The following is a 282,423-nucleotide window of genomic DNA, read 5'->3' as shown; positions in this document are numbered from 1 at the left end:
TTGTTGGATAGAATTTCTATAATTAAAAATGACTATATTACCTAGACCAGGGGTAGGCCACCTTGGCTCTTTTATGACTCGTGGTCTTCAACTCCCAGAATTCCTGAGCCAGCCATGCTGAGGGGAAAGGGAGAGTTTCCAAGCTGAGCCATGCTGGCTCAGGAATTCTGGGAGTTGAAGTCCACGAGTCATAAAAGAGCCAAGGTTGCCTACCCCTGACCTAGACTGGTGTTTCTGTTTTAAACAATACCTATCTAGCTGCCCACGATAATCTCAGGAATCTTCCCCAACACCGAAGTTCAAAAGCTGTCAACGCTTTCCTATCCTGCTTTTTCAAATCCAGTTTCGCTTCCATAGAATGTTACAGACAATAGTAGTCCTCAACTTACAACAGCAATGGAGCTTGCCCATTCCTGTCGGAAGTCAAGGACTACATTAAATGAAGGAGCAGTTGGATTCCTCCCACATAGCCTCTTCCTTTCCAGTCTCCTGAGTTCTGCAGAAGCTAAGCGTGGGATTGTAAGGGATAGGACCATTTGGAATCCAGTGGAGTGCACAGCAGGCCCAGCACCTCTGGGGACCCTGCAGTGCAGGAGGTAGCAGGGGTAAATGGATAGGTGGGTACGCTGAAGTGTGTCTGCAAAGTCAAGAATTCTGCAGAACCCACCAAATTATTTGTACGGGCAAATGACCAGGTGGCCTCTAAAGAATTCATAACTTTGAAACAGGTTCGTATATAGCAACCTGGAATTAAGAAGAAACTTTTCTTTCAAACCTCTTTAAAAAAATCAATTTATCACTTATTCACCCATCAATGGAATCCATCAATGCCTGCTGGTTACTGTTGAACACTGCAGCGAGATGCATCAGACACCGGAGTACAAACAAAAATCAGTAGCAAAACACTTTTTGCCTCTGTTGAATTCATGCAGCATGTCAGAAATATTATGCAATTAAATAGATTGTAGTCATTAAAGGTTAATTTCATATTGCTCAAGAGTCCTACGTAATACAGTCATTCTAAAATTACATTGGTTTTCAGTTTGAAGGGGTCTCGTAATTACCAAATGTTTTCCAAGATTCAAAATTTTTTGAAAGAAGTTGAGGTCCACTGTAATACTCCATATTGGGTATGTCCAAAATGGATGCATGTTCTGGACAATGAAGGTCAGTATGTTAGAATGTTTGGCATTTATTGAGTTAAGTGCTGTCTCCTTAAGAGATGGCTTATGGGTAATGTAGTTTAACTAAGCTATCCCATGTTAATAGGTCAGCAATAGGAGGAAAGGAGGAGCCACTAAAGTTCATGACAGGATATCCGGGCCACGAGCCAGTTTGAAATGTTCTTTGAGATTAGCATGGGGCCATCGGATGACTCAGATGGTTCCACTCCACATACGTTGGTGTGGAGAAGCCAATGAATTTACCTAATGAAGATGAACAGATTGCAATATACAGACAGAATCTACAAATAGGAAGTATTGTTTTCTGACTGAATAAATTATCTGTTTTGGAATCATCTTTATTTGAGTTTAATCTGTCTGTGATTGGATTAAAAAGGCATTTTGATTCATGATCAGAACAATGCATGACCTCTTCTCCATAATTACCATTTATAATCTGATGTGGGCAGATGGCCAAAATTATTTGTTAAGAGGATGGTTTAGGATGGGTAGGCAACCTTGGCTCTTTTATGACTCGTGGACTTCAGCTCCCAGAATTCCTGAGCCAACATGGCTCTGCTTGGAAACCTTCCTTTCCCCTCAGCATGGCTGGCTCAGGAATTCTGGGAGTTGAAGTCCACAAGTCATAAAAGAGCCAAGGTTGCCTACCCGTGCTTTAGGAGAAACATAGTACTTTTCATATATTCACACAAATGTATTTGTATTAAGTTTCTTTCTTTGATTTGAGAATATAATCCTAAATAAAATTATTGTTTAAAATAATCAAGAGGGCTGTTTTCAGGGAGTTTTAAAAAGTCAAGACGGCAGTCAAATTGTGCCACGCTCTGGAGTCAAACTCCTGCTGTTTTTTAGCTGTGTATATGATGCCCGTTAAAACAGCAGCCATCTTGATTCTTTTGGCTCCATCTCTAGCTGGAGACTTCTGACTTCCTGGATTGAACTGAAAGATATAGTTTTTGGATGAACTTTAGGAAAAATATCCTGGGGATTTGAATGGATCCCTGCTCTTAAGGGCAGATCATTGGCGGCTACCTACATGTGCCCAACACACTTGTGATTAAATGAACCACATCTTACTTAGGACATACATATGTAGTAGGTCACAAAAAGTGCCACTTCGAATTATGTAATCAATTTGATGTGAAATGCAAAGGTTTCATATTACCCAAAATTCAGCTAATGTGAGGCTGCTGTGTGTACAGTTGTGGTTTTAACCATAAATTTAAATTCCTTTCAGTATGTTCTTATTCTTTACTCTGATATTTCATTATTGTTCATATATCATGTTACATCAAGTACTTTTCTTGCGTATTTCTAGCACTCTGAACCCAATTAACCTATTTTCCATGAAAATATTACTTCAAACAACAAATTCAAACAATCTTTTTGTGTGATTCATTAACCACAATAATCTATGTTAACTCTTTGCTTACCCTGAACCCTGGTTAATTCCTTCTCTATCCTCCATGAAATGACATATCCTCCGCAATCCAATGCAATATAACGTTTCCCTAGCTTTTTTTTTTACTTTGCAAGTGGTGTTTTCCCTTTTGATCGAATAGAAACTCCTTTATGACGTAATTGCTATATGCTCAGAAGTTGAGATCTGCCCGTCTCCTATTGGCTACTGCAGGGGGCTGTTAACTCTACCCTCCAAGCACAGGGCGGGGTCCTGTGCGAGCATCTTGATCTGATTCCCACGGTAGCACAACGTATACAGGAAGAGGTTCCCCTAAGTCGTGGGGAGATGGAGTTACCCCATGGTCAGCAAACCATGATCAAAGCAAAGCTTATCGGATGGTGTTTCCTGATGCTCTGAGATGCAGAATAGGGGAAAGTGTAGACTTAGGTACTAAAGCAGCCAAATCACCGTCCCATACAACCCATGATCCCTGCATGCAACGTGGCTCCATCTGCTTGCGGTTTCCAGCTCCCAGTGCCCCATTTGGGCTCAACATACACGGGAAGAGGCGTCCCTGAGTGGAGACGGAGCTCCGCAGGAAATCACGAAAGGCTTCCTTCGCTTTCCCGCCGCCTCTGCTTCAGGGAGACCTGCCGACGAGTCCTGGACGGAGGGCTGGGCTGATTCCAGGGCTGGGAGTAAACTATGATTAAGCCATGATTAACACCGGTCTCTCTCCCTGGGGGAGACACGCTCGGTTCCATCATCACCGCAGCCTCTTTGGGCTAGGACCTCAGTGTTTCTCAACCTTGACAATTTTAAGGCATGTGGACTTCAACTCCCAGAATTCCACAGCCAGCATTGCTGGCTGTGGAATTCTGGGAGTTGAAGTCCACATGCCTTAAAATTGTCAAGGTTGAGAAACACTGGGCTAGGTAGACCCGCCACCTCCCTACTACGCAGCCCATCCTCCACAGCCATCTCAGCCTTCCAGGTGCCGGATGGGGGGGATCCCTCGTCCGAGTCCCCCTCAAACTTCGGGGGGAAGCAGGCAGCGAGGATCCCCGGCCGCCTCTTCCCAATCCCGGGGAAGAGAGAGGGAAGGAAGGAGGGAGGGAAAGGCTCCCGGTCTCGCCAGACTCCGCCCGGCTGGGAAAGAGGCGCCGCTCTAGGAATCTCCTCTCGTTCTCCCTACTTTCCTCCCCCCCTCCCAGCTCTGACTTGTTTTCCGCCTTTTTCCCCCCGGGCGGCATTTTGGGCGGCGGTGCAACTTCTGGGCGTCCGGCAAGGCTGCTCCTCGGCCCCGCTCCGGGCAGGTGGGGCTGCTCCTGCTCTCCCTCGGCCGGCCAGGAGGAAGGTAGCCCCAAGTCCCCCCCGGGTCCCCGGAGGGTGGCTGAGCCTGCCAGGATCCCGGGTGGATGCAGGGCTGGACGGGGAAAAGGGGGGGCTCGCCCCACGGAGGGAAAGGGGGGGCTTTGCTTTTGAAGGATTTGGGGGGGGGAATATGGGGCAATGGAAAGAAAGACCCGCCTTCTCCCTTCAATGGGGGGAGGTTAGTTTAAGGGGGGGAGTTTAAAGTCCTTGAATTGAGCTCATGGTCTCCCAACCCAGAAAAGATCCACTTTCTTTCTGCTTAATCTAAATAGAGAGGAATGAATATTTGCTTTTATTCTAATTTTTCAGTGGGTTTTCTTTTGTTTCTACAAAGCTGGGCAGAATCTGAAAAAAAAAATCATTATTTTCCTTCTTTTGCCATGAAGAGGCTGTGAGTGGGAGCCCCTTGGTGGGTTTTATCAATCAGAATAGAGCTGGAAGGGACCTTGGAGGTCTTCTAGTCCAACCCCTTGCTCAAGCAGGAGACCCTGTACCAGGGATAGGCAACCTTGGCACTTTTATGACTCGTGGACTTCAACTCCCAGAATTCCTGAGCCAGCCATGAAGTACTTTGAAAAACAGGTGGACGCCCTCTTCTTTGTGGCAGCCCAATATTGGAATACTGTTATCATGTCACCCCTGGTCCATCTTTACTCTAGCCTGGCCATAAACAATTCCTGCTACTGTCCTTCACATGTTTTTGTCTCCAGGTTTTTAATCATTTTAGTTCCTCTCCTTTGCCCTTTTTGCAGGGTCTCAATATCTGTTTTGCAATCTGGTGACCAAACCTGGATGCAGTATTCCAGCTGTGGTCTTACTAATTTACTTGCTCTTTATAAAGCTTTACTAATCCTTCTTGTGATTTTGATTCTACAACTCTTGTTTATACAACCAAGGATTCTATTAGCTTTTTTGGATGCTTTTGCACACTGATGGTTCATGTTTACTTCGACACTTGATTCTTCTCACAGTTAACAGTTTTTGAGGCAGGTTTTCCCTAATCTTTATTTGCACCTTTAGTTTTTCCTGCCTATGTGTAAAACCTTCCTTTTCTCCACATTAAGTATATTCTAGTCATGAGTTTCATCCCACCAAGTTTCAATAATGGCAACTTTATAATATCTGCCTTCACATACTAATACTTCAAGTTCACCCTATTTGATTCCTAAACTTCTTTCTGCTTAATCTAAATAGAGAGGAACGAATATCCTGGATTTTGTTCAATGCTTTGATTTTCTTTGGTTTCTACCAAGCTGGGTAGAATCTCTAAAAACTGTTATTTCCCTGGTTTTACCTCGGAAGAGGCTGTGATGCAGCAGCTGCTTCTTGGTGGCTGATTTAGAAAGGAAACTAGCAAATGGTAGAAGAAGCTTGGGAGAGAAATGGAGGGGAAAAGAAGGGAAAAATGAACAGAGCTGGAGATGAGAAAAGGGGGAAAGAGGGAATGGGGTGGAAAAGGAAGAGGAAGGGATTCAGGATGGATGTTGGACTTGACCAAGGCCTCAGACTGCAGAATTCAGTGACACCGAAAGGGAAAATGATGAAATATGAGAGGAGAAAAACTTGTTAATACCATACTATAATTTTGTTAAACCGTAAAGGCCACAAGATAAAATTTGAGTTTCACCCCATCACACTCTCCCAAAGCGGGGATCAGCTTACAGACCAGAGATTACACATCCCTCAACTAAAGTATTGCTGGTTTAACCATGGTTTCTGGAGCTGCTGCCCTTGGTGGTTGGGTGGATGCAACACATGAAGCCGAAAGAAACGGGCTGACGTTTGACCCCAAAGTCCATCTTGGGCAAGTAGGACCACCAAATTAATGTGGGAAAGAAATAGAATAGCATAGAATAAAGAAGAATAAAGTATAATAATAATGAAAAATCACTAAAAGCAAAAATGATGTGTCTGCATAATCTCTGAAAGAAAGCTGTGTTAGCCAAAAGCTGTATTAACAGTACGTGAATGACCTAATGCATATTTAGAAACATTGTATAAAAGTAAAAACTGCCTTCATTGTATTCCCATGAGAAATGGAGCTAACGTGTGAGAAACTATCTGAATGTTACACAAAGTAGATTCCATATACAATGTAAGATTCCATCTATGCTTCCTTTGTTCCTGAGAAAAAGAAACCTATAAAGCTTTAGTTTAGACCCTCCCCCTTGTTCAGAAATTTGCTGATTGTTAAGTCACTTCTGAACCTTTTTGCGCAAAAATAAAAACCTCTCTTTCACCTTCGGAATTTCGTAAAAGCCCTTTATTTTTTTAAGGCTTTATTTTTCCACAAGAAAATGGAAGTTTTGGCCAAAGGATGCCATTAGCCTCCCTTTGGGTAAATGGGTGTCTCAACCCCCACCATGAGGTATTGCTGACCGTGATGAATTTATTTACACCCTCCCTAAACTATAAAGGAATAATAGAAAGCCATTTTAGGAGGAGCCCATGTTCAGTTTGCATTGGAGGTACAAAGTCTGGGGCGGGGTTCTTTGCCTGTTTTCTCACATCATAGAGCATCACACACACGCACAACTGAGAAAAAGGAAAGGGCAGGGATCATTAACAACTAGGGGAGGCAAATGGGGAGCAACAAGGAAAGCCGTCATAGTGCAATGGTTAGAATGTAATATTGCAGGCTAATTCTGCCGATAGTTTGATTCTCACCGGCTCAAGGTTAATTCAGACTTCCATCCTTCCGAGGTCTGTAAAATGAGGACCAGATTGTTGGGGAGACAATATGCTGACTCTATAAAGCACTGATAAGCGATATATATGTCTAAGTGCTATTGCTATTCTGTCGACTATCACAAATCTTTCTTCTTTTTCCTTCATCCAGCAGGGGGCACTGGAAAAAGTGGACAAAGTTCCAGTTGTTAGATTTTCTGCGCTTAGAAAGCCCTGCAATTGAGAAGGCCCCAGAAATTATGCTGGGTGGAGAAATACTACGATAGAATGTCCCCTCAGAGGAACCAGGAGAGACTCTTCAAGTGCTCTGAGGGCGGGATATCCTTTGCTCACAAATCCCTCCTTTTGATTAACCGGAAGCTGGACATGAGGAATGGATCCGATCTGCGTTTGAAGTGTGGAAACTCGTTTTGTGGTTGTGAAACTTTGCCAAACATCTCCGGAGCTACCCCAGACTGAAGCCCTACAAATGTGGAGAGTGTGGGAAGCATTTTGCTAAAGGCTGGGACCTCAGAGCTCTTTAGCGTATCCACCAGGGAAAGAGACCTCAGGAAGGCCTCAGTGTTTTTCCAGGCCTCAGAATTGCCCAACTGAAGAGAAACCCCTGCAACTCAGAGATGCTTAAACATTAACAAATCCACACTGGACAAAAACCTTATCAACGTCTGGAGTGTGGGAAATCTTTTGTTCGAAAAAGAAGTGTCAAGATCCAGAGGAAAATTCACATGGAAATAAAACCTTATAAATGCTTAGAGTGTGGGAAATGTTTCACTCGGAGTTCATCTCTTTGCAATCATAATAAAACACACACAAAGGAGGAAAGCAGAACTTGCCTAGAATGTGGGAAATATTTTTCCAGCAAATTAGCCCTGCAACGACATCAGACAGTCCACACTGGGGAAAGACCCCATGAATGCCCAGAATGTGAGAAACGATTTGGGACGTCTTCCGCACTTCGGAGCCACCAAAAGACGCACACGGGGGGAAAACTCTATAAATGTAACGATTGTGAGAAATGTTTTTCTCTAAAGGAAAGTCTTTTTCGACATCAGATCATCCACACAGGGGAGAAACCCTATCAGTGCATCGAGTGTGGGAAATTTTTTTGTATGATATCAACCCTCAGACATCATGAGAAAATTCACAGAGAGGAAAAAAAATTCAAATGTTTAGACTGTGGGAGAGCATTTATTTGTTCATCTCATCTTAGAAGACACTGGCAAGTCCATATAGGAGAGAAGCCCCATAAATGCTCAGAGTGCGATAAATGTTTTTCTAAAAAAGACAGACTTTTGATACATCAGAGGAGCCACAGTGGAGAGAAGCCCCATAAATGCTCAGAGTGTGATAAATGTTTTTCTAAGAAAGACAGACTTTTGATACATCAGAGGACCCACAGTGGAGAGAAGCGCCATAAATGCTCAGAGTGCGATAAATGTTTTTCTAAGAAAGGCAGACTATTGATACATCAGAGGACCCATAGTGGAGAGAAACCACATAAATGTCCGGAGTGTGGGAGATGTTTCTCCCAAAGGACACACCTAATTCGACATGAGAGACTTCACACCGGAGACAGGCCCTATCAATGCCCAGAATGCGACAAGCGATTTGTGGAGTCTGCTGAACTCCGGAGACACCAGAAGGGGCACACAGGAGAGAAGCCCTATAAATGTGGGGAGTGTGCGAAAGGTTTTCTCACAGCAACACTGCTTCGGATTCACAGGAGTATCCACACAGGAGAGAAGCCTTATAAATGTGGGGAGTGTGCGAAAGGTTTTCTCACAGCAACACTGCTTCGGGTTCATGGGAGAATCCACACAGGGGAGAAGCCATACAAATGTGTGGAGTGTGGCAAATGCTTTTCCCAAAAACAACACCTCGGAAGTCATCAAAAGGTCCATAAAAGAATGAAGGTCCATAAAAGAATGAAGCCATAAAGACTGTAGAAATCTTTTGCTCAAAAGGAGATATCAGAAAACTCAATGGGAGAAGGCCTAACAGGCCCTGATGGTGGAACAGTTTTTCATAGTTGTTTCACCCTGAGAGGTCATGTAAAAGTTCCTAAAATTAGAACCTCTTAGATCAGTGGTTCTCAACCTTTCTAATGTCGTGACCCCATAAAACAGTTCCCCATGTTGTGGTGACCCCAAGTGGGTGTGGCCACCAATAAGAGGGAGTAGGACAGCTAGGGAAAAGGGAAAAAAATGGCGGACTGCATTGTTTGGCGACCCCCGTGAAATGGTCGTTTGACCCCAAATGGGGTCCCGACCCACAGGTTGAGAACCACTGTCTTAGATCCTGAGAGAGCATTTTTTGTCAATCATCCCTTAAAAATCATACTCTAATCCATATAGGGAAGATGTATCATAAATGTTTGGAGTTTTAATATAAAATACTCTTTTTCAGCATCAATGAATTCTTACTGGAGAGAAACTTTATCAGGGCTTAGGATGTGGCCCAGGTTTTTATCTGACAATCAGATCTTCAGATGCCCTTGAAAAATCCACACAGGAGAAAAACCTTAAGTGTGTAGCGTGAGAAAACATTTCCTTGCCAATTGGAACATCTTGCCTCCTGGAGTTTGTCCCTTTGAAATTGCCTCCTTGGAAATTTTCTTGCCAACTTAAAAAAATTATAATTTTGTAAAAAAAAATAAATTTTAAAAGGTGAATGTCATGTGAAAATCTAAAACCTAACGTGAAATTCTCCGGAATCATAAAAGGACTGCTGCTTTAGGCAGGGAGGGTTGGACTCGAAAACTACGATTCTTGTTATTCGGTGATGGGTCCCTTGTAGCTCTGTGATTCTAAGAATTTAAAAAGAAAAAGGGAAAGGGACAGTGAAAAAGAAAAAGTGTGTGTGGGGGGTGCAGCCGAAAAAGGAAAAAAAAGCTAAGGGTTCTGCTAAGATCTTGGAAGCCACCAAAAGTCTCTTTTGAGCTGGGCAGCATTTACGAATCCAGGAAATCTATACAGACAGTCCTTGACGTAGGACCACAATTGCTGTTGTTAAATGAGACATTTCTTCAGTGAGTTTTGCCCTATTTTACGACCTTTTTCGCCACAGCTGCTGAGTGAGTCACTGCAGTTGATAAGTTAGTCACGCGGTTATTAAGTGAATCTGGCTTCCCCCATTGACTTTGCTTATGAGAAGGAAGGCTTCAAAAGGGGATCACGTGACCCTGGGACACAGCAACAGTCATAAGTATGAGCCGGTTGCCAAGCATCTGAATTCTGATCACATGACCATGGGGAGGCTGCAAAGGTCGTAACTGTGAAAAACGGTCATAAGTCAACTTTTTTTCAGTGCCGTCGTAACTTTGAACGGTCGCTAAATGAACTAGTGTAAGTCAAGGACACTCTGTAGGAGCATAGAATATGTATCCTAGAGCACAGCGGATGGAAACCCGGAAATAAAAAGGGCTTTGCTTATAATGTTGTGGTCATTTTGAAAGACCGTTTGAAAGAAACCAAGATATTAATGTAAAAATAAACGGATTTTCGTGCATTAGCTGGTTTTAAAATCAATGGCAAATGGACAAAGAAGTTGACCAAAATATGAAAATGGAAGACCAAAAACAATTGGTGGGAAAAAGCGATCTAAAACAAACGAGACAAAAGAAAGACTGGGGCACCCCCTCCGTCTGTTCCCACCTGGGCACCTGCGCAGCTATACTTCTAGGATCTTCGGGATCCAGTAGGGACCTGCTCAGGGCCCCTTCCCGGCCCTCCTCCTTGCTGCACGGAAGACACTGCCCCTCTTTCCGCCCCTTCTCAGCCACGGAGGGGACACCTCCCCCCAAAAAAAACCACTGGGAGGGATCCATAGGCTGGGAAACGCAGAGGGGGCAGGTAGGAGCTTTTGGGGAAATTACTCCAGAAGGTCTCTCTGTGGTCCGTCAGAGCACGAGGTCTCTGAGCATGCATATCGCGCCCGTACAGTTGCAGAGAATGCATTAAACGGAGTTTGTTCTGAGGTATTATTGAAAGAAGAAGACCCATCAGGGTGCAGTCCAAGCTGGGAATAAACAAATATGGAGATTGCTTTAGAAAGTAGGTGGCAGTTTATTGAAGAGGAGAGCCAGACAGAAAGATGGCTCTAGGAAAATTGACCACATGTAGTAAGGCAGTTATGGTGAACCTTTTAGAGACCGAGTGTCCAAACTGCAACCCAAAACCCACTTATTTATCGCAAAGTGCCAACACAGCAATTTAATCTGAATACTGAGGTTTTAGTTTAGAAAAAAAAACTCACATTAACATCTTTTGTCTTAAAAGAAAAACACAATAACAAAGCTTTCAGCGATAAAGAAACCAACTTTTTACTGAAAGGTAAAAGTTTGAATTTGGCATGCTTTGGAACAATTTATGTGAGTTTTGCTGCTGTATGCATGCTGGTAATTTGTCTAATCTTAGCTTATACTTTGTAAGTTTGAGAGCAACACATGCAGCACTCAGGTCATCTGTTAGTCTTGTTTCTGGTGTCAGATTTGATATAATTCAAAGCTGAAAACAGCGCCCTTGCTCCGGAGGCTTGTTTTGGCTAGAAAGGGGCTTGTGAAATGGCATTTTCTTGGGAAAACTTAGCCAAAGAGCGAGGCGCACGTGCCCACAGACAGGGCTTCGAGTACCTCGTCTGGCACGCGTGCCATAGGTTCGCTACCACTGTAGCAAGGAGTGGTGGGTTTTCATACCTTCTTGAGCTTTTGTTTGGAGTTGTTCCTGTGGCATGAACTTTGACCTGACTCTCAGTGTGCCTTTCTGGTATTCTAATAGTGGTGGGTTAATCCTATTATGTCCCAAACATCATATCCTGCTTCCCCGGGGCTATAGCTGTGAGTGATGACTGTTGGATTTTTTGATCTGAGGGATTGTTGATTTTAGGAATCTTTGTTTTTTTTTAATCCCAGCTTCCTGGCTCCAATCTTTCTGACAAGATTATCACACATGCATTTCTGCAGATCTGGTTTCTGTTTGGGGCAGAGAAACTGGTGTGTGGGGGGTGTTTCTGCCTTTAAGATCCTTTTGAGAAATATAATAATCTGCCTTTTTAATATTCCCAAAATATTTCTTTCTCTGGATTCTTCCCACAGTATTAACCCAGACTGACCTCATTGCGATGGGGAGGGGAGGCTTTGGGGGAAAGAAAAGGGTTAAATTAACTGAATGCAGTTAATGTTTTCTTAATCCCCAGGAGATCCTCTTTCTTTGAGCTCAATGTAAAAAGCTAAAAATAAAATCTTTTGTTTGTAAGGTAATGTTTACCTTGGTGCTGCTTCAAAAAGCTGGGATGTATTTCTTAAACTTTACATTTTCCTTGTCTTGCCTAGAAGAGGCTGCGATGTGGCAGCCCCTTTTTGGTGGATATTCTATCAAGGACCAATGAAGTTTTGACAAGGGATTTGTGGAGTCTGCTGAACTCCAGAGACACCAGAAGGGGCACACAGGAGAGAAGCCCTATAAATGTGGGGAATGTGGGAAATGCTTTTCTCAAAAACAACACCTTGAAGGTTGTCAAAAGGGAGACATCAGAAGATTCAGCGTAGAGGAGAGTAAAGGTAAAGAAATCAACTGATTGCAGAGGGATTTACTGTTTCATATTTTTCTTATGTAGAGTTAAGAGAAAGATTTAAAGTAAATGAAAATTATATTTGGGATTGAACAAGAGACTATTAGGGAGAATTTGAAACTCTACTTTATGTGTAAATGATAAGCATGTAATTACTTGCCTATCCATGATAATCTCGGCATAGTTCTCCAACACTGAAGTTCCAAAACTGCCACACACTTCCTATCCTCCTCCTCTTGTCCAACTTTCTCTTCTGCAGAAGGTCACTGGAAATATCATGGCTACCACCATTCCGATCTTGAGATTTCGTTACTCTAGGCTATATCAATAAAATAAGAATTCCGGAACTTTTCTGGGTTTGGTTTCCTGATTTAGCCTCCCTTGAAGAACTGATATCCGTCTTGAACTTGTGATATCATACTTCTTTCCAAAACGTTGCAAGGAAAGTCATATTAAATTTAAGTCCTACTCCTGGGATTTCTTTGCTACCGCCCAAGCGTTTTCATACCACTTATTCATAACTTGTTTTAAAATTCCAAATGGAGTCAAAATCCACCTTTTGGGTTTTGTATCTTTTGTGTCACAGTAGAAAAAAATGTTCAGGCTAGTAAGAGAAAAGCAACAAAGAGGATTAGGGGAACAGAAGCTAAAACATAAGAGGAATGTTGCAGAAATTGTTATGTCTAGTCAAAAGAGGAGAAGGACTAGGAGCGACAGGATGGCAATCTTCCAGTAGTTGAGAAGCTGTCAGTACGTAGAGGGGACAACCTAGTTAACAAAGCACCTGAAGGCTGAACAACAAGTAATGGCTGAAAGCTAATCAAAGAGAGATGCAGGATAGAACTAAGGAGAATTTCCTCACATTTAGAACAATTAATCAGTGCAATGGCTGCCCTCCAATAGTTGCAAATACTCCATTCTGGAGACTTTTAAGAAGAGATTAGACACTCACTTGTCTAGAACGGTATAGGATCTCTTGCCTGGGCATGGGTTGAGAACTCTGTTATTCTGTAAAACTTGCTCATTTGTGGCTTGGAAAATTATACAAACCCACCAGTTACCCCACCGTCAGCAAACCATGATCAGAGCAAAGCAGGCTGGGCTGGGAGTAAATTATGATTAAGCCATGATTAAGACCGGTCTCTCTCCCTGGGGGAGCCACGACCGGATCCATCATGACCGCAGCCTCTTTGGGCTAGGAAGACCCTCCTTATCACGCCCACTTCCCCATCCAGCACAGCCATCTCAGCCTTGCCAGGTGCTGAATAGGGGATCCCTCGTCCGAGTCCCCCCCCCCCAAATTTCTGGGGGAAGCAGGGAGGGAGGATCCCCGGCCGCCTCTTGCCAATCCCGGGGAGGAGGGAGGGAGGGAGGGAAAGGCTCCGGGCCTCTCCAGACTCCGCCCGGCTGTCCAAGAGACGGCTCCCTCAGAGTCCTCCGAGGCGCCGCTCTAGGAAGCTCCTCTCGTTCTCCCTACTTTCCTCCCCCCCTCCCAGCTCTGACGTGTTTTCCGCCTTTTTCCCCCTGGCGGCATTTTGGGCGGCGGTGCAACTTCTGGACGTCCGGCAAGGCTGCTCCTCGGCCCCGCTCCGGGCAGGTGGGGCTGCTCCTGCTCTCCCTCGGCCGGCCAGGAGGAAGGTAGCCCCGAGTCCCCCCCGGGTCCCCGGAGGGTGGCTGAGCCTGCCAGGATCCCGGGTGGATGCAGGGCTGGACGGGGAAAAGGGGGGGCTCGCCCCACGGAGGGAAAGGGGGGGCTTTTCTTTTGAAGGATTTGTGGGGGGGGGAATATGGGGCGATGGAAAGAAAGACCCGCCTTCTCCCTTCAATGGGGGGGAGGTTGGTTTAAGGGGAGAAAAGTTTAAATTGCTTGAATTGAGCTCATGTTCTCCCGACCCAGAAAAGATCCACTTTCTTTCTGCTTAATCTAAATAGAGAGGAATGAATATTCTTTGCTTTTATTCCGATTCTTTGTTTTTCTTTTGTTTCTACAAAGCTGGGCAGAATCTGAAAAAAAAATCATTATTTTCCTTGTTTTGCCCTGAAGAAGCTGTGAGGTGGCAGCCCCTTAATGGGTTTTATCAATCTGAATAGAGCTGGAAGGGCCCTTGGAGGTCTTCTAGTCCAACCCCTTGCTCAAGCAGGAGACCCTATACCATTCCAGACAGGTGGCTGTCCAGTCTCTTCTTCAAAGCCTCCAGTGATGGAGAACCCACAACCTCTGAAGGCAAAGCTGTTCCCCTGGTTAATTGTCTTCACTGTTAGGAAGTTTCTGCTTAGTTCCAGGTTGCTTTTCTCTTTGATTAGTTTTCATCCATTGTTTGTTTTCCTGCCTTCAAATACTTTGAAAAACAGGTGGATGCCCTCTTCTTTGTGGCAGCCCCCCAATATTGGAATACTGTTATCATGTCACTCCTGGTCCATCTTTACTCTAGACTGGCTATACTAATCCTTCTTGTGATTTTGATTCTATGACTCTTGTTTATACAACCAAGGATTATAATAGCTTTTCTGGATGCTTTTGCACACTGATGGTTCATGTTTACGTGATTTGCCACTCGATTCCAAGGTCCCTCTCACAGTTAACTGTTTTTGAGGCAGGTTTTCCCTAATCTTTATTTTCACCTTTAGCTTTTCCTGCCTATATGTAAAACCTTCCTTTTCTCCACATTAAGTATATTCTAGTCATGAGTTTCATCCCACCAAGTTTCAATAATGGAAACTATATAACATCTGCCTTCACATACTAATACTTCAAGTTCACCCTATTTGTTCCCTAAACTTTGAGCGTTAGTGTATGGCAGACATGTCAAACACAAGGCCCGGGGGCCGGATGCGGCCCACGAAGTGGTTTCATGTGGCCCACAAAGCCATCCTGGAAACAAGGAGAGAACGGCCCCCGCTACCTTGGCCCTGGCCCAGGCCAGCCGGGAGCCAATGTACAATTTTGTGGTGGCCATCTTGGCACTTCCCCGGTGGACCATGCCATGGCACTTGCCCCAGTCCCACCCCCTTCTGGCAGAGACCCTCAGATCTGTCCCTCTCCTGCCCAGGCCCCCATAGGCACCCTTGATGTGAATGATGTAGAACTGGCCACGCCCACCCAGTAGGCCACACCCATGCCCACCCAGTAGGCCACACCCACTCCATCCACACCCGTCCAGTAGGCCACACCTACTCCATCCACACCCACCCAGTAGGCTGCACCCACTCTAGCCGCACCCACCCAACCCCCAGGGCAGCCTTAATGCTGATGCGGCCCTCAGTGAAATTGAGTTTGACACCCCAGCTGTATGGGCATTTCAGTCCTTTATTTGTCTTGGATATGTTTCTTATCTCTCCTCCTGTGTAATTGGGTTTTATATCCTCATATTCCCCCAACCCGGAAAAGATCCACTTTCCTTCTGCTTAACCTAAATAGAGAAGAACGAATATCCTGGATTTTGTTCAATGTTTTAATTTTCTTTGATTTCTACAAAGCTGGGTAGAATCTCTAAAAACCGTTATTTCCCTGGTTTTACCTCGGAAGAGGCTGTGATGCGGCAGCTGCTTCTTGGTGTCTGATTTAGAAAGGAAACTAGGAAATGGTAGAAGAAGCTTGGGAGAGAAATGGAGGGGAAAGGAAGGGAGAAATGAACAGAGATGCAGATGAGAAAAGGGGGAAAGAGGGAATGGGGGGGAAAAGGAAGAGGAAGGGATTCAGGATGGATGTTGGACTTGAGCAAGACCTCAAACTGCAGAATTCAGTGACACCGAAAAGGAAAATGATGAAATATGAGAGGAGAAAAACTTGTTAATACTGTACTATAATTTTGTTAAACCATAAAGGCCACGAAATAAAATTTGAGCTCCACCCTATCACACTCTCCCAAATAGGGAATCAGTTTTCAGACCAGAAATTACACATCCCTCAACTAAAGCATTGGTAGTTTAACCATGGTTTCTGGAGCTGCTGCCCTTGGTGAAGTGATTCCAGTGGTTGGGTGGAGGCAACACATGAAGCCGAAAGAAACTGGATGACATTTGACCCCAAAGTCTATCTTGGGCAGGTAGGACCACCAGATGGAAGTTTTTGCCAAAGGATGCCATTAGCCTCCTTTTGGGGAAGTGGGGGTCTCAGCCCCCACCATGAGGAATTGCTGACCCTGATGAATATATTTATACGGTCCCTAAACTATAAAGAAACAATAGGAAGCCATTCTAGGAGGGGCCCATATTAAGTCTATGCTGGCCCAAAGAACAATGTCCATGAATAACTACATAGGTTGTACTCTCTGCATTAGCGATACAAAGTTATTGGGTGGGTGGGTGGATGGGGGTCTTTGCCATGTTTTCTCACATCATAGAGCAGGGCTTTTCAACCTTTTCACCGATTGTACCACTTTTAGGACATGGCAATATTCGAGTACCACCTAGCAAGGTGTCAAAAACTTCACCAAAAAAACCCCCCTGCTCAAAGTTTCAATTGCAGTGAAATGACTTATGACCATTTTACACATTTATGACCATTGCAGCATGCCTAGGGTCATGTGATTTATATTTGGATGCTTGGCAACCGATTCATATTTATGATAATTACAGTGTCCCAGGTCATGTGAATCTTTTTGCAATCTTTTGACAAGCAAAATCAATGGCAGGGCTGCTGGTGGCCAAGTGCTAAGGCAGGACTTCCCTCCCTCTCTCCCTCCTTCCCTCCTCCCACTTTCTCATGCCCACCTCCTTCTGAAGGAAGAATTTGAAACCCCCCCCTCCCATATTTTCTCTCTTCCATATATTCGTCAAACAAGGAAAAGCCTCCAGAGACAGAAAAGACAAACTGCTACGTGAACTAGCTTTAAAAGGCACATTCCCCTTTAAGAATTAGCTACTGGGTAGAAAGGAAAGTTAAGGAGTGCAGCCGGCACTTAAGGAAGAAAAAAAAAATGTAGTAAGTATTGGCTGCTGGCTAAGGCAGCCTCCCCAAATGGCTCCTTTCATAAGTAAAGGAATGCTACAGGCAAAATCCATTCAGGAGAAAAATACTTCAAAATTCTTTGCAGCAAAACTTACAGCTAACAACAGCAGAGCAATAGAAGCTAACAGGAGACCTCAGCCAAATAGAAATTGCCAAACACTCCTTAAGAGCACAAAGCCCACATTGCACAAATCCCAGAACTTCAAAGTCACAAAAGCACATAAGAATCCTTCCACTCTCCATCTCCCTCCCTCCGTGCCTCACCTCCAGCCATTGTTGCCTTTTGTCATTCTTCTTGGAGGGCAACCCCTCTTCCACTGCATTTCTTGTCTGTTTGCTGCTGCCAGCTCAGATGGCTGCCACAACAGTTGTAGATCAGCTCATGGGCGACCTGCTTCATCTCCTCTCCCCCCACCCTCCTCCTCCTTTTCTTTTCCCTTTGGTGCAGCTAGAGCTGACTCCGCCTCCTCCCAAGGCTGCTGCTTTTTTCTCTCTCCCTCTCCCACCCAAACTGCCTCCTTTTATAGCCTCTCCTGTCTCCGCTCCGCTCCCCCTCCTTTCTCATGAAGGAGGGTGAGCCAGAAGTGAGCCTGGGGCCTTTGCCTCGCCCCAGCCACTTTGCAGCTCCAGAGGATTGTCTCACAGTAAGTCCTTCCCTGCGCTGGCTCTTTCCCTCCCTCAGTACACTTGGCTAGGCAGGGCTGTGTACCACCTTCCACTCGTTAATGTACCACAAGTGATACGCGTACCACCGGTTGAAAAGCCCTGTCGTAGAGCACCACACACAGACAACTGAGAAAAAGGAAAAGGCAGGGATCATTAACAATTTGGGCAGGCAAATGGGGAGCAACAGGGAAACCCGTGATAGCGCAGTGATTAGAATGCAGTATTGCAGGCTAACTCTACTGACTGCCAGCAGTTCGATTCTCACCGGATCAAGGTTGACTCAGCCTTCCATCCTTTTGTGGTCAATAAAATGAGGACCCAGATTGTTGGGGGGCAATAGGCCGATTCTGTAAACTGCTTGGAGAGGGCTGTAAAGCACTGTGAAGTGGTATATATATCTAAGTGCTATCTCTGTTCTGTCAGCCATCATGAATCTTTCTTCTTTTTCCTTCATGCAGCAGGTGGCACTGGGAAAAGTGGACCAAGTTCCAGTTGTTAGATACTTCAATAGGAAGTCCCCTCAGAGGAACCAGGAGAGACTCTTCAAGTGCTCTGAGGGCGGGATATCCTTTGCTCACAAATCCCTCCTTTTGGTTAACCGGAAGCTGGACAAGGGGAATGGATCCCATCTGTGTTTGAAGCTTTGCCAAGCATCTCCAGAGCCACCCCAGACTGAAGCCCTACAAATGTGGAGAGTGTGGGAAGCATTTTGCTAAAGGCTGGGACTTCAGAGCTCCTTAGCGTATCCACCAGGGAAAGAGACCTCAGGAAGGCCTCAGTGTTTTTCTAGGCCTCAGAACAGCCCAAGTGAAGAGAAACCCTGCAATTGTGTGCAGTGTGGCTTTGCTTTTCTGAAAAGTCAGAGATGCTTAAACATCAACAAATCCACACTGGACAAAAACCTTATCAACGTCTGGAGTGTGGGAAATCTTCTGTTCGAAAAAGAAGTGTCAAGATCCAGAGGAAAATTCACATGGAAATAAAACCTGATAAAAGCTTAGAGTGTGGAAAATGTTTCACTGGGAGTTCATTTCTTTGCAACCATAATAAAACACACACAGAGGAGGAAAGCAGAACGTGCCCTGAATGTGGGAAATGTTTTTCCAGCAAAGCATGCCTGCAGCGACATCAGCGAATCCACACTGGGGAAAGACCCCATGAATGCCCAGAATGTGAGAAACGATTTGGGACGTCTTCCACACTTCGGAGACACCAAAAGACGCACACGGGAGAAAAACTCTATAAATGTAACGATTGTGAGAAATGTTTTTCTCGAAGGGGAATTCTTTTTCAACATCAGATCATCCACACAGGGGAGAAACCCTATCAGTGCATCGAGTGTGGGAAATTTTTTTGTTTGATATCAACCCTCAGAAATCATGAGAAAATTCACAGAGGGGAAAAAAAATTCAAATGTTTAGACTGTGGGAGAGCATTTATTCATTCATCTCACCTTAGAAGTCACTGGCATGTCCATATAGGAGAGAAGCCCCATAAATGCTCAGAGTGCGATAAATGTTTTTCTACGAGACGTAGCCTTTTGATACATCAGAGGACCCACAGTGGAGAGAAGCCCCATAAATGCTCAGAGTGCGATAAATGTTTTTCTAGGAGACATAACCTTTTGATACATCAGAGGACCCATATTGCAGAGAAACCATATAAATGTCCGGAGTGTGGGAAGTTGTTTTCTTGCGAACAATATCTTAGAAAACACGAGATGATTCACACAGGAAAGAAGCGTATCAGGTCTCTGCAGAAAAATGAAATGTGCTCAGAATGTGGGAGATGTTTCTCCCAAAGGTCACACCTAATTCGACATGAGAGACTTCACACTGGAGACAGGCCCTATCAATGCCCAGAATGCGACAAGCGATTTGTGGAGTCTGCTGAACTCCGGAGACACCAGAGGGGGCACACAGGAGAGAAGCCCTACAAATGTGGGGAGTGTGCGAAAGGTTTTCTCACAGCAACACTGCTTCGGGTTCACGGGAGAATCCACACTGGGGAGAAGCCGTACAAATGTGTGGAGTGTGGGAAATGCTTTTCCCGAAAACAACAACTTGGACGTCATCAAAAGGTTCATACAGGAGTGAAGCCATAAAGACTCCTAAAGTGTAGAAATGTTTTGCTTAAAAGGGAGATATCGGAAAAGTCACATGGGAAAAGGCCTAACAGGCCCTGATGGTGGAACAGTTTTTCATAGGTGTTCACCCTTAGAAGTCATGTAAAAGTTCCTAAAGAACATGGGAGAGCATTTTTTTGTCATTCATCCCTTAAAAATGATACTCTAATCCAGGTGTATCAAACTCGCAATGTCACGTGATCTTTCGCAACGTGTTGTGACTTTTTTGCCGTTGCTGGCAATGGGGTGGGTTCAGTTTTGCTATGATGCATCCAGTGCACGGACTGGCAGTTTGACACTCCTGCTCTAATCCATATAGGAAAGATGGAGCATAAATGTTTGCAGTCTGATGTATGGGTTGCCCGAAAAAATACTCTTTTTTCAGGATCAGTGAATTCTTACTGGAGAGAAACTTTTATGAGGGCTTAGGATGTGGGAAAGGTTTTCATAAGGACTCCTGCTTTTGGCAGGTAGGATTGGACTAGAAGATCACAACTCTTGCTATTCTGTGATTGGTCCCTTGTAGCTCTGTGATTCTAGGAATATATTCTCATATATACAGGTAGTCCTTGACCTATGACTACAATTGAGCCCAAAATTTCTGTTGTTAAGTGAGACATTTCTTAAGTGAGTTTTGCCCCATTTTACGACCTTTTTTCCCACAGTTGCTGAGTGAATCCCTGCAGTTGATAAGTTAGTCACGCGGGTGTTAAGTGAATCTGGTTTCCCCCATTGACTTTGCTTGTCAGAAAGAAGTCTGCAAAGGGTGATCACGTGACCCTGGGACACAGCAACGGTCATAAATATGAGCCGGTTGCCAAGCATCTGAGTTTTGATCACATGACCCTGGGATAGAAGCATAGAATATGTATCCTGAAACGCAGCACATTGAAGCCTGGAAGTAATAGTTTAACAAGACCTTTTGGAAGAAACTATAATATTAATGTACAAATTAACATATTTTAGGGCATTAGCTGATTTTAAAATCAATGGCAAATGGACAAAGAAGTTGACCAAAATATGAAAATGGAAGACCAAAGAGAATTAACGGGAAAAAGCGATTTAAAAGAAATGAGAGAAAAGTAAAAATAATTATGATAAGGCATGGAATTAAATAAAGAACGATGTGTTAAGATGGGGAAAAATAACAATTGTTGTTGGGTACAATTTCCATAATTAAAAATGACTATATTACCTAGACTGATGTTTCTGTTTTAAACAATACCTATCTAGACAACGGGTGCACCACTAAAGAAATGGCAGGAAGATATAGCTAAGCTTATATGGCAGGAGAAAAACCAAAAAGTTTAATTGAAAACTCTTCAAGAGAAAAGATAACAGTAAGTAGTAGTAGTGGTAGTCGCAGTATTATTATTATTAGTACTAGCAGTAGCAGTAGGAAAGGACCTTGGAGGTCAGGCAGGAAACCTGCTCAGGTAGTAAACCCTATACCATTTCGGACAAATGGCTGTCCAGTCTCTTCTTAAAAACTTCCAGTGTTGGAGCATTCACCGCTTCTGGAGGCAGGTTGTTCCACTGGTTAATTGTTCTGTCAGGAATTTTCTCCTTAGTTCTAGGTTGCTTCTGTCCTTGGTTAGTTTCCATCTGTTGCTTGTCCTGCTTTCAGGCGCCTTGAAGAATAGCTTGACTCCCTCTTCTTTGTGGCAGCCTCTGAGATATTGGAACACTGCTATCATGTCCCCCCTCGTCCTTCTCTTCATTAAACTAGACAATTCCAGCAACCATTCTTTATATGTTTTAGCCTCCAGTCCCTTAATCATCTTTGTTGCTCTTCTCTGTACTCTTTGTAGAGGCTCAACATCTTCTTTACATCGTGACCAAAATTGGATGCAGTATTTCAAGTGTATGTATGTAATGTATACATAAATACCATCTGTATCCAGAAAAACCCACAGGGCAGTGGCAATTTGCACCTCTTTTTTTGTGGAAGGTTCCAGAAATGGGAGGTCCCCACCAAGAAGTTCCTGTGTGGTGGAAACACCCATGAAAAAGGAGCTGCTTTCCAACTTAAGGAGCAGTTCCCAAACAACTCATCAGAAAGCCAACGTATCTGATTCTCTCAGAGATTTTCAACTTTGGCAACTTTCAGATGTGTGGACTTCAATTCCTAGCATGCTCCTTGGGGAATTCTGGGGATTGTAGTCCACACATCTTAAAAGTTACCAAGATTAAAAAAACACACTGGTTTCTATAAAGAGATCCTCCCCTTTGCCCCACCTCTCCCACCCAATTCTTTCCAACTGAGTGTGGCCTGTTATGCCGCAGAAGAGCCTTTCCCAATCTGGTGTTCTGCCAATGTGGGAGTCAAAGTCGCAAACATCTGGAGGACAGCAACTGGGGCAAGGTGGCCAGAGGGGGTCTCCTGGCTCTCATTGGACTGAGCTGCTTAACTCCTGCTTTGCCTTCCGGTTCTTCCTTAAACCCGGGTGCTGCTCTAAATGCTCCTAATTGTTTTTGTATCTCAAGAAGATAAATATTTCGGACTGCAGAGTAAATAAAACTACACAGCAGCTTAACGTTGTGATTCTTGGGTAGTGGGTCCAGGGATTGTCTTGCCACAAGGAGGCTTGCTAGCATTGACTAAATGGAATCCTCCAGACGTGAGTTAGCCTGGGTGTCTTCTCCCATAACGTCTTGCCGGCTGGACTTGATGGGGGTTGTGATCCAACAACTTGCAGCCCCCAGACAGGTGAGCTGCTCTGAAGGCATCTAAACGTTACATTTGATAATGGGTGGGGCTTGTGAAGAGTTCAGATAGGCTTAATATATATATATTTAAAAGTTCAAATGTACTTCAGGGGCCAAAATCCGAATTAAGTGTCATGGGGGGACTAGGGAAGAAGAAGGGGTCTCCTCTGGGCCCTACAAACCGTTTCTAAGCCTCTGTGTAGAAATTGGGTGCCCCCAAGTTACAGGAAGCACAGCCATGGTTCCAGTGTTTTTATCCTAGGGAGGCAAGCAGAAGCCTCTGTCCGATTCTGGGCAGAAGGCAAGCGAAGGGCCGGGGGGGGGGCAGGCCCGCCTGGGCACTGCAGGGCACTCTTCGCATGGGCAGAGGAACCCCGGACCCGGATGTCCAACGGAGGGACGGAGTGCCGACTGGGAAGCAGGGAAGGGCGGGAGAAGTGGAGGCCAAGGGGCAGGACTGAAAGGCTGAGGCGGAGGCCGAGAGGAGAGCAGAAGCAGCGCCCGCGCCTCAACCTAGTCACGCCCGGCTCCATCATCACCGCAGCCCCTTTGGACTCGGCAGGACCTCCGTCTCCCTACTACGCAGCCCATCCTCCACAGCCATCTCAGCCCTGCCAGGTGCCGGAAGGGGAATCCCTCCTCCGAGTCCCCTCCAAACTTCGGGGGAAACAGGGAGCGATGATCCCTGGCCGCCTCTTCCCAATCCCGGGGAGGGAGGGAGGAAGGAAAAGGCTCCGGGCCTCTCCAGACTCCGCCTGGCTGTGAAAGGGGCGGCTCTCCCGGCGCCCTCCGAGGCGCCTCTCTAGGAAGCTCCTCTCGTTCTCCCTACTCCCCACCCCCCCGTAACTGACGTCCCAGAGCTCCGTTGCGGAGGATTTTCCTTCTCCGCCTTTTTCCCCCTGGCGGCATTTTGGGCGGCGGTGCAACTTCTGGGCGTCCGGCAAGGCTGCTCCTCGGCCCCGCTCCGGGCAGGTGGGGCTGCTCCTGCTCTCTCTCGGCCGGCCAGGAGGAAGGTAGCCCGAGTCCCCCCCGGATCCCCGGAGGGTGGCTGAGCCTGCCAGGATCCCGGGTGGCTGCAGGGCTGGACGGGGAAAAGGGGGGGCTCGCCCCACGGAGGGAAAGGGGGGCTTTTCTTTTGAAGGATTTGTGGGGGGGGAATATGGGGCGATGGAAAGAAAGACCCGCCTTCTCCCTTCAGTTAGGGGGAGTTTGGTTTAAGGGGGGGGAGTTTAAATTGCTTGAATTGAGCTCATGTTCTCCCAACCCAGAAAAGATCCACTTTCTTTCTGCTTAATCTAAATAGAGAGGAATGAATATTCTTTGCTTTTATTCTAATTCTTTGTTTTTCTTTTGTTTCTACAAAGCTGGCCAGAATCTGAAAAAAAATCATTATTTTCCTTGTTTTGCCGTGAAGAGGCTGTGAGGTGGCAGCTCCTTGGTGGGTTTTATCAATCTGAATAGAGCTGGAAGGGACCTTGGAGGTCGTCTAGTCCAACCCCTTGCTCAAGCAGGAGACCCTATACCATTCCAGACAGGTGGCTGTCCAGTCTCTTCTTCAAAGCCTCCAGTGATGGAGAACCCACAACCTCTGAAGGAAAACTGTTCCACAGGTTAATTGTCTTCACTGTTAGAAAGTTTCTGCTTAGTTCCAGGTTGCTTTTCTCTTTGATTAGTTTTCATCCATTGTTTCTTTTCCTGCTTTCAAGTACTTTGAAAAACAGGTGGATCCCCTCTTTTTTGTGGCAGCCCCCCAATATTGGAATACTGTTATCATGTCACACTCCCCCCCCTCCATCTTTACACTAGACTGGCCATAAACAATTCCTGCAACATTCCTTCACATGTTTTTATCTCCAGGCCTTTAATCATTTTAGTTGCTCTTCTTTGCCCTTTTTGCAGGGTCTCAATATCTGTTTTGTAATGTGGTGACCAAACCTGGATGCAGTATTCCAGCTGTGGTCTTACTAATTTAGTTGCTCTTTATAAAGCTATACTAACACGACTTCTGGGCACTCCTTCCCCATAGGCACCCTTGACGTGAATGATGTAGAACGCCACCCAGTAGGCCACACCCACTCCATCCACGCCCACCCATTAGGCTGCACCCACTCTGGCCACACCCACCCGGCCCCCCAGGGCAACCGCAATGCTGATGCGGCCCTCAGTGAAATTGAGTTTGACACCCCTGGTGTATGGGCATTTCAGTCCTTTATTTGTCTTGGATATGTTTCTTATCTCTCCTCCTTTGCAACTGGGATTTAAGCCCTCATATTCCCCCAACCCAGAAAAGATCCCCTTTCCTTCTGCTTAACCTAAATAGAGAGGAACGAATATCCTGGATTTTATTCAATTTCGTTCAATACCCTGTATTTTGATTTTTTTTGGTTTCTACAAAGCTGGGTAGAATCTCTAAAAATCGTTATTTCCCTGGTTTTACCTCGGAAGGGGCTGTGATGCTGATTTAGAAAGGAAACTAGCAAATGGTAGAAGAAGCTTGGGAGAGAAATGGAGGGGAAAGGAAGGGAAAAATGAACAGAGCTGCAGATGAGAAAAGGGGGAAAGAGGGAATGGGGGGGAAGAAAGAGGAAGGGATTCAGGATGGATGTTGGACTTGAGCAAGGCCTCAAATTGCAGAATTCAGTGACACCGAAGGGGAAAATGATGAAATGTGAGAGGAGAAAAACTTGTTAATACTGTACTATAATTTTGTTAAACCGTAAAGGCCACGAAATAAAATTTGAGTTCCACACTCTCCCAAAGAGGGGATCAGTTTTCAGAGCAGAAATTACACATCCTTCAACTAAAGCATTGCTAGTTTGACCATGGTTTGTGGAGCTGCTGCCCTTGGTGAAGTGATTCCAGTGGTTGGGTGGAGGCAACACATGAAGCCGAAAGAAACTGACCGACATTTGACCCCAAAGTCCATCTTGGGCAGGTAGGACCACCAGATGGAAGTTTTGGCCAAAGGATGCCGTTAGCCTCCCTTTGGGAAAATGGGGATCTCAGCCCCCACCATGAGGAATTGCTGACCCTGATGAATATATTTATACGGTCTCTAAACTATAAAGAAACAATAGGAAGCCATTCTAGGAGGGGCCCATATTAAGTCTATGCTGGCCCAAAGAACAATGTCCATGAATAACTACATAGGTTTTATTTATTTTTATTTTATTTTTTATTTTTATTTTTAAAATGTATAAGCCGCCCCACTCCCGAAGGACTCTGGGTGGCTAACAATAAAAAACACATAAAACATAACAAAACAAACAGTACAAAAACAGTGATCCAGGGGTCAGATTTTATAAACCCCAGGCCTGCCGGAAAAGCCAGGTCTTAAGCAGCTTACGGAAGACCAACAGGGTGGGAGCGGTCCTAATCTCCGGGGGGAGCTGGTTCCAAAACGGCGCCATCACAGGGAAGGCCCTCCGCGGCCCCGCAAAATGGCACTGCTTGGCCGACGGGACCTGAAGGAGGCCCAGCCTGTGGGATCTAACCGGCTGGGGTAGTAGGCGGTCTCGGAAATAGCCTGGCCCTGAGCCATATAGGGCTTTAAAGGTAATGACCAACACCTTGAATTGGACCCGGAGACCAATAGGCAACCAGTGCAGCTCACGGAGGATAGGTGTAACGTGGGTGTATCGAGAAGCACCCACTATCACTCGCGCAGCTGCATTCTGGACCAACTGTAGTCTCCGAATACTTTTCAAGGGTAGCCCCATGTAGAGCGCGTTGCAGTAGTCCAGACGTGAGGTGACAAGGGCATGAGTGACTGTAAGGAGAGCCTCCCGGTCCAGGTAGGGTCGCAACTGGTGCAACAGGCGAACTTGTGCAAAGGTCCTTCCAGCCACAGCCATCAATTGATGTTCCAAATTCAGCTGTGGATCAAGGAGGACACCCAAGTTGCGAACTCGCTCCGAAGGGGGTATATTTTCCCCCACAAGAGTCAACACTGGACAGTCGACATGATCCTTGGGAGGCAACATCCAAAGCCACTCAGTCTTGTCAGGATTGAGCCTGAGTCTGTTAACCCCCCATCCAGACCCTCACGGCTTTGAGGCAACGGCCCATCACATCGGCCACTGGGTATCATCAGCATACTGATGAAACCTCACCCCATGCTGTCTGATGATCTCACCCAGCGGCTTCATATAAATGTTAAATAGGAGGGGAGAGAGGACCGACCCCTGTGGCACGCTGCATTCAAGGGACCTCGGGGTTGACCTCGGCCCTCCCACCAATACCAATTGCGACCGGCCAGAGAGGTAGGAGGAGAACCACCGTAAAATGGTGCCTCCCACTCCCACTCCTTTGAGTCGTCGCAAAAGGATACCATGATCGATGGTATCAAAAGCCGCTGAGAGGTCAAGTAGCACCAAGACAGAGGAATAACCCCTGTCTCAGGCCCACCAGAGATCATCCATCAGCGCGACCAAAGCGGTTTCTGTGCTGAAGCCGGGCCTGAAGCCAGATTGAAAAGGATTTAGATAATCCACTTCATTCAGAGACCATCGGAGCTGGAGCGCCACCACTCTCTCTACAACCTTCCCCACAAAGGGGAGATTGGAGACTGGACGGAAGTTATTTAAGTCAGCCGGGTCCAGGATAGGCTTCTTGAGAAGGGGCCTCACAACCGCCTCCTTCAGGGATTGCGGGAAAGACCCCTCCCTCAACGAAGCGTTGATCAACACCTGGAGCCAGCCTCGTGTCACCTCCTTGGCAGCTGAGACCAACCAGGAAGGACACGGGTCCAATAAACAAGTGGAGGCGCTCATTGCTCCCACTGCTCTGTCAACATCCTCAGCGGTCACAGACTCAAATTCATCCCATAAAACTGAGCTAAGACCTGCCCCAGTCATCTCAGAAGGCCCTGCCCAATCGGAGTCCAGGTCTGTCCGAATCCGAGCAATTTTGTCTGATAGGAATTGCACAAATTCCTCTGCTCTACCTGGTAAGGGCTCCCGGCTTTCCGAACGTTAAGTAGGGAACGGGTCACCCTAAAGAGGGCGGCAGGGCGAGATTCTGCAGACACAATAAGTGCGGAAAAATGCGAACATTTTGCCGCTCATATCGCCACTAAATAAGTCCTAATATAGGCTCTTAGAAGTGTCCGGTCGGATTCGGAGGTACTAGTCCTCCAGCGTCGCTCTAGACGTCTCTTCTGACGCTTCATCTCCTGTAGCTCCTTGGTAAACCAAGGTGCCCTCCGGGATCCACAATCACGGAGAGGTCGCAAAGGCGCGATCTGGTCTAACGCCCCTGATGCCGCCTTATTCCAAGCAGTGACCAAGCACTCAGCTGGTTCGTGGAGGAGGGAATCAGGAAAACCCCCAAGTGCTATTTGGAACCCCTCCGAGTCCATTAAACACCTGGGGCAGAACCACCTAATCGGTTCCGCCTCCTTGCGGTGGGGGAGTAGGACCGAGAAATCTAATCTCAACAGGAAGTGATCCGACCATGACAAGGGAGAAGTAACTATACCCCTTAAATTGAAATCACGTCTCCACTGCCCCGAGAGGAATACCAAGTCGAGCGTGTATCCTCCCCTCTGGGTCGGACCCTGAATTATCTGAGTCAGGTCCATGGTTGTCATGGAAGCCATGAACTCCTGAGTCACACCAGAGGATTCACCAAGTGACGGCAAATTGAAATCCCCCAGCACCATAAGCCTAGGGAATTCCACTGCCAACCTGGCTACCCCCTCCAGCAGCTCAGGCAGGGCTGTTGTCACATAGCTGGGAGGCAGGTATGTCAACAACAAGCCCGACTGAACCCTTGAATCCAACCTCAAGAGAAGGGACTCACACCCAACAACCTCTGGGGCTGGGATCCTGCGAGGTCTCAGGGATTCTCGGACAAGAATCGCCACTCCCCCACCCCTTCCCTGGAGTCGCGGTTGGTGCATTATCTGAAACCCGTCTGGACACATCTATGAGAGAGGAACACTTCCCTCTTGGCCCAGCCAGGTCTCAGTAATACATGCCAGGTTGGCCTCCTCATCTAGTATCAAGTCCCGGATGAGGGGGGCTTTATTAATAACTGACCTGGCATTAAGAAGCAGCAACCTGAGGCCAGGGTCCTGAACACCCCCCTCTCTGAATTAGTGATACCTGACATATACAAAGTTATGGGGTGGGTGGGGGTCTTTGCCATGTTTTCTCACATCATAGAGCAGGGCCTTTCAACCTTTTCACGGAGTGTACAACTTTTAGGATATGGCAATATTCGAGTACCACCTAGCAAGGTGTCAAAAACTTGACCAAAAAAAACCCCTGCTCAAAGTTGCAATTGCACTGAAATGACTTATGACCATTTTACACACTTATGACCATTGCAGCATGCCCAGGGTCATGTGATTTATATTCGGATGCTTGCTAACCGACTCATATTTATGATGGTCACAGTGTCCCAGGGTCATGTGATCCCCTTTTGCAATCTTTTGACAAGCAGAGTCAATGGCAGGGCTGCTGGTGGCCAAGTGCTAAGGCGGGACTTCCTTCCCTCCCTCCCTCCTTCCCTGCCTCCCTCTTTCTCATGCCCACTTTGTTCTGAAGGAAGAATTTGAACCCCTCCCCCATATTTTCTCTCTTCCATATATTCATCAAACAAGGAAAAGCCTCCAGAGACAGAAAAGACAAACTGCTAAGTGAACTAGCTTTAAAAGGCACATTCCCCTTTAAGAATTAGCTACTGGCTAGAAGGGAAACTTAAGGAGTGCAGCCAGCACTTAAGGAAGAAAAAAAAATGTAAGTATTGGCTGCTGGCTAAGGCAGCCTCCCCAAATGGCTCCTTTCATAAGTAAAGGAATGCTACAGGCAAAATCCATTCAGGAGAAAAATACTTCAAAATCCCTTGCAGCAAAACTTACAGCTAACAACAGCAGAGCAATAGAAGCTAACAGGACATCAGCAAAATAGAAATTGCCAAACACTCCTTAGGAACACAAAGCCCACATTGCACAAATCGCAGAACTTCAAAGTCACAAAAGCACATAAGAATCCTTCCACTCTCCATCTCCCTCCCTCCGTGCCTCACCTCTAGCCATTGCTGCCTTTTTTCATTCCTCTTGGAGGGCAACCCCTCTTCCACTGCATTTCTTGCCTATATGCTGCTGCCAGCTCAGATGGCTGCCACAACAGTTGTAGATCAGCTCATGACCGGCCTGCTTCATCTCCTCTCCCCCACCCTCCTTTTCCTTTCCCTTTGGTGCAGCTAGAGCTGACTCCGCCTCCTCCCAAGGCTGCTGCTTTTTTCTCTTCCTCTCCCGCCCAAACTGCCTCCTTTTATAGCCTCTCCTGTCTCCGCTCCCCTCCTCCTCCTTTCTCATGGGGGAGGGTGAGCCAGAAGTGAGCCTGGGGCCTTTGCCTCGCCCCAGCCACTCTGCAGCTCCAGAGGATTCTCTCACAGTAAGTCCTTGCCTGCGCTGGCTCTTTCCCTCCCCCACTACACTTGGCTAGGCAGGGCTGCGTACCACCTTCCACTCGTTAATGTATCACAAGTGGTACGCGTACCACCGGTTGAAAAGCTCTGTCGTAGAGCATCACACACAGACAACTGAGGAAAAGGAAAAGGCAGGGATCATTAACAATTCGGGCAGGCAAATGGGGAGCAACAGGGAAACCCGTGATAGCTCAGTGGTTAGAATGCAGTATTGCAGGCTAACTCTACTGTCTGCCAGCAGTTCGATTCTCACCGGCTCAAGGTTGACTCAGCCTTCCATCCTTCCGAAGTCAGTAAAATGAGGACCCAAATTGTTGGGGGGGAATAAGCCGATTCTGTAAACCACTTAGAGAGGGCTGTAAAGCCCTGTGAAGCGGTATATATGTCTAAGTGCTATCTCTGTTCTGTCAGCCATCATGAATCTTTCTTCTTTTTCCTTCATGCAGCAGGTGGCACTGGGAAAAGTGGACCAAGTTCCAGTTGTTAGATACTTCAATAGAAGATCCCCTCAGAGGAACCAGGAGAGACTCTTCAAGTGCTCTGAGGGCGGGATATCCTTTGCTCACAAATCCCTCCTTTTGATTAACCAGAAGCTGGACATGGGGAATGGATCCCATCTGTGTTTGGAAACTCGTTTCATGGTTGTGAAGCTTTGCCAAACATCTCCAGAGCCACCCCAGACTGAAGCCCTACAAATGTGGAGAGTGTGGGAACCATTTTGCTAAAGGCTGGGACCTCAGAGCTCCTTAGCGTATCCACCAGGGAAAGAGACCTCAGGAAGGCCTCAGTGTTTTTCCAGGCCTCAGAACAGCCCAAGTGAAGAGAAACCCTGCAATTGTGTGCAGTGTGAGCTTTGCTTTTCTGAAAAGTCAGAGATGCTTAAACATCAACAAATCCACACTGGACAAAAACCTTATCAACGTCTGGAGTGTGGGAAATCTTCTGTTCGAAAAAGAAGTGTCAAGATCCAGAGGAAAATTCACATGGAAATAAAACCTTATAAAAGCTTCGAGTGTGGAAAATGTTTCACTGGGAGTTCATTTCTTTGCAACCATAATAAAACACACACAGAGGAGGAAAGCAGAACGTGCCTAGAATGTGGGAAATGTTTTTCCAGCAAATCATCCCTGCAGCGACATCAGCGAATCCACACTGGGGAAAGACCCCATGAATGCCCAGAATGTGAGAAACGATTTGGGACTTCTTCCACACTTCGGAGACACCAAAAGACGCACACGGGAGAAAAACTCTATAAATGTAACGATTGTGAGAAATGTTTTTCTCGAAAGGGAATTCTTTTTCAACATCAGATCATCCACACAGGGGAGAAACCCTATCAGTGCATCGAGTGTGGGAAATTTTTTTGTTTGATATCAACCCTCAGAAATCATGAGAAAATTCACAGAGGGGAAAAAAAATTCAAATGTTTAGACTGTGGGAGAGCATTTATTCATTCATCTCTCCTTAGACGTCACTGGCAAATGCATATAGGAGAGAAGCCCCATAAATGCTCAGAGTGTGATAAATGTTTTTCTAGGAGACATAGCCTTTTGATACATCAGAGGACCCATATTGGAGAGAAACCATATAAATGTCCGGAGTGTGGGAAGTCTTTTTCTTGCCATGAATATCTTAAAAAACACCAGACGATTCACACAGGAAAGAAGCGTATCAGATCTGTGCAGAAAAATGAAATGTGCTCAGAATGTGGGAGATGTTTCTCCCAAAGGTCACACCTAACTCGACATGAGAGACTTCACACCGGAGACAGGCCCTATCAATGCCCAGAATGTGACAAGCGATTTGTGGAGTCTTCTGAACTCCGGAGACACCAGAGGGGGCACACAGGGGAGAAGCCCTATAAATGTGGGCAGTGTGCGAAAGGTTTTCTCACAGCAACACTGCTTCGGGTTCATGAGAGAATCCACACAGGGGAGAAACCGTATAAATGTGTAGAGTGTGGGAAATGCTTTTCCCGAAAACAACACCTCGGAAGTCATCAAAAGGTCCATACAGGAGTGAAGCCATAAAGACTCATAAAGTGAAGAAATGTTTTGCTTAAAAGGGAGATATCAGAAAAGTGACATGGGAAAAGGCCTAACAGGCCCTGATGGTGGAACAGTTTTTCATAGGTGTTCACCCTTAGAAGTCATGTAAAAGTTCCTAAAGAGTGGTGGGGGCGAATTAGAAACTCTTAGATCATGGGAGAGCATTTTTTTGTCATTCATCCCTTAAAAATCATACTCTAATCCAGGTGTATCAAACTCACAATGTCATGTGATATTTCGCAACGTGTTGTGACTTTTTTGCCGTTGCCGGCAATGGGGTGGGTTCAGTTTTGCTATGATGCATCCGGTGCACGGACTGGCAGTTTGACACCCCTGCTCTAATCCATATAGGAAAGATGGAGCATAAATGTTTGCAGTGTGATGTATGGGTTGCCCGAAAAAAATACTCTTTTTTCAGGATCAGTAAATTCTTACTGGAGAGAAACTTTTATGAGGGCTTAGGATGTGGGAAAGGTTTTCATAAGGACTCCTGCTTTGGGCAGGGAGGGTTGGACTAGAAGACCACAACTCTTGCTATTCTGTGATTGGTCCCTTGTAAATCTGTGATTCTAGGAATTTATATTCTCATATATACAGGTAGTCCTCGACCTATGACTACAATTGAGTCCAAAATTTCTGTTAAGTGAGACATTTCTTAAGTGAGTTTTGCCCCATTTTACGACCTTTTTTCCACAGTTGCTGAGTGAATCACTGCAGTTGATGAGTGAATCACGCGGGTGTTAAGTGAATCTGGCTTCCCCCATTGACTTTGCTTGTCAGAAGGAAGGCTGAAAAGGGGAATCACGTGACCCTGGGACACAGCAACGGTCATAAGTATGAGCCGGTTGCCAAGCATCTGAGTTTTGATCACATGACCATGGGGAGGCTGCAAAGGTCGTAATTGAAAAACGGTCATAAATCAACTTTTTTTCATTGCCGTTGTAACTTTGAACGGTCGCTAAATGAACTAGTGTAAGTCAAGGACTCCCTGAAGAAGCATAGAATATGTATCCTGGAACGCAGCACATTGAAGCCTGGAAGTAATAGTTTTACAAGACCTTTTGGAAGAAACTATAATATTAATGTACAAATTAACATATTTTAGGGCATTAGCTGGTTTTAAAATCAATGGCAAATGGACAAAGAAGTTGACCAAAATATGAAAATGGAAGACCAAAGAGAATTAATGGGAAAAAGTGATCTAAAAGAAATGAGAGAAAAGTAAAAATAATTATGATAAGGCATGGAATTAAATAAAGAACGATGTGTTAAGATGGGGAAAAATAACAATTGTTGTTGGGTACAATTTCCATAATTAAAAATGACTATATTACCTAGACTGATGTTTCTATTTTAAACAATACTTATCTAGACAACGGGTGCACCACTAAAGAAATGGCAGGAAGATATAGCTAAGCTTATATGGCAGGAGAAAAACCAAAAAGTTTAATTGGAAACTCTTCAACAGAAAAGAGAAAGATAATAATAATAACAAGAAGAGGAAGAGGAGGAAGATTACAATTGTTGTTGGGTACAATTTCCATAATTAAAAATGACTACATTACCTAGAGACTGATGTTTCTGTTTTAAACAATGCCTATCTGAACAACAGGTACACCACTAAAGAAATGGCAGGAAGATATAGCTAAGCTTATATGGCAGGAGAAAATACAAGAGTTTAATTGAAAACTCTTCAAGAGAAAAGATAACAGTAATTAATAGTAGTCGGAGTAGTAGTAGTAGTAGCAGCAGCGGCAGCAGTAGGAAAGGACCTTGGAGGTCAGGCAGGAAACCTGCTCAGGCAGTAAACCCTATACTATTTCGGACAAATGCCTGTCCAGTCTCTTCTTAAAAACTTCCAGTGTTGGAGCATTCACCACTTCTGGAGGCAGGTTGTTCCACTGGTTAATTGTTCTAACTGTCAGGAAGTTTCTCCTTAGTTCTAGGTTGCTTCTCTCCTTGGGTAGTTTCCATCCGTTGCTTCTTGTCCTGCCTTCAGGCGCCTTGGAAAATAGCTTCTCCCTCTTCTTTGTTGCAGTGCCTGAGATATTGGAACACGGCTATCATGTCCCCCCTCGTCCTTCTCTTCGTTAAACTAGACAATTCCAGCAACCATTCTTTATGTTTTAGCCTCCAGTCCCCTAATCATCTTTGTTGCTCTTCTCTGTACTCTTTGTAGAGGCTCAATATCTTTTTTACATCGTGGTGATCAAAATTGGATGCAGTATTCCAAGTGTGTATGTATGTAATGTATACATAAATACCATCTGTATCCAGAAAAACCCTCAGGGCAGTGGCAATTTGCACCTCTTGTTTTGTGGAAGGTTCCAGAAATGGGAGGTCCCCACCAAGAAGGCCCTGTGTGGTGGAAACACCCATGAAAAAGGAGCTGCTTTCCAGCTTAAGCAGCAATTCCCAAACAACTCATCAGAAAGCCAACACATCTGTTTCTCTGAGGTTTTCAACTTTGGCAACTTTCAGATGTGTGGACTTCAATTCCCAGCATGCTCCTTGGGGAATTCTGGGGATTGTAGTCCACACATCTTAAAAGTTACCAAGATTAAAAAAAAACTGGTTTCTAAGAAGAGAACCCCCCTTGCCCCACCCAATTCTTTCCAACTGAGTGTGGCCTGTTATGCCGCAGAAGGGCCTTTCCCAATCTGGTGTTCTGCCAATGTGGGATTCAAAGTCGCAAACATCTGGAGGACAGCAGCTGGGGCAAGGTGGCCAGAGGGGATCTCCTGGCTCTCATTGGACTGAGCTGCTTTAACTCCTGCTTTGCCTTCCGGTTCTTCCTTAAACCCGGGTGCTGCTCTAAATGCTCCTAATTGTTTTTGTATCTCAAGAAGATAAATATTTCGGACTGCAGAGTAAATAAAACTACACAGCAGCTTAATGTTGTGATTCTTGGGTTGTGGGTCCAGGGATTGTCTTGCCACAAGGAGGCTTGCTTGTTGTTAATTGCGAAGTCGTGTCCGACCCATCGCGACCCATGGACAATGTTCCTCCAGGTCTTCCTGTCCTCTACCATCTTCTGGAGTCTATTTAAGTTCACACCTACTGCTTCAGTGACTCCGTCCAGCCATCTCATTCTCTGTCGTCCCCTTCTTCTATTGCCCTCAATCTTTCCCAGCATCAGGCCCCTCTCCAGTGAGTCCTTCCTTCTCATTAGGTGGCCAAAGTATTTGAGTTTCAACTTCAGGATCTGGCCTTCTAAAGAGCAGTCGGGGTTGATCTCTTCTAGGACTGACCGGTTTGAACGCCTTGCAGTCCAAGGGACTCGCAGGAGTCTTCTCCAACACCATAGTTCAAAGCCCTCAATTCTTTTGCGCTCAGCCTTTCTTATGGTCCAACTTTCACAGCCATACATTGCAACTGGGAAAACCATGGCCTGGACTATACGCACTTTGTTGGCAGGGTGATGTCTCTGCTTTTTAGTATGCTGTCTAGATTTGCCATAGCTTTCCTCCCCAGGAGCAAGCGTCTTTTAATTTCTTGGCTGCAGTCCCCATCTGAGGTGATCTTTGAGCCCAGAAAAATAAAATCTGTGACTACTTCCATTTCTTCCCCATCTATTTGCCAGGAATTGAGAGGGCCGGATGCCATGATTTTGGTTTTCTTAATGTTGAGTTTCAGGCCTACTTTTGCACTCTCCTTCTTCACCCGCATCAAGAGGCTCTTTAGTTCCTCTTCACTTTCTGCCTTTAGAGTGGTATCATTTGCATATCTTAGGTTGTTGATATTTCTCCCGGCAATCTTAATTCCAACTTTTGATTCATCTAGCTCTGCCTTTCTCATGATGTGCTCTGCATATAAGTTAAATAGGCAGGGCGACAGTATACAGCCTTGCCGGACTCCTTTTCCAATTTTGAACCAATCAGTGGTTCCGTGTTCGGTTCTCACTGTTGCTTCTTGACCCGCATATAGGTTTCTCAAGAGACAAATGAGATGGTCTGGTACTCCCATCTCTTTAAGAACTTGCCACAATTTGTTGTGATCCACACAATCAAAGGCTTTTGCATAGTCAATGAAGCAGAAGTAGATGTTTTTCTGGAACTCCTTAGCTTTCTCCATGATCCAGCGTATGTTGGCAATTTGATCTCTAGTTCCTCTGCCTCTTCGAAATCCTGCCTGTACTTCTGGTAGTTCTCGATCTACATACTGCTGGAGTCTAGCTTGTAGGATTTTAAGCATAACTTTACTAGCATGTGAAATGAGTGCAATGGTGCGATAGTTTGAACGTTCTTTGGCATTGCCTTTCTTTGGAATTGGAATGTAGACTGACCTTTTCCAATCCTGTGGCCACTGTTGAGTTTTCCAAATTTGCTGGCAAATTGAGTGTAGCACTTTTACTGCATCGTCTTTTAAGATTTTGAATAGCTCAGCTGGAATACTGTCACCTCCACTAGCTTTGTTGTTGCTCAGATTTTCTAAGGCCCATTTCACTTCACATTCTAGGATGTCTGGTTCGAGGTCAGTGACCATCTCACTGTGGTTATCTGGGATGTTAAGCTCATTCTTGTATAGTTCTTCTGTGTAGTTTTGCCATCTCTTCTTAATCTCTTCTGCCTCTGTTAGGTCTCTGCCATTTTGGTCCTTTATCATGCCCATCTTTGCATGAAACGTTCCCTTCATATCTCCAATTTTCTTGAAGAGATCTCTGGTCCTCCCTATTCTGTTGTTTTCTTCTATTTCTTTGCACTGTTCATTTAAGAAGGCATTCTTATCTCTTCTAGCTACTCTCTGGAATTCTGCATTCAATTGGGTGTATCTTTCTCTTTCTCTTTCTCCTTGCCTTTCGCTTCCCTTCTTTCCTCAGCTATTTGCAAAGCTTCCTCAGACAGCCATTTTGCTTTCTTGCATTTCTTTTTCTTTGGGATGGTTTTAGTTGCTACCTCTTGTACAATGTTGCGAACTTCCATCCATAGTTCTTCAGGCACTCTGTCTATCAGATCTAATTCCTTAAATCTATTTGTCACCTCTACTGTATATTCATCAGGAATATGATTTAGTTCATACCTGAGTGGCCTAGTGCTTTTCCCTACTTTTTTCAATTTAAGCCTAAATTTTGCAACGAGAAGCTCATGATCTGAGCCACAGTCAGCTCCTGGTCTTGTTTTTACTGACTGTATAGAGCTTCTCCATCTTTGGCTGCAGAGCACATAGTCAATCTGATTTCTATGTTGACCGTCTGGTGATGTCCATGTGTAGAGCCGTCTCTTGGGTTGTTGGAAAAGAGTGTTTGTTATGACCATCGTATTCTCTTGACAAAATTCTATTAGCCTGTGCCCTGCTTCATTTTGTACTCCAAGGCCAAACTTGCCTGTTATTCCGGTTATCTTTTGGCTTCCTACCTTAGCATTCCAATCCCCCATGATGATAAGGACATCATTTTTTGGTGTTAATTCTGTAGGGCTTCATAAAACTGGTCAATTTCATCCTCTTCAGCACCAGTGGTTGGGGCATAGATTTGGACTATTGTGATATTGAATGGTTTGCCTTGGATTCGAATTGAGATCATTCTGTCATTTTGGGGATTGTATCCCAATATTGCTTTTCCTATTCTTTTATTGACTATGAAGGCTACTCCATTTCTTCTGAGGGATTCTTGCCCACAGTAGTATACCTGATGGTCATCTGAGTTAAATTCACCCATTCCTGTCCATTTTAGTTCGCTGATTCCTAAGATGTCAATGTTCAGTCTTGTCATCTCTTTTTTGACTACGTCTAGCTTGCCTTGATTCATGGATCTTACATTCCAGGTTCCTATGGAGAAAAAATCTTTACAGCATCGGACTTTCCTTTCACCACCAGATATATCCACAGCTGAGCGTCCTTTCGGCTTTGGCCCAGTCACTTCATTCTTTCTGGCGCTACTAGTACTAGCCCTCTGCTCTTCCCCAGTAGCATATTGGACACCTTCCGACCTGAGGGGCTCATCTTCCAGCGTTCTATGTTTTTGCCTTTTAGTACTGTCCATGGGGTTTTCATGGCAAAGATACTGGAGTGGTTTGCCATTTCCTTCTTCAGTGGATCACATTTTGTCAGAACTCTCTGCTATAACCTGTCCATCTTGGGTGGCCCTGCATGGCATAGCTTATAGCTTCATTGAGTTACGCAAGCCCCTCTCCACGACAAGGCAGTAATCCATAAAGGGGAGGAGGCTTGCTAGCATTCACTAAATGGAATCCTCCAGACGTGAGTTAGCCTGGGTGTCTTCTCCCATAACATCTTGCCGGCTGGACTTGATGAGGGTTGTGATCCAACAACTTGCAGCCCCCAGACAGGTGAGCTGCTTTGAAGGCATCTAAACGTTACATTTGATAATGGGTGGGGCTTGTGAAGAGTTCAGATAGGCTTAATATATATATATTTAAAAGTTCAAATGTACTTCAGGGGCCAAAATCCGAATTAAGTGTCATGGGGGGACTAGGGAAGAAGGGGTCTCCTCTGGGCCCTACAAACCGTTTCTAAGCCTCTGTGTAGAAATTGGGTGCCCCCAAGTTACAGGAAGCCCAGCCATGGTTCGAGTGTTTTTATCCTAGGGAGGCAAGCAGAAGCCTCTGTCCGATTGTGGGCAGAAGGCAAGCGAAGGGCCGGGGGGGAGGGGCAGGCCCGCCTGGGCACTGCAGGGCACTCTTCGCATGGGCAGAGGAACCCCGGACCCGGATGTCCAACGGAGGGACGGAGTGCCGACTGGGAAGCAGGGAAGGGCGGGAGAAGTGGAGGCCAAGGGGCAGGACTGAAAGGCTGAGACGGAGGCCGAGAGGAGAGCAGAAGCAGCGCCCGCGCCTGAACCTAGTCACGCCCGGCTCCATCATCACCGCAGCCCCTTTGGACTCGGCAGGACCTCCGTCTCCCTACTACGCAGCCCATCCTCCACAGCCATCTCAGCCCTGCCAGGTGCCGGAAGGGGAATCCCTCGTCCGAGTCCCCCACAAACCTCGGGGGGAAGCAGGGAGGGAGGATCCCCGGCCGCCTCTTCCCAATCCCGGGGAGGAGGGAGGGAGGGAGGGAGGGAGGGAGGAAAAGGCTCCGGGCCTCTCCAGACTCCGCCTGGGTGTGAAAGAGGCGGCTCGCCCGGCGCCCTCTGAGGTGCCCCTCTAGGACATTCCTCTCGTTCTCCCTACTCCCCCCACCCCCCCGTATCTGAGGTTCCAGAGCTCCGTTGCGGAGGATTTTCCTCTTCCGCCTTTTTCCCCCTGGCGGCATTTTGGGCGGCGGTGCAACTTCTGGGCGTCCGGCAAGGCTGCTCCTCGGCCCCGCTCCGGGCAGGTGGGGCTGCTCCTGCTCTCCCTCGGCCGGCCAGGAGGAAGGTAGCCCCGAGTCCCCCCCGGATCCCCGGAGGGTGGCTGAGCCTGCCAGGATCCCGGGTGGATGCAGGGCTGGACGGGGAAAAGGGGGGGCTCGCCCCACGGAGGGAAAGGGGGGCTTTTCTTTTGAAGGATTTGGGGGGGGGAATATGGGGCGATGGAAAGAAAGACCCGCCTTTTCCCTTCAGTTGGGGGGGAGTTTGGTTTAAGGGGGGGGGAGTTTAAATTGCTTGAATTGAGCTCATGTTCTCCCAACCCAGAAAAGATCCTCTTTCTTTCTGCTTAATCTAAATAGAGAGGAATGAATATTCTTTGCTTGTATTCTAATTTTTCAGTGGGTTTTCTTTTGTTTCTACAAAGCTGGGCAGAATCTGTAAAAAAAAATCATTATTTTCCTTCTTTTGCCATGAAGAGGCTGTGAGTGGGAGCCCCTTGGTGGGTTTTATCAATCAGAATAGAGCCACTGGTTGATTGTCCTCAGTGTTAGGAAGTTTCTCCTAATTTCCAGATTGCTTTTCTCTTTCATTAGTTTCCATCCCTTGTTTCTTTTCCTGCCTTCAAGTGCTTTGAAAAACAGGTGGATGCCCTCTTCTTTGTGGCAGCCCCCCAATATTGGAATATTGTTATCATGTCACGTACACACGCACACACACACACCCCTGGTCCATCTTTACTCTAGACTGGCCATAAACAATTCCTGCAACTGTCCTTCACATGTTTTTGTCTCCAGGCCTTTAATCATTTTAGTTCCTGTCCTTTGCCCTTTTTGCAGGGTCTCAGTATCTGTTTTGTAATGTGGTGACTAAACCTGGATGCAGTATTCCAGCTGTGGTCTTACTAATTTACTTGCTCTTTATAAAGCTATACTAATCCTTCGTGATTTTGATTCTACGAGTCTATTTATACAACCAAGGATTGTGTTAGCTTTTTTGGATGCTTTTGCACACTGATGGTTCATGTTTACCTGATTCTCTCTTGACTGCAAGGTCCCTCTCACAGTTAACTGTTTTTGAGCCAGGTTTCCCCTAATCTGTATTTGCACCTTTGGTTTTTCCTGCCTATGTGTAAAACCTTGCTTTTTTCCACACTAAATTTCATGTCGTTGGATAGGGCCCATTGTTGTTGTTTTATATAACAAATTTTATTAGTTGTCCACATATTTAGAAAACAACATGGTGACCAGGTAATCAATAGTTCGGTAACAGCATTTTTAGTACATGTCTGAGGTTACATTGTCAAAAATTCCTTCTCTATTTCCTGTTAACATTTGACATAACATAATTAAACTAGTAAGTTCCTAATCATAGCAAGCTTAATTAAAACATTTGTCAATCTATTTTTTGTTTATATATGTCCATATCCTGTTTTTAAATTTTACCTAATTCTCAATTTCTAAGTACAATATTCCAATTTTAACCTTTAACATCCATAATATTCATATTTCTGGTAACCCAAATTTCCTTTATTTCACTACACAAAAGTTATAGTATCTGAAATACACATATTACTTACTTAGATATATTCTTATTTTATTTCATAAACATTTTCTAATTCTCATCCTAGTACATCACAGCTTACTAATAGAGTAACCTTTATTATCTCAAATCCATCATCTATATTTTCTGGGCTAAGGGATAATTCAAAGCTAATTCCCAATTTTTAATTTTCATTTCCCTTATAAATCCAAACCCTAATTATTACACCAAATGATCCATTATTATTATTCTTATTGTTATTGATCATTTTGCAACAACATTTGATTCTGATAGTCATGTTTCCCTTCATCTCCAACTCTCTCTTTAGCCCATTAGTTGAGACATTAGAATCTCTCTTAGTATGTCAGAAGGATCCATTTTTTAAACCTAACTCTAGCTTTCTTTTTCTGCCAACCAGTTCCCGTGAAAGTAGGAACTTTTTGGGTCGCTAGCTCTGAGAAATATGTAAGTCCAATTACTTAATTATATTTTTCAGGGTTTTATCTCCCCAGTGTAGACAGCCACCGCCATTTTGGAGGGTGGGAAAAAGATGTTTGCTTCCCTCTCTCTTCACAGGAAGCAGGAAGCAATTTCAAGGGGCCTTTGCAGGAAAAGATCTGGGGTACAAAGAAGGCAGATCTCACCCAATTCCTCCATGGTGCTTTCAAGAGCTTAGTTGTAAGTTTTGCCTCGGCTAGAAACTGCATTAATGATGGGCCATGTGAGTGGCTGATCTTTTCTCCGTCAGTCCGAAGAGCTGCTCCGGACCAAAGGGAAGGGCTGCTGCCCTTCTGTGATCAATCCGAAGGTCCTCTTCCCTGTTCGTCGCCCCTCCAAGGCGATTTTCAACCTCATTCAGGATCCCCGGCGAGAGAACACTGGACGGCGGGGGAGCAATCACCCACACGTCCGCCAGTGCCGCAATCTGGAACCAGAAGCCGGATCGGGCCCATTGTTCAAGACCGTCAATATCTTTTTTCATCCACAGCTTGTCTTCTGGGATGTTGGCTATCTCTTAGTGTCATCTGCAAATTTGATGACTTCCCCTTTTATTTCCTCATCTAAGTCACGTATGCAGATTTTGAAGACTACTGGGCCTAAAACACAAGCTTGTACCCCACTGTTTGTCAGCTAGTTACAAATCCATCTGGTGGTGATGCTGTCTATCCCACATTTGTCTAGCTTACCAAGATGTAGGTTGTCGAATGTCTTGCTGAAATCTAAGTATACTATGCCTACAGCATTTTGCTGCTCTACTAATTTAGTCACAATGTCAAAGAATGTGGCAGTCCCTTGGTGGGTTTTATCAATCCGAATAGAGCAGGGAGGGACTTTGGAGGTCTGGTAGTCCAACCCCTTCCTCAAGCAGGAGACCCCATACCAGGGTCTTTCAACCTTTCCACAGGATATGGCAATATTTGACTACCACCAATCGCCTAGCAAGGTGTCAAAAACTTGATGACCAAAAAAAAAAAGGAAATTGATAAAAAACTCGATTTACAACAGAAGGAGAGAAGGCGATAGAATAGTGCAAAGATTAATGTCATAGAAACAGGCACAAGTTTCCCATTAAAAGTGTGGTAAGTGGATGCACAGATAGTCATCAACCTACAACCAGAATTGAGCCCAAAATTCATATTGCTAAATGAGAAATTTGTTAAATGAGTTTTGTCCCATTTTATGCCAGCTGCTGAATTACCAGCGGTTATGGTAGGCATGCCACTGGTTGAAAAGCCCTGCTTTATTTGTCTTGGGTACATTTCTTATATCTCCTCCTTTGTAACTCTGATATATGTCCTCATATTCTCCCTAAGCAGAAAAGATCTAATCTAATCTAAATAGAGAAGAACGAGTGTCCTGGATTTTATTCCAATGCTTTGATTTTCTTTGGTTCCTACCAAGCTGGGTAGAATCTCTAAAAACTGTTATTTCCCTGGTTTTACCTCGGAAGAGGCTGTGATGCGGCAACTGCTTCTTGGTGGCTGATTTAGGAAGGAAACTAGCAAATGGCAGAAGAAGCTTGGGAGAGAAATGGAGGGGAAAAGAAGGAAAAAATGAACAGAGATGCAGATGAGAAAACGGGAAAGAGTGAATGGAGTGGAAAAGGAAGAGGAAGGGATTCAGGATGGATGTTGGACTTGAGCAAGACCTCAAATTGCAGAATTCAGTGACACCAAAGGGGAAAATGGTGAAATATGAGAGGAGAAAAACTTGTTAATACCGTACTATAATTTTATTAAACTGTAAAGGCCGCGAGATAAAATTTGAGTTTCACCCCATCACATTCTCCCAAACTGTGGATCAGTTTTCAGACCAGAAATTACACACCCCTAAAACAAAGTATTGCTAGTTTAACCATGGTTTCTGGTGCTGCTGCCCTTGGTGAAGTGATTCCAGTGGTTGGGTGGATGCAACACACGAAGCCGAAAGAAACTAGCTGACGTTGGAGCCCAAAGTCTTATCTTGGACATGTAGGACCACCAGGTGGACGTTTTGCCTCCCTTTGGGGAAGTGGGGGTCTTAACACCCACCATGAGGTATTGCTGACCCCGATGAATATATTTACACCCTCCCTAAACTATACAGGAATAATAGAAAGCCATTTTAGGAGGACCCCATGTTCAGCCTGTGGTGGCCAAAAAGCAATGTCCATGAATAACTACATAGGTTGTTCTCTGCATTAGAACTACCTGACATATACAAAGTCTATGGGGTGGGGGTCTTTGCCGTGTTTTCTCACATCATAGAGCATCACACACGCACAACTGAGAAAAAGTAAAAGGCAGGGATCATTAACAATTTAGGTAGGTAAATGGCGAGGAACAGGGAAAGCAGTGATAGCGCAGTGGTTAGAATGCAATATTGCAGGCTAATTCTGCTGACTGCCAGCAGTTCGATTCTCACCGGCTCAAGATTGACTCAGACTTCCATCCTTCCAAGATCTGTAAAATGAGGACCCAGATTGTTGGGGGGTAATATGCTGACTCTAAACTGCTTAGAGAGGGCCGTAAAGCACTGTGAAGCGGTATCTGTGTCTTAAGTGCTATTGCTATTCTGTCAGCCATCATGAATCTTTCTCTCTTTTTCCTTCATCCAGCACGGGACACCGGGAAAAGTGGACAAAGTTCCAGTTGTGACATTTTCTGCGCTTAGAAAGCCCTGCAACTGAGAAGGCGCCGGAAATTATGCTGGGTGGACAAATACTTCAATAGAAGATCCCCTCAGAGGAACCAGGAGAGACTCTTCAAGTGCTCTGAGTTTGGGATATCCTTTGCTCACAAATCCCTCCTTTTGATTAACTGGAGGCTGGACATGAGGAATGGATCCCATCTGTGTTTGAAGTGTGCGAAGTCGTTTCGTGGTTGTGAAGCTTTGCCAAGCATCTCCGGAGCCACCCCAGACTGAAGCCCTACAAATGTGGAGAGTGTGGGAAGCTTTTTGCTAAAGGCTGGGACCTCAGAGCTCCTTAGCGTATCCACCAGGGAAAGAGACCTCAGGAAGGCCTCAGTGTTTTTCCAGGCCTCAGAATATCCCAACTGAAGAGAAACCCTGCAATTGTGTGCAATGTGGGCTTTGCTTTCCTCAAATCTCAGAGATGCTTAAACATCAACAAATCCACACTGGACAAAAACCTTATCAATGTCTTTTGTTCGACAAACAAGTCCCAAAATCCACGGGAAAATTCACATGGAAATAAAAACATATAAATGCTTAGACTGTGGAGAATGTTTTACTCAGAGTTCATCACTTTGCAAACATACTAAAACACACAAACAAGAGGAAAGCAGAACATGCCTAGAATGTAGGAAATATTTTTCCAGCAAATCAGCCCTGCGGCGACATCAGACAGTCCACACTGGAGAAAAACCTTATCAATGTCTGGAGTGTGGGAAATGTTTTTCCATCAAACCAGCCCTGCAGCAACACCAGAGAATCCACACTGGGGAAAGACCCCATGAATGCCCTGAATGTGAGAAACGATTTGGAAGGTCTTCCACACTTCGGAGTCACCAAAAGATACACACGAGAGAAAAACTCTATAAATGTAACGATTGTGAGAAATGTTTTGCTCTAAAGAGAAATCTTTTTCGACATCAGATAATGCACACAGGGGAGAAACCCTATCAGTGCATTGAGTGTGGAAAATTTTTTCGAACGATGTCAAGCCTCGGACATCATAAGAAAATTCACAGAGGAGAAAAAAAATTCAAATGTTTAGACTGTGGGGAAGCATTTATTCATTCAAATCAACTTAGACGTCACTGGCAAGTCCATATAGGAGAGAAGCCCCATAAATGCTCGGAGTGTGATAAATGTTTTTATGAGGAAAATAGACTTTTGATACATCAGAGAACCCACAGTGGAGAGAAACCATATAAATGTCCGGGGTGTGGGAAGTCTTTTTCTTGCCAAGAATATCTTAAAAAACACGAGACGATTCATACAGAAAAGAAGCCTTACAAGCCTGTGCAGAAAAATGAAATGTGCTCAGAATGTGGGAGATGTTTCTCCCAAAGGTCATACCTAATTCGACACAAGAGACGTCACACCGGAGACAGGCCCTATCAATGCCCAGAATGCGATAAGCGATTTGTGGAGTCTGCTGAACTCCGGAGACACCAGAGGGGGCACACAGGAGAGAAGCCCTATAAATGTGGGGAGTGTGCGAAATGTTTTCTCACAGCAACACTGCTTCGGGGTCATGAGAGAATCCACACAGGAGAGAAGCCCTATAAATGTGGGGAGTGTGCGAAATGTTTTCTCACAGCAACACGGCTTCGGGTTCATGAGAGAATCCATACAGGAGAGAAGCCCTATAAATGTGGGGAGTGTGGGAAAGGTTTTCTCAGAACAACAATGCTTCGGATTCATGGGAGAACCCACACAGGGGAGAAACCGTACAAATGTGTGGAGTGCGGGAAATGCTTTTCCCAAAAACAACACCTTGGACGTCATCAAAAGATCCATAAAAGAATGAAGCCATAAAGACTCATAAAGTGTAAACTCAGATCTAACAGGCCCTGATGGTGCAACAGTTTTTTATAGTTGTTCAACCCTTAGAAGTCATGTAAGAGTTCCTAAAAGGGGGGGGGGAGATTGGAAACCCTTAGATCAGTGGTTCTCAACCTGTGGGTCGGGACCCCATTTGGGGTCGAACGACCATTTCATGGGGGTCGCCAAACCACGCTGTCCACCATTTTTTCCCTTTTTTCCTAGCTGTCCTACTCCCTCTTATTGGTGGCCACACCTACTTGGGGGTCACCACAACATGGGGAATTGTATTATGGGGTCACGGCATTAGAAAGGTTGAGAACCACTGCCTTAGATCCTGAGAGCATTTTTTTGTCAATCATCCCTTAAAAACCATACTCTAATCCATATAGGAAAGATGCAGCATAAATGTTTGGAGTGTGCTGTATGTTTAGCCTGAAAGAATATTATTTTTCAGCATCAGTGAATTCTTACTGAAGACAAACTTTATCAGGGCTTAGGATGTGGCAAAGGTTTTTATTTGATAATCACATCTTCAGATGCACATGAAAAATCCACACAGGAGAAAAACCGTGACAAGCGTGAGAAAACTTTTCCTTGCCAATTGCAACATCTTGCCTCTTGGAGTTTGTCCGTTTGAAATTGTCTCCTTGGAAATTTTCTTGCCAACTTAACTTTTTGTAATTTTTTAATAAATTTTCATTTTCAGAAGTGAACATGAAAGTCTCATGTGAGTGTGAAAATCTAAAATCTAATGTGAAATTCTCTGGAATCACATAAGAACTCCTGCTTTGGGCAGGGAGGGTTGGACTAGAAGACTACAACTCTTGCTATTCTGTGATTGGTCCCTTGTAGCTCTGTGATTCTAGGAATTTATATTCTCATATATACAGGTAGTCCTCGACCTACAACTACAATTGAGCCCAAAATTTGTTGTTAAGTGAGACATTTCATAAGTGAGTTTTGCCCCATTTTACGACCTTTTTTCCCACAGTTGCTGAATGAGTCACTGCAGTTGATAAGTTAGTCACGCGAGTGTTAAGTGAACCTGGCTTCCCCCATTGACTTTGCTTGTCAGAAAGAAGGCTGCAAAAGGGGATCACGTGACCCTGGGACACAGCAACGGTCATAAGTATGAGCCGGTTGCCAAGCATCTGAGTTTTGATCACATGACCATGGGGAGGCTGCCAAGCTCGTAACTGAAAAACGGTCATAAATCAACTCTTTTTCATTGCCGTTGTAACTTTGAATGGTGGCTAAATGAACTAGTGTAAGTCAAGGACTCCCTGAAGAAGCATAGAATATGTATCCTGGAACGCAGCACATTGAAGCCCGGAAGTAATAGTTTTAAAAGACCTTTTGGAAGAAACTATAATATTAATGTAAAAATTAACATATTTTAGGGCATTAGCTGGTTTTAAAATCAATGGCAAATAGACAGAGAAGTTGACCAAAATATGAAAATGGAAGACCAAAAAGAATTATTGGGAAAAAGCGATTAAAAAGAAATGAGAGAAAAGTAAAAATAATTATGATAAGGCATGGAATTAAATAAAGAACAATGTGTTAAGATGGGGAAAAATAACAATTGTTGGGTACATTTTCCATAATTAAAAATGACTATATTACCTAGACTGGTGTTTCTGTTTTAAACAATACTTATCTAGACAATGGGTGCACCACTAAAGAAATGGCAGGAAGATATAGCTAAGCTTATATGGCAGGAGAAAAACCAAAAAGTTTAATTGGAAACTCTTCAACAGAAAAGAGAAAGATAATAAAAAGAAGAAGAGGAGGAGGAGGAGGAGGAGGATTACAATTGTTGTTGGGTACAATCTCTATAATTAAAAATTACTACATTACCTAGAGATTGATGTTTCTGTTTTAAACAATGCCTATCTGATCAACAGGTACACCACTAAAGAAATGGCAGGAAGATATAGCTAAGCTTATATGGCAGGAGAAAAACCAAAAAGTTTAATTGGAAACTCTTCAACACAAAAGAGAAAGATAAGAAGAAGAAGAGGAGGAGGTTGGAAGGGACCTCGAAGGTCATCTAGTCCAACCCCCTGCTCAGGCAGGAAACCCTATACTATTTCAGACAAATGGCTGTCCAGTTTCTTAAACACTTCCAGTGTTGGAGCATTCACAGCTTGACTCCCTCTTCTTTGTGGCAACCCGTGAGATATTGGAACACTGCTATCATGTCCCCACTTGCCCTTCTCTTCATTAAACTAGACATACCCAATTCCAGCAACCGTTCTTTATGTTTTGGCTTCCTGTCCCCTAATCATCTTCTCTGTGTCTTAACATCTTTTTTACATCGTGGTGACCAAAACTGGATGCAGTATTCCAAATGTGTATGTATGTAATGTATACATAAATACCATCTGTATCCAGAAAAACGCTCAGGGCAGTGGCAATTCGCACCTCTTTTTGTGGAAGGTTCCAGAAATGGGAGGTCACCACCAAGAAGGCCCTGTCTGTTGGAAACAGACATGAAAAAGGAGCTGCTTTCCAGCTTTAGCAGCAGTTCTCAGAAAGCCAACACATCTGTTTCTGTCAGAGGTTTTCAACTTTGGTAACTTTCAGATGTGTGGACTTCAATTCCCAGCATGCTCCCTGGGGAATTCTGGGGATTGTAGTCCACACATCTTAAAAGTTATCAAGATTAAAAAAACAAACACTGGTTTCTATGAAGAGACCCCCCCTTGCCCCACCTCCCCCCCAATTCTTTCCAACTGGTTATGTCCCAGAAGGGCCTTTCCCAATCTGGTGATCTGCAGGTGTGGGGGTCAAAGTCCCAAACATCTGGAGGACAGCAGCTGGGGCAAAGTGGCCAGAGGGGACTGAGCTGCTTAACTCCTGCTTTGCCTTCCGGTTCTTCTTTAAACCCGGGTGCTGCTCTAAATGCTCCTAATTGTTTTCGTATCTCAGGAAGATAAATATTTCGGACTGCAGAGTAAATACAATTACATTCTACACACAGCAGCTTAGCGTTGTGATTCTTGGGTTGTGAGTCCAGGGATTGTCTTGCCACAAGGAGGCTTGCTAGCATTCACTCAATGGAATCCTCCAGACGTGAGTTAGGTTGGGTTTCTACTCCCATAACGTCTTGCCGGCTGGACTTGATGGGGGTTGTGATCCAGCAGCTCTGCAGCCCCCAGACAGGTAAGCTGCTCTGAAGGCATCTAAAGGTTACATTTGATAATGGGTGGGGCTTCGCAAGAGTTCAGATATGCTTAATATATATATTTAAAAATTCAAATGTACTTCAGGGGCCAAAATCCGAATTAAGTGTCATGGGGGGGGACTAGGGAAGAAGAAGGGGTCTCCTCAGGGCCCTACAAACGATTTATAAGCCTCTGTGTAAAAATTGAGTGCCCCCAAATTACAGGAAGCCCAGCCATGGTTCGAGTGTTTTTATTCTAGGGAGGCAAGTAGGAACCTCTGTCCGATTCTGGGCAGAAGGCAAGCGAAGGGCCGGGGGGGGGAGGGCAGGCCCGCCTGGGCACTGCAGGGCACTCTTCGCATGGGCAGAGGAACCCCGGACCCGGATGTCCAACGGAGGGACGGAGTGCCGACTGGGAAGCAGGGAAGGGCGGGAGAAGTGGAGGCCAAGGGGCAGGACTGAAAGGCTGAGGCGGAGGCCGAGAGGAGAGCAGAAGCAGCGCCCGCGCCTCAACCTAGTCACGACCCGATCCATCATCACCGCCGCCTCTTTGGACTCGGCAGGACCTCCGTCTCCCTACTACGCAGCCCATCCTCCACAGCCATCTCAGCCTTGCCAGGTGCCGGAAGGGGAATCCCTCGTCCGAGTCCCCCCCAAACCTCGGGGGGAAGCAGGGAGGGAGGATCCCCGGCCGCCTCTTCCCAATCCAGGAAGGGAGGAAAAGGCTCCCGGCCTCCGCCTCGCTAGGAAAGAGGTGGCTCGCCCTCCGAGGGGGAAGCGACGCTTTCCGGGCCCCGAAAGTCCAACTGCTGGACCGGAGGAGGAGGGGCGAGAACGCCCACTCTTCCATGGGACAGGAGATGGAACCGGAAAGGGCGAGGAGACGCCTCCGAGGCGTCTCTCTAGGACATTCCTCTCGTTCTCCCTAATCCCCACCCCCCCATCTGACGTCCCAGAGCTCCGTTGCGGAGGATTTTCCTTCTCCGCCTTTTTCCCCCCTGGCGGCATTTTGGGCGGCGGTGCAACTTCTGGGCGTCCGGCAAGGCTGCTCCTCGGCCCCGCTCCGGGCAGGTGGGGCTGCTCCTGCTCTCCCTCGGCCGGCCAGGAGGAAGGTAGCCCCGAGTCCCCCCCGGGTCCCCGGAGGGTGGCTGAGCCTGCCAGGATCCCGGGTGGATGCAGGGCTGGGCGGGGAAAAGGGGGGGCTCGCCCCACGGAGGGAAGGGGGGGCTTTTCTTGTTAAGGATTTGGGGGGGGAGAATATGGGGCAATGGAAAGAAAGACCCGCCTTCTCCCTTCAATGGGGGGGAGTTTGGTTTAAGGGGGGGGGAGTTTAAATTGCTCGAATTGAGCTCATGTTCTCCCAACCCAAAAAAGATCCACTTTCTTTCTGCTTAATCTAAATAGAGAGGAATGAATATTCTTTGCTTTTATTCTAATTCTTTTTCTTTTGTTTCTACCATGCTGGGCAGAAATTGAAAAAAATCATTATTTTCCTTGTTTTGCCGTGAAGAGGCTGTGATGTTGCAGCCCCTTGGTGGTTTTATCAATCAGAATAGAGCTGGAAGGGACCTTGGAGGTCTTCTAGTCCAACCCCTTCCTCAAGCAGGAGACCCTATACCATTCCAGACAGGTGGCTGTCCAGTCTCTTCTTAAAAGCCTCCAGTGATGGAGAACCCACAATCTCTGAAGGCAAAGCTGTTCCCCTGGTTAATTGTCTTCACTGTTAGGAAGTTTCTGCTTAGTTCCAGGTTGCTTTTCTCTTTAATTAGTTTTCATCCATTGTTTCTTTTCCTGCCTTCAAGTGCTTTGAAAAATAGGTGGATCCCCTCTTCCTTGTGGCAGTCCCCCCAATAGTGGAATCCTGTTATCATGTCACCCCTGGTCCATCTTTATTCAAGACTGGCCATAAACAATTCCTGCAACTTTCCTTCACATGTTTTTTTCATTTTAGTTCCTCTCCTTTGCCCATTTTGCAGGGTCTCAATATCTGTTTTGTAATGTGGTGACCAAACCTGGATGCAGTATTCCAGCTGTGGTCTTACTAATTTACTTGCTCTTTATAAAGCTATACTGTAGTGGAAAACCACAATACTTACATCAGAAGACAAGACCATGAAGGGCTGGAGAAAACAGGTTTTTATTTGTGCACAATGGTTTAGAGTATTAGCATGGCAGATTCTGAACCCTGAGCTATTCTCAGGGGTTAATTCTTATAGCATTCACCACCCATGCCTTAGCCATAGGGTGGTCCTTATCTACCTTTGACACACTAAAACAGAGAAGTTTATATCTTGCAGCTACATAAGTGAAAAGGAGAAGTTCGCCCAAACGGTTGTCTTACCACACCTTTCTTCACGGGTGCTATCTTACAACATCTGTGACTTTTAGTTGACACTGACACTTCTTGTAAAATGGTTTCTACATAGCATTAACACATCTCTATAATTATGACGCACAGGTTATATGATTTAGGTTACATTACACAGCCAGACTTAATATCATCTATTAACCATTATCAGCAACAAGCATTCCTATTAAGATATATTGAACTTTCTGCCCACCTCATTTCCTCCCCTTGAAACTTCACTAAAATCAGAAGATTATTGAGGAGTTTCATACCTTGGAGGATAACATAAGGTAGTATATTCCCCTTCTTCTACAAGGGCCATGACCTGGGTTATGGCTCTTTTCTCAACAAGGATAGAGAGACTCTTGGAAATGGTGCGAGTAGCAATAGGTAAAATACAAGGTAGAATTAGACAACCAAGAGCAATGATTCCCACGAGGGCTACGATGGCTTGCAAACCAGGCAGCTTCGGAAACCAGGATGTAAATACTTGGGTAAAGTCAAAACCTTTCCATTCCTGATCCGCATTATGAGTAAGTTGTCTCATTTCAGTGGTCAACTGCTTAATGACCTTTCCTGTCTCATCAATCTGCAGACAACAATTAGAAAGGTTGAACTTACCACAAACACCTCCTTCCTTCGCCAAGATGAAATCTAGGGCCAACCTATTCTGATACACTGCTCTTCGTATCTTATCTGTAGTATCAGACAATATATTGAGAGTCCTATCCAACCGTTGACCTGTGAGGTCCAAGACAGCTTGGAGTCAGATAATCCTGTTTAACATATAGATAGGTGTCCTGTAACCATATGACCCATCCTCAGCCCAGGTAGCCTGCCCATAGGAGCACACAATTCTTTCAGAATTCCATACATTGGTCTTCTCATATTCGGCTAGCTCTTTACAAGGGAAATTGGAGAAGGTAGTTTCCACATCTCTCCTTTGTCTCAGTATTCCTATGGAGTCATATACAGGCACACCTAGCAGCTGTCGGGCCCTGATAGGTAAAAGGAAGAAGGATGGTTTAATCCAACCTAAAATACAAGTTCCTGCCCAGTTTATGGATAGCTTCTCATAGGCCAAATTACCACAAATCCAATACATATTTTCTGGGGCAATCCATTCATGTTGAGTGCCCTTAAGATAGGGGAGCAGAGTTCCCTCAAATTTGGCAGGCTCTGGGCTGTGACCAGGGGAGATCCACTTTACATAGTCCTGATCCCAATATCCCAAACAGATTAGATGCCCTACTGGCACAGTCTGGTTCCTTAAGAAACAGTTCCTCCCAACCAAGTTAGTAGCCAAAGTCCACACAGCTCCTGAGAATCGGGTTCGAGCTGTCACATTTCCAGCATTAAACATGTTATTGTAAATTTCAGGGGTGGCCTCTAATGCTTCCCATGGCCATTGCTCCCCCATGCTGGTACCACCACATACAAAACAATTCTTCACAGAGAGTGTTTTTGCCACTTCCTCAGCCATTTCAATAAACAAATTAGTAGCTGTTGTACTTATAGGGAGGGGGTCATCTTCTAATTTTCTCAGATTATCATATACAGACCAACCTAAAGACCTAATTTGCCCATCATAGATTCTTTCTACTTGGACCGTGAGGTAGGTCTTAGGGTCTTCACCAGTCCCCTCAATTCCAAATCCATATACTTTCAAAGATGGGTGAGTTCTTCTGATTTCCAGTTTTACCCAATTACTGTTTACAACCCGTATGAGATCACCCAGTCCTGAACAACCCTTATATCCACCTCCTGTGTAAGCACACACACATTCCCACCCTGAGCACTTTACTGATCCAGCACACGGCAGCCAATTATGGGCAGCTGTGATCCAGGAAGTGTCTGTAGTGCACAAATACTTATGATTACTTTTATAGGATTGTTTCCAAGCCTCAGATCCACATCCCACTCTCCCATACTTGCCTGGCTTATCTATGGCATTGCAGGCATCAAATTCCAGAAACACCTTTTCCTGTCCTTGTTTAAGGACGGTGGTGTGATTAACATAGGCATATAGGCCAATCACCCTTCCATTGTGCCATTGTCCAAATCCTGTATATAAGGTAATGTTTAACTTTTCTGGGGTCTGGGGGCGATAACAAACATCCTTTTCTCCCAAGGTGCACAAGGTATACATTGTGCCATTATTCAGACAAGTTTTTCCTGTCTGTTTACATCCTGCTGGTATTTGGATGTGATAGACTAAGGTAGTTATGGTGGCTGCACCTTGAGTTGCCTTTGTTATACATTGGTGACAGTTGTCTGATTTCTCTGGGGCCCTTTGGATGCGATGGATAGGGAGAGGTGGGTGCTCTTGGTAACAAAGAACCCCCTCTGTACCATTGCATCTTTTATAAGTGTTTACCCGTCGCTGGCCATGAATACAACGAGGCAGATCAAACTGATGACAGGTTTCAGGCCTACCAATCCTCCTTCGCACTGTCCCATCCAGTTTGAGACATTGAGTACAGGGCTCTTTCCCTGGTCTCACCTGGGGATTGTCCCTTACTGAGCGGCGGGATGTATGGTGGGGCATGTGAATTTGAACAGGAGGGATCCATGGAACACGGAGGCTATGGCACCTGACAGTGGAATTAAGAACACAACGCCAATATCGGTGCCCCTCATTTTCACAGGGCAGGTGAGTGAAAACTGAACAATTAGGAGGTTAGGTGTGATGGAATAAACATAGTGTTTCCCTGTAGGAAGGGCTACAAAGCATTCATCACAAGGAGGGACGTGGTCTGAAGGGTAAGGGCGTGGGTCTCCCAAGAGATATTCATCACCACTTACTCCCTTAGGATCTCCCTCCCTTGTGGAAAGACCCTGTCCTACAGAGGTGGATACAGGTTCTAGAGATGTAAAAGTGGGGAAAGGGGTGATAGCCTGACTGGTATTCAAATCATCGGGTTCAATTAGCCAATCCTCAGACACACCCTCAACCCCCTTTTCTGTGCTCCATCTATATAGAAACAGAGAGTTAATTATAACAATGATTAACAACAACATTACCACCACCCAAATTGTTGGGATGAGCCCTTTCCTAATACAGGCAGTTTCCCTCATCCTCTGGGTGGGATCCATAACCAATTAAAACTTTTAAGACTAATGATGTGAACGCAGTTTCCAAGGTAGGGACCTTTTGTTGCCCGTGCGATGGGTGTTAGCTTCCGGAGTAACACCTGCAGGGGTTTGCTTCACCTCTCCCGTTCGCAGGGGTGCAGCTTCCGGGGTGTCACCAGAAGCGGAGAGACTCCTTCTTCTATGATGCAGGGTGAGTTTAAGGGGTTGACCTGGATCACTCTGCACTTTCCACTGGGTGGGGGCGGCCAATTTAACCCTGGACCAATGGATCCACGACTTGATCTCAGCCACCTTAATAGCAAGGGGAGAACACATAACAACAGTATATGGCCCTTTCCACTTTGGGCTTAAGACTTCCCTTTTCCAGTCCTTTACCCAAACCTCCTGTCCAGGCTGTATATTGTGTGTTGGAGTAACCAGGACATGAGGTCTTTGGGTTAGAACATATTGTTGTAGCCGCTGGACTATAATGTTAAGAGCCTGCAGCTGTTTAAGCTTGACAGTGTCTGCCACTTGCCCAGTGTTCTGAACATCTGGTTTGAGTAGGTTGGGGACCCTCCCATACAGCAGTTCAAAGGGAGATACAAACAAACCCCTTTGTGGAGCACACCTTACTGCCATCAGAGCCATATTCAAAGCATCTGGCCATTTAAGCTGAGTTTCTTGACATATTTTTGCCAATTTATCCTTAATGGTCCTATTCATCCTTTCCACCCGACCCCCAGATTGAGCATGGAAACTGCAGTGTAGCTTCCAAGTTATCCCTAACATAGCTGCTATCCTTTGGGTGGCTTTATGGATGAATTCAGGGCCATTATCTGAAGAGATCCTGGATGGCAACCCATACCGAGGAATAATAATGTGAAGCAAGGCTTTTGCAACCTCAGTTGCCTTTTTTGTCCTTGTTGGGATACATTCTGGCCATCCAGTATATGTGCAGACTATAACTAACATTGCTCTATATGGACCTGAACAGGGCATGTCAGTGAAATCAATCATCAAAGAATCAAAGGGATAGTTTCCTCTGGGCTGATGTCCTTGAGGCAGTTGGGGTCCTTGCCTTGGGTTGTTGGCAGCACAGATCTCACACCTAGCACAGACATTTGCTGCAATACTGTGCACTTTATCAATATAAACCTCTCTCTTCAGAGCATTTGCCAGTGCTCCTTTTCCTAGGTGCAGCTGCTTATGAACCTGTTGCACTGCATCCCATGCCATATATCCTGGGATAAAGACTCGCTGGTCTGGCAAAATCCACCAACAATTTTCCTGCCTTGTGTCACATGTTTCGACTAATGAAGCACTTCAAAAAACTTTCAGGCATGTTTCCTAAAGTCTTTATTTGCAGAGCTACAATTTTTGCCGGTCACCATGTTGGACTGGTTATGCCAGAATCTGAACTTCCTGTCGCTGGCATCAAGCTTTCCTTGCTCAACCCCTCCCTTCTCATGCAGTCACAGGTCACATTATCCAATTAGTGAGAAGGTCAAACGTTTACTTCCTCTTTCTTTCCCGGGCTTTTTCCCCGCTCAGTCTAAGCTAAGTATTAACCCAATAAATGCCAGACAGTTTTGCATATTGTCAAAGCAAGAATATACAGTATTTGCAGCATTGACATCCGGTCCCCCTTACAAGAAGGACAGATCCTGTAAGGAAACAAAAGCATATGTTAAGGGTTATCTTTTGGTTTGCTGGGGTGTTTCACATGAAACTTTTCGATCAATCTGTCAGCGTTCACTTCACTATATTTCACCCAGGTGGCTTCAGACAATGGGTATCCCTTCCATTGTACCAAGTACTGTAATTTCCCTTACTTTCAGGTAGGTCCACTATAAAGTCCATAGCTATTTCTTCCCAGGGTTGAGAAGGGTCTGCCATGGGTTGCAGTAACCCAGGAGTTTTCCCCGGGATTCTTTTCATTGTAGCACATACAGTACAACTTTTTACATAGTTTTCCACATCCTTTTTCAGCCCCGGCCACCAGAATTGCCGGCGGGTGAGGTGTAGGGTTTTCAAATATCCGAAGTGTCCAGCCTGCTTTACATCGTGGCTGTGGTTGAGAGCATTTAGACGGAGCGCTTCTGGCAAATATAACTTCCCCCCTTTGTAAGCCAAGCCATCCCTGCATGTTAGGGACGCTTGATTATCTTTGAACCATTGGTCAGTGAGGAGCTCTCGTTTTATTTTCTTCACTCCAGGGTCATCCGGATTGGGGACCCTGCGAGGTGTAAGTTGAGTGACAGTTTGTGGATTGGGAATAATTGCCTCGTTAACCTGCTCTCGTTCACTTTTGTACTGGGGTAACCGGGATAGCGCATCAGCTAGAAAGTTCTTTCCTCCTGGTATGTACTTTAGAGTGAAGTTGAAGCGGTTAAAGTACTGTGCCCACCGTACTTGCTTTGGTGACAATTTGCGAGGAGTTTTCAGTGCCTCTAGGTTCTTGTGATCAGTCCATACCTCAAATGGCACCTTGCTCCCTTCTAGATAGTGTCGCCAGTTCAATAGCGCCCACCTAATTGCGAAGGCCTCTTTCTCCCAGATTGCCCATCTTCGCTCGCTCTCAGTGAATTTCTTAGAGGTGTAGGCACAGGGTTGCAGGATCCCATTTTTGTTCTTTTGAAGTAACACTGCTCCAACCGCCACATCGCTGGCGTCGGCTTGAATCACAAAGGGTTCCCCTGGGCAGGGGTGCTTTAGAACCGGTTCAGCGGCAAATAGTCTCTTTAAATTCTCAAAAGCTGTTTGACAGCTCATTGCCCATGCTAGTGGTTGGCCCGGTCGTGGCTTCCCTCCTCCTTTGCCTGTTTTGAGTAGTTCTGTAAGAGGAAGGGCAATCTCGGCAAAAGAAGGGATGAATTGACGATAAAAGTTGGCAAAACCCAGAAAGCTTTGGAGCTGTTTGCGAGTCCTTGGGGGTTGCCATTCGATTGTAGTTTTTACCTTGGCCGGATCCATTTCAATACCCTCATTGGAAATTCGGTAGCCAAGATAGTCTAATTGGGTTCGGTGAAATTCACATTTTGACAATTTGACATAAAGCTTGGCATTCAATAGTTTCTTTAACACTTCTCTCACTAGCTTTATGTGATCATTCATGTTTGTGCTGTATATCAGGATATCATCAAGATACACCAAAACCCCTTTGTACAAGTGATCATGTAGAACCTCATTAATCAACTGCATAAATACAGCTGGGGCCCCCTGTAGTCCAAATGGCATGACTTTGAACTGATAGCTCCCCATAGGGCAGTTGAAGGCAGTTTTCCACTCGTCTCCCTCTTTTATTCTCACCCGGTAGTATGCCTCTCTTAGGTCTAACTTAGTGAAGACACTCCCCTTAGCCAGGTGGGTCAATAAATCCTTTAGGAGGGGGAGGGGGTATTTATTTTCCACACTTACAGCATTGAGTCCCTTGTAGTCTACGCAGAGACGAAGAGACCCATCTTTTTTCTCTTTGAACAACACAGGGGCTCCCACGGAAGATTTGGCCCGTTCAATAAACCCCCTCGCTAGGTTCTTGTTCACATATCGCTGCATCTCCTCCATTTCGAGGGGGGACATAGCATACATCCTCGGACGTGGGAGTTTGGCTCCGGGCACCAGTTCGATGGAGCAGTCATTGGGTCTGTGAGGGGGTAGGGCATCACATTCTTTTTCACTGAACACCTCCGCCAGGTCCAAGTATTCTTTGGGGATGACTGGTTCACCTGGGGTCAGTGAGACGGCCATGTGCGCTCGCTCATTGGGTGGCCTAAGATGCCCGGTAACATCTGTTGAATCAATGGGGGGATCAGGCCCTATAGGTAGTCTCACAATTCTCATTCCTTTCTCCCACCAGATAAATGGCTTCCATTTGTCCAACCAGGCTAGTCCCAGGATCACTGCCTCGGTCATCTTTGGAGCCACCAGGAAACGAATAAACTCCCAGTGTGCACCTATTTCTAGGCGTAAGGGCTCCGTTAATTGTGTAATAAGAGTCCCTCCCATCAGGGAGCCATCGGCTTGCTCAAATCTCATCGGTTTGGAAAGCTGTTTTGCCCTTATGCCCATTTTCATGGCAAACGCCAGACTAATAATGCAGCGGGTACATCCCGAATCAATTAGTACGTTTAAGTCTATTTGTGCCCCAGACGTAGGGATTACAAGTTTGGCGGGCAGTGAAAAAGGCAGGATTTGTTGACTCACCATTGGGTCGTTTTCTCCTTCATCGTTGCTATCAAAGAAGGGAAGAGCAGGGGCAGGTCCACCTGGAGTCTTGGCATCCTCCTGTGTGTGGGGTGTAACCTGGGCGACTGGTTCTTGCGTGAGTCGATTAGATTTTTCTCTTGGTAGCCGCTGAGCAGGTTTCTTTTGCATCGCCGGTCCTGGCTTGCTCTGCAGTCGAGGGTAGGGGACTGGACAGGTGGCCGCTCGGTGTCCTCCTTGTCCACACCGGAAACACTCGAAGGAAGGGCGTGCAGGTGGCCTGGGTCTCTCAGCCCTTGCAGTGGTTGAAGGCTTTCGTGGGGGTGATTGCTGTTCAGGTAGCTCTGGTTGCTGTTCGGGTTCCTGTGGGGGAGGCTTTTTATAGCGAGAGAGCTTAACATCCAGCTTCACGGCCGTCTGGTACCACTCCTGCAGCCGATCAGGTACTTCTCGATAGATGCAAGCCTGGGAGAGGTGATCATCTAATCCCTCGATGAAGTGATGGATGAGGGACTGCTCAGGCCACCCCTCTATTCGCCCTGCCATCTTGCGGAACTCTCGCACGTACTCTAGGGCAGGCCTCCCCGCTTGTTTTATTTTGTGAATTTGTCCTGCTGCTTTGAGGCCGATGGATGGGTCTTCAAATCGTTCTCTCAGTCCTAAGAGAAAGAGATGAGGATCTTCCAATTCGGGGGCTTGCTCGCTATATAGATTGTTCAGCCATTCAGATGCTTCTCCCTCCAGGTTGGCCCCAATGACGTCAACCATGGCCCCTGGTTCCGGATAGAGATAGGCCCAGCGATTTAGATGAGAACGCACTTGGTTGAGGAAAAAAATCAGCTTCTCTGGGTCCCCATCAAACGTTGCATTGAAGGGTGGTGCAAACACAGGCTGCTGTGGCCCCCACTGGGGCTGGTTCCATGGCTGCTGGCCAGCGGGGTTGGATGGTACCCCCTGCTGCTGTAGGCCTCCTAATGGTGGCTGCGCAAGTGGGGGTTGTAGTGGTCTTCTCTGTTGTTGGACTGCAGGGGGTGGTGGTGCCCTCTGCTGCTGCTGATCATTCATCTGCTGGGGAAACCCATCTACCCATTGCTGCAGATGCCTCAGACTGGAACTCACCCTCTCTTCAGGGTTGGGGTCTCTGGCTGGCAAAGGCAGGGTCTGACAGGCTTCCTGCTGGGCTCCCCATCGCTCTTGTGGCCACCCCAGTTGCTGTAGGCCCCAACCTGGCTGCAGATTTATGCCCAGGGGTTGCACGTTTGGGGGCTGTGGCCAACCTCCTTGCTGTGACTGTTCTCCCCCCAGCTGCTGATTTCCTGGCTTCTGTACCACCCCAAGACATTGCAAGGCCTCTATTGGCTGTGGTAAGTTCAGAGGACATGGATCAGCCACTTGCTGGGGAACCCAATTTCCCCTTTGTTGCAGAGGATTCAAACTGGGATTCTCTCTCTTAGGGATGAAGGTTTCACTTTGTAGGGATTGTTTTCTGTTTCTCATTTCTAAGTTTTGAAATCTTTCCAATGACTCGCCCATAACTGTGTTATCTGTCCATGCTGCTTTTGAAGTCTTCGCTCTCAGCTGGGAAATCTGCCAAATTTCTCTCTCCCCCAGCTTGCTGGCTGTCGCTTTCCCCCCCGGGGAAACTGCTGCAGCTACGTGGCTGGTTTCAGGCAATCTTTCTTTCTCCATGATGAGATCTCCCCTGAAACTTTGCCAGCTCCTTTCAGGCATAGAAGCAGCTGTTGATAGATCGGGACGTAGATCGTTTGAAAAAAGTGTGGATTCTGGCATGATGTCACATGTTCCGACTAATGAAGCACTTCAAAGAACTTTCAGGCATGTTTCCTAAAGTCTTTATTTGCAGAGCTACAATTTTTGCCGGTCACCATGTTGGACTGGTTATGCCAGAATCTGAACTTCCTGTCGCTGGCATCAAGCTTTCCTTGCTCAACCCCTCCCTTCTCATGCAGTCACAGGTCACATTATCCAATTAGTGAGAAGGTCAAACGTTTACTTCCTCTTTCTTTCCCGGGCTTTTTCCCCGCTCAGTCTAAGCTAAGTATTAACCCAATAAATGCCAGACAGTTTTGCATATTGTCAAAGCAAGAATATACAGTATTTGCAGCATTGACACCTTGCTTCCAACATCTCAGCTTTGTCCAAATCTTCCTGAGAATAGTTTGGTTTCACCTGCTCTTGTTCTTTAGGGGTCCATAAGGCTAGACAATTGGTATGTTCAGTAGGTGCCTTTAGAGCCGCACTGCGAGCTTCCCTGTCTGCTTTATTATTTCCTATTTGAATCTCTGAGGCTCCCTTCTGATGGCCTCTGCAATGCATTACAGCTACTTCCTGAGGCTCCCACACACTATTCAGCAGACGCAATATCTGGGGCCCATATTTAATGTCCTTTCCCCCTGAAGTTATGAGTCCTCTTTCTTTGTATAAGGCTCCATGGACTTGCACTGTTAGGAATGCATACTTAGAGTCTGTGTAGATATTAATACGCTTCCCTTTTGCTAACTCCAGAGCTCTAGTTAATGCATGCAGTTCAGCTAGTTGGGCACTCGTACCGGGCGGAAGAGGTTCGGCTTCCCATATTTCCTCCAAAGTGACCACAGCATATCCTGCCTTTCGAATTCCTTCCTGCATAAAACTAGTTCCATCGGTGTATAAGGTAAAGTCTGGATTCAGCAGGGGAACATCTTTCATGTCTGGGCGACTAGCGTAAGTCTCTTCAATTGCTTGTATGCAGCTGTGTGTGGTTTCCAAGTCTGGTTCAGGCAGCAGCGTGGCTGGATTCAGTGAGTTAGATTGAATCAATGTGACTGCTGGGTTGGTCAGCCCTAAGTGCCCCTTTGCTTCTAAAACAGCTTTAAGAGCATGGGGTGTGTAGATATCTAATCTTTGCCCAAAAGTCAATTTGTTGGCTTCCTGTGTGAGTAATGCCGCTCCTGCAATTGCTTTGAGGCAAGCCGGCCACCCTCTAGCCACATTATCAAGCTGTTTAGACAGATAAGCAACCGGGCGGTGCCAGGGCCCCATCTTCTGAGTGAGAACTCCTACAGCCACATTCTGTTTTGTATCTACAAACAATTGAAAGAGTTTTTCCAAATTCGGTAACCCTAGACTGGGAGCACACATTAAAGCTTCTTTGAGAGCTGTAAAACTCTTATCTTCTTGCTTCTCCCATTGCAACGGTTCTTTATCACCTCCCTTGGTTGCTTCATACAGGGGTTTTGCTATCAGGCTAAAGTTAGGGATCCATATTCTGCAAAAGCCAGCAGCCCCTAGAAAACCTCTTAACTCTTTTCTATTTTTCGGGATGGGCAGCTGACAAATGGCTCCTTTTCTTTCATGTCCAAGTGTTCTCTTTCCTTCCTCTATGTCATATCCCAGATATCTAACTCTTGTAGCTACCAATTGTGCTTTTTTCCGGGATGCTTTGTAGCCTCTGTCTTGTAAGAGCTGAAGCAATGCATAAGTATTCTGCCAGCAGTCCTCTTCTGTCTGACCAGTGACTAATAGGTCATCAACATATTGCAGCACTACGTCTGGGTGGGGGATGTCTAAGTCCTCTAAGTCCTTTCCTAATGCAGCTCCAAAGAGAGTGGGGGAGTTCTTAAAGCCTTGAGGGAGTCTTGTCCAAGCATATTGGTGTTTTCTTCCAGATACGGGGTTCTCCCATTCAAAGGCAAACAAATGCTGGCTCTTCTTATGTATGGGTATTGTGAAAAAGGCATCCTTTAGGTCAATTACTGAGAACCACTTAGCCGTGGGGGGGGGATCAGCCCTAAAATGACATAGGGATTTGGGACCACGGGGTGGATAGTGACTGTAGCTTGATTCACAACTCTAAGGTCCTGAGCGGGCCAATACTTCCCTTCCCCCTTAGGTATTGGCAGAATTGGGGTGTTCCATTTTGATTCTATAGGGACTAGGATGTGATGAGCTAGATAGAGGTTCATTACCTCCTGGATAGCTTGTGCTACCACCCTGGGATATGAACGTTGCCTAATTCTGATAGGTACTTTCGTTGGTATTTCTTCTACTATAATTGGAGGATGTTTTGCAAAACCAGGGGGGTTGTCTTCTGCCCACAGGTGTGGCACATTGAACTCTTTCCATTTGGTATTTTCTTCTACTGCTTGTGCCAGCATCACCATTCTCCATTCCTCTTCACAGGGAACTTCCATGGTTACTTTTCCATAATTAATGGCCATTGTGCCGTCCTCTTCAAACGAGACCTGTGCCCTTAATTTACAAAGCAGGTCCCGTCCTAGCAACGGAATTGGACAATCGGGCATGTAGACGAATTGGTGGGTGATTGTTCTTCCCCCTATTGTGCAACTTAGTGGCTCCAAAAAAGGTCGCTGTAATATTTTTCCTGTTGCGGCTTGTATATTGATAGAGTGGGGGGAGGCTTGGCCTAGGGGCTGGGTTAGGACTGATTGGGTGGCTCCAGTATCCATGAGGAAGGGAATAGATTTGCCTCCTACTGTTAAACTGACCACAGGTTCTGGGAGGCGGGCTGAACCCGGTCGGCCTCAGTCCCATTCTTCTGTTTCGGCCAGGCCTATGAGGGGGGTCCTTGAAGATCCTTCTCTTCTTCCTCTCCCTCCCTGGCTTCTTCTTGGATTACCTCTGAAGCCTCTGGCAAATCTTGCAAATCTTCCTCTTCCCTCTCCTTGTTCCTCCTCTCTCTCTCTTTCTGGACATTCACCCTTCCAGTGTCCTTCCCTTTTACATATGGCACACTGGTTCCGTCCTAACACCGTTCCCCTTCCTCTGCCTCTTCCACCTCCCCTTGGCACCCCCATCATAGCAACTGCAAGCAGCTCAGCCTTCCTTTGCATTTTCTGATCTTTCTTCTTTTCCTCTTCTTTTTCCCTATTCACAAAAGTCTTCCTGGCTACTTCCATCAGCTCACTCATGGGCTTCCCTAAGGCTCCTTCCAACCTTTGCAGCTTTCTCCGAATATCAGGGCCGCTTTGTGAGATAAAAGCCATGGCAAGCATTCTAGCATTGTCCGGTTCTGTTGGATCAATAGGGGTGTACATTTGATAGGCTTCAAGCAGCCGAGCATAAAATGCTTCTGGACTTTCTGTGGCTTCCTGCACCACCAAAGATGGTTTAGACATATTAACAGCTGGTTTCCCTGCTGCACGGACTGCCTGCACTGCTAATTGCTGATAAGCCTGCAACTCTTGGAGGTCACGATATGGATTCCATTTGGGATCTTTAGAAGGGAACTTAGCCTCGACATAGTCTTCAATGGTGTAAAGTGAAGGCAAATCGGGTTTTATGATTTTTGCCACTGCTATTCTAATCTTTTCCCTTTCCTCCGGATTGAACAATGTTCCCATAAGCTGTTGCATATCCATCCAATTGGGGTTGTGGGTGTCTACAATAGTCTTAATCAAATCTGCAACTTCATTGGGCTTTTCACTAAATGGACCATAATGAAACTTCCAGTTGAGAAGATCTGACGTGGTGAAAGGCACATGTTGGAATAGAGGGGCAGTTGCTGTGTCTGTAGGATCATCTTTATTAACAACCAACTGATCCACTTGTCTGAGGGGAGCGTTCAGAGAGACTAGCTCGGTCCTTGCCCTGGTTCTTTCAGCTACTGGCTCCTCTTCCTCCCTTTCCTCAATTGGCTCTTCCTTCTCCTCAGTCCCAGAGCTCCCTTCTGTTGCTTGGGGCGAGGGTCCTGCTTGGGCTCCTTGATCCTGGACTTCTACTTGGGCTGGTGGTTGTCCCTGACCTTTCCTTTCCTCAAGATGGAGGCCTTTTATCATTGGGGACAGCGTGTCCAGGCGCCACATGGATCCCAATGCTGACGATGATGTCCCTGGGGTTCCTCTCAATCCATGTGGAGGATGTACGGTGGTGGATGTGGCAGTTCTTCTGGACTGCTTGGTAGAACTGGAATGGGCTTTCTAGTCCTTGGAACTGGCAGGGTGCGTGACACCAAAAGTCTACACTGCTCTTTGTTACACTTTTGGATCCATGGGGGAGGTCTTTGCAACAAGCCAAGCCACACATCAATATAAGGTGCCTGGTCTGGGTGCCCTAACGTGGGATTGAACACTAGCTGGTGTACCTGTTGTGCAATGTATGGATCTAGTGTCCCTGTACTTGGCCAGCCTACGTTAAAGCTGGGCCAATCTATCTCACAGAAATTCCTCAACTTATGCTTGCTCCACTTAATACCATAATCCTGTGTCTCATAAGCAGACTTAAAATGCTGTAGCATACATCCCAATGGAGTAAGGGGTACACTTTCACCACCTCCCATGAGCCTCCCAGGGCACCAGACAAGACAAATGAGGAAAAGGGATGAGAGGAAGGTAAGGGGTCCTTCCACTCGGGATAACACTGAGGGTTTCACTTATACGCGCTAGACCCAGGGCGCCGGAAACTCAACGGTCACCGATGGGGAATTCAAACACCATTCACTCACAACAAACACACGCAACAATTCCTCCCATCTTATCCTAAAGAGAGGGTGATCAGTCCTCTCCTCCGTCCCTGCTTACAGGGAGGGATTCCCTATTTCCCTCAATACTTGCCTGCAGGCGAATCCTCTGTCCTGAAGCCGGCTGGAAAGATGCCTGGTCTCCTCACCCTTCACCAGTGGTTCTTGGAGTGGCCAACCGCTGATGTCAGAGCCCTGTGACACAGGGAAGTCCCTCGGAAGAAAAGGTCCGATGGCGCCTGGGATGTTCCCCTCCTCACTGCAGGCTCCTTATACCGGGGTGGGTCCTCCAGAGAGCCCCAAGATTCCTTGCCGTCCTGCCGCGGTCGCCAGATAATTGTAGTGGAAAACCACAATACTTACATCAGAAGACAAGACCACGAAGGGCTGGAGAAAACAGGTTTTTATTTGTGCACAATGGTTCAGAGTATTAGCATGACAGATTCTGAACCCTGAGCTATTCTCAGGGGTTAATTCTTATAGCATTCACCACTCACGCCTTAGCCATAGGGTGGTCCTTATCTACCTTTGACACACTAAAACAGAGAAGTTTATATCTTGCAGCTACATAAGTGAAAAGGAGAAGTTCGCCCAAACGGTTGTCTTACCACACCTTTCTTCACGGGTGCTATCTTACAACATCTGTGACTTTTAGTTGACACTGACACTTCTTGTAAAATGGTTTCTACATAGCATTAACACATCTCTATAATTATGACGCACAGGTTATATGATTTAGGTTACATTACACAGCCAGACTTAATATCATCTATTAACTATTATCAGCAACAAGCATTCCTATTAAGATATATTGAACTTTCTGCCCACCTCAATACTAATACTTCTTGTGATTTTGATTCTATGACTCTTGTTTATACAGCTAAGGATTATAATAGCTTTTCTGGATGCTTTTGCACACTGATGGTTCATGTTTACGTGATTCGCCACTTGATTCCAATGTCCCTCTCACAGTTAACTGTTTTTGAGGCAGCTTTTCCGTAATCTTTATTTGCACCTTTAGTTTTTTTTGCCTATATGTAAAACCTTCCTTTTCTCCACATTAAGTATATTCTAGTCATGAGTTTCATCCCACCAAGTTTCAATAATGGCAACTATATAATATCTGCCTTCACATACTAATACTTCAAGTTCACCCTATTTGTTCCCTAAACTTTGAGTGTTAGTGTATGGCAGACATGTCAAACACAAGGCCCGGGGCCCGGATGCGGCCCGCGAAGTGGTTTCATGTGGCCCTCAAAGTCATCCTGGAAACACTGAAGGAACGGCCCTGGCCCAGGCCAGCCGAGAGCCAATGTATAATTTTGTGGTGGCCATCTTGACACTTCCCCAGTGAACCATGCCTTGGCACTTGCCCCAGTCCCACCCCCTTCTGGCAGAGACCCTCAGATCTATCCCACTCCTGCCCAGACCCCCATAGGCACCTTTGACGTGAATGATGTAGAACTGGCCATGCCCACCCAGTAGGCCACACCCACTCCATCCACGCCCACCCAGTAGACCACACCCACTCCATCCACACCCACCCAGTAGGCCACACCCACTCCATCCACACCCACCCAGTAGACTGCACCCACTCTGGCCACACACACACACCCCAGGGCAACCGCAATGCTGATGCGGCCCTCAGTGAAATTGAGTTTGACACCCCTGGTGTGTGGGCATTTCAGTCCTTTATGTGTCTTGGATATGTTTCTTATCTCTCCTCCTTTGCAACTGGGATTTAAGCCCTCATATTCCCCCAACCCAGGAAAGATTCCCTTTCCTTCTGCTTAACCTAAATAGAGAGGAACAAATATCCTGGATTTTGTTCAATGCTTTGATTTTCTTTGGTTTCTACCAAGCTGGGTAGAATCTCTAAAAACCGTTATTTCCCTGGTTTCACCTCGGAAGAGGCTGTGATGGGGAAGCTGCTTCTTGGTGGCTGATTTAGAAAGGAAACTAGCAAATGGTAGAAGAAGCTTGGGAGAGAAATGGAGGGGAAAAGAAGGGGAAAATGAACAGAGATGCAGATGAGAAAAGGGAGAAAGAGGGAATGGGGTGGAAAAGGAAGAGGAAGGGATTCAGGATGGATGTTGGACTTGAGCAAGACCTCAAACTGCAGAATTCAATGACACCGAAGGGGAAAATGATGAAATATGAGAGGAGAAAAACTTGTTAATACTGTACTATAATTTTGTTAAACTGTAAAGGCCACGAAATAAAATTTGAGTTCCACACTCTCCCAAAGAGGGGATCAGTTTTCAGAGCAGAAATTACACATCCCTCAACTAAAGCATTGCTAGTTTAACCATGGTTTGTGGAGCTGCTGCCCTTGGTGAAGTGATTCCAGTGGTTGGGTGGAGGCAACACATGAAGCTGAAGGAAACTGGCTGACATTTGACCCCAAAGTCTATCTTGGGCAGGAAGGACCACCTGATGGAAGTTTTGGCCAAAGGATGCTGTCAGCCTCCCTTTGGGAAAATGGGGGTTTCATGCTGCTGCCAGCACAGGTGGCTGCCACAGCAGTTGTAGATCGGCTCATGACGGGCCTGCTTCATCTCCTCTCCCCCACCCTCCTCCTCCTCCTCCTTCTTCTTTCCCTTTGGTGCAGCTAGAGCTGACTCCGCCTCCTCCCAAGGCTGCTGCTTTTTTCTCTCTCCTCTCCTGCCCAAACTGCCTCCTTTTATAGCCTCTCCTGTCTCCACTCCCCTCCTCCTCCTTTCTCATGGGGGAGGGTGAGCCTGGGGCCTTTGCCTCGCCCCAGCCATTCTGCAGCTCCAGAGGACTCTCTCACAGTAAGTCCTTCCCTGCGCTGGCTCTTTCCTTCCCCCACTACACTTGGCTAGGCAGGGCTGCGTACCACCTGCCACTCGTTAATGTACCACAAGTTTTACCCATACCACCAGTTGAAAAGCCCTGTCATAGAGCACCACACACAGACAACTGAAAAAAAGGAAAAGGCAGGGATCATTAACAATTCGGGCAGGCAAATGGGGAGCAACAGGGAAAACCCGTGATAGCGCAGTGATTAGAATACAGTATTGCAGGCTAACTCTACTGACTGCCAGCAGTTCAATTCTCACCGGCTCAAGGTTGACTCAGCCTTCCATCCTTCCGAGGTCAGTAAAATGAGGACCCAAATTGTTGGGGAGCAATAAGCCGATTCTGTAAAGCACTGTGAAGCGGTATATATGTCTAAGACCTCTCTCTGTTCTGTCAGCCATCATGAATCTTCTTTTTTCTTCATGCAGCAGGTGGCACTGGGAAAAGTGGACAGAGATCCAGTTGTTAGATACTTCAATAGGAGGTCCCCTCAGAGGAACCAGGAGAGACTCTTCAAGTGCTCTGAGTGCGGGATATCCTTTGCTCACAAATCCCTCCTTTTGATTAACCGGAAGCTGGACATGAGGAATGGATCCCATCTGTATTTGAAGTGTGCAAACTCGTTTCGTGGTTGTGAAGCTTTGCCAAGCATCTCCAGAGCCACCCCAGACTGAAGCCCTACAAATGTGGAGAGTGTGGGAAGCATTTTGCTAAAGGCTGGGACATCAGAGCTCCTTAGTGTATCCACCAGGGAAAGAGACCTCAGGAAGGCCTCAGTGTTTTTCCAGGCCTTAGAACAGCCCAACTGAAGAGAAACCCTGCAATTGTGTGCAATGTGGGCTTTGCTTTTCTCAAAACTCAGAGATGTTTAAACATCAACAAATCCACACTGGACAAAAACCTTATCAACGTCTGGAATGTGGGAAATCTTTTGTTCGAAAAAGAAGTGTCAAGATCCAGAGGAAAATTCACATGGAAATAAAACCTTATAAATGCTTAGAGTGTGGGAAATGTTTCACTCGGAGTTCGTCTCTTTGCAATCATAATAAAACACACACAGAGGAGGAAAGCAGAACGTGCCTAGAATGTGGGAAATGTTTTTCCCGCAAATCATCCCTGCAGCGACATCAGCGAATCCACACTGGGGAAAGACCCCATGAATGCCCAGAATGTGAGAAACGATTTGGGAGTTCTTCCACACTTCGGAGACACGAAAAGACGCACACGGGAGAAAAACTCTATAAATGTAACGATTGTGAGAAATGTTTTTCTCAAAAGGGACATCTTTTTCGACATCAGATCATCCACACAGGGGAGAAACCCTATCAGTGCATCGAGTGTGGGAAGTTTTTTTATATGATAGCAACCCTCAGACATCATGAGAAAATTCACAGAGGGGAAAAAAAATTCAAATGTTTAGACTGTGGTAGAGCATTTATTTGTTCATCTTATCTTAGACGTCACTGGCAAGTCCATATAGGAGAGAAGCCCCGTAAAGGCTCAGTGTGTGAGAAATCTTTCATTCAGAAAGGCAGACTTTTGATACATCAGAGAACCCACAGTGGAGAGAAACCACATAAATGTCCAGAGTGTGGGAGATGTTTCTCCCAAAGAACACACCTAATTCGACATGAGAGACTTCACACCGGAGACAGGCCCTATCAATGCCCAGAATGTGACAAGCGATTTGTGGAGTCTGCTGAACTCCGGAGACACCAGAGGGGGCACACAGGAGAGAAGCCCTACAAATGTGGAGAGTGTGCGAAATGTTTTGTCACAGCAACACTGCTTCGGGTTCATGAGAGAATCCACACAGGAGAGAAGCCCTATAAATGTGGGGAGTGTGGGAAAAGTTTTCCCAGAGCAACACTGCTTCGGGTTCATGAGAGAATCCACACAGGGGAGAAGCCCTATAAATGTGGGGAGTGTGAGAAATGTTTTTTCACAGCAAGATTGCTTCGGGTTCATGAGAGAATCCACACAGGGGAGAAGCCGTATAAATGTTTGGAGTGTGGCAAATGCTTTTCCCGGAAAGAACACCTTGGACGTCATGAAAAGATCCATCAAAGAATGAAGCCATAAAGATTCATAAAGTATAGAAATTTTGTTTTGCTCAAAAGGGAGATAATCAGAAAACTCACATGGGAAAAGGCAAACCATACATCACACTCCAAACATTTATGCTGCATCTTTCCTATATGGATTAGTGTATGGTTTTTAAGGGATGGTTGACAAAAAAATGCTCTCATGATCTACGGGTTTCCAATCCCCCCCCACCTTTTAGGAACTCTTACATCATGGTGAAACAGTTTTTCATAGATATTCACCCTTAGAAGTCATGTAAGAGTTCCTAAAAGTTGGGGGGGGGATTGGAAACCCGTAGATCATGAGAGCATTTTTTTTGTCAACCATCCCTTAAAAATCATACACTAATCCATATAGGAAAGATGCAGCATAAATGTTTGGAGTGTGATGTATGGTTTGCCTGAAAGAATACTCTTTTTCACCATCAGTGAATTCTTACTGGAGAGAAACTTTATCAGGGCTTAGGATATGGGAAAGGTTTTTATCTGACAATCAGGCCTTCAGATGCCCATGAAAATTCCACCAAGGATTAAAAACCGTGACAAGTGTGTAGCGTGAGAAAACGTTTCCTTGCCAATTGGAATCTCTTGCCTCCTGGAGTTTGTCCGTTTGAAATTGCCTCCTTCGAAATTTTCTTGCCAACTTAAAAAAATTATATATTTTTTAAAAAAATTAATTTTCAGAAGTGAATATGAAAGTCAAATATAAGTGTGAAAATCTAAAACGGGCAGGCCACCTTGGCTCTTTTGTGACTCGTGGACTTCAACTCCCAGAATTCCTGAACCAGCCATGCTGAGGGGAAAGGGAGAGGTTTCCAAGCTGAGCCAGGCTGGGTCAGGAATTCTGGGAATTGAAGTGCACGAGTCATAAAAGAGCCAAGGTTGCCCAGCCCTGATCTAAAATCTAACGTGAAATTCTCTGGAATGAAAAAAGGACTCCTGCGGCTTCCGGTGGATCTGCGCACGCGATGGCGGCTACTTTGTAGCCGTCCTCCTGGGTAAGTGTTTGAATCGCTATGAACAGCGGACATCAGCTGTTCAGCGGTTCAAAAACCCCCTCCCGGGCAAAGGGGGGGGTAGAGAGTTGTCTGAATAGTGGTAGAGCCTCTTATGCTCCCCCAAAGTTTTTTTTGGGGGGGGACGAAAGGAGTGCTCCCACGGAGTTCAGACTGTCTCCGCTTCCCAGCTGCTTTTGTCCCTAGGGACAAAACAAGCCGTTGCAACCACCTCCGCGATTAAAGTTAACTGGTGAGTTTTTTTTAGAAGCGGACAGAGCTGAGTAGAGGATTTAGTTTTTGCTTTCTTTGATTTTATTTGGATTTTAAGTTTAAAGATTTATTTTTACTTTTATATTCCCTCTTTTTATTTTATTTTTTCCTTTGTTGAAAGGGAAAGTAAAATGGCGATCGGCAAGCCTCTCGGTGTTTTTTTTTTTTTTTTCAGAAGGTAGAATGGTGACCGGCAGGCTTCTTGGTGTTTCTTTTTTCCCTTTCCCTTTTCCTTTTTTTTTTTTTTTTGTTTTTTTTAATGATTGGAATGGAGTGTTAGTATTATTATTTTTGTTTAATTTTTTTGTTTTGTTTTTTGTACTTTTTGTACTTTTAAAAAATGGAATGGATTTTTTCTATTTAATTGTTATTTTTTTCTTTCTCTCTTTTCTTTTTTTTCAACTCCTTTCTCTTTATTATAATGATCTCCTTTTGAAGGATTTTTTTTTTTGATTTTATGGAGTTAATTCTTTTTTTTTCTTTGCTTAATTCTTGCAATTTCCAAGAAGGAGTAAAGATTTTTTTAAGATGGCTCCAAAGCGTCCAGTAATCCCTACAGCTCCTAAAGTGGCTTCTTCTTCGGTGTCATCATCAGCGCAACAACCTAAATTAATAGCTTCACCTTCTTCTTTGGCACAGTCAACAATGGTGAAGGATTTGCAAGATATGATGGGAGACGTTGTATTTTAAATTAGGGGAGAAATGAAAGAGATTTTAGAGGAAAACAATAAGACTTTGAGGCGATAGTTTTGGCTTTAAAAGGAGTTGCCTCTGTTCTTGAAAAGTTGAATTCTCGCGTAGAAGAGGTAGTAGAAAAAGTGGAATTGATGGAGGGAAAATTTGAAAGTATGGAAAAAGAGATGAAAAATTTTCAAGATGAAATTCTTATGCTTCAATATAAACAAATGGAATATGCCTTAAGAATCAGAGGTTTGAGTGAGTCTGTGCAAGAAGATCTGAGAGAGATGGTTGCAAAGGACTTTGCTGTGATTTTGAATAGAGAAAAAGAGGAAATACTTAGTGAAATGGAACAGACATTTAGAGTTAACTCTGTGGTGGCAGAGCAAAAGAATTTGCCAAGAGATGTGGTAATTTACTTTGGGAAAAGATCTCTGCGCAATGAAATTATACAAGCTTTTTATAAGAAGAGGTTTCAAATTGCTTCACAAGATGTTATAATTTTAAAGGAGATCCCATCTAAAATTTTAAGAAGAAGAAAGGAGTTTGCTTTTTTAGCAGACGAACTTAAAAAGAGACAAATTTTGTTTAGATGGGACGTTCCGACTGGAATGGTGGTGAGTTACCTGGGGATACGTTATAGTCTTAATACTGTTTCTAAAGCAAAAGACTTTTATACTTCGGTCCTGGGGGTATGCTCATCGCCACCTACCACGTTTAAAGCTTTGGAAGATAAAAAGGCAGAATTGCAGTCTGAAGTGCTTACACTGATGAAAATTGGGAAACTTCAGTTTGAGGGGCCTCAACAAGTAGAGATGGAGGAGCAGAAGACAACCTGTGTAACATACAATTGTAAAGAAAAGGATCAACAGAAGAAGGTCAAGGAAGTTTCACAAGTATTGGTTCTGAATCTGCGGGAGAAGCAGGATTTATAAACTTTTTGGAGAAACCTCTAAGCGCAGAATTGCAGTGTGAAGAGCCTATATTAATTAAAAATGGGAAATTTCAGTCTGAGGTGCCTCAACAAGTCGAGATGAAAGAGCAGAGGACAACTTGTGCAACATATAAACGTAAAGAGAAAGACCAACAGAAGAAGGAGAAGTTCCACTGGATATTTGGGAAATTATTTGGGTGAGGAATGTTAAATTCACACAAGCCCAGAATTTAAGGGAGAATTTTTACAAAATGTTTTATACATGGCACCTTGATCCATGAAAAATGTCTCTTATGTATCCTGACCTACAGCCTAAATGTTGGAGATGTGGTTGTTTGGATGCCACCTATTATCATATTTGGTGGTCGTGTAAAAATATAAAAGCTTTTTGGATTAAGATATGGTGGAATATTTAGAGATTTTTTAGAAAGAGGGTAAAATTTACTCCACAACTATTTTTGTTAGGTATAGTTACTGATTGTGATGCAAAGGAGGTTATATTGATGTTGAACTTGATCACAGCCACAAGGTTGCTAGTAGGACAGTACTGGAAGAAGGAATCTTTGCCTATTTTGCAGGAGTGGTTTTTTAAAGTATCCTACTTGGCGGAAATGGCAAAGATTTCGGCTTTCTTAAAAGAACAATCGCAAGAGAAATTTTTTGCTGTTTGGGATAAATGGATAAAGTTTATACAATTTAAATTGGATATAAAAAAATATCATTTAGCTTTTTTATAACTTTTATTTTTATATATATATATATATATATATTATTGTTAATTTTTTATATATATATATAATCTTTTTAACTTTTTAAACTAAGCCTATATTCTGCTCTGGGAAGCTCTGGGGGGGAGGGCGTGGGTGGTTTGGGGAGGGTTGGGGGAGGGTTGTATTGTTTTGTTTTGTTTTTTTGTTGTTGTATTGTTGTTTTCTGTTTTTTGTAAAAAAAATTAAAAAAAATTTCAATAAAAAAAAAAAAAGAAGAAGAAGGAGGTTAAGGAAGCTTCACAGCTACTGGTTCCTGAGTTTGTGGGAGAACCAGGATTCACAAATTCTTTGGAGCTACTTTCAAGGGCAGATTTTAAAGCATTTTTTTCGAGGTTTATGGACAAGAGAGACTGATAAGGATTGTGTTTATAGTGGATGGAACTGGCTATTGGAGAGAAGATTATGGAGATCGAATGAAAATTTTAGATAAGAAGTTTAAGTTTAAGTACTTAGTTTAAGTATTCAGAAGACTATTGAAACTTTTTGGAATTACCTTTAAGAGATTTATGGATAAGAGAAGGAATGTGTTTATTGTGGAGGAATTTGTTATTGGTAAAGATTTAAACAGGTATAAGGGAATTTTAATGTTTTAAGTAATATTTAAAATATGTGTTTTGGGGTAATAATATAAGTATGATATGAAAAGGTTTAGAGTATATTATAAAATAATGGATAATAATATAAGTATGATATGAAAAGGTTTAGAGTATACTATAGTTTGTTTAAAGATTGTTTTTTTTTCTATTATTATTATTTTTAAGAGAAGTTAATTTGTTTAATTAAACGTATTTAGATTTGTTTAGGATTTATATGTTTTTTAAGTCCTTTTTTTGATAGGGAAGAAGATTATGGAGATTGAATGAAAATTTTAGATAAGAAGTTTAAATATAAGTATTTAGTTTAACTATTTAAATGAGTATCCAGTCTTGATGGTATAATGAATGTTTATATGCTTATTTTTGTGTTCTAGAGTAAAGAAAGAGGGAGATTAGATTTTATATTGTAGGTATAGATATTTAAAGAAAGTAATGTTTAAATTTGTGTTTTGGGGATTCTTTATAGAATGATGGATAATAATATAAGTATAATATTAGAAAAGGTTTAGAGTATATTATAATGTGTGTTTAATGTTTGCAATTATTATCTTTTAGAGAAGATAATTTGTTTAATTTAATGTATTTAGATTTGTTTAGGATTTATATGTGTTTTAAGTTTTTTTTATTTTTTATTTTCTTTGAAAAATTTTAATTAAGCCTGTACTCAGCTCTGGGAAGGTTGAGGGAGGGTATGGGAGGTTTGGGGAGATGGGGGAGGGTATGGGAGGGTGGGGGGTTTGGGGAAGGGATTTGCTTTGTAAAATTCAAAAACTTTCAATAAAAAAAAAAGAAAAAGAAAAAAGGACTCCTGCTTTGGGCAGGGAGGGTTGGACTAGAAGACCACAACTCTTGCTATTCTGTGATTGGTCCCTTGTAGCTCTGTGATTCTAGGAATTTATATTCTCATATATATACAGGTAGTCCTCAAGCTATGACTATAAACTGAGCCCAAATTTCTGTTGTTAAATGAGACATTTCTTAAGTGAGTTTTGCCCCATTTTACGACCTTTTTACCCACAGTTGCTGAGTGAATCACTGCAGTTGATAAGTTAGTCACGCGGGTGTTAAGTGAACCTGGCTTCCCCCATTGACTTTGCTTGTCAGAAAGAAGGCTGCAAAAGGGGATCACGTGACCCTGGGACACAGCAACGGTCATAAATATGAGCCGGTTGCCAAGCATCTGAATTCTGATCACATGACCATGGGGATGCTGCAAAGGTCGTAACTGAAAAACGGTCATAAATCAACTTTTTTTCATTGCCGTTGTAACTTTGAACGGTCGCTAAATGAACTAGTGTAAGTCAAGGACTCCCTGAAGAAGCATAGAATATGTATCCTGGAGCGCAGCACATTGAAGCACGGAAGTAATAGTGTTAAAAGACCTTTTGGAAGAAACTATAATATTAATGTACAAATTAACATATTTTAGGGCATTAGCTGGTTTTAAAATCAATGGCAAATGGACAGAGAAATTGACCAAAATATGAAAATGGAAGACCAAAAAGAATTGATGGGAAAAAGCGATTTAAAAGAAATGAGAGAAAAGTAAAAATAATTACGATAAGGCATGGAATTAAATAAAGAACGATGTGTTAAGATGGGGAAAAATAACAATTGTTGGGTACAATTTCCATAATTAAAAATGACTATATTACCTAGACTGATGTTTCTGTTTTAAACAATACCTATCTAGACAAGGGGTACACCACTAAAGAAATGGCAGGAAAATATAGCTAAGCTTATATGGCAGGAGAAATACCAAAAAGTTTAATTGGAAACTCTTCAACAGAAAAGAAAGATAAGAAGAAGAGGAGGAGGAGGAGGAAGAAGTTGGAACGGACCGTGGAGGTCATCTAGTCCAACCCCCTGCTCAGGCAGGAAACCCTGTACTATTTCAGACAAATGGCTGTCCAGTTTCTTCTTAAACACTTCCAGTGTTGGAGCATTCACCGCTTCTGAAGGCAGGTTGTTCCAATGATTAACTGTTCTGTCAGGAAATTTCTCTCTCCTTAGTTCTAGGTTGCTTCTCTCTTTGGTTAGCTTCTATCCATTATTTCATCAGGTGTTTTGGAGAACAGCTTGACTCCCTCTTCTTTGTGGCCACCCCTGAGATATTGGAACACTGCTATCATGTCCCCACTTGCCCGTCTCTTCATTAGACTAGACGTACCCAATTCCAGCAACCGTTCTTTATGTTTTGGCTTCCAGTCCCCTCATCATCTTTATTGCTCTTCTCTGTACTCTTTCTGCAGGCTCAACATCATCTTTACATCGTGGTGAGCAAAACTGGGGCTTCTGAAGAGTTCAGATATGCTTAATATATATATTAAAAAGTTCAAATGTACTTCAGGGGCCAAAATCCGAATTAAGTGTCATGGGGGGACTAGGGAAGAAGAAGGGGTCTCCTCAGGGCCCTACAAACGGTTTCTAAGCCTCTGTGTAGAAATTGGGTGTCCCCAAGTTACAGGAAGCCCAGCCATGGTTCGAGGGTTTTTGTCCTAGGGAGGCAAGCAGGGACCTCTGTCCGATTCTGGGCAGAAGGCAAGCGAAGGGCCCGGGGGGGGGCAGGCCCTCCTGGGCACTGCAGGGCACTCTTCGCATGGGCAGAGGAACCCCGGACCCGGATGTCCAACGGAGGGACGGAGTGCCGACTGGGAAGCAGGGAAGGGCGGGAGAAGTGGAGGCCAAGGGGCAGGACTAAAAGGCTGAGGTGGAGGCCGAGAGGAGACCAGAAGCAGCGCCCGCGCCTCAACCTAGTCACGACCCGATCCATCATCACCGCAGCCCCTTTGGACTCGGCAGAACCTCCGTCTCCCTACTACGCAGCCCATTCTCCACAGCCATCACAGCCTTGCCAGGTGCCGGAAAGGGAATCCCTCGTCCGAGTCCCCCCCAAACCTCGGGGGGAAGCAGGGAGGGAGGATCCCCGGCCGTCTCTTCCCAATCCCGGGGAGGGAGGGAGGAAGGAAAAGGCTCCGGGCCTCTCCAGACTCCACCCGGCTGTCCAAGAGGCGGCTCGTTCGGAGTCCTCCCGAGGTCCTCTCTAGGACATTCCTCTCGTTCTCCCTACTCCCCACCCCCCCCCCGTATCTGACGTTCCAGAGCTCCGTTGCGGAGGATTTTCCTTCTCCGCCTTTTCCCCCCTGGCGGCATTTTGGGCGGCGGTGCAACTTCTGGACGTCCGGCAAGGCTGCTCCTCGGCCCCGCTCCGGGCAGGTGGGGCTGCTCCTGCTCTCCCTCGGCCGGCCAGGAGGAAGGTAGCCCCGAGTCCCCCCCCCGGGTCCCCGGAGGGTGGCTGAGCCTGCCAGGATCCCGGGTGGCTGCAGGGCTGGACGGGGAAAAGGGGGGGCTCGCCCCACGAAGGGAAAGGGGGGGGGCTTTTCTTTTGAAGGATTTGGGGGGGGGGAATATGGGGCAATGGAAAGAAAGACCCGCCTTCTCCCTTCAATGGGGGGGGGGAGGTTGGTTTAAAGAGGGGTTAAATTGCTTGAATTGAGCTCATGGTCTCCCAACCCAGAAAAGATCCACTTTCTTTCTGCTTAATCTAAATAGAGAGGAATGAATATTCTTTGCTTTTATTCTGATTCTTTGTTTTTCTTTTGTTTCTACAAAGCTGGGCAGAATCTGAAAAAAATCATTATTTTCCTTGTTTTGCTATGAAGAGGCTGTGAGGTGGCAGCCCCTTGGTGGGTTTTATCAATCAGAATAGAGCTGGAAGGGACCTTGGAGGTCTTCTAGTTCAACCCCCTCCTCAAGTAGGAGTCCCTATACCATTCCAGACAGGTGGCTGTCCAGTCTCTTCTTCAAAGCCTCCAATGATGGAGAACCCACAACCTCTGAAGGCAAATTGTTCCCCTGGTTAGTTGTCTTCACTGTTAGGAAGTTTCTGCTTAGTTCCAAGTTGCTTTTCTCTTTGATTAGTTTTTATCCATTGTTTCTTTTCCTGCCTTCAAGTGCTTTGAAAAACAGGTGGACACCTTCTTCTTTGTGGCAGCGTCTCCAATATTGGAATACTGTTATGATGTCACCCCTGGTCCATCTTTACTCTAGACTTTACCCCTATCCAACACCTGGCAAGGCTCTAGAGTTCCCTATTATTTCCTCATCTAAGTCATTGATGAAGACTTTGAAGAATACTGGGCCTAAAACAGAACCTTGTGGTACCCCACTGTTACTTCCTTCTATGTAGATGTAGTACCATTAAGGACTACTCATTGAGTACAGTTTGTCAGCTCATTACAAATCCATCTGGTGGTGATGCTGTCTACCCCACATTTGTCTAGCTTACCAAGATACAGGTTGTTGAATGTCTTGCTGAAATCTAAGTATACTATGCCTACAGCATTTTGCTGCTCTACTAATTTAGTCACAATGTCAAAGAATGTGGCAGCCCCTTGGTGGGTTTTATCAATCCGAATAGAGCGGGGTGGAATCTTGGAGGTCTGGTAGTCCAACCCCTTCCTCAAGCAGGAGACCCCATACCAGGGCTTTTCAACCTTTTCACAGATTTTACCACTTTTAGAATATGGCAATATTCAAGTACCACCAGTCGCCTAGCAAGGTGATGTATGACCATTTTTCACACTTATGACTGTTGCAGCATCCCCAGGGTCTTGTGATTTAGATTCATATGCTTAGCAACGGATTCATATTTATGACGGTCACAGTGTCCCAGGGTCATGTGATCCCCTCGTGCGACCTTCTGACAAGCAAAGCCAATGGGGAAAGCAGATTCACTTAAGAACTGTGTTACTAATTTGACAACTGCAGTGATTCACTTAACAAATGTTCCAAGAAAAGTCATAAAATGGGACAAAACTAATTTAACATTTCTCACTTAGCAACACAAATTTTGGGCTCAGTTGTGGTTATTGGTTGATGACTTTCTCTACACCCACTTACCACACTTTTAATAGGAAACTTGTGCCTGTTTCTCTGACATCAATCTTTGCATTATTCTATCCCCTTCTCCTGGTTGACTCAAAGAAGCCGATAGGTGATTGCAGGGCCTTTGGGGAGGGGTACGGCTTCTGCCATTGTGTGGGGGCATGGGGGGCATGTTGGGGTGCTAGTTGTATCCCCAACAGAAATGCTCAGAACAATGAAAACCTTAGACAGGGGGAAGAGCACAGGCAGGTGGGCATCTTGCTCGGCTGTAGCTTGGGGGGGGGGCAAAAGGGGGCAGCTTCACCGGCCCAAATGCTGCCCTCTTAGGAAAGCAGGATGAAAACTCCGAAAAACAACAAAGAAAAAAGGATCTGCCCTCTGCGGAGTAGACACAGGGTTACTATGCTCCCTCTCAATCAGGTTTGATTCCCCCCCCACCACCACCATCGCCGCCTCCCCTGCTCGTAGCTGCCTCTGAGTCCCTCATTCTTGGGAGTTAGCATTGCCGGCATCTCTTTCTCCTGACCCCCTCGTGCTGGAAAACTGTTGCCACCCAAGAGCTGTTTTAAGGTTAGGATATGTTTGAGGGGGATAACCAACTAATGCTTTGATTTTCTTCGGTTTCTACAAAGCTGGGTAGAATCTCTAAAAAACGTTATTTCCAGGGCTTTTTCTCGGAAGAGGCTGTGATGCGGAAGCTGCTTCTTGGTGGCTGATTTAGAAAGGTAACTAGCAAATGGTAGAAGAAGCTTGGGAGAGAAATGGAGGGGAAAGGAAGGGAAAAGTGAACAGAACTGCAGATGAGAAAAGGGAGAAAGAGGGAATGGGGGGGGGGGAAGAAAGAGGAAGGGATTCAGGATGGATGTTGGACTTGAGCAAGGCCTCAAACTGCAGAATTCAATGACACCGAAAGGGAAAATGTTGAAATATGAGAGGAGAAAAACTTGTTAATACTGTACTATAATTTTGTTAAACCGTAAAGGCCACGAAATAAAATTTGAGTTTCACCCTATCACACTCTCCCAAAGAGGGGATCAGTTTTCAGACCAGAAATTACACATCCCTCAACTAAAGCATTGCTAGTTTAACCATGGTTTCTGGAGCTGCTGCCCTTGGTGAAGCAATTCCAGTGGTTGGGTGGATGCAACACATGAAGCCAAAAGAAACTGGCTGATGTTGGAGCCCAAAGTCTATCTTGGACATGTAGGACTACCAGATGGAAGTTTTGGCCAAAGGATGCCATTAACCTCCCTTTGGGTAAATGGGGATCTCAACCCCCACCATGAGGTATTGCTGACCCCGATGAATATATTTACACCCTCCCTAAACTATAAAGGAATAATAGAAAGCCATTTTAGGAGGACCTCATGTTTAGTCTGTGGTGGCCACAGAACGATGTCCATGAATAACTACATAGGTTGTTCTCTGCATTAGAACTACCTGACATATAGAAAGTCTATGGGGCAGGGGTCTTTGCCGTGTTTTCTCACATCATAGAGCATCACACACAGACGACTGAGAAAAAACACAAGGCAGGCAAATAGGAAATAGCTGTGATAACGCAGTGGTTAGAATGCAGAATTGCAGGCTAACTCTGCCGACTGCCAGCAGTTCGATTCTCACTGCACAAGGTTGACTCAGCCTTACATCCTCCTGAGGTCAGTAAAAGGACCCAAATAGTTGGGGGGCAATATGCTGAGTCTGTAACCTGCTTGGAGAGGGCTGTAAAGCGGTATCTCTGTCTTAAGTGCTATTGCTATTCTGTCAGACATCATGAATCTTTCTCTCTTCTTTTCTTCTTTTTCCTTCATCCAGCACGGGACACCGGGAAAAGTGGACAAAGTTCCAGTTCTGAGATTTTTCTGCATTTAAAAAGCCCTGCACCTGAGAAGGCACCAGAAATTATGTTGGGTGGAGAAATACTAGGATAGAAGGTCCCCTCAGAGGAACCAGGAGAGACTCTTCAAGTGCTCTGAGGGCGAGATATCCTTTGCTCACAAATCCCTCCTTTTGATTAACCGGAAGCTGGACATGGGGAATGGATCCCATCTGTGTTTGAAGTGTGGAAACTCGTTTCGTGGTTGTGAAGCTTTGCCAAACATCTCCAGAGCCACCCCGGACTGAAGCCCTACAAATGGGGGAAGCATTTTGCTAAAGGCTGGGACCTCAGAGCTCCTTAGTGTATCCGCCAGGGAAAGAGACCTCAGGAAGGCCTCAGTGTTTTTCCAGGCCTCAGAACAGCCCAACTGAAGAGAAACCCTGCAATTGTGTGCAATGTGGGCTTTGCTTTTCTCAAAACTCAGAGATGCTTAAACATCAACAAATCCACATTGGACAAAAACCTTATCAATGTCTTTTGTTCGAAAAACAAGTCCCAAAATCCACGGGAAAATTCACATGGAAATAAAAACATATAAATGCTTAGACTGTGGAGAATGTTTTACTCGGAGTTCATCTCTTTGCAAACATACTAAAACACACAAACAAGAGGAAAGCAGAACGTGCCTAGAATGTGGGAAATGTTTTTCCAGCAAATCAGCCCTGCGGCGACATCAGAAAATCCACACTGGAGAAAAACCTTATCAATGTCTGGAGTGTGGGAAATGTTTTTCCATCAAACCAGCCCTGCAGCAACATCAGACAGTCCATACTGGGGAGAGACCCCATGAATGCCCTGAATGTGAGAAACGATTTGGGAGTTCTTCCAGACTTCGGAGTCACCAAAAGACACACACGAGAGAAAAACTCTATAAATGTAACGATTGTGAGAAATGTTTTGCTCTAAAGAGAAATCTTTTTCGACATCAGATAATCCACACAGGGGAGAAACCCTACCAGTGCATCGAGTGTGGAAAATTTTTTCGGACGATATCGCACCTCGGATATCATAAGAAAATTCACAGAGGAGAAAAAAAATACAAATGTTTAGACTGTGGAAAAGCATTTATTCATTCAAATCATCTTAGAAGTCACTGGCAAGTCCATACAGCAGAGAAGCCCCATAAATGCTCAGTGTGTGAGAAATCATTCATTCGGAAAGACAGACTTTTGATACATCAGAGGACCCACAGTGGAGAGAAACCGCATAAATGTCCGGAGTGTGGGAGATGTTTCTCCATGAGGTCACACCTAACTCGACATGAGCGACTTCACACCGGAGACAGGCCCTATCAATGCCCAGAATGCGACAAGCGATTTGTGGAGTCTTCTGAACTCCGGAGACACCAGAGGGGGCACACAGGAGAGAAGCCCTATAAATGTGGGGAGTGTGCGAAATGTTTTGTCACAGCAACACTGCTTCGGGTTCATGAGAGAATCCACACAGGGGAGAAGCCCTATAAGTGTGGGGAGTGTGCGAAATGTTTTTTCACAGCAACACTGCTTCGGGTTCATGAGAGAATCCACACAGGGGAGAAGCCGTATAAATGTTTGGAGTGTGGCAAATGCTTTTCCCGGAAAGAACACCTTGGACGTCATGAAAAAGTCCATCAAAGAATGAAGCCATAAAGATTCATAAAGTATAGAAATTTTGTTTTGCTCAAAAGGGAGATATCAGAAAAGTGACATGGGAAAAGGTCTAACAGGCCCTGATGATGGAACAGTTTTTCATAGTTGTTCAACCCTTAGAAGTCATGTAAGAGTTTCTAAAAAGATGGGGGGGGGGTTAGAAACTCTTAGATCCTGAGAGAGCATTTTTTATCAATCATCCCTTTAAAACCATACTCTAATCCATATAGTTAAGATGCAGCATAAATGTTTGGAGTGTGATGTATGTTTAGCCTGAAAGAATACTCTTTTTCAGCATCAGTGAATTCTTACTGAAGAGAAACTTTATCAGGGCTTAGGGTGTGGGAAAGGTTTTTATCTGACAATCAGGCCTTCAGATGCCTATGAAAATTCCACACAGGAGAAAAACCTTAACAAGCATGTAGCGTGAGAAAACCTTTCCTTCCCAATTGGAACATTTTGCCTCCTGGAGTTTGTCCATTTGAAATTGCCTCCTTGGAAATTTTCTTGCCAACTTAAAAACTTTATAATTTTTTTTTAAAAAAATTAATTTAAAACTTGGCCCCAGGGAAAGTCTCTCCGTTCCCCGGGTCCGACTTTCTTCTGTTTGTGGGCCCGTTTGGGCCGAATGCGGCTTCAGAGAGGTGCCCACTGAAGGGCGAACCTTTGAGGACCGCCGGTCTGTTGAAGTCAAAGCAGGCCCTGGAATCAGCAGAAGAAAGGCGGACCGCATTCATGCGATCCGCCATTAACAGCTGATCGTCGGGGACGGAGAAGCAGGGCAGATTGACAGCAAGCAGCTGAGCCGGGTGAGAATACGCTCTTTCTTCTTGATGAAGGTGGATTTTTTTTTCTTAAATAGCCTGCTTTTAGCCTGAGCAGGAAGCCTTTAGGGAGGGGGTGGAGTTTTTTCCTCCCTCCTGTATACAAACGGCAGTTTAAGCTCTCAACACACTAAACTGTGTTCAGCAGGTCAGCGGTTCAAATCTCACCGGCTCAAGGTTGACTCAGCCTTCCATCCTTCCGGGGTAGGTAAAATGAGGACCCAGATTGTTGGGGGGCAATGTAAAATATATATATATACATTGCTTACTGGTGTACACCGCTTAGAGAGTACTTGCACTTAAAGCGGTATATAAGTCTCATAAATAAATAAATAAAGCTCTCTAAGTCTTAATAGGAACCTGGGAAGCTTGCTTTTCAAGGACACCTTTTTTTCTTTCTGCTTTAATTCGGAGAGCCATTGTAATCATATTTGTTACTTTCAAAACTCTATGAGCTTTTTTTCCTTCACTCTGGACTGCCTTTTTTTTTTTTCTACCTAAGTGCTGGGAACACATTGAAAACTTTTTTTCTCTCTTCCTTTGTCTGGTGCTTATTCGGATTAGAAACTTGGCTCTGCGCTCAGATATTTGGCTGTATGCCCAGTCATCCTTATCTGACCTTGAAGCTTGTAGAACAGTGGTGGCGAACCTGTGGCACGGGTGCCAGAGGTGGCACTCAGAGCCCTCTCTGTGGGCACACGTGCCGTCGCCCCAGTCCTAGGCCTTCAGCTGGGTTTTATAAAACCTTTTCGCTTTAGGCCTCCGCCGCCATGTGCAAAAAAAAAAAAAAGGTTCAATCAGTCAATTTCAACTTCTCGCAGGAAAAGAAAAAGATCTTGCAAGGTTGGAATTGATTGATTGAACTTTTAAGTCCCAGCCAGTCTGCCATTACCACCGCAGCCACGCCCACCCAATGGGCCACACCCACCTGGCACTCGACAATGCATAAGTGGGTTTTGGGTTGCAGTTTGGGCACTTGGTCTCTCAAAGGTTCTCCATCCCTGTTGTAGAAGAAGGCTTTTTTCCTTTTTTTTCTTTGCTTTGGCCTGACTCTACAGCACAGACTATTCACTTTAGATATGTGATATTTTGAGTCATCTTTTCTCCTGGATTATAAACATTCTGCCAAGAAGAACTGAATATCAAGGAACTTTTTTTTCTCTCTTTCTCTTTCCCCCCCCCTTTTTCCCTGTCTTTGAGCAAAAGCTGGTGGATTATAAATTGGATATCTTCCTTTATAGTTTTTTCTTTTTGCTTATTTCTTTTTTTTCTTTTTTTTTTTTTTGAACCTTCTTGTGAATATTTCTTTTTATTGGGAGTTTTTTTTCTTTCCCTCCTACTTTTTTATTATTATTGATATTGTTCCTTTTTGCTTCTTTTTTCCTTTTTGATACTTGTTTGGCTTTTTTTCTCTCCTGGTTGGAATTATGTTTTTTTTTCTTTTTCATTTTTTTGGAGATTTCCCCTCCTAGCAATAGGAGCTTACTGGATTACAATTGACTATTGGGCCACCTAGTGGATTATAATATATCAACTTAAAGATGAGCGCTTCAAACTTGATTAAACTCGGGAGAAAAGGATCTTCTGCTCCTGCCTCGACTTCTGCGAGTCCAGTTTACTAAAAATCAATCACTACAGTGTTACAGCTAGAAAAAATGGACCCCCAACAAAAGGATTAACGAATCCAGGAAATATATGCAGGCAGTCCTCGACGCAGGGCCACAATTTCTGTTGTTAAGTGAGACATTTTTTAACTTAAGTTTTGCCCCATTTTACGACCTTTTTTCCCACAGTTGCTGAGTGAATCACTGCAGTTGATAAGTTAGTCACGCGGTTGTTAAGTGAATCTGTCTTCCCCCATTGACTTTGCTTGTCAGAAAGAAGGCTGCAAAAGGGGATCACGTGACCCTGGGACACAGCAACGGTCATAAGTATGAGCCGGTTGCCAAGCATCTGAATTCTGATCACATGACCACGGGGAGGCTGCAAAGGTCTTAACTGAAAAACGGTCATAAGTCAACTTTTTTTCAGTGCCGTTGTAATTTTGAACGGTCACTAAATGAACTAGTGTAAGTCAAGGACTCCCTGATGAAGCATAGAATATGTATCCTAGAGCGCAACGGATGGAAGCCCGGAAGTAAGAAGAGCTTTGCTTATAATTTTGTGGTAGTTTTAAAAGACCTTTTGGAAGAAACCATAATATTAATGTAAAAATTAACAGATTTTAGGGCATTAGCTGGTTTTAAAATCAGTGGCAAATGGACAAAGAAGTTGACCAAAATATGAAAATGGAAGACCAAAAAGAATTGATGGGAAAAAGCGATTTAAAAGAAATGAGACAAAAGTAGGACATTTGGGTATTCTTACAAAGAATACGAATTCTGTATCAAAATAATTATGATAAGGCACAGAATTAAATAAAGAAGGATGTGTTCAGATGGAAAAAATTACAATTGTTGTTGGGTACAATTTCTATAATTAAAAATGACTATATTACCTAGACTGATGTTTCTGTTTTAAACAATACCTATCTGAACAACACCACTAAAGAAATGGCAGGAAGATATAGCTAAGCTTATATGGCAGGAGAAAATCCAAGAGTTTAACTGAAAACTCTTCAACAGAAATAATAATAAGAAGAAGAAGGAGAAGAAGAAGCACCTGCAACATAACACCCCAGACTTAACAATTGTCGATAGGAAAGACAAAAAAGTCTGGATAGTGGACGTGGCAGTGCCTGGAGACAGCAGAATAGAGGAGAAAGAACTGGAGAAGATAACAAAATACAAAGACCTACAAATAGAAATAGAAAGACTATGGCAAAACAAGCAAGGGTAGTACCAATAGTAATAGGCTCCATGGGTGCAATCCCAAAACAACTGGAGCACCACTTGAACACCATTGGCATTGACAGATTCGCTATTAGTCAATTGCAAAAGGCGGCCTTACTAGGAACTGCTTCCATCCTGCGACGATACCTGTAATACCATCAAACATCCATATCTGCCTATCCCAGGTCCTGGGTAAGGACTCGATAGGTAGACAAAATGCCAAATTCAGTCTGAACATCTGGCTGACTGTGCGATGATCGATAATAATAATAATAAAGTTGGAAGGGACCTTGGAGGTCATCTAGTCCAACCCCCTGCTCAGGCAGGAAACCCTATACCATTTCAGACAAATGGCTGTCCAGTCTCTTCTTAAAAACTTCCAGTGTTGGAGCATTCAGAACTTCTGGAGGCAGGTCATTCCACTGATTAACTGTTCGAACTGTCAGGAAATTTCTCCTTAGTTCTAGGTTGTTCCTTTCTTTGGTTAGCTTCTTCAGGTGTTTTGAAGAACAGCTTGACTCCCTCTTCTTTGTGGCAGCCCCAGAGATATTGGAACACAGCTATCATGTCACTCCTGGTCCTTCTCTTCATTAAACTAGACAATTCCAGCAACTGTTCTTTACATGTTTTAGCCTCCAGTCCCTTAGTCATCTTTGTTGCTCTTCTCTGCACTCTTTCTAGAGGCTCAACATCTTCTTTACATCGTGGTGACCAATACTGGATGCAGTATTCCAAGTGTGTGTGTATGTAATGTATACATAAATTTCATCTGTATCCAGGTGGCAATTCGCACCTCTTTTTGTGGAAGGTTCCAGAAGTGGGAGGTCACCACCAAGAAGGCCCTGTGTGGTGGAAACAGCCATGAAAAAGGAGCTGCTTTCCAGCTTTAGCAGCAGTTCCCAAACAATTCATCAGAAAGCCAACACATCTGTGTCTGTCAGAGGTTTTCAACTTTGGCAACTTTCAGATGCGTGGACTTCAATTCCCAGCATGCTCCCTGGGTAATTCTGGGGATTTTAGTCCACACATCTTAAAAGTTACCAAGATTAAAAAAAAAACACTGGTTTCTATGAAGAGACTCTCCCCTTGCCCCACCTCCCCCACCCAATTCTTTCCAACTAATGGCTGGCTATGCTCCAGAAGGGCCTTTCCCAATCTGGTGTTCTGCAGATGTTGAGGCAGTCGAAGTCCCAAACATCTGGAGGACAGCAGCTGGGGCAAGGTGACAAGAGGGGGTCTCCTGGCTCTCATTGGACTGAGCTTCATAACTCCTGCTTTGGCTTCCGGTTCTTCCTTAAACCCGGGTGCTGCTCTAAATGCTCCTCATTGTTTTTGTATCTCAGAAAGAGAAATATTTCCGACTGCAGAGTAAATACAATTACATTCTACACAGAGCAGCTTAATGTTGTGATTCTTGGGTTGTGGGTCCAGGGATTGTCTTGCCACAAGCAGGCTTGCTAGCATTCACTCAATGGAATCCTCCAGAGGTGAGTTAGGCTGGGTTTCTACTCCCATAACGTCTTGCCGGATGGCCTTGAGGGGAGTTGTAATCCAGCAGCTCTGCAGCCCCCAGACAGGTGAGCTGCTCTGAAGGCATCTAAAGGTTACATTTGATAATGGGTGGGGCTTCGCAAGAGTTCAGATATGTTTAATATATATATTTAAAAGTTCAAATGTACTTCAGGGTCCAAAATCCGAATTAAGTGTCATGGGGGGACTAGGGAAGAAGAAGGGGTCTCCTCAGGGCCCTACAAACGGTTTATATGCCTCTGTGTAAAAATTGGGTGCCCCCGAGTTACAGGAAGCCCAGCCATGGTTCGAGTGTTTTTATCCTAGGGAGGCAAGCAAGAGCCCCTGTCCGATTCTGGGCAGAAGGGAGGTAAAGGGCCGAGCGGGGCAGGCCCGCCTGGGCACTGCAGGGCACTCTTCGCATGGGCAGAGGAACCCCAGACCCGGATGTCCAACGGAGGGACGGAGTACCGACTGGGAAGCGGGGAAGGGGGGAAGAAGTGGAGGCCAAGGGGCAGGACTGAAAGGCTGAGGCGGAGCCCGAGAGGAGAGCAGAAGCAGCGTTCCTGGAGCCCATCCTCCACAGCCATCTGAGCCTTGCCAGGTGCCGTATGGGGAATCCCTCGTCCGAGTCCCCCCCCCCCAAACTTCGACCGGAAGCAGGGAGCGAGGATGCCCGGCCGCCTCTTCCCAATCCCAGGGAGGAGAGAGGGAAGGAAAGGCTCAAGGACTCTCCAGACTCCACCCGGCTGTCAAAGAGGCGGATCGCCCGGCGTCCTCTGAGGGGGAAGCGTCGCTTTCCGGGTCCCGAAACTCCGGAGAAACCAGAACGCCCACTCTCCCGTCGGACAGGAAATGGAACCGGAAAAGGAGAGGAGACGACTCCGAGGTGCCTCTCTAGGAAGATCCTCTCGTTCTCCCTAATCCCCCCCCCCCCATTTTTGACGTTCCAGAGCTCCGTTGCGGAGGATTTTCCTTCTCCGCCTTTTTCCCCCCTGGCGGCATTTTGGGCGGCGGTGCAACTTCTGGGCGTCCGGCAAGGCTGCTCCTCGGCCCCGCTCCGGGCAGGTGGGGCTGCTCCTGCTCTCCCTCGGCCGGCCAGGAGGAAGGTAGCCCCGAGTCCCCCCCGGATCCCCGGAGGGTGGCTGAGCCTGCCAGGATCCCGGGTGGATGCAGGGCTGGACGGGGAAAAGGGGGGGCTCGCCCCACGGAGGGAAAGGGGGGCTTTTCTTTTTAAGGATTTGGGGGGGGGGAATATGGGGCAATGGAAAGAAAGACCCACCTTCTCCCTTCAGTTGGGGGGAGTTTGGTTTAAGGGGGGGAGTTTAAATTGCTCGAATTGAGCTCATGTTCTCCCAACCCAGAAAAGATCCACTTTCTTTCTGCTTAATCTAAATAGAGAGGAATGAATATTCTTTGCTTTTATTCTCATTCTTTGTTTTTATTTTGTTTCTACAAAGCTGGGCAGAATCTGAAAAAAATCATTACTTTCCTTGTTTTGCCGTGAAGAGGCTGTGATGTTGCAGCCCCTTGGTGGATTTTTCAATCAGAACAGAGCTGGAAGGGACCTTGGAGGTCGTCTAGTCCAACCCCTTGCTCAAGCAGGAGACCCTATACCATTCCAGACAGGTGGCTGTCCAGTCTCTTCTCCAAAGCCTCCAGTGATGGAGAACCCACAACCTCTGAAGGAAAACTGTTCCACAGGTTAATTGTCTTCACTGTTAGGAAGTTTCTGCTTAGTTCCAGGTCGCCTAGCAAGGTGTCAAAAACTTGACCAAAAAAAAACGAAAGTGATAAAATACAGGTAGTCCTCAAGTTATAACAGTTTCCTTTTTTTGCTGTTTTTTCCCTTTGTGTAAAGACAGATGCAAAAAATGAGTTAAATAGTTCTGCTTTCTCCCTGTTGCTTATCACCTTCTTGCCACTTTCATCCACTAATGGACCAATCATTTCCTTCACTTTTTTCTTGTTTTTTTACACGTTGAAAGAAGCTTTTTTTATTACTTTTGACTTTGGTCGCAAGCCTTAGTTCATTTTGAGCCTTAGCTTTCTTCACTTCATCTTTGCAGGTTCAGGCTATTTGCTGATATTCTGACTTAGTTATGTGTCCCTCTTTCCACTTTCTATACTTGTCCTTTTTATCTTTCAATTTATCAGAGTTCTTTATGCAGCCATGCTGGTTTCTTTTTTCAGAGCTGTTATTTTTCCTCTTTGTTGGTATTGTGCTAGACTGGGCTGTTATTATTTCACTTTTCAAAATTTCCCAAGTTACTTTAGTTGTTTTCCCCTCGAGGATTCTCATCCATGGGAACTACATCAGCTCTTTTCCAGTCCTCCGGTAGTTCCCCTGTGCTCCAGGATCTTTGAAAAATATAGTTCAGTGGTTCTGAGATCACATCTGCCAATTACTTGAGAACCTTGGGGTGTAATCCATCTGGTCCTGGCAATTTGAACTTGTCTAGCCTGGATGGGTGCTCACTTACCATTTTCTTGCCTATCTTAACTTGTGTTTCTATTCTGTTTTTTATGGCACTATTTTTGGTAGGTTGGTCTGTTTTTTCCCTTTGTGTAAAGACAGATGCAAAAAACGAGTTAAATAGTTCTGCTTTCTCCCTGTTGCTTGTCACCTTCTTGCCACTTTCACCCACTAATGGACCAATCATTTCCTTCACTTTTTTCTTGTTTTTTACATGTTGAAAGAAGCTTTTTTGTTATGTTTGACTTTGGTCGCAAGCCTTAGTTCATTTTGAGCCTTAGCTTTCCTCACTTCATCTTTGCAGGCTCGGGCTATTTGCTGATATTCTGACTTAGTTATGTTCCCCTCTTTGCACTTTCTATACTTGTCCTTTTTATCTTTCAATTTATCAGAGAGTTCTTTATGCAGCTATGCTGGTTTCTTTTGAGAGCTGTTATTTTTCCTCTTTGTTGGTATTGTGCTGGACTGGGCTTTTATTATCTCACTTTCAAAATTTCCCAAGCTTCTTGAGCTGTTTTCCCCTGGAGGATTTTCATCCATGGAATTCTTTCCAAACCTTCTCTAAGTTTATTGAAATTAGCTCTCTTGAAGTCCAAAACTCTAGTTTGACTGTGTTCTATTGCTTGTGCTTCCATAATGTTGAATTCCAATATTGCATGATCACTTCCACCCAAGGTTCCTATGGCTTCAGCACCTTCTATCATTTCATCTCTGTTAGTGAGAATTAGATCCAAAATGGCTAATCCCCTAGTTCCTTTCTCTATTTTTGGGGAGACAAAGTTGTCTGCTAGGTTTGCAAGGAATCTGGTTGATCTTCCACTTGATGCAGAGTTTGACTCCCAGTTGATGTCAGGATAGTTAAAGTCCCCCATTATTATTGTGATGTGCTTCCTACATACCTTAGTTAGTTGACTAGCAAAAAGTTCATCTATTTCCTCTGTTTGGCTGAGTGGCCTGTAATATACACCTATGGCTATGTCATTTCCCCCCCCTTTTATACTGACTCAAATGCATTCAAGAGAGTTTTCATCATTGTTGCGCTCTATTTCTGTAGAGATGTAGTTATTTCTTATATAGAGAGCAACTCCACCTCCTCTTTTATTTGGTCTGTTTCTTTTAAATAATTTAAATCCCTCTAGCTGTTTGTTCCATTTGTGGGTTTCATCCCACCATGTTTCCGTAATGGCAACAATATCATATCTGCCCTCATTAACCTGAATTTCTAGTTCACCCTGTTTGCTGTTCATACTCTGTGCATTGGTGTATAAACATTTGAGTCCTTTGTGAGTGGCCCTGTGTTTACTTTCTACATAACCTGTGTGGTGCCTGAGTTCCCCTATTGTCACTAATCACCTATTTGGTTAGTGCACTTTGTGTGGCACTCGCTATTAGAAGCTTGATTTTGCTTGACAGCAAGGTTGATATTCTTGTCCACACAAACATCTATGTTACATGCACTGACAGCCCTATAATTTTTAGATTGCCGGGTACAGGCATGTTCTGTATCAATTAACTCACTGGCCTTGCTGTTTAGTTTAAATGTTCTTCCAGAAAATCTGTGAATTTATAGCCGAGTAACTCAGTCCCTTTCTTTGATGGATACAAACCATCTCTTTTGTACATTTTTTCATTGGACCAGCTACAGACATTGTGACTAATATATCCAAAGCCTTCCCCTTTATACCATTCCTTTAGCCACATATTGAATTGTGCTATACGCCAGCCTTTTCCATTTTGCTCCTTATACACTGGTAAAACCTCTGAAAAAGTAAGCCTACAGCCTATCCTGCTAAGTTCCTGCCCCAAGCTCTGGAAATCATTCTGCACAGAGAGTACATCTTTTTGGGACAGATTGTTAGTGCCAAGATGTACAATAGCCTCCACATCACAGTCCTTGCTGCCATTCTTGATTATTTTAGAAATACGCTTCTTGTCCCTACTGGGAGTAGCATCTGGAAGACACCTGACCTGTTTTGAAATCTCTGTGTTCTTTCCTAAATTTACATCCCTTATAAGGTGGCTTCTCTTTTTGGATGCCTTGCTCTTCTTGCATGACTGATGTGTAATACCTGATTCGTACTTCTCCCTGTCAAAAACAAGGTCTTCATCTCAGACCATGATCCCCTGCTCATTTGAGTTATCATCACAAATACCTTTACCTGTCTCCTTGATGTCCCTATTAAGGTCAGCAAGGACATTGTATCTGTTGTGCAGGGACACAGCAAAAGCTTTGTGTTTATGGTTCACAGCTCTCACCCTGCCAGATCCCACAGTTGTCCACACTGCCCTTCTCCTGCGAGATCTTTGTGGTAGAGAGGGCTGATAGCACGGAGGCCCAATAGAGTAGTGGGGCTGAACTGGACCTTTAATTTTTGCCTGAAGAGCACAGATTACAGACCCTAGATAATTAATCTGTCCTTGTAGACTAGTGATTTGTTTACAGATAGGACAGTTTCCAAGTTTGAAAAGGGTACTGCAAAAGACAGCTGCAAAACAAGTGTTTCACTAAACTACACCAGACATTCTTAGATACAGGGAATCTCAGACGCACTTGCCTGGAATGTACCGCTGCTCCCAAGACTTGTAGCACTTGTAATTTGTAGCACTTCTCAGCAGCTCTGGGCAGTTTAAATGCAGTTGAAATACAATGGAGATCCAATCAGGGCCTTAGCTACTTATCTGATCCAGCCTCCCAAGACTTACAGTTTGTAGCACTTCCCAGCAGCTCTGGGCAGTTTAAATGCAGTTTAAATACAATGGAGATCCAATCAGGGCCTTAGCTACTTTGTCTTAAGTGATATTGCTTTCTGTCAGCCATTGTGAATCTTTCTCTCTTCTTCTTTTTCCTTCATCCAGCAGGTGGCACCAGGAAAAGTGGACAAAGTTCCAGTTCTGAGATTTTTCTGCATTTACAAAGCCCTGCAACTGAGAAGGCGCCGGAAATTATGCTGGCTGGAGAAATACTTTGATAGGAGGTCCCCTCAGAGGAACCAGGAGAGACTCTTTAAGTGCTCTGAGGGCGGGATATCCTTTGCTCACAAATCCCTCCTTTTGATTAACCGGAAGCTGGACATGAGGAATGGATCCCATCTGTGTTTGAAGTGTGGGAACTCATTTCGTGGTTGTGAAGCTTTGCCAAACATCTCCAGAGCCACCCCAGACTGAAGCCCTACAAATGTGGAGAATGTGGGAAGCATTTTGCTAAAGGCTGGGACCTCAGAGCTCCTTAGCGTATCCACCAGGGAAAGAGACTTCAGGAAGGCCTCAGTGTTTTTCCAGGCCTCAGAACAGCCCAACTGAAGAGAAACCCTGCAATTGTGTGCAATGTGGGCTTTGCTTTTCTCAAAACTCAGAGATGCTTAAACATCAACAAATCCACACTGGACAAAAACTTTATCAATGTCTGGAGTGTGGGAAATCTTTTGTTCGAAAAACAAGTCTCAAAATCCACGGGAAAATTCACATGGAAATAAAACCTTATAAATGCTTCGAGTGTGGAGAATGTTTCACTCGAAGTTCATCTCTTTGCAAACATCATCAAACACACACAGAGGAGGAAAGCAGAACGTGCCTAGAATGTGGGAAATGTTTTTCCAGCAAATCATCCCTGCAACGACATCAGAAGGTCCACACTGGGAAAAGACCTCATGAATGCCGAAAATGTGAGAAACGATTTGAGACTTCTTCCACACTTCGGAGACACCTAAAGACGCACATGGGAGAGAAACTCTATAAATGTGAGGTTTGTGAGAAATGTTTTTCTCTAAAGGGTAATCTTTTTCGACATCAGATAATCCACACAGGGGAGAAACCCTATCAGTGCATCGAGTGTGGAAAATTTTTTCGTACAATATCAAACCTCGGACATCATAAGAAAATTCACAGAGGGGAAAAAAAGTACAAATGTTTAGACTGTGGGAAAGCATTTATTCATTCAAATCACCTTAGAAGTCACTGGCAAGTCCATATAGGAGAGAAGCCCCATAAATGCTCAGAGTGCGATAAATGTTTTTATCAGAAAAATAGACTTTTGATACATCAGAGGACCCACAGTGGAGAGAAACCATATAAATGTCCGGAGTGTGGGAAGTCTTTTTCTTGCCAAGAATATCTTAGAAAACACGAGACGATTCACACAGAAAAAAAACGTATCAGGTCTGTGCAGAAAAATGAAATGTGCTCAGAATGTGGGAGATGTTTCTCCCAAAGGTCACACCTAACTCGACATGAGAGACTTCACACTGGAGACAGGCCCTATCAATGCCCAGAATGCGACAAGCGATTTGTGGAGTCTGCTGAACTCCGGAGACACCAGAAGGGGCACACAGGAGAGAAGCCCTATAAATGTGGGGAGTGTGCGAAAGGTTTCCTCACAGCAACACTGCTTCGGGTTCATGGGAGAATCCACACAGGGGAGAAGCCATACAAATGTATGGAGTGTGGGAAATGCTTTTCCCAAAAACAACACCTTAGACGTCATGAAAAGGTCCATACAAGAGTGAAGCCATAAAGACTCATAGAGTGTAGAAATGTTTTGTTTAGAAGGGAAATATCATAAAGCTCACATGGGAGAAGGTGAGTTTTTCATAGTTGTTCAACTTTTAGAAATCATGAAAGAATTCCTGAAAAGGGGGGGGGGAATGGGAAAGATGTATCATAAATGTTTGCACTGTGATGTATAGTTTGCCTGAAAGAATACTCTTTTTCAGCATCAGTGAATTCTTACTGGCGAAAAACTTTATCAGAGCTTAGAATATGGCAAGGTTTTTAATCTGATAATCAGATCTTCAGATGTACATGAAAAATCCACACAGCAGAAAAACCGTGACAAGTGTGTAGTGTGAGAAACATTTTCCTTGCCAATTGGAATATCTTGCCTCTTGGAGTTTGTCCATTTGAAATTGGAAATTTCCTTGGAAATTTTCTTGCCAACGTAAATATTTTATATTTTTTTACAAAAAATTAATTTTAAAATGTGAAAATGAACGTCTAATATAATAATAATGTTGGAAGAGACCTTGGAGGTCATCTAGTCCAACCCCCTGCTCAGGTAGGAAACCCTATACCATTTTGGACAAATGACTTTCCAGTCTCTTCTTAAAAACTTCCAGTGTTGGAGCATTCACCGCTTCTGGAGGCAGGTTGTTCCACTGGTTAATTGGTCTAACTGTCAGGAAGTTTCTCCTTAGTTCTAGGTTGTTTCTCTCCTTGATTAGTTTCCATCCGTTGCTTCTTGTCCTGCCTTCATGCGCTTTAGAAAATAGCTTGACTCCCTCTCCTTTGTGGCAACCCCTGAGATACTGGAACACTGCTATCATGTCCCCCCTCGTCCTTCTCTTCATTAAACTAGACATACCCAATTCCAGCAGCCGTTCCTTATATATTTTAGCCTCCAGTCCCCTAATCATCTTTGTTGCTCTTCTCTGTACGCTTTCTAGAGTCTCAGCATCTTTTTTACATTGTGGTGACCAAAACTGGATGCAATATTCCAAGTGTGGCCTTACCAAGGCATTGTAAAGTGATATTAATACTTCACGTGATCTTGATTCTATCCCTCTGTTAATGCAGCCTAATACTGTGTTGGCTTTTTTGGCAGCTGCAACACACGGCTGGCTCATATTTAAGTGATTGTCCACTAGGACTCTGAGATCCCTCTCACAGTTAATACTATTGAGCAAGGTACCCCCTATACTATACCTGTACATTTTGTTTCTCTTACCTAAATGTAGAACCTTACTCTTTTCACCATTGAATTTCATTTTGTTAGTTAGTGCCCAGTGTTCAAGTTTGTCCAGATCCTTGTGTATCTTAAGCCTGTGTTCTGGAGTGTTGGCTATTCCTGTCAGCTTGGTGTCGTCTGCAAATTTAATTATTTCCCCATCTATCCCCTTGTCCAAATAGTTAATGAAGATGTTGAAGAGCACTGGGCCCAGAACAGAGCCCTTGGGTACCCCACTACATACTTCCCTCCATGTAGATGTGGTTCCATTGAGGACCACACACTGAGTATGGCCAGTCAGCCAGCTACGGATCCATCTGGTGGTGATACTGTCTAACCCACATTTTTCTATCTTATCAAGTAGTAGATTGTGATCTACTTTATCAAATGCCTTACTAAAGTCCAAGTAAATTATATCCACAGCATTTCTCTGATCCACTAATTTTGTCACTTGGTCAAAGAATGCAGTAAGATTTGTCTGGCATTTATTTGTTTTTGACAAACCCATATTGGCTTTTAGTAATGACTTTGGTTGCCTCTAGGTACTCACTGATTTGTTGTTTGATTATCTTTTCCAGAATCTTCCCAGGTATTGAGGTCAGGCTGATAGATCTGTAATTTACTGGGTCCATTTTTTTTCCTTTTTTGAAGGTGGGAACTACATCAGCTCTTTTCCAGTCCTCTGGTAGTTCCCCAGTGCTCCAGGATCTTTGAAAAATATAGTTCAGTGGTTCTGTGATTACATCTGCCAGTTCCTTGAGAACCTTGGGGTGTAATCCATCTGGTCTTGGTGATTTGAACATGTCTAGGCTGGACAGGTGTTCACTTACCATTTTCTTGCCTATCTTAACGTGTTTCTATTCTGTTTTTTATGGCACTATTTTTGATAGGTTGGTCTGTTTTTTCCCTTTGTGTAAAGACAGATGCAAAAAACGTGTTAAATAATTCTGCTTTCTCCCTGTTGCTTGTCACCTTCTTGCCACTTTCACCCACTAATGGACCAATCATTTCCTTCACTTTTTTCTTGTTTTTTACATGTTGAAAGAAGCTTTTTTTGTTATTTTTGACTTTGGTCGCAGTCCTCAGTTCATTTTGAGCCTTAAGCTTTCCTCCATCTTTGCAGGTTCGGCCTATTTGCCGATATTCTGCCTTAGTTATGTGCCCCTCTTTCCACTTTCTATACTTGTCCTTTTTATCTTTCAATTTATCAGAGAGTTCTTTATGCAGCCATGCTGGTTTCTTTTGAGAGCTGTTATTTTTCCTCTTTGTTGGTATTGTGCTAGACTGGGCTTTTATTATCTCACTTTTCAAAATTTCCCAAGCTTCTTGAGTTGTCTTCCCCTTGAGGATTCTCACCCATGGAATCCTTCTCAAACCCTCTCTAAGTTTATTGAAATTAGCTCTCTTAAAGTCCAAGTGTGAGTGTGAAAATCTAAAATCTAATGTGAAATTCTCCCGAATCATATAAGGACTCCTGCTTATAGACTAGAAAACTACAACTCTTGTTATTCTGTTATAGGTCCCTTGTAGCTCTGTGATTCTAAGAATTTAAAAAGAAAAAAGGAAAGAGACAGTGAAAAAGTGGCGGGGGGGGTGCAGACAAAAAAGGGGGAAAAGCTAAAGGCTCTGCTAAGATCTTGGCAGCTACTACCAAAAGTCTCTTTTCAGTTGGGCAGGATTAACAAATCCAGGAAATATATACAGGCAGTCCTCAACTTATTTTACGACCTTTTTTGCCAGTTGCTGAGTGAATCAGTGCAGTTGATAAGTTAGTCACACAGTTGTTAAGTGAACCTGGCTTCCCCCATTGACTTTGCTTGTCAGAAAGAAGGCTGCAAAAGGGGATCACGTGACCCTGGGACACAGCAACGGTCATAAATAGGAGCCATTTGCCAAGTATCTGAGTTTTGATCACATGACCATGGGGAAAAGGATGTAAATGAAAAACGGTCATAAATCAACTTTTTTTCAATGCCGTTGTAACTTTGAACGGTCACTAAATGAACTAGTGTAAGTCAAGGACTCCCTGTAGAAGCATAGAATATGTATCCTAAAGCACAGCGGATGGAAGCCCAGAAGTAAGAAGGGCTTTGATTATAATTTTGTGGTAATTTTAAAAGACCTTTTGGAAGAAACCATAATATTAACGGAAACATTGACTGATTTTAAGGCATTAGCTGATTTTAAAATCAGTGGCGAATAGACAAAGAAGTTGTGCAAAATATGAAAATGGAAGACCCCAAAGAATTGATGGGAAAAGCGATTTAAAAGAAAAGTAAGACATTTGGGTATTCTTATAAAGAATACGAATTCTATGTCAAAATAATTATGACAAGGAATGGAATGACATCAAGAAGTATTTGTTAAGATGGAAAAAAATTACAATTGCTATTGTGTAGAATTTCTGTAATTAAAAATGACTATATTATCTAGACTGATGTTTCTGTTTTAAACAATGCCTATCTGGACAACGGGTGCACCACTAAAGAAATGGCAGGAAGATATAGCTAAGCTTATATGGCAGGAGAAAAACCAAAAGTTTAGTTGGAAAGCGAGTTCTTGGTAATAATAATAATAATAATAATAATAATAATAATAATAATAATAATAATAATAATAATAATAATAATAATCCCCCAGTGAGGCACTACCTTGACGTGGTTGTGGGGCTTGTGTACTCTGAGGAAGATGAGAGCTATGCCAGAGGTTCAACCATACTGGACAGGTCTCATCAGAGGAGTCAGACAAAGAGTGTCTCTCCCATAAAAAATATGGTGAGACGTAAATTTCAGAATGCCATACCGGCTCGGACGTCGCCCGGGTTAACAAGGTCCGCACTAGATATTGGAGTTCCTGGATATCTGGTGAAAAATGGGTTACAGGACTCAGGACTGTTGGCTGAGCAACCAGGGCCAGCAGCTGCAGAACTACTGGAAGAAAAGGTGTTTACCCGTCGCAGATACACAGTGATGGAAAACAAAGAAATAATGATCTGTTACTACAGATCAAGTCCAACAAGACGAGGATATCTAAAACGAATGCACCAGTTCTGGAAAGAACAACATCCAGAATCAGAAATAACAGAACAGAGACTAGCAGATCAACGCCGATTTATAACACGAAATAAAGTATTTACAGAAACAGAATTGGACGAACTGCAAAGGTTTACCCAGGGCAAAGAAATCAAAGCCTTACCAGAAGTAATTCAGAATGTAGAGGCAAACCAGGGGGAGTTGGCAGTGAAAGAATCCAGTAGAGATATACAACTGTTCTCATTTGGAAACCAGGCGCCTATTCCTCAGGAAGAACAAAACCTTCTAACTAAAGAAATAAAAGAATTGAAACAAAGAATAACTGAGCATCTAGAACAGCACAAAAACAACAGAATAAGGCTGCCTGCATTGAAGCTTGTTTCAAAGAAACAGCTAGCACAAGCATTAAAAGATGCAAATACTGCAATAGCAAGTATAAGCACCAATTCACTGCAAGAAACAAACCAACTAATGTACAGCACAGCTGCAGTTATAACTGAATACCTGGGATGCAAAATCAACAAAGAAGAAAAACAAACAAACAATGCACCACAAAAATGGAAGGTTAGACTAGAAAATAAGATCAGCAAGTTAAGATCACATGCAAGCAAGCTAGAACAGATGAAAGAAAAGAAGCTGAAGAACAAGAAGACCAAAGAATACCTAATCAAGAAATACCACTTAGAAACAAGGAAGATCAAGGAAGCATTGGAAATAATAAAGCAACAAATAACAGCTATAGCCAGGAAAATCAGTAGATATGAAGCTCGAATTGCAAACTATAGGCAGAACCTCCAATTTCAATCCAATCAGAAACGTTTCTACCAATCCATCAATGGAGAAACTGCAAGGAATCAGTCAGTACCTGACAAGGAAGAAACAGTGCAGTTCTGGAAGCAGATATGGGATAACCCAAAGAAATACAACAAGGATGCGGCTTGGTTAAAAGAGGTGGATGCAAATAAAACAGAAGTTGAAATGAAAGAACTAGTAATAACAACAAAAATGGTAGAAAAAAGAGCAAAGAAAATCAAAAATTGGTCAGCACCAGGTGAAGATGAACTGCATGGGTTTTGGTTGAAACATCTAACTGTTATACACCCACTCATTGCCAAGCAGTTCAACAATATACTACAAGGAGGAGAAATTGAAAAGTGGCTAACAACTGGGAAAACCTACCTAATAATGAAAAATCCAGCAAAAGGGGCAACACCAGGTAACTACAGGCCAATTACCTGCTTACCAACAACTTTCAAATTACTAACTGGTGTGGTAGCTGATGCAGTACAACAGCATCTAGTTGAAAACAATCTCTTTCCACCTGAGCAGAAAGGAAACCGCCCCAATAGCAGAGGAACAAAAGATCAACTCCTAATAGACAAAATGATCTTGGAAAACTGCAAGAGAAGGAAGACCAACCTGAATGTGGCATGGATTGACTACAAAAAGGCATTTGACTCTCTGCCACATGATTGGATAATAAAGTGCCTAGAAATAACAGGAGTCAGTAGAAACATCAGAAAATTTGTGCAAAGATCGATGGCACAATGGAAGACACAGTTGCAGATCAATGGTGAGAGCTGGGAGAGGTTAATATCAAGAGAGGAATATTTCAAGGAGATTCATTATCACCATTACTATTTGTTATTGCACTGTTTCCTCTGTCAACAATACTGAATAACTCAGGACATGGCTATCAAACATCAAAAACATCTGCTAGACTATCCCACCTCCTTTACATGGATGATCTGAAGCTGTATGGAAAAACATCATCTGAAATAGAATCGCTGCTCAACACTGTCCGTATATATAGCCAAGATATTGTAATGGAGTTTGGCTTGGACAAATGTGCCACACTTACTATCAAACAAGGAAAAATATGAAAACTGAAGGAATCAAGATGCCCCACGAAAATAACATTAAGAGTCTGGATGAGGAAGAGTACTACAAATACTTGGGTATCCTTCAAGCTGACAACATCAATCACACTGAAGTCAAGAAAAAGATTAGAGGTGAATACATCAAGAGAGTGAAGAAGATCTTAAAGTCCAAACTCAATGGAGGAAATACCATAAAGGCAATCAACACCTGGGCAATCCCAGTCATTAGGTACACAGCTGGAATAGTGGACTGGACTCAAGCAGAACTAAAAGCAATGGATAGGCAGACCAGAAAAATAATGACAATGAATCATGCCCTTCATCCACGCAGTGACATTGATAGACTTTATCTACCAAGGCAAATAGGTGGGCGTGGAATGCTACAAGTACATCAGATGGTTGAAGAAGAAAAAATGGCTTTGGAAGAATATCTGAAGAACAATGATGAAGATGCACTGAAATTAGTATATCAGGAAGGCTTACTAACTACTGGAGAGACCAAACTGGCCTACAAGAAAGACCAAATGAAGAACAGAATAGAGGCATGGGAAGACAAAGCACTACATGGCCAATACATGAAAAAAATAGCTGGGAAAGCAGATAATAATAAAACCTGGCAATGGCTAAGAGCAGGAAAATTGAAGAAAGAGACCGAGGGACTAATTCTGGCTGCACAAGACCAAGCCTTAAGGACAAATACATACAAAGTCAAAATTGAGAAGACAGCAACAGACAGTAAGTGCCGCCTATGCAAAGAAGCTGAAGAAACAGTGGACCACTGGTAAGCTGTTGCAAGAAGATTGCACAGACTGATTACAAGCAGCGGCATGACAAAGTAGCAACAATGGTGCATTGGAAGATCTGCAAAAAATATCATTTGCCTGTAAGCAAAAACTGGTGGGATCATAAAATAGAGAAAGTCATAGAAAATGATAAAATTAAACTGCTCTGGGACTTCAGAATTCAAACAGACAAGCACCTGCAACATAACACCCCAGACTTAACAATTGTCGATAAGAAAGACAAAAAAGTCTGGATAGTGGACGTGGCAGTGCCTGGAGACAGCAGAATAGAAGAGAAAGAACTGGAGAAGATAACAAAATACAAAGACCTACAAATAGAAATAGAAAGACTGTGGCAAAAGCAAGCAAGGGTAGTACCAATAGTCATAGGCGCCTTGGGTGCAATCCCAAAACAACTGGAGCACCACTTGAACACCATTGGCATTGACAAATTTGCTATTAGTCAATTGCAAAAGGCGGCCTTACTAGGAACTGCTTCCATCCTGCGACGATATCTGTAATACCATCAAACATCCACATCTGCCTATCCCAGGTCCTGGGTAAGGACTCGATAGGTAGACAAAATGCCAAATCCAGTCTGAACATCTGGCTGACTGTGCGATGATCCATAATAATAATAATAATAATAATAATGTTGGAAGGGAGCTTGGAGGTCATTTAGTCCAACCCCCTTCTCAGGTAGAAAACCCTACAGTATCTCTTGCATGGACAGGGGGTTGAGCTAGATAGAAGACCTCCAAGCTCCTTTCCAACTTTGTTATTCTGTAAAGCTTGCTCATTTGTGGCTTGGAAACGTGTAGAAACCCACCACAGTCAGCAAACCATGATGAAAGGAAAGCTTATGGGATGCTGTCTGAACTGCACAATAGGGAAAAGGCTAACCTATTTTCTAAAGCAGGCAAATGACGGTTCCACACAAGCCCTGATCAGGGAGTGTAACGTGGCTCCCTCTGGTTACTGTTTGCAGCTCCCAGGGAGACCTGCCAGCGAGCCCTGGACGAAGGGCTGGGCTGACTTCCAGGACTAGGAGTAAACTATGATTAAGCCACGATTAAGGCCGGTCTCCATCATCACCGCAGCCTCTTTGGACTCGGCAGAACCACCGTCTCGCCTGCCTCCCTACTACGAAGCCCATCCTCCACAGCCATCTCAGCCTTGCCAGGTGCCGGATAGGGGATCCCTCCTCCGAGTCCCTCCCCCCCAAACTCTCTCTCTCCTGCAGGGCCGCCTGTTGCCAATCCCGGGCAGGAGAGAGAGAGAGGGAGGGAGGAAAAGGCTCCGGGCCTCTCCAGACTGCGCCCGGCTGTCAAAGAGGCGACTCGCCCAGCGTCCTCCGAGGTCCTCTCTAGGACGTTCCTCTCGTTCTCCCAACCTCCCCTCAGCATCTGACGTTTCAAACCTCCGTTGCGGAGGATTTTCCTTCTCCGCCTTTTTCCCCCCTGGCGGCATTTTGGGCGGCGGTGCAACTTCTGGGCGTCCGGCAAGGCTGCTCCCCGGCCCCGCTCCGGGCAGGTGGGGCTGCTCCTGCTCTCCCTCGGCCGGCCAGGAGGAAGGTAGCCCCGAGTCCCCCCCGGGTCCCCGGAGGGTGGCTGAGCCTGCCAGGATCCCGGGTGGATGCAGGGCTGGACGGGGAAAAGGGGGGGCTCGCCCCACGGAGGGAAAGGGGGGCTTTGCTTTTGAAGGATTTGTGGGGGGGGGGAAATATGGGGCGATGGAAAGAAAGACCCGCCTTCTCTCTTCAATGGGGGGGGAGGTTGGTTTAAGGGGGGGAGTTTAAAGTCCTTGAATTGAGCTCATGGTCTACCAACCCAGAAAAGATCCACTTTCTTTCTGCTTAATCTAAATAGAGAGGAATGAATATTCTTTGCTTTTATTCTCATTCTTTTTCTTTTCTTTCTACAAAGCTGGGCATAAACTGAAAAAAATCATTATTTTCCTTGTTTTGCCATGAAGAGGCTGTGAGGTGGCAGCCCCTTGGTGGGTTTTATGAATCAGAATAGAGCTGGAAGGAATCTTGGAGGTCTTCTAGTCCTTCCTCAAGCAGGAGATCCTATAGGATCTCTTGCCTGGTCAGGGGGTTGAGCTAGACTAGAAGATCTGCAAGCTCAACTGTTATTCTGTTATTCTGTAAAGCTTGCTCATTTGTGGCTTGAAAATTTATACAAACGCACCAGTTACCCCACGGTGAGCAAACCATGATCAAAGCAAAGCTTATGGGATGGCGTTTCCTAATGCTCTGAGATGCAGAATAGGGAAAAATGTAGACTTAGGTACTAAAGCAGCCAAATCACCGTCCCATACAACCCATGATCCCGACATACAACGTGGCTCCATCTGTCCCGACCCACAGGTTGAAAACCGCTGGATTAGACACTTGTCTAGAATAGTATAGGATCTCTTGCCTGGGCAGGGGGTTGAGCTAGAGTAGAAGATCTCCAAGCTTAACTATTATTCTATATTCTGTTATTCTGTAAAGCTTGCTCATTTGTGGCTTGGAAAATTATCCAAACCCACCAGTTACCCCACGGTGAGCAATGATCAAAGCAAAGCAGGGCTGGGAGTAAACTATGATTAAGCCATGATTAAGGCCGGTCTCTCTCCCTGGGGGAGCCACGCCCGGATCCATCATCGCCTCTTTGGAACCGGCAGAACCTCCGCCTCGCCCACCTCCCTACGCAACCCATCCTCCACAGCCATCTCAGCCTTGCCAGGTGCCGGAAGGGGGATCCCTCGTCCGAGTCCCCCCCAAACTTCGGGGGGAAGCAGGGAGAGAGGATCCCCGGCCGCCTCTTCCCAATCCCTGGCAGGAGGGAGGGAGGGAGGAAAAGGCTGGGGGCTGCTCCAGACTCCGCCCGGCTGTCAAAGAGGGGGCTTTACCGGCGTCCTCCCAGGCGCCACTCTAGGAAGCTACTCTCGTTCTCCCTACTCCCCCCCCCCATCTTTCACGTTTCAAACCTCGGTTGCGGAGGATTTTCCCCCTGGCGGCATTTTGGGCGGCGGTGCAACTTCTGGGCGTCCGGCAAGGCTGCTCCTCGGCCCCGCTCCGGGCAGGTGGGGCTGCTCCTGCTCTCCCTCGGCCGGCCAGGAGGAAGGTAGCCCCGAGTCCCTCCCCGGGTCCCCGGAGGGTGGCTGAGCCTGCCAGGATCCCGGGTGGATGCAGGGCTGGACGGGGAAAAGGGGGGGCTCGCCCCACGGAGGGAAAGGGGGGCTTTGCTTTTTAAGGTTTTTGGGGGGGGATATGGGGCAATGGAAAGAAAGACCCGCCTTCTCCCTTCAATGGGGGGGGAGGTTGATTTAAGGGGGGGTTGTTTCTTTTCCTTCAAGTGCTTTGAAAAACTGGTGGACACCCTCTTCTTTGTGGCAGCCCCCCAATATTGGAATACTGTTATCATATCACCCCCCCCCCCGTCCATCTTTACTCTAGACTGGCCATAAAGAATTCCTGCAACATTCCTTCACATGTTTTTGTCTCCAGGCCTTTAATCATTTTAGTTCCTCTCCTTTGCCCTTTTTGCAGAGTCTCAATATCTGTTTTGTAATGTGGTGACCAAACCTGGATGCAGTATTCCAGCTGTGGTCTTACTAATTTTATAAAGCTATACTAATCCTTCTTGTGATTTTGATTCTACAACTCTTGTTTATACCACTAAGGATTTTATTAGCTTTTTTTTGGAAGCTTTTGCACATTGATGGTTCGTGTTTAAGTGATTCGCTACTGGACTCCCAGTTAACTGTTTTCAAGCCAGGTTTCGCCTAATCTGTATTTGCAGCTTTAGGTTTTTCTGCCTTGCTTTTCTCTATGCTAAGTTTCATGTTGTTGGATAGGGCCCATTGTTCAAATCTATCCAGATCTTTTTAGATCCTCAGCTTGACTTCTGGGATATTGCCTATTTCTGGCAGCTTAATGTCATTTACAAATTTGATAATATCCCTTTATTCCCTCATCATTCTAAGTCATTTATGAAGACTTTGAGACTACTGGACCTAAAAGAGAACCTTGTGGTACCCCACTGTTTACTTCCCTCTATGTCAGTGGTTCTCAACCTTTTTAATGCCGCGACCCCCAACCGGTCGTAAGTCGAGGACTACTCAACCGGTCGTAAGTCGAGGATACTCAACTGGTGCAGCACCGTTTGCAGAATGGGACTTTTAGCGGGCTCAGCAGGGCAGAGACAGCCTGGACAATTCCTATTGGCTTTTGAAAGCCAATAGAATTAGACTCTATTCAAGAGAGACTATTCTATTGGCTTTCAAAAGCCAATAGAATAAAAGGGAGTAGCACAGCTAAGGAAAAGGGGGAAAAAATGGCGGACTGGGTTGTTTGGCGACGCCCGTGAAATGGTCGTTCGACCCCAAATGGGGTCCCGACCCACAGGTTGAGAACCACTGCTCTATGTTGAGGTAGTACATGTTGAGTACAGCTTGTTAGCTAATTACAAATCCATCTGGTGGTGATGCTGTCTATCCCACATTTGTCTAGCTTACCAAGATACAGGTTGTTGAATGTCTTGCTGAAATCTAAGTATACTATGCCTACAGCATTTTGCTGCTCTACTAATTTAGTCACAATGTCAAAGAAGGTGGCAGCCCTTTGGTGGGTTTTATCAATCAGAATATTGCTGGGAGGGGCCTTGGAGGTCTGGTAGTCCAACCCCTTCCTCAAGCAGGAGACCCCATACCAGGGCTTTTCAACCTTTTCACAGATTTTACCACTTTTGGATATGGCAATATTCGGCTACCACCTGTCGCCTAGCAAGGTGTCAAAAACGTGACCCAAAAAAGGGAAAGTGATAAAATATAGGTAGTCAGCTTATAACAGTTTGCTTAGTGACTGTTCGAAGTTACAATGGCACTGAAAAAAGTGACGTATGGCCATTGTTCACACTTATGACCGTTGCAGCATCTCCAGGGTCTTGTGATTTACATTCAGATGCTTGGCAACTGATTCATATTTATGACGGTCACAGTGTCCCAGGGTCATGTGATCCCCTCGTGCAACCTTTTGACAAGCAAAGTCAATGGGGAAATCAGATTCACTTAAGAACTGTGTTACTAATTTAACAACTGCAGTGATTCACTGAGCAAATGTGGCAGGAAAAGTCATAAAGTGGGACAAAACTCGTTTAACAAATTTCTCACTTAGAAACATAAATTTTGGGCTCAATTGTGGTTGCAGGTTGATGTCTATCTGTACGCCCACTTACCACACTTTTAATGGAAACCTGTGCCTGTTTCTCTGACATTTATCTTTGCACTATTCTATCCCCTTCTCTCCTTCTGGTTGACTCAAAGAAGCCGATAGGTGATTGCAGGGCCTTTGGGGGGGGGGTGCAGCTTCTACCATTGTGTGGGGGCATGGGGGGCATGTTGGGGTGCTAGTTGTATCCCCAACAGAAATGCTCAGAACAATGAAAACCTCAGACAGGGAGAAGAGCATAGGCAGGTGGGCATCTTGCTCGGCTGTAGCTTCGGGGGGGGGGGAAAGGGGGCAGCTTCACCCGCCCAAATGCTGCCCTCTTAGGAAAGCAGGATGAAAACTCCGAAAAAAACGACAAAGAAAAAAGGATCTGCCCTCTGCCGAGCAGACACAGGGTTACTATGCTCCCTCTCAATCAGGTTTGATTCCCCCCCCCACCATTGCCGCCTCCCCTGCTCGTAGCTGCCTCTGAGCCCCTCATTCTTGGGAGTTAGCATTGCTGGCATCTCTTTCTCCTGAGCCCCTCATGCTGGGAAACTGTTGCCACCCAAGAGCTGTTTTAAGGATAGGGAATCTTTGAGGGAATAACCAACTATCACCCTGACATGCCCCGGATGCCCCCGCTCCAAATGCAGAAGCCGCACCCCCCCCCCCCAAGGCCCTGCAATCACCTATCAGCTTCTTTAACTCAACCAGAAGGAGAGAAGGGAATAGAATAATGCAAAGATTAATGTCACAGAAAGAGGCATAAGCATGCCACCGGTTAAAAAGCCCTGCTTTATTTGACTTGGGTATGTTTCTTATATCTCCTCCTTTGCAACTGGGATTTATATCCTCATATTCCCCCAACCCAGAAAAGATCCCCTTTCCTTCTGTTTAACCTAAATAGAGAGGAACGAATATCCTGGATTTTATTCCAATGCTTTTATTCCAAGGCAAGGTGACGCAGGGACCGGGACAGCTGCTGCCCCACACCATCAGCCCCCCCCCCCACAGAGGCCAGCGAGCACATGGTGGCCGACGGTGTTCGTCAGCAGCCACAGCCTGACAGCCCCTCGACTAGTGCGCTCTGGGGCTCCGTAGGCGTAGCCCATACATATTTCACCCATTAAAATGCAAATCAATTTATAATTTTTTTGAAATGCATTTTCAAACAATCTATTCATGAACTTGTTTAAAAATTCCAAATTGGGTCAAACTCCATCTTTGGGGTTTTGTACATTTTGTATCACGCTAGGAGAAAAAAATGTTGAGACTACTAAGGTTGCAGAGAAGAGCAACAAAAATGATTAGGGGAAAGGAGGCTAAAACAAGAGGAATGGTTGTAAGAAATGGTTATGTCTAGTCGAAGGAAGAGAAGGACTAGAGATGACAGGATGACAGTCTTCCAATATTTGAGAAGCTGTCAGAAAGAAGGGGGAGACAACCTACTTTCCAAAGCAACTGAAGGCTGAAGAAGCAATGGCTGGAAATTAATCAGAGATGCAGGATAGAACTAAGGAGAATTTCTTCACATTTAGAACAATTAATCGGTGCAACGGCTGGCCTCCAAAAGTTGCAAATACTCCATTCTGGAGACTTTTAAGAAGAGATTAGACACTCACTTGTCTAGAATGGAAGGGATATTTTGCTTAATCTAAATAGAGAGGAATGAATATCCTGGATTTTATTCCAATGCATTGATTTTCTTTGGTTTCTACCAAGCTGGGTAGAACCTCTAAAAACCGTTATCTCCCTGGTTTTTTCTCGGAAGAGGCTGTGATGCGGCACCTGCTTCTTGGTGTGTGATTTAGAAAGGAAACTAGCAAATGGTAGAAGAAGCTTGGGAGAGAAATGGAGGGGAAAAGAAGGGAAAAGTGAACAGAGATGCAGATGAGAAAACGGGAAAGAGGGAATGGGGTGGGGAAAGGAAGAAGAAGGGATTCAGGATGGATGTTGGACTTGACCACGGCCTCAAACTGCAGAATTCAATGATACCGAAGGGGAAAATGGTGAAATATGAGAGGAGAAAAACTTGTTAATACTGTACTTGTCAATCCTGCAAATATTGTATATTCTTGCTTTTGACAATAAGCAGAATTGTCTGGTAAATATGGGGTTAATAAAGAGCAGAAGGGGCGTTGGGGGTAAAGCCCGGGAAAGAAAGAGGAAGAAAATATTTGACCTTCACACTAATTGGATAATGTGAGATATGACGGCTAATTTAGGGAGGGAACATGCTGATAATTTAACTGCTCAGAGGAAGAGAACTTAGATCCTAGCATCCCTCCGTTGTGCCTATGCTGACATTTTGTAACAATAAAAGACTTTTAGGAAAATAAATGCCTGGGGGTTCTTTGGAATGTTTCATTATCCGGAACCACAACAGTACTATAATTTTGTTAAACCGTAAAGGCCACGAAATAAAATTTGAGTTCCACACTCTCCCAAAGAGGGGATCAGTTTTCAGACCAGAAATTACACATCCCTCAACTAAAGCATTGCTAGTTTAACCATGGTTTCTGGAGCTGCTGCCCTTGGTGAAGTGATTCCAGTGGTTGGGTGGAGGCAACACATGAAGCCGAAAGAAACTGGGTGACATTTGACCCCAAAGTCTATCTTGGGCAGGTAGGACCACCAGGTGGAAGTTTTGGCCAAAGGATGCCGTCAGCCTCCCTTTGGGTAAATGGGAGTCTCAACCCCCACCATGAAGTATTGCTGACCCCGATGAATATATTTATACCCTCCCTAAACTATACAGGAATAACAGAAAGCCATTTTAGGAGGACCCCACGTTCAGTCTGTGGAGGCCCAAAGAACAGTGTCCATGAATAACTACATAGGTTGTTCTCTGTGAATTGCAGCTACCTGACATATCCTAAGTCTATGGGGCAGAGGATCTTTGCCGTGTTTTCTCACATCAAAGAGCATCACATACACACACAACTGAGAAAAAGCAAAAGGCAGGCAAATAGGAAGCAACAGGGAAAGCCGTGATAGCGCAGTGGTTAGAATGCAGAATTGCAGGCTAACTCTGCCGACTGCCAGTAGTTCGATTCTCGCCTGCACAAGGTTGACTCAGCCTTACATCCTTCCGAGGTCAGTAAAACGAGGACCCAAATTGTTGGGGGCCAATATGCTGACTCTAACCCCTTGGAGAGGGCTGTAAAGCGATATATATGTCTAAATGCTATTGCTATTCTGTCACCCATCATGAATCTTTCTCTCTTCTTTTCTTCTTTTTCCTTCTTCCAACAGGTGGCACCAGGAAAAGTGGACAAAGTTTCAGTTGTTAGATTTTCTGCGTTTAGAAAGCCCTGCAACTGAGAAGGCGCCACAAATTATGCTGGCTGGAGAAATACTTTGATAGGAGGTCACCTCAGAGGAACTGGGAGAGACTCTTCAAGTGCTCTGAGGGCGGGATATCTTTTGCTCACAAATCCCTCCTTTTGATTAACCGGACGCTGGACATAGGGAATGGATCCCATCGGTGTTTGAAGTGTGAAAACTCGTTTTGTGGTTGTGAAGCTTTGCCAAACATCTCCAGAGCCACCCCAGACTGAAGCCCTACAAATGTGGAGAGTGTGGGAAGCATTTTGCTAAAGGCTGGGACCTCGGAGCTCCTTAGCGTATCCACCAGGGAAAGAGACCTCAGGAAGGCCTCAGTGTTTTTCCAGGCCTCAGAACAGCCCAACTGAAGAGAAACCCTGCAATTGTGTGCAATGTGGGCTTTGCTTTTCTCAAACCTCAGAGATGCTTAAACTTCAACAAATCCACACTGGACAAAAACCTTATCAATGTCTGGAGTGTGGGAAATCTTTTGTTCGAAAAACAAGTCTCAAAATCCATGGGAAAATTCACATGGAAATAAAACCTTATAAATGCTTAGAGTGTGGAAAACGTTTCACTCGAAGTTCATCTCTTTGCAAACATACTAAAACACACACAGAGGAGGAAAGCAGAACGTGTCTGGAATGTGGGAAATGTTTTTCCAGCAAATCATCCCTGCAACGACATCAGAAAGTCCACACTGGGAAAAGACCCCATGAATGCCGAAAATGTGAGAAACGATTTGAGACTTCTTCCACACTTCGGAGACACCTAAAGACGCACATGGGAGAAAAACTCTATAAATGTGAGGTTTGTGAGAAATGCTTTTCTCTAAAGGGAAGTTTTTTTCGACATCAGATAATCCACACAGGGGAGAAACCCTATCACTGCATCGAGTGTGGAAAATTTTTTAGTACGATATCAAGCCTCGGACATCATAAGAAAATTCACAGAGGGGAAAAAAAATACAAATGTTTAGACTGTGGGAAAGCATTTATTCATTCAGCTCATCTTAGAAGTCACTGGCAAGTCCATATAGGAGAGAAGCCCCATAAATGCTCAGAGTGCGATAAATGTTTTTCTAAGAAAAATAGACTTTTGATACATCAGAGGACCCACAGTGGAGAGAAACCATATAAATGTCCGGAGTGTGGGAAGTCTTTTCCTTGCCAAGAATATCTTAAAAAACACCAGACGATTCACACAGAAAAAAAACGTATCAGGTCTAAACAGAAAAATGAAATGTGCTCAGAATGTGGGAGATGTTTTTCCCAAAGGTCACACCTAATTCGACATGAGAGACTTCACACCGGAGACAGGCCCTATCAATGCCCAGAATGCGACAAGCGATTTGTGGAGTCTTCTGAACTCCGGAGACACCAGAGGGGGCACACAGGAGAGAAGCCCTACAAATGTGGGGAGTGTGCGAAAGGTTTTCTCACAGCAACACTGCTTCGGGTTCATGGGAGAATCCACACTGGAGAGAAACCGTATAAATGTGTGGAGTGTGGGAAATGCTTTTCCCAAAAACAACACCTTGGAAGTCATCAAAAGGTCCATAAAAGAGTGAGGCCATAAAGACTTGTAAAGTGTAGAAATGTTTTGCTTAAAAGGGAAATATCAGAAAACTCACATGGGAAAAGGCCTAACAGGCCCTGATGGTGGAACAGTTTTTCATAGTTGTTCACCCTTAGAAGTCATGTAAGAGTTCCTAAAGGGGGGGGGGGGAGAGATTGGAAACCCTGAGATCATGAGAGCATTTTTTTTTTGTCAATCATCCCTTAAAAACCATACTCTAATCCATATAGGAAAGATGCAGCATAAATGTTTGGAGTGTGATGTATGTTTTGCCTGAAAAAATACTCTTTTTCAGCATCAGTGAATTCTTACTGGAGAGAAACTTTTATGAGGGCTTAGGATGTGGCCAAGGTTTTCATCTGACAATCAGGTCTTCAGATGCCCTTGAAAAACCCACACAGGAGAAAAACCTTAATACGTGTGTAGTGTGAGAAAACCTTTCCTTCCCAATTGGAACATCTTGCCTCCTGGAGTTTGTCCCTTTGAAATTGCCTCTTTGAAAATTTTCTTGCCAACTTAAAATTTTTATAATTTTTTAAAACTTTTCATTTTCAGAAGTGAATATGAAAGTCTAATGTGAGTGTGAAAATCTAAAATCTAATGTGAAATCCTCCGGAATCAAAAAAGTGGCTTCCGGCTAAGATCTTGGAAGCCACCAAAAGTCTCTTGTGAGTTGGGCAGGATTAATACATCCAGGAAATATATACAGGCAGTCCTCAACTTATTTTACGACCTCTTTTCCCACAGTTGCTGAGTGAATCACTGCAGTTGATGAGTGAATCACGCGGGTGTTAAGTGAATCTGGCTTCCCCCATTGACTTTGCTTGTCAGAAAGAAGGCTGCAAAAGGGGATCACGTGACCCTGGGACACAGCAACGGTCATAAGTATGAGCCAGTTGCCAAGCATCTGAGTTTTGATCACATGACCATGGGGAGGCTGCAAAGGTCGTAACTGAAAAACGGTCATAAATCAACTTTTTTTCAGTGCCATTGTAACTTTGAACGGTCACTAAATGAACTAGTGTAAGTCAAGGACTCCCTGTAGAAGCATCCTGGAGCACAGCGGATGGAAGCCCGGAAGAAGGGCTTTGATTATTATTTTGTGGTAATTTTAAAAGAAACCATGATATTAATGGAAAAATTGACTGATTTTAAGGCATTAGCTGATTATAAAATCAATGGTGAATAGACAAAGAAGTTGACCAAAATATGAAAATGGAAGACCAAAAAGAATTGATGGGAAAAGCGGTTTAAAAGAGAAGTAAGACATTTGGATATTCTTACAAAGAATACGAATTCTATGTCAAAATAATTATGACAAGGCATGGAGTGAAATCAAGAAGAATTTGTTAAGATGGAAAAAAAATTACAATTGTCGTTGGGTAGAATTTCTATAATTAAAAATAACTACATTACCTAGAGACTGATGTTTCTGTTTTAAACAATGCCTATGTGGACAACGGGTGCACCACTAAAGAAATGGCAGGAAATATAGCTAAGCTTATATGGCAGGAGAGAAGCCAAGAGTTTAATTGGAATCTCTTCAAGAGGAAACAGTGCTTGGTAATAATGATGATGATGGAAGGGATCTTGGAGGTCATCTAGTCCAACCCCCCCGCTCAGGCAGGAAACCTTATATAGGGTCATTCTTTTATGGAAGCTGTTTGTTCCCTATTGTGTGCAAAGTGGGTGCATTGGATTTCTTCTTTAGGTTCATTTCTTTTAGAATCTGTTTCTCTACAAAGGAAACTGGCAAGTGGGAGAGCAAGTCAATGAGAGAAATGGGGGGGGGGGAAAGGAAGGGAAAAACGAACTGAGCTGTAAATGAGAGAAGGGGGAAAGAGGGAGCTGAGGGGGGAGAGGAAGAGGAGGAGATTCAAGATGTCTTGTGGCCTTGACCAGGACAGCCTCAGAGGCCTAAACACAACTGAAAAGAAAAAGCATTGAATATGAAAGAGGAGAAAAAAATCATGTTAATTCTATAATTTTGCTAACCCATAAAGGCCGTGAGGTAAAATTCAATTTTGTCCCTAGCACATCTTCCAAAGCGGGGAGCAGTCTTCAGCAGAAAAAATACGAATCCCTCAGCTAAATCATTACTTTAACCATGGTTTCTAGCGCTTCTTCCCTTGGTGAAGGGATTCCCGTGGTTGTGTGGATACAACACATGAAGCGAAAAGGGTTTTTTTTAGGGAGGGAGGGAGGGCAAAGTCTAACTTGGGCAGATAGGACGATCTGGTGGTAGTTTTGGAGAAAAGATGGTCTCAGCCTCCCTTTCAGGAAATGGAATTAACCCCCAATGTGAGGCATTGCTCACCCTGATGAATATATTTACACCCACCCTCCTTTAACTGCCAAAGCAACAATAGGAAGCCATTCTAGGAGGAGGCCATGTTAAGTCTGGTGGCCCAAGGAACTTTATAGGTTATATCAGTGGTGGCGAACCTATGGCACGGGTGCCAGAGGCGGCAGTCAGAGCCCTCTCTGTGGGCACACGCGCTGTCACCCCAGTCCTAGGCCTTCAGCTGGGTTTTATAAAACCTTTTCGCTTTAGGCCAGTGGTTCTCAACCTTTTTAATGCCGCGACCCCCCCCAACCGGTCATAAGTCGAGGACTACTCAACTGCTTCAGCACCGTTTGCAGAATGGGACTTTTGGCAGGCTCAGTAGGGCAGAGACAGCCTAGACAATTCCTATTGGCTTTTGAAAGCCAATAGAATTAGACTCTATTCAAGAGAGTCTGTTCTATTGGCTTTTAAAAGCCAATAGAATAAAAGGGAGTAGCACAGCCAAGGGGAAAAAAATGGCGGACTGCGTTGTTTGGCGACCCCCGTGAAATGGTCGTTCGACCCCAAATGGGGTCCCGACCCACAGGTTGAGAACCACTGCTTTAGGCCTTCGCTGCCATGTGCAAAAAAAAAAAAAAAGTTCAATCAGTAAATTTCAACTTCTCACGGCAAAAAAAATAGATCTTGCAAAGTTGGCATTGATTGAACTTTTTAGTCCCACCCAATCTGCTTGTCAGAATCCAATTATATTTCATCTTTAATTATCAAACATAGAAAACCCCAATTCTGCCTTCTCTGGATTCTGCCATAAGAGGGAGAGAAGGGGGAGAACAAAGGGGCTTTATGGCCCTCACTTCCTTCAGCACACTTCAAAGAGCTGAATACTGAATGTGTGTTTATTACCTCAAAGTGTTAGTACCCAAGAACATTACCATAACAAGGAAGGGTATTTGCCTTTCATGTAGTTATCTGAAGTCTCCATCCAGACGGAAGAAAGAAGAAAGGGGGTGGAATTGTGATACTTGAAACTATCACTGGAAGGGGGGTTGATTGGGTGGGACTACTGGGAACCCCTTAAAACCTTGAATGGGAGAGCTTGAACCCCAAGTCCTGTCTAGCATGCCTGCAACCATTTTCTCTTAATAAAGGATTCCTGTTGGAAGAATTATTCCAAGAGTTCTGTCTTCTTAAGATGCAAAGTGGGGTGGGTCCTTACCACCCAATGGGCCACACCCACCCGACACTCAACGATTCATAAATGGGTTTTGGGTTGCAGTTTGGGCACTCAGTCTCTAAAAGATTCGCCATCACTGGGTTATATACTCTGCATCATTAGAGCTACCTGACACATACAAATCCTATGAGGGGTGGGGATCTATATCAGTGATGGCGAAACTTTTAGAGACCCAGTGCCCAAACTGTAACTCAAAACCCACTTATTTATGGCTGGATGCCGGGTGGGCGTAGCCACTGGTTGGGCGTGGCCAGAGTAGGTGTGGCCACCTCGAAGTTGCTCGTGGGGAGGGACACTGGGGCTGGGCAGGGTTGGGGGAGGTTTCTGGGGGGTGGGGTAGGAGGCTCATCCTGCGGGGTAAGGCAAGGCAGGGGGCAGGGCGGGGGTGCCATTGCCACAGAGCAAGGCAAGGTGAGGCAGGGACCGGGGCAGCTGCTGCCCCACACCATCACCCCCCCCCACATAGGCCAGCGAGCTCATGGTGGCCGACGGTGTTCGTCAGCAGCCACAGCCTGACAGCCCCTCGACTAGTGCGCTCTGGGGCTCCGTAGCCCAGTGGTTCTCAAACTGTGGGTCGGGACCCCATTTGGGGTCGAACGACCATTTCACAGGGGTCGCCACACAACGCAGTCTGCCATTTTTCCCCCCTTTTCCTTAGCAGTGCTACTCCCTTTTATTCTATTGGCTTTTGAAAGCCAATAGAATAGACTCTCTTGAATAGAGTCTAATTCTATTGGCTTTCAAAAGCCAATAGGAATTGTCCAGGCTGTCTCTGCCCTGCTGAGCCCGCCAAAAGTCCCATTCTGCAAACAGTCCTGCACCAGTTGAGTAGTCCTCGACTTACAATCGGTTGAGTAGTCCTCGACTTACGACCGGTTGGGGGGGGTCACGGCATTAAAAAGGTTGAGAACCACTGCCGTAGCCCATACATATTTCATTCATTAAAATGCAAATCAATTTATAATTTTTTTGAAATGCATTTTCAAACAATCTATTCATGAACATTTAAAAATTCCAAATTGGGTCAAACTCCATCTTTGGGGTTTTGTACATTTTGTATCATGCTAGAGAAAAAAATGTTGAGACTAGTAAGGTTGCAGAGAAGAGCATCAAAAATGATTAGGGGAAAGGAGGCTAAAACACGAGGAATGGTTGTAAGAAATGGTTATGTCTAGTCGAAGGAAGAGAAGGACTAGAGATGACAGGATGACAGTCTTCCAATATTTGAGAAGCTGTCAGAAAGAAGAGGGAGACAACCAACTTTCCAAAGCAACTGAAGGCTGAAGAAGCAATGGCTGGAAAATAATCAGAGATGCAGCTTAGAACTAAGGAGAATTTCTTCACATTTAGAACAATTAATCGGTGCAATGGCTGGCCTCCAAAAGTTGCAAATACTCCATTCTGGAGACTTTTAAGAAGAGATTAGACACTCATTTGTCTAGAATGGTATAGGATCTCTTGCCCGGTCAGGGGGTTGAGCTAGAGTAGATCTCCAAGCTCAACTGTTATTCTGTTATTCTGTAAAGCTTGCTCATTTGTGGCTTGGAAAATTATACAAACCCACCAGTTACCCCACGGTGAGCAATGATCAAAGCAAAGCAGGGCTGGGAGTAAACTATGATTAAGCCATGATTAAGGCCGGTCTCCCTCCCTGGGGGAACCACGCCCGGATCCATCATCGCTTCTTTGGAACCGGCGGAACCTCCTCCTCCGCCCACCTCCCTACTACGTAGCCCATCCTCCACAGCCATCTCAACCTTGCCAGGTGCCGGAAAAGGGATCCCGAGTCCCCCCCAAACCTCGGGGGGAAGCAGGGAGCGAGGGTCCCTGGCCGCCTCTTCCCAATCCAGGGAGGGAGGGAGGCAGGGAAAGCCTCAGGGCTTCTCTGGCCTCCGCCGGGCTGTGAAAAAGGCGGATCACCCGGCATCCTCCGAGGGGGAAGCGGCGCTTTCCGGGCCTCGAAACTCCGGCCCCTCCACCGGAGGAGGAGAGGACAGAGTGGCCAGAACGCCCACTCTCCCGTGGAAAAGGAAATGGAACTCCGCTCTAGGACATTCCTCTCGTTCTCCCTACTCCCCACCCCCCCATCTGACGTTCCAGAGCTCCGTTGCGGAGGATTTTTCTTCTCCGCCTTTTTCCCCCCTGGCGGCATTTTGGGCGGCGGTGCAACTTCTGGGCGTCCGGCAAGGCTGCTCCTCGGCCCCGCTCCGGGCAGGTGGGGCTGCTCCTGCTCTCCCTCGGCCGGCCAGGAGGAAGGTAGCCCCGAGTCCCCCCCCGGGTCCCCGGAGGGTGGCTGAGCCTGCCAGGATCCCGGGTGGATGCAGGGCTGGACGGGGAAAAGGGGGGGCTCGCCCCACGGAGGGAAAGGGGGGCTTTTCTTTTGAAGGATTTGGGGGGAGGGAAATATGGGGCAATGGAAAGAAAGACCCGCCTTCTCCCTTCAATGGGGAGGGGAGGCTGGTTTAAGGGGGGAGAAAGTTTAAATTGCTTGAATTGAGCTCATGTTCTCCCACCCAGAAAAGATCCACTTTCTGCTTAATCTAAATAGAGAGGAATGAATATTCTTTGGTTTTATTCTAATTTTTCAGTGGGTTTTCTTTTCTTTCTACAAAGCTGGGCAGAATCTGGAAAAAAAATCATTATTTTCCTTGTTTACTATGAAGAGGCTGTGAGGCAGGAGCCCCTTGGTGGGTTTTTCAATCAGAACAGAGCTGGAAGGGACCTTGGAGGTCTTCTAGTCTAACCCCTTCCTCAAGCAGGAGACCCTATACCATTCCAGACAGGTGGCTGTCCAGTCTCTTCTTCAAAGCCTCCAATGATGGAGAACCCACAACCTCTGAAGGCAAATTGTTCCCCTGGTTAATTGTCTTCACTGTTAGGAAGTTTTTGCTTAGTTCCAGGTTGCTTTTCTCTTTCATTAGTTTCCATCCATTGTTTATTTTCCTTCCCTTAAGTGCTTTGAAAAACAGGTGGATGCCCTCTTCTTTGTGGCAGCCACCTCAATATTAGAATACTGTTATCGTGTCACCCGCTGCTTACTTCCCTCTATGTCAGTGGTTCTCAACCTTTCTAATGCTGTGACCCCATAATACAGTTCCCCATGTTGTGGTGACCCCCAAGTGGGTGTGGCCACCAATAAGAGGGAGTAGGGGAAAGGGAAAAAAATGGCGGACAGCATGGTTTGGCGACCCCCATGAAATGGTCGTTCGACCCCAAATGGGGTCCCGACCCACAGGTTGAGAACCACTGCTCTATGTAGAGGTGGTATCATTAAGGATTAGTCATTGAGTACAGCTTGTCAGCTAATTATAAATCCATCTGGTGGTGATGCTGTCTACCCCACATTTGTCTAGCTTACCAAGATACAGGTGGTCAAATGTCTTGCTGAAATCTAAGTATACTATGCCTACAGCATTTTGCTGCTCTACTAATTTAGTCACAATGTCAAAGAATGTGGCAGCCCCTTGGTGGGTTTTATCAATCCGAATAGAGCGGGAGGGACTTTGGAGGTCTGGTAGTCCAACCCCTTCCTCAAGCAGGAGACCCCATACCAGGGCTTTTCAACCTTTTCACAGGTTGTTCCTCTTTTAGGATATGGAAATATTCGACTACCACCAGTCGCCTAGCAAGGTGTCAAAATCTATCACCAAAAAAAAGGAAAGTGATAAAATACAGTTAGTCATCGACTTACAACAATTCGCTTATCAACTGTTCGAAGTTACAATGGCACTGAAAAAAGTGACATATGACCATTTTTCACATTTTGACTGTTGCAGCATCCTCAGGGTCCTGTGATTTACATTCAGATGCTTGGCAACTGATTCATATTTATGACAGTCACACTGTCCCAGGGTCATGTGATCCCCTCGTGCAACCTTTTGACAAGCAAAATCAGTGGGAAGACCAGATTCACTTAAGAACTGTGTTACTAATTTAACAACTGCAGTGATTCGCTTAACAAATGTTCCAAGAAAAGTCATAAAATGGGAGAAAACTAACTTAACAAATTTCTCACTTAGCAACACAAATTTTGGGCTCAGTTGTGGTTGTAGGTTAATGACTATACACCCAATTATCTCGCTTTTAATGAGAAACTTAGGCTGTTGTGTGTTGTTTGTCGGAGTGCTAGTTGTATCCCCAACAGAAATGCTCAGAACAATGAAAACCTCAGACAGGGGGAAGAGCATAGGCAGGTGGGCATCTTGCTCCGCTGTACCTTTGGGGGGGGGGGCAAAAGGGGGCAGCTTCACCTGCCCAAACGCTGCCCTCTTAGGAAAGCAGGATAAAAACTCCGAAAAACGACAAAGAAAAAAGGATCTGCCCTCTGCGGAGTAGGGGCAGGGTTACTATGCTCCCTCTCAATCAGGTTTGATTTCCTACCCCACCATTGTCACCTCCCCTGCTCGTAGCTGCCTCTGAGCCCCTCATTCTTGGGAGTTAGCATTGCTGGCATCTCTTTCTCCTGAGCCCCTCATGCTGGGAAACTGTTGCCACCCAAGAGCTGTTTTAACATTAGGGAATCTTTGAGGGGGATAACCAACTAGCACCCTGACATGCCCCGGATGCCCCCCCGCTCCAAATGCAGAAGCCGCACCTCCCCAAAGGCCCTGCAATCACCTATCAGCTTCTTTAAGTCAACCAGAAGGAGAGAAGGGGATAGAATAATGCAAAGATTTAACTCAGAGAAACAGGCATAAGCATGCCACCGGTTAAAAAGCCCTGCTTTATTTGATTTGGGTATGTTTCTTATATCTCCTCCTTTGCAACTGGGATTTATATCCTCATATTCCCCCAACCCAGAAAAGATCCCCTTTTCTTTTGCTTAATCTAAATAGAGAGGAATGAATATCCTGGATTTTATTCCAATGTTTTGGTTTTCTTTGGTTTCTACCAAGCTGGGTAGAATCTCTAAAAACCATGATTTCCCTGGTTTTACCTCGGAAGAGGCTGGGATGCGGCAGCTGCTTCTTGGTGTCTGATTTAGAAAGGAAACTAGCAAATGGTAGAAGAAGCTTGGGAGAGAAATGGAGGGGAAAAGAAGGGAAAAATGAACAGAGCTGTAGATGAGAAAAGGGGGAAAGAGGGAATGGGGGGGGGAAGAAAGAGGAAGGGATTCAGGATGGATGTTGGACTTGACCAAGACCTCAAACTGCAGAATTCAGTGACACCGAAAGGCAAAATGTTGAAATATGAGAGGAGAAAAACTTGTTAATACTGTACTATAATTTTGTTAAACCGTAAAGGCCACGAAATAAAATTTGAGTTTCACCCCATTACACTCTCCCAAAGAGGGGATCAGAGAAATGATTCCAGTGGTTGGATGGATGCAACACATGAAGCCGAAAGAAACTGGCTGATGTTGGAGCCCAAAGTCTATCTTGGACAGGTAGGACCACCAGGTGGAGGTTTTGGCCAAAGAATGCCATCAGCCTCCATTTGAGGAAGTGGGGGTCTCAACCCCCATCATGAGGTATTGGTGAACCTGATGAATATATTTACACCCTCCCTAAACTATAAATGAATAATAGAAAGCCGTTTTAGGAGGACCCCATGTTCAGTCTGTGGTGGCCCAAAGAACAATGTCCATGAATAACTACATAGGTTTTTCTCTCTGCATTAGAGCTACCTCACATAGTCTATGGGGCTGGAGATCTTTGCTGTGTTTTCTCACAGCATAGGGCAATGATGGCGAACCTTTTAGAGACGGAGTGCCCAAAAACTAGCCCCAGCCCCGCTTCACCCCCTGCCCTGCCCCCACGCTGCCCCCAGCCCCGCCCCGCCTACCCACAGGACCACTCACTGCCTCCAGGGCCCGCCGCAGATCACCCAGGCAGCCCAACAGTGCTGTGGCGGCCACACCCTCTGCCCGGGCCCTACAGCATCAACTGCATGATGGGGTGTGAGGGCAGAGTCTTGTCTATGCTGCCTGCTGCCACGTCGTTGGCTGCACTGCTCTGCGTGAACCACTTTTGGGTGACTCTCCTTCAGGGGGGCTGCTGGAGGGGAGGGGGTCGCAGGGGGAGGCAAGGCTGGGGCAACGGCACCGGTGCCCACAGAGACAGTTCCGAGTGCCGCTTCTAGCACCCGTGCCATAGGTTCACCACCACTGTCATAGAGCATCACACATACACACACACACACACACACACACACACACTGAGAAAAAGCAAAAGGCAGGCAAATAGGAAGCAACGGAAAGCCGTGATAGTGCAGTGGTTAGAATGCAGAATTGCAGGCTAACTCTGCCGACTGCCAGCAGTTCGATTCTCACCTACACAAGGTTGACTCAGTCTTACATCCTACCGAAGTAAGTAAAACGAGGACCCAAATTGTTGGGGGCCAATATGCTGACTATGTGAACCGCTTGGAGAGGGCTGTAAAGCGATATATATGTCTAAATGCTATTGCTATTCTGTCAGCCATCATGAATCTTTCTCTCTTCTTTTGTTCTTTTTCCTTCATGTAGCAGGTGGCACCGGGAAAAGTGGACAAAGTTCCAGTTGTTAGATTTTCTCCGTTTAGAAAGCCTTGCAACTGAGAAGGCGCCGGAAATTATGCTGGATGAAGAAATACTTCGATAGAAAGTCCCCTCAGAGGAACCAGGAGAGACTCTTCAAGTGCTCTGAGTGCGAGATAACCTTTGCTCACAAATCCCTCCTTTTGATTAACCGGAAGCTGCACAAGGGGAATGGATCCCATCTGTGTTTGAAGTGTGAAAACTCGTTTCGTGGTTGTGAAACTTTGCCAAACATCTCCGCAGCCACCCTGGACTGAAGCCCTACAAATGTGGAGAGTGTGGGAAGCATTTTGCTAAAGGCTGGGACATCAGAGCTCCTTAGTGTATCCACGAGGGAAAGAGACCTCAGGAAGGCCTCAGTGTTTTTCCAGGCCTCAGAACAGCCCAACTGAAGAGAAACCCTGCAATTGTGTGCAATGTGGGCTTTGCTTTTCTCAAAGCTCAGAGATGCTTAAACATCAACAAATCCACACTGGACAAAAACCTTATCAATGTCTGGAGTGTGGGAAATCTTTTGTTCGAAAAACAAGTCTCAAAATCCACGGGAAAAATCACATGGAAATAAAAATCTTACAAATGCTTAGAGTGTGGAAAATGTTTCACTTGAAGTTCATCTCTTTGCAAACATACTAAAACACAAAGAGGAGGAAAGCAGAACATGCCTGGAATATAGGAAATCTTTTTCCAGCAAATCATCCCTGCAACGACATCAGAAAGTCCACACTGGGAAAAGACCCCATGAATGCTGAAAATGTGAGAAACGATTTGAGACTTCTTCCACACTTCGGAGACACCTAAAGACACACAGGGGAGAGAAACTGTATAAATGTGAGGTTTGTGAGAAATGCTTTTCTCTAAGGAAAAGTCTTTTTCGACATCAGATAATCCACACAGGGGAGAAACCTTATCAGTGCATCGAGTGTGGAAAATTTTTTCGTACGTTGTCAAGCCTCGGACATCATAAGAAAATTCACAGAGGGGAAAAAAAATACAAATGTTTAGACTGTGGGAGAGCATTTATTCATTCAGCTCAGCTTAGAAATCACTGGCAAGTCCATATAGGAGAGAAGCCCCATAAATGCTCAGAGTGCGATAAATGTTTTTCTAAGAAAAATAGACTTTTCATACATCAGAGAACCCACAGTGGAGAGAAACCATATAAGTGTCCGGAGTGTGGGAAGTGTCTTTCCAGCAAATCAGCCCTGCAGCAACATCAGACAGTCCACACTGGGGAGAGATCTTATCTATGTCTGGAGTGTGGGAAATGTTTTTCCAGCAAATCAGTCCTGCAGCGACATAAGACAGTCCACACTGGGGAGAGACCTTATGAATGTCTGGAATGTGGGAAATGTTTTTCCAGCAAATCAGTCCTGCAGCAACATCAGAGAATCCACACTGGAGAAAGACCCCATGAATGCCCAGAATGTGAGAAACGATTTGTGCGTTCTTCCGCACTTTGGAGACACCAAAAGACGCACACGAGAGAAAAACCCTACCAGTGCATCGAGTGTGGAAAGTTTTTTGGTTCGATAGCAACCCTCAGACATCATGAGAAAATTCACAGAGGGGAAAAAAAATACAAATGTTTAGACTGTGGGAGAGCATTTATTTATTCATCTAATCTTAGAAGTCACTGGCAAGTCCATTTAGGAGAGAAGCCCCATAAATGCTCAGAGTGCGATAAATGTTTTTCTAGGAGAGATAGCCTTTTGATACATCAGAGGACCCACAGTGGAGAGAAACCATATAAATGTCCGGAGTGTGGGAAGTCTTTTTCTTGCCAACAATATCTTAGAAAACACGAGACGATTCACACAGAAAAGAAGCCTTACAAACATGTAGAAAAAAATAAAAATAAAATGTGCTCACAATGTGGGAAATGTTTCTCCCAGAGGTCACACCTAATTCGACATGAGAGACTTCATACTGGAGACAGACCCTATCAATGCCCAGAATGCGACAAGCGATTTGTGGAGTCTGCTGAACTCCGGAGACACCAGAAGGCGCACACAGGAGAGAAGCCCTATAAATGTGGGGAGTGTGCAAAAGGTTTTCTCACAGCAACACTGCTTCGGGTTCATGGGAGAATCCACACGGGGGAGAAGCCGTACAAATGTGTGGAATGTGGGAAATGCTTTTCCCAAAAACAACACCTTGGAAGTCATCAAAAGGTCCATAAAAGAATGAAGCCATAAAGACTCCTAAAGTGTAGAAATGTTTTGCTTAAAAGGGAGATATCAGAAAACTCACGTGGGAGAAGGCCTAACGGGCCCTGATGGTGGAACAGTTTTTCAGTTATTCAACCCTTAGAAGTCATGTAAGAGTTCCTAAAGGGGGGGGGGGAATTAGAAACTCTTAGATCATGAGAGCATTTTTTTTGTCAATCATCCCTTTAAAATCATATTTTAATCCACGTGTGTCAAACTCACAACATTTCGCGACATGTTGCGACTTTTTGCCATTGCCAGCAATGGGGTAGGCACATTTCGCTATGATGCATCCGACCCGCGAGCTGCCAGTGTGACCCCCCTGCTTCAATCCATATAGGAAAGATGCAGCATAAATGTTTGCAGTGTGATGTATGGATTGCCTGAAAAAATACTCTTTTTCGGCATAAGTGAATTCTTACTGGAGAGAAACTTTATCAGGGCTTAGGATGTGGCAAAGGTTTTCATCTGACAATCAGGTCTTCAGATGCCCTTGAAAAATCCACACAGGAGAAAAACGTGTGTAGTGTGAGAAAACATTTCCTTCCCAACTGGAACATATTGCCTCCTGGAATTTGTTTGAAATTGTCTCCTTGGAAATTTTCTTGCCAACTTAAAAACTTTATAATTTTCATTTTCAGAAGCGAATATGAAAGTCTAATGCGAGTGTGAAAATCTAAAATCTAATGTGAAATCCTCCGGAATCAAAAAAGGATTCCTGCCAAGATCTTGGAAGCCACCAAAAGTCTCTTTTGAGTTGGGCAGGATGAATACAGCCAGGAAATATATCAGGCAGTCCTCGACTTATTTTACGACCTCTTTTCCCACAGTTGCTGAGTGAATCACTGCAGTTGATAAGTTAGTCACGCGGTTGTTGTGAATCTGGCTTCCCCCATTGACTTTGCTTGTGAGAAGGAAGGCTGGAAAGGGGGATCACGTGACCCTGGGACACAGCAACGGTCATAAGTATGAGCCGGTTGCCAAGCATCTGAATTCTGATCACATGACCATGGGGAGGCTGCAAAGGTCGTAACTGAAAAACGGTCATAAATCAACTTTTTTTCAGTGCTGTTGTAACTTTGAATGGTCACTAAATGAACTATTGTAAGTCAAGGACTCCCTGTAGAAGCATCCTGGAGTGCAGCGGATGGAAGCCCGGAAGAAGGGCTTTGATTATTATTTTGTGGTAATTTTAAAAGACCTTTTGGAAGAAACCATGATATTAATGGAAAAACTGACTGATTTTAAGGCGTTAGCTGGTTTTAAAATCAATGGTGAATAGACAAAGAAGTTGACCAAAATATGAAAATGGAAGACCAAAAAGAATTGATGGGAAAAGCGGTTTAAAAGAGAAGTAAGACATTTGGGTATTCTTACAAAGAATACAAATTCTATGTCAAAATAATTATGACAAGGCATGGAATGAAATCAAGAAGGATTTGTTAAGATGGACAAAAAATTACAATTGTCATACAATTGGGTAGAATTTCTATAATTAAAAATGACTATATTGCCTAGAGACAGATCTATTTTAAACAATATCTATCTGGACAATGGGTGCACTACTAAAGAAATGGCAGGAAGATATATGTAAGTTTCCTCCTCGGGCAGGAAACCCTATACCAGTGATGGCGAAGCTTTTAGAAACAATGCCCAAACTGCAACCCAAAACCATCTTATTTATCACTGGATGCCGGGTGGGGTGGCCGTGGCTGGCGGTGGTCACAGCAGACTGGGTGGGTGTTGCTCATGGGGAGGGACGCTTGGGGCTGAGCAGGGTTGGGTGAGGTTTCTGGTGGGTGGAGCAGAAGGCAAGAGACTCATCCTGCGGGGGGGGGGTGAGGCAAGGCCGGGGGGGGCAAGGGTGCCATTGCCATAGGGCAGTGTTTCTCAACTTTGACAATTTTAAGGCATGTGGACTTCAACTCCCAGAATTCCACAGCCAGCATTGCTGGCTATGGAATTCTGGGAGTTGAAGTCCACATGCCTTAAAATTGTCAAGGTTGAGAAACACTGCCATAGGGCAAGGCAAGGTGAGGCAGGGCCAAGGGCAGCTGCTAACTCACACCATCACCCCCCCCCCCGCACACAGAGGCCAGCCAGCGCATCGGGGCCAATGGTGTCTGTCAGCAGCCATAGCCTGCCAGCCCCTCGACCAGCACACTCTGGGCTCCATAGCCCACTGTAAATACCGGACCAGCCCTCCAGCAGCAGGGAGGCGCGTGATGCAGACCCCCAGACGTGCCTACTCCATCCAATGTTTTTGCTTGCGGTTGGAGAACAGGTTGCTGCTGGTCATCTCCTTGGCCCCATGGCAAATCTTGCCCTTGGCCCGCACGTGGAGCCTGTTCCCCTCATATACCCAACAGACCTTAGCCCCACCTAAGGTTATATGTATGAATTTATTTTAAAGGTATGTTTTATAATGTATTGAAAGTATTAAATGTATTGAAAAATGAAAAATAAAAAAAAATTCAAAAAAACCCCAACAGTTCGCTTAGTGACTGTTCAAAGTTACAATAGCACTGAAAAAAGTGACTTCTGACCATTTTTCACACTTATCACCATTGCAGCATCCCCAGGATCACGTGATTCACATTCGGATGCTTGGCAACTGATTCATATTTATGACGGTCACAGTGTCCTGGGGTCGTGTGATCCCCTTTTGACACCTTTTGACAAGCGAAGTCAATGGGGAAACCAGATTCAGTTTAGAACCGTGTTACTAATTTAACAACTGCAGAGATTCACTTAAGAAACGTGGCAAGAAAAATCACAAAATGGGACAAAACTCATTTAACAAATTTCTCACTTAGCAACATAACTTTTGGGCTCAATTGTGGTTCTAGGTTGAGGACTATCTGTATAACCACTTACCACACTTCTTTTAATTTTAATTTTTCCTTTTTCTCTTTACAAACAAACAAAATACACAGTACATTTTTTCTTTTTTCTTAACAATACTATGTCCTATATCTCTTACTTTTATTGACACTTAATTACATTACTTCTCATATTTTTTTATTCCTCAATTCTAACGTTATAATACATATCCCATATCTCGTAAAATTCTGTAGCTTCTTTGTCTTTTATTTCTAAGCTAAGTTTATTCATCTCCGCACCATCTAATCTCTTATCACTTACCACACTTTTAATGGAAATGTGTGCCTGTTTTTCTGAGATTAATCTTTGCCGTGTTGTATCCCCTTCTCTTCTTCTGTTTGACTCAAGCCTCTCCTCCGTCTCTCTCCATCCTCTTCTCTTTCCCTGTCATGTTCTTCCTCTCCCTTTCCCTCCAAAACCTCCACCTTTTATATCCTCTCCTCTCTCTCCATCCTCCTTTCCCTGAGGCTGCGGGCCAATTAGCTGGAGCCCCACAGCAATCCAGGGTGCTCAGCAGAGCCCTGGCAACCCCGAAGCTCCACCTGACTTTCATACAGCGTTGCCGCTGCTTCAGCTAATCCCCACGCTACACTTTTACGCTTTTTTTTACACTACTTTTCATGCCGACATATGCGTACCACCTGCCTGGTAACAAAGTACCACCAGTGGTACACCTAGAACAGACATGTCAAACACAAGGCCCAGGGACTGGATGCAGCTCGTGAAGTGGTTTCATGTGGCCTGCAAAGCCATCCTGGAAACAGTGAGGGAACGGCCCCCGTTGCCTTGGCCCTGGCCCAAGCTGGCCGGGAGCCAATATACAATTTTGTGAATGCTGAAACGCATTCTGGCCCAGGCTGGCCGAGAGCCAATGTACAATTTTGTGAATGCTGAAATGCATTCAGTCTTAGCTTCACAAGGCCGTCTGGAAACAACGAGGAACCAGCCCCTGCTGCTTCGGCCCCACCTCTTGGGTGCATGCTGGGCAGGTGTCACCCTTTGTGAGGAATGAAGAAATGCAACATTGCCTGGAAGTGGCCAGCAAATGGCCCTCGCCATCTTCACATATCCAGCTTGATGGGCTCCAGCGGAGGGGTTTCAGCAGGCAGTGAGGCTCCTCCAGTGGACTATGCCTTGGTACTTGCCCTGGTCCCACCCCCTTCTGCCAGAGACCCTCAGATCTGTCTCACTCCTGCCCAGGCCCCCACAGGCACCCTTGACACGAATGATGTAGAGCTCGCCATGCCCACCCAATAGGTCACACCCACTCTGTCCACACCCACCCAGTAGGCCACACCCACCTGCTCCCCCCCCAGGGCAACCGCAATAGTCATGCGGCCCTCAATGAAATTGAGTTTGACACCGCTGACCTAGAACAGTTCAAGATTTTGTTTCCAAATGTAGCCTCCGTTAAACAGTTGATATCCGACTTTAACGCCTGATGTCATTTTTTCTTCACAAAGCAGGCAAGGCAAAATCACATTAAATTTAGGCCCTACCCATCGGATGTCTTCGCAACAGCCCAAGCATTTTCAAATAGTTTATTCATGAACTTGTTTAAAAATTCCAAATCAGGTCAAAATCCATCTTTGGGGTTTTATACATTTTGTACTCGCTAGAGAAAAAAACTAGTAAGGTTGCAGAGAAGAGCAACAAAGATGATTAGGGGAAGGGAGACTAAAACAAGAGAAATGGTTGTAAGAAATGGTTATGTCTAGTCCAGGGATAGGCAACCTCGGCTCTTTTATGACTCGTGAACTTCAACTCCCAGAATTCCTGAGCCAGCCCTGCTGAGGGGAAAGGGAGAGGTTTCCAAGCTGAGCCAGGCTGGCTCAGGAATTCTGGGAGCTGAAGTCCACAAGTCATAAAAGAGCCAAGGTTGCCTACCCCGGTCTAGTCGAAGGAAGAGAAGGACTAGGGGTGACAGGATGACAGTCTTCCAATATTTCAGATGTTTTCAAAAAGAAGAGGGAGACAAACTATTTTCCAAAAGCAACTGAAGGCTGAAGAAGCAGCAATGGCTGGAAACTGATCAGAGATGCAGCTTAGAACTAAGGAGAATTTCCTCCCATTTAGAACAATTAATCAGTGCAATGGCTTCCCTCCAAAAATTGAGTGCTCCATCCGTGGAGGCTTTTAAGAAGAGATTAGACAGTCACTTCTCTAGAATGGTATAGGGTCTCTTGCATGGACAGGGGGTTGAGCTAGATAGAAGACCTCCAAGTTCCCTTCCAACTTTGTTATTCTGTAAAGCTTGCTCATTTGTGGCTTGGAAACGTGTAGAAACCCACCACAGTCAGCAAACCATGATGAAAGCAAAACAGGAAGATATATGTAAGTTTCCTCCTCGGGCAGGAAACCCTATACCAGTGATGGCGAAGCTTTTAGAAACAATGCCCAAACTGCAACCCAAAACCATCTTATTTATCACTGGATACCGGGGTGGCCGTGGCTGCAGTGGTCGCAGCAGACTGGGTGGGTGTTGCTCATGTGGAGGGACGCTTGGGGCTGAGCAGGGTTGGGTGAGGTTTCTGGTGGGTGGAGCAGAAGGCAAGAGACTCATCCTGCGGGGGAGGGGTGAGGCAAGGCCGGGGTGGGGCAAGGGTGCCATTGCCATAGGGCAAGGCAAGGTGAGGCAGGGCCCAGGGCAGCTGCTAACTCAGACCATCACCCCCCCCCCCCGCACACAGAGGCCAGCCAGCGCATCGGGGCCAGTGGTGTCTGTCAGCAGCCATAACCTGCCGGCCCCTCGACCAGCACACTCTGGGCTCCATAGCCCACTGTAAATACCGGACCAGCCCTCCAGCAGCAGGGAGGCGAGGAGGCGCGTGATGCAGACCCCCAGACGTGCCTACTCCGTCCAATCTGTTTTTGCTTGCGGTTGGAGAACAGGTTGCTGCTGGTCATCTCCTTGGCCCCGTTGCAAATCTTGCCCTTGGCCCGCACGTGGAGCCTGTTCCCCTCATACGCCCAACAGACCTTAGCCCCACCTAAGGTTATATGTATGAATTTATTTTAAAGGTATGTTTTATAATGTATTGAAAGTATTAAATGTATTGAAAAATGAAAAATAAAAAAAAAAATTCAAAAAAACCCCAACAGTTCGCTTAGTGCAGTGGTTCTCAACCTTTCTAATGCCGCGACCCCATAATACAGTTCCCCATGTTGTGGTGACCCCCAACCACTTATACATCACCGGGTGCCAGGGGCGTGGCCAAAGGGGGAAAAAATGGCGGACAGCCTTGTTTGGCGACCCCCATGAAATGGTCGTTCGACCCCAAATGGGGTCCCGACCCACAGGTTGAGAACCACTGGCTTAGTGACTGTTCAAAGTTACAATAGCACTGAAAAAAAGTGACTTCTGACCACTTTTCACACTTATCACTGTTGCAGCATCCCCAGGATCACGTGATTCACATTCGGATGCTTGGCAACTGATTCATATTTACGACGGTCACAGTGTCCTGGGGTTGTGTGATCCCCTTTTGACACCTTTTGACTAGCAAAGTCAATGGGAAAACCAGATTCAATTTAGAACCGTGTTACTAATTTAACAACTGCAGAGATTCACTTAAGAAATGTGGCAAGAAAAATCACAAAATGGGACAAAACTTATTTAACAAATTTCTCTCAAACAAGAGAAATGGTTGTTAAGAAATGGTTATGTCTAGTCCAGGGATAGGCAACCTCAGCTCTTTTATGATTCGTGAACTTCAACTCCCAGAATTCCTGAGCCAGCCATGTTGAGGGGAAAGGGAGAGGTTTCCAAGCTGAGCCAGGCTGGCTCAGGAATTCTGGGAGTTGAAGTCAAGAAGTCATAAAAGAGCCAAGGTTGCCTACCCCTGGTCTAGTCGAAGGAAGAGGAGGACTAGGGGTGACAGGATGACAGTCTTCCAATATTTCAGATGTTTTCAAAAACAGGGAGACAAACTATTTTCCAAAGCAACTGAAGGCTGAAGAAGCAGCAATGGCTGGAAACTGATCAGAGATGCAGAGAATTTCGTCATATTTAGAACAATTAATCAGTGCAATGGCTTCCCTCCAAAAATTGAGGGCTCCATCCGTGGAGGCTTTTAAGAAGAGATTACAGCCAATGTTTCTCAACCTTGACAATTTTAAGGCATGTGGACTTCAACTCCCAGAATTCCACAGCCAGCAATGCTGGCTGTGGAATTCTGGGAGTTGAAGTCCACATGCCCTAAAATTGTCAAGGTTGAGAAACACTGGATTAGACAATCACTTCTCTAGAATGGTATAGGGTCTCGTGCATGGACAGGGGGTTGAGCTAGATCAGCGGTTCTCAACCTATGGGTCGCGACCCCATTTGGGGTCGATCGACCTCTTTTGTGGGGTCGCCAAACGTGGCGATCCGCCATTTTGTCCCCTCCGGGGGCGCGCCGCGGCTCGGGGGGCGGTGCTGCGCACGCGCGCCGCCTGTGGGGGCGGCTGCGCGCATGCGCGCCGCGCGTGGGGGCGGTGCCGCGCCTCCGGGGGTGGCGCCGCGCATGCGCGCCGCGCGCGGGGGCACCGCCCCCATGCGCGGCCGCGCCGCGCATGCGCATAACGTTTGTGTGACGGGGGTCGCCGTCACACAAACTTTGAGAACCGCTGAGCTAGATAGAAGACCTCCAAGCTCCCTTCCAACTTTGTTATTCTGTAAAGCTTGCTCATTTGTGGCTTGGAAACGTGTAGAAACCCACCACAGTCAGCAAACCATGATGAAAGCAAAACTTATGGGATGCTGTCTCCTGGTGCTCTGAACTGCACAGTAGGGAAAAGGCTAACCTATTTTGTAAAGCAGGCAAATGACGGTTCCAAACAAGCCCTGATCAGGGAGTGTAACGTGGCTCCCTCTGGTTACTGTTTGCAGCTCCCAGGGAGACCTGCCAGCGAGCCCTGGACAAAGGGCTGGGCTGATTTCCAGGGCTGGGAGTAAACTATGATTAAGCCACGATTAAGGCCGGTCTCCATCATCACCGCAGCCTCTTTGAACTCGGCAGAACCACCGTCTCGCCTGCCTCCCTTCTACGCAGCCCATCCTCCACAGCCATCTCAGCCTTGCCAGGTGCCGGATAGAGGATCCCTCCTCCGAGTCCCTCCCCCTCGAACTTCGGGGGAAAGCAGGAAGGGAGGATGCCCGGCCGCCTCTTCCCAATCCCGGGGAGTAGGGAGGGAGGAAGGAAAAGGCTCCGGGCCTCTCCAGACTCCGCCCGGCTGTGAAAGGGGCGGCTCTCCCGGCGCCCTCCGAGGCGCCTCTCTAGGAAGCTCCTCTCGTTCTTCCTACTCCCCCCCCCCCATCTTTCACGTTTCAAACCTCGGTTGCGGAGGATTTTCCTCCTCCGCCTTTTCCCCCCTGGCGGCATTTTGGGCGGCGGTGCAACTTCTGGGCGTCCGGCAAGGCTGCTCCTCGGCCCCGCTCCGGGCAGGTGGGGCTGCTCCTGCTCTCCCTCGGCCGGCCAGGAGGAAGGTAGCCCCGAGTCCCCCCCGGGTCCCCGGAGGGTGGCTGAGCCTGCCAGGATCCCGGGTGGATGCAGGGCTGGACGGGGAAAAGGGGGGGCTCGCCCCACGGAGGGAAAGGGGGGGGCTTTTCTTTTGAAGGATTTGGGGGGGGGAATATGGGGCAATGGAAAGAAAGACCCGCCTTCTCCCTTCAATGGGGGGGAGCTTGATTTAAGGGGGGTTGTTCCTTTTCCTTCCTTCAAGTGCTTTGAAAAAGAGGTGGACACCCTCTTCTTTGTGGCAGCCCCCCAATATTGGAATACTGTTATCATATCACCCCCCCCCCCGTCCATCTTTACTCTAGACTGGGCATAAAGAATTCCTGCAACATTCCTTCACATGTTTTTGTCTCCAGGCCTTTAATCATTTTAGTTCCTCTCCTTTCCCCTTTTTGCAGGGTCTCAATATCTGTTTTGTAATGTGGTGACCAAACCTGGATGCAGTATTCCAGCTGTGGTCTTACTAATTTACTTGCTCTTTATAAAGCTGTACTCATCCTTCTTGTGATTTTGATTTTACGACTCTTGTTTACAGCCAAGGATTTTATTAGCTTTTTTGGAAGCTTTTGCACAATGCTGGTTCATGTTTAAGTGATTCGCCACTGGACTCCCAGTTAACTGTTTTTGAGCCAGGTTTCGCCTAATCTGGATTTGCAGCTTTAGGTTTTTCCTGTCTACGTGTAAAACCTTGCTTTTCTCCACACTAAATTTCAAGTTGTTGGATAGGGCCCATTGTTCAAGTCTGTCAAGATCTTTTTGGATCCTGAGCTTGTCTTCTGGGGTGTTGGCTATTTCTGCCAGCTTAGTGTCGTCTGCAAATTTGATGACTTCCCCTTTTATTCCCTCATCTAAGTCATTTATGAAGATTTTCAGAGTATTGGGCCTAAAACAGAACCTTGTGGTACCTCACTGTTTACTTCCCTCTATGTCAGTGGTTCTCAACCTTCCTAATGCCACGACCCTTTAATACAGTTCCTCATGCTGTGGTGATCCCCAACCCCCCCCCCAATCCAGCTGGCCGGGGGAGGGGGTATTAAAAACTTGACCCCCAAAAAAAGGAAAAAATGGGAAAGTATAGGTAGTCCTCAACAATTCGCTTAGTGACTGTTTGAAGTTACAACAGCACTGAAAAAGCGAATTTTGATCATTTTTCACACTTATGATTGTTGCAGCATCCCCAGGGTCATGTGATTTACATTTGGATGCTTGACAACTGATTCATACTTATGACGTTCACAGTGTCCCAGGGTCACGTGATCAGTGGCCAGGGGGTGTGGCCAGCTGATCACTCAGGTTGCAGAATGCCTTTGGGGGGGAATCTGTGGGTGTCTGGGATGGGACTGGGGTGGGTGCCTGCCTTCCTTCCCTCCCTTCTCTACCCTTGTCCCTTCCTTCTTTTCTTCCTTTCCTTCACCTCCTTCTTAGTCTCTTACTCCTTCCCTCCCTCTCTCCCATTGTCCCTTCCTTCCTTCTTTCCTTCCTTTCCTTCACCTCCCTTAGTCTCTTCCTCCTTCCCTCCCTCTTTCCCATTGTCCCTTCCTTCTTTCCTTCCTTTCCTTCACCTCCTTCTTAGTCTCTTCCTCCTTCCCTCCCTCTCTCCCATTGTCCCTTCCTTCTTTCCTCCCTTTTCTTCACCTCCCTTAGTCTCTTCCTCCTTCCCTTCCTCTTTCCCATTGTCCCTTCCTTCTTTCCTTCCCCTCCCTCTTAGTTCCTTCCTTCCTTCCCTCTTTGTTCCTTCCTTCCTTCCCTTCCTTCCATTGTTCCTTTCTTCCTTCCTTCTCTCATTGTCCCTTCTTCGTCCCTTCCTTCCTCCCCCCCCTCCGTGCCCAGGAAGGGACAAGGAGAGGGGGACAGGCTGCCAGAGACAGAGGAGAGCTCCGCCCAGCTCACTTGCTCAGCTTCGCCAGAAAAGAAAGCCGCTTGCTAAGTTAGCAGAAGCCCCAGGATCAGCGCCGGGCTACAGCTGATTCATGCTTCTGCTAAATTAGCAAGCGGCATGTTTTCTAGCAAAGCTTGAGCAAGTTTGCTGGGCAGGAGCCAAGGAGAGTTGCTATAGCCGACTTGCTTCTTGGCTGCTCTGCAAAAGCGCGGATCAGCTGTAGAGGTTCGCCCTGATCCTGGACAAGAGGGAAGGAAGGACGGAAGGGACAAGGGGAAAGAGGGAGGGAAGGAGGGACAAAGAGGGAGGCGAAGGAAAGGAAGGAAGGGAGGAAGGAAGGGACAATGGGAGAGGGAGGGGAAGAGACCAAGAGGGAGGGAAGGAAAGGAAGTTCCAGCCAGGAGAGGCTTGCCAGCCCAGCTGCTGAGAAACAGAAGAACACAAAGCCAAGGAGAAGAAGGTGGCGGTTTCCTCCCAAAGGGGGCTCCTTTTCTCCACCCCTTCCCTGGGTTTGTGGGGAATTTCTCGTCACCAACGCTGACAGATGCTCCTTCAAGCCTGCCGCGAGCTTTCTCGCCCCCTTTGCTTCCCCCCCCCCGCTTTCATGAGGATTGTGGCGCCCTTGGGAAGCCGATCGTGCTTTGAAGCTTAGGAGAGGAGGAGGAGTCCCTTCCTCCTTCCCTCCCTCTCTCCCTGTCAAGCCCCAGTGGGCTCAACATGAATGGGCGGAGGAGGAGTCGAGGACGGGCGGGTTGGCAAAGGAGACCGGTGGCCGTCACCAGACCACACGGCTGACAAGCGCAGGTTCGGGGGCCGCCACCTGACGGGCGCAGGAGTTGGGTGCTGGGGCGGCCCCCCTTTCGCTGACCTGCGTGCATGAGAAGAAGCCAATCCGGTTGCTGCACAATGAGTCCCTGGGGAGGGCGGGGCCTTGCTCTGTGCCTGCGCTCTTCACACGCCCCCTGCAGGTGCATTTGGTAAAGTTCATGCAGACTGCCAAGCAGCATATTTTCCAGAAACAAGTGAGGTGGAGCAGAGAGGGGGAGGGAGAGAAGGCGGTTGACAAGCCCTACCTAAGACCATTGGAAATATGAGTTTTCCGATGGTCTTACGCGACCCCTATGAAAGGCTCGTGCGACCCCCAAAAGGATCGCGACCCACAGGTTGAGAACCGCTGCTCTATGTAGATCAGTGGTTCTCAACCTTTTTATACGGCGACCCCGGTCATAAGCAGGCGGCGCGCATGCGCGGCGGCGCCCCCTGCGCAGCACGCATGCGCAGCGGCGCCCCCTGCATGGCGTGCATGCGCTGTGCCACCCCCATGTGCCGTCCCTGCGCAGCGGCACCTCCTGCACCGCCCTGTGCGGCGTGCATGCGTGGCACCGCCCCCTGCGCGGCACGCCTGCACGGCGGCGTCCCCATGCACTGCCCCACTGCGCCGGCTGATGAAAAAAATGGCGGATCGCGTTGTTTGGCGACCCCGGTGAAATGGTCGTTCGACCCCAAATGGGGTCGCGACCCACAGGTTGAGAACCGCTGATGTAGATGTACAATTATTAAGGACTACTTGTTGAGTCCAGTTTGTCAGCTAATTACAAATCCATCTGGTGGTGATGCTGTCTATCCCACATTTGTCTAGCTTACCAAGATACAGGTGGTCGAATGTCTTGCTGAAATCTCAGTATACTATGCCTACAGCATTTTGCTGGTCTACTAATTTAGTCACAGTGTCAAAGAATGTGGCAGCCCCTTGGTGGGTTTTATCAATCAGAATAGAGCGGGGTGGAATCTTGGAGGTCTGGTAGTCCAACCCATTCCTCAAGCAGGAGATCCTATACCAGGGCATTTCAACCTTTTCACAGGTTGTTTCACTTTTAGGATATGGCAATATTCGAGTACCACCAGTTGCTTAGCAAGGTGTCAAAAACTTGATGACCAAAAAAAAGGGAAAGTGGTAAAATACAGGTAGTCCTCGACTTACAACAGTTTGCTTAGTGTCTGTTCAAAGTTGTAGCGCAGTGGTTAGAATACAGTTGTTAATTGTGAAGTTGTGTACTACCCATCACGACCCAATGAACAATGTTCCTCCAGGTCTTCCTGTCCTCTACCATCTTCTGGAGTCCATTTAAGTTCACGCCTGCTGCTTCATAGAATGCAGTATTGCAGGCTAATTCTGCTGACTGCCAGCAGTTCGATTCTCAAGGTTGACTCAGTCTTCCATCCTTCCGACGTCAGTAAAATGGGGACCCAGATTGTTGGAGGGCAACATGCTGATTCTGTATACCGCTTAGAGAGGGCCGTAAAGCACTGTAAAGCGGTATATATGTCTAAGTGCTATTGCTATTCTGTCAGCCATTATGAATTTTTCTCTCTTCTTTTCTTCTTTTTCCTTCATCCAGCAGGGGACACCGAGAAAAGTGGACAAAATTCCAGTTCTGAGATTTTCAGCCTTTAGAAAGCCCTGCAACTGAGAAGGCTGGCTAGAGAAATACTTCAATAGGAGGTCCCCTCAGAGGAACCAGGAGAGACTCTTCAAGTGCTCTGAGGGCGAGATATCCTTTGCTCACAAATCCCTCCTTTTGATTAACTGGAAGCTGGACATGGGGAATGGATCCCAGCTGTGTTTGAAGTGTGCGAAGTTGTTTCATGGTTGTGAAGCTTTGCCAAGCATCTCCGGAGCCACCCTAGACTGAAGCCCTACAGATGTGGAGAGTGTGGGAAGCATTTTGCTAAAGGCTGGGACCTCAGAGCTCCTTAGCGTATCCACCAGGGAAAGAGACCTCAGGAAGGCCTCAGTGTTTTTCCAGGGTCTCCAAATCCACGAGAAAATTCAAATGGAAATAAAACCTTATAAATGCTTCGAGTGTGGAAAATGTTTTACTCGGAGTTCATCACTTTGCAAACATAATAAAACACACACAAAGGAGGAAAGCAGAACGTGCCAAGAATGTGGGAAATGTTTTTCCAACAAATCAGCCCTGCAGCAACATCAGACAGTCCACACTGGGGAGAGATCTTATCAATGTCTGGAGTGTGGGAAATGTTTTTCCAGAAAATCAGCCTTGCAGCGACATCAGACAGTCCACACTGGGGAGAGGCCTTATGAATGTCTGGAATGTGGGAAATATTTTTCCAGCAAATCAGTCCTGCAGCAACACCAGATAATCCACACTGGAGAAAGACCCCATGAATGCCCAGAATGTGAGAAACGATTTGTGCGTTCTTCCGCACTTTGGAGACACCAAAAGACGCACACGAGAGAAAAACCCTACCAGTGCATCGAGTGTGGAAAATTTTTTGGTTCAATAGCAAACCTGAGACATCATGAGAATATTCACAGAGGGGAAAAAAAATTCAAATGTTTAGACTGTGGGAGAGCATTTATTTATTCATCTTATCTTAGAAGTCACTGGCAAGTCCATTTAGGAGAGAAGCCCCATAAATGCTCGGAGTGCGATAAATGTTTTTCTAGGAGAGATACCCTTGTGTTACATCAGAGGATCCACAGTGGAGAGAAACCACATAAATGTCCAGAGTGTGGGAAGTCTTTTTCTTGCCAACAATATCTTAGAAAACACGAGACGATTCACACAGAAAAGAAGCCTTGCAAGCATGTAGAAAAAAATAAAAATAAAATGTGCTCACAATGTGGGAAATGTTTCTCCCAAAGGTCACAACTAATTCGACATGAGAGACTTCACACCGGAGACAGGCCCTATCAATGCCCAGAATGCGACAAGCGATTTGTGGTGTCTGCTGAACTCCGGAGACACCAGAGGGGACACACAGGAGAGAAGCCCTATAAATGTGGGCAGTGTGCGAAAGGTTTCCTCACAGCAGCACTGCTTCGGGTTCACGAGAGAATCCACATGGGGGAGAAGCCGTACAAATGTGTAGAGTGTGGGAAATGCTTTTCCCGGAAACAATACCTTGGACGTCATCAAAAGGTCCATAAAAGAATGAAGCCATAAAGACTCCTAAAGTGTAGAAATGTTTTGCTTAAAAGGGAGATATCAGAAAACTCACATGGGAAAAGGCCTAACAGGCCCTGATGGTGGAACAGTTTTTCATAGTTGTTCAACCCATAGAAGTCATTTAACAGTTCCTAAAGAGGGGGGGGGGGAATTAGAAACTCTTAGATCATGAGAGAGCATTTTTTTTTGTCAATCATCCCTTAAAAATCATACTTTAATCCAGGTGTGTCAAACTCACAGCATTTCGTGACGTGTTGTGACTTTTACCATTGCCGGCAATGGGGTGGGCGCAGATTTGCTATGATGTATCCAGCCCACGAGCTGGGAGTTTGACACCCCTGTTCTAATCCATATAGGAAAGATGCAGCATAAATGATGAGAAGGACGAGGGGGGACATGATAGCCGTGTTCCAATATCTCAGGGGCTGCCACAAAGAAGAGGGAGTCAAGCTATTTTCAAAGGCTCCTGAAGGCAGGACCAGAAGCAACGGGTGGAAACTAATCAAGGAGAGAAGCAACCTAGAACTAAGGAGAAACTTTCTGACAGTTAGAACAATTAACCAGTGGAACAACCTGCCTCCAGAAGCGGTGAATGCTCCAATACTGGAAGTTTTTAAGAAGGGACTGGACAGCCATTTTTCCGAAATGGTATAGGGTTTCCTGCCTGAGCAGGAGGTTGGACTAGATGACCTCCAAGGTCCCTTCCAACTGTACTACTACTACATAATACATGTTTGCAGTGTGATGTCTGGATTGCCTGAAAAAATACTATTTTTCAGCATCAGTGAATTCTTACTGGAGAGAAACTTTATCAGGGCTTAGGATGTGGCAAAGGATTTCATCTGACAATCAGGTCTTCAGATGCCCTTGAAAAACCCACACAGGAGAAAAAACTTAACACGTGTGTAGTGTGAGAAAACATTTCCTTCCCAACTGGAACATCTTGCCTCCTGGAGTTTGTCCATTTGAAATTGCCTCCTTGAAAATTTTCTTGCCAACTTAAAAATTGTATAATTTTCATTTTCAGAAGTGAATATGAAAGTCTAATGCGAGTGTGCAAATCTAAAATCTAATGTGAAATTTTCCAGAATCAAAAAAGGACTCCTGCTAAGATCTTGGAAGCCACCAAAAGTCTCTTTTGAGTTGTGCAGGATTAATACAGCCAGGAAATATATCAGGCAGTCCTCGACTTATTTTACGACCTCTTTTCCCACAGTTGCTGAGTGAATCACTGCAGTTGATGAGTGAATCACGTGGGTGTTAAGTGAATCTGGCTTCCCCCATTGACTTTGCTTGTCAGAAGGAAGGCTGGAAAAGGGGATCACGTGACCCTGGGACACAGCAACGGTCATAAGTATGAGCCGGTTGCCAAGCATGTGAGTTTTGATCACATGACCATGGGGAGGCTGCAAAGGTCATAACTGAAAAACGGTCATAAATCAACTTTTTTTCAGTGCTGTTGTAATTTTGAATGGTCACTAAATGAACTATTGTAAGTCAAGGACTCCCTGTAGAAGCATCCTGGAGCGCAGCGGATGGAAGCCCAGAAGTAAGAAGGGCTTTGATTATTATTTTGTGGTAATTTTAAAAGACCTTTTGGAAGAAACCATGATATTAATGTAAAAACTGACTGATTTTAAGGCGTTAGCTGGTTTTAAAATCAATGGTGAATAGACAAAGAAGTTGACCAAAATATGAAAATGGAAGACCAAAAAGAATTGATGGGGAAAGCAGTTTAAAAGAGAAGTAAGACATTTGGGTATTCTTACAAAGAATACAAATTCTATGTCAAAATAATTATGACAAAGCATGGAATGAAATCAAGAAGGATTTGTTAAGATGGACAAAAAATTACAATTGTAATACAATTGGGTAGAATTTCTATAATTAAAAATGACTATATTGCCTAGAGACAGATCTATTTTAAACAATATCTATCTGGACAATGGGTGCACTACTAAAGAAATGGCAGGAAGATATATGTAAGTTTCCTCCTCGGGCAGGAAACCCTATACCAGTGATGGCGAAGCTTTTAGAAACAATGCCCAAACTGCAACCCAAAACCATCTTATTTATCACTGGATGCCGGGTGGGCGTGGCCCACTGGATGGCTGTGGCTGAGGTGGTCACAGCAGACTGGGTGGGTGTGGCCACCTGGATGTTGCTCATGGGGAAGGACGCTTGGGGCTGAGCAGGGTTGGGGGAGGTTTCTGGTGGGTGAGGCAGAAGGCAAGAGACTCATCCTGCGGGGTGAGACAAGTCCGGGGGCGGTGCAGGGGTGCCATTGCCGTAGGGCAGGGGTTTGCTGGCTGAGGACTTCTGGGAGTTGAAGTCCACAAGTCTTAAAGTTGCCAAGGTTGAGAACCCCTGCCGTAGGGCAAGGCAAGGTGAGGCAGGGCCCAGGGCAGCTGCTGCCTCACACCATCAGCCCCCGCACACACAGGCAGCCAGCGCATGGGAGCCAACGATGTCCGTCAGCAGCCACAGCCTGCCGGCCCCTCGACCAGCACACTCTGGGCTCCATACCCCACTGTAAATACCGGACCAGCCCTCCAGCAGCAAGGTGGAGTAGGGGAGGGGGGAGGCGCGTGATGCAGACCCCCGGACGTGCCTACTCCGTCCAATCTGTTTTTGCTTGCGGTTGGAGAACAGGTTGCTGCTGGTCATCTCCTTGGCCCCATCGCAAATCTTGCCCTTGGCCCGCACGTGGAGCCTGTTCCCCTCATATACCCAACAGACCTTAGCCCCACCTAAGGTTATATGTATGAATTTATTTTAAAGGTATGTTTTATAATGTATTAAAAGTATTAAATGTATTGAAAAATGAAAAATAAAAAAAAATTCAAAAAAACCCCAACAGTTCACTTAGTGACTGTTCAAAGTTACAATAGCACTGAAAAAAGTGACTTCTGACCATTTTTCACACTTATCACCATTGCAGCACTTAATTACATTACTTCTCATATTTTTTTATTCCTCAATTCTAACGTTATAATACATATCCCATATCTCGTAAAATTCTGTAGCTTCTTTGTCTTTTATTTCTAAGCTAAGTTTATTCATCTCCGCACCATCTAATCTCTTATCACTTACCACACTTTTAATGGAAATGTGTGCCTGTTTTTCTCAGATGAATCTTTGCCGTGTTCTATCCCCTTCTCTTCTTGTTTGACTCAAGCCTCTCCTCCGTCTCTCTCCATCCTCTTCTCTTTCCCTGTCATGTTCTTCCTCTCCCTTTCCCTCCAAAACCTCCACCTTTTATATCCTCTCCTCTCTCTCCATCCTCCTTTCCCTGAGGCTGCGGGCCAATTAGCTGGAGCCCCACAGCAATCCAGGGTGCTCAGCAGAGCCCTGGCAACCCCGAAGCTCCACCTGACTTTCATACAGTTTTGCCGCCGCTTCAGCTAATCCCCACGCTACACTTTTACGCTTTTTTTTACACTGCTTTTCATGCCGACGTATGCGTACCACCTGCCTGGTAACAAAGTACCACCAGTGGTACACCTAGAACAGACATGTCAAACACAAGGCCCGGGGACTGGATGCGGCTCGTGAAGTGGTTTCATGTGGCCTGCAAAGCCATCCTGGAAACAGTGAGGGAACAGCCCCCGCTGCCTTGGCCCTGGCCCAGGCTGGCCGGGAGCCAATATAAATTTTGTGAATGCTGAAATGCATTCAGTCTTAGCTCCACAAGGCCGTCTGGAAACAACGAGGAACCAGCCCCAGCTGCTTCGGCCCCACCTCTTGGGTGCATGCTGGGCAGGTGTCACCCTTTGTGAGGAATGAAGAAATGCACCATCGCCTGGAAGTGCCCAGCAAATGGCCCTCGCCATCTTCACATATCCAGCTTGATGGGCTCCAGCGGAGGGGTTTCAGCAGGCAGTGAGGCTCCTCCAGTGGACTATGCCTTGGTACTTGCCCTGGTCCCACCCCCTTCTGCCAGAGACCCTCAGATCTGTCTCACTCCTGCCCAGGCCCCCACAGGCACCATTGACACGAATGATGTAGAGCTCGCCATGCCCACCCAATAGGTCACACCCACTCCGTCCACACCCACCCAGTAGGCCACACCCACCTGCTCCCCCCCAGGGCAACCGCAATAGTCATGCGGCCCTCAATGAAATTGAGTTTGACACCGCTGACCTAGAACAGTTCAAGATTTTGTTTCCAAATGTAGCCTCCCTTAAACAGTTGATATCCGTCTTTAACGCCTGATGTCATTTTTTCTTCACAAAGCAGGCAAGGCAAAATCACATTAAATTTAGGCCCTACCCATCGGATGTCTTCGCAACAGCCCAAGCATTTTCAAATAGTTTATTCATGAACTTGTTTAAAAATTCCAAATCGGGTCAAAATCCATCTTTGGGGTTTTATACATTTTGTACTCGCTAGAGAAAAAAACTAGTAAGGTTGCAGAGAAGAGCAACAAAGATGATTAGGGGAAGGGAGACTAAAACAAGAGAAATGGTTGTAAGAAATGGTTATGTCTAGTCCAGGGATAGGCAACCTCGGCTCTTTTATGACTCGTGAACTTCAACTCCCAGAATTCCTGAGCCAGCCATGCTGAGGGGAAAGGGAGAGGTTTCCAAGCTGAGCCAGGCTGGTTCAGGAATTCTGGGAGTTGAAGTCCACAAGTCATAAAAGAGCCAAGGTTGCCTACCCCTGGTCTAGTCGAAGGAAGAGGAGGACTAGGGGTGACAGGATGACAGTCTTCCAATATTTCAGATGTTTTCAAAAAGAAGAGGGAGACAAACTATTTTCCAAAAGCAACTGAAGGCTGAAGAAGCAGCAATGGCTGGAAACTGATCAGAGATGCAGCTTAGAACTAAGGAGAATTTCCTCCCATTTAGAACAATTAATCAGCGCAATGGCTTCCCTCCAAAAGTTGAGCGCTCCATCCGTGGAGGCTTTTAAGAGATTAGCCAGTCACTTCTCTAGAATGGTATAGGATCTCTTGCATGGACAGAGGGTTGAGCTAGATAGAAGACCTCCAAGCTCCCTTCCAACTTTGTTATTCTGTAAAGCTTGCTCATTTGTGGCTTGGAAACGTGTAGAAACCCACCACGGTCAGCAAACCATGATGAAAGCAAAGCTTATGGGATGCTGTCTGAACTGCACAATAGGGAAAAGGCTAACCTATTTTCTAAAGCAGGCAAATGACGGTTCCATACAAGCCCTGATCAGGGAGTGTAACGTGGCTCCCTCTGGTTACTGTTTGCAGCTCCCAGGGAGACCTGCCAGCGAGCCCTGGACGGAGGGCTGGGCTGACTTCCAGGACTGGGAGTAAACTATGATTAAGCCACGATTAAGGCCGGTCTCCATCATCACCGCAGCCTCTTTGGACTCGACAGAACCACCGTCTCGCCTGCCTCCCTTCTACGCAGCCCATCCTCCACAGCCATCTCAGCCTTGCCAGGTGCCGGATAGGGGATCCCTCCTCCGACTCCCTCCCCCTCGAACTTCGGGGGAAAGCAGGGAGGGAGGATGCCCGGCCGCCTCTTGCCAATCCCTCGCAGGAGGGAGGGAGGGAGGAAAAGGCTCCGGGCTTCTCCAGACTCCGCCCGGCTGTCAAAGAGGCGGCTCTCCCGGCGCCCTCCGAGGCGCCGCTCTAGGAAGCTCCTCGTTCTCCCTACGCCCGGCGCCCTCCGAGGGGGAAGCGGCGCTTTCTGCGCAACGAAACTCCGGCCGCTCCATCGGAGGAGGAGAGGGAGGAGGGGCCAGAGCGCCCACTCTCCCGTGGTACAGGAAATGGAAGCGGAAAGGGCGAGGAGACGCCTCCGAGGCGCCTCTCTAGGACGTTCCTCTCGTTCTCCCTAATCCTCCCCCCCCCCAGCTCTGACGTCCCAGAGCTCCGTTGAGGAGGATTTTCCTTCTCCGCCTTTTTCCCCCCTGGCGGCATTTTGGGCGGCGGTGCAACTTCTGGGCGTCCGGCAAGGCTGCTCCTCGGCCCCGCTCCGGGCAGGTGGGGCTGCTCCTGCTCTCCCTCGGCCGGCCAGGAGGAAGGTAGCCCCGAGTCCCCCCCGGGTCCCCGGAGGGTGGCTGAGCCTGCCAGGATCCCGGGTGGATGCAGGGCTGGGCGGGGAAAAGGGGGGGCTCGCCCCACGGAGGGAAAGGGGGGGCTTTGCTTTTGAAGGATTTGGGGGGGGGGAATATGGGGCAATGGAAAGAAAGACCCGCCTTCTCCCTTCAGTTGGGGGGTAGGTTGGTTTAAGGGGGGTTGTTCCTTTTCCTTCCTTCAAGTGCTTTGAAAAACAGGTGGACAGCCAATATTGTGGCAGCCCCCCAATATTGGAATACTGTTATCATATCACCCCCCCTCCCCGTCCATCTTTACTCTAGACTGGCCATAAACAATTCCTGCAACATTCCTTCACATGTTTTTGTCTCCAGGCCTTTAATCATTTTAGTTCCTCTCCTTTGCCCTTTTTGCAGGGTCTCAATATCTGTTTTGTAATCTGGTGACCAAACCTGGATGCAGTATTCCAGCTGTGGTCTTACTAATTTACTTGCTCTTTATAAAGCTGTACTCATCCTTCTTGTGATTTTGATTTTACCACTCTTGTTTATACAGCCAAGGATTTTATTAGCTTTTTTGGAAGCTTTTGCACAATGCTGGTTCATGTTTAAGTGATTCGCCACTGGACTCCCAGTTAACTGTTTTTGAGCCAGGTTTCGCCTAATCTGTATTTGCACCTTTAGTTTTTCCTGTCTACGTGTAAAACCTTGCTTTTCTCCACACTAAATTTCAAGTTGTTGGATAGGGCCCATTGTTCAAGTCTGTCAAGATCTTTTTGGATCCTGAGCTTGTCTTCTGGGGTGTTGGCTATTTCTGCCAGCTTAGTGTCATCTGCAAATTTGATGACTTCCTCTTTTATTCCCTCATCTAAGTCATTTATGAAGATTTTCAGAGTATTGGGCCTAAAACAGAACCTTGTGGTACCTCACTGTTTACTTCCCTCTTTGTCAGTGGTTCTCAACCTTCCTAATGCCGCGACCCTTTAATACAGTTCCTCATGCTGTGGTGATCCCCAACACCCCCCCCCCCAATCCAGCTGGCCGGGGGAGGGGGTATCAAAAACTTGACCCCCAAAAAAAGGAAAAAATGGGAAAGTATAGGTAGTCCTCAACAATTCGCTTAGTGACTGTTTGAAGTTACAACAGCACTGAAAAAGCGAATTTTGATCATTTTTCACACTTATGATTGTTGCAGCATCCCCAGGGTCATGTGATTTACATTCGGATGCTTGACAACTGATTCATACTTATGACGTTCACAGTGTCCCAGGGTCACGTGATCAGTGGCCAGGGGGAGTGGCCAGCTGATCACTCAGGTTGCAGAATGCCTTTGGGGGGGAATCTGTGGGTGTCTGGGATGGGACTGGGGTGGGTGCCTGCCTTCCTTCCCTCCCTTCTCTCCCCTTGTCCCTTCCTTCTTTCCTTCCTTTCCTTCACCTCCTTCTTAGTCTCTTCCTCCTTCCCTCCCTCTCTCCCATTGTCCCTTCCTTCCTTCTTTCCTTCCTTTCCTTCACCTCCCTTAGTCTCTTCTGCCTTCCCTCCCTCTTTCCCATTGTCCCTTCCTTCTTTCCTTCCTTTCCTTCACCTCCTTCTTAGTCTCTTCCTCCTTCCCTCCCTCTCTCCCATTGTCCCTTCCTTCTTTCCTCCCTTTTCTTCACCTCCCTTAGTCTCTTCCTCCTTCCCTTCCTCTTTCCCATTGTCCCTTCCTTCTTTCCTTCCCCTCCCTCTTAGTTCCTTCCTTCCTTCCCTTCCTTCCATTGTTCCTTCCTTCCTTCTCTCATTGTCCCTTACTTCCCTCCCTCTTCGTCCCTTCCTTCCTCCCCCCCTCCGTGCCCAGGAAGGGACAAGGAGAGGGGGACAGGCTGCCAGAGATGAGGAGAGCTCCGCCCAGCTCACTTGCTTAGCTTCGCCAGAAAAGAAAGCCGCTTGCTAAGTTAGCAGAAGCCCCAGGATCAGCGCCGGGCTACAGCTGATTCACGCTTCTGCTAAATTAGCAAGCGGCATGTTTTCTAGCAAAGCTTGAGCAAGTTTGCTGGGCAGGAGCCAAGGAGAGTTGCTATAGCCGACTTGCTTCTTGGCTGCTCTGCAAAAGCGCGGATCAGCTGTAGAGGTTCGCCCTGATCCTGGACAAGAGGGAAGGAAGGACGGAAGGGACAAGGGGAAAGAGGGAGGGAAGGAGGGACAAAGAGGGAGGCGAAGGAAAGGAAGGAAGGGAGGAAGGAAGGGACAATGGGAGAGGGAGGGGAAGAGACCAAGAGGGAGGGAAGGAAAGGAAGTTCCAGCCAGGAGAGGCTTGCCAGCCCAGCTGCCGAGAAACAGAAGAGCACAAAGCCATGGAGAAGAAGGTGGCAGTTTCCTCCCAAAGGGGGCTCCTTTTCTCCACCCCTTCCCTGGGTTTGTGGGGAATTTCTCGTCACCAACGCTGACAGATGCTCCTTCAAGCCCGCCACGAGCTTTCTCGCCCCCTTTGCTTCCCCCCCCCGCTTTCATGAGGATTGTGGCGCCCTTGGGAAGCCGATCGTGCTTTGAAGCTTAGGAGAGGAGGAGGAGTCCCTTCCTCCTTCCCTCCCTCTCTCCCTGTCAAGCCCCAGTGGGCTCAACATGAATGGGCGGAGGAGGAGTCGAGGACGGGCGGGGTGGCAAAGGAGACCGGCGGCCGTCACCAGACCACACGGCTGACAAGCGCAGGTTCGGGGGTCGCCAACTGACGGGCGCAGGAGTTGGGTGCTGGGGCGACCCCCCTTTCGCTGACCTGCGTGCATGAGAAGAAGCCAATCCGGTTGCTGCACAATGAGTCCCTGGGGAGGGCGGGGCCTTGCTCTGTGCCTGCGCTCTTCATGCGCCCCCTGCAGGGCGCATTTGGTAAAGTTCATGCAGACTGCCGCCAAGCAGCATATTTTCCACAAACAAGTGAGGTGGAGCAGAGAGGGGGAGGGAGAGAAGGCGGTTGACAAGCCCTACCTAAGACCATTGGAAATATGAGTTTTCCGATGGTCTTACGCGACCCCTATGAAAGGCTCATGCGACCCCCAAAAGGGTCGCGACCCACAGGTTGAGAACCGCTGCTCTATGTAGATCAGTGGTTCTCAACCTTTTTATACGGCGACCCCGGTCATAAGCAGGCGGCGCGCATGCGCGGCGGCACCCCCTGCGCAGCACTCATGCACTGCCCCCTGCGCCGGCTGATGAAAAAAATGGCGGATCGCGTTGTTTGGCGACCCCCGTGAAATGGTCGTTCGACCCCAAATGGGGTCGCGACCCACAGGTTGAGAACCGCTGATGTAGATGTACAATTATTAAGGACTACTTGTTGAGTCCAGTTTGTCAGCTAATTACAAATCCATCTGGTGGTGATGCTGTCTATCCCACATTTGTCTAGCTTACCAAGATACAGGTGGTCGAATGTCTTGCTGAAATCTCAGTATACTATGCCTACAGCATTTTGCTGCTCTACCAATTTAGTCACAGTGTCAAAGAATGTGGCAGCCCCTTGGTGGGTTTTATCAATCAGAATAGAGCGGGGTGGAATCTTGGAGGTCTGGTAGTCCAACCCATTCCTCAAGCAGGAGATCCTATACCAGGGCATTTCAACCTTTTCACAGGTTGTTTCACTTTTAGGATATGGCAATATTCGAGTACCACCAGTTGCTTAGCAAGGTGTCAAAAACTTGATGACCAAAAAAAAGGGAAAGTGGTAAAATACAGGTAGTCCTCGACTTACAACAGTTTGCTTAGTGTCTGTTCAAAGTTATAGCGCAGTGGTTAGAATACAGTTGTTAATTGTGAAGTTGTGTACTACCCATCACGACCCAATGAACAATGTTCCTCCAGGTCTTCCTGTCCTCTACCATTTTCTGGAGTCCATTTAAGTTCACGCCTGCTGCTTCATAGAATGCAGTATTGCAGGCTAATTCTGCTGACTGCCAGCAGTTCGATTCTCAAGGTTGACTCAGTCTTCTATCCTTCCGACGTCAGTAAAATGGGGACCCAGATTGTTGGAGGGCAACATGCTGATTCTGTATACCGCTTAGAGAGGGCCGTAAAGCACTGTAAAGCGATATATATGTCTAAGTGCTATTGCTATTCTGTCAGCCATTATGAATCTTTCTCTCTTCTTTTCTTCTTTTTCCTTCATCCAGCAGGGGACACCGGGAAAAGTGGACAAAATTCCAGTTCTGAGATTTTCAGCGTTTAGAAAGCCCTGCAACTGAGAAGGCTGGCTAGAGAAATACTTCAATAGGAGGTCCCCTCAGAGGAACTAGGAGAGACTCTTCAAGTGCTCTGAGGGCGAGATATCCTTTGCTCACAAATCCCTCCTTTTGATTAACTGGAAGCTGGACATGGGGAATGGATCCCAGCTGTGTTTGAAGTGTGCGAAGTTGTTTCATGGTTGTGAAGCTTTGCCAAGCATCTCTGGAGCCACCCTAGACTGAAGCCCTACAGATGTGGAGAGTGTGGGAAGCATTTTGCTAAAGGCTGGGACCTCAGAGCTCCTTAGCGTATCCACCAGGGAAAGAGTCCTCAGGAAGGCCTCAGTGTTTTTCCAGGGTCTCCAAATCCATGAGAAAATTCAAATGGAAATAAAACCTTATAAATGCTTCGAGTGTGGAAAATGTTTCACTCGGAGTTCATCACTTTGCAAACATAATAAAACACACACAAAGGAGGAAAGCAGAACGTGCCAAGAATGTGGGAAATGTTTTTCCAACAAATCAGCCCTGCAGCAACATCAGACAGTCCACACTGGGGAGAGACCTTATCAATGTCTGGAGTGTGGGAAATGTTTTTCCAGAAAATCAGCCTTGCAGCGACATCAGACAGTCCACACTGGGGAGAGGCCTTATGAATGTCTGGAATGTGGGAAATATTTTTCCAGCAAATCAGTCCTGCAGCAACACCAGATAATCCACACTGGAGAAAGACCCCATGAATGCCCAGAATGTGAGAAACGATTTGTGCGTTCTTCCGCACTTTGGAGACACCAAAAGACGCACACGAGAGAAAAACCCTACCAGTGCATCGAGTGTGGAAAATTTTTTGGTTCAATAGCAAACCTGAGACATCATGAGAATATTCACAGAGGGGAAAAAAAATTCAAATGTTTAGACTGTGGGAGAGCATTTATTTATTCATCTTATCTTAGAAGTCACTGGCAAGTCCATTTAGGAGAGAAGCCCCATAAATGCTCGGAGTGCGATAAATGTTTTTCTAGGAGAGATACCCTTGTGTTACATCAGAGGATCCACAGTGGAGAGAAACCACATAAATGTCCAGAGTGTGGGAAGTCTTTTTCTTGCCAACAATATCTTAGAAAACACGAGACGATTCACACCGAAAAGAAGCCTTGCAAGCATGTAGAAAAAAATAAAAATAAAATGTGCTCACAATGTGGGAAATGTTTCTCCCAAAGGTCACAACTAATTCGACATGAGAGACTTCACACCGGAGACAGGCCCTATCAATGCCCAGAATGCGACAAGCGATTTGTGGTGTCTGCTGAACTCCGGAGACACCACAGGGGACACACAGGAGAGAAGCCCTATAAATGTGGGGAGTGTGCGAAAGGTTTCCTCACAGCAGCACTGCTTCGGGTTCACGAGAGAATCCACACGGGGGAGAAGCCGTACAAATGTGTAGAGTGTGGGAAATGCTTTTCCCGGAAACAACACCTTGGACGTCATCAAAAGGTCCATAAAAGAATGAAGCCATAAAGACTCCTAAAGTGTAGAAATGTTTTGCTTAAAAGGGAGATATCAGAAAACTCACATGGGAAAAGGCCTAACAGGCCCTGATGGTGGAACAGTTTTTCATAGTTGTTCAACCCATAGAAGTCATTTAACAGTTCCTAAAGAGGGGGGGGGGGAATTAGAAACTCTTAGATCATGAGAGAGCATTTTTTTTTGTCAATCATCCCTTAAAAATCATACTTTAATCCAGGTGTGTCAAACTCACAGCATTTCGTGACGTGTTGTGACTTTTACCATTGCCGGCAATGGGGTGGGCGCAGATTTGCTATGATGTATCCAGCCCACGAGCTGGGAGTTTGACACCCCTGTTCTAATCCATATAGGAAAGATGCAGCATAAATGAAGAGAAGGACGAGGGGGGACATGATAGTCGTGTTCCAATATCTCAGGGGCTGCCACAAAGAAGAGGGAGTCAAGCTATTTTCAAAGGCTCCTGAAGGCAGGACCAGAAGCAACGGGTGGAAACTAATCAAGGAGAGAAGCAACCTAGAACTAAGGAGAAACTTTCTGACAGTTAGAACAATTAACCAGTGGAACAACCTGCCTCCAGAAGCGGTGAATGCTCCAATACTGGAAGTTTTTAAGAAGGGACTGGACAGCCATTTTTCCGAAATGGTATAGGGTTTCCTGCCTGAGCAGGAGGTTGGACTAGATGACCTCCAAGGTCCCTTCCAACTGTACTACTACTACATAATACATGTTTGCAGTGTGATGTCTGGATTGCCTGAAAAAATACTATTTTTCAGCATCAGTGAATTCTTACTGGAGAGAAACTTTATCAGGGCTTAGGATGTGGCAAAGGATTTCATCTGACAATCAGGTCTTCAGATGCCCTTGAAAAACCCACACAGGAGAAAAAACTTAACACGTGTGTAGTGTGAGAAAACATTTCCTTCCCAACTGGAACATCTTGCCTCCTGGAGTTTGTCCATTTGAAATTGCCTCCTTGAAAATTTTCTTGCCAACTTAAAAATTGTATAATTTTCATTTTCAGAAGTGAATATGAAAGTCTAATGCGAGTGTGCAAATCTAAAATCTAATGTGAAATTTTCCAGAATCAAAAAAGGACTCCTGCTAAGATCTTGGAAGCCACCAAAAGTCTCTTTTGAGTTGTGCAGGATTAATACAGCCAGGAAATATATCAGGCAGTCCTCGACTTATTTTACGACCTCTTTTCCCACAGTTGCTGAGTGAATCACTGCAGTTGATGAGTGAATCACGCGGGTGTTAAGTGAATCTGGCTTCCCCCATTGACTTTGCTTGTCAGAAGGAAGGCTGGAAAAGGGGATCACGTGACCCTGGGACACAGCAACGGTCATAAGTATGAGCCGGTTGCCAAGTATGTGAGTTTTGATCACATGACCATGGGGAGGCTGCAAAGGTCATAACTGAAAAACGGTCATAAATCAACTTTTTTTCAGTGCTGTTGTAATTTTGAATGGTCACTAAATGAACTATTGTAAGTCAAGGACTCCCTGTAGAAGCATCCTGGAGCGCAGCGGATGGAAGCCCAGAAGTAAGAAGGGCTTTGATTATTATTTTGTGGTAATTTTAAAAGACCTTTTGGAAGAAACCATGATATTAATGTAAAAACTGACTGATTTTAAGGCGTTAGCTGGTTTTAAAATCAATGGTGAATAGACAAAGAAGTTGACCAAAATATGAAAATGGAAGACCAAAAAGAATTGATGGGGAAAGCAGTTTAAAAGAGAAGTAAGACATTTGGGTATTCTTACAAAGAATACAAATTCTATGTCAAAATAATTATGACAAAGCATGGAATGAAATCAAGAAGGATTTGTTAAGATGGACAAAAAATTACAATTGTAATACAATTGGGTAGAATTTCTATAATTAAAAATGACTATATTGCCTAGAGACAGATCTATTTTAAACAATATCTATCTGGACAATGGGTGCACTACTAAAGAAATGGCAGGAAGATATATGTAAGTTTCCTCCTCGGGCAGGAAACCCTATACCAGTGATGGCGAAGCTTTTAGAAACAATGCCCAAACTGCAACCCAAAACCATGTTATTTATCACTGGATGCCGGGTGGGCGTGGCCCACTGGATGGCTGTGGCTGAGGTGGTCACAGCAGACTGGGTGGGTGTGGCCACCTGGATGTTGCTCATGGGGAAGGACGCTTGGGGCTGAGCAGGGTTGGGGGAGGTTTCTGGTGGGTGAGGCAGAAGGCAAGAGACTCATCCTGCGGGGTGAGACAAGTCCAGGGGCTGTGCAGGGGTGCCATTGCCGTAGGGCAGGGGTTTGCTGGCTGAGGAATTCTGGGAGTTGAAGTCCACAAGTCTTAAAGTTGCCAAGGTTGAGAACCCCTGCCGTAGGGCAAGGCAAGGTGAGGCAGGGCCCAGGGCAGCTGCTGCCTCACACCATCAGCCCCCGCACACACAGGCAGCCAGCGCATGGGAGCCAACGATGTCCGTCAGCAGCCACAGCCTGCCGGCCCCTCGACCAGCACACTCTGGGCTCCATACCCCACTGTAAATACCGGACCAGCCCTCCAGCAGCAAGGTGGAGTAGGGGAGGGGGGAGGCGCGTGATGCAGACCCCCGGACGTGCCTACTCCGTCCAATCTGTTTTTGCTTGCGGTTGGAGAACAGGTTGCTGCTGGTCATCTCCTTGGCCCCATCGCAAATCTTGCCTTTGGCCCGCACGTGGAGCCTGTTCCCCTCATATACCCAACAGACCTTAGCCCCACCTAAGGTTATATGTATGAATTTATTTTGAAGGTATGTTTTATAATGTATTAAAAGTATTAAATGTATTGAAAAATGAAAAATAAAAAAAAATTCAAAAAAACCCCAACAGTTCGCTTAGTGACTGTTCAAAGTTACAATAGCACTGAAAAAAGTGACTTCTGACCATTTTTCACACTTATCACCATTGCAGCACTTAATTACATTACTTCTCATATTTTTTTATTCCTCAATTCTAACGTTATAATACATATCCCATATCTCGTAAAATTCTGTAGCTTCTTTGTCTTTTATTTCTAAGCTAAGTTTATTCATCTCCGCACCATCTAATCTCTTATCACTTACCACACTTTTAATGGAAATGTGTGCCTGTTTTTCTCAGATGAATCTTTGCCGTGTTCTATCCCCTTCTCTTCTTGTTTGACTCAAGCCTCTCCTCCGTCTCTCTCCATCCTCTTCTCTTTCCCTGTCATGTTCTTCCTCTCCCTTTCCCTCCAAAACCTCCACCTTTTATATCCTCTCCTCTCTCTCCATCCTCCTTTCCCTGAGGCTGCGGGCCAATTAGCTGGAGCCCCACAGCAATCCAGGGTGCTCAGCAGAGCCCTGGCAACCCCGAAGCTCCACCTGACTTTCATACAGTGTTGCCGCCGCTTCAGCTAATCCCCACGCTACACTTTTACGCTTTTTTTTACACTGCTTTTCATGCCGACGTATGCGTACCACCTGCCTGGTAACAAAGTACCACCAGTGGTACACCTAGAACAGACATGTCAAACACAAGGCCCGGGGACTGGATGCGGCTCGTGAAGTGGTTTCATGTGGCCTGCAAAGCCATCCTGGAAACAGTGAGGGAACGGCCCCCGCTGCCTTGGCCCTGGCCCAGGCTGGCCGGGAGCCAATATAAATTTTGTGAATGCTGAAATGCATTCAGTCTTAGCTCCACAAGGCCGTCTGGAAACAACGAGGAACCAGCCCCAGCTGCTTCGGCCCCACCTCTTGGGTGCATGCTGGGCAGCTGTCACCCTTTGTGAGGAATGAAGAAATGCACCATCGCCTGGAAGTGGCCAGCAAATGGCCCTCGCCATCTTCACATATCCAGCTTGATGGGCTCCAGCGGAGGGGTTTCAGCAGGCAGTGAGGCTCCTCCAGTGGACTATGCCTTGGTACTTGCCCTGGTCCCACCCCCTTCTGCCAGAGACCCTCAGATCTGTCTCACTCCTGCCCAGGCCCCCACAGGCACCATTGACACGAATGATGTAGAGCTCGCCATGCCCACCCAATAGGTCACACCCACTCCGTCCACACCCACCCAGTAGGCCACACCCACCTGCTCCCCCCCAGGGCAACCGCAATAGTCATGCGGCCCTCAATGAAATTGAGTTTGACACCGCTGACCTAGAACAGTTCAAGATTTTGTTTCCAAATGTAGCCTCCCTTAAACAGTTGATATCCGTCTTTAACGCCTGATGTCATTTTTTCTTCACAAAGCAGGCAAGGCAAAATCACATTAAATTTAGGCCCTACCCATCGGATGTCTTCGCAACAGCCCAAGCATTTTCAAATAGTTTATTCATGAACTTGTTTAAAAATTCCAAATCGGGTCAAAATCCATCTTTGGGGTTTTATACATTTTGTACTCGCTAGAGAAAAAAACTAGTAAGGTTGCAGAGAAGAGCAACAAAGATGATTAGGGGAAGGGAGACTAAAACAAGAGAACTGGTTGTAAGAAATGGTTATGTCTAGTCCAGGGATAGGCAACCTCGGCTCTTTTATGACTCGTGAACTTCAACTCCCAGAATTCCTGAGCCAGCCATGCTGAGGGGAAAGGGAGAGGTTTCCAAGCTGAGCCAGGCTGGTTCAGGAATTCTGGGAGTTGAAGTCCACAAGTCATAAAAGAGCCAAGGTTGCCTACCCCTGGTCTAGTCGAAGGAAGAGGAGGACTAGGGGTGACAGGATGACAGTCTTCCAATATTTCAGATGTTTTCAAAAAGAAGAGGGAGACAAACTATTTTCCAAAAGCAACTGAAGGCTGAAGAAGCAGCAATGGCTGGAAACTGATCAGAGATGCAGCTTAGAACTAAGGAGAATTTCCTCCCATTTAGAACAATTAATCAGTGCAATGGCTTCCCTCCAAAAGTTGAGCGCTCCATCCGTGGAGGCTTTTAAGAGATTAGCCAGTCACTTCTCTAGAATGGTATAGGATCTCTTGCATGGACAGAGGGTTGAGCTAGATAGAAGACCTCCAAGCTCCCTTCCAACTTTGTTATTCTGTAAAGCTTGCTCATTTGTGGCTTGGAAACGTGTAGAAACCCACCACGGTCAGCAAACCATGATGAAAGCAAAGCTTATGGGATGCTGTCTGAACTGCACAATAGGGAAAAGGCTAACCTATTTTCTAAAGCAGGCAAATGACGGTTCCATACAAGCCCTGATCAGGGAGTGTAACGTGGCTCCCTCTGGTTACTGTTTGCAGCTCCCAGGGAAACCTGCCAGCGAGCCCTGGACAAAGGGCTGGGCTGACTTCCAGGACTGGGAGTAAACTATGATAAAGCCACGATTAAGGCCGGTCTCCATCATCACCGCAGCCTCTTTGGACTCGGCAGAACCACCGTCTCGCCTGCCTCCCTACTACGCAGCCCATCCTCCACAGCCATCTCAGCCTTGCCAGGTGCCGGATAGGGGATCCCTCCTCCGACTCCCTCCCCCTCGAACTTCGGGGGAAAGCAGGGAGGGAGGATGCCCGGCCGCCTCTTGCCAATCCCTGGCAGGAGGGAGGGAGGGAGGAAAAGGCTCCGGGCTTCTCCAGACTCCGCCCGGCTGTCAAAGAGGCGGCTCTCCCGGCGCCCTCCGAGGCGCCGCTCTAGGAAGCTCCTCTCGTTCTCCCTGCGCCCGGCGCCCTCCGAGGGGGAAGCGGCGCTTTCCGCACCCCGAAACTCCGGCCGCTCCATCGGAGGAGGAGAGGGAGGAGGGGCCAGAGCGCCCACTCTGCCGTGGGACAGGAAATGGAAGCGGAAAGGGCGAGGAGACGCCTCCGAGGCGCCTCTCTAGGACGTTCCTCTCGTTCTCCCTAATCCTCCCCCCCCCAGCTCTGACGTTCCAGAGCTCCGTTGCGGAGGATTTTCCTTCTCCGCCTTTTCCCCCCGGGCGGCATTTTGGGCGGCGGTGCAACTTCTGGGCGTCCGGCAAGGCTGCTCCTCGGCCCCGCTCCGGGCAGGTGGGGCTGCTCCTGCTCTCCCTCGGCCGGCCAGGAGGAAGGTAGCCCCGAGTCCCCCCCGGGTCCCCGGAGGGTGGCTGAGCCTGCCAGGATCCCGGGTGGATGCAGGGCTGGACGGGGAAAAGGGGGGGCTCGCCCCACGGAGGGAAAGGGGGGGCTTTGCTTTTGAAGGATTTGTGGGGGGGGGGAATACGGGGCAATGGAAAGAAAGACCCGCCTTCTCCCTTCAATGGGGGGGAAGAGCTTGATTTAAGGGGGGTTGTTCCTTTTCCTTCCTTCAAGTGCTTTGAAAAACAGGCGGACACCCTCTTCTTTGTGGCAGCCCCCCAATATTGGAATACTGTTATCATATCACCGCCCCCCCCCCGTCCATCTTTACTCTAGACTGGCCATAAAGAATTCTTTTAACTGTCCTTCACATGTTTTTGTCTCCAGGCCTCTAATCATTTTAGTTCCTCTCCTTTGCCCTTTTTGCAGGGTCTCAATATCTGTTTTGTAATGTGGTGACCAAACCTGGATGCAGTATTCCAGCTGTGGTCTTACTAATTTACTTGCTCTTTATAAAGCTGTACTCATCCTTCTTGTGATTTTGATTTTACGACTCTTGTTTACAGCCAAGGATTTTATTAGCTTTTTTGGAAGCTTTTGCACAATGCTGGTTCATGTTTAAGTGATTCGCCACTGGACTCCCAGTTAACTGTTTTTGAGCCAGGTTTCGCCTAATCTGTATTTGCAGCTTTAGGTTTTTCCTGTCTACGTGTAAAACCTTGCTTTTCTCCACACTAAATTTCAAGTTGTTGGATAGGGCCCATTGTTCAAGTCTGTCAAGATCTTTTTGGATCCTGAGCTTGTCTTCTGGGGTGTTGGCTATTTCTGCCAGCTTAGTGTCATCTGCAAATTTGATGACTTCCCCTTTTATTCCCTCATCTAAGTCATTTATGAAGATTTTCAGAGTATTGGGCCTAAAACAGAACCTTGTGGTACCTCACTGTTTACTTCCCTCTATGTCAGTGGTTCTCAACCTTCCTAATGCCGCGATCCTTTAATACAGTTCCTCATGCTGTGGTGATCCCCAACACCCCCCCCCAATCCAGCTGGCCGGGGGAGGGGGTATTAAAAACTTGACCCCCAAAAAAAGGAAAAAATGGGAAAGTATAGGTAGTCCTCAACAATTCGCTTAGTGACTGTTTGAAGTTACAACAGCACTGAAAAAGCGAATTTTGATCATTTTTCACACTTATGATTGTTGCAGCATCCCCAGGGTCATGTGATTTACATTCGGATGCTTGACAACTGATTCATACTTATGACGTTCACAGTGTCCCAGGGTCACGTGATCAGTGGCCAGGGGGTGTGGCCAGCTGATCACTCAGGTTGCAGAATGCCTTTGGGGGGGAATCTGTGGGTGTCTGGGATGGGACTGGGGTGGGTGCCTGCCTTCCTTCCCTCCCTTCTCTACCCTTGTCCCTTCCTTCTTTTCTTCCTTTCCTTCACCTCCTTCTTAGTCTCTTACTCCTTCCCTCCCTCTCTCCCATTGTCCCTTCCTTCCTTCTTTCCTTCCTTTCCTTCACCTCCCTTAGTCTCTTCCTCCTTCCCTCCCTCTTTCCCATTGTCCCTTCCTTCTTTCCTTCCTTTCCTTCACCTCCTTCTTAGTCTCTTCCTCCTTCCCTCCCTCTCTCCCATTGTCCCTTCCTTCTTTCCTTCCTTTTCTTCACCTCCCTTAATCTTTTCCTCCTTCCCTTCCTCTTTCCCATTGTCCCTTACTTCTTTCCTTCCCCTCCCTCTTAGTTCCTTCCTTCCTTCCCTCTTTGTTCCTTCCTTCCTTCCCTTCCTTCCATTGTTCCTTTCTTCCTTCCTTCTCTCATTGTCCCTTCCTCGTCCCTTCCTTCCTCCCCCCCTCCGTGCCCAGGAAGGGACAAGGAGAGGGGGACAGGCTGCCAGAGACAGAGGAGAGCTCCGCCCAGCTCACTTGCTCAGCTTCGCCAGAAAAGAAAGCCGCTTGCTAAGTTAGCAGAAGCCCCAGGATCAGCGCCGGGCTACAGCTGATTCACGCTTCTGCTAAATTAGCAAGCGGCATGTTTTCTAGCAAAGCTTGAGCAAGTTTGCTGGGCAGGAGCCAAGGAGAGTTGCTATAGCCGACTTGCTTCTTGGCTGCTCTGCAAAAGCGCGGATCAGCTGTAGAGGTTCGCCCTGATCCTGGACAAGAGGGAAGGAAGGACGGAAGGGACAAGGGGAAAGAGGGAGGGAAGGAGGGACAAAGAGGGAGGCGAAGGAAAGGAAGGAAGGGAGGAAGGAAGGGACAATGGGAGAGGGAGGGGAAGAGACCAAGAGGGAGGGAAGGAAAGGAAGTTCCAGCCAGGAGAGGCTTTCCAGCCCAGCTGCCGAGAAACAGAAGAGCACAAAGCCATGGAGAAGAAGGTGGCAGTTTCCTCCCAAAGGGGGCTCCTTTTCTCCACCCCTTCCCTGGGTTTGTGGGGAATTTCTCGTCACCAACGCTGACAGATGCTCCTTCAAGCCCGCCACGAGCTTTCTCGCCCCCTTTGCTTCCCCCCCCCGCTTTCATGAGGATTGTGGCGCCCTTGGGAAGCCGATCGTGCTTTGAAGCTTAGGAGAGGAGGAGGAGGAGTCCCTTCCTCCTTCCCTCCCTCTCTCCCTGTCAAGCCCCGGCGGGCTCAACATGAACGGGCGGAGGAGGAGTCGAGGATGGGCAGGGTGGCAAAGGAGACCGGTGGCCGTCACCAGCCCACACAGCTGACAAGCGCAGGTTCGGGGGTCGCCAGCTGACGGGCGCAGAAGTTGGGTGCTGGGGCGGCCCCCCTTTCGCTGACCTGCGTGCATGAGAAGAAGCCAATCCGGTTGCTGCACAATGAGTCCCTGGGGAGGGCGGGGCCTTGCTCTGTGCCTGCGCTCTTCATGCGCCCCCTGCAGGGCGCATTTGGTAAAGTTCATGCAGACTGCCGCCAAGCAGCATATTTTCCAGAAACAAGTGAGATGGAGCAGAGAGGGGGAGGGAGAGAAGGCGGTTGACAAGCCCTACCTAAGATCATTGGAAATATGTGTTTTCCGATGGTCTTACGCGACCCCTATGAAAGGCTCGTGCGACCCCCAAAAGGGTCGCGACCCACAGGTTGAGAACCGCTGCTCTATGTAGATCAGTGGTTCTCAACCTTTTTATACGGCGACCCCGGTCATAAGCAGCCGGCGCGCATGCGCGGCGGCGCCCCCTGCACAGAACCCATGCGCTGCGACGCCCCCATGCGGCGCCCATGCGCGGCGGTGCCTCCTGCACCGCCCCCTGCACGGCGTGCATGCGCGGTGCCCTCCTGCACCGCCCCTGCGCTGCATGCATGCGCGGCGGCGGCCCCTGCGCCGGCTGACGAAAAAAATGGCGGATTGCATTGTTGGCGGCCCCCGTGAAATGGTCGTTCGACCCCAAATGGGGTCATGACCCATAGGTTGAAAACCACTGGAGTAGATGTACTATCATTAAGGACTACTTGTTGAGTCCAGTTTGTCATAGTTACGATGGGCACTGAAAATAGCACAGTGGTTAGAATACAGTTGTTAATTGTGAAGTCATCTACTACCCATCACAACCCAATGAACAATGTTCCTCCAGGTCTTCCTGTCCTCTACCATCTTCTGGAGTCCATTTAAGTTCACGCCTAGTGCTTCATAGAATGCAGTATTGCAGGCTAATTCTGCTGACTGCCAGCAGTTTGATTCTCACCGGCTCAAGGTTGACTCAGTCTTCCATCCTTCCGACGTCAGTAAAATGGGGACCCAGATTGTTGGAGGGCAATATGCTGATTCTGTATACCGCTCAGAGAGGGCCGTAAAGCACTGTGAAGACGTATATATCTCTTAAGTGCTATTGTTATTCTGTCAGCCATTATGAATCTTTCTCTCTTCTTTTCTTCTTTTTCCTTCATTCAGCAGGGGACACCGGGAAAAGTGGACAAAATTCCAGTTCTGAGATTTTCTGCGTTTGGAAAGCCCTGCAACTGAGAAGGCGCCGGAAATTATGCTGAAATAATAGGAGGTCCCCTCAGAGGAACCAGGAGAGACTCTTCAAGTGCTCTGAGTGCGAGATAACCTTTGCTCACAAATCCCTCCTTTTGATTAACCGGAAGCTGGACATAGGGAATGGATCCCATTTGTGTTTGAAGTGTGCGAAGTCGTTTCATGGTTGTGAAGCTTTGCCAAGCATCTCCGCAGCCACCCCGGACTGAAGCCCTACAAATGTGGAGAGTGTGGGAACCATTTTGCTAAAGACTGGGACATCAGAGCTCCTTAGCGTATCCACCAGGGAAAGAGACCTCAGGAAGGCCTCAGTGTTTTTCCAGGCCTCAGAACAGCCCAACTGAAGAGAAACCCTGCAATTGTGTGCAATGTGGGCTTTGCTTTCCTCAAATCTCAGAGATGCTTAAACATCAACAAATCCACACTGGACAAAAACCTGATCAATGTCTGGAGTGGAGGAAATCTTTTCTTTGAAAAAGGGTCTCCAAATCCACGAGAAAATTCAAATGGAAATAAAACCTTATAAATGCTTCGAGTGTGGAAAATGTTTCACTCGGAGTTCATCACTTTGCAAGCATAATAAAAAACAGACAAAGGAGGAAAGCAGAACGTGCCAAGAATGTGGGAAATGTCTTTCCAGCAAATCAGCCCTGCAGCAACATCAGAAAGTCCACACTGGGGAGAGACCTTATCAATGTCTGGAGTGTGGGAAATGTTTTTCCAGCAAATCAGCCCTGCAGCGACATCAGAAGGTCCACACTGGGGAGAAGCCTTATGAATGTCGGGAATGTGGGAAATGTTTTTCCAGCAAATCACTCCTGCAGCAACACCAGATAATCCACACTGGAGAAAGACCCCATGAATGCCCAGAATGTGAGAAACGATTTGGGCGTTCTTCTGCACTTTTGAGACACCAAAAGACGCACATGAGAGAAAAACTCTATAAATGTAACGATTGTGAGAAATGTTTTTCTCAAAAGGGACATCTTTTTCGACATCAGATCATCCACACTGGGGAGAAACCCTACCAGTGCATCGAGTGTGGAAAATTTTTTGGTTCAATATCAAACCTCAGATATCATGAGAAAATTCACAGAGGGGAAAAAAAATTCAAATGTATAGACTGTGGGAGAGCATTTATTTATTCATCTTATCTTAGAAGTCACTGGCAAGTCCATTTAGGAGAGAAGCCCCATAAATGCTCAGAGTGCGATAAATGTTTTTCTAGGAGACATAGCCTTTTGATTCATCAGACAATGCACAGTGGAGAGAAACCATATAAATGTCCGGAGTGTGGGAAGTCTTTTTCTTGCCAACAATATCTTAGACAACACGAGACGATTCACACAGAAAAGAAGCCTTACAAGCATGTAGAAAAAAATAAAAATGAAATGTGCTCACAATGTGGAAAATGTTTCTCCCAAAGAACACACCTAATTCGACATGAGAGACGTCACACTGGAGACAGGGCCTATCAATGCCCAGAATGTGACAAGTGATTTGTGGTGTCTGCTGAACTCCGGAGACACCAGAAGGCGCACACAGGAGAGAAGCCCTATAAATGTGGGGAGTGTGCGAAAGGTTTCCTCACAGCACCACTGCTTCGGGTTCACGAGAGAATCCACACAAGGGAGAAGCCGTACAAATGTGTGGAGTGTGGGAAATGCTTTTCCCGGAAACAACACCTTGGACGTCATCAAAAGGTCCATAAAAGAATGAAGCCATAAAGACTCCTAAAGTGTAGAAATGTTTTCTTAAGAGGGAGATATCAGAAAACTCACATGGAGAAAGGCCTAACAGGCCCTGATGGTGGAACAGTTTTTCATAGTTGTTCAACCCATAGAAGTCATTTAACAGTTCCTAAAGGGGGGGGGGGAATTAGAAACTCTTAGATCATGAGAGAGCATTTTTTTTGTCAATCATCCCTTAAAAATCATACTTTAATCAAAGTGTGTCAAACTCACAACATTTCGTGACGTGTTGTGACTTTTACCATTGCCGGCAATGGGGTGGGCGCAGATTTGCTATGATGTATCCAGCCGCGAGCCGGGAGTTTGACACCCCTGTTCTAATCCATATAGGAAAGATGCAGCATAAATGAAGAGAAGGACGAGGGGGGACATGATAGCCGTGTTCCAATATCTCGGGCTGCCACAAAGAAGAGGGAGTCAAGCTATTTTCAAAGGCTCCTGAAGGCAGGACCAGAAGCAACGGGTGGAAACTAATCAAGGAGAGAAGCAACCTAGAACTAAGGAGAAACTTTCTGACAGTTAGAACAATTAACCAGTGGAACAACCTGCCTCCAGAAGCGGTGAATGCTCCAATACTGGAAGTTTTTAAGAAGGGACTGGACAGCCATTTTTCCGAAATGGTATAGGGTTTCCTGCCTGAGCAAGAGGTTGGACTAGATGACCTCCAAGGTCCCTTCCAACTTTACTACTACTACATATTACATGTTTGCAGTGTGATGTCTGGATTGCCTGAAAAAATACTATTTTTCAGCATCAGTGAATTCTTACTGGAGAGAAACTTTATCAGGGCTTAGGATGTGGCAAAGGATTTCATCTGACAATCAGGTCTTCAGATGCCCTTGAAAAACCCACACAGGAGAAAAAACTTAACATGTGTAGTGTGAGAAAACGTTTCCTTGCCAATTGGAATATCTTGCCTCCTGGAGTTTGTCCGTTTGAAATTGTCTCCTTGGAAATTTTCTTGCCAACTTAAAAATTGTATAATTTTCATTTTCAGAAGTGAAAATGAAAGTCTAATGTGAGTGTGAAAATCTAAAATCTAATGTGAAATTCTCCGGAATCAAAAAAGGACTCCTGCTAAGATCTTGGAAGCCACCAAAAGTCTCTTTTGAGTTGGGCAGGATGAATACATCCAGGAAATATATACAGGCAGTCCTCGACTTATTTTACGACCTTTTTATCTACAGTTGCTGAGTGAGTCATGGCAGTTGATAAATTAGTCCCGCGGTTGTTAAGTGAATCTGGCTTCCCCCATTGACTTTTCTTGTCAGAAGGAAGGCTGCAAAGGGTGACCCTGGGACACAGCAACGGTCATAAGTATGAGCCAGTTGCCAAGCATCTGAATTCTGATCACATGACCATGGGGAGGGCTGCAAAGGTCGTAACTGAAAAACGGTCATAAATCAACTTTTTTTCAGTGCCGTTGTAACTTTGAACGGTCACTAAATGAACTACTGTAAGTCAAGGACTCCCTCTAGAAGCATAGAATACGTATCCTAGAGTGCAGTGGATGGAATCCAGGAAGTAAGAAAGGCTTTGATTATAATTTTGTGGTAATTTTAATATTAATGGAAAAATTGACTGATTTTAAGGCATTAGCTGGTTTTAAAATCGATGGTGAATAGACAAAGAAGTTGACCAAAATATGAAAATGGAAAACCAAAAAGAATTGATGGGAAAAGCGGTTTACAAGAGAAGTAGGACATTTGGGTATTCTTACAAAGAATACAAATATTATGTCAAAATAATTATGGCAAGGCATGGAATAAAATCAAGAAGGATTTGTTAAGATGGAAAAAAAAATACAATTGTCGTTGGGTAGAATTTCTATAATTAAAAATAACATTTAGAACAATTAATCAATGCAATGGCTTCCTTCCAAAAGTTGAGTGCTCCATCTGTGGAGGCTTTTAAGAAGAGATTACACAGTCACTTGTCTAGGATGGTATAGGATCTCTTTCCTGGGAGCTGGGGGTTGAGCTAGATTAGAAGATCTCCAAGATCAACTGTTGTTCTGTATTCTGTTATTCTGTAAAGGTTGCTCATTTGTGGCTTGGAAAATTATACAAGCCCATCAGTTACCCCACGGTCGGCAAACAATGAGGAAAGCAAAGCAGGGCTGGGAGTAAACTATGGTTAAGCCATGATTAAGGCCGGTCTCTCCCCCTGGGGGAGCCACGCCCGGATCCATCACTGCCTCTTTGGAACCGGCAGAACCTCCGCCTCGCCCACCTCCCTACTACGCAGCCCATCCTCCTCAGCCATCTCAGCCTTGCCAGGTGCCGGAAGGGGGATCCCTCGTCTGAGTCTCCCCCAAACCTCGGGGGGAAGCAGGGAAGGAGGATCCCCGGCCGCCTCTTCCCAATCCCTGGCAAGAGGGAGGGAGGGAAAAGGCTCCCGGCCTCTCTGACCTTTGCCCGGCTGTGAAAAAGGCAGCTCGCCCTGCGCCCTCCGAGGCGCCGCTCTAGGAAGCTCCTCTCGTTCTCCCTACTTTCCTCCCCCCCTCCCACCTCTGACGTTTTTTCCGCCTTTTTCCCCCCTGGCGGCAATTTGGGCGGCGGTGCAACTTCTGGGCGTCCGGCAAGGCTGCTCCTCGGCCCCGCTCCGGGCAGGTGGGGCTGCTCCTGCTCTCCCTCGGCCGGCCAGGAGGAAGGTAGCCCCGAGTCCCCCCCCGGGTCCCCGGAGGGTGGCTGAGCCTGCCAGGATCCCGGGTGGATGCAGGGCTGGACGGGGAAAAGGGGGGGGCTCGCCCCACGGAGGGAAAGGGGGGGCTTTTCTTTTGAAGGATTTGTGGGGGGGGAATATGGGGCGATGGAAAGAAAGATCCGCCTTCTCCCTTCAATGGGGGGGGGAGGTTGGTTTAAGGGGGGGAGTTTAAAGTCATTGAATTGAGCTCATGTTCTCCCAACCCAGCAAAGATCCACTTTCTTTCTGCTTAATCTAAAAAGAGAGGAATGAATATTCTTTGCTTTTATTCTCATTCTTTTTCTTTTGTTTCTACAAAGTTGGGCAGAATCTGAAAAAAATCATTGTTTTCCTTGTTTACTATGAAGAGGCTGTGAGGTGGCAGCCCCTTGATGGGTTTTATCAATCAGAATAGAGCTGGAAGGGACCTTGGAGGTCATCTAGTCCAACCCCCTGCTCGGGCAGGAAACCCTACACCATTTCGGACAAATGGCTGTCCAGTCTCTTCTTAAAAACTTCCAGTGTTGGAGCATTTACTGCTTCTCGAGGCAAGCTGTTCCACTGATTAATTGTTCTCACTGTCAGGAAGTTTCTCCTTAGTTCTAGGTTGCTTCTCTCCTTGATTAGTTTCCACCCGTTGCTTCTTGTCCTGCCTTCAGGTGCTTTGGAAAATAGCTTAATTCCCTCTTCTTTATGGCAGCCCGAGATATTGGAATACTGCTATCATGTTCCCCCTTGTCCTTCTCTTCGTTAAACTAGACATACCCAATTCTAGCAACCGTTCCTTATATGTTTTAGCCTCCAGTCCCCTAATCATCTTTGTTGCTCTTCTCTGCACTCTTTCTAGAGTCTCAACATCTTTTTACATCGTGGTGACCAAAACTGGATGCAGTATTCCAAGTGTGGCCTTACCAAGGCATTGAAGAGTGGTATTAATACTTCACGTGATCTTGATTCTATCCCGCTGTTAATGCAGCCTAGCACTGTGTTGGCCTTTTTGGCAGCTGCAGCACACTGCTGGCTCATATTTAGGTGATTGTCTACTAGGACTCCGGGGTCCCTCTCACAGTTACTACTATTGAGCATGGTGCCACCTATGCTGTACTTGTGCATTTGGTTTTTCTTGCCTAAATGTAGAACCTTGCTTTTTTCACCATTGAATTTCATTTTGTTACTTAGTGCCCAGTGTTCAAGTCTGTCCTTTATTATAGGTGTGTTTGTGTGTGTGTGTGTATATATACATCCGCGAAAATCTGAGAAAACATACACACACACACACACACACACACACACACACACACACATTAAAAATAAAAGTAAAAATATGACTCTTGGGAATATCCATACTATTAAAACAATGATCACCAAGAGAATGCTTTAAGAGAATAAAATTACATACACACACAGATAAAAAAAGGATATATGCAGTGTTATCTTCATTTTAGATGTCAAAAGGGTCTCTCTCTCTCTCTCTCTCTGTCTCCCTCCCTTCCTCTCTATCTGCCCTTGGTCTGCCACTCCTCTTCCCCCACTCTCTTTCTTTCTCTCTCTCTTTCCTCTCTCCCTCCCTCTCTTTCTTCTCTTTCTCCCTCCCTCCTATCTGCTGCTCACCTGGGAAGCTTCAAGCTGTTGTCCAACAAGCTCAGGGTTAGGCAACCTCATCTCTTTTATGACTCATGGACTTCAACTCCCAGAATTCCTGAGTCAGCCTAGCTGGGCTAGCTAGCTCTCTCCTGCCCTTCCTGCTTCCTGCTGAGACACAGCAAAGGAAGGAGCTCCGCCCAGTAAGCTTTTCAGCTCCTCGGAGAACACTGTGAGTGCACTCTCTTTTATACATACACACACACACACAAAAACACAAACACACATACACAGAGAGAGAGAGAGAGAAGCAGGGAAGCGCAATTGCCTCTGTCTCTGTCTCTCTCTGCAAAGGCAGAGGAGGCTGGGAGCCACAGGGGAAGGCTCAAAGAGCCACATGCGGCTCCGGAGACGCAGGTTGCCGACCTGTGCCCTATACTATTCCAGACAGGTGGCTGTCCAGTCTCTTCTTAAAAGCCTCCAGTGATGGAGAAACCACAACCTGTGAAGAAAAACTGTTCCATGGGTTAATTGTCTTCACTGTTAGGAAGTTTCTCCTTAATTCCAGATTGCTTTTCTCTTTGATTAGTTTCCATCCATTGTTTATTTTCCTGCCTTCAAGTGCTTTGAAAAACATGTGGACACCCTCTTCTTTGTGGCAGCCTCTCCAATATTGGAATAGTGTTATCATGCCACGCCCGGTCCATCTTTAGTCAAGACTGGCCATAAACAATTCCTGCAACTGTCCTTCACATATTTTTGTCTCCAGGCCTTTAATCATTTTAGTTGCTCTCCTTTACCCTTTTTGCAAGGTCTCAATATCTGTTTTGTAATGTGACCAAACCTGGATGCAGTATTCCAGGCTTGGTCTTACTAATTTACTTGCGTGCGCGCGCACACACACACACACACAAGAAAAAGTAAAAGGCAGGGATCATTAACAATTCAGGCAGACAAATGGGGAGCAAGCGGGAAAGCCATGATAGCGCAGTGGTTAGAATGCAGTTGTTGTTGTTAATTGCAAAGTCGTGTCCGACCCATCACGACCCAATGGACACTGTTCCTCCAGGTCTTCCTGTCCTCTATCATCTTCTGGAGTCCATTTAAGTTCACGCCTAGTGCTTCATAGAATGCAGTATTGCAGGCTAATTCTGTTCACTGCCAGCAGTTTGATTCTCACCGGCTCAAGGTTGACTCAGTCTTCTATCCTTCCGACGTCAGTAAAATGGGGACCCAGATTGTTGGAGGGCAACATGCTGATTCTGTATACCACTTAGAGAGGGCCGTAAAGCACTGTGAAGACGTATATATCTCTTAAGTGCTATTGCTATTCTGTCAGCCATTATGAATCTTTCTCTCTTCTTTTGTTCTTTTTCCTTCATCCAGCAGGGGACACCGGGAAAAGTGGACAAAATTCCAGTTCTGAGATTTTCTGCGTTTGGAAAGCCCTGCAACTGAGAAGGCACCGGAAATTATCCTGGATGGAGAAATACTTTGATAGAAAGTCCCCTCAGAGGAACCAGGAGAGACTCTTCAAGTGCTCTGAGTGCGAGATATCCTTTGCTCACAAATCCCTCCTTTTGATTAACTGGAAGCTGGACAAAGGGAATGGATCCCATCTGTGTTTGATGTGTGGGAACTGGTTTTGTGGTTGTGAAGCTTTGCGAAACATCTCCGGAGCCACCCCGGACTGAAGCCCTACAAATAGGGGAAGCATTTTGCTAAAGGCTGGGACCTCAGAGCTCCTTAGCGTATCCACCAGGGAAAGAGACCTCAGGAAGGCCTCAGTGTTTTTCCAGGCCTCAGAACAGCCCAACTGAAGAGAAACCCTGCAGTTGTGTTCAATGTGGGCTTTGCTTTTCTCAAATCTCAGAGATGCTTAAACATCAACAAATCCACACTGGACAAAAACCTGAACAATGTTTGGAGTGGAGGAAATCTTTTCTTTGAAAAAGGGTCTCCAAATCCATGAGAAAATTCACATGGAAATAAAACCTTATAAATGCTTCGAGTGTGGACAATGTTTCACTCGGAGTTCATCACTTTGCAAGCATAATAAAACACACACAGAGGAGGAAAGCAGAACGTGCCAAGAATGTGGGAAATGTCTTTCCAGCAAATCAGCCCTGCAGCAACATCAGACTGTCCACACTGGGGAGAGCCCTTATGAATGTCTGGAATGTGGGAAATGTTTTTCCAGGAAATCAGTCCTGCAGCAACACCAGATAATCCACACTGGAGAAAGACCCCATGAATGCCCAGAATGTGAGAAACGATTTGGGCGTTCTTCCGCACTTCGGAGACACCAAAAGACGCACACGAGAGAAAAACTCTATAAATGTAACGATTGTGAGAAATGTTTTTCTCGAAAGGGAAGTCTTTTTCGACATCAGATCATCCACACAGGGGAGAAACCCTATCAGTGCATCGAGTGTGGAAAATTTTTTGGTTCAATAGCAAATCTCAGACATCATGAGAAAATTCACAGAGGGGAAAAAAAATTCAAATGTTTAGACTGTGGGAGAGCATTTATTTATTCATCTTATCTTAGAAATCACTGGCAAGTCCATTTAGGAGAGAAGCCCCATAAATGCTCGGAGTGCGATAAATTTTTTTCTAGGAGAGATAGTCTTTTGATACATCAGACAATGCACAGTGGAGAGAAACCATATAAATGTCCGGAGTGTGGGAAGTCTTTTTCTTGTGAAGAATATCTTAAAAAACACGAGAAGATTCACACAGGAAAGAAGCCTTACAAGCATGTAGAAAGAAAGAAAAATAAACTGTGCTCAGAATGTGGGAGATGTTTCTCCCAAAGGGGATACCTAATTCGACATGAGAAACGTCACATCGGAGACAGACCCTATCAATGCCCAGAATGTGACAAGCATTATGTGGTGTCTGCTGAACTCCGGAGACACCAGAAGGGGCACACAGGAGAGAAGCCCTATACATGTGGGGAGTGTGGGAAAGGTTTTCTCAGAACAAGAACGCTTCGGGTTCATGAGAGAATCCACACAGGGGAGAAGCCGTACAAATGTGTGGAGTGTGGGAAATGCTTTTCCCGAAAAGACCACCTTGGACGTCATGAAAAGGTCCATCAAAAAATGAAGCGATAAATATTCATAAAGTATAGAAATTTTGTTGTGCTCAAAAGGGAGATATCAGAAAACTCACATGGGGAAAGGCCTAACAGGCCCTGATGGTGGAACAGTTTTTCATAGTTGTTCAACCCGTACAAGTCATTTAAGAGTTCCTAAACGGGGGGGGGGGGGGGAATTAGAAACTCTTAGATCATGAGAGAGCATTTTTTTTGTCAATCAGCCTTTAAAAATTATACTTTAATCCAGGTGTGTCAAACTCACAGCATTTCGTGACATGTTGGGACTTTTATCATTGCCGACAATGGGGTGGGCGCAGATTTGCTATGATGTATCCAGCCCACGAGCTGGGAGTTTGACACCCCTGTTCTAATCCATATAGGAAAGATGCAGCATAAATGAAGAGAAGGACGAGGGGGGACATGATAGCCGTGTTCCAATATCTCAGGGGCTGCCACAAAGAAGAGAGAGTCAAGCTATTTTCAAAGGCTCCTGAAGGAAGGACCAGAAGCAACGGGTGGAAACTAATCAAGGAGAGAAGCAACCTAGAACTAAGGAAAAACTTCCTGACAGAACAATTAACCAGTGGAACAACCTGCCTCCAGAAGCGGTGAACGCTCCAACACTGGAAGTTTTTAAGAAGAGACTGGACAGCCATTTTTCCGAAATGGTATAGGGTTTCCTGCCTGAGCAGGGGGTTGGACTAGATGACCTCCAAGGTCCCTTCCAACTTTACTACTACTACATATTACATGTTTGCAGTGTGATTGCCTGAAAAAAAAAAATACTCTTTTTCAGCATCAGTGAATTCTTACTGGAGAGAAACTTTTATGAGGGCTTAGGATGTAGCAAAGGTTTTTTATCTGATAATCAGATCTTCAGATGCACAATGAAAAATCCACACAGGAGAAAAACCTTAACACGTGTGTAGTGTGAGAAAACTTTTTCTTCCCAATTGGAACATCTTGCCTCCTGGAGTTTGTCCGTTTGAAACTGCCTCTTTGGAAATTTTCTTGCCAATTTAAAAATTTTATATATTTTTTTAAAATTTAATTATAAGAATATGAAGGTCTAAAGTGAGTGTGAAAATCTAATGTGAAATTCTCCGGAATCAAAAAAGGACTCCTGCTTTGGGCAGGGAGGGTTGGACTAGAAGACTACAACACTTGTTGTTCTGTGATAGGTCCCTTGTAGCTCTGTGATTCTAGGACTTTAAAAAGAAAAAGGGAAAGGGACAGTGAAAAAGAAAAAGTGTGTATGGGAGGGGGGTGCAGACGAAAAAGGAAAAAAGCTAAGGATTCTGCTAAAATCTTGGAAGCCACCAAAAGTCTCTTTTGAGTTGGGCAGGATTAATACATCCAGGAAAGACATACAGGCAGTCCTCGACTTATTTTACGAACTTTTTATCTACAGTTGCTGAGTGAATCACTGCAGTTGATAACTTAGTCACACGGTTGTTGTGAATCTGGCTTCCCCCATTGACTTTGCTTGTCAGAAGGAAGACTGCAAAAGGGGATCACGTGACCCTGGGACATAGCAATGGTCATAAGTATGAGCCAGTTGCCAAGCATCTGAATTCTGATCACATGACCATGGGGAGGCTGCAAAGGTCGTAACTGAAAAACAGCCATAAATCACATGGAATATGTATCCTAGAGCGCAGCGGATGGAAGTAAGAAGGGCTTTGATTATAATTTTGTGGTAATTTTAAAAGACCTTTTGGAAGAAACCATAATAGTGGTAATGGAAAAATTAACAGATTTTAGGGCATTAGCTGGTTTTAAAATCAGTGGCAAATGGACAAAGAAGTTGACCAAAATATAAAACTGGAAGACCAAAAAGAATTGATGGGAAAAAGCGATTTAAAAGAAATGAGACAAAAGTAAGATATTTGGGTAGTTTTACAAAGAATACAAATTCTGTGTCAAAATAATTATGATAAGGCATGAATTAAATAAAGGCTGATGTGTTAAGATGTGAAAAAATAATTGTTGGGTAGAATTTCTATCATTAAAAATGACTATATTACATAGAGTGATGTTTCTGTTTTAAACAATACCTATCTAGACCAGGGCTTTTCAACCAGTGGTACGGGTACCACCTGTGGTACATTGGCACCTGGCAGGTGGTACGCGACCAACCTAGAAAAGTAGCGGGGGAGGGGAATGAGCTGAACCAGTGGCAGCACCGCACAAGCCTGAGCGCGAGATGGCTGGAGCTGCAGGGCTATCAGGGCTCAGCGGAAGCGCCAGGATCAGCGCCAGGCTCCAGCTGGAGCTCAGCACTGATCTGGTGCTTCTGCTGAGCCCAGAAGCACCGATCAGCTGGAATGTTGCAGCATCTCCAGGGTCTTGTGATTTACATTCAGATGCTTGGCAACTGATTCATATTTATGACGCTCACAATGTCCCAGGGTCATGTGAAGTGACCAAAACCTGCTGCAACCACCCAGCAGACGGGAATAAAAACCAACCCCCACCCCCGCTGCCAATGCTCAACAGAAATGCTCACAATGAAAGCCTCGGACAGGAGGAAGAGCGCCATCGGGCGGTGTCTTGCTCGGCTGTGGCTTGGGCAGCCCTTTTTTCAGTGCCATGGTAACTTCGAACAGTCACTAAGCGAACTGTTGTAAATCGACGACTACCTGTACTTTATCACTTTTCCTTTGGGGGGGGTCATCAAGTTTTTGACACCTTGCTAGGCGACTGGTGGTATTCGGATATTGCCATATCCTAAGAGTGGGACAATGGGTGAAAAGGTTGAAAAGCCCTAATCTAGACAACGGGTGCACCACTAAAGAAATGGCAGGAAGATATATCTAAGCTTACATGGCAGGAGAAAAAACAAGAGTTTAATTGGAAACTCTTCAAGAGGAAAGAGAGTGCTTGGTCACGTTGATGGAAGAGACCTTGGAGGTCACCTAGTCCAACCCCCCCACTCAGGCAGGAAACACTATATAGAGTCGTTGTATGCAAGCCGTTTGTTCCGTATTGTGTTCAGAGTGGGTGCATTGGATTTCTTCTTTAGATTCATTTCTTTTAGAATCTGTTTCTCTACAAAGGAAACTGGCAAGTGGTAGAGCAAGTCAATGAGAGAAATGGGGGGGGGGAAAGGAAGGGAAAAACGAACTGAGCTGTAAATGAGAGAAGGGAGAAAGAGGGAGCTGAGGGAGGAGAGGAAGAGGAGGAGATTCAAGGTGTCTTGTGGCCTTGACCAGGACAGCCTCAGAGGCCTAAACACAACTGAAAAGAAAAAGCATTGAATATGAAAAAAAATCATGTTAATTCTATAATTTTGCTAACCTTTAAAGGCCGCGAGGTAAAATTCAATTTTGCCCTTAGCAAAATTCTGTAAAGCTTGCTCATTTGTGGCTTGGAAAATTAGCCAAACCCACCAGTTACCCCACCGTGAGCAATGAGCAAAGCAAAGCAGGGCTGGGAGTAAACTATGATTAAGCCATGATTAAGGCAGGTCTCTCTCTCTCCCTGGGGGGGCCACGCCTGGATCCATCATCGCCTCTTTGGAACCGGCAGAACCTCCGCCTCGCCCACCTCCCTACTACGCAGCCCATCCTCCTCAGCCTTCCCAGGTGCCGGAAGGGGGATCCCTCGTCCGAGTCCCCGCCAGACCTGGGGGGGGGGGGGAAGCAGGGAGCGAGGATCCCCGGCCGCCTCTTCCCAATCCAGGGAGGGAGGGAGGGAAAGGCTAACGGGCTATCCGACCTCCGCCCGGCTGTGAAAAAGGCGGCTCGCCCGTCGCCCTCCGAGGCGCCGCTCTCGGAAGCTCCTCTCGTTCTCCCTCCCCCCTCCCACCTCTGACGTTTTTTCCGCCTTTTTCCCCCCTGGCGGCATTTTGGGCGGCGGTGCAACTTCTGGGCGTCCGGCAAGGCTGCTCCTCGGCCCCGCTCCGGGCAGGTGGGGCTGCTCCTGCTCTCCCTCGGCCGGCCAGGAGGAAGGTAGCCCCGAGTCCCCCCCCGGGTCCCCGGAGGGTGGCTGAGCCTGCCAGGATCCCGGGTGGATGCAGGGCTGGACGGGGAAAAGGGGGGGCTCGCCCCACGGAGGGAAAGGGGGGCTTTTCTTTTGAAGGATTTGGGGGGGGGAATATGGGGCGATGGAAAGAAAGACCCGCCTTCTCCCTTCAGTTAGGGGGAGGTTGGTTTAAGGGGGGGAGTTTAAAGTCATTGAATTGAGCTCATGTTCTCCCAACCCAGCAAAGATCCACTTTCTTTCTGCTTAATCTAAAAAGAGAGGAATGAATATTCTTTGCTTTTATTCTCATTCTTTTTCTTTTGTTTCTACAAAGTTGGGCAGAATCTGAAAAAAATCATTGTTTTCCTTCTTTATTATGAAGAGGCTGTGAGGTGGCAGCCCCTTGATGGGTTTTATCAATCAGAATAGAGCTGGAAGGGACCTTGGAGGTCTTCTAGTCCAACCCCTTGCTCAAGCAGGAGACCCTATACCAGGGGCAGGCAACCCAAAACACTCAAAGAGCCACTTGGACCCATTTCCCACGAAAAACAAAACATCGGGAGTCGCAAAACCCTTTTGATATCTAAAATGAAGATAACACTGCATATATCCTTTTTTATAATAATAATAGTAGTAGTAGTAAAGTTGGAAGGGACCTTGGAGGTCATCTAGTCCAACCCCCTGCTTGGGCAGGAAACCCTACACCATTTCGGACAAATGGCTGTCCAGTCTCTTCTTAAAAACTTCCAGTGTTGGAGCATTTACTGCTTCTCGAGGCAAGCTGTTCCACTGATTAATTGTTCTCACTGTCAGGAAGTTTCTCCTTAGTTCTAGGTTGCTTCTCTCCTTGATGAGTTTCCACCCGTTTCTTCTTGTCCTGCCTTCAGGTGCTTTGGAAAATAGCTTAATTCCCTCTTCTTTATGGCAGCCCCTGAGATATTGGAATACTGCTATCATGTCCCCCCTTGTCCTTCTCTTCGTTAAACTAGACCTACCCAATTCTAGCAACCGGTCCTTATATGTTTTAGCCTCCAGTCCCCTAATCATCTTTGTTGCTCTTCTCTGTACTCTTTCTAGAGTCTCAACATCTTTTTTACATCACGGTGACCAAAACTGGATGCAGTATTCCAGGTGTGGCCTTACCAAGGCATTGAAGAGTGGTATTAATACTTCACTTGATCTTGATTCTATCCCTCTGTTAATGCAGCCTAGCACTGTGTTGGCCTTTTTGGCAGCTGCAGCACACTGCTGGCTCATATTTAAGTGATTGTCTACTAGGACTCCGAGGTCCCTCTCACAGTTACTACTATTGAGCATGGTGCCACCTATGCTGTACTTGTGCATTTGGTTTTTCTTGCCTAAATGTAGAACCTTGCTTTTTTCACCATTGAATTTCATTTTGTTACTTAGTGCCCAGTGTTCAAGTCTGTCCTTTATTATAGGTGTGTTTGTGTGTGTGTGTGTATATATACATCCGCGAAAATCTGAGAAAACATATATATATATATATATATATATATATATATATATATATACATACACACACACACTCTCTTGGGAATATCCATACTATTCAAACAATGATCACCAAGAGAATGCTTTAAGAGAATAAAATTACATACACAGGTAAAAAAAGGATATATGCAGTGTTATTTTCATTTTAGATGTCAAAAGGGTCTCTCTCTCTTTGTCTCTCTCCCTCCCTCTCTATCTGCCCTTGGTCTGCCACTCCTTTTCCCCCACTCTCTTTCTTTCTCTCTCTCTTTCCTCTCTCTCTCTCCCTCCCTCCCTCCCTCTCTCTCCTCTCTCTTTCTCCCTCCCTACTATCTGCTGCTCACCTGGCAAGCTTGAAGCTGTTGTCCAACAAGCTCAGGGGTATGCAACCTCGTCTCTTTTATGACTCATGGACTTCAACTCCCAGAATTCCTGAGTCAGCCTAGCTGGGCTAGCTAGCTCTCTCCTGCCCTTCCTGCTTCCTGCAGAGACACAGCAAAGGGAGGAGCTCCGCCCAGTAAGCTTTTCAGCTCCTCGGAGAACACTGAGTGCACTCTCTTTTATACATACACACACACACAAAAACACAAACACACACACACAGACACACAGAGAGAGAAGCAGGGAAGCGCAATTGCCTCTCTCTGTCTCTGTCTCTCTCTGCAAATGCAGAGGAGGCTGGGAGCCACAGGGGAAGGCTCAAAGAGCTGCATGCGGCTCCGGAGCCGCAGGTTGCCGACCTGTGCCCTATACTATTTTGGACAGGTGGCTGTCCAGTCTCTTCTTAAAAGCCTCCAGTGATGGAGAAACCACAACCTGTGAAGAAAAACTGTTCCATGGGTTAATTGTCTTAACTGTTAGGAAGTTTCTCCTTAGTTCCAGGTTGCTTTTCTCTTTGATTAGTTTCCATCCATTGTTTATTTTCCTGCCTTCAAGTACTTTGAAAAACAGGTGGATCCCCTCTTCTTTGTGGCAGCACCCCCAATATTGGAATACTGTTATCATGTCACGCCTGGTCCATCTTTACTCTAGACTGGCCATAAACAGTTTCTTCAACTGTCCTTCACATGTTTTTGTCTCCAAGCCTTTAATCATTTTAGTTGCTCTCCTTTGCCCTTTTTGCAAGGTCTCAATATCTGTTTTGTAATGTGACCAAACCTGGATGCAGTATTCCAGGCTTGGTCTTACTAATTTACTTGCGTGCGCGCACACACACACACACACACAAGAAAAAGTAAAAGGCAGGGATCATTAACAATTCAGGCAGACAAATGGGGAGCAAGCGGGAAAGCCATGATAGCGCAGTGGTTAGAATGCAGTTGTTGTTGTTAATTGCAAAGTCGTGTCCGACCCATCACGACCCAATGGACACTGTTCCTCCAGGTCTTCCTGTCCTCTATCATCTTCTGGAGTCCATTTAAGTTCACGCCTAGTGCTTCATAGAATGCAGTATTGCAGGCTAATTCTGTTCACTGCCAGCAGTTTGATTCTCACCGGCTCAAGGTTGACTCAGTCTTCTATCCTTCCGACGTCAGTAAAATGGGGACCCAGATTGTTGGAGGGCAACATGCTGATTCTGTATACCACTTAGAGAGGGCCGTAAAGCACTGGGAAGCGGTATATATATCTTAAGTGCTATTGCTATTCTGTCAGCCATTATGAATCTTTCTCTCTTCTTTTCTTCTTTTTCCTTCATCCAGCAGGGGACACCAGAAAAAGTGGACAAAGTTCCAGTTCTGAGATTTTCAGCGTTTAGAAAGCCCTGCAACTGAGAAGGCACCGGAAATTATCCTGGATGGAGAAATACTTTGATAGCAACACTCAGAGGAACCAGGAGAGACTCTTCAAGTGCTCTGAGTGCGAGATATCCTTTGCTCACAAATCCCTCCTTTTGATTAACCGGAAGCTGGACAAGGGGAATGGATCCCATCTGTGTTTGCAGTGTGGAAACTCGTTTCGTGGCTGTGGAGCTTTGCCAAATATCTCCGGAGCCACCCCGGACTGAAGCCCTACAAATGGGGGAAGCATTTTGCTAAAGGCTGGGACATCAGAGCTCCTTAGTGTATCCACCAGGGAAAGAGACCTCAGGAAGGCCTCAGTGTTTTTCCAGGCCTCAGAACAGCCCAACTGAAGAGAAACCCTGCAATTGTGTGCAATGTGGGCTTTGCTTTTCTCAAAACTCAGAGATGCTTAAACATCAACAAATCCACACTGGACAAAAACCTTATCAGTGTCTGGAGTGGGGGAAATCTTTTGTTGGAAAAACAAGACTCAAAATCCACGGGAAAATTTACATGGAAATAAAGCCTTATAAATGCTTCAACTGTGGAAAATGTTTCACTCGGAGTTCATCACTTTACAAACATAATAAAACACACACAGAGGAGGAAAGCAGAACGTGCCAAGAATGTGGGAAATGTCTTTCCAGCAAATCAGCCCTGCAGCAACATCAGACAGTCCACACTGGGGAGAGACCTTATCAATGTCTGGAGTGTGGGAAATGTTTTTCCACCAAATCAGCCCGGCAGCGACATCAGACAGTCCACACTGTTGAGAGACCTTATGAATGTCTGGAATGTGGGAAATGTTTTTCCAGGAAATCAGTCCTGCAGCAACACCAGAGAATCCACACTGGGGAAAGACCCTATGAATGCCCAGAATGTGAGAAACGATTTGGAAGTTCTTCCACACTTTGGAGTCACCAAAAGACGCACACGAGAGAAAAACTGTATAAATGTAACGATTGTGAGAAATGTTTTTCTCTAAGGGAAAAGCTTTTTCAACATCAGATCATCCACACAGGGGAGAAACCCTACCAGTGCATCGAGTGTGGAAAGTGTTTTTGTTCGATAGCAAATCTCAGACATCATGAGAAAATTCACAGAGGGGAAAAAAAATTCAAATGTTTAGACTGTGGGAAAGCATTTATCCAATCAGCTCATCTTAGACGTCACTGGCAAGTCCATATAGGAGAGAAGCCCCATAAATGCTCAGAGTGCGATAAATGTTTTTCTAAGAAAAATAGACTTCTGATACATCAGAGACTCCACAGTGGAGAGAAACCATATAAATGTCCAGAGTGTGGGAAGTCTTTTTCTTGTGAACAATATCTTAGACAACACAAAATGATTCACACAACAAAGAAATCTTACTTGTGCGTAGAAAGAAATAAAAATGAAATGTGTTCAGAATGTGGGAGATGTTTCTCCCAAAGGTCACACCTAATTCGACATGAGAGACTTCACACTGGAGACAGGCCCTATCAATGCCCAGAATGTGGGAAGCGATTTGTGGAGTCTTCTGAACTCCAGAGACACCAGAGGGGGCACACAGGGGAGAAGCCCTATAAATGTGGGGATTGTGCGAAAGGTTTTCTCACAGCAACACTGCTTCGGGTTCATGAGAGAATCCACACAGGGGAGAAACCGTACAAATGTGTGGAGTGTGGGAAATGCTTTTCCCAAAAACAACACCTCAGAAGTCATCAAAAGGTCCATCAAAGAATGAAGCCATAAAGACTCATAAAGTGTAGAAATGTTTTGCTCAAAAGGGAGGTATCAGAAAACTCATATGGGAAAAGGCCTAACAGGCCCTGATGGTGGAACAGTTTTTCTTTTTTTTTTATTGAAAGAGTTTTATTGACAATTAACAAAAAATTTTAAACCCACAAACCCACCCACCCCCACCCCCCTACCCACCCCCACTTCTGAGAGCCGAGTACAGGGTTATTACAAACATATTAAACAAAATCTAATTAAATTTAACAAATTGTACAATAACTAAATTCATACTTAACCCTTAACTCCCTTTAAACCTTAATATCATATATAAACAAATCCATTTTAAAACAATTATTATAAAGAACCATAATAACAGTAAATAAACTAAATAATTTCCATTATAAAATGCTATTAATAATTATTATTTAAAATTTAATCATAAAATAAATGGAACTTTTTAGTTTCATATTTAATCTGAATATAATCTATCCATCTTCCCCATACCATAATATATCTTTCTTGTGTATGATCCTTTGAATAAGCAGAAATTTTAGCCATTTCTGCTAAATTAGAAACCTTAAGTGTCCATTCTTCTATAGTAAGCAACGAATCTTTCTTCCAATATTGACCTACCAATAGCCTTGCTGCTGTTACTAAATTCAACATTAAAATAGTTTCTTTAACATCAAAATCCTCAAAAATCCCTAGTAAAAATAGTTGAGGAGTAAACTTTATCTTCCTTTTAAAAATCTTTTGAATGTTCCACCAAAGCATAATCCAAAAAGCCTTAATATTTTTACAAGTCCACCAAATGAAAATAAGTTGCATCAGAACTACCGCATCTCCAACATTTAGGCTGTAAATTAGGATACACACAAGACAACTTTTTAGGATCCAAATGCTACCTATAAAACATTTTATAAAAATTTTCCCTTAAATTTTGAGCCTGTGTAAATTTAACATTTCTGATCCAAATTATCTCCCATAAATCCAATGGAATCGGTTCCTGGATATTCTGAGCCCATTTAACCATACAATCTTTAACCAATTCCGTTTCCGAATCCAATTCTATTAACGCATTATAAATTCTTTTTATGTGAGCCTGATTCTGATCTTTAATTTGAATTACCAAATTTTCATCTAATGTTATTCCTACTTTCTTATCTAAAGTCCACCTATCCACTATTTGTAAATACTGGAACCATGACTGTAAAATATTTTCTTGCCTTAATACATTTAAAGATTTTAATTGTCAGTCAGTACCTGACCAAATAAGTAATTCTTTATATGGAATTTTTTCAAAATTCATCCCCTTAGAAATCCCCTCAATTGCATGTCCAGGAATCCCCCAAATAGGTATTTTGTAATTTAACCTGTAATAATACTTCTTCCAAACTCGAAGTAAGGCATTTCTTAAAATATGCGATTTAAAAGCTCGATCTACTTTCTTATTGAAAATTAAATATGCATGCCAACCATATAATAAATCCCACCCTTCAAGAGAAAGAATATTTTTGTTAGATTAAGCCAATCACTTATCAAAGTTAGTGTGGCTACATCATAATATAATTTCAAATTAGATGCCTTAAGCCCTCCTCTTTCTCGAGCATCTTGCAAAATCTTAAACTTCACCCTTGGTTTCTTCCCAGCCCATATACATTTATTGATACCCTTCTGCCGCTCATCCAAATTAGCATCTTTTTTTAAAATGGGTATCATTTGAAACAAAAAAAGAAACTTTGGTAGAACATTCATTTTTACAGCTGAAATTCTCCCCAACAACGACAGTTGTAATTTTTTCCAATCATTTAAATCCTTTTGTACTTTTGTCCATAATAATTCATAATTATTCTTATACAATTTTCCATTAGAAGCAGTTATATATACTCCCAAGTATTTAACCTTTTTCACTATCTGAAAACCTGTAAGTTTAACTAAAATTTCATTTTCCCTCTCAGTCATATTCTTAGATAATATTTTAGTCTTATTTTTATTTACTTTAAAACCAGAAACTTTCCCATATTGAATTATAAGTTCCAACAAATGACTAACCGATTGAGTCGTTTGTAATAAAGTTAAAACCAAATCATCCGCAAAAGCTCTCAATCTATACTCATTCTTGTTTATTTTTATTCCCTTAAGTACAGTTGACTCTCGAATCTGAATTAACAAAATCTCCATTGTTAAAACAAATAACAATGGGGATAATGGACATCCTTGTCTTGTACCCTTTTCAATATTAAAAGTCTCTGTCAATCCCCCATTAATAATAATTTGAGCAGACTGTTGTTGATATATAGCCTTGAGAGCATATAAAAACTTATCTCCAAAATTCATTTTCTCTATAAGTAAAAATAAAAATTGCCAATCTAATTGATCAAAAGCTTTCTCAGCATCCAGAAATATAAATGCCACAGGGATCTGATTATTCTTATCCAAGTACTCAATTAAGTTAATAATTTGTCTTACATTGTATTTCATATATTTTCCTGTTATAAATCCAGACTGATCATTATGAATTAAATCCTTCATAACCTGCATTAAATCTATTTGCCAAGATTTTAGAAAAAAAATCTTATAATCTGTATTTAAAAGAGAGATAGGTCTATAATCTATAATTCTTAGGTTCATTAAGATCCTCCTTCGGGATCAATGATATAAAAGACCTTCTCCAGGAAGGGGGAACCGGAGCTCCCAGCAAAATACCATTAAAAAGTTCTTTTAATGGCTCTATCATCTCTTCAGATAACATTTATAATACTTTGCCGTTAGTCCAGTGGTTCTCAACCTTTTTAATGCCGCGGCCCCCAACCGGTCGTAAGTCGAGGACTACTCAATCGGTCGTAAGTCGAGGATACTCAACTGGTATAGCACCGTTTGCAGAATGGGACTTTTGGCGGGCTCAGCAGGGCAGAGACAGCCTGGACAATTCCTATTGGCTTTTGAAAGCCAATAGAATTAGACTCTATTCAAGAGAGTCTATTCTATTGGCTTTCAAAAGCCAATAGAATAAAAGGGAGTAGCACAGCTAAGGAAAAGGGGGGAAAAAATGGCAGACTGCGTTGTATGGCGACCCCTGTGAAATGGTCGTTCGACCCCAAATGGGGTCCCGACCCACAGGTTGAGAACCACTGCGTTAGTCCATCTGTACCTGGGGCCGGAACAGTTTTTCATAGTTGTTCACCCTTTTGTTGTTGTTGTTAATTGCGAAGTCGTGTCCGACCCATCGCGAACCCATGGACAATGTTCCTCCAGGTCTTCCTATCCTCTACCATCTTCTGGAGTCCATTTAAGTTCACACCTACTGCTTCAGTGACTCCATCCTGTAAGAGTTCCTAAAAAGGAGGGGGGGGGAGATTGGAAACTCTTAGATCCTGAGAGAGCATTTTTGTCAATCATCCCTTAAAAACCATACTTTAATCCATATAGGAAAGATGCAGCATAAATGTTTGGAGTGTGATGTATGTTTTGCCTGAAAAAATACTCTTTTTCAGCATCAGTGAATTCTTACTGGAGAGAAACTTTTATGAGGGCTTAGGATGTCGGAAAGGTTTTCATCTGACAATCAGGTCTTCAGATGCACAATGAAAAATCCACACAGGAGAAAAACCTTAATACGTGTGTAGTGTGAGAAAACCTTTCCTTCCCAATTGGAACATCTTGCCTCCTGGAGTTTGTCCCTTTGAAATTGCCCCCTTGAAAATTTTCTTGCCCACTTAAAATTTTTATAATTTTTTAAAAAAATTTCATTTTCAGAAGCGAATATGAAAGTCTAATGTGAGTGTGAAAATCTAAAATCTAATGTGAAATTCTCCGGAATCAAAAAAGGACTCCTGCTAAGATCTTGGAAGCCACCAGAAGTCTCTTTTGAGTTGGGCAGGATTAATACATCCAGGAAAGACATACAGGCAGTCCTCGACTTATTTTAAGACCTTTTTTCCCACAGTTGCTGTGTGAATCACTGCAGTTGATAAGTTAGTCACGCGGTTGTTAAGTGAATCTGGCTTCCCCCATTGACTTTGCTTGTCAGAAAGAAGGCTGCAAAAGGGGATCACGTGACCCTGGGACACAGCAACGATCATAAGTATGAGCCGGTTGCCAAGCATCTGAATTCTGATCACATGACCATGGGGATGCTGTAAAGGTCATAAATGAAAAATAGACATAAGTCAACTTTTTTTCAGTGCCGTTGTAACTTTGAACGGTCACTAAATGAACTATTGTAAGTCAAGGACTCCCAGTAGAAGCATAGAATATGTATCCTAGAGCGCAGTGGATGGAAGCCCAGAAGTAAGAAGGGCTTTGATTATAATTTTGTGGTAATTTTAAAAGACCTTTTGGAAGAAACCATGATATTAACGGAAAAATGGATTGATTTTAAGGCATTAGCTGGTTTTAAAATCGATGGTGAATAGACAAAGAAGTTGACCAAAATATGAAAATGGAAGACCAAAAAGAATTGATGGAAAAAGCGGTTTAAAAGAGAAGTAAGACATTTGGGTATTCTTACAAAGAATACGAATTCTATGTCAAATTAATTATGACAAGGCTTGGAATGAAATCAAGAAGGATTTGTTAAGATGGGGAAAAAAATTACAATTATTGTTGGGTAGAATTTCTATAATTAAAAATAACTATAATACCTAGACTAATGTTTCTGTTTTAAACAATGCCTATGTGGACAACGGGTGCACCACTAAAGAAATGGCAGGAAATATAGCTAAGCTTATATGGCAGGAGAGAAGCCAAGAGTTTAATTGGAAACTCTTCAAGAGGAAACAGTGCTTGGTAATAATGATGATGATGGAAGGGATCTTGGAGGTCATCTAGTCCAACCCCCCCCCCCCCCGCTCAGGCAGGAAACCCTATATAGGGTCATTCTTTTATGGAAGCTGTTTGTTCCCTATTGTGTTCAAAGTGGGTGCATTGGATTTCTTCTTTAGGTTCATTTCTTTTAGAACCTGTTTCTCTACAAAGGAAACTGGCAAGTGGTAGAGCAAGTCAATGAGCGAAATGGGGGGGGGAAAGGAAGGGAAAAACAACTGAGCTGTAAATGAGAGAAGGGAGAAAAAGGGAGCTGAGGGGGGAGAGGAAGAGGAGGAGATTCAAGATGTCTTGTGGCCTTGACCAGGACAGCCTCAGAGGCCTAAACACAACTGAAAAGAAAAAGCATTGAATATGAAAGAGGAGGAAAAAAATCATGTTAATTCTATAATTTTGCTAACCCATAAAGGCCGTGAGGTAAAATTTAATTTTGCCCCTAGCACATCTTCCAAAGCGGGGAGCAGTCTTCAGCAGAAAAAATACGAATCCCTCAGCTAAATCATTACTTTAACCATGGTTTCTAGCGCTTCTTCCCTTGGTGAAGGGATTCCCGTGGTTGTGTGGATATAACACATGAAGCGAAAATAAAGGAGGCCAAAGTCTAACTTGGGCAGATAGGATGATCTAGTGCAGTGTTTCTCAACCTTGACAATTTTAAGGCATGTGGACTTCAACTCCCAGAATTTCACAGCCAGCATTGCTGGCTGTGGAATTCTGGGAGTTGAAGTCCACATGCCTTAAAATTGTCAAGGTTGAGAAACACTGATCTAGTGGTAGTTTTGGACAAAAGATGGCCTCAGGGCGGAGTGGGCATGGCCACCTTGATGTCGCTCGTGAGGAGGGCCACTTGGGGCTCAGAAGGGTTGGGGGAGGCTTCTGGCGAGTGGAGCAGGAGGCTCATCCTGCGGGGTGAGGCGAGGCAGGGGACAAGGCGGGGGTGCCATTGCTGTGGGGCAAGGCAAGGTGAGGCAGGGGCCAGGGTGGCTGCTGCCTCACAACATCAGGCCCCGCACACAGAAGCCAGTGAGCGCACGGTGGCCGATGATGTTCGTCAGCAGCCACAGCCTGCCGGCCCCTCGACCAGCACTCTGGGGCTCCATAGCCCACTGCAAATACCAGGCCAGCCCTCCAGCAGCAGGCAGAGCAGGCGAGGGGGGAGGCCCGTGATGCAGACCGCTGGACATGCCTACTCCAATCTCTTTTTGCTTGTGGTTGGAGAGCAGCTTGCTGCCGGTCATCTCCTTGGCCCCCTCATAGATCTTGCCGTTGGCCCACATGTGGAGCCTGTTCCCCTTGTACGCCCGACGTAACCCCCCGCCTTTTGGCCGCCGCTGCCAGCAACTCGTGCAGGTCCGTTAGGCTACCACTGCCTCCTGCCCAGCCCCACGCATTGCCCAGGCACCACTGCGAACTCTGCTGCCTCGTTTGGGCCTGCTGAGGCCAGCGAGCAGCCGAGTAAGCTCCAGACACCCAGCCGCCCCTCCTCCTCCACTGTGTGGCTGGCTGGCCTGACAATGAGGGCACATCCCCACAAATGGAGAGACAAGACTCGGGCACAACTGGGTTTCAACGGTTATGTGACTGGGCACTCGGCCAGGGACCCTCCACTCAGGAGGCCCTGTGGCCACCGGGGAGACATCAGGAGTTGTTGAGCTCCCCGGCCTGGCCGTGCGAGGCAGCTTGAGGCTTTGAACCGCCACCTTGGAGGACATCTTGGCTACCCGGCCCGTATGTTGGGGAGGGAAACTGGTGGCACGGAAAGAGGCCAAACTTCAGGGGCGACGACTGCAATGCCAGCCCTGGCTGGGTGGTGTGCCAGCCGCACTCGGGATGCCCGGAGCGAAGAATGGCCACAGCGGCAACCTGCCTTCCCCCTTCACGACTTTGGACGTTTCCCTCCGATCAATCTGACACATCTGAAAGAGAGAGGGGTGGGAGTTGCCGGGCAGAGGCTGCGAAAGGAGAGGACCCTGGAGCGGGCAGTGCGGGACCATGCGGCGGGACGACCTACCAATTCCCCGCCTGACAGGTGAGATCACGGATCGGCCAAGGGCAGGGAAGCTGTCGCAGCTCCAGGGGTCACGCGTCACCTGCGTGGAGCATGGAGAAGGAGCGCTGGCCAAGGACGGGCTGGCAGTGGGCACAGCGCTGCCCATGGGGGAAATCTGACCAACTCCAGCCTGGAGGGAGGGGAAAGGCCGTGGGAACCCAAAGAGTCTCCCCCCACGCTCCCGCAGGCATCGCCTGGGCAGGAAATCACGAGAGACTTCCTGTCGGAGAGAAGCCTTACAGGTGTCTGCAGTATAGGATAGGCTTTACTCAAAAGTCACAGCTTTCGTTCCACGGGAAGCTCCACGCAGGAATGAAAAATGGAGGGCAGAAAAAGCATCCAGAATGTGGGAGATGCTTTTCCAAAAAGTCACACCTAATTTGACATCAGAGACTTCACACTAATTTGACATCAGAGACTTCAATGCCCAGAATGCGAGAAACGATTTGTGGAATCTGCTGAACTTCGGAGACACCAGACAAGGCACACAGGAGAAGTCTTATAAATGTGGGAGCGTGCAAAATGTTTTCTCACAGCAACACTGCTTTGGGTTCATTAGAGGATCCACACGGTGGAGAAGCCGTACAAATGCGGGGAGTATAGGAAATGCTTTTCCCGAAAAGACCACCTCGGAAAGAATCGAAAGGTCCATAAAGGAGTGAAGCCACGAAGACTCACAGAGTGTAGAAATGTTTTGCTCAAAAGGGAGACATCAGAAGAATCAGATTAGAGGAGAGTAAAGGGGAAGTCAATTGATCAAGGAGAAGCACATTAATATCCTGGAGTGTCCTAGCCAGTCTCCAGACCTTAATCCCATGGAAAATCTGTGGAGGGAGCTGGGACAAAAATCCCTCCTGAAATGTGTGCAAACCTGGTGGCCAACTACAAGACACGTCTGACCTCTGTGATTGCCAAGGAAGGTTTTGCCACCAAGGACTAAGTCATATTTCGCGAAGGGGTCAAATACTTATTTCACTCATTAAAATGCAAATCAATTTATAATTTTTTTGAAATGCATTTTCAAACAATCTATTCATGAACTTGTTTAAAAATTCCAAATTGGGTCAAACTCCATCTATGGGGTTTTGAACATTTTTGAAAATGTTAAGACTAGTAAGCTGCAGAGAAGAGCAACAAAAATGATTAGGGGAACGGAAGCTAAAACATAAGAGGAATGTTGCAGAAATTGTCATGTCTAGTCAAAGGAAGAGAAGGACTAGGAGTGACAGGATGGCAATCTTCCAATAGTTGAGAAGCTGTCAGTATGTAGAGGGGGACAACCTATTTTACAAAGCACCTGAAGGCTGAACAACAAGTAATGGCTGAAAGCTAATCAAAGAGAGATGCAGCTTAGAACTAAGGAGAATTTCCTCACATTTAGAACAATTAATCAGTGCAATGGCTGGCCTCCAAAAGTTGCAAGTACTCCATTCTGGAGACTTTTAAGAAGAGATTAGACACTCACTTGTCTAGAATGGTATAGGATCTCTTGCCTGGTCAGGGGGGGGGTTGAGATAGAGTAGAAGATCTCCAAGCTCAACTGTTATTCTGTTATTCTATAAAGCTTGGAAAATTATAGAAACCCACCAGTTACCCCACGGTGAGCAATGATCAAAGCAAAGCAGGGCTGGGAGTAAACTATGATTAAGCCATGATTAAGGCCGGTCTCTCTCCCTGGAGGAACCAAGCCCGGATCCATCATTGGAACCGCAGAACCTCCGCCTCGCCCACCTCCCTACTACGCAGCCCATCCTTCACAGCCATCTCAGCCTTGCCAGGTGCCGGAAGGGGAATCCCTCGTCCGAGTCCCCCCCAAACCTCGGGGGGAAGCAGGGAGCGAGGATCCCCGGCCGCCTCTCCCCAATCAAGGGAGGGAGGGAGGGAGGGAGGGAAAGGCTCCCAATCTCTGAAGACTCCGCCCGGCTGTCAAAGAGGCGGCTCGCCCGGCGCCCTCCGAGGTGCCTCTCTAGGACGTTCCTCTCGTTCTCCTTACTCTTCCCCCCCCCCCCCCCCAGCATCTGAGGTTCCAGAGCTCCGTTGCGGAGGATTTTCCTTCTCCGCCTTTTCCCCCTGGGGGCATTTTGGGCGGCGGTGCAACTTCTGGGCGTCCGGCAAGGCTGCTCCTCGGCCCCGCTCCGGGCAGGTGGGGCTGGTCCTGCTCTCCCTCGGCCGGCCAGGAGGAAGGTAGCCCCGGGTCCCCCCCGGGTCCCCGGAGGGTGGCTGAGCCTGCCAGGATCCCGGGTGGATGCAGGGCTGGACGGGGAAAGGGGGGGCTCGCCCCACGGAGGGAAAGGGGGGCTTTTCTTTTTAAGGTTTTTTTTGGGGGGGAAATATGGGGCAATGGAAAGAAAGACCCGCCTTCTCCCTTCAGTTGGGGGGAGTTTGGTTTAAGGGGGGGAGTTTAAATTGCTTGAATTGGGCTCATGTTCTCCCAACCCAGAAAAGATCCACTTTTTTTCTGCTTAATCTAAATAGAGAGGAATGAATATTCTTTGCTTTTATTCTGATTCTTTGTTTTTCTTTTGTTTCTACAAAGCTGGGCAGAATCTGAAAAAAATCATTATTTTCCTTCTTTTGCCCTGAAGAGGCTGTGAGGTGGCAGCCCCTTGGTGGGTTTTATCAATCTGAATAGAGCTGGAAGGGACCTTGGAGGTCTTCTAGTCCAACCCCTTCCTCAAGCAGGAGACCCTATACCATTCCAGACAGGTGGCTGTTAATTTCCATCCATTGTTTCTTTTCCTGCCTTCAAGTGCTTTGAAAAACTGGTGGATGCCCTCTTCTTTGTGGCAGCCCCCCAATATTGGAATACTGTTATAATGTCACCCCCTGACATGGATTGTTGAATGTGTTGCTGAAATCTAAGTATACTATGCCTACAGCATTTTGCTGGCCTACTTGTCAAAGAATGTGGTAGCCCCTTGGTGGGTTTTATCAATCAGAATAGAGCGGGAGGCACCTTGGAGGTCTTGTAGTCCAACCCCTTCCTCAAGCAGGAGACCCCATACCATGAAAAAAGGAGCTGATTTCCACCTTAAGCAGCAGTTCCCAAACAATTCATCAGAAAGCCAACTCATCTGTTTTTGTCACAGGTTTTCAACTTTGGCAACTTTCCGATGAGTGGACTTCAATTCCCAGCATGCTCCCTGGGGAATTCTGGGGATTTTAGTCCACACATCTTAAAAGTTACCAGGATTAAAAAAAACAAACACTGGTTTCTATGAAGAGACCCCCCCTTGCCCCACCTCCCCCACCCAATTCTTTTCAACTGAATGTGGCCAGTTATATCCCAGAAGGGCCTTTCCCAATCTGGTGTTCTGCAGATGTTGAGGGAGTCGAAGGCCCAAACATCTGGAGGACAGCAGCTGGGGCAAGGTGGCCAGAGGGGACTGAGCTGCTTCTCCTGCTTTGCCTTCTGGTTCTTCTTTAAACCCGGGTGCTGCTCTAAATGCTGCTAATTGTTTTTGTATCTCAGAAAGAGAAATATTTCGGACTGCAGAGTAAATACAATTACATTCTACACACAGCAGCTTAGCGTTGTGATTCTTGGGTTGTGGGTCCAGGGATTGTCTTGCCACAAGGAGGCTTGCTAGCATTCACTCAATGGAATCCTCCAGACGTGAGTTAGGCTGGGTTTCTACTCCCATAACGTCTTGCCGGCTGGACTTGATGGGGGTTGTGATCCAGCAGCTCTGCAGCCCCCAGACAGGTGAGCTGCTCTGAAGGCATCTAAAGGTTACATTTGATAATGGGTGGGGCTTGTGAATTATATGCTTAATATATATATATTTAAAAGTTCAATTGTACTTCAGGGGCCAAAATCCAAATTAAGTGTCATGGGGGGACTAGGGAAGAAGAAGGGGTCTCCTCAGGGCCCTACAAACCGTTTCTACGCCTCTGTGTAAAAACTGGGTGCCCCCAAATTAGAGGAAGTGAGGGAGGCAAGCAGGAGCCTCTCTCTAGTTCTGGGCAGAAGGGAGGCAAAAGGCAAATGGGGCCGGGGGGGGGTCCTGGGGGAATCTGCTCCCCCCCCCCCCGTCCACGGGTCCTCTGGGGGACTCTGGGCCAACTGAAGGAGACCCCTTCCCCCAAGGGCATTGGTTCCTGTTGCCCCCGGCTCTTTCCCACTTCCTCCCTCCAGGGATTCACTGGGGCGCCCCCCCCCCGTCTGTTCCCACCTCGGCCCCTGCGCAGCTGTACTTCCAGGATCCTCGGGATCCAGAAGGGATCCGCTCGGGACTCCTTCCCGGCCCTCCCCCTTGCGCTCCCCCCCCCAACCCCGGCTGCACGGAAGACATTGTCCCGCTTCTGTTTCCGCCCCGTTTCAGCCGCGGAAGGGATCCCGGACGCCTGCCCTTCCTCGGGATCCACATCCCCTCCCCACCCTCTTTCCCAGCCTGTAGGGAACGCCGCGATCCTCGCCATTCCCTCCGCGACTCCTTGGCGGCCATCGCGGCGCTTCAGTTTCCGCCCAGATGCTGCATTAGGAAGCAGCTCAGTCCCGGGCACAGCAGGGCACTCTTCGCATGGGCAGAGGAATTGAAGCCCCGGCTGGGAAGCAGGGAAGGGGGAGGAGAAGAGGAGGCCGATGGGCGGGGCTGCAAAGCGGAGGCGGAGCCGAACAGGAGAGCAGAAGCCCCGCCCTCGCCGCATGAAATGCTTTCGTGAGACTGGAACGGGAAGGAATTCCAGAAGGAATGTGAAATTCTGGCTGAGTTATGAGAAGACCGGAAAGCAATATTGAGGGGATCCATAGGCTGGGAAAAATAGAGGGGGGATGGAGGGGGGCGGGTAAAGGCATTTTGGAACTCGGCTTTTGCATCACACACACACACACACACACACACACGGCCACGGAGCCTCCCCCGGGGAAGAGATCGGTCCCTCCCTTTCCGTCCTCTGTCGGGCTCCGCAAAGACCCAGCCGGAGAGGAGCCCTCCTCGAAGGGACGGGGGGGGGTTCCTGTCCCTCCTGCCTCCCCCCCCCCCCAAAAGCCATCGCGGAGCTTCAGTTTCCACCCAGATGTTGGAGCAGGAGGCAGCCCCGCCTGGGCACAGCAGGGCACTCTTCGCATGGGCAGAGGAACTCCGGAGGCTGATGCCCAGCGGAGAAACAGGGAGACCCGGCTGGGAAGGCGGAGAGGGGAAGGGAGGGAAGGAGGAGCTGAGGCCGCTAAGGGGCGGGGCTGCAAAGCGGAGGCGGAGCCCAGGAGGAAAGCAGAAGCCGCGCCCCCTCTCTACCTTCCCACTTGCTGGACCCCCGCTTCACTCTGCTTGTTCCGCTTCGCCCTGGGAGGATCGGCGCCGGATCCCTCGGGAGAGGCTTCTGGGTCTTACTTCGGGGAGGTCTGGCTGCTCCCCCTCCGGCCTTTGGGGCGCCCCTCCCGCCAGGAGAGCTTCTCCCCCCCCCCGCCAGGAGAAAGGTAGCTGCGGATCCGCCTCTTCGGCTTGCCGGGTTTTCCTTGGGGAGATTCGGCTCTGGCGTCGCCTGCAGGGAGCGGATCCCTCCCTTCCCTCCAGGGGGCCAAAGGGGGATCCCTCCCCGGGCTGGATCTGCCCCCTCCTCGCCCGGCCAGGGTTCCCCGCGGGGCTCTGGGTGGATCCGGGGAAAAAGGTTTTGGAGAAGTTACTCCAGAAGGTCTCTCTGTGGTCGGTCAGAGGACGAGATCTCCGAACATGCATATCCCGCACGTGCAGTTGCAGAAAATGGAGTTTGTGATGAGGTATTATTGAAAGAAAAATCTCCATCAGGGTGCAGTCCAAGCTAGGAATAAATAAACATGGAGACTGCTGTAGAAAGAAGGTTGTAGTTTATTGAAGAGGAGAGCCAGACAGAAAGCTGGCTCTAGGAAAAACTGACTTCATGTAGTAAGGAGTGGTGGGTTTTTATACCTTCTCGAGCTTTTGTTTGGAGTTGTTCCTGTGGTATGAACTTTGAACTGAGTCTGAGTTTGCCTTTCCGGTATTCTGATGGTGGTGGGTTAATCCTATTATGTCCCAAAGGTCATATCCTGCTTCCCTATGGCTGATGACTGTTGGATTTTTTGGTGTGAGGGATTCTTGATTTTAGGGATCTGTCTTTCTAATCCCAGACCTGGTTTCTGTTTGGGGCAGAGAGACTGGGTGGGGTGGGTGGTGGTTTCTGCCTTTAACATCCTTTGGGGCAGTGGTTCTCAACCTTTTTAATGCTGTGACCCCCCAACCGGTCGTAAGTCGAGGACTACTCAACCGGTCGTAAGTCGAGAACTACTCAACTGGTGCAGCACCATTTGCAGAATGGGACTTTTGGCGGGCTCAGCAGGGCAGAGACAGCCTGGACAATTCCTACTGGCTTTTGAAAGCCAATAGGATTAGACTCTATTCAAGAGAGTCTATTCTATTGGCTTTCAAAAGCCAATAGAATAAAAGGGAGTAGCACAGCTAAGGAAAAGGGGGGAAAAAATGGCGGACTGCATTGTTTGGCAACCCCGTGAAATGGTCGTTCGACCCCAAATGGCGTCCCGACCCACAGGTTGAGAACCACTGCTTTGGGGAAATATTAAAAAAAATTCCCTTTTTAATATTCCCAAAATCTTTCTTTCTCTGGATTCTTCCCACAGTATTAACACAGACTGACCTCATTGCGATGGGGAGGGGAGGCTTTAGGGAAAAGAAAACGTTGAAATTAACTGAATGCAGTTCATGTTTTCTTAACCCCCAACAGTTCCTCTTTCTTTGAGCTCAATGTAAAAAGCTAAAAATAAAGTCCTTTATTTTGATGGTAATGTTTACTTTGCTTCCACTTTAAAAAGCTAGGCAGAATTTCTAAACTTTATATTTTCCTTGCTTTGCCTAGAAGAGGCGGTGATGTGGCAGCCCCTTCTTGGTGGATATTTTTCAGAGCACCAAGGAAGTTTTGAGGCTGGCCTTGTGAGCAGGTAATAAAACAAGCCGATGGCCAAAAGTCTGCTTTTCCTAATTGTAAATATTTTCGAAATGCCTACCTGGAATTTTTGTGGCTCTTGCAGCCTCCATAAAGAGCAGGAAAGAACAGACCTTTCCACACATGCTCTGCCCCATCTGATCTCTCTCATATTACATTAAGTTTTCCTACTCAAAACTCTGCATTGGTCCCTGTTTGACTTCATCTTGCTGGTTTCTTCCATTTTGGCTCATCAAGATCTTCTTGAATCACGATTCTGTCTCCATTTTATATCTTCAACAAATAATTCCATATTCTCCTCCCTTTTCCAAGTCATTTGCAGATTATATTCAGATTACTGTCAGCATCTGAGCCTTTCTCATTTCTCTTTACAGGAGACCAATGAGGATATGGTCATGAGCTCCACAGAGGAGAAGAGGCGTTCTTGGATCGGGACCCACCAACTTTTGGCCAGGACTCCATTCTAGAGAATTTGGAAATGGTGGCCCAGTTGGAGAAGCAGCTTCCTGCACAAAGGACGAATGGATTAAGGAAAAACCAAACCAGTCAGCAATGAGGGTCGTTCCTAGCCTTGAGTCAGAGGGGTAACAAGTGTAGCAGAAACCTCTTAGCTATAACTTTCAAGGTGAGTAAACAAATCTTGGTTAAATCTTGGTTTGGAGAATAAACATTATATTTTTTAAATCTTTATTTGACAAAACAGCAATGCAGAGAAATTGTGTTTCACTCCCAAGTTGCTGGATGAAGGCTTAATGTAGTTCCATTCAGGACTACGTGTTCACTGTGGTTGGTCAGCCAGTTATGAATCCATTGGGTGGTGATGCTGTATATACCACATTTTTCTATCTTATCAAGAAATGTGCTGTTGTGGTCTGCTTTGTCACTTGCCTTACTGAAATCCAAGGATATTATGTCGATGGAATTTAACTGTTCCACTATTTTAGTAACTTTTTCAAAGAATACAATAAGGTTTGTCTAGTAGCGTGATCTGCTTTTGACAAACCCATGTTGGCTTCTAGTAATAGCTTTGTTTCTAGACTTTTGCAGATTCCTTGTTTGATTATCTTTGTTGTGATTCTGTGCCAGCCTGTGATCCCAATAGTTGAGTCTGGGGAATCAGTGGAGGGGGGGGGGGGCTGGAAAGCCATCAGAGTTAGAGGGAGGCTCTGATGAGCTGTAGGACTTACAGACTGATAAGGATCCACTTGTGATCAAGCTGGGAAGCTGAGACAGACTCAGAGGAAGCACAGCTGGAAGACCACAGAGATGCTCATAGACGTAGGCAGGTCACAGAAGTAGGACAGAGGGAGACAACGGGGCGACTCCAGGGGAAGAGTAGAAAGTAGTGAGAAGCAAAGGCTAACAAAAAGGGAATGTGTGGGTAGGGCTGGTTACTGGAGGCAACCATTTGCAAAGAACATCAGAGTCAAGAGATCATGGTCTGTTTATTTTGTCTGTGAGTTACTTCCTGTTTGACTCGTGCTCCGTTGGGAAAGTGTTCTGTTGCTTTTGTTTTTCTGGGACAATTATCAGGTCTGTAACTCAAATAAAAAGAGTTTATTTTCCAGTCTACTGTTAAAAGAGGGGTTCTCTTTGTGCAGTAACAAGGACGCACGTAGGCTGGGACAGAACAATCTTTTCTAGGATATTCCCAGGTATTGATGTCAGGCTGATTGGTCTAGAATTTCCTGGATCCTTTTTTTCCCCTTTTCGTCGTACTTTGTATAAAATGCGTCACAAAGTGAGGATTAAGACATCATGACGGGATGGAGCTCAGTAGTGCAACAATCGGAAAAAGCAAGAAAAGGGGATCAGAAATGGATTGCTTACACTAGCCCAAACTCTCTTCCCTCCTCCCTTGCTTATGCGATGCCTTAATTTTGGGGATGCCTCATATTATGACCACAGTTTTGACTGGAAGTCTTTGAGAGAAGCGGTCATTAAATGAGGTGTCACATGACCGCTTTGCTCAGTGACTGCAATCCTGCCCTCATGGTGATGGATGTTAAGCTACTTCACAAGCAGACAAAGTCCCAGTTAAGGAATGTGGGGTTGCCTGAGGTGGGCAGGGGAGACCCTGTGAGTCCTGGCACAGGAAATGTGGAAGTTGAAGGGGCCCTGAAGAAGGTTAGATGCTTTGGGACACGTTGCTTAGCAACAGTATGGAACAGGCGGCTTGGAGAATGGCGCAAGGCTGCAGAGGCCTCCAGTCTGGGGATTAAGGCCTCATTTCTCAATGGTAGCAGTGACACTGGGCTGAAGTCCAGGCCTGGGGTCAGTGGCAGATGGATGACACTCCTGAAGGCCCCAGGCCTCCAGTTAAGGCCCAGTCTCAGCATTGTTGTCAATTAATGCTGCTTTGCATGGCTGGGCTGGAGCAGCTCAAGCTTCCAGGAGTGGCTGCAGCTTTGCATTCCACTTCATCACCTACCCCCCACTCATGGGTGGCCTGTGCCTGGTCTCTATGACCTCCCCCATTCTGTGACGCCCCCAACAACAGTTGCCTGAGCCTCCCTCCATTTAAGAACCCTCAAGGTCACTTCATGATTGCAACCAGGAGTCTGGGATTATAGTTGTGGATCCAAGTGGTCATGTGATTGCTGCTTCACTGACTGACTGAAATTCCAGTCCTAACTGGTCATAAAATGAGGACATCTCTCCTAGAGATGTAGAGGCCAGGTGTACTGAACAACCTTCATTGGGCTGAAGACTTTCAAGGTCCCTTCCAAGGCCAAGATTTTGTGATTCTCTACATATCCCAAAAGGAGATATTACTCTTCACTTCTCTCTCCTTCTAACAGGGGATAAAAGATTGTGATTTACCTGCAAGCCAACTATCAACAGATAATAGAAAATTGGCACAAGGCAGCAGTCACCAAAAAGCATGGAGAGTGGGAAGCTCTTGAATCCCCCGTCAGACACAAGCAACACTCTGAAAAACCACCAGGGAACCCACGAATGCTCAAAATGTGGGAAAGGCTTTGTTTGCTGGTCCCTCCTTTTGACCCACTGGAAGGTCCATGTGGGAAGCGGATCCAGTCAAGGATTGGAGGGTGAGAAATCCTTTTTTGGAAAAGGTGCCAAAGATCTCAGAAGCCCCCCCAGATTAAAACCCCATAAATATGAGGAATGTGATTTATGCTTTGGTCAAAAATCAAACCTTCTTAGACATCAGAAAATCCACACTAGAGAGAAACCTTATCAATGTCTGGAATGTGGGAAATCTTTCCGTGAAAAAGCCTATCTGAGAGACCATGAGAGAATTCACACAGGGGAGAAACTTTACGAGTGTTGGCAATGTGGGAAGAGCTTTCCTCGGAAGTCAGATCTTTGGCACCATGAGAAGATTCATACGGGAATAAAATCTTACAAATGCTTTGAGTGTGGAAAATGTTTCACCAACAATTCAACTCTTCGGAAGCATTTGAAAACACACAGAGGGGAGAAAAATGAAAAGTGCCCTGAATGTGGGAAATGTTTTGCCTTGAAATCACACCTGGTGCAACATCAGAGACGTCACACGGGAGAGAGACCCCATAAATGCCCAGAATGTGAGAAACGATTTATGTATTCTTCTGAACTTCAGAGACACCAGAAGAGTCACAAAGAGGAGAAACCGTATAAATGTGGGGAGTGTGGGAAAGGTTTTGTTACTCAAACAGCGTTTCAGGTTCATGAGAGAACCCACACAGGGGAGAAACCATTCAAATGTGGGGAGTGTGGGAAATGCTTTACCCAAAAACACCACCTTGCAACGCACCAGAGGCTCCACACAGGAGAGAAGCCATACAAATGCCCAGAGTGTGGAAAATCTTTTGCTTATAAGGATGTACTTTGGAATCATCATAAAACCCACACAGGAGAGAAGCCCTATCAATGCAATGAATGTGGAAAATTTTATTGTACCACATCAGCCCTTTGGAGTCATGTGAAAATTCACACGGGGGAGAAAAACTACAAATGTTTACACTGTGGGAAAACGTTTGCTCATTCATCTTCCCTTAGAACTCACAGCCGAATCCATACAGGAGAGAAGCCCCATAAATGCTCGGAGTGCAATAAATATTTTTCTCAAAAAAATAATCTTGTGAGACATCAGCGAACCCACACTGGAGAACCCACACTGTAGTGTGTGAAATGTTTTTCCCAGTCTTCATCACTTCGCAAGCACACCAGAAATCACACAGGAGGGTGGCCTTACAAATGTGCAGAGAGTGAGAAACTTTTTAATTGTAAATCTAAGCTAAAAATATATCAGGAAATCCATAGCAGAGATGAATCTCTTCTGTCGTGAACAACGTGGGAAACATTTTTTATCAAATGTACCACAAAGTGACAGAAGGGAAACCCTACAATTGTTTGGTGTGGGGAAAATATTTTTCCAAGTCACAGTGTCTTAAATACAATCGGAGAGTACACAATAAAGCAAAAGGGCATTAAGCCTTGGGAGTGTGAGAAGGGTTTGGCTAACAAAGCAGCAACATTAGTAACTTACCAGAGACATTACACAAGAGAAAAGAGTTACAAGTGTTGGGGAGGGTAGATTATGTTTTGCACAGTGCTCCTAGTCCTCGACTTATGGTGGAATCAGGAACAGATTTGTGGTTGTAGCTTTATATAGTCGTCCGTCAAGGCACCCATATGATTGGCTATGCTTTTACAACATTTTTGTGATCATTAAGTCACTGCAGTCCTAAGTGTAAACTTCCACCCTCTCGTATTCTCAATGGAAGAGGCCCCAAGGGATCCGGGTCGCCAATTCTTAAATGGGACAGGAAATCCTCTTTCAGGATTCTAAAGGAAAACTTTTAAGGTCTCATGGATGTTTTTTCTTTCTCTGGGAACTGTATGGAACCGTATGTTCCATTGGGAATACGAGAGGGTAGATAAGGGGGCAAAAAATACCCTGAAGCTTAAGTGGCATCTGGAGGATATTTTCTCCCTCCAGAACCTTATTTAAATAACATTCAAGCGAGGATACTGTTTTCACGCTTTACCACAAAATCATTTCAGTCCATTGTGCAGCCTTAATAAAATCATTTATACTATCCTATAGCCCCTTGTTAATTTGTTCGGAGTGCACTTTTCCCACATTGTTCACCACAACGGTGAATAATGTTAAGGGAAAGTTAGCTACTTCCTGGGTGGAAAGGGAATCATAGTTTAAAGTCGCCTTTTGATTCTGGGGCAGCAAAGGCCCAAGGCATCATGGCAGCTCCCAGCCTCTTTGGACTTAGCAGACCCTCCCTGCCTCTCGTTCTCCACCCTTAAGCAAATTGTGACTGAAATATTTTGCAGTTATATTTGATTTGTAAGCGAAATGGGTAAAATGTTTTGTGCAGAGCTTTTTATGGAACTGAAACAAAAAGGAATTCCAGAAGGAAGGTGAAATACTGGCTGAGTTGTGTGTAGAAGAGGGGAAGGACATGTTAAACCAGTGGTTCTCAACCTGTGGGTCGGGACCCCATTTGGAGTCGAACGACCATTTCACGGGGGTCGCCAAACAACGCAGTCTGCCATTTTCCCCCCCTTTTCCTTAGCTGTGCTACTCCCTTTTATTCTATTGGCTTTTGAAAGCCAATAGAATAGACTCTCTTGAATAGAGTCTAATTCTATTGGCTTTCCAAAGCCAATAGGAATTGTCCAGGCTGTCTCTGCCCTGCTGAGTCCGCCAAAAGTCCCATTCTGCAAACAGTGCTGCACCAGTTGAGCAGTCCTCGACTTACGACCGGTTGAGTAGTCCTCGACTTACGACCGATTGGGGGTCGCGGCATTAAAAAGGTTGAGAACCACTGTGTTAAACGAAGGAAAGAAACTTGGAAATTATGGTTTCTTAAATTTGACAATGCCCATCCTTGCTTTTAGGTGGAGGTGGAGGAGACCCCCTCCCAGACACCAAGGTGGGAGATCTATAGGTCAGGAAAAGCAATGGGGACAGGTAAAAGGCGTTTTGGGACTTTTCTGCATCCTCCCCTCCATGGAGGCCTCCCCTGGGAAGAGACCCTAGGCCAGCCCGTCCATCTCCGTCCTCAGTCAGGATCCACAAACACCCAGCGGAAGAAGATCCCTCCTCCCATGGGATGGGGATGTTCCTGTTGCTCCTGGTCTTTCCTATTTCTTCCCTCCAGGGATTCAGTGGGGAATCTACTCTCTCTGAAGCAACTGCCCAGCTGCACTTCCAGGATCTTCAGGATCCAGAAGGGATCCACTCAGGGCTTCTTCCTGACTCTTCCCCTGGTGCCCCCCCAACCTCGGCTGCATGGAAGACTGCCCCGTTTCTCTTTCCACCCTGTCTCGGCCGCGGAGGGGGACCCCAGACTGTTTGGAGACCAAAAGCTCTACCCTCACCTCTAGCTTCACACTCGCCGTGTCTCCATGTATATATTAAAAAATTATAAAAAATCAGTGCATAGAATGTGGCAAACACGTACCTGGTAATTACAAACAAAAATACTTAGGAGAGAAACCTTGTACAGTGAGACAAATGTTTCTTAGAAATCAAAATTAATATGCACCCGAGAATTCAGACTGGAGAAAAGCCCCTCAGTTGTGAACTAGGCGGGAATGACCACTTGAAAGCAAGTAAAATCGTACATATATTTATTCTGTGGGAAATGTTTTTCACAATCAGAAAATCTTCCAAATCATTAATAAATATTTTTATTTAGTGTACGAGAACATGACAGAAGAGAGGCAAACATATACCCACAATCCCCGTAACTATACACAACACTTCTTTGGGCAGTACTAAATGGGTGATGACTAGAGGCAGCCCGACTGCCCTCTTGGGCCTCAGGGTCATGCAAACAGAAGTGCGTAAAATCAAATGAATAAATACAAACAAGCACAAAAGCTTATTTTTGTTTTATTTCAGAAATAAAAAGGGGCCCGAAATAAACAACAGCTTTTCTGAAGATCAAGTCTTCAGGCTCATCGGAGAATTCACACAGGACAGAGACCTTACAGCAGTGGTTCTCAACCTTTTTAATGCCGTGATCCCCCCCCAACCGGTCGTAAGTCGAGGACTACTCAACCGGTCGTAAGTCAAGGACTGCTCAACTGGTGCAGCACCGTTTGCAGAATGGGACTTTTGGCGGGATCAGCAGGGCAGAGACAGCCTGGACAATTCCTATTGGCTTTTGAAAGCCAATAAAATTAGACTCTATTCAAGAGTCTATTCTATTGGCTTTCAAAAGCCAATAGAATAAAAGGGAGTAGCACAGCTAAGGAAAAGGGGGGAAAAAATGGCGGACTGCGTTGTTTGGCGACCCCCGTGAAATGGTCGTTCGACCCCAAATGGGGTCCCGACCCACAGGTTGAGACCCACTGCCTTACAGGCACTCAAATTGTGGAGAATTCACACCAGACTGAATCCTCTCCAGTCAAAGTAGATCTCAATGGAGAGAATTCATGGAAAATGAGATCTGGGCACTACCTATATTCTGAATGTTGGAAGAGTTTCACACAACTTCTGGGATCTGCCACACGTATTTTTTTTTTCCAGCACCGTCCGGATTCTGAACGGTGGCTGAACAAATGGACGTGAGCTGAGGACTACTTGTACTTTAATCCAAACACTGCAGGGACATGTGGGGCCCAAAGATGAGTTGTTTATCTTAAAGAGATATTTATAATGTAGAGTGCAGCTGCTTCATCTTGGCCATCACGATCGCTTAGCCTTAATTGTGCTTTTTGTGCCTGTGAGGATAAAATATTGGACGGAAGGGGCTGCATCTCATAAAGGCCAATTTATCTAAATATATAATAATACTAATAATAATATTCCAAGTGTGTATCTATGTAATATATACATAAATTCCATCTGTATCCTGAAAAACCCTCAGGGCAGTGGCAATTCACACCTCTTTTTTTTTGGAAGGTTCCAGAAGTGGGAGGTCACCACCAAGAAGGCCCTGTGTGGTGGAAACAGCCATGAAAAAGGAGCTGCTTTCCAGCTTAAGGAGCAGTTCCCAAACAATTCATCAGAAAGCCAACGTATCTGATTCTGTCAGAGATTTTCAACTTTGGCAAATTTTAAGATGCGTGGACTTCAATTCCCAGCATGCTCCTGGGGAATTCTGGGGCTTTCAGTCCACACATCTTAAAAGTTACCAAGATTAAAAAAAAAAAAAACTGGTTTCTATCAAGACCCCCTTGCCCCACCCAATTCTTTTCTACTGAACGTGGCCGGTTATGCCCCAGAAGGGCCTTTCCCAATCTGGTGTTCTGCAGATGTTGAGGCAGTCGAAGTCCCAAACATCTGGAGGACAGTAGCTGGGGCAAGATGGCCAGAGGGGGTCTCTAGCTCTCATTGGACTGAGCTGCTTAACTCCTGCTTTGCCTTCCGGTTCTTCCTTAAACCCGGGTGCTGCTTTAAATGCTCCTAATCGTTTTTGTATCTCAGAAAGAAATATTTTGGACTGCGGAGTAAATAAAATTACATTCTACACACAGCAGCTTAGCGTTGTGATTCTTGGGTTGTGGGTCCAGGGATTGTCTTGCCGTAAGGAGGCTTGCTAGCATTCACTCAATGGAATCCTCCAGACGTGAGTTAGGCTGGGTTTCTACACCCATAACGTCTTGCCGGCTGGACTTGATGGGAGTTGTAATCCAGCAGCTCTGCAGCCCCCAGACAGGTGAGCTGCTCTGAAGGCATCTAAAGGTTACATTTGATAATGGGTGGGGCTTTGCAAGAGTTCAGATATGCTTAATATATATTTAAAAGTTCAAATGTACTTCAGGGGCCAAAATCCGAATTAAGTGTCATGGGGGGGCTAGGGAAGAAGAAGGGGTCTCCTCAGGGCCCTACAAACCGTTTTTAACCCTTTGTAAACATTGGGTGTCCCCCCCCCCAGTTAGAGGAAGTTAGTGGCTCGAGTGTTTTTGCCCTAGGGAGGCAAGCAGGAGCCTCTGTCCGGTTCTGGGCAGAAGGAAGGCAAATGGGACCAGAGGGAGGGCGGGTGGGGGCCCTGGGGGAATCTGCTCCCCTCCCCGTCCACAGGTCCTCTGGGGGACTCTGGGCCAGCTGAAGGAGAGTCCTCCTCCAAGGGCACTGGTTCCTGTGGCCCTCGGCTTTTTCCTATTTCCTCCCTCCAGGGCAGAGGTAGGCAACCTTGGCTCTTTGATGACTCGTGGGCTTCAACTCCCAGAATTCCTGAGCCAGCTGTGCTGGCTCAGGAATTCTGGGAGTTGAAGTCCACGAGTCATCGAAGAGCCAAGGTTGCCTACCTCTGCCTCCAGCGATTAGCTGGGGCGCTCCCTCCGTCTGTTCCCACTTCGGCACCTGCGCAGCTGCACTTCTAGGATCTTCGGGATCCGCCCGGGGCTTCTTCCCGTTCCTGCCCCAGGCGCTTCCCCACCCTCGGCTGCACGGAGGACTCTGCCCGGCTTCTCTTTCCCTCCTGTCTCAGCCGCGGATGGTCTGGAACCGCCCCCGCCTCCCCCCGCTCCTCTTGGAGCAGCTCTTCCCCGGGTTCGCGTCCCCTCCCCGCCCTCTTCTCCATCCTGCAGGAAGCGCCGCAATCCTCGCCCTTCCCTCCGCCACTCTTTCGCGCCCATCGCGGAGCTTCAGTTTCCACCCAGATGCTGGAGCAGGAAGCAGCTCCGCCCGGGCACCGCAGGGCACTCTTCGCATGGGCAGAGGAACCCCGGAGGCGAGGAACAGGGAGTCCCCTGCTGGGAAGGCAGACGGTGGGGGGAGGGAGGGAGGAGAGGAGGTGGCCAAGGGGCGGGGCTGCGAGGCGGGGGCGGAGCCCGGGAGGAGAGCAGAAGCCCCGCCCTCGCCTCCACCCTCCCACTCGCTGTTATCTCCGCTTCCTTCTGCCTGTCTGTCTTCCCCCTGGGAGGATCGGCGCTGGATCCCTCGGGAGAGGCTCCTGGGTCTTACTTCGGGGAGGTCGGGCTGCTCCCCCTCCGGCCTTTGGGGCGCCCCTCCCGCCAGAAGAGCTTCCCCCCCCCGCCAGGAGAAAGGTAGCTGCGGATCCGCCCCTTCGGCTTGCCGGGTTTTCCTTGGGGAGATTCGGCTCTGGCGTCGCCTGCAGGGAGCGGATCCCTCCCTTCCCTCCGGGGGGGGCAAAGGGGGATCCCTCCCTCCCCGGGCTGGATCTGCCCCCTCCTCGCCCAGCCGAGGCTCCCCGTGGGGTTCTGGGTGGTTCTAGGAGGGAGCTTTTGGGGAAATTGCTCCAGAAGGTCTCTGTGTGGTCGGTCAGAGCAAGACGTCTCTGAGCATGTGTTTGGAACGAGGCTCAGGATCCCCAAACAAACAAACTCACTTGGAATTCCAGCAACCAAGTTTTATTCAAACTAAAGCCTTTGCAACGGCTTGGTTGACTGAAACACACACAGGAGTCCAGCCACACCTTAAAGAGCTGTTTGACACCTTTTTATATCCACAGATTCCCCCCTCCCCTATCACACTCAACGCCCCTTCCCTAATTATCCGATAATTTATCCGGACCTCCTAAAACCACTGCCCCTCCCACGTTGCAGGAAGCCCCATTGTCCATATCCAATCTTTCACCATCTATTTTTCTGTTAGCGCAGCTCGGCTCCGATCGTTATTTTGATATTTCCTCTGCTTGCAATTTCAGTTAGCTGGTGCCTTCTGCTTTTCACATTTGTGCATGGTTTACTTGCCTGACTTTATGACTTTCAGGTGGCTTCTTCTATCAACCTTCATTAGATTCATTAGAAATTTCTGATTAATAATCTACTGCACACATATCCCTCAATTGCGGTTGAAAAAATGGAGTAAGCAGCGCTTTAAAACATTTATTGAGATTTGCAATGTGGTATTAACGCAACTGATCTCATTGCAATGGGGGTTTGGGGGAAAGAAAACAAGTTTAAATTAACTGAATTCAGCTCATGTTGTCTTAGCCCAGTGGTTCTTAACCTGGGCGATGGGGGCGATTTTGTTTTTCAGGGGGGCGATGGAACAAAAAGAGGGCAATATGGGGGCGATGGAGCGAGAAGTTTTGGGGACACGTTTGAGACTTTTTCATACATTGAATGGCTGTATATCTGTCCTACAAAAATATCAGATCGCTCTTTATTAGTGGATTGAATTGTGTTTTCAAATGTTCCTCCAGCTAGCTTCAGTACAGAATGCCGTGTATATATATGAATACGCATTGTTTATCTTCATGCGCGTTGCGCAGCAGCCTCTACCCTTTTTATATTTCTTTTTGCGTCTTAAATTTCACTTGTAATTCAATCATTAAATGTTACTGTTTTTCTTTTCCGGCATTTCACTTTTTTGCAATTGAATTTTGTTTTCAGTGGTCATTACATTTAAGTATCTTGAATAAATAAGATAATAATGAAATACATGTATCACGAAGTTTGGAAATAAAGTGATGGGTGGCACCAAAACTTTTCACACAGTTGAGATATGGGAAAAAGACTGGAAATAAATTATTTGCATCGATATGTCCTGATGACAATTCTAAAGAAAACAAAACAAGTGTTTGCATAAATTGAAGAATTATTTCCTATGTTGTGATTGAGAGGTTATGTTGGGGGAGGGGGGCGATGACAACTTCCTCATTGGCTCAAGGGGACGATTTGTTCAAAAAGGTTAAGAACCACTGTCTTAGCCCACGTGAGATCCTCTTTTTTGTGCTCAGTTTAAAAGGCCAGGAAGGAAACCCTTTGTTTTTAAGGGAATGGTTACCTTGCTTTTGCTTTAAAAAACTGTGTGGAATTCCTAAAAAGCATTCCCCCCCCCCTTTTTTTTTTTTTTTTGCCCTGAGGGGGCTGGGATGAGGCAGCCCCTTGTTGGTGGACGTTTTACAAAGCATACAAAGTTTTCAGGATGTTTTGAGGCTGGTCTTGTAAAGCAGGTAATAGAACAAGCTGATGGCTAGAAGGCTGCCTTACATAATTTTAAATATTTTTCAAAATGCCTATCCGAGGCAGCTCCAGAGACCTGGAATCTTTGTGGCCTTGCATCTTCCAAAAAGCATAAGAAAGAGCAGCCCTTTTCACACATGCTCTGCCCCATCTGATCTCTCTCATTTTCCACTGAGTTTTCCTATTAACTCTGCATTGGTCCCCACTGGACTTCATCTTGCTGGTTGCTTTCATTTTGGCTCATTAAGATCTTCTTGAATCATGATTCTGTCTCCATTATTTTGTATTGTGAAGAAATAATCGGTCATTTACAGATTATGTTCAGCATTACTCTCTGCATCTGAGCATTTTTCATTTCTCTTTACAGGAGACCAGTGAAGATGTGGCCGTGAGCTCCACAGAGGACAAGGTGCGTTCTTGGATCGGAACCCGCCAACTCCATTCAAGAGAATTTGGAAATTGAGGCCTGGTTGGAGAAGCAGCTTCTTGCACAAAGGACCAATCGGTCAGACTCGATCAGACCCGTCAGCAGTGAGGATCATACCTGGCCTTGATTCAAAACAGTAACGAGTGACCCAGAGACCTCTTAGCTGCCACTTTAAAGGTGAGTAAACATATCTTTCATTTCACTTTGGGGAAGCTCTCTGTAGTTTTATTTTCTCTGATCAGCCAAGGTCCTTTTACGAGTGGCTTGGCTGTTCCGCCTGGAGAAGGATGAAATGCCAAATCTGAGCCATGTTCCCCTTCCTCCTTTCCTGTCTGATCTTCTGGGGTTGAGTCTCTTTTCAGGTGCTCTGACTGAAGTCCTCTTTCCAATACACAAACACACACAACAGAGACACACAAACACACACAGTGTTTTGGTTGGACCTGATTGTGCTGAGACTCTAGAAAGAGTACAGAGAAGAGCAACAAAGATGATCAGGGGACTGGAGGCTAAAGCATATAAGGAACAGTTGCTGGAATTGGATATGTCTAGTTTAATGAAAAGAAGGACGAGGGGGGACACGATAGCAGTATCTCAGGGGCTGCCCCAAAGAAGAGGGAGTCAAGCTATTCTCCAAAGCGCCTGAAGGCAGGACAAGAAGCAACGGATGGAAACTAATCAAGAAGAGAAGCAACCTAGAGCTAAGGAGAAACTTCCTGACAGTTAGAACAATTAATCAGTGGAACAACCTGCCTCCAGAAGCGGTGAATGCTCCAACCCTGGAAGTTTTTAAGAAGAAACTGGACAGCCATTTGTCCGAAATGGTATAGGGTTTCCTGCCTGAGCAGGGGGTTAGACTAGAAGACCTCCAAGGTCCGTTCCAATTGTATTATTATTGTTGTTGTTGTAACAGACAATCAGCCTAGTGTGATCCAGGGATTCAGTTGGCCTTTCTCCCATCCAGGTAGGAAATGCGAAGGAATGACCTCAATTCAGACAGTCCTGTGTCTTGTGCCAATCCAAGGGTTGTGGAATAAGCCAGGTGTGGCCCCATAGGGAAACTTTTACCTGGGAAACCAGTAGCTGCTCCGTTCCCTTGTCTTCTTGCTAATGGCAGGTGTGGCACTTTCTGCTGAAGAAGCATAGGTTTGTCTCAGGCGGCAGAGGGGAGGCCACAGAGCCCCAGCTGAGGCCACGTTCAATCTGAGGGGATGCTGGAGAAACTTAGAAATCCTTTGGGAGATGCTGTTGGGTTTTTTTTTTTTTTTTTTGGTAAATTTTTATTGATTTTTCTAATATTACATTTGAATATTTGAAAGCAAATGTGGCGACTGGGTAAATAATTCTATTACACATAGATATCATTAGTACAGATCTCAAGCTGTTATAATCCCCATTTCCTCTCTTTCTCCCTTAATATCTACTGTCTCATATTTTAACTAATACAGTTATCAATTTTAGTTAACACAGTGGTTCTCAGCTTTTTTAATGCCGTGACCCCCAACCGGTCGTAAGTCGAGGACTACCGTATATTCTGGCGTATAAGACGACTGGGCGTATAAGACGACCCCCAACTTTTCCAGTTAAAATATAGAGTTTGGGCTATACTCGCCGTATAAGACTACCCCTCTTTCAACGCACACCAAATAAAAATTAAAAAACATCAGATTTAATTTCAATATGGTAATTTTAATTCAAATGCTTATGACATAAAGGTACTTAGCAGAAAAACTCCATATTGTCTTGCAGCAGCGCAGTTATTATGTTCCATGGCAAAGTTTACAACTTTAAGTTTGAAACTGGCTTCATATTTCTTTCTTCTTGCTGGTGGAGCCATGATGGGGTCTTGACTATTGGACATTTGTATACTGTACTGTATGTATTGGTGCTGTACTGTATGAACTGGTACAGATACTGGTGCTGTACTGTATGTACCCAGTATACAACAACCAGCCAATCACAGCAAGCGATGAACCTTGGCTGGTTGTTGTATACAAAGCCTGCTTGGATTGGGTGGGTCAGCTCTCCCTGCCTGCCCAACCCTTCCTGTCATCTTATAGGCCAGGGGTAGGCAACCTTGGCTCTTTTATGACTCATGGACTTCAACTTCCAGAATTCCTGAGCCAGCTATGCTGGCTCAGGAATTCTGGGAGTTGAAGTCCATGAGTCATAAAAGAGCCAAGGTTGCCTACTCCTGTATAGGCCCTAGGGAAAAAATGGACAAGCTAATTCCATGAGGGAGGGGGAAAGGGAGCACAGTTTCTGAGTTCTCATTGGCCACCTGTAAGTCCAAATGAGTAGCTCAGGATGTGTGCGTGCACATGTAGGCATGTGTGTGACTCCCTGGGTCCCTTCCATTGCCCTCCCCCCAGTAGCAAGCTTTGGCTTGGAGCAAGCAGGCTGCACGCAGGGATCTCCTCCTTTCAGTCTTCCACCCTGCGAATCCTCCACAGCCTCTCCAAGCTGAGTGAGCAGAAAGCCTGCCTGTTTGTCAAAGGCTCTGCCTTGTCAATCGCACACACACCTTGATGAAAATTGCCCTGCCTGCAAAAGGACTTCTCAGCAGTTTTTTAAAGCAACACTACCAAGAATGAAATTGGAGACAGCCAGAATGTTTAGGGAAGAAGGAAAGGAAGCAGTTAATAAACTAAGTAAGAAAGGCATTCGCCCTTCGAAAACTTGCATTTCCATAAATGTGATAAGTTGCCCCCTTTTCAGGTAATGGGGGGGGAGTAAATGCTTTCCTTTTAATTTGTTATTAAAACTCAGTGCACTACAGTACTTATAGATGGGAGCCAGATTGACCAGCCAGGATCTGTCATAAATAACATCACAAATGCACCATGCAAGTTTATTTAGGCGGGGGGGGGGGGGAGAGAAACTGCTTGCATAAGCTCGTGGACAGGCAAAAGGATTGTGTAGCTGTTTTCTGTTCCCACTCCATTCCTGCTTCATGAATCCGAGAGGAATTTAGCTGACACCCCTCCCCTTCCAGACCCATAAGCTCCGCCTCCCCCAAGCTACTCTCACCGGCAGTGAGAGGTAAACGCTGAAAAGCTTGCATGAAGAAGCACTGAGAAGTGCCTCGAATGGACGCAGATGCTTAGGTTTGTTTTCATTATATAAAAAAAAACACCTTACAATTCTTTTCCCCCCTTCCCCATTACATGGGCCATTCCTTTCTACTTCCTTTGAATGAATTAATCAGGGGATGGCCACTACCAATCCGCAGTTCTGGAGGGGTGGGCAAGGAATTGGGATGCAAAAGGGAGGGAAGAAGAGAGGAGACGGTTTGCAATGTAGCATTATAGAATGGGGATTAAACCTCCAGGAAATCTTACCGTCACAACAGCCAGATAATGCCTATCGTACTCTCAGAGATATCTTTAGTTGATCGGCTGGATTTAATAATAACCCTAGGACTCTTTTTGAGTGAGGGGGGGGGGAAGAGAAAACTTGCTGTGTAATATTTTTCCGGCGTATAAGACGACCCCCCCACTTTTGCGAAGATTTTAAGTGTTTAGAAAGTCGTCTTATACTCCGGAATATACGGTACTCAACTGGTGCAGCACCGTTTGCAGAATGGGACTTTTGGCGGGCTCAGCAGGGCAGAGAAAGCCTGGACAATTCCTATTGGCTTTTGAAAGCCAATTTGGCTTTCAAAAGCCAATAGAATAAAAGGGAGTAGCACAGCTAAGGAAAAGGGAGAAAAAATGGCGGACTGCGTTGTTTGGTGACCCCGTGAAATGGTCGTTCGACCCCAAATGGGGTCCCGACCCACAGGTTGAGAACCACTGAGTTAACATATATCTTAGTTGTTTTAACTTTCTGTCTTTAGACAATCAATGACCTAATCAATTTTTCTCAATTTTGATTTTTCATTAAATTTAACGTTTAATAATTATCATTTCCACACTTTAAATGACCCCAATTTCTTTATCACCATTCCTCCCAAAATCTAATATTCAGAATGCACATCTTATTTATACAGGTTCTCACCATCTACATGAACAAGTTAATAATGCAATAATATTGTTCTTATTTTCTGATAATTCTCAGGTACTTTAAAATCTTAAATTTATTAACCAAAATTTCTCTTATTTCCACATCTAATACTTCCTCTCTCTTCCTCTTTATATCTACTATCTCATATTTAGAATTAATAATTTTTTCCCCTTGCTGCTACACAGACATATTTATTACTTTTATCAATAAGGTTTTAACTTATATATCTTAATCATCTTTACAGAAACTTTATGCACAAGTCAATATTCCAATTAACCTATTAATATTTTAACTTTTGAGTTTTACATGACCAAAATTTTCTTTCTCTCAACTCATAACAACATCTTATATTCAAAATACACGTCTCATCCATTTGAGTATATTCTATTTTAAAACACACAGGCATCTTTATTGCATTCATCAATGAAGTTTTAGCTTATATGTGTCTAAATCATCTTTACAAAACCTTTATACACAAATTTAATTGCTGGTGTTTTATATTTCTAAATTTTACTTGATCAAAGTTTTCTTTATCTCAACTCATCACAACTCATCCTTTGGGAGATGTTGCTTAGATAAGGTATGGAAGATGCAGCTTGGAGAATGGCGCAAGGCTGCAAAGGCCATTGGTCTTGGGCTGGATATCACATTTCTCACTGGCAGTGGTGGAGCTGGACTGGGGTCAGTGCAGCTGGCTGAAATGGCTGAAGTCCCCCCGTGTCCACATAAGGGCCAGCTTTAGCCCCAGTACTGCGGTCAATCAGGGCTTCTTTGCGTGGCCAGGCTGAGGCGGCTCGGGCTTCCAGAGGGGGCTACATCTTTGCCTTCTCCTTCAGCAGACCCGAACTCATAGGTGACCTGTGCAGGTCCCCAGGACCTCCCCCCACCCCGGGGCATCCCCAGAGCCTTTTCCAGGGCTGCTCTCCACTTAGCAATCCTCAGGATCACTTAACGGGCACAATCAGGAGTGTGCATTGAGATCCTTGAACCAAGTGGTCTCTCACCTCACTTAGTAGCTGCTTCATTGAATGACTGAGATTAGAGTCCCAATTGTGGTCATAAGTTGAGGACTACCTCTGCTTTCAGACCTTCTTCCCCTTGTTTTAGGGCAAGAAACAAGCAGGCAAGATTAGAGCCGATGAAGAGCAGAAGAGTTTTGCTTCCTAGAGATGTCAGGGCTCCATCTTGGGTGTACTGAGTGCCCATGTCCTGCTCAGAGGGCGGGACTGGAAGATCTTCATGGTCCCTTTCAAGTCTAAGAGGAAATACTATTCTCATCTTCTTTTGCATTCCACCAGCAGGAAGAGTGTCCAAAGATTCACCCGTAAGCCAACTATCAACATATCATAGAAAAACAGCACAAGGCAGTAGCTGCCGGAAAGGATGGAGTCTGGGAAACTCTCGGATCCCCCGTCAGACACAAGCAGCACTCCAAAAAACCACCAAAGAACCCATGATTGCTCAGAGTGTGGGATGTCCCTTGCTCGCAGATCCCTCCTTTTGACCCACAGGAAGGTCCATGTGGGAAGCGGATCCAGTCAAGCTTTGGAGGGTGAGAAATCCTTCTCTGGAAAAGATGCCAAAGATCCCAGAAGCCCCTCCAGAGTAAAGCCCTATAAATGTGATGAATGTGATTTATGCTTTCATCGAAAGTCACACCTCCTTACACATCAGAAAACCCACACTGGAGAGAAACCTTATCAGTGTCTGAAATGTGGGAATTTTTTCCGTGAAAAAGCCACCCTCAGAGAGCACGGGAGAATTCACACAGGGGAGAAACCTTACAAGTGTTGGGAATGTGGGAGGAGCTTTTCTTGGAAGGCAAGTCTTTGGGCCCATGAGAAGGTTCATGCAGGAATAAAATCTTACAAATGCTTTGAGTGTGGAAAATGTTTCTCCCAGAGTTCGTCCCTTCGGAGTCATTGGAAAATACACAGAGGGGAGAAAAACGAAAAGTGCCTCGAATGTGGGAAATGTTTTATCTTGAAATCAGGCCTGGTGCAACATCAGAGAATTCACAAAAGAGAAAAACCCTATGAATGCCCAGAATGTGGGAGACAATTTGTTAACTCTTCTGGGCTTCGGAGACACCAGAAGAGGCACAAAGGGGAGCTACCCTATCAATGTGGGGAGTGTGGGAAAAGTTTTGTTACACAAAGTGAAGTTCAGATTCATGAAAGAATCCACACAGGGGAGAAGCCATTCAAATGTGGGGAGTGTGGGAAATGCTTTATCCAAAAACACCACCTTGAAAGTCATCAGAGGGTCCACACAGGAGAGAAGCCATACAGATGCATAGAATGTGGGAAATCTTTTGCTCGAAAGGGATACCTTTGGATACATCATAAAACACACAGTGGGGAAAAGTCATATCAATGTAACGAATGTGGAAAATTTTATAGTACCACATCATCCCTTAGAGAGCATATAAAAGTTCACACAGGAGAAAAAAATTACAAATGTTTAGACTGTGGGAGAGCATTTGCTTGGGCAACTCTCCTCAGAAATCACAGCCGAATCCATACAGGAGAGAAGCCCCATAAATGCTCGGACTGCGATAAATGTTTTTCTCAAAAAAGTACTCTTTTGAAGCATCAGCAAATCCACACTGGAGAAAAAACAAATGTTTAGAAGAGTGGAAAATGTTTTGCCCAACCTTCAGTACTTCCCGCTCACGCCCAAAATCACGCAGGAGAGTGGCTTTATAAGTGTGCAGAGTGCAAAAAAAACTTTTGATTTTAAATCACAGCTAAAAGTGTATCAGAAAGTCCATAGCAGAGATAAATCTTTTTAGTTGTGAACAATGCAGGGAAATAGTTTTTTTTTTCAAAAATCGCACCTTACCATACATCAGAAATTTCACACAGTGACAGAAGGGAAATCCTACAATTGTTTGGTGTGGGGAAAATGTTTTTCCTATTCAAGTAACCTTAAATACCATCCGAGAATACATAACCAATCCAAAGTGTATAAATGTTGGAGAGTAAGAATCTTTGCTCACAAACCAGCAGCACTAGTAACATGACACAATAATAAGACTTGAATAATTACGCGAGAGAAAAGCATTGCGAGTGTTGGGGAGCGTGGATAATATTTTGTGGAGTATGAGTAATCCTTGACTTATGATGGCAAATTGTGAACAGATTTCCAGTTATAACTTGTCACAGATGCCACTTAAGCTCTCCCAGGGTCTCTTTCGCCCTCTAATGTGCCCTCCATCATCTGGAAAAGACCCCCAAGAGATCTGGGTCACCAGCTCTGAATTGGAACAGGAAATTCTCTTTAAGGATTGTAAAATAAAACTTTCAAGGTTTCATGGAACTCTATGGAAGTCCATAATCTTCTGGAGTGGGACTTTTAAAAAATGTTTCAGGCCATTGAACAGCCTTAAGAATGAAGCTTAATACTTGATATTGCATGTTTTAACAGCTGCAAGGATAGTATTTGCCCAATTTTGGAAAAATGAGAATTTACCATCTGACCAGATTATAATTACTAAAATTTTAGAGTGCGCAGAAATGGATAGACTAACATTAGAAATGAAAGAAAAAGATGATTCAATTTATTTTAGAACTTGGGAAAAATTTTATCAATGGTTAGAGACATGTTAGAACTTGAAGGATTCAATATTTTAGAATAGATGACTGATTTTTAATCGAGTTGTAACTAACATTTTGATGATATGATTATTTTTCCAAGATTTACTGATTTTCATTTGTTACTTTTGATGGTTAGGATTTTTTGAGATTTTATTTGTAGTGTTTACTTAATAGATCAATTGTTTTTAATATGTTATAGTCTAAGCTTTGGTAAAAATGGTTGAATATGATATTTACTCATTATTATGATCCGGACAGTAGCTTGTTTGTTGAAATATGTGATTGTACCTATCCTTATTTTACCCTAATTCCTTATTCCCTTCCCCTTTCCTCCCACCCCCCCCCCTTTACCATACCTGTATTGTTCCTATTTTTCCTCATCTATATAAACCTAATAAAATTTTGTTAAAAAAAAAAGAATGAAGCTTAATAGCTTTCAATATTATTTAATTGTTAAATGTTTAATTATTAAGTGTGGGATGAGGGACGTTTATACTAAATGGAAAGAGGACATAGATATGGTGTTGGGTATTTTTTGTTAATTTTTTCTGCATCTTTGTCGATCAGTAGATTTGGAGATATAGTTGTAGAAAATGGGATGAGGTATAGAATGAAGATGCACTTGTTTGTAATGGCAGAGATAACGATATATCACACACGGGATAAATCACACTATTGGACCACAGGTTACTTAGCGCATACATCGTAGATTGAGAGAAGTGCAACTTCGAATGATCCAATATTTGGATTAATGTGAATCATAAATTGATATCAGGTTGCGCTTCATATGATCCAAAATTCAGTTAATATCAGGCTAGCGCGTATCGAATTAAGGTTGATGTATGCACAGTTGTTTTAGCTGTACATTTAAATTCTTTTAAGGATATTCTTATTCTTTATGGTGATGTTTCATTGTTATTCATATACAGGTAATCCCCGAATTACCAGCATCCGCTTAATGCTCCTTCAAAGTTACGTGATGAGCGCCCCCTAGTGCTTACGAGCAAGTCCCGAAGTTACGAATGTTGCAGCACCACGGAAGTCGTTTGCCCTTGTGAGCGATCACAACATTCACCCTGGTTATTCCCTCCCCCACCCAGGTCTCCCTAGGCACCAGGCCTTCAATACTCACCCTGTGAAGATTGAGATCCTTCGCTTTCTTGGCTGTTCCAGGCCTTTGGTGCGTTTGCAGAGAATGGAGGCCTAAAGTAACCGCAAGATCACACAAGATCGGTGGGGCGAGTTCTCCCGCTACTGATCTCGCGTGATCTCATGGTACTTTAAGCCTCTGTTCTCTGCAATAGAGAACGGAACCGAAGCTGAATTGGGGCCCTGGGGGCTTTTTCCAGGCCGCTGCCACTTAGATCTGAGGCCGGAAGATGCTTCTGTGCCCCCCCCCCGTGGCCCGATCCAGGCTCTAGAGGGGTTTTCAAGGCCCAGTCAGGTCACGGGGGGGGGGAGGCTGTGGAAGCTTTTGCCGGCCTCAGATCCGGTCAGCAGCAGGAACTGCGGCAGAGAGGAGATGGATCTTTTCCATGTGAGCCCGGCATGGCAGGAAGAAAGGGGGAAGCATGCAGTATCTTAGTGTGTCGGAGAGGCCCTGGGGGCCGGTTCCAGGACTAAACCCTTCATGGCTTTCCCCACCCTGAGATACCTCATGTTCGCTTAACAAGTCGCATGCGTTTTAATGAGCAAGGCAGTGATCTCATTTGAGGTGCGAAATTCAACAAAAACGTATTGTCTGAGTATCTTATTCACTAATACAAATTAAATTCCTAATCCAGTGGTTTTCAACCTGTGGGTCGGGACCCCATTTGGGGTCAAACGACCATTTCACGGGTGTCGCCAAACAACGCAGTCCGCCATTTTTCCCCCCCTTTTCCTTAGCTGTGCTACTCCCTTTTATTCTATTGCCTTTTGAAAGCCAATAGAATAGACTCTCTTGAATAGAGTCTAATTCTATTGGCTTTCAAAAGCCAATAGGAATTGTCCAGGCTGTCTCTGCCCTGCTGAGCCCACCAAAAGTCCCATTCTGCAAACGGTGCTGCACCAGTTGAGTAGTCCTTGACTTACGACCGGTTGAGTAGTCCTCGACTTACAACCGGTTGGGGGGTCGCAGCATTAAAATGGTTGAGAACCACTGTCCTAATCGCTAAATATTTTCTCTAACCATTGATAAAATAGGTCCCAAGTTTGAAAATATTCTGTGTCTTCTTTTTCTTTCAACCTTAAAGTAAGTCTGTCCATTTTTGCACAGTCTAGTATTTTTTTTAATTATTTCTTCTTCTGGTGGTATTTCTTTGTTCTTGCAATATTGTGCGAATATAATTCTTGTCGCTGTTATCACATGTAAAATCAAGTATGTACTTTGCTTATCAAGTTTTTCTGGCATTATGCCTAGTAGAAAAAAAACCCAGTATGGATTTTATAAAGAGCAGGCTATGTTTGATCAGACGTTACTAACTTCTGATGAAAAGTTAATTTAAAAAATGTACAATTTCTTATTAAATGGAAGATGAACAAGTAAAAGAGACAATGATAGTATGGGCAAAGAATTTGGGGTATAATATAGACTTAAAGAAGTGGCAAAGTTTGTGGGAAAGAAACTATAAATTGACAATGTCAGCTTCATATAAAGAAAACTTATACAAAATGTTCTGTAGATGGCACTTGCCACCAACAAAATTAGCAAAAATGTTTAAAAATATGTCAGAGAAATGTTGGAAATGTAAACACAAACCCCAGACACTTATATGTGGTGGACATGTGTTAAAGCAAGAAGACACTCTACAATTTTTTGAGTTACAAGTGGAACGGGCAGGCTCCATTACACTCGTAACTCGAAGGACTACCTGTACCACATTATATTAAATATACCTTTTTCCTATTTTTGTCAATTTGTAAAACAATTACGGTACCAGGAGAAATATCAACAACCTAAGATATGTAGATGATACCACTCTAATGGCAGAAAGTGAAGAGGAACTAAAGAGCCTCTTGATGCGGGTGAAGAAGGAGAGTGCAAAAGTTGGCTTGATACTCAACATTAAGAAAACTAAGATCATGGCATCCGTCCCTCTCAATTCCTGGCAAATAGATGGGGAAGAAATGGTGGTAGTAACAGATTTTATCTTCCTGGGCTCCATGATCACCACAGATGGGGACTGCAGCCAAGAAATTAAAAGACGCTTGCTCCGGGAGAGGAAAGCTATGGCAAATCTAGACAGCATACTAAAAAGCAGAGACATCACCCTGCCAACAAAAGTGCGTATAGTCCAGGCCATGGTTTTCCCAGTTGCAATGTATGGCTGTGAAAGTTGGACCATAAGAAAGGCTGAGCGCCAAAGAATTGAGGCCTTTGAACTATGGTGCTGGAGAAGACTCTTGCGAGTCCCCTGGACTGCAAAGCGATCAAACCGGTCAGTCCTAGACGAGATTAACCCCGACTGCTCTTTAGAAGGACAGATCCTGAAGTTGAAACTCAAGTACTTTGGCCACCTACTGAGAAGGAAGGACTCACTGGAGAAGGGCCTAATGCTGGGAAAGATTGAGGGCAATAGAAGAAGGGGACGACAGCGAATGAGGTGGCTGGATGGAGTCCCTGAAGTGGTAGGCGTGAGCTTAAATGGACTCCAGAAGATGGTAGAGGACAGGAAGGCCTGGAGGAACGTTGCCCATGGGGTCGCGATGGGTCGGACACGGCTTCACAACTAATAACAAAAAAACAATTACTTCGGCACAGAAGTGTCACTTCAGATATTATAAATTTAAGGAGATGTTTTTTGAGATTTATTCACAGCAGTGATCGAGACTTACCTTATCTCCTCGCCTGAACCGTGCTTAATTCTCTCCTCCACTGCCCTCCATGAAATGACCTCTCATCCCCAGCCCAGTGCAGCAAAACATTTTCCTAGCTGTTTTACTTTGGAAAGGGATTTTTCTCTCTTGTTCTGGTAAATATATTCTTTATGACATAGTTGCTGATGTGCTCAGAAGCTGGGATCTGCCCCAGTCCTATTGGCTACTTCAGGGGGCTGCCGGCATCTTCCCGCCCCCTCCAGGGACAGTGTGGGGTCCTTGGTGAGCATTTCCATCTAGACACCTGATTCTCCAGAAGTAGATCCCACTTTAGCACAAGGGAAGAGTTGCCCCCAGGTTGAGGGGAGATGGAGTTCCTTTCGGAGCTGCTCTTCCTCCAGGTCAGGATCCGGCCTCGAGACGCGCCTCCTTCCCCTCCTCTCCAGCTTCGAAAAGGCCACACGCCTTAAAACCAATCGAGGAGACTAGCTCAGGGTGGAAATGAGGGGTCCTTGGTGGTCTCTGAGCTTCTGCGTTTCCTTGAAGATGTTTCATTCACCCAAACTAGGTAACATCATCAGGGCAGCAACGAACAACCAACCTCTGAGAGCATCAAGGACCTCAACTCTTACAGTGTCTTTATGCAGTCGTTCATCCAAACTCAGGCATACATGGAAAAGGGGAGGGAAGGGGGCAACCCCACGCTTTCACCCGCTTTCCCTCCTCCTCCCTTTCCTTTCCTCGTTTCCTTCTTTTCTTTCCTCCTTTTCTTTCCTTTCCTTTCCTCCTTTCCTTTCCTCTTGTCCTTTTCTTTCTTTTCCTTTCCTTTCCCTTCCCTTTCTCCCTTTCTTTCCTTTCCTCCTTTCCTTTCCTTTTCTTTCCTCCTTTCCTTTCTCCTTTCCTTTCCTTCTTTCCTTTCCTTTTCTTTCCTTTCCTTTTCCTTTCCCTTCCCTTTCTCCTTTCCTTCTTTCCTTTCCTTTCCTTTCTTCCTTTCCCTTCCCTTTCTCCTTTCCTTTCCTTCTTTCCTTTTCTTTCTTTTCCTTTCCTTTTCCTTTCCTTTTCTTTCCTCCTTTCCTTTACTTTCCAAATAATAATACTTTCCACCTTTCCTTTCCTTTCCTTTATAATAATAATACTTTCCACCTTTCCTTTCCTCCTTTCCTTTTCTTTCCTTTCTTCTCCTTTCCTTTCCTTTCTTCTCCTTTCCTTTCCTTTCCTCTCCAACTTTGCAGGGAAACTTGTCATCCAAAAGTGGGACTGGAGAATGGAAAATTGAGCGTTTTTTGCAAGTGGGGAGGAGAGCAACTCCTCTTTCTCCCCCTTCCCATCCTGGGAGTTGGTACGGCCCTAATAATGAGGCCTGCAGTTCCACTGCTTCTTAGGCCCAGAATGGGAGAACGTTTTCTCTGGTGGGGGGGGGGAGAAGTGCCTCTTCCCCTCCCCACTTTGTCTGAATCGTCCGGTCAGTGCAAGTGTCAGCGCTGCTAACGTTGAATGTTCTTGCTCTGACAAAATAATGCAGAGCTGTGTGGTATTTTTAGAGTTAACTTAAATGATGCTGGGAGGGGAGGAGAAAGAATGTGTGTGGGGGATTACTGAGATAAGGAATTGGCCTGCTGCAAAATGGAAGAGGACCTTTGGCCTTCAAACTGATTGGAGAACGTGATTTATGACTGTAAATAAGAAGAGGGGAATAGGCTGGAATATTACGTGCTCAGGGGAGGGGAATTTAGATCTCGGCATCCGTCCATGCCGTGCCAACATGTTGTTACATGAATAAAGACTTTTTAGGATAAACAATGCCTGGAAGTTCTTTGAAGTGTTTCATTAGTCCAGCAGTTCTCAACCTGTGGGTTGCGACCCCATTTGGGGTCGAACGACCATTTCACGAGGGTCGCCAAACAACGCAGTCTGCCATTTTTTCCCCTTTTCCTTAGCTGTGCTACTCCCGCGTGGGTCCCGGCAGGTACCTTACCTTCCTTGGGCTGGGCCAGCTGGTGGTCGCCTTGTACCGTCACTGCCCCTTGCCAGCTACGCCTCGGCCAGCGCAGGGGGCGGCACCACGCATGTGTGGCGCTCCCGGGCAGGGAAAGTCCTTGACTTATGACCGGTTGGGTAGTCCTCGACTTACTACCGGTTGGGGTCACGGCATTAAAAAGGTTGAGAACCACTGCATTAGTCGGAACCATGACAGCAAATGGATCCTTTTCCCACATCCCATTTGCAGGCCCATTCCCTGCTTTTTTTTCTGATGGGGCACCAGGTTGGCCCCACATCCAGTTGCCCGGGATGACTTATTCCGCGCCCACCTGGCCACGCCCACCCAGGTGCGCTGAGTGATCTGCACTGAGCTGGCCACACCCACTCCTCCACACCATCTGGCCACGCCCACCTGGCCACCGCTTCCCCAGGGCAGGGGCTGCAACAGGAAAGTCGCACTTCCTGGGTCCCGATAGATGGCAAATTGTAACCATCCAGGGTCAGGGTCAATTGTTAGTTTTATAATGGTTTGTCTCCCCTTCTTCACCTGCTCCTTGCCACTTCAAACTCACTTCAAACAAGTTCTGGTCTTGGATGTGGATTCGAATTGTTATATTTCTCCTCCTTGAATGCGCATTCCTCAAACACACCTTGGTGTCTCTATGGACATTGATGCATGCCTATGTACACCCATATCAGGTTTTTTTCAACCTCGACAACTTTAAGATGTGTTAGATTTCAACTCCCAGAATTCCGCAGCCAGCATGAATTCTGGGAGCTGAAGTCCACACATCATAAAAGTTGCCCAGCTCAAGAAACACTGCTCTGTATGCAGGATAAGGATTCCCAATCAACTCCACCGGTCTAATCTGGGATGGTCAGTTTGGCCTAGTATTTAAAGCATTGGGCAAAACCCAGGAGACCATGAGTTCGAGTCCTGCCTTGGCCATGAGAGCCTGCTGGGTGACCTCGGGCCACTCACTCTCTCTTCCCAAACTACATCACAAGGTTTTTTTGAGGAAAATAGTGTTGTGTGTTGGCTATGTTTATCGCTTTGAGTAACTTATGAAAATAATATTGGGATATAAATAAATAGAAAGTATTTATAACATCGTTGTGAAGTGAATCTGGCTTTCCCATTGATTTTGCTTGTCAGGTCACAAAAGGGGATCACATGGTACACACAAACACACACACACACACACGGGATACTGCAACTGTCATAAATAGAAACAAATTGTTTAGTGTCTGGATGCAAATTACATGACCGTGGCAGTGCCAAAATAGTCATAAGTGTGAAAAATGGTCATAAGTCACTTTTTTCAGGGCAGTTATAACTTGGACGGTCACTAAGCGAACTCCTGTAAGTCAAGGACAGCTTGTACTTCTATTGCCCCATGGGAACAAGCATGAGATCTGGGCTGCTCCCCCAAACTCTCTCCTTTCCTGTCTGGGGGGGGGGGCTCTGGGGATTGGGAAGTGACCAACCCAAAGAGGGTGAGACCCCATGCTCAGGGTCCTCAGAGACCCCCACCCATTTTAAATTCTGATGATGGAAGATCACAAAACCTCTGCATCAGTGGCTGTTACAGATCACCGTAAGACATGATGATAGCTGAATTAAAAGCTCCTGGGAGTAAAATTAAATATTTACTATCCCATTAGGAGGGAACACCAACCAAGTCTTCTAGCACAGTGGTTCTCAACCTGTGGGTCGGGACCCCATTTGGGGTTGAACGACCATTTCATGGGGGTCGCCAAACAAGGCTGTCCACCATTTTTTTCCCCTTTTCTTTGGCCACGTCCCTGGCATCCGGTGATGTATAAGTGGTTGGGGGTCACCACAACATGGGGAACTGTATTATGGGGTCACGGCATTAGAAAGGTTGAGAACCACTGTTCTAGCAGATACAAAAAAGATGACTGAAGATTGCTGGGACTTAACTGGCACTTTGAACAGAGCTCCTAATCAACAAAAAAACCTGGAAAAGGTGTAGGGAGTCAGCATCCATCCACTCTGCTAGAGAAGGAAATATTTGGGGGGGATATTGAAAAAAAAAGGCAGATTTACCCAAAGTAATCAGAGAAAAATCTAAGACAGAAACTAGCCAGCCCCAGTCTCTCTCCGCCAAGCAGGAGAGACTCTTTAGAAATGCAGATTTGATAATCCCATTCAGAAGACTGAGGCCCCATTCATGAGCAAATTCTCCTGCCAAAGCCCATTCAAGACAGGAACTTCACAATCACAGAAGGGAAATCCTACAAAAGTTTGATGTGGGGAAAATATTTTTTTTTTCTAGTGAAGCAACCTCAAATACCAGGAGAGAGCACCCAAGAAGGGAAAAAGGAGTGAGTGTTGGGAGTGTGAGGATGTTTTGCTCACAAAGCTGCTTTAGTAACTGACCAGAGTGATTACACAAAAGAGTTATAAGTGTGTGGCGAGTAGAAAAAAATGTTTTGCAGAGCACAGGTAGTCCTCGACGTATGTCCACGACCAGGAATGCATTTCTGGTCATACGTTGTTACAGTCGTAAGTCAAGGCACCCAGATATTTTTGTTATTGTAGTTGATCAATAAGGAGAACTGAAGGTTCAGAGAGGTGAAAACGGGGTGAGGGGTGGAAAGAAGATGCCACTGGTGGTTTATTCAGTGATAAAGTGTTGATATCGGTTGCTGAGGATGAAGAGGGAAAGTCTTTTTCCTATTATCTTTTTTGGAGGTTTTTCCCTTTTTTTTCCTTTTGTCTTTTTCATATGTACAGTATATTCACACAGTCATACATGGTTGTATTTGATTTGCACTTATAATCCTCAATAAAATTATTGTTCAAAATAATGAAGAGGACTATTTCCAGGGCATGTTTTGGGGGGGGGGGTATCAAAAAAATCAAGATGGCCATCAAATTGTGCCACACTCTGCAGTCAACGTCCTGCTGCTTTTTAGCTTTATACGTGATGTCCTTTTAAACAGCCGCCATCTTGGTTCTTTTCATTCCACCCTCCTTTGTTGGAAGCTTCTGACTTCTTGAGTTGAATCCAAGAGGGTGGATTTCAGATAAACTTTAGGAAAACTGTCCTGGGGGTCTGCTCTTAAAGGCAGATCATTGGTGGCCACCTACATGTGCCTGACACACTTTGTGATTAATTGTTCCATATCTTACTTAGGACATACATCGCAGGTCATAAGAAGTACAACTTTGAATTATGTAATCAGTTTAGCGTGAATTGTAAATTGATACCAAGATGCGTTTCATGTGATCCAAAATTCAGTTAATGTTAGGCTTGCGTGTGTATAGTTCAAAGTGCTCATGATGGAGGGTCACACAAGCACCGTACCAGAGGCTATTACAGACCACTCTAAGGCCTGAAGATATCTGAATTAGAAATTCCCAAGAGTTAAAATAAAATATTTACTATCCAGTTAAGAGGCAACACCGAAAAAGTCTTTTAGCAGCTACCAAAAAAAAAAATAAAAATGAAGCTATAGATCGCTGGGACTTTGAAGTGTCCTTGAGTGGTTGCTTCTTACCGTGAGAGATGAATCCCAGGCAAGATGTCCACAGCAGAGAATCAGCCTTTATTAACTGATGGTCAAGGCCCTTTCCTGCCCCCATCCCTGAGGGTTGGGTACGTAGGTGGATGAAGGCTGTATTAGATTGACAGCCACAGTCCAGCCCAGGAGTGGATGAGGTTCCTTCTCAACTGATGTTGGGACCAGTAACTCAATGCACTCAGACAAGGGGCTCTTTGGCCAGAGCTGGTGTGGGGATCTTGGTGCTCTCTGAGCTTCATTTTCTTTCTTGCAGACGTTTCATTACCCAACTAGGTAACATTATCAGTGTCAGGTAACATGAATTAACCAATTATAGGTTTACACAGTCGTCTGTTGGGGTACCCGTAAGACAGGATCTGATTTTATGGGATTTTTTTTGTGGCCAATAAGCAATAAGCAGTCCTATGTATAAAGCCATTCTTCCAAATTTGTATTTTCTGCAAAAAATGGCAAACCCGCTGCAAATTGTGATCTGATGGATGCACTATCATGGAACTGGTGATAAAAGCCAACCGGTTGCCAAGTGCTCACAATGTGGTCAGATAACCTGGGGGGAGGGGCAACATTTTACAGTGGTCAGAAGTAGTTTATGGACCAATAATATTTGCTGCAAGTTGAGGACTACTTGTAATGAAACCTTGATAAACCCTGGATCATTCGCAAAAGGGGGTCTGTTGTGTAAATGCTTGGAATACTGTAAAATACCTCACTGAGACTTCAGGAGGCCTTGAAGAATCCACAAGAAATTGTGCGTTTGGTGTGCGTGAAATATTTTCCTGGAGTGTCTACCTGGATCTGCAGGTAAAAATGCCCTGAAGAGAAACCCTCCGGGTGCTCGGACTACTGGACACTCTTTCCGGGTGACAAACCGCATCAGAGTTTGGTGTGTGGAAAATCTGTTCCTTGAAATAAGAGAATTGTTGCCATACATTCGTGAGTCCCCACAGAGGGGAGGCCTAAAATTCTTAATGTTTTATCCTGAAATCTTTTCCAAAAAACACAAAGCAGTTCCTAATTGTGGTGAAGTGAGAAAAAAGTTCCCTGGCCCGGTGTTATTTAAAAAAAAAAGGTTGTGATTTAGAGGGGGAAAATATCCTTCAGATGCTACTTAAGCAAAAGAGACCCCTTATCCACCCTGCGTCTTCTCCTATTCACGTGGAAGAGATCTGGATCGCCAGCTCTTAAATGGGGCAGAAAATTCTCTTTTAGGATTGTAATGTAAAACTTTTAAGGTTTCATGGATGTTTTGTTTCGATGGGAACTTTGTGAAAGTCCATAAACTTCTGGAGTGGGATTTTTTTTTTTTTTTTTTTTTTTTGGAAAAACGTTTCAATCCATTGTGCAGCCTTAATAAAAAGCATTTCAACTATCCTGCAGCATGTTGTTAATTTCTCCGGAGTGCATTTTTCCCTATTGTTCACCACAATAGTGAATAATGCTGAGGGCTTAGTTGACTTCCTGGGCTGAAAGGGAATCATAATTTAAGGTCCCCCCTCTGAATCTGGGGCAGTGAAGCCCCAAAGCATCATGGCAGCTCTCAGCCTCTTCGAACATAGCAGATCCCCCACTGCCTCTCCCTTCCCCCCCCCCCCCGACCCACTGGCTGAATGATGAGAAGAGGGGAAAGCAACGTTGATGGGACATGAAGACAAGTAAATTGGAAATTATGTTTGCTTAAATGGGTGCTGGGGGGGAGAGGAACAGGAGGAGAAGACCCCTCCTCGCAGGGACGGGGGGGGGGATTCCCTTCTGCGCTCTTGATTCTTTCTCACTTCCTCCCTCCGGGGATTCACCGGTAATCCGCCTTCTTCCGTTCTCTCCTGCCCAGCTGCCCTTCCAGGATCTTCGGAATCCGGAAGGGATCTTCCCGGGGCTTCTTCCCGACCCTCCTCCTGGCTATCCCCGCCCCCGCCTCTCCCCTCCCACTCGCTGGATCTCCGCTTCCCTCCGTGTGTCCCGCTTCGCCCCGGTAGGATCGGCGCCGGATCCCTCGGGAGAGGCTTCTGGATCCCGTTCCGGACAGGTCTGGCTGCTCTCCCTCCGGCCTTTGGGGCGCCCCTCCCGCCAAGAGAGCTTCCCCCCCCCCGCCAGGAGAAAGGTAGCTGCGGATCCGGCAATTCGGCTTGCAGGGTTTTCCTTGGGGAGATTCGGCTCTGGCGTCGCCTGCAGGGAGCGGATCCCTCCCTTCCCTCCAGGGGGGCAAAGGGGGATCCCTCCCCGGGCTGGATCTGGCCCCTCGTCTCCCGGCCAGGGCTCCCCGTGGGGTTCCGGGTGGATCCGGGAAGGAGCTTTTGGGGAAGTTGCTCTAGTCTAGAAGGTCTCTCTGTGGTCCGTCAGAGCACGAGGTCTCCTAGCATGCATATCCCGCAAGTGCAGTTACAAAAATGGAGTACACGGAGCTTTGTAATGAGGTATTCACACACACTGACCTCATTGCGATGGGGAGGGGAGACTTTGGGGAAAAGAAAACGTTGAAACTGATGTGAATTGAGCTCGTGTTTTCTTAACCCCCCCCCCAAGAGATCTTTCTTTGAGCTCAATGTAAAAAGCTGAAAATAAAGTCCTTTGTTTTGATGCTAATGTTTACTTTGCTTCCGCTTTAAAAAGCTTTTTTTTTTTTTTGCCTAGAAGAGGCTGTGATGTGGCAGCCCCTTGGTGGATATTTTACAAAGCACCAATCCAGAGATAGAAATATTTGGGGGAATATTAAAAAGAATAATGGAGATCTTAAAAAAGACAGAAATCAGCCCCAGCTCCTAGGCAGAGGCCAGCTTTTAGAAATGCAAATTCAATAATCCTTTCAGAAAAGTTGGAGCCTTTCAGCTAGAAATTGAAGAGATTAGGAAGACAAAGACACCTAAAATCTACATATCCCCAGCCACATTCTAAGGACAGAAAATATAATAGGATTAACGACCAAAAAGACACACTCACTCAGGTCAAAGTGTATGACGCAGGAAATACAAAACCTCAAACAGGAAGAACTGCAAATACAAAGCCCAAAGGAGGTATAAAAACCCACCAATCCCAGCTACGTGTTGGTCAGCTTTCCCAGAGCCATCTTTCTGTCTGGCTCTCCTCTTCAATAAACTACAATCTTCTTTCTAAAGGAATCTTTGTGTTTGTTTATTCCCGGCTTGGACTGGACCCTGGTGAAGATTTTTCCTTCAACAGAAGTTTTGAGGCTGGCCTTGTGAGCAGGTAATAAAACAAGCCGATGGCCAAAAGGCTGCTTTTCCTAATTGTAAATATTTTTTGAAATGCCTACCTGGAATTTTTGTGGCCCTTGCAGCCTCCATAAAGAGCAGGAAAGAACAGACCTTTTCACACATGCTCTGCCCCATATGATCTCTCTCATATTACATTGGGTTTTCCTACTCACAACCCTGCATTGGTCCCTGTTGGACTTCATCTTGCTGGTTTCTTCCAATTTGGCTCATCAAGATCTTCTTGAATCACGATTCTGTCTCCATTATTTTATATCCTCAACAAATAATTCCATATTCACATTCCTTTTCTAAATCATTTGCAGGTTATATTCAGATTACTGTCAGCATCTGAGCCTTTCTCATTTCTCTTTGCAGGAGACGAATGAGGATGTGGCCATGAGCTCTATAGAGGAGAAGAGGCATTCTTGGATCGGGACCCACCAACTTTTGGCCAGGACTCCATTCTAGAGAATTTGGAAATGGTGGTCCAGTTGGAGAAGCAGCTTCCTGCACAAAGGACAAATGGATTAAGGAGAAATCAAACCAGTCAGCAATGAGGGTCGTTCCTAGCCTTGAATCAGAGGGGTAATAAATGTACCAGAAACCTTTTAGCTGTAAATTTAAAGGTGAGTAAACAAATCTTGGTTAAATCTTGGTTTGGAGAATAAACATTATATTTTTTAAATCTTTATTTGACAAAACAGCAATGCAGAGAAATTGTGTTTCGCTCCCAAGTTGCTGGATGAAGGCTCAATGTAGTTCCATTCAGGACTACGTGTTCAGTGTGGTTAGTCAGCCAGTTATGAATCCATTGGGTGATGATGCTGTATATCCAACATTTTTCTATCTTATCAAGAAGTGTGCTGTGGTCTGCTTTGTCACATGCCTTACTGAAATCCCAGTATATTAGGTCGATGGAATTTAGCTGTTCCACTATTTTAGTCACTTTTTCAAAGAAGACAATAAAGTTTGCCTAGTAGCATGATCTGCTTTTGACAAACCCATGTTGGCTTCTAGTAATAGCTTTGTTTCTAGACTTTTGCAGTTTCCTTGTTTAATTATCTTTTCCAGGATCTTCCCAGGTATTGATGTCAGGCTGATTGGTCTGTAGTTTCCTGGATTCATTTTTTTCCTTTTCGTAGTATTTTATAAAATGTACAAAATGCATCACGAAGGGAGGATCAAGACATCATGATGGGATGGAGCTCAGTGATGCAACAATCGGAAAAAGCAAGGAAAAGGGATCAGAAATGGATGGCTACACTAACCCGAACTCTCTTCCCTCCTCCCTTGCTTATGCGATGCCTTAATTTTGGGGGTTCCCTATAGGTACTCCTCATATTATGACCACAATTCAGACCGGAATCTCAGTCTTTGAGAGAAGCGGTCATTTAGTGAGATGTCACATGACTGCTTTGCTCAGTGACTGCAATTCTGCCCTCATGGTGATGGATGTTAAGCTACTTCACAAGCAGACAAAGTCCCAGTTAAGGAATGTGGGGTTGCCTGAGGTGGGCAGTGGAGGCCCTGTGAGTCCTGGCACAGGAAATGTGGAAGTTGAAGGGGCCCTGAAGAAGGTTAGATGCTTTGGGACACGTTGCTTAGCAACAGTATGGAACAGGCGGCTTGGAGAATGGCGCAAGGCTGCAGAGGCCTCCAGTCTGGGGATTAAGGCCTCATTTCTCAATAGCAGCAGTGACACTGGGCTGAAGTCCAGACCTGGGGCCTGTGGCAGTTGAATGACACTGCTGAAGGCCCCAGGCCTCCAGTTAAGGCCCAGTCTCAGCATTGTTGTCAATTAATGCTGCTTTGCATGGCCATGCTGGGGCGGCTCAGGCTTCCAGGAGTGGCTGCAGCTTTGCATCCCACTTCAGCACCTACCCCCCAACTCATGGGTGGCCTGTGCCTGGTCTCTATGACCCCCCATTCTGTGACGCCCCCAACAACAGTTGCCTGAGCCTCCCTCCATTTAAGAACTCTCAAGGTCACTTCATGATTGCAACCAGGAGTGTGGGATTACGGTTGTGGAGAGAAGTGGTCACCTAACCACTGCTTCACTGAACGACCGAAATTCCAGTCCTGACTGTGGTCATAAGTTGAGGACATCTCTCCTAGAGATGTAGGGGTCAGTTGTACTGAGCAGCCTACATGGGGCAAAGGGTCAGACTGGAAGACTTTCAAGGTCCCTTGAAAGATTTTGTGATTGTCTACATGTCTCAAAAAGAGATATTACTCTTCACTTCTCTCTCCTTCTAACAGGGGAGAAAAGATTGGGATCAAAGATTCACCTATAAGCCAAGTATCAACAGATAATAGAAAATTGGCACAAGGCAGCAGTCACCAAAAAGCATGGAGAGTGGGAAGCTCTTGAATCCCCCGTCAGACACAAGCAACACTCTGAAAAACCACCAAGGAACCCACGAATGCTCAGAGTGTGGGAAAGGCTTTGCTCGCTGGTCCCTCCTTTTGACCCACTGGAAGATCCATGTGGGAAGCGGATCCAGTCAAGGACTGGAGGGTGAGAAATCCTTTTTTGGAAAAGGAGCCAAAGATCTCAGAAGCTCCCCCAGATTAAAACCCCATAAATGTGAGGAATGTGATTTATGCTTTGGTCAAAAGTCAAACCTTCTTAGACATCAGAAAATCCACACCGGAGAGAAACCTTATCAATGTCTGGAATGTGGGAAATCTTTCCGTGAAAAAGCCTATCTCAGAGACCACGAGAGAATTCACACAGGGGAGAAACCTTACGAGTGTTGGCAATGTGGGAAGAGCTTTCCTCGGAAGTCAGATCTTTGGCACCATGAGAAGATCCATACGGGAATAAAATCTTACAAATGCTTTGAGTGTGGAAAATGTTTCACTGACAATTCAACTCTTCGGAAGCATTTGAAAACACACAGAGGGGAGAAAAACGAAAAGTGCCCTGAATGTGGGAAATGTTTTGCCTTGAAATCACACCTGGTGCAACATCAGAGACGTCACACAGGAGAGAGACCCCATAAATGCCCAGAATGTGAGAAACGATTTATGTATTCTTCTGAACTTCAGAGACACCAGAAGAGTCACAAAGAGGAGAAACCATATAAATGTGGGGAGTGTGGGAAAGGTTTTGTTACTCAAACAGCGTTTCAGGTTCATGAGAGAACCCACACGGGGGAGAAACCATTCAAATGTGGGGAATGTGGGAAATGCTTTACCCAAAAACACCACCTTGCAACGCACCAGAGGCTCCACACAGGAGAGAAGCCATACAAATGCCCAGAATGTGGAAAATCTTTTGCTTATAAGGATGTACTTTGGAAACATCATAAAACCCACACAGGGGAGAAGCCCTATCAATGCAATGAATGTGGAAGATTTTATCGTACCACATCAGCCCTTTGGAGACATGTAAAAATTCACACAGAGGAAAAAAACTACAAATGTTTAGACTGTGGGAGAGCATTTGTTCTTTCATCTCACCTTAAACGTCACAGCCAAATGCATACAGGAGAGAAGCCCCATAAATGCTCGGAGTGCAATAAATATTTTTCTCAAAAACAAACTCTTGTGAGACATCAGAGAATCCACACTGGAGAAAAACCATATAAATGTCTGGAGTGTGGGAAATGTTTTGCCCAGTCTTCGTCACTTCACAAGCACACCAGAAATCACACAGGAGAGTGGCCTTACAAGTGTGCAGAAAATGAGAAACCTTTTCATTGTAAATCAAAGCTAAAAATACATCAGGAAGTCCATAATGGAGAGATATCTCTTCTGTCGTGAACAATGTGGGAAACGTCTTTTTCAAAAGTCACACCTTACCATTCATCAGGAACTTCACACAGTGACAGGAGGGAAATCCTACAACTGTTTGGTGTGGGGAAAATGTTTTTCCTAGTCACAGTGTCTTAAATACTATCGGAGAGTACACAATAAAGCAAAAGGGCATTAAGTGTTGGGAGTGTGAAAAGAGTTTGGCTGACAAAGGTGCTGCACTAGTAATTTACCAGAGACATTACACAAGAGAAAAGAGTTACAAGTGTTGGGGAGGGTAGATTATGTTTTGCAGAGTGCTGCTAGTCCTCGACTTATGGTGGAATTGAGAACAGATTTGTGGTTGTAGCTTTATACAGTCGTCCATTGAGGTACCCATATGATTGGATATGATTTTAAGACATCGTTGTGGTCATTAAACAAGTCACTGCAGTCCTAAGTCTAAACATACTCTTTCAAGTTTGCATGTTCTACAGAAAACTGACGAAAAAGTTGCACATTGTGATCCCATGGCTGCAAGATCATGGAACCGGTCATAAAAGGCAGCCGGTTGTCAAGTGCCCATAATTTAGTTATCTAACCTTGAAGAACAGGGGCAAAATGTTACCATGCCCGGAATTGTTTTATGGGCCATCAACACCTGTCACCATTTTGAACAGTTGTTAAGTGATGTCATAACTCGAGGACTGCCCGTAATGAAACCTTTGATAAACTCTGAAACATTCAGAAAAGGGGGCCATTGTTGAAATGCTTGAAATATTGCAAAATACCGACCTCACTGAGACCTCTGCAGGCCCCAAAGGATTCACAAGAGAAATAAACTGTGCACTTGATGTGCGTAAAATATTTTCCTGGAGTGTCTACCTGGGTCTGCAGGTAAAAATGCTCTGAAGAGAAACCCTCCAGGTGCTCGGACTATTGGACACACTTTCTGGGTGACAAACCACATCAGAGCTTGGTGTGTGGAAAATCTGTTCCTTGAAATAAGAATTGCCAAACATTTGTAAGTTCTCACTGAGAAGAGCCCTAGAAATGTTTGTAGTATAGAAAACATTTTATCCTGAAGTCTTTTCAAAAAACAGATAGCCGTTCATAATTGTGGTACACTGAGAAAAAAAATTACCCTTATCTACTCTCTCGTATTCCCAGTGGAAGAGACCCCAAGAGACCCAGGTTGCCAGCTATGAACTGGGACAGGAAATCCTCTTTCAGGATTCTAATGTATAACTTTTAAGGTTTCATGGATCTTTTGCTTCTCTGGGAACCGTATGGAATCGTAGGTTCCACTGAGAATACGAAAGGGTGGATAAGGGGGCAAAAAAGACCCTGAGGCTTAAGTGGCATCTGGAGGATATTTTCTCCCTCTAGATCAGAATCTTATTTTAATAACACCCAGGCGAGGGATTTTTTTTTTCACCCTTTACCACAAAATCATTTCAGTCCATTGTGCAGCCTTAATAAAATCATTTATACTATCGTATAGCCTCTTGTTAATTTGTCCGGAGTGCACTTTTCCCACATTGTTCACCACAATGGTGAATAATGTCAAGCTAGAGTTAGCTCACTTCCTGGGCGGAAAGGGGATCATAGTTTAAAGTCGCTTTCTGACTCTGGGGCAGCAAAGTCCCAAAGCATCATGGCAGCTCTCAGCCTCTTTGGACTTAGCAGACCCTCCTCGCCTCTCTTTCTCCTTCACCTTTGAGCAAGTTGTGACTGAAATATTTTGCAGCTATAGTTGCTTTGTAAGCAAAATGAAGGAAATGTTTAGGGCAGAGGCTTTTTATTTGACTAATGATAAGGAATTCCAGAAGGTGAAATACTAGCTGAGTTATGAGTAGAAGAGGGGAAGGACGTATTAACCGAAGGCAAGAAACTTGGAAATTATGGTTTCTTAAATTTGACAGTGCCCATCCTTGCTTTTAGGCGTAGGTGGGGGAGAACCCTTCCCAGACATCAAGCTGGGAGATCTATAGGTTAGGAAAGGCAATGGGGGCAGGTAAAGGCGTTTTGCATCCTCCCCTCCATGGAGGCCTCCCCTGGGAAGAGACCCTAGGCCAGCCCCTCCCTGTCCCTCATTCAGGATCCACAAACACCCAGCTGAAGAAGATCCCTCCTCCCATGGGATGGGGGTGTTCCTGTTGCTCCTGGTCTTTCCTATTTCTTCCTTCCCGGGATTCAGTGGGGAGCTGCCTCCATCTGCTCTCTCTGAAGCAACTGCCCAGCTGCGCTTCCAGGATCTTCAGGATCCAGAAGGGATCCGTTCAGGGCTTCTTCCCGATTCTTCCCCTGGTTTCCCCCCCAATCTTCGCTGCACGGAAGACTGCCCTACTTCTCTTTCCACCCTGTCTCGGCCGCGGAGGGGGACCCCAGACTGTTTGGAGAACAGAAGCCCTACCCCTCACCTCTAGCTTCACACTCGCTGTGACCAATCCTGGATGCAGTATTCCAAGTGTGTATGTATGTATGTAATATATACATACATATACACTTGTAATATATAGTATATGTGTATAATATATACAAACTTGCCATCTGTATCCTGATAAACCCTCAGGGCAGTGGCAATTCGCACCTCTTTTTGTGGAAGGTTCCAGAAGTGGGAGGTCCCCACCAAGAAGGCCCTGTGTGGTGGAAACACCCATGGAAAAGGAGCTGCTTTCCAGCTTAAGGAGCAGTTCCCAAACAACTCATCAGAAAGCCAACGTATCTGATTCTGTCAGAGGTTTTCAACTTTGGCAACTTTTAAGATGCGTGGACTTCAATTCCCAGCATGCTTCCTGGGGAACTCTGGGGATTTTAGTCCACATATCTTAAAAGTTATCAAGATTTAAAAAAAAAACACTGGTTTCTATGAAGAGACCCCCCCCTTGCCCCACCTCCCCCACCCAATTCTTTCCAACTAAATGTGGCTATGCTCCAGAAGGGCCTTTCCCAATCTGGTGTTCCGCAGATGTGGAAGTTGAAGTCGCAAACATCTGGAGGACAGCAGCTGGGGCAAGGTGGCCAGAGGGGGTCTCCTGGCTCTCATTGGACTGAGCTGCATAACTCCTGCTTTGCCTTCCGGTTCTTCCTTAAATCCGGTTGCTGCTCTAAAAGCTTCTAATTGTTTTTGTATCTCATAAAGAGAAATATTTCGGACTGCAGAGTAAATAAAATTACATTCTATATACAGGAGCTTAACATTGTGTTCCTTGGGTTGTGGGTCCATAATTGTCTTGCCCCAAGGAGTCTTGCTAGCGTTCACTAAATGGAATCCTCCAGATGTGAGTTAGGCTGGGTTTCTACTCCATGTCTTGCCAGCTGGACTTGATGGGAGTTGTGATCCCACAACTCTGCAGCGTCCAGGAAGGTGAACTGAAGGCCTGTAAAGGTACATTTGATAATGGGTGGAGCTTGTGAACAGCCTAAAGAAGCTTCATATATATTCAAAAATTCAAATATCCTTAAGAGGCCCAAATCAACATTAAGTGTCAAGGGAGGGGTGGGGTAGTAGAGAATAAGAAGGAGGTCTCCTCGGGGTCCTACAAACAGTTTGTAAGTCACTGTGTGAAAACGGGACACCCCGAAGCCCAGCAGTGGCTCAAGTGTTTTTACCCTTGGGAGGGAAGCAGGGACCCAGCATCCCCAGCGCCTCTCTCCGATTCTGGGCAGAAGGGAGGGGAAGGCAGAGGGAGCGGTGGGGGGGGGGGGCTGGGTGGACTCTCCTTTGCCCCCCTCCCCAGTCTGTTCTCTCCTGGGCTCCTGCGCCGCTGGAGTTGGAGATCTTCAGGATCCAGAAGGAATCTAGAAGGGGCTTCTTCCCGTTCCTCCCCCAGGCGCTCCCCCAACCTCGGCTGCAGGGAGGACCCTACCCCGCTTTCCCTTCCCTCCCGTCTCTGCCGCGGAGGGGACCCCGGGAGGGAGGGAGGGAGGGAGAGGGAGGAGGAGAGGGGAGGAGACTGGCAAGAGGCGGGGCTGCAATGCGGAAGCGAAGCTCGAGAGGAGGGCAGAAGCCCCGCCCCCCGCCTCGACCCTCCCACTCGCTGGATTTCCGCTTTCTTCTGCCTGTCTCGCTTCGCCCTGGCAGGATCGGCGCTGGATCCCTCGGGAGAGGCTTCTGGATCCCGTTCCGGACAGGTCTGGCTGCTCCCCCTCCGGCCTGTGGGGCGCCCCTCCCGCCAGGAGAGCTTTTCCCCCCCGCCAGGAGAAAGGTAGCTGCGGATCCGCCTCTTCGGCTTGCCGGGTTTTCCTTGGGGAGATTCGGCTCTGGCGTCGCCTGCAGGGAGCGGATCCCTTCCTTCCCTCCAGGGGGGCAAAGGGGGATCCCTCCCCGGGCTGGATCTGCCCCCTCCTCACCCGGCCAGGGTTCCCCGCGGGGCTCCGGGTGGATCCGGGAAGGCGCTTTTGGGGATTTTGCTTTCAGAAGGTCTCTGTGTGGTCCGTCAGACACGAAGTCTCTGCCTATCCTCGCGTTGCAAAAATGGAGTAAGCGGAGCTTTAAAACACGTATTGAGATTTGTAATGGGGTATTAACGCAACTGACCTCATTGCAATGGGGAGCGGAGGGTTTGGGGGGGGGAAGAAAACAAGTTTAAATTAACTGAATTGAGCTCATGTTGTCTTAGCCCACGTGAGATCCTCATTTTTGTGCTCAGCTTAAAAAGCCAGCAAGGGAACCCTTTCTATGCGAATGTTTACCTGGCTTCTGCTTTAAAAAGCTGTGTGGAATCTCTAAAAAGCAAGATTTACCTTTTTTGGTCCTGAGGAAGTTCAAAAGAAGTTTTGAGGCTAATCTTCTAAAGCAGGTAAAATAGAACAAGCTGATGGCTAGAAGGCTGCCTTACATAATTTTAAATATTTTTCAAGATGCCTATCCGAGGCAGCTCCAGAGACCTGGAATCTTTGTGGCCTTGCAGCCTCCAAAAAGCATAAGAAAGAGCAGCCCTTTTCACACACGCTCTGCCCCATCTGATCTCTCTCATCTTCCATTGAGTTTTTCCTTCTCACAACTCTGCATTGGTCCCTGTTGGATTTCATCTTGCTGCTTTCTTCTATTTTGGCTCATCAGGGTCTTCTTGAATCACGATTCTGTCTCCATTACTTTGTATTGTGAACAAATAATCCTATTTTCTCCTCCCTCTTCCAGGTCATTTACAGATTATATTCAGATTACTGTCGGCATCTGAGCCTTTCTCATTTCTCTTTGCAGGAGACCAGTGAGGATGTGGCCATGAGCTCCACAGAGGAGAAGGAGCGTTCTTGGATCGGGACCCACAGACTTTTGGCCCAGGCTCCATTCTAGAGAATTTGGAAATTGTGGCCCAGCTGAAGAAGCAGCTTTGAAGCTGCATTTCTAAGTTGCAGCAGTGCTGAAGTCCAGTCCTGAGGTCAGTGGCAGATGGCTGAAATGGCCGTGGGCCCCAAGTCTCCACTTAAGACGCAGTCCCAGTATTGTTGTCAATCAGGGCTCCTTCACATCACTGTGCTGGGGTGGCTTAGGCTTCCAGGGGACAGCAGCTTTGCATCCCACTTCAGTAGCCCCCCAACTCATGGGTGGCCTATGCCTGATCTCCAGGATCTCCCCCACCCCTGAAACACCCCAACAGCAATTGTCTGAGCCTCCCTCCACTTAAGAACTCTCAAGGTCACTTCATGATTGCAACCAGGAGTCCGGGATTACGGTTGTGGAGAGAAGTGGTCACCTAACCACTGCTTCACTGAATGACCGAAATTCTAGTCCCAACTGTGGTCATAAGTTGAGGACATCCCTCCTAGAGATGTGGGAGCTCCATCAGCGGATATTTTGTCTCAGGTGTACCCAGGACTCAACCCTGGGCAAAGAGTGGGTCTGGAAGACCTACATGGTCCCTTCCAAGGCTAAGATTTTGTGATTTCTCAAAAGGAAATATCATTCTCCATATCTTTTTCTTTCTAACAGCAGATAAAAGATTGTGACAAAAAAAATTATCTGCAAGCCAATTATTAACAGATAGTAGAAATTCAGCCCAAGGCAGCAAGTGCCAGAAAGCATGGAGCATGGGAAACCTTTGGATCCCCAGTCAGACACAAGCAGCTCTCCAAAAAACCACAAAAAACCCATGAATGCTCAGAATGTGGGAAATCCTTTGCTCGCCGGTCCCTCCTTTTGACCCACAGGAAGGTCCATATGGAAAGTGGATCCAGTCAAGGTTTGGAGGGTGAGAAATCCGTTTTTGGAAAAGGTGCCAAAGATCTCAGAAGCCCCCCCAGATTAAAACCTCATAAATGTGAGGATTGTGATTTATGCTTTGGTCAAAAGTCAAACCTTCTTAGACATCAGAAAACCCACACTGGAGAGAAACCCTATCAATGTCTGGAATGTGGGAAAATTTTCCGTGAAAAAGCCACGCTCAGTGACCACGAGAGAATTCACACAGGAGAGAAACCTTACAAGTGTTGGGAATGTGGGAGGAGCTTTTCTCACAAAGTCTTCGGGTCCATGAGAAGGTTCATGCAGGAATAAAATCTTACAAATGCTTTGAGTGTGGAAAATGTTTCACCCTGAGTATATCTCTTCAGAGTCATGAGAAAACACACAGAGGGGAGTAAAACAAAAAGTGCCTCGAATGTGGGAAATGATTCACCTTGAAATCGAACCTGGTGCGACATCAGAGACTTCACACTAGAGAGAGACCCTATGAATGCCCTGAATGTGGGAGACGATTTATCAATTCTTCTGGACTTCGAGCACACTAGAAGAAGCACCAAGAGGAGAAACCCTATGAATGTCGGGAGTGTGGGAAATGTTTTTTTGCACAAAGTGAGGTTCAGGTTCATGAGAGAATCCACATGGGGAGAAGCCGTACAAATGTGGAGAGTGTGGGAAATGCTTCACCCAAAAACAGCACCTTGGAAGGCATCTAAGAGTTCACACAGAAGCCATAAAATGCCCAGAATGTGGAAAACCTTTTGCTTATAAGGATGTACTTTGGAGACATCAGAAAATTCACACAGGGGAGAAGCCCTATCAATGCAACGAATGTGGAAGATTTTATAGTGCCCCATCAGCCCTTAGAACTCGTGTGAAAATTCACACGGGGAAAAAAAATTCAAATGTTTAGACTGTGGGAAAGCATTTGTTCAGTCAGATTCCCTTATACGTCACAGACGAATCCATACAGGAGAAAAGCCCTATAAATGCTTGGAGTGTGATAAATGTTTTTTTCAGAAAGATACTCTTTTAAAGCATCAGCGAATCCACACTGGAGAAAAAGCATAAAAGTCTGGAGAGTGAAAAATATTTTGCCCAAGCTCCAGCTCTTCGCAGGCACACCAGAAATCACACAGGAGAGTGGCCTCACAAGTGTGAGGCCATTGCACATCACAGCTAAAAATGCATCATTGCATTGCACATCACAGCTAAAAATGCATCATAAAGCCCATAACAGATAAATCTCTTCAATTGTAAAGAATGTGAGAAACTTTTTTTTCCAAAGTCACACCTTACTGTTCACAAGAAACTTTAAGACAATGAGTTATAAGAGTGTGGGGAGTATATATAATGTTTTGCAGTATTCAGGAAGTCTTTGACTTATGACCAAAACTGGGAATGCATTTCTGGTTGTAAGTTGTTACAGTCATAAGTCAAAACACCCACGTGTTTTTGTTATTTTTTTACTTGGCCTTTGTTGCTCAATAAGGAGAACTGAAGATTTAAAAATGAAAAAATGGTGTAGAAGGAAGCTGACTTTGTTCAGCAGGTCAACGGTTCAAATCTCACCGGCTCAAGGTTGACTCAGCCTTCCATCCTTCCACGGTAGGTAAAATGAGGACCCAGATTGTTGGGGGCAATGTAAATATATATATACATTGCTTACTGGTGTACACCGCTTAGAGAGTGCTTGCACTTAAAGCGGTATATAAGTCAAATAAATAAATAAATTGTGTTGTAAGTTTTTTTAACAAAAATTCACATTGTATTTGTCATATATACACCCACATATTATATGTTTACACATTCTTTTATTGTTTCTTTATTGAATCTGCAAATATAATCATTAATAAAATTATTGTTCAAAATAATCAAGAGGACTGTTTTCAGGGCATGTGCTGGGAGTTAAAAAACAACCTCAGGATGGCAGTCAAATTGTCCAATATTGTGCCATCCAAGTCTTGCTTCTTTTTAGCTGTGCATGGGGTGCCTTTTAAAAAAGCTGCCATCTTTATTCTTTTGACTCTCATTCTGACTTCCAGGGTTGAATTGAAAGAGGCAGCTTTTGGATGCGTTGTAGGAAAAAGGTTTTTGTGATTTGGATGGATCCCTGCTCTTAAAGGCAGATCGTTGGTGGCTACCTACATGTGCCTGACGGACTCGTGATTACTTGAACTACATCTTAGGACATATAGGTGACAGGAAGTGTGACTTTCCATTATGTAATCTGTTTGGTATGAATAGTTAATTGATACCAGGTTGTGTTTCACGCAACCCAAAATTCAATCAGTGTGTGAGGCTAGTATGTAGTTAACTTTAAAGTGCTCATAATGGAGGGTCACATAAGCACCACACCAGGGACTGTTACAGACCACTGAGTCCTGAAGATACCAGAGTTAAAAATTTCCAAGAGTTAAAATAAAATATTTACCATCCAGACTTCCAGTTTTGCATCGTGGTGGAACAGATGCAGGAAGATAGGGCTATGCGGGCCCGACTTCGCCCTGCTGGGGGCCCTAAAAATGCCTAAAGTCACCTCAAAGAGGCGGTGAAGAGGAGGGGTACCTTGTTGATTACGAAGAGACGGTCTTTTCCTTCAATCTGAGGAAAACCCTCCAAACTAGCAGGGGAAAGACTGGCTATTTTCCTGTAGCCAGCAATTAGCTGCTGACAACCAAAGAAGAAAAGCACCAATTAGCACTTTGTAAACAGCATGTTTGGATCTGGGTGAGAATATTGATCCCTTCTTTACTATTTTACAACTGATGTCTTGGTTCCGAAAGGAAGCAGCTTTTCAAAGAACTTTGAGGCTTATTCCTCTAAACCAGTGGTAGTCAACCTGGTCCCTACCGCCCACTAGTGGGCGTTCCAGCTTTTTTGGTGGGCGGTAGGGGTTCAATCGAGCTGTTTAAATTTTTGGATCCATTGAGCCCTCTGATCGGCTCACAGAGCTTTCCAGCAGGCGCGGGGTGTTAGCCTCAGCTGTGCGACCCCCCACGGAGCTCTCGGAGGCCAGAGAGCCTTGCTGAAGTGCGCCATCATTGCGAGGCTCCCGTCAACTTTCTCGACGATCCGGATCGCAGCAGAGGCTGCGCAATGAGATAAAACTGCAAGTGCCTCATTTTCGGCTTCGGGGGGGTGGGGGGAATTAAAGGCACAACGAACAACAAGCTTCCTCTTAGAGCCCCTCATGGCTGGGAAAGCCCAGCCGAAATACAAGCGGCCGCTAATTTTGGTGCGGCCGCCATTTTGAGAGCCGCACAGAGCCCTCAGTCATAGAGATTTCAGGCATCTCTGACAAAAACCAGGCTCTCTCTTCATCCTGCTGTGACAGGCACGGATCGGGGACAAACCAGACTCCACTGGGCATTCCCTCAATACCAGGGTAGAGGCCATAAAGGCTTTCTCTTCATTCCTGCTTGCCCAGGACTTAAATTGGACATGGAAAAACGATTTGAAGATATTTTGAAATTGAAGGTGTATGACTGGATGAAAAATCCTTTTACCGCAAATATTGAAGAGGCTGATATAACTTGCCAAGAAGAACTGTTAGAAATTAGATATGATGAAGAAAGTAAACATAAATTTGAAAGTGGTGGATATGAAAACCTATGGCAAAGTAAAAAAAATGCCTGCCTTATATCCAAATATGTGGAAAATGATATTCAGTTTATTGATACCTTTCCCTACCTCATATCTTGTGGAATCAGGCTTTAGTGCTGTTAATCATATTATGACCAAAGAAAGAAACCGCCTGAATATTTCCGAAAGAGGAGACCTTCGTTTGTTCCTTACAAAAATTGAGCCAGATATCCAGTATTTAGTTTCGCAGCATCAGCCTCAGGGATCTCATTAATAATTTAATTAATTAAATGTAATTTCATCAGACTTCCTGTTTCTACAGTGGGGCAAAAAAGTATTTAGTCAGCTACCAATTGTGCAAGTTCTCCCACTTAAAAAGATGAGAGAGGCCTGTAATTGTCATCATAGGTAGACCTCAACTATGAGAGACAAAACGAGAAAACAAATCCAGACAATCACATTGTCTGATTTGGAAAGAATTTATTTGCAAATTATGGTGGAAAATAAGTATGTGGTCACCTGCAAACAAGCAAGATTTCTGGCTCTCACAGACCTGTAACTTCTTCTTTAAGAGGCTCCTCTGTCCTCCACTCATTACCTGTATTAATGGCACCTGTTTGAACTTGTTATCAGTATAAAAGACACCTGTCCACAACCTCAGTCACACTCCAAACTCCACTATGGTGAAGACCAAAGAGCTGTCAAAGGACACCAGAAACAAAATTGTAGACCTGCACCAGGCTGGGAAGACTGAATCTGCAATAGGCAAGCAGCTTGGTGTGAAGAAATCAACTGTGGGAGCAATAATTAGAAAATGGAAGACATACAAGACCACTGATAATCTCCCTCAATCTGAGGCTCCACGCAAGATCTCACCCCGTGGGGTCAACATGATCACAAGAACGGTGAGCAAAAATCCCAGAACCACACAGGGGGACCTAGTGAATGACCTGCAGAGAGCTGGGACCAACGTAACAAAGGCAACCATCAGTAACACACTACGCTGCCAGGGACTCAGATCCTGCAGTGCCAGAAGTGTCCCCCTGCTTAAGCGAGTACATGTCCGGGCCTGTCTGAAGTTTGCTAGAGAGCATTTGGATGATCCAGAAGAGGATTGGGAGAATGTCATATGGTCAGATGAAACCAAAGTAGAACTGTTTGGTAGAAACACAACTCGTCGTTATTATATGCTTTAACTTGCTATAACTCTGCTTTATAAATTTTATAAAGTAAAGTTATTTCCCTACTTTATAAATCACCATTACTGTGGAACCGGTGGGCGGTTAGAAAATTTTACTACTAACAGAGATACAAAAGTGGGCGGTAGGTATAAAAAGGTTGACTACCCCTGCTCTAAAAGAATCTTTTATTATTCTGCATAGCTTCGGCACTAACAAAGTTAAGCCAAAAATTGAATCCTCCCTCCCCCAAACACCTGTAACAAAGCATAACTCACTCCTTCATTTTACAGTCATCAATCACATTCTCCAATTAATGTGAAGTGTGAAGTGCCCCTCCTGTTGCAGCTGGGCTGACCTTGGCCACACTGTGCTCAGACATTGTTATGATTAGCTAGCATATTTTCCCATCCACCAGACTATTACTATCTGCTTTAACTCTAGAAGTGCTATACAGGCTAAATAAAACAGGTTTGCTTCTTCATATATGGCAAGCAAGAACATCCGATGTTAGCAGTCTTGACAACTGAATTTCCTGGGAAAGGCTCCCAAGAAGCTAAAAACCTCCAAATGTGAACAGAAGCGGCATTTTAATTTTATGGGGGACAGAAATATTGAAGTGGAAGTAACAAAGCTACATTTTTGATAAATTTGAGAACTGAGATAATTGTTAAGATTTTCTCTTTGGGAAAAAAAAAAACTCCTGAGGTGAAATATAAGAAATCAATACTTTGTCTTAAGAGTGGGAAATGAACTTTGAATGATATCTAGTGATGGATTTGTGTACAGCACTATCAGTTGCTTCCTGGCTCCTTGGTGACGCCTAGCTTGGGAGAACAGCTGGCAATAAAGGAAAATATTTTGGCATACTTATCAACCTGACCTTAAACTATAAAAACCTACTGAGCTTGAACTTTTAATCTCAAGAGCTAGTGGGAGAGAAGGAAAATTTATCTTTGGACTATGTCTGGCTGGGAGAGACTTTTGAGCTGTTTTCAGGGAGGTGGAACATTTTGAACACTTTGAACATTGTGGATTACAGCCTTGCCTGACTGATAATTTTTGGATACCTGAGACAAAGGATCACTATAAAATATTGCTTTCAGGAGTGGACCTATACTCTGGAACCTATTAGATTATAAAGACTACACATAAAGACCAGAAAAGTAGATGAAACTTTGATCTACTGCTACTGAGACAGGTGATATGAGAGGATCTCCAGGAACGATGCCTCAGGAAAAAACAAACACCTTTCAGAAGGAAATATACCCTATGCTACAACTAATTCACCAAACAATTGTTGTATACAAAGAAGACATAAAAAGAAACCATAGTGAGACTAAAAACAATTTAGATAATATAAATGAGAAAATCTCCAAATTAAATTTAGAAAGCGCCAGACAATGACTACAGACTATGAACAAACAAACCAGAAATCAGAAGATGAAGCAGAGGAAATGGAAGTAGAGATAGAAGAGATAAAAGAAGGGAAATATAAACGACCATATATAAACAAAATACTGCAAGACTTAGCCATAGGAATGAAAATGTAAAAGACCCTTTATCCCTTAGGTCTGCAAAATACATCTGATAGCAAGGAAGAAGATTTTTAAAAATGGAATATAGAGCTGTTAGGGGAAATGTCACAACTTGGGAGACAAGGAATGAAAAGAGAAACGGGGGGTGGGAAGGAAACTGGGAGTTGCTTAAGGAATTTAAATGGGCGGAATTCTCCCCCAAAGTATCCTACATAAATTGTCTTCCTAATGCCAAGCAAATTTCACAAAAATAGAAAGAAAATTCCTTGGCGATTTAATTGTCCTGACGTGGAAAGCTATTTGACAAAGAAAGAAAGAAAGAAAGAAAGAAAGAAAGAAAGAAAGAAAGAAAGAAAGAAAGAAAGAAAGAAAGAAAGAAAGAGTTTGATTTAAAAAACAAGATTTGACCTTTTAGAGGGGGCATTATATGTTTAAATACTTGTTTGAATAAGATTAAAAGAACAGATGACCCTTAGATACAGTTAGACTTTTATAATGAAAGATATGATTTAGAATTAAAATAGCATTTTTTCTTTTTTTTTTTGATATGGGAAATATGAAAATAAGAGGATTGGTATGAACAAAACGTTTAGCTATATAAATGTAATTAACATTGAGAAAATCATAACTGACAACGATTTCCAATATTGAGGGGAAATCAAACCTTAACAAGAGCAAGAAAAATGGGATGTTGATTTATGAATTGATATTATTGTTATTTGTATGACAGTATAATATGATGAAGATGTTTATATCTAACTTCGTATTCAGCAATAGTACTAAAAATTGCAACTGTGTAATGAGGGGAAAATATGGGGGAAGAAAGGAGGATCAGGGAAAAAACATTGGATGTTAAATATATGAACCCAGACAACACGTTTACTAAGCACTAAAGACTGTCATTCTTAAAAATCAATAAAACATTTTTAAAAAATTAAAAAAAAATAAAATATTTACTACCCAGATAAGAGGGAACACCAATAAAGTCTTTTTAGCAGCTACCAAAAAAAGGCAGCTATAGATTGCTGGGACTTTGAAGTGTCCCTAAGTGGTTGGTTCCCACCGTGGGAGATGAAACACAGGCGAGAGGTCCACAGCAGAGAAGCTGCCTTTATTGACTGATAGTCAAAGCCCTTTCCCAGCCTCCTCCCTGAGGGTTGAATAGGAAGGTCATGGAATGGATGAAGGCTGCAGAAAGCCAAAGATCCCTTCTTTGATTCACAGCCATAGTCCAGCCCAGGAATGGATGAGGTTCCCTCTCAACTGATGCTGGGATGAGAAGCTTGATGCACTGAGACAACAAGGGGCTCTTTGGCCAGAGCTGGTGTAGGGACCTTGGTGTCCTCTGTTGTGGTGGTTATTAACAACAGCAATAGCACTTAGACTTAGACACATTGTTTTTTTTACGGCACTCTCTGAGCCGTTTACAGAAGATGTCAGCATCTTGCCAATGATTTTGAGATTTTCTATGTTTCTCGATAGGAAATACTGTTCTCATCTTTTTGTTTGTTTGTTTGTTTCATCAGCAGGAAAACAACTGAGACCAATGATTTACCTGCAAAACAGCCATCAGCCCATAGTAGAAAATCGGCACAAGGCAGCAGCCGCCAGAAAACATGGAGCTTGGGAAACTCTTTGATCCCCCGTCAGACACAAGCATCACTTCAGAAAACCAAACCAAAAAAACACACTCAGAGCGTGGGAAATCTTTTGCTTGCCAGTCCCTCCTTTTGACCCACAGGAAGGTCCATGTGGAAAGTGGATCCAGTCAAGCTTTGGAGGATGAGAAATCCTTCTCTGGAAAAGGTGCCATAGGTCTGAAAAGCCCTCCCAAATTAAAACCCCATAAATGTCTGGAATGCGACATATGCTTTGGTCAAAAGGCACACCTTCTTACACATCAGAAAATCCACACTGGAGAGAAAGAATATCAATGTCTGGAATGTGGGATTTTTTTCCGTGAGAAATCCACCCTCAGAAACCACGAGAGGATTCACACAGGGGAGAAACCTTACAAGTGTTGGCAATGTGGGAAGAGCTTTCCTCAGAATGCAAGTCTTTGGGCCCATGAGAAGATTCATGCAGGAATAAAATCTTACAAATGCTTTGAGTGTGGAAAATGCTTCAGCCTGAGTTCAACTCTTCGGAATCATGAAAAAACACACAGAGGGGAGAAAAATGTAAAGTGCCTCGAATGTGGGAAACGTTTTTCCAGTAAATCACACCTGGTACGACATCAGAGACTTCACACTGGAGACAGACCCTTTGAATGCCCAGAATGTGAGAGACGATTTATGTATTCTTCTGAGCTTCAGAGACACCAGGAATGGCACAAAGGAGAGCTACCCTATAAATGTATGGAATGTGGGAAAAGTTTTATTTCGCCAACCCATCTTCAGGTTCATCACAGATTCCACACAGGGGAGAAGCCATTCAAATGTGGGGAGTGTGGGAAATGCTTTTCCCAAAAACAACACCTTGTAAAACATCAGAGACTCCACACAGGAGAGAAGCCACACAGATGCCTAGAATGTGGGAAATGTTTTGGACAGAAGGGAGGCCTTTGGGCACATCATAAAACCCACACAGGGGAGAAGCCACATCAATGCAACGAATGTGGAAGATTTTATAGTACCCCATCAGCCCTTAGAAGTCATGTGAAAATTCACACAGGGGAAAAAACCTACAAATGTTTAGACTGTGGGAGAGCATTTGCTCAATCATGTTCCCTTAGAAGTCACAGCCGAATCCATACAGGAGAGAAGCCCTATAAATGCTCAGAGTGCGATAAATGTTTTTCTCAAAAAAATACTCTTTTGAAACATCAGCGAATCCACACTGGAGAAAAACCATATAAATGCCTGGAGTGTGGGAAATGTTTTGCCCAACCGTCATCATTTCACAGGCACAACAGAAGTCATGCAGGGAAGAGGCCTTACAAGTGTGCAGAGTGTGAGAAAATTTTTCATTGTAAATCACAGATAAAAATACATCAGAAAGTCCATAGCAGAGATAAATCTCTTCAGTCGTGAGCAATATGGGAAAAAACTTTTTCAAAAGTCACACCTTGCAATTTGCCAGGAATTTTACACAGTGACAGAAGGGAAAAACCTATGGCTTCCGGTTTGTGATTGCGGTGCCGCTGTGCATGCGAAGAGGCTGCTCTCTCCTCCGTCTGTTTTTTCTCTGCCGGAAGACCCTGTAAAGGGTTGAAAGTCGCCCTGGAGGGGTGACCACTGCTGAGATGGACCCTCGAGTGACTGCAGAAAGGCGGCAGCCCTTCCGCTGGATCTGAGGCAGCTCCTTTGGACTGACAAAGAAAGGATCAGCCATTAACATGGCCGATCACCAAGCCATTCCTGCCGAAAGCCCAAAGCACTACTAAGCACGATGAAAGCAAGCTGGAGGAGTTGGGTGAGACCTTATCTTATTTTTCCTGCTTCCCAACTATTTTCTTGTAAAAGCCTTTTGAAATACACCTTTCCCCCTGCTCAATTCTGCAGCTCCTACCTATTTTGGGAATATAAAGCTAAAGAGAGAGAGAGAGAGAGAGAGAGAGAGAGAGAGAACAACTAGATTAAATGTCCAAATATTTGGACTTGTAATTTTTGGATACCTGGGCTCCCAAAAAGTTCTTTACTCTTACAGAAATTTATTATTTTATTTTTTGATGAGCTGAAAAAAAAAAGGAATATTACTCTCTTCTTTCTTTGAACCGATAAAAGCTTAACTTTGAACCGATAAAAGCTTAACTTAACTTTGAACTAGAAATTCAGGTTAATGAGGGCAGATATGATATTGTTGCCATTACGAAAACATGGTGGGATGAAACCCACAAATGGAACACACAGCTAGAGGGATTTAAATTATTTAAAAGAAACAGACCAAATAAAAGGGAGGCGGAGTTGCTCTATATGTAAGAAATAACTACATCTCTACAGAAATAGAGCACAACAATAATGAAAACTGTCTTGAACGCATTTGGGTCAATATAAAAGGGGAGGGGAATGACATTACCATAGGTGTATACTACAGGCCACCCAACCAAACAGAGGAAATAGATGAACTTTTTGCTAGTCAGCTAACTAAAGTATGTATGAAGCACATCATAATAGTAATGGGGGACTTTAACTACCTTGACATCAACTGGGAGACACTCTGCACCAAGTGGAAGATCAAACAGATTCCTTGCAAACCTAGCAGACAATTTTGTCTCCCAAAAAGTAGAGAAGGGAACTAGAGGATTAGCCATTTTGGAACTAATTCTCACTAACAGAGATGAAATGATAGAAGGTGTTGAAGCCACAGGAACCTTGGGAGGAAGTGATCATACAATATTGGAATTCAACATTAGGGAAGCACAAGCAATAGAACACAGTCAAAATTAGAATCCTAGTTCCTAGAGAAGAAATTTTTGATGATGTAAATTGACATATGTATGGATAAGTTTGTTATTGGACTATGTGTTACCTAACCACCTTGTTGTTTCCTTAATACCCAAAGTTTTGTAAAAATGGAAAATTAATAAAACTTGTTTAAAAAAGAAAAAAGAAGGGAAAAACCTACCATGTTTAGCGTGGGAAAAATGTTTTTCCTAGTCAACTAACATCAATTCCATCACAGAGCACACAGTAAAACAAAAGGGCGTAAACGTTGGGAGTGTGAGAATGTTTTGTTCGCAAAGCGACATGAGTAACTGACCAGAATGATTACACGAAAAAGTCCTAACTGTGGAGAGAATATGTAATGTTTTGCAGAGTACAGATAGTCCTCAACTTATGACCACAATTGGGAATGGATTTCTGGTCATAAATTGTTACCGTCGTAATTCAAGGCACCCAGATATTTTTGTTAATTCTTATTCAGCCTTTGTTGATCAGTGAAGAGAACTAAAGGTTTGGAGAGAACAGGGAAAGGGGTGGAACGAAGATGCATCCGGTTGTTTATTTTAGTGATAAAGTGTTGATGTTGAATATATTCCAGCTGAGGATGAAAAGGGAAAATTTCTTTTTCTTGCTCTCCTTTTTGGAGGGATTTATTTTCTTTTTTTCACATTGTCTTTTTTCATATGTATATGCACACACGGTATATTCACGGTATATTCACTGATATGCTGTACATATTGGATTAAGTTTGTTTGATCTGTGAATATAATCCTTAATAAAATGATTGTTGAAATAATCAAGAGGACTATTTTCAGGGTACAGACTGGGGCGGGGATTAAACAAGTCAAGATGGTAGTGTAGGAAGGCCCCCCCTTCCCCAAATTAAAATATTCTTTATTCTTAATATTAAAAAGAGGCAGAATATTATATTTCCCCAAAAGGAGAAATGGAGAAAAATCTTAATAAAGGCAGAAAGCAGCCCCAGTCTTTCTTAATAGCCTCAAGCAGAATCCTCAAGTTTTAGAAATGGATATTTTGTACCTATTGAAGGAAATAAAAGTTATTCTTTTAATAATTGTAGAAATGTAATGCCATTATATGAAACTGTCTCTTTAGTACAAATGTAACACTGTAACACAAATGTAACAATGCAATGCCAATATATGACCAAATGTTTACTATTTCCTGCCTAAAAATCCTCCAGACACAGGAACTTACACTTTGAGTAGAAATCCTACTATCGAAGAAAGGGATTTTGACCCAAGGTGAGAATTCCAAATAAACAAGATAACAGCAGATGGACGGAAGGGGCCAGGTTAACAAAGTACAACTTCAGAATACATCTATAAAGATGAAAGAGCTGCTTAGAGGTGACATGCATTTTAGGGGTATAAAATGCAAAACTTGAAACCAGGCCAGCGTGCTCCTGGAATCCAATCCATAGGGAAGGATCCAGGGGGCTGCGTTTGCAAACGCTCCTCTCTTCTATTCTTTCTCTTTTCTCTTTTATTCTGTTTATGTTATTCTCCAATAAACTTTTGTTTTGTTAACCAGACTTGTCTTTGTATTGTGAGTATCAAAATTTGGGTTTTTTACATCTCACACTATTACGAAATATAGGGCCAATCTATTGATAAATAAAACACCTTCAGCCCCCCCCCCCCACAGCGGATGGGATGAAGAATTTGCAGCCCCCCCCCCAAATCCAAAGACAGGACTTTTTAGGCACAATAGGGATCACTGAACACCCTCTTCTGACTAGCAAAAGACACAAAAGCCCACTTCATTGCACAACCCGGAAACATTTCCACTTCGAAGTCTCAGAGCCCCATAAGGAGCCACTCACTCGCCCAGCCATTTGCTCAGCCACCTTAAAAACATGCTGCTGTCCCTGAAGTTTCTGGCAACAAAATAAAGAGACCTCCTTTCAAAAATGGAGCATGCCTTCAGCTCATTTCTACAGCGTCCCTCCTGGCTTGGAACAGGACCTGATTTTTTCTGTAGTCAAATTGTGCCATACTGTGCAGTCAGAATGTAAGACGCTAAGAAAAAGACTCAGGCATGTCTTGAGCAGAGATTTGAAGCTGCTGCAGAGCTGCTTGTCACAGCTTGAGAGTCTCTGTGTGTTTATTGGTTTTTATATACTTTTTACATGCATAGGCTTTACCATTAAATGCTGACATTTTACATTCATAAGTTTAACCATTAGATCAGTGGTTCTCAACCTTTTTAATGCCGCGACCCCCCAACCGGTCATAAGTCGAGGACTACTCAACCAGTCGTAAGTCGAGGACTACTCAACTGGTGCAGCACCGTTTGCAGAATGGGACTTTTGACGGGCTCAGTTGCAAAAAAATGGAGTAAATGGAGCTTTAAAAAAACATTCATTGAGGTCTGTCGTATGCTATTAACACCTTCTGTCCTCATTGCAACGGGGATGGGAGGTTTTGGGGGGAAAGAAAACACGTTTAAATTAGTTTAATTGAGCTCACGTCTTAACCCACAAAAGGGATCCTCTTTCTTTGTGCTCTGTCTAAAGGGGGGGGGAAATAAAATCCTTTGTTTTGATGCTAATCTGTATTTTGCTTCCGTTTTAAAAAGATGGGTAGAATTTCTAAATCTTATGTTTTCCTTGTTTTCCCCTTAAGAAGCTCTGATGTGCCCGCCCCCTTCTTGGTGGATGTTTTACAAAGGATGTTTTGAGGCTGATCTTGTGAGCAGGTTAAAAAAAAAAACAAGCTGAAGTGGGCAGGAGAGGCTGGCATAGGTCATGGTTGAGTTGAGGGGGGTCCTGAAAAAGCTTGGAGGTGCTTTGGGACACCTTGATTGAAAACATGTATGCATCATACGTCTTGGAGAATGGCACAAGGCTGCTAAGGCCTCCGGTCCGAGGCTTGAGGCCGCATTTCTAAGTGGCAACGGAGACACTGGGCTGAAGTCCAATTCTGGGGTCAGTGGCAGATGGCTGAAGGCTCCAGGCCTCCACTTTGGCCCAGCCCAGCATTGCTGTCCATCAGGGCTGTTATTGCATGGCCAGGCTGAGACAGCTCAGGTTTTCAGTAGGGCGGCAGCTTTACATCCCACTTCAGCACCCCCCAACTCATGGGTGACCTGTGCCTGATCCCCAGGACCAATCCCACTCCTGCGGTATCCCCACAACCATGGTCTAAGCCAGAGGTAGGCAACCTTGGCTCTTTTATGACTCGGGGACTTCAACTCCCAGAATTCCTGAGCCAGCCATGCTGAGGGGAAAGGGAGAGGTTTCCAAGCTGAGCCAGGCTGGCTCAGGAATTCTGGGAGTTGAAGTCCACGAGTCATAAAGCGGCCTAGGCCTAGGCCAGGGGTAGGCAACCTTGGTTCTTTTATGACTCGTGGACTTATGCTTTGGTCAAAAATCACACCTTCTTACACATCAGAAAATCCACACTGGAGAGAAACCCTATGAATGTGAGGAGTGTGGGAAATTTTTTCGTCGAAAAGCCCATCTCAGACACCACGAGAAGATTCACACAGGGGAGAAACCTTACACGTGTTGGGAATGTGGGAAGAGCTTTTCTCGGAATTCATGTCTTTGCGCCCATGAGAAGATTCATGGAGGAATAAAACCTTACAAATGCTTTGAGTGTGGAAAATATTTCACCCTGAGAACATATCTTCACAATCATCAGAAAACACACAGAGGGGAGAAAAATGAAAAGTGCCTCGATTGTGGAAAATGTTTTAACTTGAAATCAAATCTGGTGCGACATCAGAGAATTCACACTGGATAAAAACCCTATGAATGCCCAGCATGCACAAGAAGATTTGTAAATTCTTCTGAAGTTTGGACACACCAGAAGAGGCACAAAGGGGAGAAACCCTATCAATGTGAGGAGTGTGGGAAAAGTTTTCTTACTCGAACAGAGATTCAGAATCATGAGAGAATCCACACAGGGGAGAAGCCATTCAAATGTGGGGAATGTGGGAAATGCTTTTCCCAAAAACCCAACCTTGGAAGGCACCAGAGGCTCCACACGGGAGAGAAGCCACACAGATGCCTAGAATGTGGAAAAGCTTTTGCTGAAAATGGAAACCTTTTGAGACATCATAAAATCCACACAGGGAAGAAGCCATATCAATGCATCGAGTGCGGACAATTTTATCGTAGCACATCAGAACTTAGAAATCATATAAAAGTTCACACAGGGGAAAAGAATTTCAAGTGTTTAGACTGTGGGAGAACATTTGCTCATTTATTTTCCCTTAGAAGTCACAGCCAAATCCATACAGGAGAGAAACCTCACAAATGCTCGGAATGTGATAAATGTTTTTCCCGTAAATATAATCTGTTGATGCATCAGACAACCCACACTGGAAAAAAACCATATAAGTGTCTGAAGTGTGGGAAATGTTTTTCCCAACGTTCAGGACTTCACAAGCATACCAGAATTCACACAAGGTAGTGGCCTTATAAATGTGCAGAGTATGAGAAAACTTCATTGTAAATCAGAGATAAAAATGCACCAGAATGTCCATAGCAGAGATAAACCCTTTCAGTTGTGAAGAATGAGAGTAATATTTTTTTCCAAAAGTCACATCTTAGTGTTCACCAGGAACGTCACACAGTGACAGAAGAGAAATCATGCAATTGTTTCATGTGGGGAAAATGTTTTTCCTGGTCACATTGCGTTAAATACAATCAGAGTACACAGTCAAGCAAAAGCGCATAAATGCGGAGAGTGCAAAAACGTTTGGCTCACAAAGCAGCATCGTTAGTAACTTACCAGAGAGATTACACAAGAGAAAAGAGGTTACAAGTGTTGAGGGAGTGTACATTATGTTTTGCAGAGCACAACCAGTACTCAACTTATGACTGCAATTGGGAACAGATTCCTGGTCATAGGTTTACCCAATCATACGCTGTGTCACCCATATGACCGGATCTGATTTTATGACATTTTTTGTAATAAGCAGTCCTAAGTAGAAAGCCATTCTTCCAAATTTGCATTTTCTGCAAAAAAATGACCCAAAAATGCAGATTGTGATCTGATGGCTGCAAGATCATGGAACTGGATGCAAAAGCCAGCCGGTTGCCAAGTGCTCATAATGTGTTCAGGTGACTTGGGGGTGGGGGGAAGATATTTTACAATGGCTTATGGGCCATACATGTTTACCGTAATTTTGAACCGTTAAGTGATTTTATAAGTTGACTACCTGTAAGGACTACCTTGATAAACCCTAAAGTATTCACAAAAGGGGGTCATTGTTGAAATGCTTGGAATAGTGCAAAATATTGACCTCACTGAGACTTCTGGAGGCCCCAAAGAATCCTCAAGAAAAATAAATTGTATGTTTGGTATGGGAAATATTTTTCTGGAGTGTCTACCTGGGTCTGCCCTGAAGAGAAACCCTCCAGGTGCTCGGACTATTGGACACTCTTTCTGGGTGAAAAACCACATCAGAGCTTGGTGTGTGGAAAATCTGTTCCTTGAAATGAGACAATTGTTGTGAGTCCCCACAGAGAGGAGCCCTAGAAATATTTGTAGCATAGAAAATGTTTTATCCTGAAATCTTTTTTAAAAAAAAGACCCACAAAGTTCATAATTGGGATAAACTGAAAAAAAGGTTCCCTGGCCTGGGTGTTATTTTAAAAAAGGTTGTGATCCTGGCGGGAGCGGAGGCAGGAGGGAGAACAGGCCGACCTGCCCGGAGCAGGACCCAGAAGCCTCTCCCGAGGGATCTACTTTATCAAATGCCTTACTGAAGACCAAGTTAATTATATCCACAGCATTCCTCTGATGCACTAATTTTGTCACTTGGTCAAAGAATGCAATAAGATTTGTCTGGCATGATTTGTTTTTGGCAAACCCATGTTGGCTTTTAGTAATGACTTTGTTTGCCTCTAGGTGTTCGCTGATTCGTTGTTTGATTATTTTCCAGAATCTTCCCAAGTATTGAGGTCAGGCTGATAGGTCTGTAATTGCCTGAATCCATTTTTTTTTTCCTTTTTTGAAGATGGGAACTACATCAGCTCTTTTCCAGTCCTCTGGAAAATGCATACAAAGTCAAAATTGAGAAGACAGCAACAGACAGTAAGTGCCGCCTATGCAAAGAAGCTGAAGAAACAGTGGACCACCTGGTAAGCTGTTGCAAGAAGATTGCACAGACTGACTACAAGCAGCGGCATGACAAAGTAGCAACAATGGTGCATTGGAAGATCTGCAAAAAATATCATTTGCCTGTAAGCAAAAACTGGTGGGATCATAAAATAGAGAAAGTCATAGAAAATGATAAAATTAAACTGCTCTGGGACTTCAGAATTCAAACAGACAAGCACCTGCAACATAACACCCCAGACTTAACAATTGTCGATAAGAAAGACAAAAAAGTCTGGATAGTGGACGTGGCAGTGCCTGGAGACAGCAGAATAGACGAGAAAGAACTGGAGAAGATAACAAAATACAAAGACCTACAAATAGAAATAGAAAGACTCTGGCAAAACAAGCAAGGATAGTACCAATAGTAATAGGCTCCTTGGGTGCAATCCCAAAACAACTGGAGCACCACTTGAACACCATTGGCATTGACAGATTCGCTATTAGTCAATTGCAAAAGGCGGCCTTACTAGGAACTGCTTCCATCCTGCAACGATATCTATAATACCATCAAACATCCACATCTGCCTATCCCAGGTCCTGGGTAAGGACTCGATAGGTAGACAAAATGCCAAATCCAGTCTGAGCATCTGGCTGACTGCGATGATCCATAATAATAATAATAAAGTTGGAAGGGACCTTGGAGGTCATCAAGTCCAACCCCCTGATCAGGCAGGTAACCCTATAACATTTTGGACAAATGGCTGTCCAGTTTCTTCTTAAAAACTTTCAGTGTTGGAACATTCACCACTTCTGGAGGCAGGTTGTTCCACTGGTTAATTGTTCTAACTGTCAGGAAGTTTCTCCTTAGCTCTAGGTTGCTTATCTCCTTGATCAATTTCCATCTATTGCTTCTTGTCCTGCCTTCAGGCGCTTTGGAAAATAGCTTGACTCCCTCTTCTTTGTGGTAGCCCCTGAGATATTGGAACACTGCTATCATGTCCCCCCTCGTCCTTCTCTTCGTTAAACTAGACATACCCAATTCCAGCAACCGTTCCTTATATGTTTTAGCCTCCAGTCCCCTAATCATCTTTGTTCCTCTTCTCTGTACTCTTTCTAGAGTCTCAACATCTTTTTTACATCGTGATGACCAAAACTGGATGCAGTATTCCAAGTGTGGCCTTACCAAGGCATTGCAGAGTGGTATTAACACTTCATGTGATCTTGATTCTATCCCTCTGTTAATGCAGCCTAGCACTGCATTGGCCTTTTTGACAGCAGCAGCACACTGCTGGCTCATATTTAAGTGATTGTCTACTAGGACTCCGAGATCCCTCTCACAGTTACTACTATTGAGCAAAGTACCCCCTATATTATACCTGTGCATTTGGTTTTTCTGGCCTAAATGTAGAATCTTACTTAGGAGAAAGTGGGATGAGGGGTCAAACGAAGATGCCTCTGGTTGTTTATTCAGTGAAAAGCATATTCACACATACTAACTTGTATTGTTTCTTTGTTGGATCTCTGAATATAATCCTTAATAAAGTTATTTTTGAAAAAAATCAACAGGACTGTTTTCAGGGGAGGCTCAGAAAAATCAAAATGGCCACCAAATTGTGCCATAGTGTTTAGTGAAAATCCTGACCTTTTTTTTTTTAGCTCTGTTATGTGATGCCCTTTAAAATGGTCAGAAGTCCAGTTGTCCAATCCCTTCTGCCCTCTGGATTCTTTTGACTCCATCCTCTCTCACTGGAGAATTTTGACTTCTGGTGTTGAATTGAAAGATGTAGATTTCCGATGAAACTTTAGGAAAAATGTTTTGGGGGATTGGGGTGGGCCCCTGCTCTTAAAGGCAGATCAGATCAGTTGTGCCTGACACACTCGTGATTGATCGAACCAAATCCTAGGAAACACATCGTCGGTTACAGGAAGTGCAACTTTGAATTATGTAATTAGTTCAGTGCGAATTGTAAATTGATACCAAGTTGTATTTCATGCAACCCAAAATTCAGTTAATGTGAGGCTAGTGTGTGTGTGTGTGTGTGTGTAGTTTAAAGTGCTCATAATGGAGGGTCACACAAGCATTACACCAGTGGCTATCACAGAGCATTCTAAGGCCTGAGGTTAATCTGAATTAAAAACTCTGAGGACTTAAATACAATTTTTACTCTCCAGTTAAAAGGGAACACCAACAAAGTCTTCCAGCAGTTACCAAAAAAGGCAGCTGTACACTGCTGGAACTCTGAACTGTCCCTGAGTGGTTGCTTTCCACTGTGGGAGATGAAATACAGGCAAGATGTAAAAAAAGATGTTGAGACTCTAGAACAGTAGTTCTCAATCTGTGGGTCGGGACCCCATTTGGGGTCGAACGACCATTTCATGGGGGTCGCCAAACAACGCAGTCCGCCATTTTTTTCCCCTTTTCCTTAGCTGTGCTACTCCCTTTTATTCTATTGGCTTTTGAAAGCCAATAGAATAGACTCTCTTGAATAGAGTCTAATTATATTGGCTTTCAAAAGCCAATAGGAATTGTCCAGGCTGTCTCTGCCCTGCTGAGCCCGCCAAAAGTCCCAGTCTGCAAACGGTGCTGCACCAGTTCAGTAGTCCTCGACTTATGACCGGTTGGGGGTCGTGGCATTAAAAAGGTTGAGAACCACTGCTCTACAAAGAGTATAGAGAAGAGCAAGAAAGATGATTAGGGGACTGAGGCTAAAGCATATCAGGAACGGTTGCAGGTGTCTTGTGTGATTGAAGAAACTCATCCTTCTTGACTGCTCGGTGTTTCTAATAGAGTTGGCATTATATTGTAAGAATATTATGCAATGTTCAATTTAGTGTGAACTTTTTAAATAGATACCAGGTTGTGTTTCATGTGACCCAAAATTCAATTAATGTCAGGCTTTCGTGTGTGCAGTTAACGCTATTGTGTGTACAGCTGTGGTTTTAACTATACATTTAAATTCTTTTAAGGATATTCTTGTTATTCGTTACTGAGATGTTTCATTATTATTCATATATCGTATTATAGTCAGTATTTTTCTTTCCAATTTACATTTGTCTAGAACCAATTGCCCTATTTTCCATAGAGATGTCACTTCAAGTAGTATAAATTTAATGCATTTTTTTTTGTAGGATTCATTAGCTTCAGTAAACGAGACCTACCTTAACTCCTCGGTTGCCCTGAACTGTGGTTAATTCTATTCCCCTCTCTCCTCCATGAAATGACATCTCATCTCCAGCCTAACACAGCATAATTTCCTGGCTGTTTCAATTTGAAAGTGGTCTTTTCCCTCTTGATCCCATAGAAACATCCTTTATGACATAGTTGCTGATGTGCCCAGAAGCTGGGATCTGCCTGACTTCTATTGGCTACTTCAGGGGAGGGCTTCTGGCATCTTCCCTCCCCCTCCAAGCACAGGGCGGGGGCCCCTGTGAGCACCTTGATTCGGACCCCTGGTTCCCCAGAGGCGCCTGGTTCCCTGATGCGTCTTAGGACTTATGGAGGAGGCTCTTTCCCTTTATGGATTTAAGGTTCTTTGGGAATATTCTGACCCTGAGTTAAAAACGCCTTCTTTTAAATCAAGTCAGATAGATAACTCGATAGAAATGATTTCATAACAAAAAACATATTTTAATCAGAAAGATTATTTGCATTCATGCTGTGGTTGTTACTTCTGGAAAATACATCTTTTGTCCATTCCTATAGGTAAAAGAATGATGCTCTCTTCCATACCATCTTTATAACGGCGCAGGCTCATCGGGTGACATCTGATAGCCCATGCTTCTTTCAGACAAAGACATTCCAATCTGGCTTGTGTCCAGGAAGTCTCCCAATGCCCTTTAGAGACTGACCCATTAACAAATCAGCATTTAACCCAATAACTGCCAGATGTTCTAACATACTGATATATGCTCTCTAGTTAGGGTTACATAGAGCTATACGAGGTTACATAGAGCTATACAGTTCAGAACAAGGAAAGTCCAAACAGGGAAGGTCCAGTCTTGGGCTACTCGGAAGGTCAATGGATACTAGAAAAAAGAGGCCATTCTGCCAGGTTCACCCTGCTAATTCACACACACACACACAAACACAGACAGAGTATATCTGAGCATTCAGCTTCTTCCGCCAACAAAGGGTTTTTTATTATTCTTGGTTCTTCCTGTGGGGGTCTCTGCCGTCTTTCCTTCCCAGCTCAAGTGAGAACGGCTGAGTTTGGATCAGTTCCCCATTTCAGCCAAGAGCTCAAGCACAACTGGAGACACACACACACACACACACACACACGCACGGCCATGGAAGTTCAATACAGACAGCCATCAGCCTGCAACCGTTTGAAGTTGCGACGGACTTCGCTCACAAAAGCCATGACCCAGATCAATAACGGGCAGACTCCATTACAGTTTTAAGTTGAGGACCACCTGAACATATTTATTTTTGTTTCTTTATTATCAAATTTAGACACCAACCACCTCACTCTCCGATTGACTTATTTCCCTATTTGGCAAAACATTTATCCATCCATTTGAACCAATGGGCCCCCTTCCTGATCAGCCTAGAGATGGCAAATCTTATCGGTCAGGATCTGGGTTAATTATTCATTTTTATAATGGTTTGTCTCCCCTTCTTCAGCTGCTCCTTGCAAGTGAGCAAGGGCACTACCAGCCACACTGATCTTGAACCAGTTCTGGTCTTGAACGTGTATTTGCATCCTTACACTTCTCCTTCTCCTTGAAGGCCGGATGACTCAAACATGCACACTCCTTAAAATACACCTATGTGCCTACATGGACACTGGTGTATACCTATGTACATCTTTATCAGTGTTTCTCAAGCTTGACAACTTTAACATGTATGGATTTCAACTCCCAGAATTCCCCAGCCAGCATGAATTCTGAGAGCTGAAGTCCACACATCTTAAAAGATCATTCCGAATAAACATCACCTATATAAATCAGGAGAAGCTGTTTGGCCTAGTGGTTAAGGCACTGGGCTAGAAAGTAGTAGACCATGAGTTCAAGTCTTGCCTTTGCCACAAAAAGCTGAGTAACCTTGTTACTTTCTCAGCCTCACCTACCTTGCAGGGTTCTTCTGAGGAAAATAGACATCTTCTGTGTTTTATTTTTTTTCTAAAACTAACAAAGGTGCGATATAAAGAAATTGAAAATAAAAAGTAAAATCATTTCCACTCTGCAGTGGCTTGGTATTTTCAAGCCGGTTTCCTCGTTGTTTTGTATTGCCCCTAGGACAGGGGTAGGCCACCTTGGCTCTTTTAATGACTCGTGGACTTCAGCTCCCAGAATTCCTGAGCCAGCCATGCTGAGGGGAAAGGGAGAGGTTTCCAAGCTGAGCCAGGCTGGCTCAGGAATTCTGGGAGTTGAAGTCCACGAGTCATAAAAGGACCAAGTTTGAAGAACCCTGTCCTAGACAATCACTTCTCTGAAATAGTGTCGGGCAGGGCTAGGCAACCTCGGCTCTTTTATGACCCGTGGACTTCAACTCCCAGAATTCCTGAGCCAGCCTGGTTCAGCTTGGAAACCTCTCCCTTTCCCCTCAGCATGGCTGGCTCAGGAATTCTGGGAGCTGAAGTCCACGAGTCATTAAGCGGCCTAGGCCTAGGCCAGAGATAGGTAACCTTGGCTCTTTTATGACTCGTGGACTTCAACTCCCAGAATTCCTGAGCCAGCCATGCTGAGGGGAAAGGGAGAGGTTTCCAAACTGAGCCAGGCTGGCTCAGGAATTCTGGGAATTGAAGTCCACGAGTCATAAAAGAGCCTAGGTTGCCTACCCCTGTCCTAGGAGAACAAGCATGAGATCTGGGCTGTTCCCCCAAGCTCTCTTCTTTCCTGTCCTGGGGGCTCTGGGGGATTAGGAGATGACCAACCCAAAGAGCCCGAGATTCTGCAGAAAGCCCATGCGTGCTCATGGTCCTCATAGACCCCCCCCCCACCCAATTTAAATGATCAGGATGTAAGGCCATCCTGTAAACTCTGCACCAGCAGCTATGAAAGATGTGAAGATACAGGGGTTGGTTAAAAATTCCCAGGCCTTAAAATAAATATTTACTGTTCAGTTGGGAAGGAACACCAAGAGAGTCTTTTAGCAGGTCCAGAAAAAGGTAGCCACAGATTGCCGGGACTTACTGGCATTCTGAACGGAATTCCTAAACAGAAAAACCTAAAAAAAAGGTCTATCTCTCTGTCTCGCCGGGGGGGGGGGGGCAATCTCGGCTCTTTTATGACTCGTGGACTTCAACTCCCAGAATTCCTGAGTCAGCCATGCTGAGGGGAAAGGGAGAGGTTTCCAAGCTGAGCCATGTTGGCTCAGGAATTCTGGGAGTTGAAGTCCACGAGTCATAAAAGAGCCAAGGTTGGAGTCCCGCCCGGGAAGGGGAGGGAGAGGGAGGAGCTGAGACCGCTAAAGGGCGGGGCGGAAGGCAGAGCCCGAGAGCAGAGTAGAAGCCCCGCCCCCGCATCGACCTTCTCACTCGCTGGATTTCCGCTTTCCTCCCCGGCAGGATCAGCGCTAGATCCCTCGGGAGAGGCTTCTGGATCCCGCTCCGGGCAGGTCTGGCTGCTGCCCCTCCGGCCTTTGGGGCGCCCCTCCCGCCAGGAGAGCTTCCCTCCCCCCCCCGCCAGGAGAAAGGTAGCTGCGGATCCGCCTCTTCGGCTTGCCGGGTTTTCCTTGGGGAGATTCGGCTCTGGCGTTGCCTGCAGGGAGCGGATCCCTCCCTTCCCTCCGAGGGGGCAAAGGGGGAATCCCTCCCTCCCCGGGCTGGATCTGCCCCCTCCTCGCCCGGCCGAGGCTCCCCGTGGGGCTCCGGGTGGATCCTGGAAGGAGTTTTTGGGGAAGTTGCTTTCAGAAGGTCTCTCTGTGGTCCGTCACTCTGAGCATGCCTATCCCGCAAGTGCAGTTGAAAAAATGAGATATGCAATGTGGAAGTTGTCAGGGTAATATATTTAATAGGTAAACAGCTTATGTAATGATGCAATGATAGGAATGACCGAGCAGGGTCTGTGTCTATATCCCTTTAAGAGCCTGAGAATAAAAGTGAAGGCTTTGCTGGGGTGTCTCGAGATTGCTGTATTACCATATGTATGTATATTGTAGAATGTAGATAGTGTGGTATAAACCACCATTTAATATAGACCACTGTTTATTTACTCCTGGGTTTTCTCAGCGTGGAGGGGGGGAAGTCTGTACATGCTCTGACAGACTTCATTACAATGGGGAGGGGACAGTTTGGGAGATAGAAAAGGTTTACTTTAAAAATGATTTGAATTGAGCTCATGTTTTCTTAAACCCCCCCCCCAAGAGATCCTCTTTCTTTGAGCTCAATATAAAAGGCGAAAAATAAAATCCTTTGTTTTGATGCTAATGTTTGTTTTGCTTCTTCTTTAAAAAGCTGGCTAGAATTTCTAAACTTTATATTTTCCTTGTTTATTTACTCAGAAGAGGCTGTGATGTGGCAGCCCCTGTTTGGTGGATGTTTTAGAAAGCACAAATTCTTTTTTTTTTTTTCCCAAACTCTCCCCCATACATATACCGTGATATTTATCAGATGTTAACATATTCTTTTTACATTCATATATAAAATACTTTTAATAAAATGAAATAAATACATACACATGACTTTTGGTGTTGCTCGCTCATTTCCCCTTTCACCGTATCCACACTCCTTCTTCTCTACCTTCTTTCTCCCTTTCTTCTCTTCCCTACTTCCCTCTTCTTCCTCTCCTCTTCTCTTTCCTTCACTACTCTCCTCCCCTAAAGCACAAATTCTAAGGACATTTTGAGGCTGTTTTTTTGAGCAGGTTGTAGAATAAGCTGATGACGAGAAGGTTGCCTTGCATAATTTTAAAATGCTTATCCAAAGTAGCATTGGGGTCCCAGGAAACCTGGAATTCTTGTGGCCTTGCAGCCTCCAGAAAGCGTAAGAAAGAGCAGCCCTTTTCACACATGCTCTGCCCCATCTGACCTCTCTCATCTTCCACTGAGATTTCCTACTCACAAGTATCCATTGTTCCCTGTTGGACTTTTATCTTGCTGGTTTCTTCTACGTTGGCTTATCTTTTTGAATCCGGATTCTATCTTCATTATTTTGTATCCTCAACAAATAATCCTATTTTCTCCTCCCACCTTCAAGTTATTTACAGATTAAATTCAGCATTACTGTCGGCATCTGAGCTTTTTTCCTGTCTTTCTTCACGAGACGAGTGGAGGATGTGGCCAACAGCTCCACAGAAGAAAAGGGACGTTCTCGGATCGAGGGCCACAAATCTTTCGCAGGGATTCCATTCTAGAGAATTTGGAAATCGTGGTCTGGATGGAGAAGCAGCTTCCTGCACGAAGGGCCAATCGGTCAGGCTGTGAAACCGGTCAGTGCGACAGTCATCCCTGGCCTTGACTCAGAGGGGGAACAAGTGACCCAGAGACCTCTTAGTTGTAACTTTAAAGGTGAGTAAACAAGTCTTGGTTAAATCTCGGTTTGGAGAGTAAGCATGTTAATTATTTTAATCCTGATTTGACCAAGGGATAATGCAGCGAATTGGGTTTTGCTGCTAAGGTGCTGGGGGGAGGTGTAATTTGTTTATTCAATATTTATGGAGGAAGCCACTGTTGATCGAGTTGGAGATGGACTCTGGGTGGAAGATCACGGAGTCGGGGAGTCGCTAAGGCTGAGTGGATGCAACCCTGAAGATCAGTGGTTCTCAACCTGTGGGTCGGGACCCCATTTGGGGGCAAATGACCATTTCACGGGGGTCACTAAACAATGCAGTCCGCCATTTTTCCCCCCTTTTCCTTAGCTGTGCTACTCCCTTTTATTCTATTGGCTTTTGAAAGCCAATAGAACAGAGTCTCTTGAATAGAGTCTAATTCTATTGGCTTTCAAAAGCCAATAGGAATTGTCCAGGCTGTCTCTGCCCTGCTGAGCCCGCCAAAAGTCCCATTCTGCAAACGGGGCTGCACCGGTTGAGTAGTCCTCGACTTACGACCGGTTGAGTAGTCCTCGACCCCCCGGTTGGGGGTCGCGGCATTAAAAAGGTTGAGAACCACTGCTGAAGATGAGAGAGGCTGCCTGGGGATTCAGCTATGGGTGGGGCTGGCTCCGTCCAGCCTTCATCCTGTCCAGTCATGGAGAACTGTTGTCTCAGTCCAAACTGGGTCTTGTTTCAGCGATTCATTTTTAGTTGTGATATGTGCAGACTTTTCCTGTTTATGCCTTGTCCCATAATGTACTTGGGGTTTACAGTTTAGTAAGCTGAAGCACTTACACCTTCTTCTAAAGCTTACGCCTTCTCCTAAAGGACTGACTGGTTTGAATGCCTTGCAGTCCAGGGGACTCGCAGGAGTCTTCTCCAGCACCATAGTTCAAAGGCCTTTCATTACTTTGATACTATTATGTTTATGCTTATATTCATTTCTCCGTTTTCAGTATTATAAGTCCCCCAGAGTAGCCCCTTGGTGAGATGAGTGACAAAAAAATGTAAACAATTAAATAAATAGCACAAAGGGAAATTGCGTGGTCTCTTCAAGAGGAAGAGACTGAGCCATGAAACGGATCCATGCAGGGAGAGAAAATTTGTCTCGAGGAAGCCAGGATCCATTAGCCATGATGGGATGGAGCTCATAAGTGGAAAAATCAGAAAGAGCAAAAAAAGGGGATAAAAAATTGAGGGGCTTACACTGACCTCAACTCTCATTATTAAGTGGATGAAGTCCCAGGTAAGAAACACGGGCTTGTCTCGGGGGGGGGGGGGAGGGACAGAGGAGACCATTGGAGTCCCGGCACAGGCCACGTTTGACTTGAGGGGGTCCTGGAGAAGCTTTGAGATGCTTTGGGACGCGTTGCTTAGAAACATGTATGGAACACGCGGCTTGGAGAGTGGCCCAATCCTGCAGATTAAGGCCTCATCACTGGCAGCAGTGATTCTGGGCTGAAGACCAGGCCTGGGGTCAGTGGCACGTGCCTGAAATGGCTGAAGGCCTCAGGCCTCCACTTAAGGCACCACCCCACCATTCCTGACGCATTGACAGGCCCAGATGGGGCATCTGAAACGTCTGGGGATGTCTGCAGCTTTGCGCATCACGGCAGCTCCCCTAATTCATACATGGCCTTCGGGGTCTCCCCCACCCCCCTGAGGTACCGCTGCAGTTCTTTCCAGGGCCACTTAGCAACCCACAAAATAACGACGACAACAACATCAGAGTTTCCTCCCCAAAATTTTGTGACTCTACATTTCTGAGAAGGAAATATTCTTCCCTGCTTCTTTTTCCTTCGAACAACGGATGAAAGAGTGTGACCAAAGATTTACCTGCAAAACAACTATCAACAGGTAGAAACTCTGGACAGGGCCAGACAGGATGGAGAAGCCCCATAAATGTGAGGAATGTGATTTATGCTTTGTTCATTAGAAAATCCACACTGGATAGAAACCTTATCAATATCTGGAATGTGGAAAATTTTTCCATGAAAAAGCAACTCTCAGAGACCACAAGAGGGAAAATTTCTTTTTCTATCTTTTCTGGAGGGATTTATTTTTCTTTTTTTCACATGGTCATTTTTATATGTATATTCACACACATACATAATTCTATTGTTTCTTTGTTGGAGTTGGGACTATAATCCTTAATAAAGTTATTGTTGAAAATAATCAACAGGGCTGTTTTCTGCTCGTAGCACATGTATGTATATTCCTAGTGATACTTGTATAATATTAATGTGGGAAAGAAATAGAATAACATAGAATAAAGAAGAATAAAGTAGAATAATAATAATAATGAAAAATCACTAAAAGCAAAAATCATGTGTCTGCATAATTTCTGAAAAGAAAGCTGTGTTAGCAGAAAGCTGTATTAACAGTACGTGAATGACCTAATGCATATTTAGAAACATTGTGTAAAAGTAAAAACTGCCTTCATTGTATTCCCATGAGAAATGGATCTAACGTGTGAGAAACTATCTGAATGTTACACAATGTAAGATTCTGTCTATGCTTCCTTTGTTCCTGAGAAAAAGAAACCTATAAAACTTTAGTTTAGAATACCAGGGTATGCAACCCAAAACACTCAAAGAGCCCACTTGAACCTGTTTCCCACAAAACAAAAACACCTGAGCCGCAAACCCTTTTGATATATAAAATGCAGATATGAAGATATAATACTGCATATATTTCCTTATTTTTACTTTATATAGGTGTGTGTGTGTTTGTGTGTGTTGTGTTGTGCATGTATGTGTGTGTGTATATATATGTGTGTGTGTGTAATATATACCGTAAATGCCGGCGTACAAGGCGACCCAGCGTATAAGATGACCCCCGTCTTTATAGTCGGGCCGCATTCCTAGAACGTCGTCTTATATGCCGGAAACTACCAGTATTTCCGGCGTATAAGACGACTCGGCGTATAAGACGACCCCCGTCTTTGGCGCCGATTTCCGCGCTCGCGGAAGTTGCCTTATACGCCGGCATTTACGTTATGATATATAATATGTGTGTGTATATATATATATATAATGTAGGTCTTTGGTTGTTCGGGTTTTCTCCCGCATAAAATTGGAAGTGTCTTGGCGACGTTTCGACGAAGTCCCATTCGTCATCTTCAGGCTGTTGTTTTCAGCTTCGTGCTTTGAGCAGCAATGTGTGGTCTTAGCTGTTTCTTCCTTTTAACTGCCAGTGGGGGTATGAACTGATTGGGTGGGAGCTTGGCTGTGTTCTGATTGGGTGGAGGTGTGTTCTGAATGGTTAGGGGCTTGGCTGTGCTCTGATTGGTGGGGGAGTGTTCTGTTTGGTTTTGCTCAGGTTAGTCTGAGTTGCAGAGGGGTTTGAGATTTTGGGCTGCCTTTGCTATTTTTTGGCTCGCGTTTTGGTGGTCGTGCCTCATTTTCATGGAGGGTTGTCAGTTTTGCTTCATGTATGATTGGAGGGGCTTTAAAGTGGCTATGATGCAGCTCTGTCTGGCTCTGGTTTTGGTGGTCGTGCCTCATCCTCTGTGTGGCTTTGGGTTTTGCTTTTGCGTGGATGTGTGGTGGTGGACATCTGTGTGGTTTTTGTGAGTTGTGGGTCTGGTGTCATTTTTTGTGTGAGGGAGTCGTTTGTCAATAAGGGCGGTTTCCAAATGGCTGGTAGGTGGGAGGTATCATCTCGTTTGTTCATGCTGTGTGGGTGTTTTTCTATCTCGATGGCTTCTCTGATTATTCTGTTATTAAAATGTTCACTTTTGGCAATGGTTCTGGTATTTTTAAAGTCAATTTCATGTCCTGTGGCTTTAAGGTGTTGGACCAGTGAAGATGTTGGTTCCTCTTTTTTGACTGAGTTCTTATGTTCTTCAATGTGTGCACTTATTCTTCTGTTGGTTTGTCCGATGTATGTGGTGGGACAAGTGGTGCATGGGATTTCGTTTACTCCTTGATTTTCTAATTCAATTTTATCTTTGGGGTTTCTAAGGATGGTGGATATTTTTCTGTTTGTGCAGAATGCTGTTTTGATGTTGTGTTTATGGAGGATCTTACTGATTCTGTCTGTGGTGCCTTTTATGTATGGGAGGAGGCTTTGCCGTTTTCTTGTTCTTTGTCTTGGATTTTAGTGGGGGTTTCTTTTTGGATTAGGTTTGTAATCTTATTTCTATTGAATCCATTGGATGTAGTACATTGGTGGATAGGTGTTAGTTCCGTTTTTTTAGTGTTTGTTTCGTCAGCTAAGCATTTGTTTCTGGAGATGATGTCTTGGCTATGTTCTACAGAGTTTGATCTGTGCTGGGGTGGGGTGTGAGAGAGCGTGCAGATAGCGGTTTGTGTGTGTTTTCCTTCTGGAATGGTTGTGGTCCTAGGAGCCATTGGATTTCTTGTATACTAGAATCAGGAAGAAGTTGGTTGTTAGCTTCTTTTTCCATGGTGAACTGTATTTTGGGGTGTAGGCTGTTGAGGTGTGTGAGGAAGTTGTCCAGTTTTTCTTTCCCATGTGGCCAGATTATGAAGGTGTCGTCTACGTATCTGAGCCAGAGTTTGGGTTTGTGATCCGATTTTTCTAGAGCTTGGGTTTCAAAGTGTTCCATGTAGAGGTTGGCAATGACAGGTGAGAGGGGTGATCCCATGGGTGCTCCTTCTGTTTGTTTGTATTTTTGTCCGTTATAGATGAAGTATGTGTTGGATAGGCAGTGGTTGGTCAGATCTAAGATGTGTTTGGGGGGGTTATATTTGTTTTGAATAGCTGTCAAGGCTTCTTTGATAGGCACTTGGGTGAAGAGGGATATGACATCGAAGCTCACTAGTAGGTCGCTGGGCTGTAAGTTTTGTTTCTTTATGATCTCTATAAACTGGAATGAGTTTTTTACGTGTGAGGTGATGGATTCTGCATAGGGCTGTAGTTGTTTGGCGAGAAATTTGGCTAGGTTTTGTAGAGGTGAGCCTATGGAGCTGACTATAGGTCTGAGTGGGGTTCCTTCCTTGTGTATCTTGGGGAGACCATAGAGTTTGGGGCATCTGGATGATTTCTCTCTGGGAATGATTCTTTGCTGGATCTCTTCGCTAATGGGGGAGGCTTTTATTTTGGATCTGGTGGTTTTTTCCAGGTAGGTGGTGGGATCTGTATTTAGGGTTTTGTATGTGGAGTCTTGGAGTAGGTTGGTTAATTTGGTTTGGTAGTCAGATGTGTTCATAACCACCGTGGCGTTGCCCTTGTCTGCTGGTAGGATTATTATGCTGGTGTCTCTTTCAGGTTACGTAGTGCTGTCTGTTCCTCTTTGGGTAAGTTGCTTTTGGGTGGCTTGCTGGTACAGAGGATGTTGGTGATTTCGAGTCGCTCCCCCATCAGAACACGAACACACCTCCACCAATCAGAACACAGCCAAGCTCCCACCCAATCAGTTCATACCCCCACTGGCAGTTAAAAGGAAGAAACAGCTAAGACCACACATTGCTGCTCAAAGCAAGAAGCTGAAAACACCAGCCTGAAGATGACGAATGGGACTTCGTCGAAACGTTGCCAAGACACTTCCAATTTTATGCGGGAGAAAACCCGAACAACCAAAGACCTACATACAAATACCCGCGAAAACCTCAGAAAACAAATATATTATATATATATATATATATATATATCTATATATACACATATATATAACATACATACACACATACACACACACACACACAGGTAAAAAAAGGATATATGCAGTGTTATCTTCATTTTAGATGTCAAAAGGGTCTCTCTCTCTCTCCCTCCCTCTCTATCTGCCCTTGGTCTGCCACTCCTCTTCCCCCACTCTCTTCCTTTCTCTCTCTCTCTTTCCTCTCTCTCTCTCTCCCTCCCTCCATCTCTCTCTCTCTCTTTCTCTCCCCCCCTCTTCTATCTGCTGCTCACCTGGCAAGCTTCAAGCTGTTGTCCAACAAGCGCAGGAGTAGGCAACCTCGTCTCTTTTATGACTCATGGACTTCAACTCCCAGAATTCCTGAGTCAGCCTAGCTGGGCTAGCTAGCTCTCTCCTGCCCTTCCTGCTTCCTGCAGAGACGCAGCAAAGGGAGGAGCTCCGCCCAGTAAGCTTTTCAGCTCTTCAGAGAATACTGTGAGTGCACTCTCTTTTATACATACACACACACAAAAACACAAACACAGAGAGAGGGGGGGGGCAGGGAAGTGCAATTGCCTCTCTCTGCCTCTGTCTCTTTCTGCAAATGGCAGAGGAGGCTGGGAGCCACAGGGGAAGGCTCAAAGAGCCGCATGCGGCTCCGGAGCCGCAGGTTGCCGACCTGTGGTTTAGACCCTCCCCCTTGTTCAGAAATTTGCTGATTGTAAATCACTTCTGAACCTTTGCACAAAAATAAAAACCTCTCTTTCACCCTTGGAATTCGTAAAAGTCCTTTATTTTTTTAAGGCTTTTATTTTTCCACCAGAATATTGTAGATAAACCACTATTTGTTACAAACCACTGTTTGCTGTGTTTGCTTCTGGGTTGTCTCACGCGAAAGGACTGTGCGCGCTCTGACCGGTTATGGGCCCTTAGAGGAGAAAAACCCAGTGAGAACTTGCCCCAGAGCCAGAAAGGTTGTGGCTTGTGGTTTGTTTGTGGTTAGTGGTTGTTAGAGGAAGCAATCAACATGGACTCCGTCGGCGTAATGGGAGGAGGTTTCATAGTGTCTCGGCTGAATGAGACAAATTACCTCTCCTGGCATGTGAAGATGGAAATGTACCTGCGAAGGGAGGAGTTGTGGATGATAGTTACTGATCCACCAGTAGTCCTGGGTGATGGGGATCGGAGAAGGAATGAAAAAGCGTTGGCCAGCATAATCCTAAATTTGGAGGATAGCCAGCTGGTACACGTGAGGGGCCTCCAGTCTGCTAAAGAGTGCTGGGAAGCTTTGCACAGTGTGTATGTTAGAGAGACTGCGAGCAGCAAAGTAATGCTGACAAGGAAGCTGTATAAAGCACAGCTGAAACCGGGAGAGAGCATGTCTACGCATTTGCAGTCCGTGAGAAAGACATTCCTAGAGCTAGAAGAAAGAAGAATTATTTTTACTGAGGCACAGAGTGTATATGGACAGTTCATGGGATGTTCTAGTGCAGTGATGGCAAACCTTTTAGAGACTCAGCGCCCAAACTGCAACCCAAAACCCACTTATACATCGTCGAGTGCCAGGTGGGTGGGGCCCATTGGCTGGGCGTGGCTGCGGTGATAACGCCAGACTGGGTGGGACTAAAAGGTTCAGTCAGTCAATTCCAACTTTGCAAGATCTTTTTTTTTCCCCCGCGAGAAGTTGAAATTGACTGATTGAACTTTTTTTTTTTTTTTTTGCACACGGCAGCGGAGGTCTAAAGCGAAAAGGTTTTATAAATCTCAGCTGAAGGCCTAGGACTGGGGCAACGGCATGTGTGCCCACAGAGAGGGCTCTGAGTGCCATCTCTGGCACCCATGCCATAGGTTCGCCACCACTGTCCTAGTGACCAGTTTAGAGTGTATGCAAGAGAGGGATTTAACCATGAGTTATTTGACTGGCCTGTTGCTGGAAGAGGAACAGAAGTGGCTGGAAAGGGGTGAGGACAACGCACAGTCCAAGCCTAAAACTGCAATGTCCCAAGATGCCGGCAGAGTAGCTGAGAACATCTGCATGGCGAAACGCTGCTTCACGGGTTGTTCTACAGAGTTGACTACCAAGTGACTGCCACCTCTTCATTTCAAACCTTGTTGGGACAAGTGCTGCAATTTGAATGGCAATGTCATGCCTCCGTCGGAGCCTGAATCTGATGAGGAAAATGAGCTGGAACAGGATCCTATGGAGCAGCGGTTCTCAACCTGTGGGTCGGGACCCCATTCGGGGTCGAACGACCATTTCACGGGGGTCGTCAAACAACGCAGTCCGCCAATTTTTTTCCCCTTTTCCTTAGCTGTGCTACTCCCTTTTATTCTATTGGCTTTTGAAAGCCAATAGAATAGACTCTCTTGAATAGAGTCTAATTCTATTGGCTTTCAAAAGCCAATAGGAATTGTCCAGGCTGTCTCTGCCCTGCTGAGCCCACCAAAAGTCCCATTCTGCAAACGGTGCTGCAAGTTGTCTGCAGTGAAGGCGAGCTGTCTGGAAGTTTCCACCCCTCCCTGCTGAGCAACTACTACAAATGTAAGTAAAAGAGGGCCAGGGGTGGGAGGCCGGCGGGTGCAGGGAGGGTTGCTGGCGCGCGTGGGGCCCGGCGGGTGCCTTACCTCCCTTGGGCTGGGCCAGTTGGTGGCCCAGCCGGTTGTCCGTCTCTGCCGCTTGCCAGCTACGCCTCAGCCGGCACGGGGCGGCACCACACATGCGCGGCGCTCCCGGGCAGGGAAAGTCCTCAACTTACAACCGGTTGGGTAGTCCTTGACTTATGACCGGTTGGGGGGTTGCGGCATTAAAAAGGTTGAGAACCACTGGCCTGGAGGAACGTTGTCCATGGGGTTGCGATGGGTCAGACACGAGGTGTCTGTGGCTTCAGAGCAATGTGGGGAAGAGCAGGCCGAGGCGGGCCAGGGCCCTTCAGGATTGGGACAGGAGGAACAGGAGAGGCAGAGTTCAGGCGATGAGCAAGGGCCATCCCCACCTGATCCTAGAGCACAGAGTGGAGAGAGGGAGGAAACAACCCAGGCAGGCTCAACTACCCGGGAGGAGAGCGTCCCGCCCCTCTCCACAAGGCACACCTGGGGATTGAGATTTAAGGAGACGGATGCTGTGGGGTGAGGCATTTGTCGAGAAGAAACGCTAATTCCTTGGAGTTTTGTGTGTGTTGTTGCTGATCTCTTGTTCTGTGACTTCTGCTTGGAAACCCTGAAACTCTTGACCATCGGACTGGCTGACAACCGTTGCTTGGATGTTCAAAGATCTCGGACTGTATTTTGACTTCCCTTTTGAAACTGTGCAGGCAAACGTGTATTCACACAGACACGTTAGGTTTATGCTGCATATGTCATTTCCTTGTTATCTCTGTGGCCTTGAGTAAAATCCTCTCCTAATCAGACTGTATGTGAAACTGCTTGCAGCCAGAGGTGGCTGAAAGGGTGTGTGTGTTTGGAGGCTGGCCAGAAACGTGGGAGCATTTGGGGAAAATTTGGAGCAATTAAAGGGCGATTTGAATTACCAGCTGACTGCATTGCCTCTGTGCTGTGCCCTGGGTCATCACAGGCAATTATGTCGAAAAGTAATGTAATGTTGTAGTTTTCTAATGTGTATAATAAAAAGTTCCGTATCTGTGAGTGTCTGTCATTGATAATCAAGAGTTGATTTATTTCCGAATTGCCCTCGTATGGGCAAACTTTTCCTGTTTAATCCTTGTGCCGTAATGCAGTTGGGGTTACAGTTTAGTAGGCTGAAGGGTTTATGCCTTGTCCTAAAGAATCAACTTTAATGGACACTCTCTGGATCTTTTGGAGGGGTTCTCTATCCGAAGGTATTCCGTGAACCCCCTTTCAGAAACTGTAGGATGAGATTTAACGCCAGGATGAAGCCATGTCCCAACTGAGATTGGTAGGGGTTCTTTTTTTTGTTGTTGTTGTTGCTTTTGGGACGGGTTGGGATGACAAACAGGATTTTCGTTTCACTTTGGGAAGCTCTGTAGCTTTATTTGCTCTGATCAGCAAAGGTCTTTTTTGGAGGTGCCTCTGCTGTTGCCCCGGAGAAGATTGAAATACCAAATCAGAGACCTTTTCCCCTCCTCCTTTCCTGTCTGATCTTCTGGGGCTGAGTCTCCTTTAGGGTGGCCAGACCGAAGTCCTCCTCCTCCTAATATAGGGGTGCCAAACTCAATTTCATTGAGGGCTGCATCAGCATTGGGGTTGCCCTAGGGATGTGTGTGGTCAGGGTGGGTGCGGCCTACTGGATGGAGTGGGTGTGGCCTACTGGGTGAGCGTGCCCAGCTCTACATCGTTCGCGTCAAGGGTGCCTGTGGGGGCCTGGGCAGGAGTAGGACAGATCTGAGGGTCTCTGGCAGAATGGGGTGGGACCAGGGCAAGCGCCAAGTTATGGTGCATTTCTTCATTCCTCACAAAGAGTGACACCTCCCCAGCATGCACCCAGGGGGCGGGGCCTACACAGCAGGGGCTGGTTCCTCACTGTTTCTAGACAGCCTTGTGGAGCTAAGACTGAATGCATTTCAGCATAGATGTCCACCACAAAATTGTACATTGGCTCCCGGTCGGCCTGGGCCAGGGCCAAGGCAGCGGGGGCCGTTCCCTCACTGTTTCCAGGATGGCTTCGCAGGCCACATGAAACCACTTCACGGGCCGCATCCGACCCCCGGGCCTTGTCTTTGACATGTCTGGCCTAACACACAAAACACACACAGAGAAGTTAAAGTTTGATCTGGTTTTGCTCAGAGCATCAGACAAATAGTCTGGGGGGACCCAGATAATCAGCTGGTCTCTCTCTCATCCCGGTAGGAAAAGCAGAGGAATGACTCAATTCAGACATCCCACTGAAGGACACCTGTGGGGCAGGTAGAGAGGAGGGGGAGGGGTTGGCGTGGAGGGTATTGTGTGAACCCCGAAGCGAGTGTAATGGAGTACCACACTGGAGGTGGCTATTGGACTGAGTGCAAATACCACGTGCCTCCTGCTTCCTGTCCCAGTTTGTTTTTAATTTGACATTACTGCACCTTCGTTGTTTATCCCATCGTTTATCCTTTCATTACTTTGATACTATTATGTTTACACTTATATTCATTTCTCCATGTTTACTGTCATAAGTCCCCCAGAATAGGCCCTCGGCAAGATGAGTGGCAAAAAATGTAAGTAAGTAAGTAAGTAAATAGCACGAAGAAAATTTGCATTGTAGGGAGGAGACAGAGCTGTGAAATGGATCTATGTAGGGCAGTGATGGTGAACCTTTTAGAGACTGAGTGCCCAAAAACCCGCCCGCCCCCGCTCCGCCCTCACCCCTCACGCTCAGGGCCATCCACGGCACGCAGATCGCCCAGGTGGCCCTGCAGTGCCATGGTGGCTACGCTCTCCACCCACACCCCACAGCATCATCTGCTGCCCAGCTGTCATATGCTTGGCTGTGCAGCTCCGCAGAGGCTGCACCCGGGGGTGACTCTTCTCCGGGGGGGGGGCTGCTGGTGAGGAGAGGGCTACGGGGGGAGGTGACAGCATGCGTGCGTGCCCATAGAGGGCTCCGAGTGCTGCCTCTGGCACTAGTGCCATAGGTTCGCCACCACTGATGTAGGGAGAGGAAATTTGTCTCAAGGAAGCCAGGATCAATTAGCCGCGACGGGGTGGAGCTCCTAAGTGGACAAATCAGAAAAAGCAAGAAAAGAGGAGAAACGGGTTTCTTGCACTGACCTCAACTCTCTTTGCTCCTCTTTCGCTTATGCGGTGCCTGAATCTTTTGCCTCGCCTGTAGGTAGTCCTCGACTTAACGACCACAGTTGGGATTGGAATCTCGCTTGTTGAGCAACGCGGTTGTTATGTGAGGTATCCCACGACCGCTTTGCTCAAGAACTGAAATTCTGCACTCACTGTTTACGGTGGTTAAGTGGTTTCACTGGTCATTAAGCGAATGAAGTCCCAAGTAAGAAGCACGGGCTTGTCTCGGGGTGGGGGGGCAGCAGGGGAGTCAATCGGAGCCCCAACACAGTCCACGTTTGACTTAAGGGGCTCCTGGAGAAGCTTAGAGATGCTTTGGGACACGTTGCTTAGCAACAGTATGGAATAAGCGGCTTGGAGAATGGCGCAAGGCTGCAAAGGCCACAGGTGTGGGGATGAAGGCTGCATTTTCTCAGTGCCAGCTGGCTGAAATGGCTGAAGGCCCAGCTCCCCCCCCTTAAGGGACCACTCTGGCATTTCCACCCCATTGCAGGGCCCAGATGGGGTGGCTGAGGCTTTGGGGGGGGTGGCTTTAGATTTGCTTCATACTGCAGCTCTCTTAATTCATGTGTGGGCTGTGCTGGACCTCCAGAGTCCCCGCAACAACCCCCTCTTCAGGCACCCCTGCAGTTCTTGGTTGGGTCTCCCTCCACTTAACAACCCACAGAGCCACTTAATGACCACCAGAACAGAAGAGTTTGCATCCTAGAGAGGTGGGGGCTCCATCACTGCAGATTTTGTCGAGGGACGTTCTGAGGTTCTGGACGGGGGGGGGGTTGCACTGGAAGACCATGTTGGTCCATCCCAAAACTCAGATTGTGTGTGATTCTCTACCTTTCTCAAAAGGAAATATTATTCTCCATTTCTTTTCCTTTCTAACAGTGGATAAAATATTTGTGACCAAGATTCACCTGCAAGCCAACTATCAACAGACGGTAGAAAATCAGAGCAAAGCAACGGCTGCCAGAAAGGATGGAGCCTGGAAAACTCTTGGATCCCCCGTCAGACACAGGCAGCACTCCGGAAAACCACAAAAAAACCCATGAATGCTCAGAGTGTGGGAAATCCTTTGCTCAACGGTCCCTCCTTTTGACCCACAGGAAGTTCCATGTGGGAAGCGGATCCAGTGAAGGTTTGGAGGGGGGGAAATCCTTCTCTGGAAAAGACGCCAGAGATCTTAGAAGCTCCCCCAGACTAAAGCCCTATAAATGTGAGGAATGTGACTTATGCTTTGGTCGAAAATCACACCTTCTTAGACATCAGAAAATCCACACTGGAGAGAAAACTTACCAGTGTCTGGAATGTGGGAAGTTTTTCTGTCGAAAAACCACTCTCAGAGACCACGAGACAATTCACACCGGGGAGAAACCTTACAAGTGCTGGGAATGCGGGAAGAGCTTTTCTCGGGATGCAAATCTTTGGCGCCATGAGAAGATTCATGCAGGAATAAAATCTTACAAATGCTTTGAGTGTGGAAAATGTTTTGCCCACAACTCGGCTCTTTGGAGTCATGAGAAAACGCACAGGGGGCAGAAAAATGAAAAGTGCCTCGAATGTGGGAAATGTTTTACCTGGAAATCAAACCTGGTGCAACATCAGAGACTTCACACCGGAGAGAGACCCTATGTATGCCCAGAGTGTGAGAAACAATTTATGTATTCTTCTGGACTTCGGAGACACCAGAAGAGGCACAAAGGAGAGAAACCCTATCAATGTGGGGAGTGTGGGAAAGGTTTTATTTCGCCGGGGGAGTGTCAGGATCATGAGAGAATCCACACGGGGGAGAAACCATTCAAATGTGGAGAGTGTGGGAAATGCTTTACCCAAAAACAAAGCCTTGGAAGCCATCACAGGGTCCATACAGGAGCGAAGCCGTACAGATGCACAGAATGTGGAAAATGTTTTGTTCAAAAGGGAGCCCTTTGGATACATCATAAAACCCACACAGGGGAGAAGCCATATCGATGCATAGAATGTGGAAAATTTTATCGTACCGTATCAACCCTTACAAATCATATGAAAATTCACACCGGGGAAAAAAACCACAAATGTTTAGACTGTGGGAGAGCATTTGCTCGGGCAACTCTCCTCAGAAACCACAGCCGAATTCATACAGGAGAGAAGCCCCACAAATGCTCGGAGTGTGATAAATGTTTTTCTCAAAAAAATACTCTTTTGAAGCATCAGCGAACCCACACTGGAGAAAAAAACATATAAATGTCTGGAGTGTGGGAAATGTTTTGCCCAGTCTTCAGCTCTTCACAGGCACACCAGAAGTCACACAGGGGAGTGGCCTTACAAGTGTGCAGAGTGTGAGAATCCTTTTCCTTGTAAATCAAAGCTAAAAATACATCAGAAAGTCCACAGCAGCGATAAAACCCTTGAGTCACAAAGAATGAGGGAAACATCTTTTTCAAAAGTCACATCTTAACCGTTCACCAGGAACTTTACACAGTCACAGAAGGGAAATCGTACAGTTGTTTGGTGTGGGGAAAATGCTTTTCCTAGTCAAGTAACCTTAAGTATCATAATCAAGCAAAAGTGCATAAATGTTGGAGTGAGTTTTCGCTCACAAAGCAGCAGCAGTAGTAACTTACCAGAGTCATTACACAAGACAAAATATTTACCAATATTAGGGGAGTCTAGTTAATGTATTACAGAGTCCTCGATTTATCAACTCAATTGGGAAAGCGTTTGTTACACTCATAACTGAAGGCACTCATATGACGAGACCTGATTTTATGATTATTTTTGTGCTCGTTAAGCAAATCACTGCAGCGATAAGTATAAAGCCATTCTTCCAAATCTGGTGGTTGTTGTTTTTTTTCACTAAAAACTGCAAAAAAAAGTATGGCAGAAATTAGCAAAAGACACTGCAAATCATGATCCCTTAGTTGCAAGATAATGCAACTGGTTATTAAAGCCAGCCGGTTCCCAAGCGCCCATAATTTAGCCACGAAACCTTTGGGAACAGGGACACCATTTTAAAATAGCCAGAATTTTTTTATGGGCCATTAAGGCTTGTGGTAATTTTCCAACGGTGGTTCTGTGATGTCATAGTCCAGGACTATCAAATGAAATCTGGATAAACTTTGGAGGACTCACAAAAGGGGGTCATTGTTGAAATGCTTGGAATACTGTAAAATACTGACCTCATTGAGACCTTTGGAGGCCCCAAAGAATCCACAAGAAATGAAACTGTGCATTTGGTGTGTGGGAAATATTTTTCTGGAATATCTACCTGGGTCTGCAGGTATAAAGGCCCTTAAGAGAAACCCTCCATGTGCTCGGACTACTGGACACTTTCCGGGTGACAAACCACATCAGATCTTGGTGTGTGGAAAATCTGTTCCTTGAACTGTTCTCATATATTTGTGAGTCCGCACAGAAAGGAGCCTTAGAAATCGTTGTAGCATAGAAAAAGTTTTATCTTGAAATCCTGTTTTTTTTTTTAATTCAGTCCATTGTGGAGCCTTAATAAAAGGATTTTCACTATCCTACAGCATGTTGTTAATTTCTCCAGAGTGCCTTCTTCCTCCATTGTTCACCACAGTGGTGAATAATGCTGAGGGTTTAGCTGACTTCCTGGGCTGAAAGGGAATTATAGTTTAAGGTCCCCCCTCTGACTCTGGGGCATCAAAGCTCCAAAGCATCATGACAGCTCCCAGCCTCTTCGAACATAGCAGATCCCCCACTGCCTCTCCCTCCCGCCCCCCCTCGACCCACTCCCCCCCCCCAAGTCGAGATTGAAATATTTTGCAGGGCCTCTGGCCCAGCCCCTCCCTCTCTGTCCTCAGTCAGGCTCCGAAAATACCCAGCCTGTGAGTGCCTAGGACTTTTCACCACTGCCACATGCTCCTCGCACCCCTTCATGCCCGCCCTCCAGCCACAGACAATTCAGAAGAGGCCTTCATCCAGCAGTAGATAGACAATAGTTAAAATGATGACACACATACACATACATACATATATGAGAGAGAGAGAGAGAATGTGTGTGTGTGTGTGTGTGTGTGTAAGAGGAAGGGAGTGAGAAAGTGTGTGTGGAGAGGGAGTGAGGGAAGGGAAGGAAGGAGGAAGGGAGAGCAAGAGAAAGTGGGAGGGAGGGAGAGTTTTTGAGAGGGAGCGAGAGAAAGTGAGGGAGGGAAGGAGGGAGAGTGTGAGGGAAGGAGAAAGAAAGTGCATGACGGAGGGAGAGATGGAGGAGAGAGAAAGTGTTTTTCAGAGAGGGAGGGAGGGAGGGAAAGTGGGAGGGAGGGAGAAAGTGTGAAGGAGGGGAAAAGTGACAAAGTGCATGAGGGAGAGGGAGAGGAAGTGTGTGAGGGAGGGAGAGGAAGAGAAAGTATGTGAGGGAGGGAAAAAGGGTGTGTGCATGAGGGAAGGAGAGATGGAGACAAAAAGTGTATGTGTGAGAAAAAGGGGGAAGAGAGAAAGAGAAAAAGTGTGTTTGAAAGAGGGAGGGAGGGAGAAAGTGTGAAGGAGGGGAAAAGTGACAGAAAGTGTGCATGAGGGAGAGAGGGAGAGGAAGTGTGTGAGGGAGGGAGAGGAAGAGAAAGTATGCGAGGGAGGGAAAAAGAGGGTGTGTGCATGAGGGAAGGAGAGATGGAGACAAAAAGTATGTGTGTGAGAGAAAGGGGGAAGGGAGAGAGAAAGAAAAAGTGTGTTTGAAAGAGGGAAGGAGAGAGAAAGTGAAGGAGGGGAAAAGTGACAGAAAGAAAGTGTGCATGAGGGAGAGAGGGAGAGGAAGTGTCTGAGGGAGGGAGAAAGTGTGTGAGGGAGGGAGAGGAAGAGAGAAAGTATGCGAGGGAGGGGAAAAGAGAGGGTGTGTGCATGAGGGAAGGAGAGATGGAGACAAAAAGTGTATGTGTGTGAGAGAAAGGGGGAAGGGAGAGAGAAAGAAAAAGTGTGTTTGAAAGAGGGAAGGAGGGAGAAAGTGAAGGAGGGGGAAAGTGACAGAAAGAAAGTGTGCATGAGGGAGAGAGGGAGAGGAAGTGTGTGAGGGAGGGAGAAAGTGTGTGAGGGAGGGAGAGGAAGAGAGAAAGTATGCGAGGGAGGGAAAAAGAGAGGGTGTGTGCACGAGGGAAGGAGAGACGGAGACAAAAAGTGTATGTGTGTGAGAGAAAAAGGGGGAAGGGAGACAGAGAGAGAAAAAGTGTGTGTGTGTTTGAAAGAGAGGGAGGGAGGGAGAGAGAGAGAAAATGTCGCTGCCTGCCAACACTGCTCCCCACCACCACCACCAGTGCCTCCGCAGAGGGCCGGATCCTGGACCGACCACCCCGGACTGGCTGCTGGGAGGCGCGGCGGTTGGTCGCTTGGAGGGAATCGCTGGACTTCCAAGATCCCTCCGGGAAACCCCCGCGGCGGGGCGACGGAGGTGGGGGGCTGCGGGTCCAGGGGCGTCGGAGAAACGCCGGCAGAGCTTCAGCTGGGTCTGAACGCTCGCTGGAGAGCGGGGGGGGGGGCGCGAAGGGGCCGCAAACAGGTGGGGGGAGGCGAACAGTCCCATCCCAGAAGAGGGGGTTCCCCTCGCCCCGGCTCTTTCCCACTTTTTCCCTCCAGGGATTCACTGGGGCGCCGCCTCCGTCTGTTCCCTCTGCAGCACCTGCCCAGCTGCCCTTCCAGGATCTCAGGAATCCAGGAGGGATCCGGCCGGGGCTTCTTCCCGTCCACCCCCCCCCCCCTTGGCGCTCCCCCAACCTCAGCTGCAAGGAAGACCCTGCCCCGCTTCTCTTTCCGTCCCGTCTCGGCCGCGGGGGGGGGGACCCCGGACCCCGGGAAGGAGGGGAAGGAGAGGAGACTGCTAAGAGGCGGGGCCGCAAGGCGGAGGCGGAGCCCAGGCGGAGAGCAGAAGCCCCGCCCCCGCCTCTCTCCTCCCACTCGCTGGATCTCCGCTTCTCTCCGTGTGTCCCGCTTCGCCCTGGGAGGATCGGTGCTGGATCCCGCGGGAGAGGCTTCTGGGTCCCGCTCCGGGCAGGTCCGGCCTCCGGGCCGCCCCTCCCGCTAGGAGAGCTTTTCCCCCCCGCCAGGAGAAAGGTAGCTGCGGATCCCGCTCTTCGTCTTGCCTGGGGAGATTCGGCTCTGGCGTCGCCTGCAGGGAGCGGATCCCTCCCTTCCCTCCAGGGGGGCAAAGGGGGATCCCTCCCCGGGCTGGATCTGCCCCCTCCTCGCCCGGCCGAGGCTCCCCGTGGGGCTTCGGGTGGATCCGGGAAGGAGCTTTTGGGGAAGTTGCTTCAGAAGGTCTCTGTGTGGTCCGTCAGAGCAGGCAGTCTCTGAGCATGCATCTCCCTCAATTGCGGTGGAAAAAAATGGAGTAAGCGGAGCTTTAAAACATTTTTTGAGATTTGCACTGTGGTATTAACGCAACTGACCTCATTGCAAGTGGGAGCGGAGGGTTTGGGGGAAAGAAGACAAGTTTAAATTAACTGAATTGAGCTCATGTGGTCTTAGCCCACGTGAGATCCTCTTTTTTGTGCTCAGCTTAAAAGGCCAGGAAGGGAACCCTTTGTTTTTACGGGAATGGTTACGTTGCTTCTGCTTTTAAAAACTGTATGGAATTCCTAAAAAGCATTTCCCCCCTTTTTTTTTTTTTGCCCTGAGGAGGCTGTGATGAGGCAGCCCCTTGTTGGTGGAGGTTTTACAAAGCATACAAAGTTCTAAGGAAGTTTTGAGGCTGGTCTTGTAAAGCAGGTAATAGAACAAGCGGATGGCTAGAAGGCTGCCTTACATAATTTTAAATATTTTTCAAAATGCCTATCCAAGGCAGCTCCAGAGACCTGGAATCTTTGTTGCCTTGCAGCCTCCAAAAAGCATAAGAAAGAGCAGCCCTTTTCACACACGCTCTGCCCCATCTGATCTCTCTCATCTTCCACTGAGTTTTCTTACTCACAACCCTGCATTGGTCCCTGTTGGACTTCATCTTGCTGGTTTCTTCCCTTTTGGCTCATCAAGATCTTCTTCAAATCACGATTCTCTCTCCATGATTTTGTGTCCTCAACAAATAATTCCATATTCTCCTCCTGCCTCCAGGTCATTTATAGATTATGCTCAGCATCTGAGCCTTTCTCATGTCTCTTTGCAGGAGACCAGTGAGGATGTGGCCGTGAGCGCCACAGAAGAAAAGGGGCGTCCTTGGATCGGGACCCGCCAACTCCATTCTAGAGAATTTGGAAATCGAGGCCTACTTGGAGAAGCAGCCTCCTGCACAAAGGGCTAGTCGGTCAGGCAAGATCAAACCGGTCAACGGTGAGGATCATACCTGGCCTTCATTCAGAGCGGTAATGAGTGACCCAGAGGCCTCTTAGCTGCCACTTTAAAGGTGAGTAAACATATCTTTCATTTCACTTCGAGGAAGCTCTCTGTAGTTTTATTTTCTCTGATCAGCCAAGGTCCTTTTACAAGTGGCTTGGCTGTTACGCCTGGAGAAGGATGAAATGCCAAATCTGAGCCATTTCCCCATCCTCCTTTCCTGTCTGGTAATAATAATAATAATAATAATAATAATAATAATAATAATAATAATAATAATGTTGGAAGGGACCTTGGAGGTCATCTATTCCAACCCCCTGCTCAGGCAGGAAACCCTATACCATTTTGGACAAATGGATGTCCAGTTTCTTCTTAAAAACCTCCAGTGTTGGAGCATTAACCACTGGTTAATTCAGTGGTTCTCAACCTTTCTAATGCCGCGACCCCATAATACAGTTCCCCATGTTGTGGTGACCCCCAACCACTTATACATCACCGGGTGCCAGGGGCGTGGCCAAAGAAAAGGGGAAAAAATGGCGGACAGCCTTGTTTGGCGACCCCCGTGAAATGGTCGTTCGACCCCAAATGGGGTCCCGACCCACAGGTTGAGAACCACTGGGTTAATGTTCTAACTGTCAGGAAGTTTCTCCTTAGTTCTAGTTTGCTTATCTCTTTGGTTAGTTTCCATCCGTTGCTTCCTGTCCTGCCTTCAGGCGCCTTGGAAAATAGCTTGACTCTCTCTTCTTTTTGGCAGCCCCTGAGATACTGGAATACTGCTATCATGTCCCCCCTCGTCCTTCTCTTCATTAAACTAGACATACCCAATTCCAGCAGTCTTTCCTTATATGCTTTAGCCTCCACCTTCATGGTCCCTTTTAAGTCTAAGATCTACCCCTCTCAAAAGGAAATATTATTCTCATCTTCTTTTTCGTTCTACCAGCAGGAAAATAAATGTGACCTGCAAGCCAACTATCAACAGATAGTAGAAAATCGGCACGAGGTAGCAGCTGCCAGAAAGGATGGAGTCTGGGAAACTCTCAGATCCCCCGTCAGACACGGGCAGCACTCCGGAAAAGCACCAAAGAACCCATGAATGCTCAGAGTGTGGGAAACCCTTTGCTCACTGGTCCCACCTTTTGACCCACAGGAAGGTCCATGTGGGAAGTGGATCCATGCAAGGTTTGGAGGGTGAGAAATCCTTCTTTGGAAAAAAACCCAAAGATCTTAGAATCCCCCCCAGACTAAAACCCTATAAATGTGAGGAATGTGACTTACGCTTTGGTTGAAAGTCATACCTTTTTACACATCAGAAAATCCACACTGGAGAGAAACCTTAACAGTGTCTGGAATGTGGGAAATTTTTCCGTGAAAAAGCCCCCCTCAGAGACCACGAGATAATTCACACAGGGGAGAAAACTTACAGGTGTTGTTTGTGTCTCTTTCGCCCCCTATCCACCCTCCATCCTCTCGTATTCCCAGTGGAAGAGACCCCCAAGAGACTCAGGTCACCAGCTCTGAACTGGGACAGGAAAATCTCTTTAAAGATTGTAAAGTAAAACTTCCAAGGTTTCATGGAACTGTATGGAAGTCTGTAATCTTCTGGAGTGGGACTTTTTAAAAACATTTCAGGCCATTGAACAGCTTTAAGAATGAGGCTTAATAGCTTTCAGTATTATTTAATTATTAAATGTTTATTAAGTGGATGTTTATACTAAATGGAAAGAGGAAATAGTTATGTTGTTGGGTGTTTTTATTAATTTTTACTGCATCTTTGTCGATCAATAGATTGGGAGATATATTTGTAGAAAATGGGATGAGGTATAGAATGAAGATGCACCAAGTTGTAATTGCAGAGATAATGATACATTACACCCTCGGGATCAATCACACTGTTGGACCACAGGTTATTTAGCACATACATCGTAGATTGTAAGAAGCGTGACTTTGAATGATCCAATATTTGGATTAATGTGAATCATAAATTGATACTAGGTTGCGTTTCATGTGATCCAAAATTCAGTTAATGTACAATTGTTTGGTGTGGGGAAAAATGCTTTTCCTAGTCAAGTAACCTTAAGTATCATAATCAAGCAAAAGGTTGAAGTGAGTTTTGCTCACAAAGCAGCAGCAGTAGTAACTTACCAGAGTGATTACACAAGACAAAATATTTACAAATATTGGGGGAGTCTAGTTAATGTATTGTAGAATACAGATATAATCACAATTGATAAAAGGATTGTCAAAGTCATAGCTCATTAAACAAGTCACTGCAGTGATAAGTATAAAGCCATTCTTCCAATTCTGGGTTTTTTTTTTTACCCAAAACTGCAAAAAATGCCAGAAATTAGCAAAAGACATTACAAATTATGGTTGCAAGATAATGCAACTGGCTGTAAAAGCCAGCCGGTTCCCCAAGTGCTCATAATTTAATCACAAAACCTTTGGGAACAGGGACACAATTTTAAAATAGCCAGAATTTATTTATGGGCCATTAAGGCTTGTTGTAATAAATGATGTCATAAGTCGAGGACTGCCTGTAATGAAACCTGGATAAATCCTGGAGGATTCGCAAAAAAGGGTCCTTGTATAAATGCTTGGAATATTGCAAAATACTAACCTCACTGAGACCTCTGGAGGCCTCCGAGGATCCACAAGAAAAATAAATTGTGCGTTTGGTGTGTGGGAAATATATTTTTGGGGTCTACAGGTAAAAATGCCCTCCAGAGAAACCCTGCAGATGTTCGGACTACTGGACACTCCTTCCGGCTGACAAACTGCATCAGAGCTTGGTGTGTGGAAAATCTATTCCTTGAAATGAGACAATTGTTGTACATTTGTGAGTCCCCACACAGGAGCTCCAGAAATCTTTGTAGCATAGAAAACGTTTTAATTTTAAATCCTGACCTTTTTAAAAAAAATAAAAAACATTTCAGTCTATTGTGCAGCCTTGATAAAAACCATTTCACTATTCTACAGCATGTTGTTAATTTGTCTGGAGTTCCCTCCCCCCCCCCCCCCGCATTGTTCACCACAGTGGTGGGCTTAGCTAACTTCCTGGGCTAAAAGTGAATCATAGTTTAAGGTCGCCCTCTGGCTCTTGGGCAGCCAAGTCCCAAAGCATCATGGCAGCTCCCAGCGTCTTCAGGCTTAGCCGATTCCCCCCCCCCCCCGCCATTCCTTCCCCCCCCCCCCCCCATCCTCAGACTCCAGAAGCACCAGCCATAGAAGGTCCTACTCAGTGTTTCCAACCTTGACAATTTAAGGCATGTGGACTTCAACTCCCAGAATTCCACAGCCAGCATTGCTGGCTGTGGAATTCTGGGAGTTGAAGTCCACATGCCTTAAAATTGTCAAGGTTGAGAAACACTGGTCTAGCTGCACTTTTCGCCTCCATCACATGCTCCTCGGGCCCTCTTCACGCCCACCCACCAACCACAGCCAATTGACAGAACAGGACTTCATCCAGCAGTGGATAGACAATGATTAAAATGATGACACGCACACATAGATACCTACAAACTTTCAAAATGGTCATCATCAAGATAGTAGTAAAGGTTGCCCTGGATTGACAGTCCCAGCTGGTATGCATCTATCTATCTATCTATCTATCTATCTATCTATCTATCTATCTATCTATCTCTCTCTCTCTCTCTCTCTCTCTCTCTCTCTCTCTATCTATCTATCTATCTATATCATTCTATCATCCATCCATCCATCCATCTCTATCTATCTCATCATTCTATCATCCATCCATATCTATCTATCTATCTATCTATCTATCTATCTATCTATCTATCTATCTATCTATCTATCTATATCATTCTACCATCCATCCATCCATCCATCCTTCCATCTCTATCTATCTATCTATCTATCTATCTATCTATCTATCTATCTCATCATTCTATCATCCATCCATATCTATCTATCTATCTATCTATCTATCTATCTATATCATCATTCTACCATCCATCCATCCATCCTTCCATCTCTATCTATATCATTCTATCCATCCATCTATCTATCTATCTATCTATCATCCATCCATCCATCCCTATCTATCTATATCATCTCTCTCTCTCTCCCCCTCCCTCCCTCCTTCTCTCTCTCTCTCCCCCTCCCTCCCTCCTTCTCTCTCTCCTCCCTCCTCCCTCCTTCTCTCTCTCTCCCCCCCCTCCCTCCTCTCTCTCTCCCCTTCCCTCCCTCCTTCTCTCTCTCTCCTCTCCCTCCCCCTCTCTCTCTCTCTCTCCCCCTCCTCCCTCCTTCTCTCTCTCTCCTCC

The 282,423-nt window shown here is 45.5% G+C and overlaps 16 protein-coding genes, 1 long non-coding RNA gene and 1 pseudogene across 32 annotated transcripts in view; 17 read left to right on the top strand and 1 right to left on the bottom strand.

Annotated features, from left to right (window-relative positions):
- Window positions 1-2,717, bottom strand: part of LOC120298476 (zinc finger and SCAN domain-containing protein 31-like) — a 27,110-nt gene extending 24,393 nt beyond the window's left edge. The window contains exon 1 of the mRNA XM_039322260.1: window positions 2,618-2,717. The gene's annotated coding sequence lies outside the window, so the exon portion shown is untranslated. The remainder of the gene's footprint in view (window positions 1-2,617) is intronic.
- A 1,070-nt stretch (window positions 2,718-3,787) lies between these two features.
- Window positions 3,788-9,501, top strand: LOC120298478 (zinc finger protein 616-like). Of its 2 annotated transcripts, none has more exons than XM_039322265.1 (2): window positions 3,788-3,943; window positions 6,800-9,501. In XM_039322265.1, the coding sequence occupies exon 2, from the start codon at window positions 7,374-7,376 to the stop codon at window positions 8,583-8,585; it is 1,212 nt and encodes a 403-aa protein (XP_039178199.1). In that variant the 5' UTR covers window positions 3,788-3,943; window positions 6,800-7,373; the 3' UTR covers window positions 8,586-9,501. The 2 variants fall into 2 exon arrangements, with proteins under 2 accessions (XP_039178199.1, XP_039178200.1); XM_039322266.1 differs by having other exon boundaries at window positions 3,802-3,943; window positions 6,803-9,501.
- Window positions 9,502-13,707: 4,206 nt separating this feature from the next.
- LOC120298477 (zinc finger protein 420-like) lies at window positions 13,708-20,149 on the top strand. The gene is made up of 2 exons (XM_039322263.1): window positions 13,708-13,854; window positions 18,292-20,149. Exon 2 carries the CDS (start codon window positions 18,699-18,701, stop codon window positions 19,935-19,937), a length of 1,239 nt encoding a protein of 412 aa, XP_039178197.1. The 5' UTR covers window positions 13,708-13,854; window positions 18,292-18,698; the 3' UTR covers window positions 19,938-20,149.
- A 3,352-nt stretch (window positions 20,150-23,501) lies between these two features.
- LOC120298485 (zinc finger protein 91-like) lies at window positions 23,502-46,142 on the top strand. Its single transcript, XM_039322279.1, has 4 exons — window positions 23,502-23,680; window positions 24,032-24,277; window positions 30,551-32,099; window positions 44,770-46,142. The coding sequence occupies exons 3-4, from the start codon at window positions 30,980-30,982 to the stop codon at window positions 45,924-45,926; spliced, it is 2,277 nt and encodes a 758-aa protein (XP_039178213.1). The 5' UTR covers window positions 23,502-23,680; window positions 24,032-24,277; window positions 30,551-30,979; the 3' UTR covers window positions 45,927-46,142.
- Window positions 46,143-65,479: 19,337 nt separating this feature from the next.
- Window positions 65,480-84,116, top strand: LOC120298468 (zinc finger protein 91-like). The gene is made up of 3 exons (XM_039322242.1): window positions 65,480-65,610; window positions 68,462-70,108; window positions 81,563-84,116. Exons 2-3 carry the CDS (start codon window positions 68,898-68,900, stop codon window positions 82,755-82,757), a joined length of 2,406 nt encoding a protein of 801 aa, XP_039178176.1. The 5' UTR covers window positions 65,480-65,610; window positions 68,462-68,897; the 3' UTR covers window positions 82,758-84,116.
- A 4,487-nt stretch (window positions 84,117-88,603) lies between these two features.
- On the top strand, window positions 88,604-95,456 carry LOC120298479 (zinc finger protein 708-like). 4 transcript variants are annotated; one of them, XM_039322269.1, is made up of 2 exons: window positions 88,604-88,810; window positions 93,254-95,456. In XM_039322269.1, exon 2 carries the CDS (start codon window positions 93,753-93,755, stop codon window positions 94,905-94,907), a length of 1,155 nt encoding a protein of 384 aa, XP_039178203.1. In that variant the 5' UTR covers window positions 88,604-88,810; window positions 93,254-93,752; the 3' UTR covers window positions 94,908-95,456. The 4 variants fall into 4 exon arrangements, 3 of the variants coding, with proteins under 3 accessions (XP_039178203.1, XP_039178202.1, XP_039178201.1); XR_005554091.1 differs by lacking the exon at window positions 88,604-88,810 and adding an exon at window positions 88,817-88,989 and having other exon boundaries at window positions 93,254-93,368; XM_039322268.1 differs by lacking the exon at window positions 88,604-88,810 and adding an exon at window positions 88,849-89,030 and having other exon boundaries at window positions 93,257-95,456.
- A 7,852-nt stretch (window positions 95,457-103,308) lies between these two features.
- Window positions 103,309-112,787, top strand: LOC120298483 (zinc finger protein 708-like). 2 transcript variants are annotated; one of them, XM_039322275.1, is made up of 2 exons: window positions 103,309-103,384; window positions 110,266-112,787. In XM_039322275.1, the coding sequence occupies exon 2, from the start codon at window positions 110,761-110,763 to the stop codon at window positions 111,913-111,915; it is 1,155 nt and encodes a 384-aa protein (XP_039178209.1). In that variant the 5' UTR covers window positions 103,309-103,384; window positions 110,266-110,760; the 3' UTR covers window positions 111,916-112,787. The 2 variants fall into 2 exon arrangements, with proteins under 2 accessions (XP_039178209.1, XP_039178208.1); XM_039322274.1 differs by lacking the exon at window positions 103,309-103,384 and adding an exon at window positions 104,797-104,923.
- A 9,613-nt stretch (window positions 112,788-122,400) lies between these two features.
- On the top strand, window positions 122,401-138,898 carry LOC120298467 (annotated as a pseudogene).
- A 5,217-nt stretch (window positions 138,899-144,115) lies between these two features.
- LOC120298484 (zinc finger protein 420-like) lies at window positions 144,116-150,567 on the top strand. 2 transcript variants are annotated; one of them, XM_039322277.1, is made up of 2 exons: window positions 144,116-144,397; window positions 148,552-150,567. In XM_039322277.1, exon 2 carries the CDS (start codon window positions 148,984-148,986, stop codon window positions 150,118-150,120), a length of 1,137 nt encoding a protein of 378 aa, XP_039178211.1. In that variant the 5' UTR covers window positions 144,116-144,397; window positions 148,552-148,983; the 3' UTR covers window positions 150,121-150,567. The 2 variants fall into 2 exon arrangements, with proteins under 2 accessions (XP_039178211.1, XP_039178210.1); XM_039322276.1 differs by having other exon boundaries at window positions 148,549-150,567.
- A 4,527-nt stretch (window positions 150,568-155,094) lies between these two features.
- LOC120298472 (zinc finger protein 665-like) lies at window positions 155,095-162,274 on the top strand. The gene is made up of 2 exons (XM_039322250.1): window positions 155,095-156,126; window positions 160,022-162,274. Exon 2 carries the CDS (start codon window positions 160,552-160,554, stop codon window positions 161,605-161,607), a length of 1,056 nt encoding a protein of 351 aa, XP_039178184.1. The 5' UTR covers window positions 155,095-156,126; window positions 160,022-160,551; the 3' UTR covers window positions 161,608-162,274.
- A 157-nt stretch (window positions 162,275-162,431) lies between these two features.
- Window positions 162,432-178,364, top strand: LOC120298466 (zinc finger protein 91-like). Its single transcript, XM_039322241.1, has 4 exons — window positions 162,432-163,053; window positions 167,512-169,241; window positions 176,445-176,641; window positions 176,727-178,364. The coding sequence occupies exons 2-4, from the start codon at window positions 168,045-168,047 to the stop codon at window positions 178,201-178,203; spliced, it is 2,871 nt and encodes a 956-aa protein (XP_039178175.1). The 5' UTR covers window positions 162,432-163,053; window positions 167,512-168,044; the 3' UTR covers window positions 178,204-178,364.
- An 11,790-nt stretch (window positions 178,365-190,154) lies between these two features.
- On the top strand, window positions 190,155-199,060 carry LOC120298471 (zinc finger protein OZF-like). 4 transcript variants are annotated; one of them, XR_005554086.1, is made up of 4 exons: window positions 190,155-190,481; window positions 192,355-192,605; window positions 197,846-197,918; window positions 198,109-199,060. XR_005554086.1 is itself a non-coding variant. In XM_039322249.1 (3 exons), the coding sequence occupies exon 3, from the start codon at window positions 194,865-194,867 to the stop codon at window positions 196,107-196,109; it is 1,245 nt and encodes a 414-aa protein (XP_039178183.1). In that variant the 5' UTR covers window positions 190,161-190,481; window positions 192,355-192,605; window positions 194,782-194,864; the 3' UTR covers window positions 196,110-197,028. The 4 variants fall into 4 exon arrangements, 1 of the variants encoding a protein (XP_039178183.1); XR_005554087.1 differs by lacking the exon at window positions 197,846-197,918 and having other exon boundaries at window positions 190,159-190,481; XR_005554085.1 differs by having other exon boundaries at window positions 190,160-190,481; window positions 197,846-199,060.
- A 2,426-nt stretch (window positions 199,061-201,486) lies between these two features.
- Window positions 201,487-229,639, top strand: LOC120298469 (zinc finger protein 501-like). Of its 6 annotated transcripts, none has more exons than XM_039322243.1 (4): window positions 201,487-201,949; window positions 204,201-204,437; window positions 224,779-225,029; window positions 226,663-229,639. In XM_039322243.1, exon 4 carries the CDS (start codon window positions 226,753-226,755, stop codon window positions 228,169-228,171), a length of 1,419 nt encoding a protein of 472 aa, XP_039178177.1. In that variant the 5' UTR covers window positions 201,487-201,949; window positions 204,201-204,437; window positions 224,779-225,029; window positions 226,663-226,752; the 3' UTR covers window positions 228,172-229,639. The 6 variants fall into 6 exon arrangements, with proteins under 6 accessions (XP_039178177.1, XP_039178182.1, XP_039178180.1 ...); XM_039322248.1 differs by lacking the exons at window positions 201,487-201,949; window positions 204,201-204,437 and adding exons at window positions 222,911-223,217; window positions 224,353-224,395; XM_039322246.1 differs by lacking the exons at window positions 201,487-201,949; window positions 204,201-204,437 and adding exons at window positions 222,911-223,292; window positions 224,353-224,395.
- LOC120298465 (zinc finger protein OZF-like) lies at window positions 209,649-210,896 on the top strand. Its single transcript, XM_039322240.1, has one exon. The coding sequence runs from the start codon at window positions 209,649-209,651 to the stop codon at window positions 210,894-210,896; it is 1,248 nt and encodes a 415-aa protein (XP_039178174.1).
- A 2,541-nt stretch (window positions 229,640-232,180) lies between the features above and the next one.
- Window positions 232,181-248,784, top strand: LOC120298464 (zinc finger protein OZF-like). Its single transcript, XM_039322239.1, has 4 exons — window positions 232,181-232,352; window positions 233,351-233,528; window positions 242,159-243,513; window positions 248,403-248,784. Exons 3-4 carry the CDS (start codon window positions 242,246-242,248, stop codon window positions 248,782-248,784), a joined length of 1,650 nt encoding a protein of 549 aa, XP_039178173.1. The 5' UTR covers window positions 232,181-232,352; window positions 233,351-233,528; window positions 242,159-242,245.
- Window positions 248,785-248,804: 20 nt separating this feature from the next.
- On the top strand, window positions 248,805-249,456 carry LOC120298463 (gastrula zinc finger protein XlCGF8.2DB-like). Its single transcript, XM_039322237.1, has 2 exons — window positions 248,805-248,820; window positions 248,864-249,456. Exons 1-2 carry the CDS (start codon window positions 248,805-248,807, stop codon window positions 249,454-249,456), a joined length of 609 nt encoding a protein of 202 aa, XP_039178171.1.
- A 7,950-nt stretch (window positions 249,457-257,406) lies between these two features.
- Window positions 257,407-274,554, top strand: LOC120298489 (zinc finger protein OZF-like). Of its 2 annotated transcripts, XM_039322286.1 has the most exons (3): window positions 257,407-257,731; window positions 259,233-259,543; window positions 271,784-274,554. In XM_039322286.1, the coding sequence occupies exon 3, from the start codon at window positions 271,874-271,876 to the stop codon at window positions 273,116-273,118; it is 1,245 nt and encodes a 414-aa protein (XP_039178220.1). In that variant the 5' UTR covers window positions 257,407-257,731; window positions 259,233-259,543; window positions 271,784-271,873; the 3' UTR covers window positions 273,119-274,554. The 2 variants fall into 2 exon arrangements, with proteins under 2 accessions (XP_039178220.1, XP_039178218.1); XM_039322284.1 differs by lacking the exon at window positions 257,407-257,731 and having other exon boundaries at window positions 258,737-259,543.
- A 2,201-nt stretch (window positions 274,555-276,755) lies between these two features.
- Window positions 276,756-279,874, top strand: LOC120298490. Its single transcript, XR_005554092.1, has 3 exons — window positions 276,756-276,931; window positions 277,977-278,213; window positions 279,087-279,874. It is a non-coding gene; the product is annotated as an uncharacterized LOC120298490 (long non-coding RNA).
- The last annotated feature ends 2,549 nt before the right edge of the window (window positions 279,875-282,423 follow it).

The sequence above is a fragment of the Crotalus tigris genome, unplaced genomic scaffold (genome assembly GCF_016545835.1).
Source record: "Crotalus tigris isolate CLP2741 ecotype Arizona unplaced genomic scaffold, ASM1654583v1 scf7180000023903.560294, whole genome shotgun sequence".
NCBI lineage: Eukaryota > Metazoa > Chordata > Lepidosauria > Squamata > Viperidae > Crotalus > Crotalus tigris.
The sequence above is the reverse complement of the archived record's forward strand: the minus strand, read 5'-3'. Positions and strand labels throughout refer to the sequence as shown.

What these genes read in the sequence shown, in the direction of transcription:
- LOC120298478 (XM_039322265.1), top strand. Translation starts at nt 7,374, where the DNA reads ATGGAAATAAAACCTTATAAATGCTTAGAGTGTGGGAAATGTTTCACT.
- LOC120298477 (XM_039322263.1), top strand. Translation starts at nt 18,699, where the DNA reads ATGCTTAAACATCAACAAATCCACACTGGACAAAAACCTTATCAACGT.
- LOC120298485 (XM_039322279.1), top strand. Translation starts at nt 30,980, where the DNA reads ATGCTTAAACATCAACAAATCCACACTGGACAAAAACCTTATCAACGT. An exon ending in CCGAAAACAACACCTCGGAA is followed by an intron (nt 32,100 to 44,769) that starts GTCATCAAAAGG and finishes CCAGCAAATCAG; the next exon opens with CCCTGCGGCGACATCAGACA.
- LOC120298468 (XM_039322242.1), top strand. Translation starts at nt 68,898, where the DNA reads ATGTTTAAACATCAACAAATCCACACTGGACAAAAACCTTATCAACGT. An exon ending in AAGATCCATCAAAGAATGAA is followed by an intron (nt 70,109 to 81,562) that starts GCCATAAAGATT and finishes CAGAGATGCTTA; the next exon opens with AACATCAACAAATCCACATT.
- LOC120298479 (XM_039322269.1), top strand. Translation starts at nt 93,753, where the DNA reads ATGCTTAAACATCAACAAATCCACACTGGACAAAAACTTTATCAATGT.
- LOC120298483 (XM_039322275.1), top strand. Translation starts at nt 110,761, where the DNA reads ATGCTTAAACTTCAACAAATCCACACTGGACAAAAACCTTATCAATGT.
- LOC120298484 (XM_039322277.1), top strand. Translation starts at nt 148,984, where the DNA reads ATGGAAATAAAACCTTATAAATGCTTCGAGTGTGGAAAATGTTTCACT.
- LOC120298472 (XM_039322250.1), top strand. Translation starts at nt 160,552, where the DNA reads ATGTCTGGAGTGGAGGAAATCTTTTCTTTGAAAAAGGGTCTCCAAATC.
- LOC120298466 (XM_039322241.1), top strand. Translation starts at nt 168,045, where the DNA reads ATGTTTGGAGTGGAGGAAATCTTTTCTTTGAAAAAGGGTCTCCAAATC. An exon ending in TCCATCAAAAAATGAAGCGA is followed by an intron (nt 169,242 to 176,444) that starts TAAATATTCATA and finishes TTCAGCGTTTAG; the next exon opens with AAAGCCCTGCAACTGAGAAG. An exon ending in TGTTTGCAGTGTGGAAACTC is followed by an intron (nt 176,642 to 176,726) that starts GTTTCGTGGCTG and finishes ATTTTGCTAAAG; the next exon opens with GCTGGGACATCAGAGCTCCT.
- LOC120298471 (XM_039322249.1), top strand. Translation starts at nt 194,865, where the DNA reads ATGGAGAGTGGGAAGCTCTTGAATCCCCCGTCAGACACAAGCAACACT.
- LOC120298465 (XM_039322240.1), top strand. Translation starts at nt 209,649, where the DNA reads ATGGAGTCTGGGAAACTCTCGGATCCCCCGTCAGACACAAGCAGCACT.
- LOC120298469 (XM_039322243.1), top strand. Translation starts at nt 226,753, where the DNA reads ATGGAGAGTGGGAAGCTCTTGAATCCCCCGTCAGACACAAGCAACACT.
- LOC120298464 (XM_039322239.1), top strand. Translation starts at nt 242,246, where the DNA reads ATGGAGCTTGGGAAACTCTTTGATCCCCCGTCAGACACAAGCATCACT. An exon ending in GAGTGTGGGAAATGTTTTGC is followed by an intron (nt 243,514 to 248,402) that starts CCAACCGTCATC and finishes CTTATGCTTTGG; the next exon opens with TCAAAAATCACACCTTCTTA.
- LOC120298489 (XM_039322286.1), top strand. Translation starts at nt 271,874, where the DNA reads ATGGAGCCTGGAAAACTCTTGGATCCCCCGTCAGACACAGGCAGCACT.